Below are 237,886 nucleotides of genomic sequence, written 5' to 3'. Positions count from 1 at the left end.
TTCATTTGGGGTCCTGGCAGCTGAGCTGCTCTGTGTGTCAGCCAGACACTTCAGCGGATCATGAAGTTACCCTATGAGTGTTTCAGGGACGCTGACTGCATTTGTAACAAGTGGCATTTTGGCATACAAGAAGCGTCTTTTCCTCAGGAAAGAGACAAACCATGAAAGAAATGTCAAAATTGGGAATGGAGAAAATCACTGGGTGCCTTTGGAAATGCTTCTCCCCACCCACTCTTGAAAAAAAAATCCCAGACCCTTTTTTCTCCTCCCTTTCAGCTGTAGCAGTAGAACTAGAGTGTTTTTCGAAATTGGCAGAGAATGAGTGGTATTTAACAAAGAACACATCAAATGTGGGACAACTTCATAGGAAGAGCTTAACAGAAAGAATAAAGAAAACAGAGGCTAAACCCTTGCTGATTCTGATGCCTGTCAGAAGAGAAGACTTCATTGGTCATTGGAAGAGATTAATCCTTGTTTTCTCAGGAAGTTGGAAGCTCCCGTACAGGATGTGCCTCATTTGAGTCTAACATGTAGCTATAAAATCAAAAGACTTACAAAATATTCATAAGCAGGGCTTGTGCATTCAATGGCATGCTGTCCCTTTCAAAGTACTTAAATTCGGTGGCTCGAGACTTAAGTTGAGTATGTCATCACTCAAAACATGCTTGGAGTTCTTCTTCAGAGACTAAAGCACATTCTTTTGAATATTTTAGATCTAAAGTAATTTAGAGTCAAATCTGGGAACTAAGATAGATGTGCAAGCTGAGTCTAATATGGGGTGTGTGTGTGTGTGTGTGTGTGATCACAAAAGAGGTGTGCCATATGCAATGAGAATCATTTTCTTACGTGGATTTTAAGCTGGCTCTGGGGGCATTTCTTGAAGAGTGCCACTCAACTTGTTCGATAGATATTGGCATTGCTGGAAGGTGTCTGTTGTCTAATGTTTCCCATGCTTATTTGGCCACGAGATCCTTTTGCTATATCTTTATTAACAGCCCATGTAACCACTGTTCCTCAAAATGTCCTATGGGAAATGGTGAGCTATAGCAATCACAAAGAAAAGGACATGCAGGAACTCAGGAAGGTAGTAGAAACTTCTGGTAAGACAAGGTAAATTGACCTTATGTATCTTTTCCTCTCCCAATGTGCCAGCAAAGGAATAATAATAATAAAAAAAAAAAGATATAAACTCTCAAAGGCAGTAAAAGACAACAGTAGGCAAAGGATCCGAATAACTTCCTGGGAAATGCAAAGCCCATGGAGGTGATAATGACTTAGGAAAGTGGAGGGAGCTGAAACCTAGATTTCAGGAGGAGATAGTGTAGGGAGGTGAGCTGATTTGCCCCCAGCACCCAAGGAGGCTCAAGATTAGGAGGCACAAGATATTGCTTTAAAACATAGTTTGTTAAATGAGATTCTGTTATGGAGTGAATGTTTGTGCCTCCTCCCCAACCACCACCACCACCAAATTCCTATGTTGAAACCTGAACCCCTAAACACTGGTTATGAGGAGGTAGGGACTTTGGGGAGGTAACTATAAGGACTAGATGAGATCATGAATGTGGAGCCTTCATAGATGGGATTAGTGCCCTTATAAGAGTCACCAGAGAGTTTGCCTCCCATATCTGCTCTCTACCATGCGAAGCTATGCGAAGCCAGCAGTCTGCAATCTGGACAAGGTCCTCACCAGAACCCAGGCATCCGGGCACCCTGATCTTGGACTTCAAGCCTCCTAAACTGTGAGAAACAAATTTCTGTTGTTTATTAGCCATCTCATCTACGGTATTCTGTTTTAGCAGCCTAAGTTGACTTAGGTGCTGTAATATGGAAGCCAGTAGCAATTCTACATGAAGAAGTGTTGGGTTCTTGGGTACATTTCCTTTTCTCATGTCCTTTTTCATCAAGAACTAGAAGTTCATTCTTTTGGGGGGCAATTGAATCCTGAATTCTAGGACATCAGACAAAGATATAGAGGATGAGGAATAGAGAAGGATACACATGAAAACAAGAATATTAAGTAAATGTATCTATAATGGATGATGGGCCCTTTCCCCCACCCCCACCCTGCTTCCATAATACTCCCCAAATCAGGAGGTCAGATGATACAAGATTCTTCTATAGAAGAATTTGGAGACCCCAGAGAAATGCATGTATTAACATTTAGTGATTTGTCCCTTAAAAAGGCTGAATTGCCATTTTATCATCTTAGAGTAAAGCCCATTATTTTGTTCTGTTCATTGTCATTCATGCCCGGTGAGTCCCCATCAGGCTTTTAATATCTCACCTTAAAATCTGAATAACTGCTAAGGCTTAGCAAGTGTTTAAGGAAAAACTCCACTATGAAAGACAAAACCCAAACCCAAACCCAAACCCAAACCCAAAAACCAACCAAACAAACAAAACAAACAAACAAAAGAACCAGGAACAGTGACGCTGAAGAAAACAGGTAATTTAGGGAACAGAAAGAAGAAGATGTAAAAATCATAAAAGCAAATCTGCAACTAACACACTTGTAAGATGAGAGATGTTATTGCAGCCACAAAACTAGACTGCATTACTATTAAAAAGGAAATTAGACATACACCAAAAGTAGAGGTGCAAACGGGGGAAATAGATAAGGTGGACTCATCAAAAGGTTTCTGCATCAAAGGACACTATTCGGAGAGTGGGAAGACAACCCACAGAATGGGAAATATATTTGCATATTGTATATCTGTTAAGGATTAATAATCAGAATATATAAAGAACACTTACAACTCAACAACAAAAACAACCCAGTTTAAAAATGGACAAACTACTTCACTAGGCATTTCTCCAAAGAAAATATACATACGGCCAAGGAGCACACAAGAAGTTACCTAACATCAGCAGCCTGGGAAATGTGAACCAAAACCATAATGAGGTAATATTTCATACCTGTTAGGATTGTTATTATAAAAAAAAAATCAGAAAATAGCAAGTGTTGAATAGGATGTGGAGAAAGTGGAACACTTACCTATCTAGAAATGTTAAGTGGTAGAGCTGCTGTGGAAAACAGTGTGATTCCCCTCACTCCACCCCCCTCCTGCTCCAAATCAAACAGAACTGCCCTGTGATCCAGCAATTCCACTTTGGGGTTATACACTCCCCAAGCTCAAAAGCAGGAACTCGAACATATTTGTCCACAATTTTGCACAAAGTTAACTGTACACTAGTGTTCACAGCAGCATTAGTCACCATTGCCAAAAGGCGGAAGCAGCCCCCATGTTTCATAATGGAAGAATGGATCCAAAAATGTGGGTACATGCAATGGAATATTATTCAGCCTTGAAAACGCATGAAATTTTTATGCATGCTACAGTGTGGATGAACCTGGAGAACATCATGCTGGGTGACATAGCCAGACACGAGGGGATGAATACTGTATGAAATCAATTAAATGAGGTACCGAGAGTAGCAAGCTCACAGAGACAGAAAGTAGCATGGTGGTGGTTGGGGGTTGTTGGGGACAGGGCAGGGGGCTGCCTGGGGAGTCGTTTAATGGGTACAGAGTCTCAGTCTGAGATCACGAGAAAGTTCTGGAAATGAATAGCGGCGTGCTTGCACAACATTGTGAGTGTACTTAATGCAACAGAATTGAGCATTTAAAAATGGTTAAAGTGGAAAATGTTTATGCTACGTGTATTTGACCGTAATGTTAAGAAAAGGTCGAAAAGGCAATAATCAGAAAATAGGAAAGAGATCATGGGAATTAAAACTAGGAGACTCCTCCTTCCAAGATTTTATTAGGAAGACTAGGAGAGAAGAGAAGGAAACCTCCTGGAAAAGAAAGGATAGAAGGACGAATGGACGTAAAGAAGTGAAGAACTAGGAATTTACAGACTAAGTCAGGAGGTCGAACAGCTGACTGACGAGAGTTCCAGAAACAGAAAGCAAGGCAAAAGAAGTGCACAGAATTACAAGAGGGATTAATTCAAGACAATTTCCCAGAACCAAAGGGCATGAGTGTCTAGATGGAAAGGGCCCACGGTGTGCTCACAACGGTACTCTGAGGACTAAAGAAAGGCCCACCTCGAGGTGTGGCATCATGGAGTTTGGAGTAATAAAGTCACCCTAAAAGATTCCAGAAACAGGTCACATACAAAGGTTTGGAAATGGGAACAGCACTGGACTTCTCCACAATAAGCCAGGAGATGATGGATCGAGGCCTTCAGTGTTCACCGGGGAAAATGATTTCCAACCTCTAATTCTCTGCTCAGCCGACCAATAGAATATGCTGGTAGTCATATTGAGGTCTACCCTGAATTCTTGTAAGATTATTTATTCCCACCGCTCTGCTCTGAGCCAGTCAGACTAAGAAAGAGTCTTTGCTATCAAACACTTTTTAAAAAACATTTTCGGTTCGTTTTTTTTAATTATTTCAGTTTTATTGAGTTATAACTGACATACAAAATTGCTAAGATATTTCAAGTGTACATCCTTGTGACTTGATCATGGATACATTGTGGTCATCTGCTCTTTGGGATAGTGTTAAAGAGGTCTTGTCCCAGCAGAGAAGTGACTCAGCTTCCTTTAGCCATCCTCCTGTTCTCAAAGCCCTGTGACTAGGGTCTGCGACTTCCTGTTTCTTGGTTTACTCTCTCATTTGGCAGGAGCACATCCTCCAATAGTTTCCTAGGGAAATGGATAATTTGAGTCCCTACCTGTCAGCAGATGCCTTTACTCTACCCTTAAATTTATTGGACAGGAAATAATCTAAGAAACAGAAGACCCAAAAGTAGAGTCCGAGGGTGACAGCTGCATGGTTAGGCAAGCTTAGGAGGACCCCAGGCCACTGTCCAAACAGGATGGAGAACTGTGGATGGGGACATATTTGTAAGTGTATGGCAGAGGAAAATTTATAGACACCTGACAGAATTATTGGAGTGCCTGGAGGGAAACAAGGATATACACAAAGAAAATCAGGCAAATGAATTAAATGGGAGTAATTACTAACCACAGGACAAGAATTTGTAGGAAAGACATATTGACCTGTGTGCTAAGGGGCTTGGTGGTGAGTGATAATTGTATAAGCATATGCAATTGACTATTGATACAGCTAAACACTGTGAGAAGTCTGGTCCAAAGGGTAGGGGAAGGCAGCAGGGATATGGGGAGTGAGAGGTCAGTCTAACATACCACAGTGGGATGTTAATAGTTAATGTCTAAAGTGGACAATCGAGAATTAGAAATAACGATCTATTGTTTAGAAACATGACCGTAAATACTTGAGGGCCCAGCCAAGAGAGCTGATTGTAGTTAGCTCTGGGGACAGAGCCTACATCATTGAGACTGCAGGGGCAGGAGACTGCCTTTTAAAACAATTTGATTTTTTCAAAACCATGTAGGATGCAAAATCTGTGTTTGACAAAAATATAAATAACCAAAAAGAGTATTCTCAATGTATGAAAATTTACAAAATAGAAAGTTCTTTGGAAGATAAGGTTGTGGGTAATTTGCACATTAAAATCTGGAGGTTCACTTGTCTATGGGATGAGCCTCCCAATGACTTTCCCCGACGACCCCTGGTGTGGAGGTGATTCAGCCGATCTGTGGTGCACAGGTGCCCGTCTAGCCTGGGAAAATCACAGGCCCCTTAGCAGTTCATTTTGGCACCTGGAGAGTTATCATCTGTAACCTGTTATTTTCTCGCTGTGCTCCCACCCATTTTTGACTCCTGTCGTTGCGTGATCACGTAGGGTGGCTCTAGCCCACTGGGCAGGCTCTGACTGGTTGAGGGGATCAAGCCCATTTCAAGGATGGCTCCAGGTGCCTGACGCCTCTGATCTGATCGCAAGCCTCTCGACGGCAGAGATTTTGCATTATTGAATCAAATGCACGCTTACTGACTTCCTACTATGTTGAAGGCAGGAATTTGGGGCTGGAAAAGCAAATATGAGCCAGGCACCACCTGTGACTTCAAGAGAGAGATGGACACTCGACCATAATGCCACAGTTAGATGCTTTAAATATTTGAGTAAATAGGAAGAAATGAAGTTTTAAATGGAGATGCTCTCTTAGCCTGGTTTCCTTGGACAACAAAGCCTGAGGCAGAGCTTATACGTTAGTACCTAGGGGTGCTCTCCCAGGGCAGCAATAATGGAAAAAGGAAAGGGACAGGCATCTTCCGACAGACTTTAGGAAGCACCTGGCCTGGAACAGTCTATGGGTGTGCGTGTCGGAGGTGGGGTGGCTAGATATTCCTCTGACGGCTCTTGCTTGTCTTGTCCCTTATTAGTCAAAGTTTGCCTTATGTGGGATACTACCTGCCCCTGCTAGTCTTTGACCAAGGGAGATCCCGCACACACAGGGAGCATCCTCAAAGCCTGGAGGTGAGGAGAGAAGCAGACTTTCCAGGGAGTCTGGGCAGGTGGGGCCAAGGCACGGGAGCGCCAGTTCCTGCCTCAGCGACCGCCACGGCCAGCGCTACAGAACTGGGAGAGACTGAGGCAGCTGGCAGTGGGAGGGGATAAGCCAGTGGCCTGGGTGCCAGACTCAGCCCTGAGCTGTCAGCAGAGTCAGGCTGTGGAGAGTGGACGGGAGTGGAGGATGCCGTCAGACCTGGGGCGGTGCCGTGAAGTCCATTTCTCTTCCTACTGCCAAGCAATCCCACCCTCTGAGAAGTAACCGCTGTGAACAGCTTAGCTTGGGACCATTAGCAATTCTGATCATTGGTCAGGAAGCGTGACGCCATGTTTTTTCTTTTTGGTCTAATAAAGGAAAACAACATCTCTCTCACATCATGGCCAGCAGTCTTGACAGAGGAGCTCCTGGAAGACTGGAAGCTCCCCGACTGTCTTTTTCACTGCAGTTACCTCTGTACCTTGCACTCAGAGAACGTTGGTTCAATGGACAAGTCAATCAATAGATTCCCGTTGCTTTATTAGATGAGCAGAACTTACAGGAAAAAAATATCACACCGTCTGGATGATCTGTTCTCAAACCCTTGTGCACACAGGGGAGTTTGTGGAGACCGCAGACCCCGGGCTCCGGGCTGGAGGTTCCAATGCAGCCGACGTGGGCTGAAGACGGGAATCTGCGCTTCGTAAACAAGCATCTCATGGGATCCTGGTGCAGGTGGCTGGTGGACCACATTAAGGGAAACCCTGCCGAAAGGTTCTGATCATGTGTGGTCGTATGGATTTGAAGTCTAGAAAACAATCAGGCTGTATGTTTACTTGTAGCGAGGGCCACACCTAGAGGGCACAGCTGCAAATAATACCACACTTTCCTTCCTATCCGGGTGGTATTGGAGTGGCCCCCTCTACAGAAAAAGGAAGTTGGCAGGGATGGTAACAAACAACCTCTAAATGTGCAGAGCGCGCAAGTGTCCAAACAGTGTGGTCTGAGAAGTGCCCCAAGTCCCATTTCTGTTCCCAGTACCCCCAGCCCGGAGCATTTTGGTCCACTAGCATTTACTAGGCACTGACTTTGTGCCAGGTGCCGGAGACTAAAGGTGTTTAAGACAGGCTCTTAAAAACTTTCACTGTGACTACACTTTGGGTAAAATTGCAGCCATGTTCCCTGGGAAGCCAGGGGCCACACCAGTGAGCCTGAAGCTCGTGGTGGTGAGCAGGAAGAAGTTGGTAGAAGGTGTGAACCAGGGAAAACTGCTTTTGTTCATTGAAAGCATGAAATTATGCTGAGAAACTGTGTTTTCTCACATCCTAGGCTGTGAGAAGCTTTGTTTTTGGTTCACTTCAGTAGGAATGAATGCCCCACTCTTGCCTCGAGGCTCTGAGCCTGTGGGTCACTTTGACACAGAGACGCAGCCTTGGATTCCACACCAGGCAATAGCGGGTGTGGACACAGCATTCTACAGTTATCTTAACTTGGTGGTTTCCAAGAAAACAGGATCCCGAGTTCATGTCTTAGCACTGCCGCTAATTAGACTGTGATGTTCCTAATAGAACCTAAAAAAAGAAGTTTCTGATGGGATGTGGCCAAGGCCACATAGACAGGGTATCTCCAAGGCAATAGCACAGCTGCAAAACCATGGGGCAACCTCTCTCCTTTTGAACGGTCCCTGCTTTCCTAACTAAGGTCAGCTTCTCTTCCAGTGGCTTCCTCAGCCCCGCTTCATGCTGCCTCCTGAAAAACGGACGACTGCCACACACCCCGTTCTGATCCTGCCTCAGCTTCATGGCAGCCTCCGATGTAGCATTGTCCCCCCTTCCCCAGTCCCTCTTAAAAATCATTCTACACGAACCCAAAGCCCGCAATGGGTCCCTCCCAACTCCCTCTTTTTAAAAAAATTTTTATTTAAATTCGATCTAATTAACATTAGTTAATTAACTAATTAACATTAGTTTCAGCGGTAGAATTCAGTAGTTCATTAGTTGCATATAATACCCAGTGCTCATCACATCAAGTGTCCTCCTTAATGCCCATCACCCAGTTAATCCCATCCCCCCCTCACCTCCCCACCAGCAACCCTCAGTTTGTTCCCTATAGTTAAGGGTCTCTTAGGGTCTGCTCCCTCTCTGTTTTTGTCTTATTTTATTTTTCCTTCCCTTCCCCTGTGTTCATCTGTTTTGTTTCTTAAATTCCACATATCAGTGAGATCATATGGTATTTGTCTTTTCTGACCGACTTATTTCACTCAACATAATACCCTCTAGTTCTATCCATGTCATTGCAAATGGCAGGATTCATTCTTTTTGACGGTTGAGTAATATTCCATTACACACACACACACACACACACACACACACACACACACACCATATCTTTATCCATTCATCTGTCAAAAGACATCTGGGCTTTTTCTGTATTTCAGCTATTGTGGACATTGCTGCTATGAACACTGGGGCACAGGTGCCCCTTCAGGTCAGTATGTTTGTATCCTTTGGGTAAATACCTAATAGTGCAATTGCTGGGTCATAGTTCTATTTTTAACTTTTTGAGGAAACTCCATACTGTTTTCCAGAGTGGCTGCAGCAGTTTGCATTCCCACCAACAGTGCAAGAGGGTTCCCTTTTCTCCACATCCTTGCCAACATCTGTTGTTTGCTGAGTTGTTCATTTTAGCCATTCTGACCGGTGTGAGCTGGCATCTCATTGTGGTTTTGGTCTGTACTTCCCTGATGCCGAGTGATGCAACTCTGACTTAATGAGATGCTCCACAGCGCCCATGGTGTCCCATCACCCTCGGTGCAGCAAGTTCATGAACGTGAATTTGTTATGGCTGCAGGTGTGTTCCTGGTGGGCTTTACCAAAGGGCAGACATTGGCAAACGTGGGATTCTTCGCCTCACGGTGATGCACTGGTAAATGTTTCACAACTAGATCTCTGGTAGGAAAGGAGAAGGAGAAAGCCCCGAAGTGTAGCACTTGCCAATGTGTGTGGTGTCGTACGCCCACTCGGATCCATTTCAAGCTACCGCTGTGGCTTCGCCGAACACGGGGGTGGGAAGAGCCGAGCGCAGTCCGTGTTTGGGAAGCCCGAGTAAGTGGGTACCGGCCCACCACGGCCACCTCCTCACCCGCCTTCCTCAAGGAGGGACTTTTTTTAGCTTTCATTGAGTTCTCCAGAATTTGTTTCTCCGTGGAGTAGCCTATGTCCTTTTCTTGCCCCGAACTGGTGCGAGGCATCTGGCACCTTGCTGATGTATAAGCAAGTTCTGAGGAATGTTATGACTGAAATAGAAGCTCATGGATAGAGAATTTGCATATAACAATTGGCAAAGAGCAAGAAGCCGAGCTGTGGAGCCTGCTAATTATGCACCGGGCTAACTGCCCTGGGGGTTGCCTCCCTGATGGTGGGTGGCTTCTGGCAAAGGCAGAGGCCAAATGCTTTTGTCCTGGAACAAAGAAACACCCCCACTTAGATATCAACACCAGCTCATCTTGCTCTGCCCTGGGCTTAATCTACAAAACCTGCCTCAAGACCTGCCTTTTTTATCCTACAAAGAAAATTATTTTAGTGGAATACCCACGAAGTAATTATAGATAATGGTCCACGACGTGGCAGCTACAAGTTCAGCCACTTGGCTGAGGAATGAACTCCCTATCTGCGGCTGCAAGAGCTCATTATGTGCCGTACTGGTGAATTGGTAATGAAAAGACTTAAAAAGTGTCTGATAGCAAAGCAGCTCGTTCCTTAGCCTGGCCCGCCTACAGAGCAGGGCCCTAGGGAACAGACGACTGAAGGCAATGCAAATTTCAAACAAGATTACCAGAGGCTTCTTATCATTCTCTTGGAACTCTGGGAATGCAGGAATGTAAAAAGCCAACAGATGAAGATGGAAATACAGTCGTTTAAAGAAAAAAAGCGTACTTTTCAGTTTGATCAAGAAAAAGAAAGTGGTTTAAGGTAGGCCACGAAGCTTGATATTATTTTTCTGAAAAGGTGTAAGCCCCTTTGACAAGAACACAAGGAAAATGGATCTCACTTTTTCAGTACTTTACTCAGCAGAGTCAGGTAGTGTCCTTGTGCTGGGGGTACCAAGATGAAGCTTCTAGTCTCCTGAGGGAGAAAACCGAGGCAAGCCAGTCCCTGGCCTCTTGGCTCTCAGATCCCATCTCAGACCTTTTCCTGAGAGCTGCCTTCTCCAGGCCCCTCAGCAACTGGCTCTGGACTGTTTAAGGCAGTAGGAGCCCTGGTGGGAGATTGGAGGATGGGCAGCAGGGAGATGCCAGCATATCTGTCCCCGTCTCTTTCTGCTTTGGGTGATGTCCTATTGGCGCCAGCTCTCATGGACCAGATCTGGCCTTGGCTTCTGGGCTCTGATAAACTCCTTTACCTCTGTTAATCCGGCCCTGGTAACTTGGGGTCGCTAAAATCCACATTGTCGTTCTTCCTGCTGTGGCTTCTTAACTCTTTCAACACCTCTGTAACACGTTTACTGCACTGAATTCCTCCTATCGAGCTATCTGGAGTGAGTTTATGTTCTTGTCTGTGGGCTGACCGGTACAGGGACTAAACACATAGTCAGGCGTACCGTTAACGTGACTCTGCCGTAAACGGAGGCGATGCGAGGCGCTGCGCGGACCTCGATGGCAACTCTCTCTCACTTGTGGGGACTACGAAGGCGTCTCCCAAATGGGAAATTTGAATTGCAGCTCCAAGAATGAGTAGGAAGACCATCAACTGGGGAAGAGTAAGCAGGAGAGGAGAGAGATTCCCATCATTTGCAAAAGGCATGGCAATGTGATAGAATATGGAGTTCAGAGGAAATTCCTGTAATGAAAACCGACTGAAGGGTGAGTCAGGCACAAAACAAGGAGACTACTCAGAGGATACTCTTTAGATCCCAGTTTCTCTGACTGCAGATGTCACTACTGCCACAGAAGCCTTAAAATTCCCAGGGCTCAGAGGATGGGAGGAATCACGCAGAAAAGTTAGCGCTGTGTCCTTCCACTCGCTCTGTGAATAAAAGGACTATTTGCTGTATCAGCAACCACTGTACCTGCAGATGATTCGTATGTTACTTAAAATCTCTACCCCACAAGGGACTCCTGTTGAAAATCAGATAGTAACCTTCTGGAGGATTCACTTTTTGCTTGCCTCCGGTCTGCTGTGGGGTAGAAAGGCAGAGAAACACTTCCCAAGTCACTGATAAACGAGCCAGACCCAGGGCTTAGAAACAGTCCAGAGCACAACTGTTTAACCTTTTTCTTTTGATAGTAAGACAGATGTGTCTCCAATTCAATCCTCGCCTCCTGCCCACCACACACACACCTACACAGGCCAACAGTGGTCTTTCTGCTGGGGCAGGTGTCGAGGCTTCCAGTTGGAGAAACAAGATTTGAAGACTGCTGCCTCAGCGTTCTTTTTTTTTTTTGTAAGATTTATTTATTTATTATTTGAGGGAGAGAGAGAGGGATCAGGGGGAGGGGCAGAGAGAGAGAGGGAGAGAGAATCTCAAGCAGACTCCCCGCTGAGCAAAGAGCCTGTCGTGGGGTGGGGCTCGATCCCAGGACCCTGAGAGCAGGACCTGAGCTGAAACCAAGAGTCGGCCGCCAGGTGCCTCTCCCCCCATCATTAGTTTGCTTGCCTTTGGGGAGGATGTTTACATTTCTATGCTTTAGCAGCAGAGAAGGGTCTGTTTTCAAGATGCTTCCTGTTCACTTAGCACCTGATGTTCCCACTTGCCACGAGAGGCAAATGGAGACAGTTCAGCTATTTGCCCCGGAGACCCCGATAGACTCTCATCAAGACTGGGGGTTGCATGTAGGTTTGTTCATGGGAGGGGCACTTTCCACCAGTCCGTAGTCCTGGTAGGGAGGGCGTTCTTGCTCCCACCTTACCAGGAACCCCCCCGGGCCAACATTCCATAAAAAAGGCACGAGCTGCCAAGATGGCTTTGATTCTCTCTTGGGCTACATTGAGGAGACAAGGCTCAAAGAGAGATGTTCAACTCCAGACGAGCCTCCAGGGTTTCCCTTTCTCACCACCAGCCACTTGACCCCAGAGAGAAATGCCCTCCTGACCCCTGCTGGCTGTGATGGCGCATGCACCAGGCGGAGAGGACCATTTCAGAGCTGATGTCAGAACGACTCCTCACGCTCTCCGACGCCGATTGGACAAGAAGGTTAAACAGAGGAAAGTTGACTCAGCTCTGATTAAACAGTCTGGGAAGACAGAAACAAATAATCACCCTGTATGTAGCAATAATGGAGCAACAAAGTAAATATTAAGGGAGCCGCTTGCTATCAATATTTAACTAGCAGATTAATGTACAGAGGATGCACTTGGGAGACTATGAGGGTGACCAGAGAGGCAGAAATGGCTCAATTATGATACATTGTCATAGTCAGGGAAGAGGAAAGGCTTGTCTGTGTTGTTGAACCTGAGGTTATGAACGCACAACAGAGGCAATCAAGGGCGATTAAGCAAGGTGACGATGATGAGCGATAATGCCAGGCTCATTAGCATAAACAATCTGTTGAAGGGAGGGAATAGGGAACGAGTTGTAAATTCTGTAAGTTCTTGCCTAAAATTCCTAAACATCTGGGCCCCATCATCAATAATTCTCTTGGCATCTTTTGGTCCTTTATCTGCTCAGTCAGACAAAAAGATCTGAAGGACCACTTCATTTTGAGGCAATGTTTCCAACTATGACGTGCCCTGATGTTTCTGCCTTTTGTTCATGCAACTAAATATATCTTTTAGTCTATTCCTATCTAACCATTTCTCAGAACGGCGATGTTATCAAAGTATTGCACACACAACATTTTTCCATGGCTATATAAGTGTGGGAAATTCTGAATTAAAGATTAAAGTGTACATTAAATATCAAAGCAGCTGTGATTGGTTCTTCGGGAAGGATGTTGTTGGTGTAGTGTTTCTCAAAAACGTTAGTCCACAGAATCCTTTTTACAGAAGTATCTCAAATAACCAAGTTTCCTTTGGAGACTTTTGGTTAGGAGCCTTTCTCTCTTGTTTGTCTTCTTCACTCAGCCCACTAATTTCAGTTATGTTGTTCCCTCTACAACACAGTGGTGTTTTGTCCGCCTTTTTCTCATGTTTGGAGTGAGACAGCCATGAGCTGATTTTTGGAGGATCTTTGCACCAGGGAAGTGAAAATGTCCTGTGGCAGCATCTAGAGATCCCACCTTCCCATATGTTATCCCAAGTCTTCTTTACAGCAGTGGTTCCACCAATGTACCTTATCTTTCATGTCAGAACAGCATGCCGACACGTTGGCACCCAATAAATAAAAATCAGTGTTCTCAGCAGGAACTGACAAGTTTCAGTCCCATTGGAACTGTGCCATATTCTGATGCTATTCCTCTAAGAGCTAATGAAATGTGAACCTCGAAGATTCCAAGAATTTATTTGATCACCTCTCCATGATTTAATATGACAAGATCCCCAAATTTTCCTCCTGTTCCCTCTGAAATTTGTTGTTCTCACTCCAATGTGTTTCGCTACCAGTTCCTTCAGGAGCTGTGCTGAGACAGGCGAGATTTGTCCTTGAGACAGGGTTTAGTGCAAATGGAGGTTAAGACAAATGGTGGTGGGCTTCAGAGGTCAGGTTTCTCTAGAAGGAGCTGTGCTTCATTTCTACCTTGGCCACTGGGGATCTGGATGCACTTGGTCAGGTGGCTACTACCTTTGGGCTTTCTCTGTCAAAAAGGGATTTTAGCACCAACATGAGGCTATTAGGAAATGAGTTTGAAAAGTAAACAAAAGCCACAAAAGTAGAAGTCCATAAAAGAGTCAGAAGGTGACTGCCAGAAACAGTCTTTAAAATTTTAGGGTCTTAAAATTTTTTCTTATTTCAAGGTTAGTACACTGATTTCTTTCTTGATGTTGAAGGATAGTGGTAGAGATACAATCCTTTTATAATAAACTCTAGGGGATGGCGCATTTTCAGATGGAAATTAATGAATGACCTGGCTGTGAGTCACCTTTAATCAGGTTATTTATATTCAGAATGAGATGAGCGTTATGGGTGAGGGGACACCAAGGCACCTGCACTTTTCCCTTGTGTCTTGATCGTTATTTGTTGACTGTGGCTTTGGAGCAGAAGCCAGGGAGCCCTGGGAGGGAGCCCATCCTGCCCAGGGAGAGCAGGAATCAGCTAAAAACAGGTTCATCCTGGGAAGATAAATAGGGAGTATGGTCAGTGAAGGATATCAGTCAGTGGCTGAGACCAGGCCTTGCTTTAGTCAAGGCCATGGGATTGGGCGAGGACACGAGAAGAAAGCTGACATTTCTGGGCACCAAAAAATGGAAAGAGTTTTTAGTTTGGGGCCTGGAAGCTCAGTAAAAGAGAGACTAAGGGTCTCTAAGGGTCTCTGGTAAGGAGACACATGGCGGGTTAGGAAGGCATGCCACACGACCTTGAACTCCAGCTTGCTTATCTCTGAATTCTGCCTCCACGTCTTCACCGGGGTCACCTTTGTCATGTTCCTAAGCCTCCTTGTGCCTAAGTTTCAGACTTTGTAAATGAGGACGGTGATGATCATAATGGTACCCAACTCACAGAATTGTTTTAAGGATTAAATAATACATGCTTAAAATAGCGCCAGGTACGCAGTGAGCTCTTATGCATCGGTAATATTGTCAACACTAAATATCAGCTGTCTCTAGGGTTGGGCTGGGGAGGAGGGAAGCAGGAACAATGCCAGGAGGAAGAGAAAATGTACCCGTGAGTCTTAGCAGTGGAGGGACAGCATGGGGTGGCGCGCGGGGCCCGGGGTGTTCTGAGGAGAGAGGCCAATGGAGAAGTCCCAGTGTTGGGAATGGGTTCTTTGGGACTTTTAAGGGGTCATGTGCAATTCTGGTTTTTTTTTTTTTTTTTGTATAATTCTGTTTTAAATCATTTGACATGATGTGGCTCCCGTGCCCACTTCCTACTACCCCACCCCCAACACACACACACGTACACACACACACTTGACTCCCAAATGTTAAATAAAACTCTGTTATAAGTAATAGCCTATGTGCATGGCTCTTTGGGGAAATAAAAACACAACAAAAGTGGGTGCTGCTTCTTTAAGTGGCTGTTTTGTGACGTGGAGAAAGGAGATTTTTCCTAACAGGTGTCCTTGTCTTTTTGTCCTTACTCTACTCACACCCCCTGCTCCATCGACTGCTACCCAATTAAACCTTTCTAACCAACCGAAGTAATTCTTCTGCCAAATATCCCAGTGTCTCTCCACTGGACGAGATAAAAGGCACTTTTAGAAATGGAGGACGTGTTGAGCATCAGTGAATTCAATACTATTCTTGCACTGAGGGAGATTTCGGGATCTGGAGAGGTTACAGAACCTCATTATTCCTATGGCAGAGTCGGAATTTGTATCCAGCTCTTCTGACTCCAAGTCTAGAATGTTTTTAAGAAAAGAACTTACTGGGGGCACCTGGGTGGCTCAGTCGTTAAGCGTCTACCTTCGGCTCAGGGCGTGATCCCGGCGTTATGGGATCGAGCCCCACATCAGGCTCCTCTGCTGGGAGCCTGCTTCTTCCTCTCCCACTCCCCCTGCTTGTGTTCCCTCTCTCTCTGGCTGTCTCTCTCTCTGTCAAATAAATAAAATCTTTAAAAAAAAAGAAGAAAAGAGCTTACTGGACAGTTTTATGGGTATTTTAGACACATTGCCGGGTTACTCTCCGCAGGCGGTCTCTGAGTCAGAATCACCTGCAGTTTTATAAATAAACTTCATTTTGATGAGTAAACTGAGGTTCCGCCAAGTTAAGTAACGGGAATGAAGTCACACAGTCCGTGCACAATTACATTTGCATTTTCATCTAAACTGTTAAATTCAAACCTATGTGATGTCTTTATCCTGTCGCTCCTATTTCCCGTACAAATCCACAGATCACTTGAGGCCACAAGCTAGATCTTATATATCTTTTTATATCGCATAACACCTTGTGTAGGTAGGTGTTTAGTGAATATTTATGGAGAAAGGAGGGGAGGGAAGGAGGAAGAAAGGAAGGAGGGAAGGAGGGATGAAGGGAGGGAAAGAGGGAGAAAGGAAGGAGGGAGGGAGGGAAGAGAGAGGAATTAGATAAATACTCGGGTCTCCTGAGGACCATTGTCCCCTCCACTATACTAAACGCTACCTTTAGTATTACTGGTCAGAACAAATGTAAGGTATAAGACTACGTTGAATTATCTTGATAAATTTCTGGTTTCCATCTTCCTTTTATGTGAGGAAATATGAATATATTGATTTAAAGTAGCATGTGTTGGCTTGCAAGTTAGCATGAGTTATGAAGAGTTAATGCTAAGTTTAACAAAGAAATTTATCTCCATTGCTTAAATGGCAGTGTGTGAATTTAGAAATAAGATTTGTACAATGCAGATCATTCAAGATACCTATTGCCAACTAGGTGTGAGAATGGATTGAAATGTCACTATATAAACATTAACCTTTGCTTTGTTTCCCTTCATCTAATAATCCTTTATTTATTTGAGAAGCGAAATGGAATCATTTAGAGTTCCTTTAAGATCTACAGCACTCTAGTTGATTTAAATAATAGATCATTGTGTTTGTAACTTTTTTCACTTACGGTTTCTGCCCAGCGTACTAACAAGAATGGGTTAGAGCGGCTTAATGGTAGCATTTGACATATGCTTTGTGGAACATGTTCTCCGGAGCTCGGAGTAACAGCCTAAGTGGCTGCCGCCCGGTGTGACAAACAGGCTAGTCTGAGCTAGGAGGTGCTCTTTACCTCGTGATTTCATAATAAGAATACTTCGCACTTGCAAGTGTCTCTCTGTGGACCTGTATTTTGTAAACATGCACTCCATCTCCCTGTCCCATCCCCCCAGGACTGAGGAATGGCTCCCAAGTTAAGCAGGCACACCTCTGTGCCTGGACTACTCCACAGAGAGCTTTCACGGAATTCAAAAGGAATTCTGAGCATGGTGGGAAAATTGGACCTAATAATAACATTTCCTTTTGAAAAGCTCCTTTTCTAAGGTGCTTACCTGCAAAGTGCTTTACCTATGATAGACTTGCATAAGCTAAGAAGAGGGGAGATGCAGGAACTTACAGCAAGGACTTAGCAGCTTGAATGATTTGGTGGGGTAACACTGGCAGGTGAAGGAACAAAGAATCCCACTTTCAAGGTGACCTTCAAAGGCCAAGCTGTTGCCAAGGATTTGACAATGAAGTGTGACAATGGAGTGAGATTGATGGGGGTGGTCCCCTCAACTCTGACCTGCTGTCATAGTGTCTCTTATCTAGAGTAAGTTACTCCCAGGGTGCTTTTCTTTCTTCTTTCTTTCTTTCTTTCTTTCTTTCTTTCTTTCTTTCTTTCTTTCTTTCTTTCTTTCTTTCTTTCTTTTTCTTTCTTTCAAGTTTATTTATTTGAGAGAGAGCAAGCTGGGGGCAGGCGCGGGGGGTGGGGTGGGCGGTGGGCAGAGGGAGAAGCGAACTCCCCACTCAGCAGGGTGCCCGACTCAGGGCTCTATCCCAGGAGCCTGAGATCCTGATCTGAGTAAGGCGAAGGCAGCCACTTAACTGACTGAGCCCCCCGGGCGCCCCCCAGGGTGGTTTCTAAAACAAAGATGCTCTTGAGGCCAGTACCATTTAAATGCTTTATTATGACCTGTTGTTTCTTTCTTGTGATTTACACTTGTCAAATCACTGACCAGTCAGATATAACCATCTAGACCCCACTTCATGGGACCTTATATTCTATGGGTTATGGAATTTTCCAATTGTTTATTAACTTATTTATAAAGTTTCCCATTTACCTCTTAATTCACTGAGCTCCTACTTTGTGCCAGGCTGGTCCAACACTTCGACTCGCTATGTGATCCCAGTGTGGGCTGACAATCTATGGGTTTGGGAAAACAAGCAAACAAACAACTCATCTTCCCACTGGGACCTGTTTGAGAAATGAGAATATAAACAATTCGTGTTTGGTTTTTATGCTTCCTTCCCCTTCGCGGAATCTTCTTTCCCTTCTTGGTATTTTGTCCAGGTATCCAGGTTCCCCTCCAGAGCTGTGTCCTCTGCTGCCTTGGAAAACACATGATGCTCCTGGTTTCTTTCCTCCCCAGAAGGTCTTCTTGACCTGATGTGTCATCTTCTAAGAATCACACTTTCCTTCAGTGATAGTGGGTAAAACTAGTGTTATGAGATAAACCAAGTCCTAGCAAGGTTTCCACCAGAGAATACATCATCTTCTTAGAAATGCAAATGCCTTAAGAAAAGAACCGACATGGGGACTTCAAACTTAGAGTGATGCTTTCAGTTATTTTTACAATACACTTTATTTCTTATTTACAAGGTAGTAAATATTCATTTCAATTTTGTTTGAAAATTTCTTCATTGTTCTCACCCTCAGGCTGTGAGAAATTGTAGGCCAGGAGGATCTCCCCTCCCTTCTTAGATGCTGCTGTGGGGTGTCTAGACCTGAGAGACTTTTCTTCCATTTCCAAACTGGGTGAACCTCAATACCGTCATTCCTTGCCCCCCAAAATCTTTTCCCTCTTCTCTCTCACTGTAAGTTTCTTAATGTTAATTTTTACTGGATTAATGTTTTTGCAGATTTGACATCAGCTGCTTGTCATCTAGCAAAGATGCTGGAGGCGAGGAATTAACACAGTTCTCTGCTTGCAGTGAGGGGAAAAGGAAAAATAGATAGTAAGACAAGCACATAGTATGAGTCAATAAATTGCCATGGCACACTGAGTGTTTTCATCAGTCAGATACCAGCTTTTCTTTCTTTCTGCTTTTCTTCCTTCCTTCCTCCCTTCCTTCCTTCCTCCCTTCCTTCCTTCCTTTCTTTCTTTTCATTTGAGTATGTGTGTATGTGTGTATTTTCTTATGTAAGTAGGCTCCATGCCCAGTATGGAGCCCAATGTGCGGCTTGAACTCACGACCCTGAAATGAAGACCTGAGTTGAGATCAAGAGTCGGCTGCTTAACTGATGGAGCCACCCAAACATCCTGTAAATTTTTTTGAAAGAGATTTTATTTATTTATTTGATACAGAGAGAGAGAGAATGAGCCGGTGGGGCGGGAGCAGGGGAAGGGGCAGAGGGAGAGGGAGAAATAGAAGCAGATACCTCAAGGAGCGGGGAGCCTGATGCGGGGCTCCATCCCAGGACCCTGAGATCATGACCTGAGCAGCGGGCAGATGCTTAGCCTACTGAGCCACCCAGGCGCCCCACCCTGTAAATTTGTTTTTTAAGTACAGAAAAATACAGGTTAAAAAAATAACACTCATTAGTATTCCTACTTTTAGGACAGTGAAGGTATAATACAGATTGATAAATGGATTGATAGAATTATTTTATATAAATAGGATTATATTGTAGATGCAAATTTAATGAAAATTAAATTTTAGTTTACTCAAATTCAGTTTTACTCAACAGGAAAAAATGAAAGGAAAACGAAGGAAATATGGAACTTCAAAAAAGGATTCTTTCCTACCAGTAATATTAGTGACTAAAAGATCAGTTTATGTTCAGCAAAGGAGTTTGGGGAAGTCAGAGTTGTGAGAAAGAAAGAACAGGTGTTGTAATCTAAAGCGACACGTTCTGAATCCTAGCTCGGAGAGAAGAGGGCATCAGCAATCTCTCGCATTCTCTCTACTCACTCTCCCTACATCCTGACATATGTATTCTAGCTGTATCATTAGTTCTACGTTATTTAGACATATAACATTTACATTCTGTAGTGCGACTTTAATTCCCAAGTAGCTTTTACCTTTTACCATTTTCTCTCTTCTTGGCTTTCTTATTTTCAATTAATCTCTGACTTATATGAATTGTTTTTTTTAAATAAGTATACTACTTGTTTTTTTTTTTTAATTTTTTAGAGAAAGAGAGAGAGAGAGCTCATGCAAGCAGGTGGGGAAGAGCAGAGGGGAAAGGAGAGAGAGAAAATCTTAAGCAGGCTCTATGTCCATCATGGAGCCTTGACTCGGGGCTGGGTATTATGACCCCGAGATCATGATCTGAGCCAAAATCAAGAGTCAGACGCGTAACTGACTGAGCCACCAGGCACCTGTGACCTTTATGAATTTGAGTGTTTGGTAGTTCTTTCAACAGCAGCTCATAGGTACTGTGTTCTTGTCATTTTTTGGTTTGTTTTTAAGAATGTCTCTTTGCTTTGCTTTTGAATAACATTCTAGATGGGCAGAGTTTCTTGGTGGTACATTCTCTTCTCCTTGGTACTGTGTAAGCTTCACTCCATTGTTTTGAATGGAGTCTTGTATGTTATTCTAAAGAAGACCGAGGCCAAACTGACGTTTCCCCTTATTTCTTAGTAATTTGCCTTTATTGCTTGGCTATCTGAAACATTCGTTACTATTCCTGTAGTCCAGCAGCCCAAATAGGATCTAGTTGTCAACACTCTGCATCACATTCTCCTGAAACACAGTATTCTTTTCAATAAGCAGATTCAGTATCCTCTTTATTTCAAGGTCATTTTCTCATATTCTCTCCCAATAAATCTTCTTTTCCTTAGGTGGATTCCCTTATTTAGGGACACAAAGTGTCTTTAGCTGGATTGCTTTTTATTTTCTGTTTATAATAGTGTTAAGATTTCTTTAACGTATTTTTTTTCATCGCAGTTATCATAATTATTTCAAACCTTGCCTTTCTATGTCAGTAATTCTATTTTCAATAGTATTTTGATTTTTCTTAAGTTATTTATTAAACCTGAAATAATGCTATTTTGCTCCTCAGTGTGTCTTAAGGTTGAAAGGCACATTTCTGTCATTTCATATTTTTGTTTATTATGTTCATGTTCTCTATACAAGACCAAGTAATTGTGAGTAAATCTCTTTTGGTTTTTGATTTCTGTTTTCTTCTAGATTAAATTACTTGTTTTTTTCATGATGTTTTCATGTTTTCTATTATTTGTTTGCCTGGTATCAGGATGTTTCTTTTTATCTTATTTATGCCCAGACCATTTGGCCTGGGCCTTCTCTTTGCTCTGATATAGAGTGGGCCATTCTTGACTTTCTCTCCGCTATATTCGACCCATAGCATGAGAAAATGAGAAGGGAGGGATGCCTAGGTGGCTCAGTTGGTTAAGCGTCTGACTTCGGCTCAGGTCCTGATCTCAGGGTCCTGGGATGGAGCCCTGCATTGGGCTCTCTGCTCAGTGGGGAGCCTGCTTCTCCCTCTCCCTCTGCCCCTCCCCCTACTCATGTTTTCTCTCTCTCTCTCAAATAAATAACTAAAATCTTAAAAAACAGAAGGAAAGTGAAATGAGAAAGGAAGCAAGGTCTTCTCCATTGGTGTGCACTGTTGATCAATATCTGGGCTCAGTTCTCTCTTCTAAGATTTTGTAAAAAGTTCTAAATTACGTATCTAATCCGGTGTTAGATGTGATACTGAAACAGCTACGAAGGTCAAAACAACAGTGATTTACGTAACATGGAAACGTGTGCTGTATTTCTCTGACTTGAGTACTTGAATGTAAGCGGTCCAGGTTGGTGGTACAGAGGCAGCAGCTGCTCTGCAGTGTGAGGGATTTGGGAATTTCCTATCTAGTTGTCTGTCAGACTTTCTATGCGTTACGGTGGCGCTCAGCTCTTACAGCACACCCGCACCCAACCAGTGCAAAGGGAGAAAGAGGACGCAAAGGGCATGCTTGTGGCACCTAGCATCACTTCTTCCTTATGATTGGCTAGAACATAGTCACATGGCCACACTTAGCTGCAAGGCAGGGCTGGGAAATGTAGTCTTTCTTCTGGGCAGTCCTGTGTACAGGTGAAATTTGGGAATTCTATTATTTTTTTTTTAAGATTTTATTTATTTATTTGACAGAGAGACAGACAGCCAGCTAGAGAGGGAACACAGGCAGGGGAAGTGGAGAGGAAGAAGCAGGCTCTCAGCGGAGGAGCCTGATGCGGGGCTCGATCCCAGGACTCTGGGATCACGCCCTGAGCCGAAGGCAGACGCTTAACGCCTGAGCCACCCAGGCGCCCCATGGGAATTCTGTTATTAAAGGAAGAAACTGGAGAAGCAGCAGACTCTGCCTCACCAAGTTTCCCTTCACCTAGTGGTGGAGTGTAGCTCATTCGCAAGGTGGGTGTATTCTTGGGTTTCAGATGACTTCCCCAATTCAGAGAGATTCGTGGTACCCTCCTCTTCCCAGCCCACCAGTGTTCCCTTTATGTTGTTTCCAAAGTCGTTTCCACTTCTCAGTTGAAAAAGGAAAAAAGATGAGTGCATCCGTTGAGTTTGTTTAACTCAATTTTTGGCACTGTTAGTGAAAGTCCTTGGTGTGTCTTCTACTCACCCGGATGTCCGTCTGGGGTAGAATCAAGTGAGAGGCCAGGCTGTGTTCACCCCTCTGCTTCTCCCGGCCACTCTAGAGTTTTTCTGTTTGTTTCCTTCCAGGTTTTGAAGTTTATTGAAGTAGATTTAAGTCATTACCAGTTTTATTTGCTTTTCATGATTATTTTTGTTGGTTTTTGTTATTTTTAATCTCATTTTCATAGTTATCAAGAGAGGGAAAATTTTGTGATACAGGGTTTTTTAATTATAGTTTTTCTTTATTTTCTCTTTTACTATTTAAACTCCCCTCCCAGTGTTCTCTGTCTTGCTCTTTGCTTAATGCTCTCCCCTGCACGTATGTGAGGCCGTTAAAACTATTCGCTATTTTAACTCAGAAGACCGAGAGTCCATCTTGCTTGTTTTTCATCTTCCTGGATTTCCTCAACTTTTCCATTCTGTACTTGTTTTCTAGCCATACCACAGTTTTATTATTTGGAAAGTATCATCTTTACATATAAAGTGAAATCTTGGGAGAAGAGAAAATTCTAGCTTATGCTTCCTTCCTCTCTCTTCTGGAATCAGAAGCAGGGTCAAAGCTAGGTTTCCGGAGACCTTTCAGGAATCCTCAAGCAGTATCACTCAGGATTATGTCTGCTTCCCTCACTGATCCTGCGGGTGGCCCAGTTGCGTTCCCAAAATTCATCTCCAGTGTTGGCACCCCACAGAGCAAAACTGATATGCCATCGTCAACAGGATATCTAGGAAGTTCATCTTCCCACGGTTATTAGGAGATGGGTGGGTATGAGACAAATCTTACCTTCTGACCATGTTGCCATTGGGTAGGAATAGGAAAAAGAGAAATTTAGGCAGGAGGATTGCTTGTCTCTATGCAGGAGATAAATATTAGGGGAGATGCCATCCTGTTATAGAGGAAGTCTGTAACAAAAAGGGTGTGAAAGAAATTTCTTTTAAGAAAAAACTATGGTATACCAACCCTCCAAGTTCTTGCTCCAGAAGAATCTCCTGATAGGGCAAGCCTGTCCCTAACTTTGTGTCTTTATGTCTCATTTCTATCAAAATTCTCTTATGTCAGCTGCTCACCACAGCTACTTTATTCAACAAATACTTATTACTGCCCTCATGGAATTTGTATTCTTAGTGTGGACGGATAATAGCATACATAAATAAAGTATATACTATGCTAAAAGGTGATAAATTCTATGGAAAGAAATATAATAGGAGTGGAGATGAGAACTGCAATGGAGAAGGATAGGTAGAGCTCTGGGTATGGTTTGCCTTCTTTTCTTTTGTTTTGGCTACATATGGACAAAAACCTTGCCCTGTCTCCTATATGGATATGAGATGCATAGGAACTTTAAAGATTATTAAATAGTACTAAAATGACTAAATGAGTAAATATTACAGGAAAATCAAATAGAAATACACAAAACACATGAAAAATACAATGTGGGCTCCCCAAACTCACAGAGACCTCTCACGTATGGTCTCCTAAGGTTCCTATTCTTTGGACCCAAAGGTTTGAAATAATTCCATAAGCCCTTAGCCCAGTTTCCTCACTTCCTGTCTCCGGGCCTGCCTCCACATGGAGGATGCCCCCTCCTACTCCAACGTTCAGGAGTCTCGTCTTCGATAGGAGACATCTCATCTCATGTGACTGCTCACCCTTGCTTATTCCTCTCCCCAAGGTTTCCAGTCTGAGAGACCTCACTTCCCTAGGAGACAGTCATAGTGACTAATCTCAGCTCCCTTCCACAGTAGGAGAGTGGCTTTGCCCTTGCAAGTTGTGGCAGCGACACTTCCTCTTCTTGAGCACACGTGTGCTCCCCCACTTTTGTCAGAGCCCTTAAAATTAGGGCCATGTGTCAATGCCAGGCTGTAGCATGTAAGAGACAGTGAACAAATTTCTAGTCCTCTCTTGCACGGAGACTAGAAGCTACATGCTCTGGTTGGTATTGCAGAAGGAGGCAAACAGCCCAGATTTTTGAGGCACTGCTTGGAATACAAGTGTCCCGCAGAGTTACCCCATTCCCAGTAGCCTTCGTGTAAGTAAAACAGATACCTTCATGTGCTGAGCCAGTAATACATGGGAGTTGATTGCTTGCCACTGCGTAGCCTTGCCTAAGCTAACACCTGGTCCGATAGTAAAGTAAGATCACAGTTCTATACATTCCAGAGCATTCCTTTTACAATTGACATTGGTAACAAGACCTTTCCTTCAGCTAGGGAGGTGGTTTAGAGGAGCCTTTAGAATGTTCGATCCGGGTTTGAATCTTGGAAATGTCACTTACTAACTAGTTGTGTGACATTAATTATATTTCTCAGCGTCTCTGGACTTCAGTTGTGTAGCCTTAAATCATAACACTGTTTTAAGGGTGGATCGAAGCATCTAGTAAAGTTTGGTACACAGTGAACATTCAGGAAACTGTAGTGGTTACGGTGATAAGAAGTTGAGAAATTTATGCAAAGTAGCTGCAGTCATGTGCTTGCTCATTAGTCATAGCAAACATATCGGATGTCATAGCTCTGACACTTACGGACCAGGGAAAAGATGGAACTGTGTTACTTCCTGGACCTCTCCACCCACCCAAACTTCCTAATCCATAGGTGATACTAAATCAAAGGGCTAATTTGTTATTTGGATACCAGAAAGAGTATTTCTTCTTACAACTAATCACAATTTAGGTGACTTAAATACATAGAGGGTTACAAGTTGACCCAACAAAAATTATGTTTGACTCCAAAAATAAGATCCTTTTAGATGGAAGGCTTGAATCACAGCACAAGAATTACAAGAAAGATCTGAGGATAATAGTTGAATCTTCTTTAAAGATACCACATATTCAAAGCCAAGAAGCAATTTAATCAACATTGATGATTTTTCAGAAGTTGGACAAACTTAGGGAAATGGTAGCCCTAATTAACAAGGGCACTGCTTCCCGACAGGATTACATCAAGATCATCAGCCCTGCCAGCACTACACTCTGCGAGATGATGATGGGGCCCTGAAGACGGGTGTGGCATTAGCGCAGGTCAGAAATGACGGGGTGGGGGAGACGTCCGCATCACTGAAAGGAGCATTGCAGGGGACCAGGGCCTGCTTTCCATGTGGGCAAATCGTCTTGTTCACACAGCACCAGGGCAAGACTCGGCACTCCTCACGGGACAGCAGGCTCATTCCCAACGCAGCACTCTGCTGGAGCAAGCTGGCTTTCCAGCTCCACGAACAGGACAGTGACACACGTAGGCATCGGCTGTAAACGGTACACATTTCTTGAACTCCTGTATCGTAACAGGCACCATTCCATTCAGCTGTACAGATGCCGTCCTTTACAGAAGAGAGACCATCTTTCTGTAGAGGAAAACCCTCTTCAGGAGTCACTGTTTGACGACAAAGCTCTATGACCTGTAACAAGGACCTTAAGGAACAAGATTAGAAATCATCACAGAAGGATTAAATGGGATTCAGTGTAGTTTGACCGTTCAGGATTTCAACATCTTTGTAAAGGAGTAAACTGTGTGTGTTGAATGAATAAGGCAACTTCATTCGGAGAGGAAGCTTTGGCTCTTCACAAACTGGTCCTCCTTTTTCTCCCTGACCACGCTCTGATGAGTAACAGAGCACTGAGCTCTGCAGCACTTTCAAATGTTCGCCCAGCAAAATACTTGATCAGCACTATCTCTCCACCCTCAGAAAAGCCCCTGTGTAGATCCCTCCCAAGCAATCAGGCAGAATGGCCACAAAGTGCTCTGAGTGGGATTTCCCATTTACTAATTTTACTGTCTGTTTTCCAGGCTGCATCATGCTCGGACTCTTCTGGAAAGTGCTTTGTGAAATTTGCAGGGATAGTTTCCCCAACGTTGAGGGTCTCAAAATAACCATTGGAAGCAAGGCACACTCTCACACTCCTGGTTCAGCGTAACTGCAGACAATGTTGGCCCTTCTCGAACCCAAATGGGTGGAAATACAGGTCATCGGGGGTTATTGTTAAAATGACTCGGTGCGTCTGGGGTATGGCCTGAGATTCTGTAGTTCCAACAGGTGTCCAGGTGATGCCGCCATTGACGCCGATTCTTGGGCCAGCTTTGAGCAGCAAGGCCCTATGTGAGCACCTTGCAAGATAATGCAGGGCTGGGAGGTGGTAGAAGCAATGGAAAGGGAAATGAGATGAGATACATACTGAACTCATCACGTGACAACCTCCCTAAACTTTGGCTTCCTCACAGAGCTGCTGTGAGGATAGCGAATGCTCTCAATAAAAAGAAGTACAATGACGTGGCCATAGAAGATTCTCGTGAAGTGGAATTTACTGCTCTTCTCCTAAAATGTTAGGATCGGTTCACTGGACTGGTATTGCTAACATGTTACACGCATGTGGTAATACGATGCTCACATTTGTATCATCTTCCAATGTTTCTTTGGAACAGTTTTTTGAAAAGGTTATTTAGTCTGGTCTTGCCTGCTTTGGGTGCTCGGTTCTACTTACTTTGAGGCTCCCTTCACTCCCTTTCTCAACCCCCAAGCTGAAAAGCTGGTGAAGATCCCTTAGTGGATATAGTTTAGGGAAATAGAGCTAATTCTTAGCAGAACTGCTTTGTAATGCCACACAACAGCTATAATTACCATTGGGAAGCAGAAACATGATGGAATGTTACAAAATCCATTTGATTTGCAAAAGGACCCAGTGTGATTCAGCCCGTGTGGCAATTAATAAGGTATTAGGGAAGACAGGAGATGGAACAATAAATAATTTTTATGCTTTAAGTTAAATGTTTCAACCCTCATGACACATTTAATTCCTGACTTTAGGAAGTATTGTGCAGTGATGTAGTCCATTTAACCGAGTAAGAAGAACCTAGCCTAGCAGCTAGCCAGGGGTGAAAAGCGTGTATGTTTAAGGCTTTCTCAAACAATGAAATGGAAATCGTGTTACTCAAGGGCCCTTGGCAATTTTCAAGAAGCATCTCTAGATTAATTCTGATAGACTCCTTGCAAGTCATCATGCTTTCTGGAAACATCCTTGAAGGTAGGTAGACTTTAAAACTTCAGTGAAGTGATTACCCAGCTCTGTCTCTCTCTGACTCCTCTCTAAGCAGAGTCCTAAACATCCCCGTAATAGGGAAAATAGCCTATTCTGGGGTAAATCTGGGAAGATGCAAAAGGCAAAAATGTCCAGAGAGAAGCAGGAATACTGATTCACTGCAAGAGCTGTGCCTAGCGACCCACTTTTCAAGAAGTTCTTATGCTTTCAAATTTCCCTACAATCTGAAGATGGTAAAGAAAGAACTATGGGTCTGTGGAGAGTAGAGTTTAGTATAGGCCAATTTTGTTGGAGCCAGTTTTGTAAAGGGTCCTACTCAGCACGCTTTGGCTTAACCCATCTGTTGCTTTGTTGTTACTGCTGTTGTTGTTGTTATTATTATTACTATTACCATTATTTTGGTCCCAGATGGAATTGGAATTTTCCCAAGAATTAGCAACAGCCAGTGGCAATGCCAGGCTCCACTCTGCCTTAAGCCTACGTGTAGCATAGGCACGCACATAACCGTTATCAGTTTATTACTCGTTTTCTACGAGAACAAAACTCACCAAACAGTATTTGTGAATTTTAACTAAAAAAAAAAATCTTTACCAAGTGGATTAGTGATAGAGCTTCTGACACAAGATTTAGGGTTGAAAACTTTCCAAGTATAAGGCTAGACTCTCTATTCCTTATCCTGATAGCGCCCGATTTGGGTTGATTGTCTACTTTCAGGGTATGTCTTTTTAATCTTCTCTCCTTATTAGGATATACTTTTTCAAAAACAACTTTAAAAAATCTTGAAAGTTATCTGATGCTGGAATAATACCAATTTCTTTAACAATCACAAAGCTAATAGAATAAAAGCCATCAGGTGTGGGTATTTTATGAAAATGTTTAATTCAACTGTCTCTTTGGAATGTAGTAGTCATAGTTTGGGATTGAAGTTACAGTTCGATTCTATGTGTTTTTATGCTACTCAGTGTCTGAGAATACAAATGTCATTTAAAGTTAAGGCTTCGCTGTTCATTTTGAAACAACAATTTACAAGTGTCACATTGTCATAGAAAATAAAAATTTCTGTAAAAAAAATTTGCACAAAATTTTATGATGGTACAAAACATGAAGCAATCATATACCAGTAAAATGAAAACATTTTACTACAGAAAGTCTTATAGATTTCAATAAAGAAAAAATACGTTATTTTACACCTTTAAAAATTACGAAACAATCTAAAACAATATAAACTGAACATTTTGTAACACTGCCTTTACAAATTAATAACTTTATAAACATATAATTTTTAAATATATTTATCAGTGCAAGATACTTTAAAATTTAAAGTTGCAGTATCATTTTTCCTTGGCTAAGGACAACTTTAAGTCTGTTGCCTTAAAAAAAAAATCAGGTCTTACTTAGTGCTTTCATCCCAGTACGATTCTAACAAGTGAATGAATGCCTCTGGGGATAAAAATCTATTCTTTTCTCATAGTGATCGATACTTTCCTGGAAACAAAAGGCATCCTTAATCCAATTAAACCAAGATGAATGGACTGACCCATCCGTGATGCAAATGTGACTCCCACCAATGTATCTGAATGGGACCCCACAGCAGTGTAAGAAGGGAGGAAAATCTAAAAGTTCTTCTGTATACCATGGCCTGATAGGAACCTTCTGAAAACAACCACACCTTCTTTGGATTAATTCACATGCTGCCTGATAAGATATTTACCTCTCTGTGCTGTTGTTGGAGGCTTCCGTCTTATCACCCCCCCCGCCCCCGCACGCTTTTTTCTTTGTGAGCCCCTGGAAGTTTCTAGATGCATTCATTCAAGTCTCTGTTTTTTCAGGGCTGCTCCTAAATGGATGTTTTTAAAGATTTGTTTTGACTCTACTCGTTTTCTTTCTCCGTCTTATCTTAAAATACTTCACCCCAGGCACTCAGATTTATAGTCACTTTCCTAAATTAACTGTTCTTTCTTCCACTTCCCTTGTCTGATTCAATAGCAAAACAAGAAGGATCTCAAGGGTCAGTTTGTAGGTTTGGATGTAAAAATCTCATATTTTTGGATATTTGGAGAATTGTATTCAGTCCTTCCTTTGGGACTCACTTGAAAGCCAATTAGTATTACCTCTTCCCTCAGCTTATCACTCTTTCCTTAAACACCAATGCTTCTATCACAGGTCATTTTGATTGGAGCAGACAGACAAAGGGCTTAAGGAAAAAAGATACTGTCACTTTAACCAGTTAACAAGAAAACCAAAGTTAGACTTTGGAGGGCAAAGTTAGGAATTTCCCTTATTTATTCATTTATTTATTTATTTTTAAACATAAAGTCTAGCAAAATTGTTTGCCATTACCAGCCGGTTAAAGCTGCAAGTTTCTTTTCTGGACAATGGCAAATGCTTAAGTTCTAAGAGAGAAAAAAGACAGAGAGAGAGAGAGAGAGAGGAGAGAAAGAGTTTACATTTGAAAATACATTCCATATGAAAGACCAATAAGAGAGAATATTGCAGCTTTATACAAAAGGGTCAAGAGACATGAAATTGAACTACGGAAAAAGCAGAGCAATTAAGCCACATTGCCAAATCTTCGGAGCCCTTGCCATCCCGGGGGGCTGACATCTCACACTAAAATATACTTTCTTCTTAGTCAGTGGGCCACCAGGGTTTGATTAAAGAGTAGGGCTTTCACCAGCGAGAAACGGAGCGGGTCGTTAATGTAACACAATGCGAACCAGTACAAACAAAAAGGCACTTGAGAGGACATAGACTAGCCAGTGCCAAGGAGTTTTCATTGCGGTTGCCAGCAGTGTTTGGTGATGGCACAGTTTCCTGTATGGAGTTCACAAGCACGAGGTTTATACAACACTGGAAAACATCAAGAAAATCTGACGGTATTGCTTTGTAAACAGAGCTGACACACGATACCGGTACTGAGGCGATACGTTCACGTAAAACGTCCTAATCCTTCTCTGCCTATGCACGACGCGGGCAATTATGCACAAGTACGGCTTCAGGAGTCCACTGAAGGGCGGGCTTTCTACTCTATTCTGGGCACTGGGCTACAGGTAGCATGTCCGTCAAAAGGGCCCCACTGAATACACTTGGTGCCCGCATCTTGGATTTTGCACAGTTTCCGAAAAGAATCCATCAAAGGAGGAGGAGAGAGAAGGGGAGGGAGAGTCGAAATGAATTATTAAGTCATTCATACTTGGTCTCAACACCAGCATTGGATTCGATTCTTCAAATGAAACCAGCAGAAAAAAGCTGACTGTACATGATTCCGATTGTGAACACAGCGAACTCGTTCCTGTCGTCGGCCATACTCATCGAAGCTCCTGAGAAAAGCCTGGCTCAGCGTCATCAACGCACTTCCCAGCCTGGACAGCGAGAGAGATCAGCAGTTTCCCAGCACGCTCAAGTTCTGACCTTCCACGGCAGTTCTCCGACTGTCTGTGCCCCTGCCCGCCTTCATGCCTCCGAGTAAGTAGTCTGTGTGTTCAGTTTGTCTTTTTTCAACTTCACGCCGTCCACGAGTTCGAAGTTGTAGTTCTCCAGGGCAGACAAGTTCCTCTCTGACATGCCGTTGTGCCAGCAGGCGCAGTAGAGCACCACCCCGCACACGGCGCCCAGGAGGACCCCCAGGGCGCTCATGGCTATGATGGTGATGAGGATGGGATCCAGGGTCTTCAGCACATTGCCCGGCTTCCTGGAGATGTTCTCATCGCCTTCTCCTGGGCCTTCGTAGCCGGGGGTGCTCCCTGGGGGACAAGCAAAGTGGGCCCTGTGAGCACCGCCAACATACCAGATGAAAGCAGACAGAAGAACAGGGAAAAAGGAGAGAAAAAGCAAATCACATGCTCCACGTTGGTCTGAACTCCCTCAAGGGCCTGCGGGGGATCTGGAGTGGGGTTGGGCTCCCCATCGCCAGGAAACACCCACATTTATGTCTGACTCGCTGGGAACTGAGGTATGGGAGGTGCCGTGATTCTGACACAACGGTGAGCACCCGGAGACCACGGATTCTGGGCAAACAGGGTTCTAATCTAATTCAGGTTCCGCACAGCCGCCATCTGCACTAGACTGGAATCTGTGTTTGTAGTCCCTGGTCGTTAAAGCTTTGCAAAATGCTTGGTCACACGTTCGGTTAGCGGGGGGATTTCACCATGCCCCGTGCCTTTGCCTGCTCCCCACCCCGGGCCCAAGGAAACCTTCCAAGCTCCCTGCATGTCGCACCGTTTCCAGTGTGTCCAGGCACGGGTCACACGCGTGTTTGCTCCCCCACATGTAAAATCTTCCAGTCAAACAGATTCCCCCCCTCCGAGTCCACTGTGGTTTCACTCAAGAAGGACAGATCTTTCAGAACAAAGCGGATGCTTGCTGCTGACATTTAAAGCGGGTTATGGCTCAAAGCTAGAGAGCGTGTCTGTGTTGTGCTGAATAGAACACATTTAATAATCAGCATCTTTGCAGACTGGTGCTTTCACTGGAGACAGTCACGCTGCTCTGCAGTTCCGTCACTGGGGAAATGTTTTCTTTAGAGTGGAACATGAGAAATTATTAACATGGGAGCTTTGAGCCTAATTACGTGGTACTAGAAATGAGACCAAAATGTTAATGCACAACATGCATAGTGTTTACTTAATGGTGTTCTGATCAACAAAGATTCCAATCAAGGAAAACTAAAAATAGGAGACGCAAGTCCCTAAACAGAGGAAAACAAGCCTTGGGGCATATTCATATTCTCTCCCTTGAAACATTGTTTTGAAACAACCTCTAATAAAGTTGACATCTCAGTATGGGCTGCGCAACTAAGCCCAATGAGCCGCATGTCAATGTTATTAACAGCTTCGTACGGCGCCCCCTTATATGTCTCTATCAAGTCCCAGACTGACTATGCTGGGTCCACATTTCTACCGGCCACAGGGACTGATGCTGACGGGCAGGACACAGAGCTGCTGGCAGCAGCTGTGAGTGAGGCTGGGGCCAGTGTCCAACAACCCGCAACTGCTCTCTGGGAGTGGTGGTGGAAGCTTCTAGAAATAAAATAACATCAGGCAGGGCCCAACTCTGGTCAAGTGTCCTGGATTTGATCACAAAGTAGTCAAGGAAAACACACATTTTCAGATTTCAGATTTCAGCCCAGTTAACTGGGCTACTGAAAGCCAATCACTGCTCTAAGTTTTCAGCCTCCTCATCTGCGAATGGAGATCCACAAGCCTCAGACAACATACGAGATAAGACCTGAAAAGTACTTGGGGCATACTAGCTCCTCAAGAAATCCTCCCCACCATCGTCATCACTGTCTTCATTATCATGAAGTTAGGGTGCCCATGTCGAGGACGAGGGAACAGAAGGATCAAGCACAGAAGCTTATCACAAAAATTGGGCTCTGGTCCTCAAAGATCATATCAGGATATCAACCAGACAAGAATTTAGGTTGGGTTTCAAACTACTGCGTGAAAATCAGTGTCGGTCTTTGGGTAGGTCATGGACTCCCCTGGTTTCCTGTTTCCATCGCTGTAAAGGGAGAGTGTTTCACCTGTTTATCCTCTACGACATCCTCTAGCTCCGACAGGGCGGGGCCGGGGCGGGCACGCTCCCCCGGGGCTCAGCCACTCACAGGAGCGGGACCTGCCCCGCTGCTCCCCTAGATCTCCGGGTGGCTAAGAAGAGAGCCCTCCATGGCAACAGCCCAGTGCACAGCACCATGGGCAGAGACATTTATTTTAGTTGACCTGCTTTGATCTACCAGTGCCTAGAGCTCCAGAAAGTTGCTTCATAAATATAATGAAAGCCAGGGCAAGTTTTTTTTTAAATTGGTCAGCAAGATAAACTTACCTGTTTCATCAATTTTGTTTTCTGGGTTCCTTTTATCCAGGTCTGCTGGTTCTGACAAGTCAAACAAAATTGAAAGAGATATTTGAACTGCCAAGAAAATCCAATACACACAAACCACATAAACCCTTACACACACACACACACACACACACACACACTCAGACTAATGGTTCTGCTAGATTTCCTTGGGAATTTGTAGTGCAATCCAACCCCACCCCCTAACTGCAGAATAATGGAGAGGCGGTGTCAAAGGACTAGGAAATTGGTGTCACATCGAAATCCAGCAAACACTGCTGTTAGCAGAGTGTATTGTTTCAGGAGAAGAGTGGAGTGTAATCGTTCTGGCATCTGGAATGTGGGGGAAAGGTGATGGAAACAGAAAAGAGTAGTGGGGTTGTGCCTTAGGCTACCATCTTGTGCTTTTTGTAGAGAACTTCTTCCTAAATTTGGGAGGGCTAGTTAGTTTTCCCAAATAGTATTACAAGCTCTTTGAGGCAAGACACTGTGTCCCCCAAAATAATAATAATAATAATAATAATAATAATAATATTATAATTATAATAATAAAGTAAAATAAATAAAATCTCTGGAAGAAGTAGAGTCCCAGCAGCCCAGTGGTCTTGAGGCGAGGGCAGAAAGTTTCAGGTACTTTACTGACTGCCATATTCCCAACATTTATAACAGTGTCCAGAACTGAAAAGGTGCCTCAATAAATATTTGTTGCATAAATGTGTGGATAACTGATAAATAGTTGATAGTCTCCTAGCGTCCATAGCCAAGTATTCAAGGATACATATGTGATGACTCATTATACAATCACCTTAGACATCTTTTTACTGGGACAGCAACATAGCGTATTTTGCTGGTGCTTTAGTTGTGACTTTCTGAGCACGATGCCCAGCAACAACTACAGCCATGTGGACCAGTTCCATGAAAAGAAAAAGGCTCATTGAATCGTCTTATCCCTCATATATTCACTGGAGCACTTGGGTGCTGCTTTGCGTACAGTATGCAGTCCGTTAAAACTTGTCGAATGGAATTCAATTTTATTTCTTTGTTTTCATTTATGGAGTTCGCGCTCACATTCCAAACACCTCATTTTCATTTTGGAATAGGAAAGCAGTGGCATTGCACGCACACTGTGTAACTACATGAAATGCATATTTTAACAACAGTGTAGACTTGGGCATGGGCAACCTGGAGCGTAATGTCAACTGACATCTTAGGTCTTATCATTTCCTGCGAAGACCGGCTGAGTAGTGTGACATTAGGTACATTCCCTTACATGGTACAAAGAGGCAGATCTTCATTCACTGCTCTTTTCCCCTAATTTCTTTAATTGACTGTATCAAATTATTGCCACTTTAGGGTTACATATATTCGATATATTGTATAATAAAAGCTTTGTAAATTGCTGAAATGACCAAAAACCCATTACTGCCAACAGACCTCCTTTGTCTTAAATTTGCCCAATAGGCTTATTCCATTTTGTTATAATTAACATCCTATTATATGATATATAGTAAAAGTTGAAGTGTAGCAAATGGAGCTTAAGACTAATTACTGTGCTATTACATTGCCATTAGTGACACTATTTATAATTATACATCAAGAACCGTGGAATACAAGTTGGTTTCCGACGTCAACTTTCATCCATATACCAGACCAACACATACCGTACACTCGGTAGTACTAAGCAAGGTCTCAAAATTTCATTTATTCTTTTGAGTTCTTTCAACTATTTTTAGAGTCAGAAACATCTACTTATTTGTAATAAAGCAAAGAATTATGGCCTCTATGATTCATCAACAATGTAATCTTAATTAAGTTCACTGTGCTCAAAATTTTCAAAGACCTGCTGTTTTGTTTATACACCTAGATATTCGGAATTATCCAGACGTCTGAGTTTTCCACTTTTCATCAAAATGTTTTGGCATGGTATATTTAGCCTGTAAGCTGTGAGTCTTTCTTTTTTATCTTTTTTTTTTTTTTTTTGGTGACTCTTTCTTTTTAGCTATGGTTTTTGGATTTCACATTATTTACGTGGTTTTGCAGGTTCCAAGCAGACACTAAATGAACGAGGTTAGGGAATGGGGTAGCTAAAGGTAAACCGACCTCGTTTTATGCCCTGTTGTACCAAAATATGCATTTCACATGATGTCCTTACAGCCCACATTGAAATTCTAGGTCTAAAGGAGCAAGACAAAGACCCTTGCGTGAAAATCTTCATGCCCCGGGCAAGCGTGTCTTGTACAGCAGTTCATACTCACTTGCACAGTCCTCTTGGGAAATGTGGTTGTTAATACTAATGTCATCCACTGCAATCCCACCAAGATTTCCTTTTCCGATTTCGCCTTCAAAAATCACCTAACAAAATGAGATCATTTTCACAGTATTGAAATGTTCAGTCCCGAGTAGCAGTGTTTACAAATGCTTGTTCAGTTCAATCTATGGCACGTAAATTAAATTCATGAGATTTCACCTAAGCACGCGCTTTGCTCATCAATCTATATTAACTGCCTGGTGATGGCATAAAACTTCTCCTAACACTCTCTTTTTATAATTCAAAATTCAAAACTGGGGAGAGCGGCGAATAAAAGGAATGTTCATTGTGACAGCCCAGAAATAAGATTATAAAGTACTAGTATTCTCCCCTCTTTTGCAGCAAATTGGTTCTATTCCTGAAATATGCTACTGAGGGTATCATCACTGCAGCAAAATCCCAGGTTTGGGAAACACCTGAAATAATAATTGGAATAATTCCCACATCTCATTTACATAATTTCCAAAATATCATCCCCATCTCCCGTCTCCCTGAAGGAGCTGCCCTCCCGCCTGGGGAAGACCGCACACCTGATAAAGTTTCAGAGACTTGTGGAGCAGGACCCGCCCTTCCTTCCAGTGGTCTCCTTGGTGTCCAATGGCCATCCAGACCAACTGATCATACTCCTCTGGCTTCTGGTAGTGCAGCTTGACCCTCAGCGTGCCCACGTGCGCACCAGACATGTGATACCAGAAGGTCATGCAGTGGGCGGAGTTCTGGGAATACACCACGGGGCTCACCAGACGAGCCACTTTGCCCTTCTGGTTTTCATCCGCTTGGGAATAGATGAAGTTGCCATCACCTGCTGTGACAAAAAACCAGGTTAGGGAGAGTGGCCACATTTACGACCCCTTCATTGCTTCTTTCAAGCGCCATGACTCGAACCTTCTCTCCTGGGCTGAGCATCAAGAACCTAGATATGCAGTGGAAAGGGAAGGGTGTGCGGTTGTTGGGGAACCTCTTTGGCACCTAAGGCTGAGCTCCAAGCCTCTGTGAGTGGGTGTTTGATGGGGAGAAGGCTGTGAAACAGCACTAATTCGGGCACTCTGGATTTGGAAGGCATTGTCACATGGCCATGGCTGACGACCCCCGTTGGCCTTTGCATCGTTGCAAGCACATTGAAAGCAGAGGGCAGACCTATTTTCACGCAACTTTAAAACAGTTTCAGCAGCACGGATATGAATACCGACATGACATGGAATAATGTAGATGTTTTCTTATTTACCATTTGAGCTGGCTGATGATACTTTGGTTACTATCACTGCTTGATAATAATACACTTGCAGTTTTCCCAAATAATCTAGTGATCTTTTTCCTCCAAATTCAGATGGTTTTTCCCCAGTTTATTTTAATGACCTATCAATTCCTTACGTGCTCCTGCGAGTCTGAATCTCAGCTGCAAGTCCCAGTCCTGTTTGATGTGGGCTTCTGGTTCAAGGAGAGGCAAGGTTGCGTTTTTCAGGCTTATTAGAACGTGCCATTTTGGCAACGTAGAGACTTGCCGACCTGCAAGGACTTACTCTTGGCTTTGCTTTTAATTACCCCCAGTGGGAACATTTCCTCCTGCCACCACCTGGTCTACACACACAACTCATGTTCCACTGTTTGCTCTGCAAATAGAAATACCTACTCTAATGCCTCACCTGATGTAAGTGTGAATCTGATGCTCGGGCCTCAGTGGGCAGCAGGATGTTTTGTTGGCTGCCCAAGGGGTTTGCGTGTTTGTGCGGTACTTTTCCCCCGCGCACATGTGGGCACGTCCTTGTATCTTCTTGCCTGTGTCCACAGGGTCCAGGTGGAAGGAGAGGTGTTAGCCGGCAGCTTGCTTCCCTCACCTGGCTGCTTACATGTGATTGCACCAAAACCCTCGCAAGAAAACCAATGGGTGGGATAATAAAAGGGGGGTGGAAATGAAATTCACAGCTCCAGCGGCCTGCGCGATGCGGTCTTCACGGAGCGCCCCCTGTGGTCACGTGGACCCAGTGGCCCTCGGGGTTTGCTTTCTCCCACTCTTTTACCAGATGGTGGGTCCCTATCTGCGTGACAGCACCATCTCACTGACGGGAGTAGGGTCTTGGTCCCCCGAGAGGGACAGGTAAAAAAGGCACCCATCTGGCCTCTGTGCCCAGTATCCCCGTACTTAGGGGGAAATACTGAAGTTGGAGTTGCTGTAGAGAGGAAGCACATTGCTGGAGCCCATGAGGCTTATTCTGGCTGGTCAGAGGACAGGTGGGAGAAAGGGGGAGAAAACTGGACCTGGGCAGAGGGAGGAAGACCGCTTGAGAAATCTTGCCTGACCTCTGTCCAGACACCGCTGTGGTCTTTTAAAAACATGCTCCTGGCGCTCATCTGCTCGAAGCTTGTCAGAGGCACCACTACCGTTAGCCTGGCCACACTTCTTCACGCGGCCCCCGCGGGGGCACACCCCTGCCATGCCGCTAACTGCTTCACACACGCCCTGCAATCCCTCTTCTGCATCCGCGCATGCCAGTCCTAGCCCAGACTCTCTGGGACAGAACTGCTCTCTCTGAGCCCCCATGTCATCTTTCCCATCGCCGCTCACCCCTGCCTGGGGCCCCTCTCCCCCTGCACCGTAATCATTTCCCGCCTGCAACTAGACCCTGAGCTCCTCAGGGCAGGGCCCCCCCTTTATTCCCGCATCTCCTGTGCCCGGTGCGGCATCTACCAAGTAACAGGGCTCCTCAAATACCACTTGTTCAACCAACCGGGAAGATGCTGGGTTTCAGGAATCCTCTGGAAGGAGGTACATAGCTTCCCTCTTAGAAGTCAAATGCAGAAAACCAAGTGGGATTCCTTCCAATAAATTCAAAATGAACAGCAGGATATTTTACCTAGATCGTGTTAATTTAAAGAAATCTCCGTGTCTGATTTGCAAACTGCGGAATACTGTCTAATGTCCGTCTGTGCCCATGTGAGCTGCACGCACGACTCCTTTCATCTAGTTTTTTTTTAATGTTAACAAGTTCCTGCCTTTCAGATGTCGGGCTCACCCCTCTCTCTCAGCAAATGCTTGTGTTTCTAGTGCTGTAGGAGGCTTTTTCTCCTCAGAGCAGACCTCACACCACAGCCAAGGAAATCTGGGCGTCTGGGAGAACAAAAGAGACAAATCCTTCGGAAGGAATCACACTCTTCAGCTGTTACTCTAGGACAAGCCCTCCTTTTCTGATACTCCAATGCATAAAGCGTTGGTATTTTTCCTTGCAGGGGTTTTATCACAGTTCTGGGTCAGGAACTCTGTCTTCATTTTCTCAATTAGCACTTTACTTCTGCAAGCCTTTTAGCTTTTGTCTCTGGCTAACATAGCTTTTAACCTCCTTTGAATGTCAGATCCTACTGAGCCATTTTGCTTCACTTTGCATCAATTTTTCCACCATTACTGCCTTCATTTCAGCTAATTGCATTTGGTTAATTTGATGCCATTTATATGTACAGTGCCATTTACAGTCAAAGTATTTTAAGTTTTCTAAAACTGCTTGTCTTAAGATTCAATTGAAAGTGTCTCAGAATTGAAGGAGTCCAATTTTATCCAATTTCCTTGTCATTCTCATTAGGCAAAGAGGTAGCTGTGGTGGAAGGAGGCCAATTCAACCTACTTAATGGTTATATTCACTGGGGGGAAAAAAGGGAACGACAAAATGGGAAAGGCATGAAGTGCCCTCTGCCCATCCATTGGCCCACTGACCCACTCATCCAAAGTCCCAGCATGGGGGACTTTTGCTTAATGAGATTTCTCAGCATCAGCAAATGGCCCTCTAGGGTATCACTTGGGAAACCACCTCTTGAGCGAACCGTCCTGTAAGTTTCACTGAGTTGGGGAGAAGTTCCTCGGTTGAGTGTTTGTGGTGAGTGCGTGGGAGCGTGTGTATGTGTGGGCGTTGTGAGGACAACCGCCGATCTTTACGCAGCACCTCGAGTTGGATGACAAAAGGACTCAGAGGAAAGCAGGTTGGCGGTGAATGAAGAGTTCACTGGAGTGGCTGTCAGCCCCTAGTGACCCCCGACCCATCCCTCTGCCACTAATTAATCTTAGCAGGAAATTAAGACAGGAGGTGGGGTGGAGAGCGGTGAAGTTTCCACCTGCTCAGAAAAAACGGGCCAGATTTACAATCTCCTCAAAAGAATAAGAATCCCACCCCACCTTGTTCCACTTCTACTTCGAGGGTCAAGAGTGAGTGAGTATGGGCTCACTTATTGTTTCTTAGCTGCAAAACAAATGAGAGGACATTTATCTGGATTTGCTTCAAAATAATCCGGAGTCGGGGTGCTAGCGGTAAAATAAGGGTCCTGGGAGGTGGTGCTTGTTGAAGCATACAGGGTTCAGGTCACTAAGCCTTTTCTGCTTTTGATCACATTTGAAATTTCGACGAAAATGGTTGAGGAAAAGTATAAAACAGGTACTTTTTCGCACAACTTTGCCCAGTTTGCTATTTTTCCGCGAGGCCATCAGTCGCCAGATTTAATCAGCCTTCTCTGCTACCAGGCATAGGAGCATCTCTTCTAGGAAAGGAGATCTTGGTAATTCCAGGAAATGAAAGCACGCGTGAATGCTTGGGGGTGTTTTCTAACACCCCGAATCTCACAGACCCCAGAAACTCTCCACAGTAACACCTTCTCTAATTCAAAGGAACGAGGTCGCAGTGAACCCTCCGTTACCTGTGTGATCCTGAATGGGTCCGGTTTTGCTGGTCAACACACTCCACTTGAGCTGCACGTGATTGTCGTGTTCCCAGTGACAGAACGTCTTGTGAGAACCCCAGCCAAACTCACAGTTAAAACCATATGTTGGAAACTCTTCAGTGGGTGGAAAGGAAAAATAGAGACAAGCAGAGAAAGACAAATTTAATCATTTAGGTCAGAAAGGCCCTTAACTTGCTCACGAAAGGCACAATTTATATAACTTAATGTCTGTTTGAAAATTCTGGGAAAGCCACAAAACCCAGGATTACCAGGAAACTCAAAAGATGCATGGAGATGTCAAAATGTTTGCAAAATCACGTTTTGGATTTTTTTTTTTTTATCCAGCTTTAAAAAGATTATGGACTGCCTGTCAAATTGGTTTTACATAAAATTGCCGGGAAGGTTCCTTTCCAAGGCAGATGTATTACATCTCTAACATTCTCCCTCTGCCCCCGATATTTAATATGAAAGATACTCTGTTCTTGAGGATGAATCCTATACATTGATATCCACCAATGAGAAGAATCTTAAGTACAGATTGACCCGTGAACCTCAAAAGTCTAGAAATGTGACTTGGCTGGATTCTGGAGGCTATCTGTATTCTCACCACACTGGGAAATGCCTCAGGACTTTATGTCAAATCTCTCAAGTGTTTCTTAAGGTTATTTAGTCTCCTGTGCTTTGTGTCAGGTCAATTAATTTTAAGTGTAAGTTCCTGCTTTTTTAGTGAATTTTGAAATTTGCATGTAAACTAAAACCCTCATGCAAGTCCACGTAGAGCCAAAGCAGTTTTAAAGAGCTGTCCACTTAAAAAATTTTTAATGTTCAAAACCAAAAATGTTTCCTTTGGAATTTGAAAAGAAAGTATGAATGTATTCTCAGGAATGATTTGTCCTGTGTGTTCTACAGGGTGCTATTTGACTGTCGTGGTTTTTTTAAGCCTCTATAGCTTTAGTTTTTACCCCCCCCCCAACCTTTTTTTTTTTTTAGAAGTAGCTTAACTTTTTAAGTATGAAAGAGATGAAACCACTGTGGCTTGGAATTTGTTTTCAGTAGACTGAAGCTCTTAATTCAAATAATCCTAAAGATAAAATTCTCGTGCTTTGGTCAGTCCTACTCCTCCCCCCACATAAAATTAAACACCCAAAGCAGCTGTTTTCTCTAATGAAGGGAGGTCACTGCTTCTCCTTGAGCTTAGGTAATCCACAAGATGGCAGCATTGAAACGGAGAGAAAGGTGCCTAGGGCATTTTGCCAGTTGATCTTGAACAGGTCTCAAAACCATTCGTATGTACAAGAAGGGAAGTATAGTCACGTAGGCTGTATTAGAGTCAGGCTGAGATCAGATCTTGTTTTGATCTCTTCTTTAACTTTGTGTTTAACACGACAGGGCCTGCGTGCTTCCTTCAGGCAGCTTGGCCTCCATTGTCTGCTCTCCCACTTTAACAATGGCGGGAGGGATTTTTTTATGGGAAGATTTATTGAATAGATAAGATGATTTACTTTGCATTTTTTGTTTCCAAGGAACCCTTTGCAAATGCTAATGTAGAATTTTGGAAGTAATTCACCCTATGCATTGTCAAAACGGAGCAGGATGGATTCTCCCTTTCAAGGACAATGAGACCTCCCAAAGGGTGGGTGCGCAGAGCTAGTTGGGGAAAACCCGCTCTAGCGAGCCAGCCACATGACCAGTCTAAGGCGCGCACTTTCGGTGAGTGCAAAAGGGCTGTATTTCACAGTTATGGTGTCACTGGAGAGATATATGTCATGTCTCGTCTATCATAACCACGACATAGGGCTTCTTAAAGCATGAGAAAACTCCTCCAAAATTTACCACACTTTTGAGCAGCAAGATTGAATTATGCAGATGAACTACAGTCAACTGAACAGTGACTGGGTGGTTGAGCAACCTTGGATGTCAACACCCAAGAACCTGGAATGTACTGTTGCATAATCTCCTGTTAGAAAATGTTACTATTGGAAAATGTTAATATGTGTGTGGTTTTGGGTTTCCTCCTTACGTGTAAGTTATAAGACGTGCACATGCAGGAGGCAGCAAGCTATTAGAGCGCACACATTTCTGGTTGCATTTCTGGCGAATACATTAAATTTATCGTATAGTATAGAAACCACACCATGCATTATTTTGGCTCTTAATATTCTGGTGATATCATAAAATCTATGAGTTTGGATGTGTTGCTAATGACCAGGACATAGGATGACCTTGTTTGAAAGGAAGTCTCGAGCATTTCTGCGGCTGCCCTGAGCGATGGGCTATGTTGATCTTCTCATGTTTTCTCTGATCCTATGACTTAAACAAGGTGATCGGCTCTAACCTTTTGTATTTTACTGTCCTTTCATCTTCTTGTCCCGATCATATAATCTATGACAATCTTGTTAATTTAAAAGAAATATTCTTTTTTTTCTTAATCCATGCATATGGTGGGGGTGGGGTGTGGAGTGAGAAGACGTTGACAGTTCAGGGCTGGCCAGAAAGGCTACGAGACACGTAAAACACACACACATACATTTAGAGGGAGGAGAAAGAAAGAAAGAAAGATAGAAAGAAAGAAAGAAAGAAAGAAAAGAAGAAAGAAAGAGAGGAATAGAAGAGAAAAGAGAAAAGAGAGAAAGAAATAGAAAAAAGCAAACTGACGAACGAAGTAAGTATATAGGACTAGTGACCTTTCAGTCTTCAAAATATTACCCAAGCCCTGTGGCTGCACAATTCTCATTAAATTCATTGGGAGTAATCTGGCTAAATCCCTTCTTGACTCTTAAAAATAGCAGGAAACAATATTCTGAACTTAAAACAAATTTATAGCTGCTGTGTGCCGGCCCCAGCTGCGCTCGTGGAACCTATCTTGCCGCATTCTAATCATTAGCACCGTATATGCACAAGGATTTAATTTTGGAATCCAGTATTCAAAACTTCTTTCGAGGATGTTAACTAGCTTACTCTCGGACGGGTCTTTCAGGCCAGGAGAGTGGAGGTGCTTAGGCCCATGCAATCATAGGTCACCAGTCGACCCTGAGATGCTCTGGGAGTGTTTGAAGAGCCTCAGAGCGTGAGAGGTTTCAGCAGGGGGAGCTGGCTGGAACACGCAGGATTTCTCATCATTTTCTGGCAGAGCATTAACAGGCTCCGATGCCTCTGATCACAACCCAGGCAGTGTATGAGTATTATATGCCCACCGAGTTTATGCTATTGATAAGAATCCTCAGAAATGAAATCTTAAGACTCTGCTTGAATCTATAATGGCTTCAGCAAAATCAGATTAGATGAAAGTTTAGGGGTCCAATTTGCTGCTTGTAAATATGCCCAAAGAATCTGAAACCTGCAGAACAGCGTGGATCAGATTATCAGAGAGGTGGGTCCGACCACTGGGTGAACAGCTCAAGGTTAGACTTGGCCTCGGACTTGATGCACACGCAGGGCCTCGTGAACTGTTCTGAACACTGGCTTAGCCAGAAGGTGACAATGAACAGAACTCCTCAGAGAAGGTCAGACAGTCCATTATCCACAAAGACTGGGAGACAGATTCATGACTCAGGCAATGGAAAAACCAGAAACCAAGGTGATTTGTAAAGGACTCTGGGCTGATGGTAGAACTCAAAACAGGAGCAGACCCCCTCTATCAGGAAGCCCTGTTGTTTGACATGAACTGGTTTAGATGGCGGTGGCCAATGGTCTTCCTGCTTCGGGATTTGTTCATCTGTGCTCTGACCACAGTACACCCCATGGGATGGCTGGCCCTTGATCTCATGCACAAACCACATGTGTTCACGCAGTCATTCCTGACCTACCATGTCCAGGGGAAATTATCCCACTTTGGAATCTGGAGTGTACCTTTCCATTGTCTCCAGAGCTGTTGCTCAACTTTCGGTTTTTCAATGATCCCTAGCTCTTTGATAGGCAAGAAGAGAGAAGAGATGAGACAAGTTTGCTGGCAACTTCAGAGGGGTTTTAATTAAGTCTCTGGCGAGAGAAAAAACTAACAGGGCAGTTAACATGTTTGTTAGGTTACTAGAACTTCGTTTTGTCACCTCAGCCCTCTTCCCTATTACAGGGGGTCCCAGAGAGCCGGCCGGTGGGTACTCCGCAGAGAACCACCTGAGAAGGCCCAGGACCCTCAGGGAAGGCAGGAAGCACGTGAGAGGCCGGACTCCCGAGGGTCCATCCTGGGTGGCGGCCCAACCCCTAAAGGCCATAGCTTATACCTCGGCAAGGTGTCCTTTGGACTACAGTGTTTTTCTGAATTTAGGGGAACAGATACTCTTCTGTTTCACCTTTCAGTAGCTGGGGGTGTTTGAGCTGTGGGGTCACAGGAATTCTGTCAACCTGAGCACACCACAGGGAAACTCGGGGTTAAGTTCAACAGAAGAGAACCTTGTTTTGCAGTTTAATCGGGTCAACAGTGACAGCATCCTTTAAGGAAGCATATTAATTAGAGGAGCCCTTTCTACTTTCTGCCTCGCTGGGTAGTGTCATACTGTTGAGGAAACATTGATATACACCACACGCCCCATTAATAAATGACTGTGGAGGCCAAGGCTCAGTGAGCTTGGATAAAGGAAATGGGAGAAGCTGGAAAACTGACCTGTTCACCTTACTCTAATGATTAACTTTAAAGTATTTAAAACCTCTGATTGCTTGCACTATTTCCCTTGGTGTGTGTCTGTGAGGAAGACTTTTACAGAATACCAACAAAATACAAAGGGGGGAGAAGGCTGCCATTTAACTGCTGCCCGCCTGGCCCCTGGTAAACAGCAAGCCACGGGTTTGAAAAGTCATTAGGCTTTTCTATTCATAAAAGGGTGAGGAGGTGCTGCTCCGCAGGGCGCCGCTGTCCCCGCGCACAATCACAGCTGTGGTTTCCGGCACCCCATTTCGTGGCACGCCCACTGGAAACGCTGTTGTCAAACTGCCAACTCCGTGGCAGGCAAAACTGACAAACTTTGCCTGTCTCGGTTTTGCAGAATTGTGATGAAAATAAATAGTCAGGCTGCTGCCTGTGAGTTTTCCTTCTCCTGGAGTTTGCAAACACAGTCCATGTCCTAGATGTGCTGTGTTAAACAAAGTATGTTACCCAGTTCCTTCCGTCGAGAGCTGGGATTGTCACCATTTGGCAATTACTGATGGGGAAGGAAACCACTCCCTGCTGCATATACATGCAGATGAAAGGAAAGCAATATTTATGGCTCACGCTTGGAGACCACATGCTGCGTGGCATCTCTCTTCTAGGACTTTGAGAGAAACTGAAACCGAGAAGCGAGGCGATGCGTGACTTGGGGGTGGGGGGAGTGGGGGCAGAGGCGCACGGGAAATCTACCCCATTTTCTGTTTTTTTTCTTTTGGATACCTGATTGTATGGTGCTGTCTATTATGGTTGGTTTTTCTGTGGTCAGCACAGTGGTACCGCCTGAAAAACAAAAAAAATAGTACCATACAAAAATCAGAAAAAGGAAGCATTGTGGATAGTACACAGTCAAGAAATGCTGTATGCTGGGCTACACTTGCTGGAGAAAGTTCTCCATAGAAAATCCCTCCTCTAATTTCCCCTGTGGTAATCGTTTTACTTAGATTTTGCCCACACAAGATCAAGTGCCAATAAACCACACTTTTTTACTCAACGCCTGTATTCCTAAGGCATCCAGGCGGTATGGGGAGTGTGAGACTTCCTTCCAAGGGCATTGCCTGATTCCCTGATTACAGTACTACACAACTGGAACCGTGAAAAGCAAAAGCCTCCACATGTCCTCAGTGACTTGGGAATTAAACTCGACCTGGGCCCCTGAGCTTCACATAGTTTCCCAAGGTCTCAGATGTGTGCCTTCAGGGGAGGCCCAGGGCTGCTCCCCACGATCTATTTTAAAAACTGAAGGTTTAAGTGGGTGGCAGCCGTTCCTCCTTTCTTGGGCTGCTGTACTTGTTTGTTTTTCCCAAGGACAAATATTCTGCCCAGCATGTGATCCGGGGAAGCTGCAGAAAAAGGCGAGAGCAGAACCGCTGCCTCACAGGCCCAGAGCACTGGAAGATGGCACGAGTAACCCCCTGAGCACTGCCAGCTTCCCATCAGCTGGGGTTGACTTGGGGCCTCCTGGTGAGGGAGCCACGTGACAAGTTAGCTTCACCCGCTTTTGTTCTGCATCTTGGCACTTCCATTTTCTGCTCCTCCTCGTTAAACCTCTGGGGTTTTTTTGTTTGTTTTTTTTAAGATTTTATTTATTTATTTGACAGAGCGAGAGAGCACAAGCAGGGGGAGCAGCAGAGGCAGAGGGGAGAAGCAGGCTCCCCACCAAGCAGAAAGCCCAATGCAGGACTTGACCCCGGGATCATGACCTGAGCCACAGGCAGACGCTTAACCGACTGTGCCACCCAGGCGCCCCTAAACCTCCGTTTTAAAGTAGTGTTCTTGAACTTGCCAACCATAAAAATCACCTGGGTGCCTGTTGAACCTGTAGCCAACCCACTTATCGTCCTCTGACCTCACTGAACCAGAACCCCCAGGGGTAGGCCTTGAAATCGGAACTCTGGAAAGCTTCTCAGGTGAGTCTTAGAACCCGCCAAGTGTGGGAAACACTGGTTTGCTCTTGATGACTTCAGTGTTTGAGAAAGCCCTTCCTCCTTATGTGTATCTGTTATGGTCAGAGATCATCTGTTGCCCCAAGACAGAAAGCCCTGAGCAGACTTGGGGGCGGGGCACGGGGTGGGCTCATGAGTATCACGGAAAGCTTTGCAGGCGGTTCTAAGGTGCCACTGTACACCTTACATTAGTATTGTTCAGTCAAGATCTGTGATCATCTCTATTCTGGCCAGGCCCTCGTTTTACCCTGCAGCTTGCACAGATCAGAAATCATCCAGGTCGTGAATCAGAGAGCCGTGAAATCGTGCTCTTGGGATGGGATGAAGATTTTGGAGCTAATCGACTGCAGCATCAAGTCATATTACCCTCGCTCTCCCAGTAAATATGCTGGGTGAGCGGTCACACGTGTGCGTGGCCTCCGTGAGGCAGGAGCGAGGAAGAAGGAATCATATATATTATGGGTTAAGAAGGTGAATCTATAATGGCAGAATTGGAGGGAGGCCAGAATACATTAGTGTTCTGTTCCCAGTGGTCTTACGGGAGAAAGACTCAAGGTGAAAATTCACTTTTTAAAACCGATATGCATTATCAGTTTTGTTATAGGTCGCGAGCCAAATTCTGCTGTTGGGTACACACAGATCCAATGTGAAATTTGGCCTCCTGGTGCCTTTGAAACCAATTGTATTATCTAATGACTTCAAAGGCATTTGCAAATGAGTAACTTCAGGGGTGAATTTTCACCTTGGCAAGCAAGTACAGGAGAGCGGAATCTCTCCTCATTTCCATGCGTTCGGTACAGTTCACCTGGAATTCAGTGTTGTTTGGAAGTAATGAGCATTTTGCTAAAATACTTATTTACCACTCTATTCAAAGCGGTCACCCCAGGAGGAGAGGTTAAAGGGACACCATCTGCGTGAAGGAACCAAACACTGCGCGGGAGAGAATTCATCCTAATTTCCACCTTCCCTCCTCTCAGGGTTAGAGTGAAGATGCTTTCACTTTGGTTCCATTACCCTCAACGTGCCGAGTTTGGGGCTCTGACGGTGAAGCCTGGGACAGAGGGAGCGAAGAAGGTGCGGGGCTGTGTGAGCTCTTCCCACGCGAGAGGACACCTCGGTGACGGGAGGCTTTTGCCCGTCACAAAAACGTTTACATAGGAGCACACCCTTTCTCAGAGAAGGATAACCCACAGCGCCATAAAACAAAATAAGTAAAAAGAAAAAAACAAAACAAAAAAACAAAAACAAAACCCAAGTTGGCCAGTAATGCAATAAATGAAGTTGAAACATGATATTTCTGGGGCGCCTGGGTGGCGCAGTCGTTAAGCGTCTGCCTTCGGCTCAGGGCGTGATCCCGACGTTCTGGGATCGAGTCCCACATCAGGCTCCTCCGCTGGGAGCCTGCTTCTTCCTCTCCCACTCCCCCTGCTTGTGTTCCCTCTCTCGCTGGCTGTCTCTCTGTCACATAAATAAATAAAATCTTAAAAAAAAAAAAAAAGAAAGAAACATGATATTCCTTCTGAAATCACCCCTTCTTGATGGGGGTGTGGAGCGGGCATTAACAAGACCTCTGGAAGTTCTTAATATATGTATGTATTTATAGAAATATTGAGACAAATAGGCTGGCTTGAGAAAATGACTGTTTTTTTTTTTGCCACGGTAATATGTAAATTAAAAAATTAGAACTTTTTCTATGTAACCAATAAATGATTTTGAATGCTGTAGATAAACTACAGCCTTGTCCTTTGAGAGGACTGTCAGTGTTTCCACTATAAATGACCCATTTTCTGTGCTGTGTTACTTGTTGCCATACATAATTTGCTCCAGGCTAACATACTTGCCCGGTTTCATTCAAAGGCTTTAGTTTCAATTGATTCAGTCATGAACTGATGCAAAAATGAGAAGGTTGGTTGTTCTGATATGAGGAGTAAATCTGAGGCTTTGTTTCTAATCAATATTAACTGACCACTTTAGGGTTTATAAAGAAAAGAATCCTCTCCACAAGAGGGCAATTGAAAGGGTATACTGTGATGACTATAGTCTTTCCTTTTTATGAGGAATTTCAGTACGGATGTGTGACAGGGTCCACAAAAGGCCTGGGGTCTGTGGCAGGGTGTTTACAAGCAATCCTGGGAAGGTTCCACAGGACCTGGTTCACAGAATGGTACTCTGTTCTTAACACCAGCTGTAGGGTTTTCAGCTTGAACTTGACATCTCACAAAGAAAATGCCTCTGCGTTAATTAATTTTTGTGGCTTGTGGCTACTTACATACAAGATTTGTTTTCAAAAGCCCATGGTAACATTTATTGGCCCTATGACGGTACGCGATTATCTGAAAATTTGGAGGGAGACAGCCTTAGGAGCTGGGATTTAAATGGAAACCCAGCTCATGGTACTAAATTTCTGAGCCAGATCTGACCCCTTATTCAATCTGAGTGCCGAGCTCTCTTGCTCCTTCAGAGGAGAGCTTTTGAAGTAATTGGAAATGTACTGTGGGACATTTTCTTGCAGATTTTATATTAATGCATTAGCCAATAGCATGGCACTGTTACGAAGTTACATGGTAACGCCTTCAGTTTTGCCCATGGAAATGAATTATGTGGGCTCTCTGAGTCCCTTTGGGGTAAAAATACAGACCTGCAGCCAAGGGCTCATGTTTAATCTGAAATGAGAGTCAGATGCCGGATGAACTGCATTTTGACCCAGGTGGCAGTAAGGGTCCCACAGTGCCTTTGGCCACAATAGGGTGAAAATCCTACAGCCATGGCCCATTTCCAAGTGGTACAATCCCATTTTCCCACTCGTGTAATATTTCCTCTGCCATTCCAAGGAGAAGAGAAGGTCACTTTCTAGCCCTTAGGGTTTTAGAATGTTATGGAGTAATACTCTAAATGAATTAGGGAGGTATTTGGCACACACCATCCCTGATACATTTGCTAGTTGTCCCTAACGTAAAATAACAACTAATTCTGCCTTTGTACATTTTAATGTAACAGGATTTACAAAATCCTCACTTAAAAGCTGCATTTCAAATCTAAGCCCAATTTCATCAATTAGTTGGGTAAACGTCCCGCTCAGCGCATTTTATCCTTGTTAGAAAATGAAAACAAATATTCCGAAGTGTGTGGTTATGCATGGGTCGTGCGTGTGTTATGGGGGCGGTGTTTGAGATGAGGATGAGGTGAGCACATGTAGCCGTGGTGGAGACATTCTTATAAAGAGCATCCTAGCCCCTGGCTCTGAAAATGGCTCGGTGGTGGCAGGACAGCACGAGGGAAGGACGACGCCTCCGCGGCGCTGCCACCACCCCAACCCGCGGCCACAAGCACACACAGACATGAACTAGCCGGCCTCAAGCCCAACGTGACTGAAATGGCACAGCAATGGGATGAAGGTGTTTCTGCACCTGTGAGCTGGAAGTCATCACCTGTTCCGCTGTGGCAGTTGGCCTGGTCGTCATCACATTCGTCCACCAGGTTCCCGTTGGGAGTGGTCGGTCCAGCTGTAGGTGCTGCAACAAGATCCGAGGATTAGCATCGCTCACCTGGGCACGGGCTCACCGCGCTCTGGCCAGGGAATCCGCCGACGCCTTTGCAGAAACCTCTAATCCGTGGTGAGAAGCACGGCTTGCCTCTCTTACGGGAGCTAAATATCCTTGGATTTGGCAGAATGCACTGGGGACTGCTTTGTTTTGGTATTTAATCCGTATCTGCCAGGAGAGTTGGCAGCCCTCACATTTTATACATTGTTATCTACATAAACATCCTTTTTCTGAAAAGTGCTTGAATTCTCTCACTGGTTATTTATTCATGACCCTGGAATTGAGAACTTTGATGACAGAGATCCTGCTTCGACGGTTGCTCCTTTCGTTTTCAATGTGCTACAGAACTCGCTTGTCATGAATTCTTTTATGCTCTGAGTATTTGCTAGGTTTGCTAAGTTGGCATTATAATGTTTCCCCAAAAGGGACTCTCAAGATTCTCTTTTAGTACAATATTGTTCTTCTTCTTTTTTTTTTTAAATTGTTTTGAGTGACTCCATTTCCCTTTAAGTAAGTTTCTCAACTTGGGATCCCCTGTCCCAGGCAGGTGTTTGAGAGGAGTTGTCTTAGATATCCTGGGGTCATTTTCCCTGAACCCCCTGGGGGATTGCATTCCACCCCCAGCAGGTATTCCTGTATCTGTGAGTTTGTAGTTGAAGGATAGCCAACATTAATCAAAGACTGCTTTTGAAGTTCTTTACATTTAGTTTGGTCTATTATTTTTCAGCCTGTTACTCATTCTTGCAATCTGTTTAATATTTTACAGTTTTCGGCATTACATTTCACTTTACAAGACTTGAGGTAACGTACAGCTCTCTTGATGTCTGAGAACCAGACAAGATACTGGGAGCGGGGGCTCTGTTCTCTGAGAGCTTCTGGCCAGTAGGAATGTATTGGTAACTGCTTCTTTCTCAATAAAAATTTGATACTCTTTGTTATTGTGCTTAATTACTGAGCAGAGTTATGACAAGTATAGAAACATAGCTAGTTTCAACTTCCCCAACTGCCCAGAACACACACCAGTAATAACTAAGAAATCATCAGTAATAACCAGGGAGAATGTGTGCACCATCTAGGCGTACGATGTAGACTTTGTAAGATCCTACGCACACATTCTGGGCTCCACTTGTCGCTATCACCAAATCAAGAGAACCCTCCCTGGCAATCCAGATGCTGTCTTCACTAAGTTCTGTGCCACTTTTAAGTATTTAAAACTCTCTTTTCATCTGCATTCCTTATGGTATTAATCGAGGAGGAGTTCCTCATTGGTAGAAGCCCAGGGTAGGACCTGGTTTAAATGGAAAAACTAGGAAGGGAATAATTTTTATTTCCCAGTTTTACTACTTGGATATATTTTCTCTTCTGTGATTCTCTAATTGTTTCTGGTAAACGCTAGCCCAAAGTAGGATGGACACGTGTGCAAGGCTGAGTTGTAGCTCACCGGCCTTCTGTAACCCTCTAGGTATCTTCCGGAACACGAGGCACAGAGCAGATATTTACTAAAGGCCTGTTAATCGTTTTAAGGAAGAAGAAAAAAACAACAAAAAAACCCCCACAAAAAAATCACTCCCTTTCACCAATTGTGTCAAAAAGCTTTGACATTACTTTCCCCTGATGTCGGCTTCTCTTACGGCTCGGGGCAACTTCCTCACTTTTGTGAGCGCTTGGAGACATCTGCAGCGAATCTCTTCACCAACCATTTCTACCGCACTAACGGAGTTGACACTGGCAAACTGCCCCCAGCCTCAGTCTTTTCAACCAACCATTCACTCCCACCAGTGTTGCTTTCCAGGACCCAGGCTAACGACCTGCATCATAGCAGCAGACCCCCTTACCAGATGACCACATTTCTCCGCCAATGGAATGAACATGTCTGCAGTTGGTTTGGTCTGCCTGTCCCTTCTTTTTCTCGGTATCTTTGCCTAAGTCCTGGCACATAGTCATTCTTAGTCTGTGTTGATAGCGACTGGATAATTCAGAGGTCTGAGACATGACTCCAGATACAGAACCAACTACACAATAAAGAATGGGAGATCATGGCCTGCTTTAAAATAAATACATACAAGAGTAGCTATGAATCATTCAGTAGTATGGTGATTTATAGCTTAAGATTCTCTAGTGCCTAAGAAAAGTTTTATGATGTTTAATGTGCTCAAGAATGTAATTATATTTGGGTAGCTCAAAACACAAATAATTTTGAAACCACAAGAAGGTGATATTAAAAAGCATTCTTCAGAACGACCATGAGCATATGCTCGATTGATTAACATCTGGGTACCAACAATAGCCATCCTTTGAGCTAACCTGAAGAAAGACCTTTATGGGGATGGAAAAGTTGGTTACTCATTGATGCCCAAATCTAAGGCAGATGGGAATTCTATTGCACAAAAGCCTTAGATGGTACAATAAACAAACACCGCATTGGTTTTTTCAAACATTCTCTTATTTATTATGTGATAAAAAGGCAGAGCTGTGTGCAGCTCCAAGGTCAGTGTGTGAAATGAATTTGTCCTTGGTATGACTTTCATATGATAAGTTTATGCAGTAATATCCTTCAACGGATCTCACCGCACATTCAGACATACTACCTCATGTAAAGTTTTGTTTCTCTGCAGCAGCCTGAGAAATTCATTCAAGGTAATGCTGGTATTTCGGTCTGTCCAACGCTCCTTCCCACTAGTATGTGATGGTAGTTAACCACTGCAGACAGAACCTTGAAACGGACATAGACGGCTAAGCAATACTAAAAAAGGTCAAAGGAACTGGTGGTGGTTTTCAGGGGTCAAGGGCAAACCCCTTAATGGGTAGAGGGTTTTACTTTGAAGTGAAGGAAATGTTTTGGAACTAGATAGAAGTGGTGGTTGCATAAATAATTGTGACTGTACTAAATGCCACTGAATTGTTCACTTAAAAATAGTCAATTTCATAATATGCAAATTTCACCTCAATAAATTATTTTTTTAAAAAGTCAAAGGAGGCAACCCACAGAATCTGAGGAGAGTTCTGCAAACAACCAATACAAGGCACCGTTGCATGGAGTGTGCTGGAATGCTGAGCCTCACGGACTGGCAGACACAGAGGCAGGATCACCCAGGGGAAAAAGCTAGCAATTTGCAGCAGCACCATGAGGTGCATAAATGCATGAAGAAAGAGATTTAAGAAGTGGGAGACTAGAAGGGACTCTGGAAACTGTAATTACCTTCCACTTCACAGCCCAGCAGTTCCATCCTCAGCCCCAGTCCTCCATGAGTGGCTCTTTCAGGGTAGATCCTGATGAATCGTGTGGAAAGAGGTGGAAAAGTCCGTAGCTCAGGCGTGTCATAGTTGTTGTTGCCTTCAAAAGACTGTGAAGTATGAGAAACACCGTTACTGATAAAACCTCCCTTTTGGCAGAAGAGTCCCTCCATCAGGACTCTTGATAGGGCAGAGAAATAGACCCCATCCCACCACTTTGTAAATGCGTGACACCTCCTCCATAAATGAGAAAGGAAAAAAAAAACTAAAGCTTCTCCAAGAAGTGACAGATGTCATTTCTCAGAAACTTCGGAGCACACACTGAGGCTATCCCAGACGCTGAGGATTTAATGAGACATGTTTCCAATGATAGGCTGATGTGTCTGGGAGAAGTGACACTTCCACCACTTCCTTGAGGTGGAGGAAGATAACTCAGGAAGAGAAGCTGCCATTTTTCAGAGCTATAATAGACACCACATTTTCAACAACGACGCCGGTTACATTCTCTTGAAGGAGCGGGTCCTAGTTTTGCTAAGACCCGTAGAAGGGGGAGGAATTAAACTCCTGAAGTAGGAGATATTAAATTTAATGTCGTGCAAGTACTATTTAGTCAGGAACTGGGGTTATTTCAACCCTCTAAAATTGCTATTTACTGAAGAAGTTCCACCAGTGGGAGGCATTTGTAGATAAAAGACCTTCTCATCTCAGGAAGGTAACAAGGGTCCTGACTGTTGAGTGAGGTCCTGACGCTGGGCTGAATTGCAGTGTGAATGGGCTCCTCTTTTTGAAATACATTCCTAACTTGAAGACACTGTGGCATTCTTCCGGAGTCAGGCCACCCATTGCCGGTGCGGCGACTTGATTATTTTAGTTCCCTTTTTACACTGACAGGAAGGTCAAAATCCTTGAGTGGAATCATAAGAAAATGGAACAATAACTTTTGCAAGAAATAGATAAGCCTTCTTATATCCTCTTCTCTCAACATCATTCTTAATCCTGTTCAGGATGGGAGGTGGGGAAGGGGGATTAGAAAATTGCCTTATCATTAGGAGTGTCTTATACACCAAACATTGCACGATATTTACGGGTGCAAGGCTTTGTTCTAAGTGCTGGAAATATACAAATTCATTTAATCCTCAAGAGAACTCCATGAGGGAGGTTCTATCATTACCCTCAGCTTTCAGATGAGGCGCAGGGAGGTCGCGTAATGTGCCGTGGCCATATGTACAGTAAGTGTCAGAGCCAGGGTTCAAACCTAGGCAGTCTTAACTGGTACCCTTCACCACACTGCTCTGAGGTCTCTGCCCTTAGAAATGATCTAGTCTAATCTCATTAAATCCAGGAAACTGAGGTTTATAACCAAGGCCACATATTTAGTTTCCTTAATGTTTCTTTAAATATATTGCAGTTTGGGCTACCAAACCTGGTAGATCAGATTGAGTGGATGGCCAGCCCCAAGTCATGTCAGTCAGGAGTGGGGACCATACCCAACTGCTGCGTCAAGATGTCCTAAACCAGCAAAAGATGTGCTCATTCAGTGGTAGAAATACCAGGGCTAAAAGGGGCACACATATAAGAGAAGATAGACAGGTTGGGTCGGCTGCAACATGGCCAGAGGTTCTCTGAGTTCTAGAAGGAAATGAATCGGCCTTTTCCAATTCAGAAAAGCCTCCAGGAATCAAAAAGGACATGGTTGACATAGACCTGCTGCTCCCCCTTAAAGTTTCCTTCTATTATTTACAAGAGTAAATTCACGATTGGGGTTCTGCACTCTTGATAGAACACAGTTGCTTTCAGTCATTGAGAATCTGACATATGTTATTGTTAGGCCCAATTAAGTGTCGTCAGCGAGGTATAATTATGATGAAAACAACATTACGACACATGCCTGTTCTGTTGATGTTAGCACAGCTCCAACAATCATAGGAGGAAAGCGTTTATAGTTACGGAATCTGGGCTCTTCTTCTCATTTTAACTTGAGTAAAGAATTAGCACAATGTAAAAACATTATAAAAGCTGTCGGGGATGAGCTGGGAAGAATATTAGTGGTGAAGAGCCATATGGAGCTGGGCTAACTTTGTTAACATAAGGCTGTTTATGAGATATCTTTGTGTCCTTTTACGAATCATGTTTTAGAAGAAGAGGGCTTTGAGGCTTCAGATCTCCTACCTGCTCCTGAGAAGTCTGGTGAACTCAGAGACTCTGATATACCTGGTCCATCACGTACCACTTGAGGGTAGGAAGTGAGGAGCAAGGTATAGAGGATTTTCAATCCATCAAAGTGCTGTTTTATTCATAAAACCCAGTCTTCATCCTAGTATTACATAAAAAGGTACTTGGCATTCGAAGCCGGTAACCTTCATTTGTAAGTTTAAATATAGTGTGTGTTAAATATCATTGTACAATTCAGTAGTATGGACGGCTCCTAAACTGAAGGTTTTACCCATGTCCTTTTGCATCTTAAGGATTTTATTGCAGGAGAAGCACATGTTAGGAATCACAGATTAGGCTCTATGTAAATTATTTAGACGTTTTGTGGTTTTAAATATCATAGGAAGATGATAATGATGTATAAAATAATATTTTAGGAGAAAAATCTCACATAGTCATGAATGGAGTTTTTTTGTTGAAATTGAAAACTGTGTGCTGGCTTCCAGGGGAGTTCTCCATGCAATATACTACAATAGAGTGATAGCTTTAGCTTTAGACTTAATTGCAGACGGGATGAGGCATCTTCTCCAAAGCCTACGGTAATTTGTTTTCTTTCTCTCGTAGAACCCTTGTGTTGGGGAACAAACATGTCACAACAGCATCAGCTCCAGGATGCTGCTGACGTGTGGCATATTCTCACTTGGTGATCAAGTCAGAAGGCTCACTACTCCTCAGAAAAGACTGGCTCTTAGGGCACTCCAGTGTCTGATGTTTATTTTACTTTTTCTTTTATCCAAACAAGAGGGGCAGACATAGAAGGGGGAAATGAAATGAACACCAGAAAGAGAGTAGCTGCATGTAGATGAAAAAAAAAAAAACAACACTGGAAATGTTTTGGAAACCACAAATGAAGCAGGGGTGAGATGGGAGAGAAATTCTTACATTTCCGACAGCATCGTGGCTCTCAGTGGCTCACCACACTGGTGCTGACCACAGCCCATGGGGGACAGACGGTCTCTGCAGAGCCCCACATCTGGACCGAAGGGGAGATGGTGGTGCCGGCGGGCTGTTGTTTCCTGCCTGCCATGCCCTTGGCCTGAGTCACTTATAGCAAGCCACATTCCCACACTCACTTAGAGTGGGAGCAAGGATAACATTCCTGCCAACGGGCTAAGATCTTTTCACAAAAGGAGTAGGTCCTGGGCAAAGCAGGGATGGAAAACCAATTGTGTTGGGCGTGAGAAGTACCATCGGCTGGATACCATTCCCACAGTGCAGACAGAACAGACGGTCTGTGGGTTGTTAATTACTTCATCCTCAAACCAGCTATCAGCCACCCAACATAGTCTTGGGTGTCTCTCCTGGTTGGTGTTGTGTGCTCAGGAAATGCAAATAAGTTTGACCATCAGTCTAACTAAAACATAATCACTAAAGAAGATCTGCTTGGTTCACAAAAAAAATGATACCACGTGTTGTGGTGAATGTTGGAATATCTCCCTTTTCACTGGGTAAAGAACCAACTGTATTTTAAAGGGTTCCAATGTATACAAAACATACTGAAGGGGCGCCTGGGTGGCACAGTCATTAAGCGTCTGCCTTCGGCTCAGGGCGTGATCCCGGCGTTATGGGATTGAGCCCCACATCAGGCTCCTCCGCTGGGAGCCTGCTTCTTCCTCTCCCACTCCCCCTGCTTGTGTTCCCTCTCTCGCTGGCTGTCTCTATCTCTGTCGAATAAATAAATAAAATCTTAAAAAAAAAAACATACTGAAGCATGATTCATAAAGCAGAAGCAATGACAGGGTCCCTCGGTGGATAAATGGATACACTAAGTGTGGTACACACATACAAGAGAATGTCATTCGGCTTTAAAAAGAAATGGAATCCTGCCACGTGCTACAACTTGAGGACATTGTGTCAAGTAAAATGAGCCGGTCAGAAAAGTTCAAATGTTGTATGATCCCACTTATGTGTGGCTCCTGGAGAAGTCAGATTCACAGAGACAGAAAGTGAAATGGTGGTCGCCAGGAGCTGGGGGTCAGGGGGATGGGAGTTATCGCTTGGTGGGTCTAGAGTTTGAGTTTTGCGAGATGATGAAGTTCTGGAGATCGGTTGCACAGCAATATGAGTGTACTTAACACCATTGAACTGTACACCTGAAAAGGTTAAGATGGTAAATTTTACGTTATGTGTATTTCACCACAATTGAAATGTAAAAAACAAACCCCAAACAAACAAAAACCAAATAAACAAAAAAAATTTAAAAGACGGAAGGGTGAGAGAAGGGGAAAGGGATTGCGGGGGGTGCTAACAGATTAGAATCTGCAGAGAGCTCCTGAGTTTCTACTGGGTGGCCCTGTCAGCCCCCAGCCCCCCAGCCTCTGGGCCACCGTGTCTCCTGAGTGTTGAGCTTTCCACTGTTCCCTGAGGAAGGAAAGGTGAGCAGCAATGCTATTCTGCGTTGCTCTCAGATATCACGTTCAGCACCTCATTCCTGGCTTCCCTAGGACGGGGGTCTTATGGACACCATCGAACACCTCCACTGATGTCACTGCTTAAAAGAAATACAAAGTCGTACTTCTTCAGGAAAATGCTGGCGGTCCTTGATCTAAGTCAACGACGCAAGAAAGGACCTCCTCCCCAGCAGCCACTCCCGTCCCCGGACCTCACCTTAGCCTTGCGCTTGCTGTCATCCATGATCATTTTCCAGTCTGAGCCATTGTTGCTGTATCCGATCTTGAATTTCCTCATGAACACTTTGTTCTCCCGGTGCTTCCCTCCCTGAATGATGATGCCCCTCACAATCTTCTCTTCCCCCAGGTCCACCTGGAGCCACTCGTTTATGTATGGGTGGGGTGCGGGTGGCAGTGCCCAGCCGGAACGACTGGTTACCAGACGAATATTTTCAGGCATCCAGTTTCTCTCCCCTTGGTTTGATGCTGTTATCTGGGAGTCAGAGATAAGTCCAGACACCATACCCAACATGCCAGAGCAAGGGTAATCTAAAGGGTGAAATGAAATAGATGACGTGAGATGATTTTCTTCAAGTGTCCGTGCTTAGAAAGAGAGTACCACAGATTGAACAGGCACATTGTCTGTACCCGTTCACATACATTTTTAAGTCTCTGGATCTTTTGACATTAAGCCAGAGCTTTTCCTCCCTCAAACCTTTCTCCTAAACTTTCAGAACTCCCCTCCCAGACCCACTTCTAATAAAGAAAATGTTCTATAAGGGCGCACACTTCCCCCTTTCTGAGTTCTTCCAAATTTAATGTCAAAGCACTGATGCTTTGTCCCTTTGGTACCCAGAACCTATCCCCAGATCCAGTACGGGCCCGCCCAACAGAGGTTCAGTTTATGATGGGTGGGAGATGTGAAACAGCAGTTTCAACAGCAGGATGCTGTCCTGCCCACCCCTCCTTCTAACCGCATTAGGAGCTTTCCACACAAATCTCCATTGTCATCTCAAATGTACGCTGTCCAAACCCAAATGGTCCTTTTCCCTTGACACTGAATCCCTTTATCAAACTCTATGCTTTAACTGGTGGAACCACCCACCAGCTAGTTAATGCCTAGTTCTTTTATTTATCCCTATTTTACATTTCCGCATTCCTGTTCTGCTACTAAAACCTGTCATGTTTTCGTTAACAACGACAACAACGAAGAAGTGTGTTGGCCCTGCCTTGTGGTCCCCCTCTCCTTTAGCATCATCCTGGTCTGCGCCCCGCTGGCCAGGGTGCTAAATGCTCGGCTGGCTTGTCAGACCCTAGGTGATTCTACACCACCCATTCACTGTTCCTAAACATTTTCTGCAGTATCATTCTTAGGCTCAAAAATCTTCCCTTGCTAAGTAAAATAAGCCAGACACAAAAGGACAAATGCTGTATGATTCCATTGAGATGAGGCACCTGAAATTGTCAAATACATAAAGAGAGGAAGTAGAGTGGTGTTTGCCAGCAGCTGGCGGGAGGCAAGAATGGGGGGATGGAATTGAACGGGTACAGGGTTTCCGTTTGGGATAATGAAAAGCTCTGGAGATGGACAGTGGTGATGGTTGCACAGTAATGTGATTGTACATAATACAACTCAATCGTACCCTTAAAATGGTTAAAACGGTAAATTTTACGTAATGCGTATTTACCACAATAATAAAAGACAGAGCTTTTAGAAATTTAGAAAATCTCGATGGCTCTCCATTATTTATAGGACCATATAAAAAGTCTCTATCCAGCTTTTGAGACCTTCATTTTGGTTTCACACTGTTTATCTAATTTTATTTCCTCTTACTGACAGTATATTCCAGCTAATCCATTCTTCTCTAATCCTCATCATGGCTTTGTTCAAAATGTTCCTGCTGCTCCTTACCCTCCTGTGGACAGAAGCAAGGTCTGCTAAAACCTTAGAACCCAACCTCAGACTCTTCATGGAAACTTCTCAAACCACGCTAGCCTTTATTCTAAAGTCTCCCTTCTCAGAAATATGATTACACGTGCGAAAAGTAGCACAGAGTATCGCGTTAAACGGTTCTCTCCTTGTTTTTAAGACTGGTCATCTTGTATCCACAGTTAGATTATAAATTCCTCAAAGGCAAGGAACAGCATCAGATCTTTCCATATCTTCTACAGCAGCCCAAGTAACTTCTGAGCATAAGAAGAGTATCGATCATTGATTAATTGCTTGGCGACTTAATAACAAACTGTTCAATCATTCTCCTTTCAAAACTGTGCACCTCAATCAAGGACATGCATAGGAACGATAAGCTATTTTTCTTTGAAATAACTCAATTCTGCATAATATAATCAAAATTTAGTTTAAAAATATAACCATCCCAAGCGAGAGGCATGTATGTAATGCCATTAAACTGTGTCCATGTTATCGGCTGCCCTTAAGAGTGAATTACTCAGAGACTTTCTACATGAGTTGTGCATTTCAGGTCCTGTCGTTTCTTTAGTCAAGCATTCAGTCCTGGCTTATCTAGGAATTATGCTTGTGCTGGCGACCAAGCCTGCCAGGCCTTCCAGATCAGGGCTTTGCAAAGCCTCTCCTCATTTACCCCTTTTGCCAGAGGCAAGTAGAATAAAGCACTTCCTTGTGGTGAGATGGAGGGAGGCTTTCTCTCATTCTCTTCTCTCCATGAGAAAGTCCCCATTATCTTGCCCTTCCCACTATCTAAACCACTAAAAATCTTGAGCTGTTTTCAAATGCTAAAATTTCCCCCATCTTTCCAACTAGGTGTGGTTTTCCTTTTCTGAGACTTTTTATTAGCACTTGATCTGCATTTCTCCTAGAGTGATGACCATATTCCGTTCCTTGAATTGCTGTTATTTGCCTCCCCAGATTTTAAATTCTTTGAGGACATGAACCGAGTCATATCTAAAAATTTACTATGACTCCTTGAGCCCTGCTTTCTCTATGGTATTTGCTTAACAAATATTTGTTGAATGAATCAACTTATTAACACAATAAAGGCAGCTGTCATTTTTTGTCAAGCACCCCTTCCTGTAATTCAGTCACTATTTGCTCCAGGCTGGGATCTGGAAACCAAGAATAAACTCAATGGGGATAAAAAAAAAAATTATAAAAAGTATTTTACTGAGGGTCTATGAAATTACAGTTCTAAAAATAGAAGTCACATTTTTGGTCACTGTGGTCACACCTGACTGATTCAAAATCAGCCTTTATAAGGAAAATGTTTAGCTGGTAATAAGTACCAGATGTTACCATCTGGAGAAAAACACAATTAACCTGAATATTGTAAGGAGAGCACAACCTTTACCAGATTAACGTCCTTACTCTAATGCAGACTTGGCTAGGGCACAGTTTACACATCCAGAAACCATGTGATGCCCAGCCCCCATTCAGCCAACATATCCACAGCACAGTTAGATACTCATCCCTTCTATAAGCCTGCCTCATCCAAAAAGAACAATGAAGAGGCACCTTGATTTGCCTTTGATGAAAAATTATGTGACTCACTTTTAGCAATGATTAGGAAAAAACTTATATTAGCATTTCAAGGTCTGAATGAGATGCTAGGATCTGGTTCTATTCTTCCATAGCAGGCTGGCTCAGATGTGCCTGGCTCCATGTCAAATCCTTTGGAAGTAGTGTTGCCAAATTTAGCAAACAAACAATCAAAGAAAAACAACAAAGCAAGAAGCAGGGTGGCAAACTAAATTAGAATTTAAAACAAGGAATAATTTTTTTAGTATAAGTATGTCCCAAATACTGCATGAGATATACTTGTACTAAAAATGATTTGTCACTCATCTGAATCAAATTTAACTGGACATTCTGTATTTTACTTAGCAATTCTGTTTGGATAGCTTAAAAGAAATCCTAGATAGAAAGGAGAGTTGAGTTCTGTGGTAGGGAATTAAGGTAGTTCTTTTCATTGAAAATATTTTATAGTAAAATCTCTGTACTCAGTTTTAACAGGAAAACTGAGATATACTGGTAAATGAAATACTTAGTTTCCAAGAATGAGAAGGAGATAGCTGCATTTGATGGGTGAAACGGAATGAGCATAATTTAATCTTCCCATGATGACTCAGGGTATTGCAGTGCCTGAGGTCACCCTTGCAAACTTTGGCTAACATAGGAGCACACTGATATGTGCAGAAGCGGCCGTTAAGAGACTTCTGGTGAACAAACACAAGTTAACAGAGTTTGCAGTATGTTCTCATACATCAAGCAGTAACTCTCCAGGGTTATTTTCCTCAATATCCATATTTGCCAAAACGATGAAGCCTGTTTTGTCAAAATAATGATAATGCTCCTTTGTTAATCACCTATAAAGCAGAATGGTTTGTCCCAATCTTATTTTTTAAATATCTTTCTATGGTGACACCTACTCTAGACTCTGGATTTTCTAGGATTATTGTATTTTCAAAAAAAATAATTTCTGAATACAAAAATTAGGTGAAAACTTAAGGGCTCTGGAGACTTTGGAAGTCAAGTGATGCATTCACAGGGTAACTTTTAAATTCAATAGTTTTTGTTTGTTTTAATCTAGTTTGAGTTAGGACTTGACAACCCAAGAGGAGAGGGTGATATTTTGAAATTCAGTCATTGTTTGTGGATAGAACTGCAATTCATTCATTCATTCACTCATTCACTCATTCATTCATTCAATAAGTGTGTTGAGCACGTGTTATGGTCCAAGCATACAGGACACAATAGAAAATAAGGCAAACATGGCCCCTGCTTTCACGGGTCTTCCAGCTCAGCAGGGACGCTGAAGCCTTGTTTCTCTTGCATCTGCTTCTGGCAACCAAGAAGAAAACATGGATACCATTGTCTCCTCAGAGGCTCTGCTTGCTAGGACTTGTTCTAGTCTCCCTTCATTGAACACCACCCACGCCCTCTGTCATTTGCTGGGTACCTTTTAGTGAGCATTTACTCTAAGCCGAGTGTGTTATATTCGTTCAATTTAATCTTCACTACAGCTGAATTAAGGTCAATCTTACTGACCAGGAAATGGAGGTCAGAGGGACGAAATGTCTTGTCCACGGTCACACATTCACCAAGTGGCCGGTCCAGAGTGAGGCCTGGGTAGATGTGTGCACCCCTTCTGTCCACGTGACTATCATTATAACATACTGCCTTCTCCAAAAACCTGACTTGGTCAATTATTTGGAGACTGTAGCCACTGTACTAGAGAGGAGTATCTAAAATATATCAGGGGTCATGATAAAGAGACTAGCATTAGCACTCTGAGCCTAAAAGCAGTATCTTTTGGGGGGAACAAATAACTCCTTAAAACGATTGTAAAATAAAATATGTGTGAATATAAGAATATGCTGTTTTAGACATCAATGTTTAAATACATAGGTCATTTAACTAGTCCTTTAATATGTAACATTAAGTCATGTAACATTTTTATTTTAAAAATCCAATACACTATTCATCTTCTTCACATGTGAAGACTCCTATGCCTAGAATGAACTCTCAGGGATATCCTTGTGAAAATGGAAAGGGGCAGTTCAAGTGAATGTTTTATTTAACTAAAAGGAGCCCCTCAGGAGTCCGAGTTCAGATCAACACGTTTGGAGTCACGAAATTACTTCTTCCTCTTCCTCCTCCCCTTCTTCTTCTTCTTCTTCTTCTTCTTCTTCTTCTTCTTCTTCTTCTTCTTCTTCTTCTTCTTTTGGTACAGTGACATGAAATTAGAAATGAGCCAGAAATTTTGACCCTGACCTCAAATGGCCTTGTTTCTATGAATTTATGGGTAGCTTCTCAAATTTGTAACGCTCTGAAAATTACCTAGAACTTTTCCTCACGTAAGTGCTGATCACAAATAAAGCCGAGGTTATATCTAACTTTTCAATGTTCCTTCTTCCTCCAAACCTCTCTCCACCCAATTCCTGCCTCCAAGACCTTGAACTTTCTAAGTCTTGAGATCTAAGAATCAGATGTCAGTTTTTACTTTCCAACATGGACTCTCCTATAAACTAGTATAGTTTTTTTTTCTTTTTCGTTTTTTCTCATGCTGCTTTTCTCCAAATGGCTTGCAATTTTGTTGAAAACTGCCCAGGTGGGTGTTTTTCCCCACCTCCAAAATCAGTGTTTTTCTTCTCTAGACATAATTATACTAAAGAGGATAAAAATAAAAGCAATAGTGATGGCATTCATGGAAGAAGAGATTAAACGCCCTAACTATGTACACTAACATAATATTAAAAGATAGTTCAGAGACTTTTAAAATTTATTCACTTCTAATGACGTTTCAGTGAATCAGTTACTGATTCTGTTTAACTTTTAAACTTACTTTGAAGGTTACGTTGTATTGCTTTTTTTTTTTTAAATGAAACTTTTGCAATGTATTTACTTAAATGGAAAGGAATTCTGGTGCGACTGCTCTTCGAATACTTCAGAATACAGCAGGGTTCACGGGAAGGTCAGTGGACAAGTCATAGCTGCATTGATTGCCGCAGGACTACAGCGAGAATAACAGTCATGACCGTTTTTTTTACTTCTAGCTCTGCCCTGCCTGGCCTACCTTTTTAGTCACTTAATGCCTCCCTAGTGCACCTTCTTCATCTCTCAAATGAGTAGAATCCCTCCACTTACATCAGTTTAACAGAAACCTCGAAAGTCCTATTCATGTCAGAAGAAACACACAAAAAACTAGAAGCGTGAACAGATTGATTTCTAGTGTTAGTATATGCTTTCCACGGAGGATGGATAGATACTGAGACACAGAGTTGTCAGGGGAGTTAGTGAGTAAAGCCGTTAAACTCCTCCTTGATCTTGGCTGACACAGCCACCTGTAGCCTTCAAAATTAAAAAGATAAAGTGATGGAGAGCACGTCATGTAATAATTTTTAATTGTAAAACTACTGAGCACCTTGTCGGTGGGCCGTGCGCCCAGGAAATGGGGACAGAAGCTCGGTGCTCGCCTACATGGAGCTTGCGGTCTAGTGGGAAGGCGTCACTTTAACAAACACCGGCCACACGCCGGGCTGTGCTGAGGGCTTTAGACCCTCGAGCCAATCCACTATCCCAACAACCCTGCATGGAGTCCACTGTCATGACTGTTTCCTAGGTGAGATAGCTAAGGCTTTGAAAGATAGTCAATTCCCTCCCCAAATAAGCTAGTGAGGGGGTACCAACAGGACTTAAAGTCAGATCTGTCTAAATCCAAAGGACATACTATTAGCCACCAAATGAAAATGACCACATTTGTATAAAATAACTCTGCCCATATTTAAAAGTTTACATAAGTCAAAATGAGGCAATGTTCAAGCTGGAGCTTACCTGTGATCTTGCAACCGTATACTTCAAACCTCATAGATATGCCAGTTTCCCAAGTCACAGGTTTGATTCGGACAAATCGAGTTATGAGTGGTTTAGGGAAAACTCCAAACACAACATCTGTGGGGTTGGTGTTTCCCTGAAAGATCTATGTAGAAAAAGAAAATGCCTTTTAACAACAGACTCTTTAGATTTAAGACGAATGCAAAATTATGTTTTCACAAATGCCTATAAAATTATTTACAACTTCAGCATTGTCTATCAAGGTTGAGGCGGCATTAAAACCTTGTCATGTTATTTTTTCAAATGAGAGCAATCAGAAAAAATCACGTGTAATACAGAATGTTGTCCTAATCATCTATTCAATTTTCTCTGAGCCTAGAACCTCCAAAAACACTATTAGAAAGGCAACATTTGTTAAAGGCTACATGCTACTATCTAAAAAGGTTGGAAATCATTAACTTCATCATAAGGACCTACAGAATACTACAGACATTTCACGGGAACCCACACTACTTTCCCAGGAATCCCCAGAAGGAGTAATTTTGGAGTTCAGTGTAGGGTCTGGCTTTTTGAAAATTCTAGGTTCTATTCCCAGCTACAGCACTGGGGCAAGCAGCTTCCCCCCTTTTAACTCCATTTCTTGATGGAAAATCGTATCCCTGACGTTAATTAATAACTTCCATCTTTTTTTGGGTTGTTGGTAAAAATCATGTGTTAGTGGTCAAAATCAAAACCGAATTATAAATGCTACGCAGCTGGAAATCAGCTTTTCCAGGGCTCCTGCCTCTAGTTTTAAACATGAGTCATTTTATTCTAAGAAAGATGAGGCACGTAACTGCAACTGTAGTTATGTGCCAGTCACGAACGAGTTTCCCACAAGGATCTGCCGGGCCACGCTGCCTGGGCATGACGCCACAGCCCTGCTCTCCAGCAAGATCTCTGAGGAGTGGAGACTGTTGGCCATGCTGGAACACTCTGGCGCTAGAACTGCCTCCGGAGGAGCCGAAAGCCTCCATTCCTCTGGCTTTTCCTTCAGCTCTGCTCTGGGGAGACCCCACATAGAAGTAAAAGCCACGGGCGCTCTGCTTCTCACCCAGCCTAGCTGCGCCATATTCCTGTTAGGTCGTGTCCCTGGGGTGTGACTGGGCCCGTCAGAGGCCTGGAGATTCCTCCCCACCTTTCCAAGTAAGTTCTCAGAGGAGGACCACAGTTTCCCAGGGCTCATCCTTCCCCTGGGAGAAAAGACTTCTAAAAGTCAGGGTGATGTTTTTGCTTCATTTGGCTTAAGTGGCCTGCACGACGGAAGGTGGTCAAATGCGTTACAAAGTTGGCTGTTAGCCTGATCCCTCTCCAGAGACGGTTTAATATCATAATTTATCCTAGCCTGTGATGGCCTTTAGATTTCTGTCCTACTTCAGCAAATCTCTCTGGGAAACAGTCTGTGTGGGAGCATTTTTGTGTGACAAAGAGTAATGGGTAGCTGCCGGCGGGAGTAGAGTCCCAAACCGTAACGCTTGAAGGGTCACCAAGTCCACTTCAGGGAGAGACCGGCCGCCAGTTTAGGGGGCTGCGTGCTCCAGCAGAGGCTGGGGGTGAACTCTGGCTCACACCGAGGGAACCTCACGTCTGCTGAAAACCTCGGCAGTGCACACGTTCCATTCCACGCAAAGAGGACGGCTGGAGTTGTCTTGAGAAGCTCCTGCCAGCTCTCCCTGAAGAAAGCAGGGAAGAGGGTAGAGGGCAGTGTCGGAGAGACCCCAAAGTACAGGGAAAGGAGGGTGCGCAACAATATCGAGACTTCAGGTGGGTGTTCAGACCGCATTTAGCTTCGACGGATGTGCTCAGACGCCACACCTCCATCTTTGCTGAATCCTTCTTTATTCTGTCTGCCTCACCCTGGAAGCCCTTCTGTTGCCAGGATGCTCCAGATACGGGCCTAGCCGTGTGCATTGTCAGACACCCCTCAGAACCTGGGAGTGCTCCCTGACCCCCCCCTCTGGGCCACGCGGATGACCAATGGCCAGCAGCTGACGAGGATGTGTCGGGGAAGCCCCACTCATGTTTTAAAGAAACGGCCTGAAGGCCTGAGGTCAGCTCTCCTTGCTCTCTCTGGATTCTTTTGTTCGTTGGCCTGTCCTTGGCATCAGGGTTTTGTTTGTTTGTTTGAAACCAAGGCATGTCTTCCAAAAAATACTTCAAGAGTAAGTCATGAAACTTAGCATCAAAACGTACTTGCTAAAGCTTCACAAGTGTTGGCTGTGAGGGTTTCTCTTCCCCAGATGGAGGACTGGTTCTGTGTCCGCCAGGGCTAGACAGTGGCTTTGAACTTGCTGTCCATAGGAGTTTCCTCCCACAGAGCAGCTCTCCACATATCTACTTTCATCTTGTCCGCCCTCAGTAATCAAAGGGAATTAACTGTTCTCTCACTTCACACTCAGGAGGCTTTTCTTAGTTCCAGACCCAGGAGGAGAAAACCAGGCCACGTATGCGCAGAAGAGAGACAAAGACCTGTTAATTGGCCTCTTCCCAAACTCAGAATTTCAAGTTACCTAGATCTTTGCTACTATCCTTATCAATTCCATGCCTTTCTACTCGGCTTCAGGGCCAGCTTTTAATTTGGGGGAAACGGCGAATATGACTTCTCAGACATCTTTTGATTAGTAAATCAGAGCAAGCGGAACTTCAAATAAACAGGCAGACTGAGAACATCTCAGTTCCAAATGATTTGGTGCAGGGCGCCCAGGGCGGGGCCTGGCTGGTGCGGCCTCTTCGGTTAAGAGTGGTGAGGTGGTCGCGTCCGACGGCTGTGTGATCTGGGGGAACACTGTGAACTGCCTCTGGGTCGATTCGTTCTCACAGAAGCAGCCAAACACACTTGTAAATTAGTTTGTGAGCCACAGAGGGTAGATGAAAAGGAGTTTTCTAAAAGCAGCGCATTACTGAGAGGAAGAAAGAAGGAATCTACGAGAGAGAATGAAGAAACACAGGGAAACCAAACAAAACAACACGCCTGAGGTTCTAAGAGGACAGGGCTTCTCCTGTGTACAGTCCGCCTCCCCGCGGGAGGCTTAAAGTGATTCTTGAGTCTGACACTTAATTTGGCTGGTATTGACTTTTCTTGGAAACATCTGTATAATTTCCTCCTGACTTCTGGATCAGGGAACATGAGACCCCCTTGGTCAGATATAAACCTCTAATTGCACTTTTCATTTTAAATCAATCCAAAACTAAACCAGGCCAGACAGAAAGCGCCCAAATAAACAAGTAAAAATTGATCATCCATTTCAAAGACTGAATTGGGTGGGGGGGGGGGGGGAGGTGGCGGCCACACTTACGACAGGTTTATTTCCCTCTTTTATGGTGATCCAGTCTTCCCCGTTGGAGCTGATGTCTATTCTGTAAGTCTTGACGTAATATTTCTTCTTGGTTTCCTTTGAAATAGCTCCCTGTGTCCCAACAGCAGTGACAAAGCGCAGAAGACCCAAGTCTACCTGCAAAACAATACAAGCGAGGTCAGTCACTCACCCTGCACCACCATTACCTGAAACCTCTTTTTCTGTGGGTTCCAGTTTTCACCCACCTCAGAGCAACAGGCCCTAATTCCATCTGGCAACAACAACCCCTAACTTCTTTCTAAAGGAAGGCACAGGTATGGGGCACCTGGGTGGCTCAGTCGGTTAAGCGTCTGCCTTCGGCTCAGGTCATGATCCCAGGGTCTGGGATCGATCCCCAAGTCAAGCTCTCTGCTCAGCAGGGAGCCTGCTTCTCCCTCTCCCCCCTGCTCGTGCTCTCTTCTCTCTCTCTCTCAAATAAATAAATAAAATCTTCAAAAAATAAATAAAAATACTTTCCAAACAACACATCAGTGTACGTCATTTTACATTTATCAGAAAATCAAGACAAGAATAATTCGTACATTGGACTTTCAAGAGGCTTGGACTAGAACTCGGGTCTGATGGGATCCTATTACGCTTGTCAGCATCTGCCCCCTCCCAAACAGAACGCAGACAGAAACAATATGACTCTGAAAGCACTGTGAGTGTTGTGGTTTGGAGAATGGGCCAGAGATTTATAATCCGGAATGGAAGGGAGACAAGGAAGGTAAAGTAAGGATTTTTGTTTCATCTTTAAATTCCTTCCTTCCCCCTGTCTTCCCACAGCCTTTCTTGCAGTTTGGCTCGAGAGGCAGGTGGATTCCAAGGCACCATCTGGGAAGGACTGAGGCCTCCATGTGACAATGTCTAGGGTTCGTAAGCTCCGACTGTTAAGTTTCCAGTGGAGAGTTCCTCAATACCAGAGCCTGGTCTTTGTCTCATACCCATGAAGGTTGGGCTGCTTGGAGGGCAACACAGCAGTGTTGACAGGGGGTGACCAAAGCCTCAACGTCCATGATTTCCTCCCAGAGGTCTGCAGTGGCTTGGGTTGTTCCTGTGACCATATGACATGAGTGGGCAGGGCAAAGATCTAGGCATCAGGTGTTCAAGGGTCTAGGATTGGTTCTGCCACTTGCTAGCTGCGGGGCCTTGGACAAGTCACTTCATCTTTAGTTTTACTGTCTTCATTTGCTAAATAAAGGAGTTGGACTAGATAACCCGGAAGGCCCCTTTCAGCTCTGACTTCCGATGATTCCATGTTTCCAGTAAAGTAAACTATAGTTGACCCTTGAACAATGTGGGGAGTTAGGGGTGCCAATCTGCCGCATAGTCGAAAATCAGTGTGTAAGTTTTGACTCCCCCAAAACTCAACTAATAGTCTACTGTTGACCAGAAACCTCACAGATAACATAATTAATCGATTGACACATATTTTATATATGTATTATATACTATATTCTTACAATAAAGTAAGCCATAGAAGAAAAAATGTTATTAAGGAAATCCACTTACAGGACCATACTATAAAAAAAAAAACCCACTTATTAGCATACCCTCACAGCTCAAACCCAGGTCGTTCAAGGGTCAACCACAGGTTTTTTTTCTTATACTTTTCTTATTTCCATCATTAGTAACCAAGAATAATCTTTAAACAAAAATCGTTACTAGTTTCTGTATGTTAGAAATATTTTCAATTTCTTTTTTGGGATACATTCGATTATTTGCTTAAAATAGTTTCCCTCCATTTATTATACCCTCTACCTATTTTATTTGTGCATAATGCAGATCCTTTAGAGAAATGATACACAAGTATATGGCAAATACTTTTTAAAGGACACAGAAAGTGACTGCACATTACAACTGCTTCACATTAACACAATGTTTCAACAGCACGTTCATTATTAAGAGGTAAGAGAATGCCATTTTCCAATGAGAATAGCAACAAACGCCAAAAAAACAAAAACAAAAAGCCAGAAACATACCCCCTACCCACCACTACCACTTCTGCATCCCGCTTTCCACCTACTGCAAGACAATTTTCAGAAAACAAAATTTCAATTAACCCTCCAGTCCTATAGGCCATGAACACGTAACGAATTTCCATTTAATGTACAGTCAGCCTCATGAAGAATGACTATTGTCTTTCATGAATTGCTTTTTCCTGAAGGTCCTTGGAGCAGTTAAATCAACATGTTGCCAATTCACTTCAAAAACTGAACAAAAAGTTACATCCAGGAAAAACAGCTATATCACTAGCCCATAAAAGCCAACTTGAAGTTACACAATTCAGCAACAGGAGATTTCATCTAGAAAGGAAGGGAGCACCATCCAATGTAAGACTGTCCTTCTTTCATTTACTTGATTTTACAGATATAAAATTTATGCTCTGGTTGCTGTCGCCAGATCTAAGAGGAAAAAAGAGCAAGACTTTAATAGAAATTAATAGTTTAGGATAATAATGGTAAATGTTTTAATCTTAATTTAACAAATAAATATTTACCCAACACATTTTTTCCAAGTACGTCTACTCAATAACCAGAATTTGACTTTTTTTCACAAGTGAATCATAAGACTTCGTATGAATTTGTGCACAGATTTCAAAAAAGGGAGGCAATCCATGTTTGCCAGATTTAGCAAATAAAAAGAGAGGCTGTTCAGTTAAATTTGAATTTCAGAGAAACAACAAATATTTTTGGGACATGTATGTCCTCTGCGATATTGGGGCGTCCTAACAGCTGGTCCATGGTTTACTTGAAATTCAACTTTAACTGGCTGTTCTGTATGTTATCTGACAGCCTTAAATCTAACTGTATTCCAGACAAATAACCAAGGGATTTTAAGTTGCCTCAAAAACTCTCTAGATTTCCTAACTCTGCAATCTGAAAGTTAATGGGTACTCTGGACATGGTTGCACTCAACAGTTTCAACTGTTTTCAAATGCTCTCAGAACACTTAGTGCTTTACTGACTATCCATTGAGTCATACCCAATGCCATATCCACTTTCAAGCTGAAGGGCCCTTAAAATCTTGATGTCCAAGGGAGCATGAAGCAGAGCTATTTAAATAAACTCTTCCTGTCAAACTTACAAATGGCTCTTCAGTTTGGAAATGATTAAATCCCCAAGAGTGCATATTCAGCTCAGGCTGATTTGAAATAACTCTAGAACTTCGTTCCCTGGCTGTCCCTTTTCCTAATTTTTAAATTTCGTTTTTAGGGTAAAATTTGGTTACCAGGTCGGAAAGAAGTTACTTGGTTGTCAACTAGAAAAATCCTAGGCATTAGAACAATTGACTTTAAAGGAAGGAATAACTGACCGCAATTAACTGGGTATCTAACACGGGAAATGTCCAAAGTCCCAGGTAGAAAGGCCCCCAAAACATATGCATGAATCCCTTGTAAAAAAGAAAAAAAAAATATTTTCTTTTCTCAATAGCAATGAAATGTATTAGCCCCCTCCCCTTGTAATTGCATAAAATTTCCTGCTGTGCTTTAAAATTCTGCAGATTCTCTTATTTATCCCACACTGGGATACTTGAAATTTCATTTCATTTTTCTTCCTCACATTACTGCCACTGGGTTTCGTAAGGATGAATGACAACCTCACAAAATGATTAGGGCTGGGGCCTGAACCTTTGCAATTAAAACCGGATGGTACCCAGAACTCTAACAAGACACAGCCTCCCTAGCACTGTGGGAGCTCTCATGGCAACACCGGGGAAGTTCTTTCAAGTCTTTTCACCCTAGGTGTCATCGAGGAATGCCCTCACAGCATTTGGGTTTGGGAGAGGTGCGTTACCCTCAGCCCCAGAAGCCCTACTGCTCACACTTCCCGTGCGGCTGTGTAGGAGACCCACAGGGCCTTACTGCCTAAAGCCTGGGTGTTTACACTTCCCCACCAGTGAAGCCGGCTCTGCTAATAACGACATTGGCCTCCGTCGACCTTTTTAGACCCACCTGCTGCATCTATGCCTCTGCAACCGTACCTTCCAGCTACATTAAATTATTTGTTATTCCTCACACAAGATAAGCCCTTCTGTTTTCCTGCCTTGTCACACGAAGTTCTCTTGACCTAAAATAACCTTTTCCTCTTTTCTGACTACAAATGACTCTTTTCTCTTTCTGGTCTGGTAGGCAGAATGAAGTCCCTTCTTCCCCCCACGATGTTTGGTGCAGAGCTCATGTCTCCACGGTGGAACTCATCATGTTGTGTTTTGCTCCATCCAGACTTTTATGATTTCTTCTAGGGAGTATCTGCTTTTCTATAGAGAAAAGTAATAGCTGCCACGTGAAAATTTATAAGATGCAGAAAAGATTAAAGAAGAAAATAAAATCTCCATAAGACCAACATTAGGAAATAGCCACCGATAATATTCCTTCCGGAATATTTTTTTCTACGCAAAATATATGTGGCTGATATATGTATGTTTTGTCATTATGAAAATGAGAGCATATTACCTCTACGTTTGATAACTTGCTTTTTGTTTAGTTTGATGGATACAGTTCATGCCTAAAGTATTTTTCAATGGCTTCGCGTAGTATTCCACAGTGAGGCTGTAGCATAATCTATTTAATTGGTCCACTACCTGCGAACATTTTTATTCAACTTAATTGACATTCACTCAGCGGACACTTCATACCACTTCTCCCCTAAGTTCTATGGTAAGCGGTGAGGACATAAAGAGAAGTAAGAGTGTAGGAAACACACACACACGATGACAGAATGGAGTGCTGCACAGAGGAAGGAAGGAATCAACGTTTTACCCAGACACTTGGAGTCGGGGCACCGCAGACAATTCACAGCGGACTCTGATGTCTAAGACAGGTGTTGGAGGATACACAGTAGAAGCTGGCAAATGGCACAAAAGGGAAAGAATGTTCTGGTGAGAAGGAGGAGAAGGAAGTGTAGAGGTAAGCAGGAGGAAATGAATGAACGAAATAAACGGACCTTTAAACAACTTACTGTGGTTCCCTCACCACGATAGCCCTTTTTTGTCAAGAAGTGTATTGCTCTTTTTTTTTTTTTTTTTTAAGAAGCGCATTGCTCTTTTAAGAGTATTGTGCTTTGGTCACTTTCAAGCCAAAATAATTAGTTTTCATGAAAACTCTTCTAAATCAGCCACTGGCCATCCTCTTGGTGGTTTAGCTTTTTGAATTATGATGAGTTCTCACCAACCTCACATCATAATAGACTAGATTGGCGACCCAAGACAGGCAGCTGGAAAGACAAAGCTACAACCCCAGAACAGTTTTACATAATGCCACCCCTCTGTGTTTTGGAGCGTTCACCGTTCTGAACAATCCTTCCTTTCTTCCCGTAAAAACTCAGACACACAATAACCATAATTAAGTAACCTGCTTTCCCTAAATCCAATCAGCTCTGTTCCAATCACTATCTTCTCATTTTGAAAGAATATCATTATTTCACAGCTGCTTTATTTTTAATTGGAAGATGGATGTGATTTCACATCTGAGTTTGATGCACTTCTGAGGGTGACGGGGGGTGTGAGGATGGGAGGGGGGCATGCACGGAGCCGCACATCAACGGATTCACTACAATTGTTGAATGTTTCACTCTGTGTGTGTGACGAACATAAACATCTGGTACTTATCTGGTAGTATGTAGACTATTTTACAGAAGTCTAGCGCACTCCTTTTGAGTTCTGGCGGCCACTCTCTGAGTTAGCTTATATAGCCCCGTCAGCAGAAATGACCCAATATCCTGTTTCCAATATAAATATAAAATTCTAACACTGCTGGTAGACTGTCTACCCACATCTTACTTTCACTGTGTTCCACCCCCAAGGAGACGATATGGCTAGACAGCAGATACAGAAGAGGAAAGCCCAGTTTTCATTTTGGGTTTGGGGAGAGGCTCACTAGTAGAAGAAAACAGCTGTCCTCATCCAGTTCTGGGGGGCCGGGATGGGGTTCTAGACGCTCCCGTGGGGTGAGGGTTCCCCATGGCATGGATCCTGACCATGATTCTGACTCGCTCATTGTTGGAAGATGTCTACATGTATAATCCACATGTACTTTATGGCCATGGCATTGTCCTAGTAATGACAGGAAACACATTCCCCAGATAAAGAGAAGCCAGGAGAGGCACACTTTTTACTGGGAATCATTTGAGGACAAAGCGCACGTTTCAGCATTGTGTAGTAATTCACGTAGCAAACCTCTGCGAACTGCTGGTTAAACACCAGCATGCAGCCTCCGAGCCATGAAATGAATATCCTTGCTTTCTGTAATAATACATAACCAGCTATTGGTAATGTCATAATGTGGAAAGCCTCATTTCTAAAATGAAAATCTGTCTTGCTCAATAAAATACTGCCCATTGAGCTAGCATTGGCCAGGGAGCGTTTACCAGCTTTTAACATTCCCAAAGCAGGTCAATACAAGAGCCTGAAAAAATACAGGACAAAGGACTGAAGTCTGATTAAAAACAGGAAAAATATTTTGAAGCAGGGGGAGCATGTCGGATTTTTTTTTAGAGCATCTCTGATGACTCAAAGAGCTGTTTAATTCATCACTAGACACTACAAGCTAAAGAAAATATTTTTAAGCAATTGTCTCATTTCCTTAGATAACACACATGTTTTCTGATAAGGCCTGAGCATTTGAACATTAATGCTGTTCTAGGATCCGTGGGCTTAATTCAAGCATCCGATCATTGCATTCCTTAACTTAACATCTTGGACTTTGTATAGTTACCAACAGGAATATAATCACTTTATAGCCAGTGACATAGTTCTCTATCTCTTTATGTATTTTTTCACTATTACTGTATCACATAAGAAAATACTGATGGCTCAAGTTACTATATTAATAGAAAAATCATAGGGCACTCCCTCTGTGTCAGGCATTTTATTAAGGGCTAAATTTACAATCATTACCTCTTTCAATTCTCACAACAGTCACGCATGGAGGGCTTTATGGACAAAGCAACTGAGGAACAAAGTGATATGTGGACCCTGCCCAGAGTCACACAACTCACCAGTGACTGAGCCAGGACTTACCCAGATCAGATCCGTGGCCCATGTGCGAACACTACCTCCATGCTGTTGCCCCATTCGTATTGTAAAACATGGTAATTACTGAAAGATAGTTGAGGATTGCTTCCTCAACAATAATGAAATCTGATTCTTCTTTTTTAAAAAATATATTTTTGTATAATTATAGAGAATTTGAAGCCATTTATGATTACTTGGACCATGAGTTTAACATTTACACTGGCTATCAGAAAGCAAACCTTTGCGAGTGATTCAGTTATGCTGTTGAAAAACAAGACAGTAGAGAGGGATCTTTGTTAGCAAAAGATAATGAGGAAATGTTTTAAAAATTCTGGTAAAGAGTAAAAATATACAAGTTTGTGAAAAGTGTAATGCAGACAGAGCCTCGCCAATTTTCCTTTCTGGTCTTAATTGCCTGAATTAATCTCTTTCTCTCTCTCTCTTTCTTCATAGCTAAATTAAAGGAAAGAATTTGTAACAAAACTCTGGTAGTAAAACAATCCTACGTGAATGAAAGAGGAGTTCTATCGGAAGCCGAGAGCCAGCCACTTAGAATAACATTAGATAAGGCAGTCACAGCACAAATACAGTAGAAAGGCTGGTTTCTTTGACTTGCCACTGAACTTATAGCACAAGAACAAGAAAAGGGGCAAGAAAAACTAACTCCCCAAACAAGGTCTGACCTTGGTCTCTTCTGGCTGATAAAGAGAGATCATACTTACGTGGGTTCCTTTGTGTCTGAATTCATTGCACATTCTTTCGATCTCATGTTACTTTTTTTTTTTGCATAAATCAGAAGCAACTAATTAAAAAAGAAATATTTAATTCTGATATGTTCTTTGAACCAGAGTTCCATCTGGTTCTGTTTAAATAGTAAAATCTGCTGTAGTTGTTAACATTGGCAAGTGGCATAGGCACCAAAGAAACAAAAGGGACCCCGTGCAGCAGGTTCATACTTTTGCATTTCAACTAGAGACATTTCCAGAATCCTGCTACTCAAACCACTCCAATATGGAAACCATAATGATGGAATGTTCTAGAATGGAGGCACCACCACTGGTATACATTTCCTCAGTGTGATGGACACAGCATTAGGCTTTGAAGACCTTTGGTTTGACAGAAGTACATGGAACTGTGACACTCACCAAAAAATGCTCAGCTTAGTTTATGAAACACATTCAAGACATGTACGGGCAAAAAGTCTTCACATACTATGCAAAACCTGAGGTGTTTTTTTTTCTTCCATATTTTCTTGGACAGATATGATTGTGTTCAGAAAAAATCAGACAGATATTCCATTTGAATTCCTTTCTTACGTGAGACACCTATAAAATCTGGACATCGGGACACAATCTATTCTGACAAAAAAAGAGGAGAAAATGAAATGTGTTGGGGTTTCCGTAGACTCTGGGATATAAGTAAACTGCATCTAAGACAAGTTGAAACTCTCCTGTCGAGTTGAAGAGAAAGGCTGGCTAAATCTCCATGCCTAGATCTTGAGAAAAGATGAATATTTTTAAGATGTACACTGGTCTGTGAACTCCTTTCTTCTTTAAAATGAAGAAGCTTCTTTGCTTCAATACCATGTCACCTTGCACATGGGTACCTCTGAAACCTTCAATAGCTCAGTCAGGAAGATGATACTTCAATGGCCCCTTTTCTGACTAAGATTTCCAGAGATTCTTGCTGAGCAGTAAAGGACTCAGGGACTTACTACTTTCAATTAACATTTTTTGAATGTGTGTTTGTAAGTTACATTAAATTTAAAACCTTAGCCTAATCCTTTGATGTGGGAAGAGGACAAGTATTCAGAACAGACCAAATGCAATTTCTAGAAACTTGGTTAAGAATGGAACTTAAAAATGTTACAGTAAAAACTGCTTAATTGGAATTTCTTAAGAGAGAAAAGGAAGTATGCTTCAGGTTTGAAATAATTGCAACCAGTTTCAAATATATATAAACACCATGTAGATCTCCTAGTGAAAAGCATCACAGGCGAGTCGTAGCATGTGCTCTTGCTAGATGGGTTCCCAGCAAAGATTCAGTGAGTGCCTACTCCATGGAGGTTATGTGCTGACATGGTGCTCTCCTTCCATACCTCTGGGTTCCACCTGTTAATTGTTTATGTGTAAGACCCACGAAAACTCGCAAAGTGTTCTCCTGGGAGAAGACCTGAAGTGTAGGACTTGCATGGGGGAGGTAGGCACAGGAAAGCGGGTGGGTCCAGTGGTACTAGCTGACCACAGGGAGGCAACACCAGACATCCCATAAGATCAAGTAGATTGTGTATACAGATCTCCGGCTCCTGATATCTGTCTCTGCCCAAACCAAAAGGGTAGAGTATGGAAGAATGGATAAAGGATGGTATGGATTACAACCATTTTACATTTTAGCACAATTTATTATCTCTGCACATAATTCCTTTGTACAGATAGGACTGTACTATATAAATAAACATCAATTATTGTTCTTCTTCTTACTAAAATATTTGGGGGCAGACTCTAAGCTAATGAACGGAGCCATGGGGCATGCTCACATAGATGTGTCCTACAGCTCAATCATAGTGCTTCACATATCATGGATGCTTGAACTCAAAGTGTGAAATTAAACTGAAGGATGCTGAGTGTCCATTAAACTCAACATGCATTTATTGTTTGCCAGGCTCTGGAAGCAAGTAGGCCTGTGTGGAAATAACGATAATACAACACAAAGTAAAAAGTGCCACCATACTGACAGACGAGGCATTATGGCCTTCCATAGAAGAAAGACTCCTTACAGAAAGAGAAGGAATGGGCTTTCTGGAAAAGGGGTCAGTTGAGTCATTCAAACCGGATCTCGTAAGATAGCGTAAGACTTTGGCCCGGGAGGGGGCCAAGATTGATGAACTCAAGGCAGAATCAGCTGGAAAAATATCCCACCCAGCTGCCTGTGTTTCAAAATATCTGATATGATGAATATTTTCCTTCTATCTAATATCTCCTGGCAGAGCTGATTTTAGAGGGCTAGTTAAGGGTCCAATGCACCCCCTCCTCCCAACACACATCACCCTTTGCGTGGGCCTTCATGTGGTCCACAAATCCAGGCCAGGAAGAGCTTGGCAAGTGACAGAGAGACAATGAAATCCTGCCTGGAAGGAGCTTTCAGCTCACGAGCGTGCACTCTCTGCCGGGGGAACTGCGCAGTGCACGCCTTCACTGCCTCTGGGAATCCCAGCGTTCCTGGGGCCACCCCTCAGCCTCACTCTGCATGAGTCAGGGACTTCTCTCTGGAGCCCAAATGGCACACTCCGCGGTCCGGTCCTGCCCTATGTTTATATCTACATTTAAGAGAAAACATTTCAGCAAAGTGGCATAAAAAGTTATGTTTATTCAGGGATTCGCACTGCTGTTGAAATCATGCCACTGACTCCTCAAACATTAAAGGAGCAGGCAGTGAGCTCAGATCATGAGCGTATAATGGTGGGTATTTTTGTTTCTGCGGAGGGAAGTTGGTGATTGGCAATTACTCATTTATCACACAAGTAAGTGCTGGATATTTGGGTGAAAGAGAGGGAAGGTTCCCAGATTCCTGCCCTTTAGTCAGTGAGGGACAAAGTCAAGGAAACGATAAATCTCAATCAGAGTGGGTAGACTGCATTAAAAATGCTCAATACATCCTGGACTACAGGGGAAAAAATGGGGGGGGGGTGCAGGCAGCATGTGATGGCATAAAGTACATGTCCCAAAAGTGCCTCTGTAACTTTGACATTAAAAAGTGACCTGGACAATGTTATTCAAGTTAATCAGCCATCCTAAGCCTTAGTCTTCTCCTCTTGCCAACAAAAATACCAAGGCTTACTCCATTTAGTGGCCATGCACAGTTATTATGAGGATCATTATGAAGCATTCATACACACATTAACCATAAGAATGTGACCCTAATACTTTTTTTCTTAGTCACTTGGGTAATTGGTGTGTGTGTGTGTGTGTGTGTGTGTGTGTGTGGTTTGCCTGTGGTACCCAGATTATAACTCTTTTGAACGAGGGGCAGAATCTTTCATTTTAAATTCACCTGGCCCTTACCTACAGTGTCTCATCCTTAGCAGATGCTCAATATATTCTGCTGAATTTAAATTCAATGCTGTGTCAGTCCAGCCTTGCTGGCAAGGTCTGAAACTCCTTTCTTCCAAACACACGCCAACTACCTGTCATGAAAGTCAAAGTCAGTGTTTGAGCAGCTAACTTGTACACGTAAGCTAGGAATGTGATTATACTTATCTTGGTATTTATAACTGCAAATATTATAACTACTCATAAAATTTCCAGTCCTTTGAAAAGTCCACTACTCGATGCTGGAGACCGCTGCACGAGTTTCATTGGCTAGACTCATGCTGTGTGAAGTATTCTTTGTTACTTATTTCTCAAATGACCTCTCAGTAGCTTAGTATGTGTCCTTCCTCCCAGAAGTCACCCCAGAGGACAGTAGGACGTAAATGTTTTTTTTTTTTTCACAATATCTGTCATGCTCCCAACCTCACGTAATAACTTACTTTAGAGCTAAGTTATTTGCAAGCGTGATGCGCACGGAATGTTTACGTATCTGGTATCTTAGACTTTTCCCATACCCACCCTGTGTTTTTTAAAAGGGAACGACATCAAAATTTCACTGCATAACTGTAGGTCTCTATCGTTTTACCTAAGTAATGTGTGGTCTTTATGAGATGTTGCAATTATAGGGCGCCTGGGTGGCTCAATTGGTTAAGTGTCTGCCTTCGGCTCAGGTTGTGATCCTGGAGTCCCGGCATCAAGCCCCGCATCAGGCTCCCTGCTCAGCTGGAAGTCTGCTTCCCCCTCTGACCCTCCCCTCTCTCATGCTCTCTGTCTCTCTCAAATAAATAAATAAAATCTAAAAAAAAAATAAAAGATGTTGCAATGATAGCTGTGTGTGGCTGGGAAACGAATGCAGATTTTGGCCCTTTTGTGATCTTCGTGTTTCTCTGTCTTAGGGTCCTCATGAGCGGGCCTCATGGGAGAGATCCTGGAGCTGGCTCCGCCCCCAGGTAAGGCTGCATGATGCCTTCCTAGGAGCAGTGAGCAGTGACTTCAGTTATGGACACATACATCTTTCCAATTTATCAGCAGGTTAAAGAGATTTTCAAATCTAAAAGACTATAAAAATATTAAATGTCCTGTATAGGTAAAGTGTATTTCTGTTTCAGAAGCTGTGGTTCCACGTTACCCGTAAAGTTTCATCTGCACGAGTGGGGAGATCCCTAAATGGCTCCAGATAAACACACATTTGTACTCAAACAGCGTCTGTCTACTCCAGCACAAACAAAATGACTTGTTTATTATTAGTTTTCCAGTAAGTCAAGCCTTTAATTTTTCTCCCTCCTCCTAAAAGCTTGGTTTCAAAAACAAACACAAGGATGAATTTCTGGAAACTAAAGACTTGCAGATGGGGGTGATGGTCTAAATCAGCCTCTTGGCCTATAAACTCTGACGGCATCCTTTTACACCGATTTTCCATGTATTTCTTCAGGGATCTAGGTGGGCCTGTCATGTTAATGAGAATTTCATGTGCTGATGAAGAATCGGCAAGCGCAGGTGTCCAAGAAAACTCCTCTCTTTGGCATTAACAATCCTGCGAGGAGCTGATGGGATTATTGAGATTAAAGTTGGTCGCCCGCCTAAGGTTGTTAACGAATGCCGCCCCGGAGACAGGAGAGGAGAGAAAGAGCAGGCCGCCTAGGTACAGCTGGCTGTCAGAAAGTGAGCATGTAAACATTCCGTCTTAGAAGGGATGCCAGTCATTCCTGAGAGCAGATGAAATGAACTTGACGATTTACTATTTGGTCAACGGCGTTTTCCCTGTTGGAAGCTGACCATTTGGCCAGGAAGTGTATACTGATTCTTTATAAGGGGGTAGGAAAAGCCTTGAAATACTGAATTTTCAAAAAAAACCCAACCCACTTAATCGTTTGCAATTGCAATTCACAGTCGACGTTCTGCAATTTTGGACTGACCGACTCTGTGTGGGAGGTGGAAAATGGAAACAAGGAAAGGAGAACTGTTCTATAATGATTAGTGATTTCCAGGCTCCTCTTCGAAGAAAGGGACAAAGCATGGCATCATTCCGTGCTCTGAAGATACGCTGCTTTGCTATCCAAATGTCATGTGAAAAAAAAATCTATCTATATTAATTTCATGCATTTCAGCCTGGGTCACACAATGAGAAAAATGCATCTGTGCGACTACTTTCAAACCACAGGAGAATGAGCACAGATGTTACACTAAGCATATCGTGTTATTTGTCCTCTAGCAGTGCCTAAAGTCCTTAACATAATGGAAGCTGTGACTTGCATTTATCCACTGGAACCATTCTTAACACGTGGTTGGATACATCTATTTCAGCCACATACTTGGAGGTGACAAGAGGTGAAATGCTTTCTTGGTGAACATGGCCACATGTTGTGTGTGTGTGCACGTGGAAAGGGTGCTTCTTGACAGAAAAACAGGGAGCTGAGGCTCATATTTGGAAATGCTAAGAAAGCATTCCATTCAGATAACCTTGCAGGTTTTCAGAACAGTAAGAATCCTGTCCCATTGTTACTATACTCTTAGATGCAAAGTTGAGGATAAGAACACATCACTTTGCACGGTTTTACTAAAACAGCCAGTATTTTAAAAGAAATTGAATGAACTTGTTCGTAATCTGTTTGTTTGAATTACTTTTTATAAAATGATTTTAATTCAGATGAATTGTATATGACACACACGGATATTATAAATCTAGACACTTCAAAGAAGGTAAGTAGATAAACAGATACGTAAATTCTTCTTAAAAGCAGCAAAATTCTTAGAGTAAGGGGCTGGATTATTGTATTACAGAAGTTGATAATCACAGTTAATTTTAGCAGATACAGGAACCCCAAATTACCTACTCCTGCCTCCTTCTCCTTTTTGTCCAACCACCCGAAGACACAGGGATGTGCAATTGGACATCATCTCAGACGCCTCCCATATTTATTGCAATAAATGAGATTCATGTATTTCCTAGTGGCTGATGGAGTGGAAATATCGTGTTAAATGCGCAAATGTATTGATTGGTTTTTCTTTACATGGAAATTGACTTGTTAAATAAATGAATTCTTGCCATCTTGGCACTGGAGCTTTTTGAATAAATAAGAGCATCCTTATAAATGAATGCAATATTTGGAAATGGAAGTTAAAACTACAGAAATAGTGTAATATGTGTGTGATAGAATGTTGCTGATTGAGAGCAGTCTGGATTTTTAAAATAACGTTTAAATAATTAGGCCAGGAAAATCCTGCATGCTGTTATCTTCATTTTTTAAGATTGGGAACTTAAAAAATATTTTCCCTTCTCCACATGAGCTTGGTGTACCTCCTAAAATATCAAAAACATTTTCCTCAGTATTTCACATTTCATGATGCTCTAGCTTCTTTTTATTATCATGAGTACTTCCCACTGCAAATTCTATGTTTCATTTCTAGATTCTCAAACGGACGGCTCTGGCCAATTTCTTGTACCTATAGCCCTAAGACTGTATGTCTACCTGGGTCTTGATCTTTCTCTCTTCTGAGAAGGATCTCTCTGCAGCAGCTTTAGCCCAGAGTAAGTACATCAAGTCTTAGAAGCTTAAGACGACTGTAATGTCCTTCTTCATACAGCCTCATCCAGGATCCCTGGGGCTCCTTTTTTTTTTTTTCTCCTGTCACTTTTCTGGGCTAGTATGATGGCCTATCAACATCCTTGGAATTGCATGTGGTATTTGACTTCTTAAAGAAAGAAAGAAAGACCGGGTATTGGCGGGACTTGAAGGTGTAAACAGTCTGTCATGGTCGGTGAGCCTATGCCTTACGGATAGTTCCTTCAAAGATTGGAAAGACACAAAAGATGAACTCTCTGGGCTTCATCTTATCCCCCCCAGTGGGCTGCGTATCCCTGGGAGCTAATAAAAAAGAATCAAGGAAAACAGGCCCCACTAGTAGAGTTTCTATGTGAAATCCTCAGAGAAGCTTCATGGTGAAGCCAGCCTAAACAATTACTTGATCAAAGGATAGAAAATCTTTTTAATTAAAAGTAAATTTCTGCTTTGTGCTGCCTCACACGATAATCGGTAGTATTTAAAACGAATTCCAGTTATGCTTCATATATTTATGTTTTCATTTAGACAAGCCCAGGGCACCAGCTGATAAAGCACATTTATTTTTAATACAATCACAGAATCTTAAATGCCTGAAAAGACTTCAGAAGCTGTCTGGTCCAATCACCCATCGCCTGAAGAATTTTATCTATAGCCCTTCTCAGCCCTGCTGAAAGAATAAAGGCGCTTATTTATTTTTCTTCTAAATCCAGAAAACGGAGTTAGAAATCTAAAGCATTAGAATTATAAGAAAATAAAACTTTGGCAAAATTAACACTTTGTTCTTCTGAAGAAAGGCAAATAGAAGAATGTCATAAATGGGCTTTTTAACCCCTTAAGGCTAAGAGAGCTGAAACACACACACACACACACACACACACACACACACCAAAAAACCCACAAAAAACACCAAAACAAATCGTCACATCACTTGCACAAGTACGTATGTGATTATTTTGAGTCATAACATGTACGATAACTCTCAAATCCTTACTCTGTTCAATAGCTGGAAATGTAAAAGCATGTTGCATTGTATTACTATTGGGATGTATAGAGCATTTTTGATTTAATCTACTTTCCTCTCTTTATCTGAACGTAGAATTGAATGAAATTTGAAAGCTGGGGGTGGGGTGGGAGTGGAGGAAAGAAATAAGTATGCATTTCTGGTCCCTGTTGCAGGTCAGCATCCCAAATTACCACTTTGATGTGGAGCTTTCAAATGGTGCATTAAATGAGAAATATATGAGGGCATGGAAGACCCATCCACATCCCGGCTTTGGAATTTCCAGGGTGTACCTTTTTCACCTTTGCAGGAGGTTGCTTCGAATGTGCCAGACAAGTTTTAAACTGTGGGTTGTGCCAGTTCTGAAGAACACACATTTTTTGCTCTGGGGCTTTCAAATTACGATATGAAAGTTATTTGAAGCTTAGGAGTTGGTGTGTTACATTACACGCTGCATAAACGTAGCCATTGCTCTTAAATGTGAACATTAATGCACTCTGTAAAAGGTACAATTATTACCGCCGGGACAGAAATCAACAAACCCCACCAAAGGAATTTCTTAAAACTGCTATCATAAAATCTGTGCATGTTATGGATTTCATTAACATTTTACTCCCTGAGGATTCCCAATTGTATAATAACAGAAGTTCTTTAAATTTTAAATACCACAGACAGGAACAGCCTTTCACCCAAAACAGATGTGAAACCATCAACCTTGCCTTCTTATTGGTCCACAGATATGAAACTGGTTGGTAATTGATAGCTTTTAATGTGTTGTTGTTTAGGTTACAAAATTGGAAACTTAATAGTATTTTTCCCATGAAAAGATAAGGTAATAAGCAATAGACAAGCTTTTCAAACACAGTTCCTTACTCTCCGTTACCTTGGAAGTGAAAACACACACACACACGTTTGATTTACATACGGCAAAAAAATTAAAACACGTGGGCAAAGGTCAGTGGCACACAATGTCCAGGTGTGGAGGAACTCATTTCAGTCTTATTTTTCCTAAATCTTGTCAACGATGACTTGTGATTTTATCCTTATGTTTCCGTTCCTTAATCCAATCCTTATCAGCGCATTTGGAAGCCCAGGCTGCAGTCTTGTAAAATCGCATCTGTATATATTTAGCTAAAAACAGTTCACTTTTAAAAGCTAAAAATAGTGAAGCTTAAGATAAATAAGCAAGGAGGTTTATGATGCTATTTTCCTGCATACGGTAAACAGATGCATCGGTATTTTTGGAAAACAAAAGAACTGCGATTCTGTTCAAATGATATCTATGATACGCAGTTCAATGACAAAAAAACAGCCCAGCAACCAGTTTATTTTTTCTTTCAAAATAGTGATCAGCTTTATTATTTAAAAATGACTTGATTAGGACTTGGGGTGTCTTTCACACCAGTGGTTTTCAATTGAGGGTGATTTTTTCTCCCAATAGGACAGTTGACAATGTCTGGAGATATTTTTGGTCCTCATGATCGAGTGGTGTGTGTGTGTGTGTGTGTGTGTGTGTGTGTGTGTTACTGACTTGTAGTGGTTGAAGGCCAGGGATACTGCTAAATATCTCCAATGCCCAGGATAGGCTCCATAACAAAGAATTACCTACTCTAAAATGTCAGTATTGTCCAGACCAAGAAACCCTGCTCTAGACACAAATCCAATCATTGGTTTAAGTTAAAGCTTCTGCAGTGACTGTTCAATTTGATAGACATCCTTTACCAATCAGTAACAGAGCAGGCATATTCTGGGATACAAATGGTCTTCAGGATACCATCTTCAAAAAGTATCCAAATCCATTTTTGCATATTATTACAATTGAGCAGCAACAAAGCAGGGGCAGCAAGGCTACTAAGATTCTAGTTCAGGTTCTGTCATTAACTTGCTATGTGGTCTTGCAAATCACTTAACCTCTGAACATACACAAAATAAGGAATTCAGACAAGATGACATTTGCATCTGCTTTTAGTCTTACACTTAAAGTTGAGCTATCCTGGAAAGACAACAATTCTTCTCTAGAATATACCTACGAATACCGGTTCCAAATAGACACTAGCATAAAATAATAAGAAACCAAAACTGTAAGCAAAATGGAATGTGTGTGTGGTATGCAAATTAATCTATTTTAAGTGTAATTCTAGCTGAACAGTTGTGGTTCTTTCAATATTGTCTTTCCAGCGATGCTTCATCAAAAAAATCTAAGAGGTTTCTTTAAATGTAGTACATTTTCTTTTGGGTGTGTTGACAAGAAATACTAATTAGTAAAATCATTTGACTGATTTTTAAAACTGAATTAGGTGGTTGACTTAATGAAAATGGTTAAAATCGTCCTGGTATTTTCTATATGACAAAACAGACAGCTAAAAATGTCTAAATAATTATGTCATTTGCTTATTCTGTGTTCCCCAAATCATATCCTCCTTTAAAGCAGCAAAAAAACTCTGAATTTAATCCATCCCTATACGCATTTCATATATGTATTTCCTTCGAATGACTTCCTATGACATGAGAAACCAAGGTAGCAGAGAAAGCATTAGGAAAAGTTCCTCGAGAGAGGAATTTTTGGAACAGAGACTTCCTGGGTGGAACCGAGTCACCGAAAACAGACCTAGGATGCACTCAGGATAGGACGGAAAGCATTCATTTTAGGTAGGAAGAAGAGGTTACTACAGAATCAGGGTAAGACAACGAAAGGCTTACCTGGGGGATTTTTTTAAAAAGCAAATTGTCTCCCTTCCAGATCAATGTTTAAGCTAAAATAGCATATTACTATTAATTACAACACACACACACACACAGAGCACACCTGGGGAATAAACATTCAGTTGAACGCTGTATTTTCCCTAAATTTGCCAACATTATATTTTACATGTGTGTCATTCCACATTTGGGTAACCCAGTGAGCTATTTTTATCAGTTCTCTAGTTCCATTTGCTAAATTGACTAATCCAGAACAATCAGGATAACCTGGCTCGATATATGTTCTGGATTAGTCAACTTAGCAAATGGAACCAATTTCGAATACAACCTTTCAGATTATAAAGCTGCTAAAAACTAGCAATTGAATGAAAAGTCAAAAACTTTTTCATCGGAGATACCAGTTCCATAGTCAACACATTGTTATAAGAACAAAAGATGTTCCCAGAAAGTTTTAAAGGAAAGAAAATTATATATGAAACTTGTTAAAATAAATGACATTCTAGGGGATGTACTTACTGTATGGTGATTAATATAACAAAATAAAAATTATTTAAAAAAATGACATTCTAAAGCTTTAAGATAAATGACTCCAGTTTCTACTTCTAATTTTGGAAGACAACTAACTTTAAAGATAAAAACCAGGATTCCAAATAACAAATTCTTTTCACTGAATAAGCAGCACTCACTTTCCCCACCTACGATTTGCTAAAAATGTGTAATAATTCCACGTGTCAGAGGGAATATTTCCAAGATTTCGTGAGTTATTTCATTCCATTTGTTACTTACAGGGCATCCAGTTGGCCCTTTCTTAGCTCCTGAAATCAAACCCATGCCTTTAAATTACCTTTTGTTTCTGTTCTCAGTTAAGTTGTAACTGTTAATTCCATGTTTGAATGATGACAGAGCCACTCGGACGTTACTGGAAGATACAACTCACAGCCCCAGAAGGATGTTGGGGAAGCCCTAGGCAGTGAACCTCCGGTGTGGAGGAAAGCCCCTGGGGCTGGGTGTTCTAGGAACCCGGCTATTTGAATGACAATCCCCTTTGGGACCTGGGAGGCCCCACAACTGCAAAGGCTCTATAGTTTTCTTTGTAGAGGTCGAGTGGGAGAATTGGCCCACTTACCTCATTTGAGGCAAAAGGTGAGAAGACTCACAATTCAAATGGCCAGAGAACTACATAAAGGCCATTGCATGCTGGGTCTGTGTCAGGCCTGACCACAAGCAGTGATTCAGCCGCAGTCTGCCTTCCAGATCTCTCTGTGCCCAATGACTCCGTTCCCAAGTCTGAGGAAGGAAGTCCACTTCCATTGTGTAAGCCTGAGCTTTCCCACAAGCCACATCTTTTCCCCATGTTGGGATTCATGAACCAGTGAACCTCTCTGAGCCTCTGTTCTCTCACATGAAGATGGGGATGTGGATCTTTGGTCTACTTACTGTACCTTTGAAGACTAAAATGGGATGTGTCCAAAAGGTGCTTTAAGAAAGGAAAAGTGCTGGGGCGCCTGGGTGGCACAGCGGTTAAGCGTCTGCCTTCGGCTCAGGGCGTGATCCCGGCATTATGGGATCGAGCCCCACATCAGGCTCCTCCGCTATGAGCCTGCTTCATCCTCTCCCACTCCCCTGCTTGTGTTCCCTCTCTCTCTGGCTGTCTCTCTCTCTGTCGAATAAATAAATAAAATCTTAAAAAAAAAAAATGAGGTTTTGTAGTTAGAACATGTCTTACAATGAATTTAAAATCCACGAAGCAACCTACACGCCTCCTGGATTTGGCCAGTTTCTCACACTGAGCATGAACAAGGGCACCTACCATCTTGGACGCTACGGTTGCCAGTGAGTGAACGTGACGGAATGTGTGTGTGCTCTCGTGGGTGTGTTCTGACTCAGTTCAGACTACCTCCTTTCCACACACTAAGGCCTTTTTTTGCTCATGTCTGCTTTCAAAGTTCCTTCAGTTAGAAAATGTAGAACATTACCCAAGAGAAATACATACAAGGCAAAAGGAAAACACAGAAACAAGCTTCCTCATAAAGTTAGCACTAGCTCCTCTCTTCTGGAACCTTCCTCCTCTTCATACCTCAGAATGAACATCTCTCTGTACTAGGCAATGCAGTAGAGAGAGCAGGCACTTTTGCTCGGGGGGCTTGCTGATGTCGTCTTAGAGCTACAGGGTGTCTCCATGAGGCTTCCTTCTTCTGTGTCATTAGGCCGTCTTACCAAACCAGACAGGATAGGGTTTAGGAGCCAACCACTTGCACTTTCTGCTTCTCTGGAATAAGTGAGGGCATAAATAATCTAGTACCCCAAATTTTCCCACAAAAGACAATGCCCCCAAATTTGGAGAAGAGTGGAGTTCCAGCCTGAGTTAGTTTATCAAGTAATTCTATTTCTAAGTCACTGGGGTGGGGGTGGGGTGGTAATCGATTAGTGCCTAGTGCCATTTTTATGTCTTTGGATCAACAAAGTTCGTATCCCATCCAGGCATTATATCTCTTGTCTTTTTTTTTTTTCCCTTGTCTCCTGGCATTTTAATCAGGGAAAAGTCACAGTTGTTTTGAGGAAAGCGCTCCCAAGAGCTTTAATTAAAGTGAGAAGGATAAATCTGTTTACAGTGTGTTGAACACTATCATTAATAAAACATTGAAATAATTAACGAATTAAATTCTGCTTTGTGTGTGAATGGCTACACTTAGGATCTATGAGAACATGTTTCCCAAACAGACAGCACGCTATGCACTTAGTATGCAGAGAAGAGAAGAAAAACCGAGATTGCATTTCTCTGAGACTCACAGTATCGCGAACTGCTAGAGCTTGAATGGAGAAGCCTACACTACCTTTATTTTTACGGGGCAAGAAACTCAGCTTCAATGAGGTTAATGGCTTGGGCTCTAATGATGTGCTTGAAAATGAAGAATTGTTATAGCACCACTGATAGACGGAGCCTGTACTTTGAATCCTTGATTGTTTAGCCAGAAACAAAAGGAAGAAAAAGATTAAATTAACAATAAGATAAACACACCTAGGACACAGGACAGAGTGGAATACTCTGAAAAACATGGGCAAATTTCACAGTGTGATTAACTCTGCCGTGGACAATTAAGAGGTTTTAGCTGCTCAGGATATGAAGTGGCCTTTCGAGCAGGATATGACCATGTGCAAAGCTCCGAGCCGGGACTTCCCTTATGCCCCTTCCCACTAAATTGCCTCTTGACTTGTTTTTAAGCTTTCTGGCAGACAACAGATCTCACAGGAAGCCCCGCTGTGGACGTTCATACCCACGGTTAACGATGCATTGTTTTTTTATGTCACTCAGTAATTTCCTAGAGAAAACAATGGCAACCAAAGACTGTTCCTGTCTTGAAGGAAAGTCAGCTTCCAATACCGCCTTATTAATTTAACACATGCAAGTGTTTGTCCTTGTTGCTACAGCAACATGTTTTGTGGGGTATATCTCATGCAAAATGTGAAAAAGTGGAAAAAGAAAACAAATACTACCCGCATACTGATGTGCATATAAATAGAAATGCATGTGCGCGAATGTTCCTGTGATTGGAGGTATGTGCCTCTTGCCCTCAGCCTCAATTATGCTTTGCTTCTTGGTTAATTTAAAACATCTATCCAGAGAAAACAACAAGCCAACCACTTCCAAGGAGTTTCAGAAAGGCTGGAAACATGAAATTATTCATAATTAGGTGATGGGTGAATGATAAGAACCCCCCACCATGTACGCAGACACAACAAGCATGGAAATGAGCCCGCTGAGCTCCAGAAGGAGCAAAAGATAATTTTACCTCAAGGTGCACTGATGCTAAGCTTCTCTGACATTCATCTTCCATAGGGATGTAGGAGGCATAAAGGCACTGAATTCTAGGTTTAGAAACAGTAAGAGCCCAACTCATCTTGGTGTGTCTTCTCCCAAGGAGAAGCATAAAGGGAGTCGTGTCACAAGATACGCCTGAGTTTATATGAAAGGTAATGCATGATAAAGACAGAGCAGACCGAAGTGTAAAGAAGCCGGTGTTGGGAGTCTGATGGACCCTGCTTCCAAGCCCGGTCATTCACTGTGACCCTGGGCATTTACTAATTTCTCTGAACCTCAGTGTCCTCATTTTTAAAATGAGGGTAATTGCTCCTCCGTCACAGGATTGCTGGGAGGATTAGATGCAAATATGTCAAGTACTCAGCAGAAGTCGGGCTCCATAGTAAACACTCAATAAATGGTAACTCTTCTATGAATGGCATAATTGTCATTCATGCTGTTCCCCAAATTTCTAGCTCTCCTCCCTCCAGCACGGGTTGAGTTGCTGCCCCTCAGAAGCTAAGTGTGGCCGTGGGATGTGCTTTGGCAATGAAAATGGTGGCAGTGCTCTTCGAGGGGAATTTAAGAGCTAGCGTGTGGCCGCACTCTCTTTTTCCCTCTGCTTGGTGACAAGGATGTTTGAGGTGATGGCCACTCCCTCTGTCTAGGTCCTGGTGTGAGGTGTTGAGCAGACCCCCAGCCGACTAGAGATGAAGAAGGCAAGAAGCTTGAGCTTGAAGTCAACCTTGTTTTGAGGGGTTTTGGTTACCTAGCTTCTCCTAACCATTGCTTTGTACGCTTTGGTGGAGAGAGTTGGGCCATTTCAGATTCTTTCCCTCTGCCTAATTCCCGAGAATGATGTGAATCCTGTCCTGTTGACAAATGCTTTGTGAGAGTCCATTTTGTCTCCATGTTTCTCCTGACATAGAATTGCCCTGCACAGAAGAATTGCTACAGTTGCAATTTTAGAACTGTTGCAAGACCACCGTCTCTAAATTATCCAGCACTCTCCACATTACCAAGAATAGGACGACGACGTTACCATGCAAAGATGCTTAGCGCTGCAAAATACAAGCTTTCGTCTAGAGGCGCGTCTGTCAATCATACTGAACTGTTCGTTGGTTTGGGGACGTGGAAAAACACGTTACCAAGAGCTAGTTTGACAGAGGCAAATTCATTTAATTTCTGACGTAATCTAGAGCTGGACTCAGCGGTCCTCAGGTAAGTCTCACCCTCGACGCATTTCTCAGTGTTATCATTTAGAGGTTAGCAGGAGTTCAGTCTCCCGTAATAGGCCATTTCACTATAAGTGTATGTTAAACTAATATTGACCTTTTCAAAGTAAAACAAAATCTGGTATTTGTGCTCAAAAGACTGAAGCAGCAATAGATGTAGAAAGTAGGGGATTAATCATCGTGGTTTTTTTCTTGCTTAGAAACTCTCTCTGGGAATTAGTCATTTTTATATATCTAGCAATGAATGTAAGACAAGCTTTGCCTGCTCTCTGAAAAGGAAGCCCGGATCCTTCAGCAAATAACTCTGTATAATTTGCCCACAGTTTAACCCACACAGCCAGATATGGATGCTTCACTTGACAGTGGGTGAAAAAGTCAAGAACATGAGCGTCAGGCCTTGGGTGGGAGTGTCCAGACATCAAGGTTGGATAAGCCAAGGCGTTAGGAGTGGTGCCAGCGATGAGACGGGGCAGGGGAGTCGCGGCGCACAGAAGGAGAGTCTCTGGGGAAGGCCAGACAAGGGCAGGGAAGGGAGTGCCGGGGCACAGGGAGCAAAGCAGAAGCAACATCATAATAAGGATACAAATGTGTGCATTTCATACCTATATGAGTGTACACGTAATCCACAGAGACAGGAGCCCTCAGTCCGACTGCTTTCCTTGGCGTGGGCTATGTATACCTGCAGGACAAGTAAACCTCAACCCCTTTCTTCCCGTCTTCTACTCAGAACAAACAAATAAGAAGCCTTATACTCAGATACAACCATTTCCTGCAAGTCTGCTAGAGCTAACGTATTTCATCAAGGAAATAAAAATCTGTTGAAGGAGGAAGTGTACGAATAGAAAATGTGTAGTCGTGGGGAAAAATCAGATCTTTTAGTTGTTACCAAAGTGAGACATCTGTGCTCAAATTCTCTGAAGAGCTGTATAGAAGTATCTGAGAAAATAAATGCATTTTCAGGGACATCAGCGGGCCCCGTTTTTCTTAGACTGTGGTGACATGCTGCTGCTGCAGAGTGATTACCTCGGTACCCGTTGTTCCTCTCTTCGCTTTTGAAGGCATTTGGAATGGCGCTGCATTGTTTCAGCAACCCTTCTGGAGGACTACAAATCTTCAACGGTGTATGTGCTGAGTCTCCTGCTACATACCTGTATCCACTCCCTGTAGGAATCCTCGCCAGGAGTCCACCCGTTCTCGGGGTAGTTCAGGCGAGAGCGCTCTGCAGACCAGTTGGTGCTATACTGGGAGGAAGCTGTGATTTGGTCGGAATGAATCTCCCCCGATTCCATGCCCAGAGCTTCCATACATTTGAAATCTGAAGGGGGAAAAAAAGGGCCGAAAGTCATCAAAACAAAAGGGACCCAAGATGCGTATTTCTTTTTATACCCAGGCAGACTCAAACGTTCATTTACATGCTCACACAATATCGTACAGAAGATGGCAAAGAGGGACTTACTGCGACGGGGCACTGATATGCAACAATGATTCTTTTTTTTTTTTTTTAATTTTTTTAAGATTTTATTTATTTATTTGACAGAGACAGAGAGACAGCCAGCGAGAGAGGGAACACAAGCAGGGGGAGTGGGAGAGGAAGAAGCAGGCTCATAGCAGAGGAGCCTGACGTGGGGCTCGATCCCACAACGCCGGGATCACGTCCTGAGCCGAAGGCAGACGCTTAACGACTGCGCCACCCAGGCGCCCCCTTTTTTTTTTTTTTTTTAATTTTTTAAAGATTTTATTTATTTATTTGGTAACAATGATTCTAATAACGGTAATAATTTTTAAAAGCAAGGCTATGAAGGTCTCGTAGTGATTAATTATTTTCCTCACTGGACCTAGGTTGACAAAAATACTATGAGAAATTTATTAGGAAATGATGGGAATTTTTATTTACTTTCAAAATTTAATATAGAAGCTATAGTTAAATAAAATTTTACTATTTCCTTCAATAACTAATAAAAGTGAAAAAGAATCCATATTTGGTGGACAGCAGACCTTAACTCTCTGTTTTTCAGATTCCTTGTATTTGGCACCTGGGTCACCTCTCCTTGACTCCCTTCATTCTCATGCCTCCTGCCCCTGGCCTGGTCGCAATTATTCACGTCGTTAGTTTATATTATTGAAACACGGGAGTATCCACCAGAAGTAAACTGCAGTATCATATGGTCCCAAGGAGGACCAGCGCTTTACAACATAAAATCATAACGCTCACAATAATGACTGTGAATCACGAATCATGCATTCCGTTAGGCCTCACATACTCTGTGAAACAATGGAATACGACATTGATATGAAATATGACAAAGGGAGACGAATAATCAACTTTAGGAAACGTGAATCTAAAGTACTGAAGTGAAAAAAAGCTTTAGAGATTAAAGATTCTCAACAATCAAGAAAAAGCTCAAGGAACCAATCTTCCACACTTTCTGAATTTTCTATTGTAATAGATGAGTTTTATTGCAAAAAAGGTTTCTTTCACCTGTTTCATACTTTTAAGCTTATGCTTGTTATTTGTAATATAAAAATATTTATAGACACAAAATACATAAATTAATTAATCAAATTAAGCACAAAACAGATCATAATTTAATTGGCCTTTTTATTTTCCAGTAAGATCTGGTAAAAAAGAGACTAGTCTGTAGGACAGGTCTCCAAACATCCCCCGTCCTCTTCCCTAGGTTGCTTTACAAACTGGCAGCTAGATATGTTGAAACACACAATTTATTCATTGTTCTTTCTGATGTTTTCCTTGGGCCCTTGAAAAAGCCGGACACCACATAAACTTTGAGGAAGGGTTAAGTTAGTTGAGCTGCATATTTTAATAAGATGTGAAACATATTACTTTCTCTTTCTCTTGTGGAAAGTTAGAACAGAAATTGAAACATGCTTCTTTTATACGAATATCCACTTCTATTCACATAAGAAAGAAAAACAAAATGGCTTCCGTCTGGGTCTTCCTGATCCAAACCTTCATGTGTCAGCATCTATCCTGTCAGACTGCCCTGTCAATAAACCAACACAATTTGTTCCTATCACTTCTGATCGATGCCTGTCCTTTTATGATTCTCAGCCCAATACACATTCAAGAGTGCCAGACATGTGGTCTGCCTATAGTTCATTTTCTCAGGGCCCTGTTTTGCCATTTCCCACTTTCTCCCATAACTTCAGAGGCTTACAAGCAGCCTTCTCATCCACAATTTTCTTAAGAAGGCACACCAAAGAGTTCTTCCTATTGATGTTCATAAAAAGCATTTAAAAGAGAAAAAAAAAATACTTGGCACTCCAATTCACAAAACATTTCTTCAGTGTTTCCTGTGGCCACAGGTGTGTGAGGAGGAATAACAGGGAGCGTTTACCACAGCGGTCTGCAAGATGAATAAATACTGACCTTCTGAGACACTGCTCTGCAAGACGCTGTAGTTTGCTGAGAAGCCTTCTTTTGCAATTGCACTGTCGGTATAAAAAACCATGGAGAGAATGCCTGATGAGGAACGGATTCGACCTGGTGTCTTCTGTCCACAGTAACGCCCGATGTGAGGGCCAACTAGAAAGGGAGAAATGCAAAGAACATTAAAATATCTTTTGTTCCACAGCAGATGCAAGAATAACCACTTCAAACATGGGTCCCGGCAGAACCCAGAAGTGTTTTCTTACCCAAAACAAGTCTTCCCTGGTTAATTGGTTTGCAATGAACATATTGGATCAGGTTTGTGGAGAGGATTTAAAGTGTGCTCAGAAGGGCAATCACAAACATAACTACATTCCCCACTGAGCAGTACTGCTTTTAGGAACAGAATCGAAATGCTTGCTTCAGCTGCAAAGAATGAGATTTGGGCCATCAAGGGGCACCTTGACATTCATCTCCAGGACCAAACTGCACACAATGCCCAGGGCTGAGATTCCAGCGAGGCTGTGATCACTGAGGGCTCCTGAAGTTGCCTTACTCACTTCTCCCACCCTAGGAGGAGAACCTGGATGGAACCAGACCAGTACCAGGAATCTGATCCAGCACCGAGTAACCCCGATGTCTTTCCTCATTCCATCTTCTAGTCCTGGAGACTTATTATGAGGAAAGTCATAGACTTGGACAAAGAACAATGTACCATGTCCTACTCAGGGCTCTATCTATAGGCTAATTAATAATTGTAACAATTAAAAAAATAGAAGCTATAGATACCAATAATTTGCACATGATAATAAGTTGTAAACAAAATGAAAAGAAAATGCATCTGACTTTTCTTCCAGTTTCTTCTTCCCCAAAGTAGGAGAGTTGACTTCACTGCACTCGTGTCCTGTGGCCAAAAGACGGCCCAACGCAGCCATTTGACTATGCATACTAGGGAAAAAAGGAAGGACCCAAGGTAGTGAAAGATTGGGAACACTGATTAATTTTGATAACTTAAACTGCTGTTTGGCTTAAATTGGCCACCACTTTATTGAAGATATTTTAGATAAACGTTGACAATTAGTAATTTTAAGTTGCCTTATAGACAGTGCACAAGCCCTCTAGGCTTGGAGAATCTTTCCAATTCCCTGTCCAGATCATCAGCAAGGCAAAGAAGAAAAAAAAAATCCCCCTTTCTCTAGTTTTTTTTATTTTTTATTGCACATATGGTAAAAACGTACCAGATGGTTTGGGCTTAGAAGGACAATCTGGTGTGGACCATTTTCCCCTCCAAGAAATCCATGGTTCTCTGCATTTCAACTAAGAGTTATTGCTTTGTTCAAGGAAGCACAGTGGGTGGACCCCTTTCTGGAGGGATGAGCCTATAGCAGGGACGTGGTGTGCCAAGGCCCGTGTGTGTAACTTGGATGCAGAAGGCAGCGGATGGGGACTAGGAGAAGCTTCAAATGTGATTGAAAAACTAAGCCTCACAAGAGCTGATCTCCCTGGAGCCACACGTACCCACTGAGTTCCTGGTAGGCAGCTGGCTAGTCTGAGCTGTTTAGAGTACTCAGATCCTTGGCTAACAGGTTTTCAGCTCTTGGCCAACCCACTTAAAACAAAACAAAACCAAAACCAAAAAAAAAAAACAAAACGCCCAGAAAACAAAATAGGTTGTTTCCACACTTGAGTTAGTGTGAAATGGTTACGTTGAATATCTGGTAACTTCTCCAGGCATTCACAGGAATTGATTTGATTGAATTCAAAGAGTTTTCTCTACTGTAACCCCTCACTCTCCAGCCACCAGACATTGTGTGTGTGTTGACTACTTTATCAGGAAGAAAACAAGGACACTATCCCGTTAGGGGCATCGATACCAGGGCCCCACGTGCTCATGAACAGTGGCTCTGCATCACGGGAAGAAAATGTTGTTACATCAGACTTCCCAGTTGGCTGAAGAAAGCATCTCAGGAGAGGGAACTCTGCTTTGTTTCTCTTCAGCTTTAATCTGAGCCCCAGCTTCTTCTCCAAGGGTTAGTTGTTTGCTAGATTTTCTTCATTCTGAACGAATTCAACACCTTTCTTCTTCCCTATGGAACGCAAAGTTGCCCGTGACACATGCATGAAAATATCGTGCTAGAGCCATGAACTCAGGTCTCTCCTTTTCTCAAAAAGAATCCCATTTCTGATCTGCAATCTTAATGAGAGGCCTGGAGTCCATTCATGTGCTCTCACTCTTTTCCCTCGTTTGAATTCCATTATTGTGGCTTCATAACTTTCTCTATAGTTTGCGGGCAAACTTTTACAGCCTGCTCCTTGGAGCCATTCTCCGGTCGCCGCAGCCACTGACCTCTCCAAGAATACAAGTGCACAAGGGAAGCTGCACTCACTCCCTTAAGCTGTGGCTGCAGATTCTTCCCCTCTGCTACCACCCCATTCCTCTGGGGAAGGGGGGGAGGGGAGTGTCTTTGAGAGAGCAAACAGAAGAGAACTTGTCTAATGCAGACTCGTAATTTAGAGAGTCTCCATGACTCACTGGTTCATAATGGGTAAGACATGCTGGGTAAATCTGCCTTCTGTCCTTTAGAACATTGCCCCCGGACAGCAGTGCGCAACTCTCTTTAGGAGCCCTCGAGATATGAGAGTGAAAAGGCTTTTTCGACCATAAGACAAAGAAGTATTGAATTTTCCTGAACAACAGCAAGACCTCGGCCGAGCAAGCTAATGCAATATTGATCTGAACAAGAGTGGATGCCGTATTCTTATCCGTCCCTGTGTGCGCTCATTTCTGTATTTACATGAACACAGCTCTTGGATTCCTTGCTTCCGCTACTACTTACCCAAAGGCCAAGGAGATGAATGGAAACTGTCACAAAAACAGCAGTAGAACTCAAAAATTGCATTATTGGAGAATTTAAGCAAGCGACGTGTGCTAAGCAATCTCTTATGGGGACAGTAGGTCCACCGTGATCATATCTTTTCAGGTGTGAAGGCGATACGGTATTTGTGTTGTTTAAAAGATACACCTGCAACCCTGAACGGCAGTACCCTGGTCTCTGTATTTTTCCATCAACCTTTCAGTAATTATAACCTCACCTCAGAATCAGACGACTTGGCTTTCTGCCCCCTTTCTACGTGGAAGAAAAGGGGCAGCAATCTACTATGAAGACGTACTTTTAAAGCGAGGCATTCTGAAGAATGAAACAGAAAAGGGAATCATTTCGAAAAGGTACAAAAGAGACCATGTACTCTTCTCTTACAATAGTAAACTGTTTGTTGGAGAATATCTAGACTTTGCAACTCTTCCCCAGAAAAAAATTTGCACATCTGTGTCATCTATATTTTGGAATGTGTATATTTTATGTTTATATCATTTTTATCTTATATTTCTATCTCAGAAAGTTAATTTTAATGGAAGTAGTAAGTAAAAAAAAAAAAAACCAAACAGAACTCAATCTAATTTTTATGAAACCCATTCCTCAAATAGTTGATAATTTTTGGAATGCAGAGAACACCTGCATTTCCAGCTCCTTGGCCCAGCCTAGACAGAGAGCTGACTTCAGGCGTGCCCACGCCATGTGAGCCAAGCATTCGTGTTTGGCTCCATAACTCAGCACAGACATTTGCGACACCCACCACGGTGGCACGCTCAGCTCACGGCTCACAAACCATATGTCAACTTCCACCAATTACTTCAGAGTCGCTACTTGTGACTCCACGGAGCTCCAGAGAGTGATACGTGGGGATGTGTGATTCACCCCGTGCATGCCTCGGATTTTGAGTTCTGGAGTAAATTGCTTTCCTTCAAAGTCAATCCCAATCAATGGGTAGCTTTCAATTCCTCAGTCATCTTACTCAGTGTGTATGATAAAATGCAACCTAAAATCCCTTGATGGTTTAAGCCTTCATCACCTTCTGGTTGTCGTTTTTGGAAGGGGTATCAAAGAGTAAAAACAGTTTTGCTGGCAAGGAACCGCATGTGTTGAACTAGTATGACCAAAATGTTTCTAGTGCCACTGACGAGAAACCCAGGAGGGGCAGTCTGCCATTTTGCCTAAAAAGGAGAGAGCTCTTGTGCTGGCATAGGCTGGACAAAGCCAGGTAAGTTTTAACAAATACACAAACACAGTTTTCACATTCCAAGGCCAGTTTTCTCTGGGAATAAGTCAAGTGCACCATAGTTTAAAACATGAGTGAATTGCAAGGTTGATAACTCTTATTGTTAATTGTTCTTCGCTTCAACTCAGTCATTTTCTAGAGCCAGAAAATTACTACTTTGAAAAACCCTTGACACTAATAACAATGTGCTTCTTTCTGAAAGTATTCTAAATAAGTTGGTTGATTGGACCTCCTTTTCAGATGTCAATTTAAATGTAAGTTCTGGAAAGGAAGGCTGCAAATTTGGGTTGTGAACAAATAAACCCATTATTAAACGTTCCAACTATTATTACAATACTATTATAATATTGTTTTCCTAATTATCGGATTGAATACTTGGAAATCAATCAGCACTCTGTTTGGGCAAATCTCATTACTTAATGAAGGAGTTTCGATAAGATCATCATAACCCTATTTATATAGTAAAAGACCAAAGAAGAAACTAAACCAATGATAGCTCACCCATTAACTCCAATGACAATATAAGCTTTGTCTAAACCTAGTTTATCTCCATTGCTGTTTACTATTGAGGAACATAGCTAAATTGAATTACATTGATAATTTTAAAGTCATTTCAGAGCAAGGCAATCTCATTCATGTGATACTTGCCCTTCATTCACAATTTAATATTTATTTAAATATTCCTTCCTCCAGCCTGATCATAATATCTGACTTTATTTTATAGATGGTTATACATCTCTAACTGCATGATTTGTAAGAACTTCCAAGCTGCCCTTTCTGATCTGTATAGAGTGTGTTCTCTAGAGAAATCTTAATATTAAACCAGACTAAACACAAGACAAGCAATGCAGCTGCAACAAATTATTTGATATTATCTCCCTCTCTTCAGGATTTGGGTGTGTATTTTTGCCATTCACCTCCTAATTCACAAGGATTGAAATGGAAAACTTTCATTTAGCTGTCCACATGGCTACCCACCCCCCCTTCAAATCTTTGCTAAAATGTCATTTTTGTAATAAGGCTGAAGCTGACCACCTTATTTAAAATTTCAACCTACACATCCCTCTTCCTAACCCTAGCACTTTTCATGCTTTTGCTCTCCTCTACTTTTTCTTTCTTTCCTTTTTTTTTTTTTTTGTTGTTTATAGAACTTCTCATCTTCTGACATTCCACTCATGTAATTCATTCACCTATAATGTGTATTGTTTATTGTCCCATTCCCCCTGGCAGGACTGAAACTCTGAGAGGGCAGCCATCTTTGATTGTTCTATTTACCAAGTGGCTAGACCAGTGCCTGGTACGTGGGAGGTGTTCAGTCAATATTTTTTAAATGTAGGATGAATTTAGATGATAAGAGCAATGTAGATAGAGGATGTTTTGAGAGATTCAGATTGACAAAAATAAAAATTCCCTAGGAGCAGAAAAGGAATCTGCCTAAATTAGCAATGCTCCCCCCCCCCACAAATTAGGAATGTCCAAACATTCTCATTCCTTTTCTAAATTTCTAAATTTTTGGTAACTGCATAATGGATGTACATTTCACCCTTAAAATTGTATAAACTACTTAACCTCTCTGGTCCTTAGTCTCTGCATTTCTAAAGTGAATGGTTTGACTTAATTGCTCTTTTAGGGTCCATGAATCAATGACCAGTAGGCAGGTCAATGAAATGAGCAAAATGCTTTAGTCAGGAAAACCATGTGTTGGTCCCAATTCTACCACCAAAAAAAAAAAAGAAAGAAAGAAAGAAAGAAAGAAAGAAAGAAAGAAAGAAAGAAAGAAAGAAAAAGAAATAGCTATGAGACCATGGATAATCTTTCATGGCCTCAGTTTCTTTATCAATAAATTGAAGAAATTGGACAAGATAATTACTGTCTTTTAAGCTCAAATATTTCATCGCTGCTCTGCATAAAGAGAGTTACTGTTTTAGTTTGTTTTCCCTCCTCCTTTCGAGCTATTTTTTTAAAAAAATGATGCATGTATCATGACACTTGTAAAAGGATCCGAGTGCCCTTCCCCCAGATTCTTCCCTTTTTGGGATGCTTCCTGCCCTTCTTACCATCAGGGAATCCATCCCAGATTTCTAGCCGGTCATAGCGACAGAACATCCCCCCCGGAGGATTTGAGTCGAGCTCCAGGTCAAAGCTTTCAAATTCCAGGATAATCTCTGACATCTTTGGTGCAAAGATAATATAAGTGCATTCAAGGCTGTTGGGATATTTTTCAGGGAATCCGGGGGACTTTATCACTCCACTAGGTGCTGTGTAATTCTGGGAACATTCAGGACCTGTGAGTAAAAGAAGAGAAGGAGCAAAGTGAAAATCCCACTCACACCACTCCACCAAGAAATAACCTGAGCAAAGGCAGGCATATCTTTCTAATAAGAGCTCACCATTATAATCACTGTCCTAATCACTCATTACTCAGCCTTTTCACAGGAGTGATAGGTATGGAAAGTCAAGCTCAGATTTATTGTGTTCCCCTTAGTTTTCCATTTGTGTGAAGCAATTTAAAAACTTCTGCTGTTGCAGAGAAAAAAAATGACAAATATAAAATCATGTGGGAACAATGAATGAGTAAGCTACAGAAATCTCGACAGAGCCCTAGAGAAATAATTATAGCCCCTTCAAGCTTAAATCTTTAAATCTTGAGGCTGACAGCCCTTTATTGGTGAAATAGAACATTTACAAAGGCGAGGGAGAGAACTCAGCGGAGGGAGTTTGGGTTTCAGATTCCTACACCAGTGGCTCAGTAACTCTGCCAGATGTGACCTATGCCTCTTTGACAAACGAAATGTGAAAGGTAATTCGTACATGTACCCAGGGTGAGTGACTCATTCTGAGTGGTGTTGACACAGGTGTGCCGGCAAAGTGTGGCTGTTAGTGAGGGCATGATAAACTGTGATTACAAGCCGTGTTGCTAGAAGTCACTTGATATCAATGTTGACATCGTTGCCTTGCCCAAAGTATCAGATACAGTGCCATTCTAACAGTATTTTTAATATATATGTGTGGGTGTGTAATGTGTATAATTTTAATGACTAGCCAGTGTTACCAATACTTTACAAACGATGGTAATTTGTAGTTTAAATTGGTCAAGCACATACACACATCTATTGCAAATTGACCTTTTTGACCGTACGGATGACCAGAATTTCAATTCACGGCATCCAGGACCAAATAGGGTGGTATTCACCACCATTGAAAATGGCCCATCTACAAGAACGTGAGCACATCAACTTGGCCTCTTACCACCGCCACCACTGCCATGATTTCCAAAGAGATCTTAAGACTCTCCTGGTATCAGAGATGACTTGACCCTTTTGAACCTCAACATCCAAACTGGGGGAATGTTCAATTCAACAATTCTTTTCCTGGGCCGTTGGCTCACTGATGGGCATGCATGGGTTCAACTCTAAATAAGGAGGTTTGTTGAGAGTGTTCTTAACTAAATATTCTCCCACAGAGCCAAGTACTAGAGGCAACAGGGTAGTCGTCAATACAGATTAAATTTAACGAGCAGATCTCTACTTTTAGGGTCTAGGGTTGGTACGTTGAATCTCCACTTCGGTGCATCTGGCAGCCTTTTGAACAAACAGATCAATTGCTTGCTCCCCATGTACACATTGGATGTCTATGGCACTGGAGACGCAGAAGAATAAAACTTATTCACTGTGCACAATAAACCTGGCCTGTAGCGGTCTGACTTGCTTCAAAGGCCTCCCAAAGCCTTCTCAGATGTGGCTCACCCTTCACCATGATGGCGTCAGATACTTGTATATTTGATTCTAGTGAAAGTTACTAACATGTGGCATTTTACCAGGTCAGTTACAGGTGAGAAGATTATGAAATATGCTGTATTGTTTATAATCTGTTCCCAAGTTAATGGGTTGCTTCTAAGATGACAGTGACTGTGCTAATGTAAACCATTAATTTACAAATAATGTATATATGGTACTGGAAGCCCTTTTTGAAAATTTTTAGGATGTAGGAACAATAACCCTGGAGATCTCCAGCTTCCTCCCTGGGGAAAAATAATGCTTTGGCTAGGTCCTTGTAAGGCAAAGCGGACAGCAGGGTTCAATTCGGGTACTAATATTTCCTCCTTCTTAAAAAGATAAAATTGCCTAGGTGAGATCAAGATTTAATGAGAGAAAAAATGATAGGAATTAAGGGCATACTTTTTTTTAAAGATTTTATTTATTTGTTTGACAGAGAGAGAGCACGTGAGCGCACAAGCAGGGGGAGCGGGAGGCAGAAGGAGAGGGTGAAACAGGCTCCCCGCTGAGCAGGGAGCCCGATGTGGGGCTAGATCCCAGGACCCTGGGATCATGGCCGGAGCAGAGGCAGATGCTCAACCTACTGAGCCACTCAGGTGCCCAAGGGCATACTTTCAAAATCAAAGAAATTTCGATGCTTTCACTGAAGCTGGCCCAGGTATGTGACAAAAGTTGGAGAAATTCCATGGGGTAATGGAAGAGAACTGGATTGAGCACCAGGGATGAGTTCCAGTCCCACCTTTACTGCTAACCTGCTGTGTAACCTTAGGTGGCCTCCTAACCTTCCTGGTCCTCAGATTCTGTATATTACAAATGAGAGGAGGGCTTTGGGATTTGGAAAAAAGAGCCCTTCAAACTTAAAGATTCTATAATTTCTTGCTTCCCCAGTAAACATCAAGATTTGTGTTAATATTTTTCTTGTTCACTGTTGTATAGGCTTGCCACAGTTGAGCGAGCCTTTTCCAAAAAGGAGCAAGACAATGGCGTGGGTTATGGAATTCTGCAGAGAGCACACAGCACTAAACAGGAGGGAGGGCCAGCAGCCCCACGCACCTATGAGTGAGCGAACTACTAGTGTGAGAGGTGCACACCTGGCATCGGCAGCCAGTGAGCACTGTGCTTTTGATGTTATTTGTAAGACTTAGGGGACCTTGTGCAGCTGTAAGAAGGCCATGCCTCATTGTTAATGACATTACGATACATAATAATAATAGCTAAGATACTCTCTTTGGAATTATTATTAAATATGCAACTCAACCAAATAATATATGAGTGACCAATCTTGCTCTCAATAAATATGCCCTCCCCACATAGAAACCCATAGAAAATGTCTCCAGTTTCTTCTAGCAGTTGGGTCTGGATGACTCAGGTCAAGGCAAGGACAGGGAAAGAGTGATAGGTAGGGAAGCATGGGTTTCCTGGGGAAATTTTTTAAGGTGAGTGAGAATAATTGTAGGGCAGTAGCCCAAGCTTTCAGCATCTTGGGAAAGACATGGAGAAGGAGAAAGTGGGGGACCTGGGGAGAAAATTAAGGTGTCCAGGGTGGCTCCAGGAGGCATGGGAAGAGGTGGGGACTGGCTTTGCTGACTGTCAGGTGAAGGTGGTCTTCTAGAAACTCAGCCTTAGGGATGCAGGAATGGCCTAAATTTTCCTTAGAACTATAATCTACTGCCAGAAAACCTCACGGTCAACAGGTGAAAGACTCCTTTATTGGTTCAACTATGATTAGTAAAATTTATGTGTTTTGAGGAAACTTGAAATGGCTGCACTCTGGAAGAAGTGGTATTTTTTTTTTTTTGAAGGAGATTCATGGATTCTATAATATCATTAAATGGCTTTTGAGGAAAAAAACGTCCATGAACCCATATCTGTATGCACAAGTGTGTTCGTATTAGTTAATGTCTTTCTACGGAGCATCTGTAAGAATGTAGTATGTACAGTGGGGTGGGGGAGGATATTTTCTTTGCATTTTTCAGGTGCTACCAATTTGGTTGGAAAAGGAACTATGAATGCATGAATGAATTTGAAAATATTAAGGAGAAACATAACGGCTAGTGAAACACATCTGTGTGTGTGTGTGTGTGTGTGTGTGTAGTATGCATATGTGTGTATTATATGTGTGTGTTGTGCGTGTGTGTAGGGAACAAGTTGGGTATACATGTAGGAAAAAAAAGTAGAAGAATTAGGCAAACTTCCTGAGAAGAATAAGTTTAGAGCCAGGTTTCTGTGGAGGTTAAGGGACATAAACCGGTAGGGAGCGAGGGCTCTGAAATCTGCTGGCACCAGCTGTATCCATAAGCGTTGTAACGGCTCATGTTTACTGAAGACATTTGTGGGGACAGGCACTGGCTCCAGGTTTCTCATGTTTTCATTTCAACCGATCTTTACCACAAGCCTGTGCTAGACACTATTGTCCATTTATCGGATGAGGAATCCAAGGCTCAGAACATTCAAGAAGACAGTCAGAGGCAGAATGAACTTCACGTTTGGTCTGTTGGACTTTACCCAGCACACTCTCCTTAGGCAGGAAGCTGAGTGTGGATCTGTGCGAGGTGAGGCTGGAGAAGGTTGGGAGCCCTTGATGTCAAGCCTTGAGCTTGACCCAATGGAACATTGAGGCTTGACCCAATAGGTGATGGACACTTGCCATAGGCATCTCAGGGACAGTGGCTTGATGACCATTCAAGAAGTTGTGTGTAGGATGAGAAAACATAGGGAGAACCCAAATTGGGCCTGATATTCAGTTAATGGTCATGGACAAGGAAAGGCAGCATGACTTTTGGAGACTTGTGGACATAAATTAAAAAGATCTAGAAGCCACATTGGATGTAGGGGGGCAAGAAAAGAAAGAAAAACTAAGGCTTCAAGTCTCAAGGGTGGTACTGGAGATCAGGACAGGGAAAGGACAGTACTTCTGAGGCAATGGGCTTGTAGGGAGCCGAGTTCATTTGGAAGGAAGATGAAGAATTCTCAATGACTTAGTTACAGAGCTCTCTCTTTTTCAACCATCTTCTGATCTTCGAGAAACACTGCGAATGAAAGACTACTCCTCAACTCTTTTCTGACTCCTTGTTTTCTTTGATAGTGCCATAGGCAGGTAAGCGAGGAAATGTAGATGTGTGTATATGTGTGTGTGTGTACATATGCATACATGTACAATATGACTTATATAACAGGTCAAGCAGCTTTAAACACAAGAAAGTACGTACCTATGTAATCATCTGTACATACGATGTTGTATATATACTATTATTTATGCCATAGGTTTTCTAAGTAGGCGCTTACATAAATTTTTGAAGAAAGTTGTCTCCATCTATCCATACTTATATGAGGACAGTGTCAGATTTCTTTGAAAGTTTAAGAAGTTGTATCAATGTTCCCAGAAACTCTTAATGACTCCTTTTTTCATTCTCAGTTGCTGCTGAGAATCTGTAATTGGCATGGCCAGATTTATTTTTCTATTAAAAAAGAGCTTTCTTCTATATTCTAGGACAACACACTCAAATCTTGGACCTTAGGTCCTGGATTGGCCTGCCACCCTCCCCATTACCGTCAACTTAAAAGGGAAGGCTGAATTTAACACATTTAAGGAACCTACCAGCTCTTGTGAACAACAGTGACATCCAAATAAAGATACATTGTTTATCAATTGACTGATAAGTGCATTCAATTCCTCAAGGCTGGGAGACTATGGATTGTCAGATTCTATCCATCTCAATATATATCATTGGAATGGATTACTAAGTGATTATATTGGAGGGGGAGAAGGGTCTTTATTTCCTAAGGGAAATACAATTGCAAGCCGTTTCTGTTCCAAGAAACGGCTCTTTCCCCAACTATTCCTCTTCTTAACAGACATTAACAGAAAAGCTCTTCTTCCTTCGATAGCTTTAGAAACTCTAAGGCTAGTGGACTGCTTTGCTTTTCCTGGGAAATACCAATTTTGAATTTTGTAATAAAACAAAGGGAACAGGATGTTCAGGGCTTTAAGGTAAAAGGGACTCACGCATTTTTAATGAAGGAAATCAAACTTCGACAGCAGATCAGACTTATTTTTGAAGAAGCAAGCTAAGAATAAAGGCTCTTAAAAGAGTTTTACAGAAGACATGCCTTATAAACACTGGTCAGCATATTAGAATGATGCAATTTTGAGTCCTGAAATACTTTAAAAAAATTTAAACATAATTTCCTCCATACATCAGGTAATTTTCCTTTGTGTAAAGTGTTTTCCAACAGTTTCATAGTGGGAATACATGATTTTTTACAAAAAGATAAAAGCATTACATCTTGTCTTCGTTTTGCTTTGTCTTTGATGGACTCAAACAATGTGAAAAAACACTAAGCCACACTCGTTCTACTGGAAGTTACTCACCTCTCTTGAAAATTTCATAACGTATGGAAAATCCAGCTCCATGTGTCTCATAGTCAGAGACAAATTTGATAAAGAGAAATGGCCCTGAAGACACTACAGGAGAAGGGGCGATCTTCCCACAGAACTTCCCCCATAAGCGTCCATTTTCATTTTCCCCATCGATGACTTCCACGTAGTCATACCTAGCACATAAATAAGGAAGAAAATAACAGGTTAGCGAGAAATGTCAGGAAAACAGTGCTATCTGCATTCACCACTCTATTTCATGGAGGGAGAAAAATTCAGCAAAATGAAATAATTAAAATGGACTGCATCACGTCTGTATACATCATCGGGCAACACAGAACTATTAAGAATAATGGTGTCCATTATACTTGCAGACAATGTCACTTAAAGTAACCAATTAACAAGAAAAAGGAAAATCTCGTGAGCACAATTCTCTATTATTAAATTGTGTTCCTTTGTCTATGGTGGTGGGGTGTCAATACATAATGCTATGCGTTCTTTTCAAACTGTGAAGTTCTTTTATGAATTCAAAATGTCTGCTTGGCTGGAGCTCTCCATGAACAATACTTTGATTTCTGTGAGCGACCCTCTAAACATATGGCCACAGAATAATAAACAGATTCTTTACTATTTAACTCAATTCTACCAAACTCCAGACTTCTTAGGAAAAAAAAAAATACAAAAAAACCCCAAACCTCTCTCGGTATCCACAGTGGTTGAAACACAGATCATCTTCCCCAAACTATCCGGAAGTGCAGCACATAAGCTCTCTGAAGAAAAATGTTTACTTAAAAATGGAAAGTTACTTTGCTTACACACACCAGCCCGAATCTTTAAAGGAACACTGCTGTTTGAAAAGGAAATGTGACACACTTGAAGTCACCAAAGCGATGTGATAAAAAAAAAAAAATATTCAGGCTGAATAATAATACACTGAGGAGACAAATGGTAAAGGGAGTCGCGATACAATATTATTCTAAATATTGCACTGAGTTAACACATATGTTTCTTTATCTCCAAAAGGGGAGCCCTCTCCAACAGGCGAGCATCCTCCTGGAAAATAGGAAGAATTTCGTTTGTTTGGTGTTATCCATTTTTTGGTGTCTTTCCCTTTCCTCTCTCGGTATTTACCAAGTCACCTAGGAGCCAGATAACCTGAGCTGTCTTCCGTTTTTCTTCCAGAACTGACACGAAAACATTACAATCCGTTCATTTCAAACCTTCGTTTTATTTCTGTGTTTAACTTGGTTCAAAAGCCCGGGGATATATTAATCTCAGGAAGGGTTAAAATATGGCGGTAATATAAACTGTATCTGGCAATTTAAAGGAGATCAAAGTGGGGGAAATCTTCATGACGACCAGTGTCATCTTTAACAATCCCTTTTCAAACTGTCCAGGACACATGATGTATGTTTACATAAAGTCTCACGAGGGAACTGCAGAGATGATATCACTAGTTAGAGTGGACAGCTTAAGGCTCTCTAAATTAAAAATGACATTACCTCATCAGTTAAAATTGTGTGCCAGCGTTGTGTATATCAAGAAGAAAAGAAAGCTGACATTGATGGAACTAAGCATTAACATACGTGAATTATTGTATTAACTGCATTTCCTTTACCGCATCTGATGCTTCCAGTAGTAATCACTGGCCTGCTAGCATCACTGTGTCTTTGCAAAACTATGGACATACACAGAGGAATTGTTCCGTTCTCAATACTTTGGGAAATGCTTTGCTTGTTAAAAGAAGATGAAGCAGGAGGAGGAGAAGAAAAAGTGGAGGAGGAGGAGGAGGAAGAAAGTATTAAGTTCAAAATCCTTATGAGCCTTTTACGATCAACTGGGGGCAGCTGGAAAGAACACCATCTCTGTATTCATTAAGGCCTCCATGTTGGCATTTATGTAGTAATTCCTTTTATCTGCACTGTTTCATTGACTAGACAGGTATGCATGCTTCGCCCCACGCTTGCTTATAATTTAACTGTGATTTGAACTGTTGGCTGTGTTGGGCCTGGTGACGATGCAATATAGGCTTTTTACTTGAATCTTGACATGGCCTGAATACTAAGTGGCCAACTCTGAGTGCATTTTGCTTTCCAGGCACGAGTAAGAGAGGTGGGTCAGGCTTTCCTAAGACCTAAGGGCACTTCTGGGAGGAGCCTTCTCTCCCAGGTAGGAGAGAGCTCAACTTACAGTGCTAGTGAGTTGTGACAGGGAAAGGAACTGGTATTTTAATTCACAGATCTTCTAATAGTAAATACCAGGCTCTTCTCTTGGCAACAGGAAAAGCTATTTTTAAAAGGAAGAGAAGGATTAGAATATCCTCCCAGCAAGAGATAAGTCATTGCACCGTTAAATGCCAATTTTAGGAAATTGAATTATTCAGGGATACAATAGTTTCATTTATAAACTGGAATGCTGCTATCATTTTAGCACTTCCCTTCAAAGCACCATCCAACAGGGCCCCAAAGAGTGTCACAAACAGCAGTTCATGTAAATATTCAGGAGGGTTTATGTGCACAAGTTGCAAAGGCTAGTACTGCCAAGGAAGTTAAGAAAGCAGCTTGCATCTCCCTCTGGAGTTGATACCAGTTCCACTCCATAAGTTTCTTGCTGGCAAACGTGGTGCCAGGAATGCAGCCGGTGTGCCAGCATCCCTCCCTAGAGACTAAATGTGTCACCACAGCAACGCACCCAGCCTGCATTGGCCTGAGGCCCAGGATCCTGAGTTTGCAAATTTCGCTCCCCCAGCCTGCTGCACATTGCTCTGTTACTGCTTCAGGGTGGCAAACACTGCATTTCTTGGAATGTCAAGATCCCCGGTCGTGACAGCGAGACCTACACAGGTGACAACAGGGGCACATGTGTGCCTCTCATTCTGAACCGACACGCTATAGCTGCCGGAGGAGAGCTGGGAATTGCGTCTCGGGAACCTGGAGCACAAAAGCTAGAGAAGGGCTCAGCAAGTTGACGCGTCTGTCCGCGGCTCTAGGGGCCAAGGGAGCCGGTGTCTGAGTCCAAAGTGCACCACCCTTCTGCCTGGCCCGGGAGAGAGCAGAACTGGGTCCCGGCCAGGAAAGCCCTTCCTCAAACCTCATCCTGCCCACTTATCATCACAGGAATGGAAATGTCATGTGGATTTTTTGAATATTTCAGAGGACAACCAACCTCTCCTCCCCCTTTAGGCATCCTGCCATTTCTTTTCTTAAATCTCCTGCCTAAATGCTTTCCCTTTCTGTGCTCATAATGGTGAAGCAGCCTGTATTTACTAGGAACTAACTCTTTTACGATTAAAGGACACTTTCCCATGGTTCCCGTTTTAGGGTATAGTACGCTGGTGGCTCTTCTCCGGAGTGTCCCAGGCTTGAGAGTGCAAGCTCCCTTAGCTAAAGGACTTTTTGCTCCCCTGCTCCCTGGCTCTCACCCTACCTGGGTGTATAGGCACGTGGTGAAAACATTCTGAATCCTAACACTAATCACGAGTTAGGTTTCCCCTAAGACTGATAAAAGAATAAAGATTTCCTTCTAAGAATTCTTGAAAGGATTACCCAGAGATTATTTTTTCTTTTGTAAAGTTTGAATTACAGTTTTAGGAAAATAGCCAAGTAGGGGGACAAGGGATGGGAAAATGAGAAATGCGCTCAGTCAGTAAAGAGCGGTTTCAGAGACTTTATAGGTAAGCGGTGCTGAATAGACGGAGAGCACATTTTACTCAAGCCGGGTTTTCTCTTGAGAGTACAAATGACCCCTGACTCTCCATGGTGGAGCCCCGCGCAGGGAAAGAAGGCTAATCCGTGGCCGGGTGTTGTCTGTATGGGGGAGCTACTGTACCAACCCCTCCCGGCTCCGGGACGTGCTTGCATGATTAGAAAGAGGGGTTATAGGTGGTGGCGGCTTTTTAATCTCCTTCCAAGAGGATCGACCCCCATGTGCATCTGTACATTAATAATGGAGAAATTTGATACTCAACATCATCAACCAGAGTGAGAAATGATGTTGGCTAGCATAATTTTCACCTGCAAAAATGTGTTTCTTTGGATCTTTGGTTTATTTTGCATCAGGCATTAATAGCTGTCCCTACTGAGCAATCTGTAAACGATGACTGCACCGCCATCCAAGAATTACCGTACGTATTCCCCAAAAGAGAACAGACCTTACTCTCAGAGCATTAGAGAGAGGATTTGGAAATAAAAATATACAATGATGGAGCTAGGAGGGGCCAATTAGTTTGCCTCTGCGTGTCTGAGCGATTTTACATGGGATTCACCCCTAGGTTTTGGCTAGTTTGCCATGTCCTAATCAAGATAGATGAAGAGGCTTCCAAGGTTCATAGCCTCTTATTTAGTAAAAGCAATTTTTAGAAATCCATCCAAAGGAAATCACCTGGAATAATGTCAAATATTTATGCAAAACCATTGACCGAAGCTTTATTTAGAATAATGGGGGGAAATGGACAGAAGGCAGGCAGGAAGGAAATAAGAAGGAATTTATATACAATCCTGTCATGGAATATTATTCAGCCATTAAAAAGCCTATTCAATAAAGGATTTTTTTTATAGCGTAGGACAAATGTTAATGATATCATAAGTGAAAAATCAGAATAAAACCCCTATCTACAGGGGCGCCTGGGTGGCTCAGTCGTTAAGTGTCTGCCTTCGGCTCAGGGTGTGATTCCAGGGTCCTGGGATCGAGCCCCGCATTGGGCTCCTCCACTGGGAGCCTGCTTCTTCCTCTCCCACTCCCCCTGCTTGTGTTCCCTCTCTGGATGGCTGTCTCTCTCTCTGTCGAATAAATAAATAAAATCTTAAAAAAAAAAAACCAAACCCTATCTACAGTATATTCTCAGTTCTTTGTCATGTGCAGAAAAAGAGCTGGAAGTATGCCAAGCTGTGAAGAAGTGAATATCTCTGGGTAGTGAGATGATGTTCCTTAGTTATTTCTGTATTTTTCAAAATTTTTACAATGGATAAGTGTTATTTTATTTATTTATATTTATTGTTTAAGGGTGGAGCCCAATGTGGGACTTGAACTTACAACCCTGAGATCAAGGCCTGAGCTGAGATCAAGAGTCAGATGATGAGCCACCCAGGCAACCCAGGTAAGGGTCCCTTTTTAAGCAAATAGAACTAATTTAAGAAGCATTAATTACCTTTGCATAAAGTAGTAAATCAATTCCTTATTGCCTGACTAACAATTTTTTATTTCTTGGTCAGAAGACACTATTTTTTGTGATTTTTTTTGGAAGTAAATCAAAGGCTTTACCTTCTTTTTTTTTTTTAAACAACTGGATCAAAGAAAGTCTCTGTGTGCTTTTTTAAAATTTTATTATTATTATTTTTTGTACCAGAAAGTTAAAATGAACCAGATTTGATCTTATACTGTCTGAAATGCTGGCAATAACACTTGTCGTTTGTACAGTAATTTCCATGCTACAAAGTGCTGTCAGATGTACTCTCTACCACGGTCTACACCGTGATCCCGGACAGGCGTTTATCAGGTGGCGCCAGTCCAGAGGGAGCACAGCCTTGGGGAGGCACTAGGGGGGCAGACAAAGAGGAAGTAATTTGTATCCTTTTGACATTGCCTACTTTTGGGCAAATTTGATTCCAATTTCTGCTCCTGTTACTCTCTTTCAGACATATTTTTGGGGAGGTGGAAATGGGTATGATCTTATTAATTTAGAATTACACATTCACAAGTCGTAATTCATTTTGCAACTGGTCATTGTTGCTAGAAACACGCCACACCATCTAGTATTTCATTGATTTTTCTTAACAGTGTATTAGAGCTGTATACACAGACATCTTGGTGTGTGCAGAGGTCTACGTGCGTGTGTGTATGTGGGAGACAGAGACAGGGACAGAGACAAAGACGGAGACAGAAAGAGCCCTTGGCCTTCAGGGAGTCACGTGAGTTGAAAGTGTCTGAGGAATTGATGGTGGCTCCTTCTAGAGCTATCCTAGTCCTGGTCATGGTCCTCCTGCTCAGCGGGATGTTCCGAGACCACGTGACGAGAAGCCCAGCCCGGCCTGGGCAGTAGAGACATAGACATGAAGCCGAGGAGGGGGAGCCGAAAGGCAGCCGGAATTCGGGTTTCTTCCTAGTGCCGGCATGCTGGGCCTGAGCACAGATGGCTACAGCGAGGATGGGGTGGGGGCAGAGCCTGGGTTAGGCAGGCCCGTCCGTGCTCCCCAGGATGGCTCAGTGGGAAGGGCAGGCCCCTCTGACGGCCGCCAGGGCTGCAGTCGGCCTGGGCCAGTCCCGCTCCTGGAGGAGATGGCAACGCCCCAAACTCAGAGCAGGGAGAACGCCTGGCCAGAGAGCCTTCCACGTTTTCAGAGGAACAGAGAGGCTGCGCTGTGACCTGGCCAGTTCTACCAAATGCCAATTTCTATGAAAGCCATTCTGAATCTGGCAACATTTTAAAATTTGTCCTATAGACAGACTACGGCTTTGTTCATTATTTTGTCATATCCCCCTTTAAGGTTTGCTTCTAAGTTTAGAAAGTAATTTTTTTCTCATTAAAATTACGTTAAATGCCTTTTCTTAAAGGTACATATTTTTTCATATATGTATATATATTTTTTCTTTCTGTACGCACACTGTGTATTATTATAAGCAGGATTGTAGGACGTTAGTCTTTGAACTAGCACTCCTTTTCACCTGTATTGACCCTTCCTAAAATTCAGTCTCCCTTACCTCTACTCTGGCAATCCTTTTGATACATCCCAACTCTAGTTATCCTCTAGATGAACCCTTAACTTTTAGTCCATAGTCTTACTATATGTATACTTATTATGTGTTTATGCCTATTTGCACTAAGTAATATGCTCTTGACACTGTCAGGGCATGAGGTGGCGTTTTTCAGTTGGGGTAGCTACCTGCCGTGTTGGTGACCCCATTCATTGTAGGAGAGTAGCATTTTACCAGCATTTCCATTTCCCCACCCTGGAGTTCCTCAGCCAAGAGCACAAGTTCCCAGAGTGCAAGGAGGATGCCCTGGCTGGCTGGGCCCGTGCCACAGAGCTGGGAAGTACTTGGTGCTAAAGAGAACACGTAGCTTTGCTCAGTGGCTGCTGGATATACAGAAGCCAAACCATCTCTCCTGTAACCAACTCCACTGATTGTAAATGGGATGCCAACCCCCTCACCTCTCTCGGAACAAAAAAACTGTTGCAAACACTTCTGTCTTTTGTCTTATCATTGTCCTCCTCAAAGGCCCACACAGTGTTAATCTTGCACTTGTCCACAGGCTTCCAGATAATTAGCCTCCAGCAAATCCCAACACAATAGTCTCCCCAGCATCTTTTCCAGAAGGTGGCTCTGCTGATTCAGTATAGTAAGAGTTTCTATACATAGGTAGTTGATAACTCGTTCTCAATAATCAGAGTATAGTAAAACTATAAAGCTAATCTCACACATTAAAATTTTCATCTTTGAGCTTTTGTGATGCCTCAGGGCCATAATAATGAATATCCATAACTTTATTGTAGCTATAGAAAACTGATGATTAATAGGCTAGATAGTAACATAATAATATGTACGAGAGTTAACAGTCCCAGGAAATGAGGCATTACGAAAGTGAAGAAAAAAAATGTTAAAGAAAAAAAGTTTTACTGGGTAAAATTAAAAGAGATATTAAATGGCTGTCCCTGGAGCGGTGCAAAGGGATGACAATTGATTCCGAGGGCTGCCATGGGTCATGGCCAATCAAGACCAGCACAGGAGAGAAACTGAGGCAATAAATGTCCAGCAGGTAATAGTTTCCTACTGCTGCATAATAAATCACCACAAGTGGAGGGGCTGAAAACGACACACGTTTCTTAGGTCCCAGTTCCATAGTGCAAAAGTCAGGCATGGCATAGCTGGGGTTCCTTGCTCGGGGTACCCCAAGACCTAAATCAAGCTGTGGGCGGGTGTGCGTTCTTCTCTTGATGCCCTTCTCTTGGTGTCCTTGTCAAAGCCCACACCGTTAGGGCAGAATTCAGTCTCTTGCAGTTGCAAGACTGTACTCCCCACTTTCTTGCTGGCTGTCAGCTGGGGACTGATCCTACGGTCCACCTGCGTTTGTCGTCATGTGGCCCTCTCCAGTTTCAAAGCCAACAGCAGAACATCTGCCTCATAATGAATTCTTTTCATGCCTCATGCTCTTCAGGAAAAGCTCAGTCCCTTCTAGGGGTTCACCTGATTAGGTCAGGCTCATCCAAAATAGTCTCCTTTTCATGAGGTCAGCTGGTTTGGTAACTTAATTAAACCTGCAAAATCCCTTTGTAGCAGCATCTGTATTAATGAATAACTGGGAGGAGCTGTGTGCATCCCAGGGGTTGAAGATCCAGGAGGCCCTTTTTTGAATTCTGCCTATGACACCGACCAAGCTCTGGTAGGACACCTGGAGCTTGGAAGCTGCAGTAGAAACCAAAAGCCAAGAGGGACCATCCACTGGCATCACCTGACAGATCAGAGACTAGTAGATCCAGGGTAAGACTAAGGGCAGGATTAGGAAATGGAAGTAATCGTGGAAGTAATTTTAATGTTCTCATGTCATGCTGGCTGCTGGTTTGGGAGCCCTGAGCCTGTAAGCATTGCTTGCGGTGTAAAGGAAAGCAAGGTTCTGGAGTGAGCCAGACTCTCCCGATTGAAGCAAAAACAGAACTTCCAAGATTGCCCAACACATATGTCTGGAGACAGAGAAGTGATAATAGCTTAATTTAAAAATAAAGATATAAAGGAATTCAAGACATGTGGTGTAAAATAATGGTCAAAATATATAATTTTAATATAAAATGTTTAGAGTTTAAATTTCTCATTTCTGAGGAATCTCACTTCGTAATTAAGATTTATTGGCATGGAAGATAAAAAAAAAAGTCCTTCTCATGGGAAAATGTTTCTATGATTTAACTCAGATTATGAAATCCAACGATGCATTTTAAATGGAAGAGAAAGAACTCCTCCCTTAGAACAACTATGCTCCAGAAGTGATGGAGTCTTCCCGTGTCAAACTTGCAAAGTTCAGTATTTATAGAAAAATTCACATGCCTTTAATTACAATAAATTCAGTTCCCAAGTAAAACTGTGCCATCTGGAAGATATTAACATCATTTACAACTTGTTCGCCTCCCTATTTCATAGAAAATTTTTACTTCTTGCCAACTTTCCACTGTTCTCAGGGAAAAAAAAAAGGAATTACTGGTATGGATTGTCTCAAGATGGGTTTATATAGCAAGTCAAGCCATCAGGAAGTGACAGAGGGGGCTTTTTGGACACATTTACTTCCTGCTTACTTATTTTAAATCCTTATATCTTTAAGTTTTTTTTTTTTTCTATAAAGAGTATTCTCTCTGCTCCTCTCCTCTCAGCTGTCCACAGGGAATAATTTCGTGTGTTTTTTTTTAAGTTAACTGAGCCTCTTTTAACATGGTCCAGTGGAGAGAGCTGGGGCAGGAAGGACTGGGTTCTGATCCAGGCTCTGAATGTCAGGAGCCACGCCAGCGCCTCTGATCTATCAGGAAGTGTCGTGTCACTATATTTGACCTTCCACAAAGTGTCAAAGGGGCCGGTGAGGCAAGGAAGTGCCACCTGCCTGACCATCAGGCAGGCGATTTAGCCAAAGTGGGATGACTAAGATACAAGTCCTCACACTCTGCCCCTAACCAGCTGAGTGTCTCGGGCAGGTCACTAACCAACCTCTGTGAGCCTCAATTGCTCCGCTGTGAAATGGACAACATAGTAATTAACCTACAGGCTGATAGGGAGGATTAGATGACATAATGTATATACTGGCCTTGCAGGGCTTGATGTCCCTTCCCGAGTGAGGTTGGAATGCAGGAGAAGGAAAGGGACACATAGAAAGTAAACGGAGCACAGTTCTGTTTTCCAAAAGGTATATTACCTAGTTCAAAATAGACGGTAGTCAGGTAGTGCAGGAAATGCAGCTACTGTCAGCTCCCAGGGGAACCGGCAGTCAGGTGGCTAACTCTCAGCATATGACCGTAACCTGCTGTTCTAAAAAAGTACTATCTGGGATGACAGTAGGCCCTGCCCCAGTGCTACCACCCAAAATCGATCACGTAAAGCTGCTGTCAATAATGGAATTAAGGAAATCAACTTATATATAACCACGATATGTTTTCTTAAATCGCTAAATCTGTTAAGTGTTTTTACTGATGTACCCAACTGATTTAATGATCCGCACGTGGATTACTGCTATTAGCATGCAGTGCTGAATGTGCTCGAGAAGCCCCCTTAATTATTAGGTTGGTAGAAGCACCCAGGGTGCAAGTGCCCATTCTAGAAACCAGGGACTCTGGCTGATGGCGTCACAACACCAGAAACCTCAAGTTTCCTTTTTCATCCTTTGGAAAAATAAATAAAGCAATAACTCTGTTTTAAACTATAGGATCTAATGTGCTAATTTAAAGAATTTTAAAATAGCCTCCTGATTAATTAGTAATTATTCAGTGGGGATCGAGGTAGTTTGCAAATCAAAGCTGCAGGAACTAAAGTTGGCAAATACTTATTTTTTTTAAAGGTTTTTCTTTTTTGGGGGGAGGTCTAACTACAGTAGATCCTTTTTGGTGTCAGGTGGGTGAGATTATTCATTCTGGAATGCAGAAGTCCCTTATCTTAAAATGACTACCCATCTTTTCTGAAAAAGTGAAAAGAAAAAAATGCTGAAGAAAAATGGGTCTAGTGACACAGAGTAGATTTCTTTTCCTTTTAGTGACACCAGGAGTGAAAGCAACCTTGAGTTGAATTTTAAGATGGGCAGGGGACACTGACCGAGGTTGGAATTCTGCTATTCTGTTCAATAGACCCTAAAGCTTACTCAGGGTACAAACCACTAAGTTAGCCATAACCAAGGAACATGGATCTTTTAGAGATAGGCCTCATGCATTCATAATACTAGACTGAAATGTGCATGAGAAAAATAGATCATGTCACAGGGAGATCTGCCTTTTTCCTTAATCCCTACTGTTTATTGAAAGCAGCAAACTGTTTGCGATAAGTCGTCTTTAGAGTCCGAGGCATCCATGCTTACAGTATTTGTTCTACTTATTTTCATTATTTAAAATTCTATTAACTCAAAAAGCAGGTGTACCAGCTGCACACAGCTGGGCCACTGCTAGTTTTACTACCTAGCATGCATGTATTCTGAAACCCCAAGTCAGTTTGCAATACAGAGAAAAATATATATAATGAGAAATATATCTGTGGACATAAAATTTTTTCGATACTACAACACGCAACTCAGTTAAAAGACAAAATATTCAGAGACTCCTTGGTTACAGGCCTATACATGAGTTTATATGTTTTTTTCCTATCACTGACTTGCATGACAGACTCAGTAATTAATTGGTATAGGAGCAAGACGTGAACTATCCCAACGGTGTTAGGAGCGAGCTCATGGAGGAAAGAAAGGATTTTAATGACCTAGGGGGCCTCATGATTTATACAGACCTTAAGGAGTAATTGTGTGTTTAGAAGAAAAGAAAGCAGTGGCCATAAACATTGCCAGTAGCCTAAGAGCAGGAGCTCTCCCTAAGTTTAACCATATGAGCACAAGGAGAATCAGCTTGCTGAAATGGCTCTGTGGTTGGAACATGGATTGAACTCAACCAGGAGATCACACAACCTCCAACCTCCCATCTAAAGTATTCCCCGACCCCAAAGTATCTTTATGGCAAGCTTACCAGAAAGGAAAGGGGAATATGGTCAAGTTCGCTAAAATAAAAGGGAGCATAAAGGGAGGATTTCCAAATACACTCTTCTCTTTAGCACAACATAAGCTAGAGAAAGGCATAAAAAATTTCCTCTTGATAACACTAAAGCCTCAGCTGTAAAAACAAGACAGGTAAGCAAAGGAGAGAGAAGGTCGTGATTTACCCTTGCTTGCTTTGACTATTCCATAAGGAAAAGTGATTTTTTTTTGCATTACAAACCAGAATACATAAAATGATATAACATTTCACTATATTTTAACAGCCTAATTTCGTTGAAATGAATTTCTTCTTTTAATGTAGAAGGCTTAAGTTTACTGCACTTTATCTATACATAAAAGTTTATTCAGAGAGTTGATGGTGTAAAGTCACAGAGAGACATAGCAAGGTAGCTTTTCAGCACTTTAGTTCTTGAATTTTTGAGGGACAAACAAGTGCTTGCTTACAAATGTACAATGAAACAGGCCCTTGGAGATTCCTTCCAGGGAAAACTTATTTAAAACATTGTAGGTTCTTGAAATTGTCATATTACATTAAACATACCCATTTCAGGTATTTCATTAATTCTGATTGTTTTTTTCTCTAGCACTGGCAAATTACATAGATCATATTATTATTTTCATCACTTCCCAATCTGTTGTGTTTGCCTTTTTTCTTTTTTTTTTTTAGAGAGAGAGAGAGTGCGCACGTGTACAAGTGGGGGGTGGAGGGCAGAGGGAGAGGTAGAGAGAGAATCTCAAGCAGGCTCCACACCCAGCACAGAGCCTGATGCAGGGCTTGATCTCACAACCCTGAGATCATGACCTGAACTAAAATCAAGAGTTGGATGCTTTACCAACTGAGTCACCCAGGCGCCCCCTCCTTTATTTTGTTAGTAGGAAGCAGAAATAGTAGAGAATTGGTCCTAAAACGTGTTCCCCAGATTACTCATCTTATGAAACGCTTCATGGAAAAAATAGGGTTTTTCCCCCAAATCACTTGGGAATGCTGCATGTCATAATGGTCCTTTTGTGAATCTTCACAATTTATGTCAGTATATCAAAGGCTCTGAGAAGTCCCACAGGTATGAAACCTGGATTTAACTTGGTTTAACCCAACATATGCCAATCTCATCGATCCTAAGACTCTTTTATTACATAATACCTGTGGAACCAGTGTTCATCAGAAAGTATTTTCAATGTCCTGTTTTGGAAAGTCACCGACTTTGTACTAGCCATAGGTCAGCAGTAATAAAACATTCATGAAGGGAATCAATTTTGTAAGTGATGACATAAATTTGAGAAGACGGTGATAAATTTGGCAATCTAATTCCTTCTTCTTTTCTGCCTTAGATGTCAGGAATTTAATTTTAATCAGTGCTTGGAGAACTGTTTTAGCAACTGTTTCTAACTAAACAAGTACAATGCTGATACTGAAGACTGCCTATACTTGGTAAAGTAGGCTGGACTGTGCCTGACAGTTGCACTTGGCATAGACGACTCCAGTTTGCTTCTCTGAGAGCAGGCAATCAGGAATGTCCTGGTTTTTACTATGTAGTAAAAACGATGTAGTTTGGTGACCACCATGAATAGAACTAGCAAACTTTTACAGTGGGAAGAGATCTAAAGGACAGTAGGCCAATACTGCAGTCTATATTTGAGAAAGCTAAAGCCCAGAACACTTAAGGGGACTAGGACAATATTTCAAATCCAGTTAGCAGAAGAACCAGTACATTCTATGAAAAACAAACGACTATATCTCATTTGTGAGGAGATAATGAGAAAAGGTCTTTATGTCCATCAGGGTTTGCTTCTGATTTGAGATTCCTACTAGGGGAATGCTCAGCCTTGCTCCAAAAACTATAGGAAAGAGGAGAAGCGTGAGTCCAGACAGGGAGCTCGTTCTGTCCTTGGCGCCCTGATGATTACTGTGTGTTCATTACTTGGCCTTGGCTCTGTTCCCTCAATAAAAATTTCTTCAGCATTTAGTGTAGCTTTCATCCATTACCCTAAGACCACATTTAATTACTCCTCCACACGAGAGCCCTTCAGGTATGTGCGGATAAGCATCACGACCCTAACGTTTCAAAGATTTTGTATTGTAAGAAGAGAAACATTAAAGAACCCATAAATGAGACTGACACTTTTTAAGAAACAGGCAAAACCATAGATAAGTAAGGTGACCATTTCTCTAATTGCTCAAAGGGGACAACCTTCTTTTAGCAAATACAAGGTTGGCGAGCACTTTGAAAAGCGCGTTATGTATTTCAAAGGCTCCGTAACTGTTGTGGGAGCTTGGGAGTAGTGTCTGTGCCACAAAAGGCACGGTGGGTGGCTAGACTTGTTTCTCCTCTGTTCCACACCCCACTGTGCTTTCCTTCTCCCTCCATTCCCACACTCTCCAACCTCTGCCCTTCTTACTGATTTGGGACTAAGCAGTCTTGATGCAGAGTCTTGCCATGGGAATGGCAAATCAGCTCTGTGGGGCAAGGGCCCAGGTAATGGAGAGAGGAGTAGGGAAAAGGAAGGGCTGATCTCGGTTTCCCCATGGAGGAGCCAGGGGGGCATGGAGATGCCCGGGTGACAATTTAACACAAGCATTTTCCACAACCACTCTGAGGGTTGGCTTTCTGATGCCAGAGAAAGAATTTAACTTATTCTGCTGATTTTTCTTTTACAAACTGGGCACACCAGCCAAGAACTCTAAATTCTGGACTAAGAATGTTCCTATTTTTGTAACTGTTAAATTTCTATATTGAATTTTCTCTTCCTCCCTCCCTCCTCATAATACTATGTAATTTCATGCCAACTGATAGTCCCTTTAACGTGTGTGTGTGTGTGTGTGTGTGTGTGTGTGTGTGTGTAATATAGTAAGATTATGGCTGTATGGTAAAAATGTCATTGATTCAGGATACCTTTCCAAATGACAGGTTGTAATAATTCTCCTTGCCAGACACAGGCCAAATACCCATTTTCACTACTTAAGCACACACATAGCCGTCATGATTTTTTTAACCTTAAAATAGGCTTTTGTAAATTTATAAGTCAAATGACCTTTATATCGGCTACTTACTACCAAATTCTTCCCTAATTATTCACTGATGAATATACACTCCAGAAACATAGGTTAACAGTTCAAATACTATCAAAGCAGAAATAATGTTGGGTTTGGCAGTCATTAAAAGTAATAACTTCAATTCTATTTTTTTCTAATTTTTCTTCTTTAAAATCCAATGTCTTCAAAAATACTTTCCCCTTAATGGATGACAGACGTGTTAAACACAGACTGTGTAAATGTTTGAACAGTAATAATATTGATCTGTTCAATGGAAATTTTCTGTATAAATGGTAGACCATTAGCAAAAGCTTTGATTTTTACTCCCATTATACTTTGCAATTAAGGAGGAAAGTATTCTCAGTATGTGTGGTACACGTACATGTCTATACAATTTTTGGTGAAAAAGTAATAGTTTATATTTATGTAGCTCTCTTTTCTGAAAAGCTGAAAGTGCTTTCAGACTTGGCATTGCTATATAGGCTTGAAAGGAAAGAGTGAACAGGTGGTATCCTGTGACATGTGAGCGTGTCTTTACTGCAGCTGTGTCCACATCACGACTAGAAGAGCTCGTCGATTTTGTTAAACCACTGGTGTCACAGGTGACTCCTTACGGAATTGACTAATGAATCAGTTGCATTAACTCCTGAATTGTTCACCTAGAGTCACGCAGAAGTGCCTGGAATAGAGTCAAGGAGATGAGTGGTGGTATAGACAGAGCCGACTCCTCATCCTTGGCTCTGGACCTCACTGCCAGTGACCCGGAAGTGAACCAATAGCATGGATGCTAGAGAGGAAGTAAAAGAAATAAAAGTCATGCCAGCTGAAGATAATTCAAGAGCAATTCCTTAGCAGTGTGTTTTCTCCTGCCTCCCAAACACACTCTGCTCAAACTTCAGAGCTCAAGGTAGCATTAGGCTAAGTTCTCCCAGGGCTGCAAACAACACAGAGCATTTCTCTCTTTTGAAAAACAGTGTTTAGGGGTGCCTGGGTGGCCCAGTCAGTAAGGTCAAGTCACGATCCTGGAGTCCTGAGATCGAGCCCCACATTGGCTCCCCGCTCAGTGGGGAGTCTGCTTCTCCCTCTGACTCTCACTCTCTTTCTCAAATAAATAAATAAAATGTTAACAAAAAGAAAGAAAAACAATATTTAAATGTAGATCAAACAAATTTTGATAATGACCTTAAAAAAGGAAAAAAGATAAAACATGAATCCTAGTAGAGAAATGGCAGGGTAAAAAGGAAAACAGAAAGGATGACTTCAAGTCAAATGCATGTCCAGGTATTAGCTGCAGGGTTTTCGTTTTAAGGCACAAACTGAAGGAGGCTTCCCCCGGTGAGTCCTGTGGGTCTCTGCTCTGAGCATCTGCCCAGTCACCACCCCTGGGACGGTACCAGCTCTTCCAAAGATCAGAGACAGCTGTCCTGATGCCCCTCACCTAAGAATAACTGCACAGAACTGTTCTGACATCGTGTTTCCTAGAAGTTTCTCTTTTCTAATTTTTGCAGAACCAAATTCCATTCTTTCAAAGCCCAACTCAAGGTCCACCTGTTCTGTGAGGCTTTTCTTATACTCAGTCACCTGTAAATGTTTCCTCCACTTTCGTTTAGGGAGCCCTAAGTTAGCCAGTATGGACCAGGTAATTATGTTCGCCCAGTATTGCACTGGAATTATTGTTTAGGTGTTGCCATGCCGTAGTCTTTCTCTGATAAGATCATACTTCTTTCTTTCTTTTTTTTTTTTTAAAGGATTGTATTTATTTATTTATTTAATTTATTTATAGCCGGCATGTGGGAATGGGGCGGGGCGGAGGGTGGATGGAGGGAGAGAGAGAATCTCCTGCAGACTCTGCGCTGAGCATGGACCCTGATGTAGGGCTCGATCTCACCATCCTGAGATCACGACCGGAGCCGAAATCAAGAGTCTGATGCTTAAACAACTGAGCCACCCAGGTCCCCCAATCATCCTTTTTGCAGGTAGAAAATATGACTATTTATCTTGGGCTTTTATGAGAATCAGAAAAAAAAAACTGTTCCCTGGAAAAAAGTTCACGCTTATGGAGAAAATGAGTAAACAAGAAAAACCAGAACAAACATCGCATAACTCAGGTAGTCCAACTCTTTTATATTGATTTTAAAACATCGAAACTGAATCCTCTGACTTGTTTGCTAAATGGTTCTGAAGGAAAACATCTTACCCTTCAGAAATTTTTTCTACAAATGATATAAATCACTTTGGGGAAAACGCCAAGACACTGGGTGGTTCTGCTTTTGTTCCAATTACACGAAACCTTATTAAAATAGCCATCATGACAACAACACCGCTGCAGAGGAGTATACCAAATACTTAAGGGCATAGTCGCACCTATCATCCTGGGATTTGGGTACCTCACTCCTATTAGCGATAATAAGTATTACGTCTATAAATCCCTAGTCACTCTGTCAATCCTGTTTCGGTTTCCACAGGTGGAATGATAGTTCTAATGAGGGCCATGTCTTCAAGATTTCTATTTAGAAAAATAAACTGTTTAGACCTCAACTTCTCCGGGATCTCTGGCAGTGTTACTGATAAGGGTGGCACTGATGCATTTCCAATTGTATGTTGTAATTCATTGTCTTTCAAGGATATTTGCTCTGCATAGTCTCAATGCAACTGACATTAGTGTGTGCTAGAAACACACTCAAATGGTAAAATTTGCCTAATGAAGCTGCTAATTATTTTCTTCCCGTTATGTTCCCTCCCTGCATTATCAGTCTCTTCTGCTTCCTTCGATTAGGGGACAACCAGCCAAAGGTTCAGAGACTTTATCACCAATCTTCTGAGCGCACTACACACAGTCCATTCTCTTCTCTTCAGTGCATGAACAAAAAAAATTCACCACCATTTGTACTTAAGGTCAGTATCTGTGAAAGCCAACATTTTAGACTATTTTTTTTTCATCATTTGAATTTCAAATTCTGATCCTCAAATGCTTTTCACCCGCTTTAAATCCAGAGCCTAAGGAGAATAGCACGACCTGTTCTAATAATCTTTGTCTGTACTAAGGCTTAGAGATGTAAATTACAGGTTTTGTTCTTTTATTTCTCCGTTTTAGTATCTAACTAGCATTAAAATGGAATATAAGTCCAGCAGGCACTTTGCAAGTGAGAATGTATATAGTGCTTCTATGGGATATGTCCATGTAATGTACATATAACCGTGTAAGTATGAGCATAATTACCAAAGAGTGCAATCTTATCTAAGGAAAATTAATTTACAAAATAAAAAGATTCCAAAGCTGGGCTGCTTTACACAAAATGTTGCCATTTGGAGTTGATTTTGTGTGCCTCTGACACCAAGAGGTTTTCTTTTTTTTTTTTCTTTTCTTTTTTTTTTTTTTAAAGATTTTATTTATTTATGTGACATAGAGACAGCCAGCGAGAGAGGGAACACAGCAGGCGAGTGAGAGAGGAAGAAGCAGGCCCCCAGCGGAGGGGCCCGATGTGGGACTCGATCCTGACACGCCGGGATCACGCCCTGAGCCGAAGGCAGACGCTTTAACGACTGCGCTACCCAGGCGCCCCCAAGAGGTTTTCTTATCCATAGGAGCCACCGAGGCAGTAGGGTATGACCGACACCAGTTAATCCAAACCACAGGACTGACAAATGATTAATTCCGGTCGTCTGATGATTAGCCCTGTTCGTGGGGTCACAACCCTGCCTGCCAGTAACTTGCACCTAAACTCCTTCAGGAAAGGTAAGGAAACCTGAACAAGCCATTTTTTTAGAGGCCAACTCATGCCACTGCAACAGACCCCGTATTCTGTGCACGCCTTCTTAGAGGAGTCTGATTTCCAGTTTTTGTTAAATTCGTTTCAGATCAGTCAATACTTGTTTAAAAATATGTCATAAGTCTCCGTGGCTTGTGCATGCTTCAATTACCCCTGATTATTACATCAAGATTCACAAACAAGATACCAGAGTCACCCTTATTTACTGCAAAATGCTATTGAAACAAAGTGAAATTCAATTTCGGAACAGACTGCAATAAGCCATCAAAACAGAGCAAGTGGAGAGGAAGTTGGGCCTCGAGGTGTGCCGGGCCATTGTTAAGTGCAGGACAGCATCTCACCTAATAATTTAAACATGGTCTTGTGGCCTGACATTTTTAATGCTTTCTTCATCTCTTTCTTCTGGCTCTGTGTGTTCTTTGCCACTGTAGGGTGCAGTGCATTGCAGGTTATGGATTAAATACCAAGCCCTCTTCTGCCAATAGCACTTTTAGGAGGGGAAAAATGATTGGGTACTTTTATAAATAGTCACGCCATAGGTGTCCACAGAAAGTAATGTTTATTCAGGGCTTTTAAAAGCTGCCTGCTTTTTAGATACAAACCAATCCATAAAACTGCCAGGTTCAAAATTTCAGCTATTATCTGGGCAATACGTCTCAGGCACCTTGGTAGGTTGATTGGACATTTTTGTCGGCACACATTAAGAGCCCCAGCATAACAAATGCAATCTGGTTCTAAAAATTAATTTAACTTACACAATTGCCCTGATATGCAGCCCATGGTTCTCATTTACTTAGTGATTCATTGCATTTGGAATAAACTAGAGGGTTAAGAATTCTATGCTCGAGGCAGCTTTGACTCTGAAGGACAGAAACACACATATTTCTCCCATCATTTGTTGCTTCAGGGCAAGAGAAAAGAAAGCCACTGTAATTTGGAGACAAGACTTTTCCAGAGAACTACGAACAACAGCAACCATAGCGCGCCACTAAACAGAGCTGTGTTGTGGAGACGTGGAGTGCAGTAAGACATGAGTGGGGTCGCATAGAGTAGATGCAAATAGAATCTTCAAGAGTGTTGGCGTGAATTCTGGAGAAGACTCAGAGAGCTTGCAAACTCCTTTATAATAAACATTTAAAACATAGGTCATAGAGTGTTTCCTGGAAGCAGAGAATGAATTAAATGGGGGCAAAATTTAGAAGAATTTTCTATAAATCTACACACACACATATGACCTATATATTGTTATATATATATATATATATATATATATATATATATATATATATATAGTCGTGTGTGTGTGTGTAAAGAGAAAGAGAGAGGGAGGGAGAGAAGATTATATATGTCTATTTTCAAGTTGAAATGACTTGTAAAATTGGCTGGTTTAATCTCCTTATTTTTGAATATGGAAACTGAGACAGAGAGGTGTACTAGCCAAGATTACAGAGTTAGTTTTAATGTCTAAAGGCTCAGGTCTCCTTAGTCTCTGTCCACTGCTTTTCCACAGAGCTCCCAAATACGCTTCCCACTTGTACGGTTTAAGAATGTGAACTTTCCTACAAATTTATTTCTGTCCTGGTTTTTCTCGAAGAACAGAATTCTGCAGTTGTGGGCTCTCTTATATCTCTAGCATATTTTTGAACAGTAAGCCAGGTGATTTTTAAAATCTCCACTCAATAAATAAATGTTTTCAAGCATTCTTATGGGTTCAGTTAATATTTAATTACAAATAAAGGTAGAGAGAAAATTAAGTTTTTTATGCATGTGCCACTGTGCTGACTTTGACCCTGAACCTCAGTGGGCAGAGAAAGACATCCGAGCATCTTCGTGGGAATCGATATCGAAAGTCTTGTGTTCATTTGTAAAACCTAATCCAGTTCAGGCAGATGAGCAGATTTGTGTCTGTCCTGCTTTATTTATTATTTAAAGACTTATTTATTTATTATTTGAGACAGAGAGAGAGAGAAAGTGAGCAGGGGGAGGGGCAGAGGGAAAGAATCTCCAGCAGGCTCCCTGCTGAGCACAGAGCCCAATGCGGGGCTGGATCTCAGGACCCTGAGATCATGACCTGAGCTGAAATCAAGGGTCGGATGCTTAACCAACTGAACCACCCAGGTGCCCCATGTCTGTCCTACTCTAAAAACCCATCAAAGAAATTCCACAGTGTCCCTAGTAACTTATTCCTGCATTCTGTAACCTCTACTTTGAAGAAAATTTTTGAAGACAGTTCCAATCTGTTTCGTTTCAGTTTCAGAACATTTCTTCTTTTTTCCAATTTATTTAAACGTACACATGCACATACACTTAAATAACACAATCTATTTTTATCCCAGAATACTTAGATTCTCTATTTCTTTTCAGACAAGATAAGAGACATGTGTGAAATACAAACTTTACCACAGTAATCTGGACAGGGACTTTTCCAGGCTTTTCCTTCCCTGGAATGTTTTTGGCCCAGACAATTTTGATTCTAACATCTTTAGTAGATATCTTGGCTTCTAGTGCGGAGGAAAACAGAAACAGCGTGCTTCCTTAGAATTTTACAACCTGTGTGGACTATCACACCTTTATAACCATGATGGCATATTTAATCACACACGATTTGTTTCATGGTGCTAGAAACAAAGAAAACTCATGAACAAGAATTACAGAAGGGAATTTGAAGAGCATCTTCTCTGCCTCTTAATGTTACAGATAAGGAAACAGATAAGAGCCCCTATGGACCGCTCCAGGTCCTACGACCCCCAGACAGCAGCAGAATTTGTACTGGACTCTAGATTCTGTCTCCTAAATCCAGCACTTCTATTAAAACACACTCACTTCGCATTCAGCAAGAGGAAGACAGAAAACATATTTGTTATCTTTGAAGGAAGAATGCTTGGCATCTGCTAACAGTGAGCACACACACACACGCACACACGCACACATGCACGCGTGCACTCAAAATCCACAAAAATCCCTTAAAACATAGCCAATTTGTATAATAGGGATGTGGCACTATTACCGTACTGGGGATTTATCAGTTTTTGCATTACCATGGGAAGGAACGCATTTCACTCATCCATTACCAATCTGTAGAGTCTTTTATCCTTCGCAGTTATAGTGCGGGTAATGTTTTCTTCAGGGAAACCAAGAGGTCACTAATACCAAGTAAATACATTCTTTACTTCGTGTTAGCACTGACCACTACCACTGAGAGCAAATTCAACTAAGTAGAACTTTATATACAATCAGAGGATGGTTTGCCACCTCAAGTTAAAATCGGTGTATTTCTTTCAATATAATGTTGATCACTTCCCGATTTTTATGTATATGTGACGTTTTATGTAGTGGTGAGATTCCTACATTTCTCAATTGCTTCTGGTAAGAATGTGAGAATTGTAACAAAGTCTAAAGTGAATTCTGACTTCTTGCTAATGTGTATCGGTCCTCACTCTGGGGCTTGATCTTTTTACAGAATAAAGCTTCAGCAGAACTCATTTCTAGTAACTGTGCTGAGAGATACAAGGGGCCAGAGGAGTAAGCATTGGAAAGTTAATGAGGAAGAATAGCAGTATGCCACTCTGGTGAAATCCTGAAGTGTTCACCCTATCTATGTGAACCCGAGAGAGAACCTGCATCCGTTTCATATCTGAGCAAACCCATCACATTAAACAAGTCGCATTTCCTCAGCACCATCGCTACCAAGCTGCTGAGCCGCCATCGACTACCCAGCTACTGCCACTGCTGTGATGAGAATGCCTCGGTCAAAAAGTCAGGAGGGCAGAGTTCCAAATTGGACTCTGCCATTAAACAGTGGGGTGATGCTGGGCAAGTCACTTGACCTGTCTGGACCTTTGTTTCCTCATCTGCAACCTAAAGGGATTGCCCTAGAAGCTCTCAAAAGCCCTTTCCATTAACAATACGCTGAGATTCAAAAATAGTCATGTTGGCTGGCTCTGGTTTTATGACAGCTCTGATCAAGGTCTAGAGCCTGTGACTTGCCTGGAAACCACCTCAACTATGTCAGATATGGGCAGTTGGACCCTATGGCCATTCTTCAAGGGTTGAACAATTATTAAAGAATTTTAAAACTTTAGGTTTTCCTTCTGATGACTATCCTTTAAAAACTGCACTGCGAACATGTCCTAGATTGCTTAGATAACCACCATATAAGAAACATTGCCATGACATTTCGTGGTCACGTGTGCATTTGTTTGGGATTACATGGGTGTGAAGTGTGGACCACATGAAGGCATGGCTCTCTGTGTGGACAGAAGCTTCCCATTCATTCAAATAGATATAGGTGGTTGGGACGGGTGAGTCATCCATCACCTGGGAACACGGGAGTAACATACAACTGAACTCTGAAGCACGGGCATCCTGGCCATTGGCACCATGGTCTAATCACTGGGAAACTCACGAGCGGTAGTTCACAAGGAGCAACTCTAGACATCAACAGGCAGTAAAGAACTTGTATTTTTTGTCCAACATAATATTTTGGGCTACACCATTAAATTAATCCATTGTTAACACACTATTACTTTAAACCACCATCAGTGACTACAACAAATTAAACAGTAAAAAAATTTTAAAAACCAGCAAAGACCATGGTAATAGCTAAAAGGGTTGTCCATCATGCTGAAACTCAAGGAAATTAAGTTAATACTAAGTAAAGCATAAAATTGCAAACACATCATACTATTATTACGTTATCCAATGACGGGGATTTTGTTTCTGCCAAATGCCATGATTCATCACGTCAAATCGATGTTGTTAGCTGAGTGTTTTGGTTTTGTTGTTATGTTGGGATTAATGTGTAAACTTGCATTATTTTATTTATTCTGTGGGAATGCTAAACATAAACAAGGTATGAATACATTTTTTGTACATATGTAATAAGCAATATAATTTTCAACACTAAAGGTTGGTGGGAGCGCTTTCCTTGAAAGGGTGGTCAGTATACTCCTTAAGTTTGGGAAATACTTTTCTTTGAGTTGTATGCACAGGCTTTTCAGTGACAACAGGAACCGACGGCCAGACAGGAAGGTCTGTTTGAAAGCAGGCTGCCCCCTGGTCCACTGACCTCTCTAGTTAGTCTGATTGTTCTGGAACTCTCTGGAGTCTCCTTTTTCCGTTTAGTTACTTCAAGTGGACCTATGAAAAATGATTCTTTTCATCTTAATCCTGCTTTGTATACCCAAGCCAAGCCAGAGCCATCTGGAAACCGGCTTGCTCTCTGATGAGAAGGACAAGAAGTTTCTGGACTGTCGGGGTTGGCCTGGATGCAGACAGGAGAGTCAGGAAGGTTGATCTGCAGCAGTAACTGCCCGGGCGGTGGCCCACAGAATCTGTTCTTACTCGAGAGCTTGAGGGGTAGGATAGGAAAAGGCGATTTGGAAGCTGAGCGCTCCAAGGCTACACACCAATTTTGGTTTAGGCAAGTCAGGGAGTTCCCTGGAAGGCGTCTACTGGGGCCACCAGAGCCCAGATAGGATTAACATTTCAGTCCTAATAATCCAATTTAGACAAGGAAAAATCTTTCATTCAGTGCAACTTTAAATACTCTACAAATTGATTATAAATTACAGATTGGAAGCCCACACGATCCGTAACACAAACCAAACACTAAAACCTGCTATCTGTGGTGATGCCGGGTAACTTACGGCAAATTTAGTTACAGCCGCAGGCTGTGTGTCTTATTTTAAGAAGCAGCACTTTCAAGGGGTGACTATTTCATCTATCGTCTGTGAATTAACAGTTTTCTCCAAGGATGTTCCTAGAAGCCACTTGCTATGAATTTCTCAGTTTCTTTAGATTTCGATTGCATATAAATATGGATTCTGAAATATTTCTGGGGCCTCCGCAGTTTTGCTTCCCATCTTACATCTTACGTAGTCAAAGTATGCCTTATTCCAGCAAGGCTACTTTTCCTTCAAACACTTTGGGTTTCAAGGTAGGTTGACTGCCTTAAACTGTGCAAGCCTGAGGGCAGAGGGAGGGGAGGGTGAAACAGAGGGCTGCGGGCTCGGTGAGCTACTGGGATAGTCAGATGGAGTTTGGTTTCAAGGCTCCAGAAAATTACACTCTTGGACACTGCTCTAAGAAAAAATTCATTGGAATTACATTATTCTCTGAAAATGAGTACTACATTTTCCTATTAATAATATACTTACCAACTTCAGTTCACACTGGAAATTCAGTTATCCTATTAATCTTGCTCATTTTGGCAGGCGTTAAAGTATACTTGTTTTTCTGGAGCCAAGGAGGTTTTCAAGATCTTGGGATCCCTTGGACATATTTTTTCAGTTGGTGAAAGGGAACTGCAAGAGAACCTCTTTTCAGCCCTGGTCCCGGGAGCGGCATGTGAATGTCACATTAAACTTATTTCTCCCCTGGCTGACCCGGGACTTACTGGCTGGACCACCAGAGACACAGGAGGGCCTCCTGCAGTCTCTGCTTCACTGCGGCATGCTGCCCAGGCTGGAGGGGGCCTGGGGGATCTGAGGGAGCTGTGCCGGCAGCTCCCACCCTTCTACGCAGCCTCTGTCCATACTTCACAGCCGTCCTTGCAACCCGAGAAAAGCCTGATGAATTTTCAACCTCGTAGTTGAAGGCTCACTTAATGTCCTAATCTTATGTCATGCCTAATTCCCAAGATCCCAAATGCTTTTCAGTTACTGTGCAGGAAATAAGCACATTAGTACCAGTCATGCAGTTGGAGGCTCAGAGATCTCCTCCGGTCAGCTGGAAGGGAACACAAGGTCCCATAATTCAGTATCTGGTCGGGTATCGCAGACCGTATGGTGGGTTGGCATCAGGAGGACCTGGCTTCAAAGCCCTGTTCTGCCACTTCAAGTTCTGTATTCTTTTTTTTTTTTTTTTTTTTTTTAAGATTTATTTATTTATTTATGTGACAGAGAGACAGCCAGCGAGAGAGGGAACACAAGCTGGGGAGTGGGAGAGGAAGAAGCAGGCTCCCAGCGGAGGAGCCCGATGTGGGACTCGATCCCGGAACGCCGGGATCACGCCCTGAGCCGAAGGCAGACGCTTAACGACTGCGCTACCCAGGCGCCCCCTCAAGTTCTGTATTCTTAGTCTGAGCTTTTACCTTTTTCATGTTTCATTTCTCTTTTGTGAAATGGGGATGACAATATCTTGCAGTGTGCTTGTGCGGATTAAAGATATACACCCACCATCAGGCACACGGGAGACACCACATGACCTGTAGCTGTTTTTGTTACAGGCCGAGGCTGGAATGGTGCCAGAATGTACACTCCATATTCTTCCCACTAATCAAAGGACTCCTACCACCACCATCACTACTATTCACGAGCATTTACTCGTGCCAGGAACTTTTGTAGGCACTTGCCCTCTATAACCTCATTTCATACTGCAATAACCCCACAACGTACTAATTTTAGGTCCACGTTGTCCTTGAGAGAAATGAGACTTAATGAGGTCACTTTGCCCGAAGTCACAGACTAAGCGGCTGACCCTGGGTAAACCGTGCCATAACTTTCTAGAGGCTGAGCCGAACCGGCCCCATCCCCCACCACAGAAGCCTTGACCCCCACCCCCCAGAACCATCCTTCCTCCCATCCACTGGCTGTTTCAGGTGGGGGGTCCATCTGCCCTGAAGGCCAGGCACAGCGTACAGGCCTGCGGGTCAGAGGCCTAGGAGCTGAGAAAGTCTCTGTCTGTGCTGTTCACCGGGATTGTCTCCCATCCTTGCTTGAGCGCCAATCCCAGTCTCTTGGTTCAGTATATCTGAGGCAGGGCCTAGTTTTAGGCATTTTTAAAAAAAATTGCTGCAGGCAACTGTTTTGGGGGAGTGTGTTTGGTTGCACATCACAAATGGATCCTGGTTGGCTCGACAGCACCTAGAGGACTGTGGAGTCACTAGCCTCTCCGCTTTCCCCATCTGAACTCTGTGTTATTAAATGTTCTCTAATTACCTAAAGAAATTCGTGAAAAGGAATAGATTACCTCTGTGACTTGGAAAAGTCGCTTGAGAAAGTTCATGCTCTAAAACCTTTCCTGCTGTCTCCTACTTCCTACCAAATGAAGCTGAAGAACTTGACGTGACTTTCAAGGTGTCTGCAATCCCCACAGTCCCCGGGGCTCCCGCACAGCCTGCCCCCCCTCCCCTTTCCACCACCATGCGGACACCCTGTGTTCCTCTCAGTACTGAAATCTTCCCAGTGACCAAATAATGTCACTTCTTTGGATTAGCTTTCACAAGGACAAGAAAACACCTTCCTATTGTCATTGACAATGAGTGGCTACCCGGCCTAAGGATGATGGAGTCAGGCATGCCCATGTCCAGAGCAATGCCCGTCTGTGTCGGGAAGAACTATTTTCAGGTGCAGATCTGTCCCTGCCTCGGGTGGGAGCTCTGAGGCTCCACTTCGGACGGTGGCCGGGAGAGGATTTCAGAAGGGCTCCTGCCTGCTGGCCTGGGCCCACCGAGGCAGTGGTGTGCAGCAGGAAGGTGCCGCAGGCAGCGCGGCCTGAGTGCCCGTGGCTCGCATGCCTCCCATGCCACTGACCACACCCCTTTCTGCCGGGTGGCTGCCCCATTCTCTCCTCCACGTGAGCTGAACCAAGCTGGCAGACATTTCCACACAACAGAACATGAATGTTGTAGCATTTGAATAAATAAGAGACGTTACTCCCATTCTCACTGGGGTTCCGCCTGCAGTCAGGAAGAGCAGCCTATCAGGGACATGTGTGTGGGGAACATGACATTTGGATGGCTTGAAAGCCTCTTTGTTTAGCAATTCTGTCCTGAGATTACATTCAGGATTTTTCCTCCAGTCTGAAGTTAGGGAGGTAGACAGAGGGAGGTTGACCTTTGGAGTGGGATTTTCATAAAATAAATAAACTGGATGACAGCATATAAAAGTTACAAACCTCTTTAGAATGCCATATGTGAGCAACTTGTAAACAGTCCATAAATATCACCTGCTGGGTGCAAGTCAAGGAGGCTGATGCAGAATTCTGTACGAGCACATTTTCTGCACCACGGAGCCATCTGGTAATGACAATTTATTCTCTAGTTGGCATAGGACTACAATTATAAAACATGTTACTACTGACTTCTGTCTGGAAACAGATGATCGTGGCTCACCCTGTAGTGTGGGGTGTGGAGCTGAGTGGGTGTGGGTGTGGCTCATGGTCACATGCGGGCTGGGTGGAGCCAGCAAAGGGATTATAAAATTAGTGGGGCGTTTGGTGGACATCCCCTCTCACAAGCGGGATTTCAGTGGTCACCACCGCCACCACCACCACACACACAGAGTTCTTGAAGCAAAAAAAATTGTTCCTTTCATAATGTCTACATTTTGAGCATTTAAAAAAAAATATCACAAACATCTATGTCATTCTTGGAGAACAGAATGTAGAAAAAGCATAGAAAATAGCAACCTCATTCTTCACATCTTTTATTTTCAATCTCCTAGTTATTTATTCTAGCATAATTAGTTCTACGAAGGATAACAAGGTCTTTCCCAAGTTCCATGTCACATAGAAATTAATAATAATAAAAAGAATGTAGTTTGATTGTCTTTTCTCCAAATAGACTTAGCACAGAATCTCCATGCAGGGGGTCAAAAATTCAGAATTCTCCAAAGTGGAGAACCACTCAAGGAAAGGTAGGCTAATGGCTGTATTATTTCAAACACGTACGAAACCTACAGACATGTTTTAATGCCATTATCCCCTTCCTACGTTACATGAACCTTTCCAATTATACTTTTAATCAAGAGTTCCCTCTTCTGTTGCTACTTCCTGCCCTTCTGGGTTCCTATGATATGTAGTTTCCATCCTGGTCTCATCCTGTTTTCCCCTTTGCGTAAAAGCTAAGGAGCCTGGCCCATAACCTGCCAAGGCTTTTCAAAGGCCCCAGAAGTCTGTAAACAGGAAACATTTCCTCTGAGGTGGAGGGCCCCTCCTTGATCAAAAGATGGCTTTTGGATAAGGACTTCCCCCCAGTTTTTAGCCATTAACACTTTGCAGATCAGACGTTCTCTTGGAGGGGACCTTACTACTCTCCATGGTAGAGGTGCCGGCATCTAGCCAGGAGCACAAGGGCCCCACAGAAATTGCAGGAAGGGTAATTTGCAGCTGCTCTGTCTGTTAATGAGGAGGTGGGGCCGGGGGAAAAGCGAAGATTTCCTCTGAGCCAGGGCCCAGGCTTGGAGCCCCCTCCTGGTTCAGACCTGTTCACAGTACAAAGGGGGACAGGAGAGCTGTATGAGGTGCTCTGGCAACCGCGGGGACCCCAAAGGGTAGAAGTAAGAATAATAATGAAACACAAAGATCACTTTTATCCCTGTGGTTAGTAAGTGCTCCCAGGCCACTTCAAAAGTGTTTTTGAGAAATGGGATCACAGTCAATGACTTTAAAGTTGGCGACATCATTCCACGCAAAAATTCCCGTTATGTTTGTTTGTCGAGGAAACTTCATTACTTTATAGTCACAGCTCCCATTTCCACAGTTGAGCACCTCTGTGTCCGAGGTGATTAACTAATGGTCCTTCTATAATTTCATTATAATCTGCCAATTTCAGACAAAATCGGTCCCTCCACAGCGGTGAGATGTTGCATTCCTTTCTAGTTAATCACACCTGTGTGAGAACCTCATTATGTAAGAGTGAAGTGAGAGGAGCCATCCGTTATCTTCTTTCTAAATTGGGCAAATAGATCAAAGGGTACCCAAACAAACAAACATTTTTAGGAGATCTTCTTTCTTGTATTGGTCTTATCTGTAGAACTCATTCTTCTTTTTAATTACCTGACAAGAAAAACCAGCGCTTTGAATTCTTATCGCACATTCCTATGTAACACTCGGCTGGCACTTAACTTACCAACGGCCTTGTTTCCTTTGCTATCTCATTACCGGGATAAACTCCGTCTTCGGAAAGGGATGACAAACTTGTAAATCCCGAGGGATGACTCCCAGGGTGCAATTCTTTGTCTCTGCCTTCCAGGCTTCCTAGATACTACAGATCAGTAATAATTTCACGTTTCAACTCCACCTCATTTCGTCTGCAGTTGACAATGTCCGGGGCCTTCTTTCATGATAATAGGGAAATGAAGCGAGGGGGCCTGGGAATGGATATGCAGTTTCCTCTCTAAACGAGAGGTTGGTAATGTCAAATGTGGCGGAAGCAGCAGGAGAAATAAGGGAAGCTTTGCCCACACAACCAAACTGGGTAGCAACTTAGAAACCATCTTGTTTACGCATCCATGACAGCATTTGCCATCTGAAACTGTAAAATATCCGTTTACCAGTCCCGTCTCCCCCATCTGCTGTAACCCCTTCTAGGGTGGTGAACGAGGCATGATTCATTTTCCCACGCCCAAGGCTGACAGTGGTACTGACATAAGATACACACCCCTGCCTTTGTTGTTGTTGTGACTATGATCACATATTATTGGCATGGTGAGGAGAAAGAAGAGAGGAAGATCCTGATTTTTTTCCCCAAATTTTGGGAGTCTGTTTTTCCATCAAGATATAAACGGGGGATTCAACTAAATCGTGTGAAGGAACAAGTACTCCCTGTGTGATGCTTAGCTGTTCTTGGGAAATAACAAAAGGTAATTTGGTGAACACGTGAACAGAGATTTCACAGTTGAAAATGACTGAAATACATTATACTCATTAGTTGAGGAGTTGACCCGAGACATGTTTTCACTGCAATACTTTCTATTTCTGGCTTCTGTTTCCTTTTCTTTCACTGATTTACTTTTCTTTATTTGAATCGAACCCCAACCCCCAGAAGTACTAAATCATCACTGTGAAAAACAGAGAGAGCTAAGAGAAGAATGGGGAAGGAAACAAATGCCACCATAGGAGAAACTTGCTAGCATTTTGTCTTCTATGAGGTCCTCTGTCAGCTGTGTCTGTCCTGCTCTGCAAGACCCCACCTGGCTGGGATGCCCTTTATTTACTTACTTATTTCTAAGCAATACTGCCTCACTGGTCCTTTGCTCCTCAATACCCAGAGGCACAGGACTCTAGAACACGATGATTGTCCCCTAGCAGCCGTTGTGATGCCATTATCCAATTCAAACTTAGCTCTGAGATGAGCTGTGTCTTTCATTATGTGCTCTAGGGAATGAAATGAAAATGACTCCATGTAAACCAGTGGCTGTGGGGTTGGCACTCAATCTACTCACCTCCATTTATCTATGGACCCAATTCAGTCTAGGTCTGAATCTTTACAGAAACACAAGGCACTCCTCACAGATGGCATCGAGACAGGGCTTGAAAGATTCTGGGGTAATGGGGGCTCACTGCTGTATAAGACAGTCCCTCACTGGAGTTGAAATGGAGTAGAAAACCAGATACTTTCAGTCAAAACAATGAAAGCCAAAAAAGCAAAAGCATTCACATGACCAGATTGATTTAAAGTAATGCAAAGAATCGAATCAATTCTGTCATTGAAGAGAGATTTGTTACAAAACTGTGCATTGTGATGTGGGTTCTGGCAGGCTACATGTGGGCTGTCTGTGGCATTACCACGGACTAATCCACGGCTCACAGTGCTAGTGGAATCAATGCTTTAGGGTGGCCTCGATGATAACTCCACCAGAGGACTTGCTGTCATGTAACAACTATCAGGAGGTACTGAGTTGCATTTGTACGAACATATATAATGTACTAAAATCATTTTTTTAATGTGTAAACCTTTTAAGTTAAACTAGCTCAAGATGGAACCTATGTTCCTAGGAAGTCATATTTTATGAAACTTAGAAGGTTTGCTATGGTGTATTAGGACTAGAATTTCTATTCACGGGTCCCAGTTCTCCCCTTCAAGATGCAGGGTCAGTTCTCCACCCTTGAAGGACTAGCTGCAAAAGGAGCGCACGTACCGCCCAAACAACAAATCATGAGGACGCACTACCTAGACCAGACAACGAATCGGAAAAGCAACATAGCTGACGAGGAAGCATGAATGGGTGAGGAGATCGTTGTTCTGGGAATCTGGAGAAACAAGTCTGTATCACAGACCCACTCTCCGGGCAAGTTACTCACTGTCAAAACTCCCGTTTCTTCATTCATCAAACAGAAGGGTTGGAATATAAATCTGGGGTTACCTTCTTAGCTAGCTGCCAAGCAGTATATGTTTTTATAACGTCTACACATTTCATAAACTGTGGGTTAGGCCTAAAAGCTTATGATGGGAACACAATTTGGGGTCTTCTAGTAAAAAAAAAAAAAGTATTTCTAACCGACATTGTAACTACAGCTGTTATACATATATGGTGTGTATGTGTGTGTATGGGTGTATGAGTGTGTGTGCATGTGTTCAGGGAAGTTATTGTTTATATTAATTTGCTAAGGTCAAATCCATTTTTTTCCCCAGTTCTTTTGTTATTTGCTTGGGCTCGCCGGCAAACACACTTCTATTATTGGCAGAGAGCTGTCTGCATCCAGCTCACATTGTTTCTCTAGCATAAATAAAAGAGACAGAAACAATGAGCATAAAACTACTGCTGGACTCCGATGTGGTGTTTACCAAAGCAGCTGCTTTTGCATTCTTGAGGTCAGAAGGGTATGTGCGTGTGTGCACACACACGCACACGTCTACCTAAGATCCGATAGTCCCTGAAAGCAATTTCCTTCATCCTCTATTTTTTTTTAAAGATTTTATTTATTTATTTGACAGAGATAGAGACAGCCAGAGAGAGAGGAAACGCAAGCAGGGGGAGTGGGAGAGGAAGAAGCAGGCTCATAGCAGAGGAGCCTGATGTGGGGCTCGATCCCGTAACGCCGGGATCACGCCCTGAGCCGAAGGCAGACGCTTAACCGCTGTGCCACCCAGGCGCCCCCTTCATCCTCTATTTTGCCATAAAGACTGATAAAACATATATTATCCCCTTGGCCAGCTTACTAATTTCCTTGACAGATAATTGCTAATTATCTATGACACAGTAGCATTATTTAGATTACACTTGGTTTATTTCCTTTGTTTTACACCTTTGTTAAAGGTAGTCTTTTAGCTGCTCCATAAAGGGTCACCTAAGGAAAAACAGTTGCATGCTTAACATCTGGGAAGAATATTCCATTTGGTAGGTTTCATGAGAACAAAGTTATTTCTCATAAGATTTTTTTTCTTCCAGCATCAGCTTTGTTTTCCTAGGAATTGTGCAGTAATGCTTGTATTAATGAGTGACGGAGCCCTTGATTGAATCAATATTGAGTGACAATAGTTTGTATACATAGATGTGACTACTTCTGTGGGAGTCAGAGTGAATTCTCACACTGAGAAAAATTATAGGGCAGAGCTATAGTTGCCTAACAGAGACGAACAGAAGCCTAACTGTATGGACTTCTCCATACTCTACATATGTTAAAACAACAGGCTGATTCATAGCTTCCTTGCTTGGTTTCCAAATTGCCTTGCAACAAAAGCAAATTTACTCCCTTTTCTAGACCATAGTTGGAATTCACAATCCTACAAGCTCAGATTTTTATAAAGGGAACACTGGCTCCCAAATCTTGCTGGCGACAACAAATTTAGATGTTTTCACAGCATGGCAGAATTCTGAATGAAGACAGGGGTTGGCAAACTCTGGTCTGCACAACAAATCTGTCTGACTGCCTGTTTTCATAAATAAAGTTTTATTGAAACACAGCCATGCTCATTCATTTACTTGTCTAGGGCTTTCACACTATAAAGGAGGAGTTGAGAAGTTCAGATTGAGACTATCTTGTCAGGAAAGCCTAAAATATTTACTATCTGATCCTTCTCAGAAAGTGTGCCAATTCCTGATTTAAAATAGGAATTTATGTCAGACAAATATCAACTTCTTTGAAATGCAGATGTGGTTTTAAAGTAAATGTCACCAACTTCCCCTATCCCTGAGAATTACCCTCACATAAGCTAGTAATTTGTATCAAGAGTCTTAATACTGTCGTTATTGTTCAGTTCAGAAATCATACTTCTAGAAATCTCTTCTAAAGAAATTCTCAAAGATACATAAAGATATGCAGAGATATCATCTCACCAGTATTGTTATTATTTATAATTTTGAGTAAGTGAAAATAAATGTCCTAAGCAGTTTAATAAAAATAATTATTTTGCAAAGATAATGTGATTTAGAAAAGGCATTTTTAAAAGCTATTTAAGGGCCCAATATAATACTGAAAATGTAATTTTAAAAGAAAATGGTAGGATCAAAAGTATCTATAGAGAATCATCTCAATTTTTTTAACATAGGCATATTCCTAGATGCAAAGAGAGAAAGCTAAAAAAAAAAGTTATACAAGACGAAGCTAGTGTTATCTTTGAGTGGTAGGATTAAGGGTGCTTATTTTCTTGTGTCTTTTTTTTCAAATATTTATTCAAAGGAAAAATATGCGGCACAATTCCATCAGACACAGGCAACCTCAGTGTGGTGTACATGTCTCCATAAAAGGCCTATTGTGTAAAACAGAACATAGGGTTTGCCAAACCACAGAGCAAATCTTTATTTAGAACTATAAGAATGATAATATGTATTTTACAGTATCTGTGAATCTTGAGTTTTTAAAATTGGTTCTGTAGAATACATACATGAGACTTTTTTTAAAGCAAAGGAATTAATCCAAAAATTGTCGTTGGGCTGGTAACAATTAAACGTAAAACTTTATTTCTGATCATTCTGTGCTCAAGAAAAATAAGTCTCATGCCTTTTGATTTAATCAACCAAAATGTTTGGTCTAAATAAAACTCTTCTCTACCATTCTGTGGTTAGCCTGTTTCCGGAAGAGGCCCTTCTGCACAGGAATCAAAGATGGAGATTACTACCATGTCTTTTCAAGCCTGTGGGGGGCACTGAAGTGTACTGTGCTCCCTTGCCAAGCGATTTTCTCAAATGTACTACTGAAGGCCACCGGTAATCCATACTAACCATATTTGTCATCCTACACAGGGCTACGTCACAGGTTTGGTAAGTTAATACTAGTTTTCTTTCTTCCCTTAAGATGAAGTGGTCAAATCCATTTTTATCACCCTTGAATGTGATCACCTTACTTTGAAAGCAATAGAATGTTGTGTGTATATTTCAAAAGCATCTCAAAATGTCCACAGTAGGACGCACCGTCTTGCCTTTTTACTAGTTATGTTGCTGATACTATTGTTTTTTCAGGTCTGAAGATAGGGACACTGAGAGTCACTAACGCCCAGCCTCTGTCTCCCCTCAAATCCGATCATTGGGCATGTTCTGTCCACGTCTCCTTAAGGATATCTCTTCTTTTCTGTTTCTATCACCACCAGCTGTATTCAGGAAGTGGATGGGGTCCTTTCGTGGAACGAGGTGAAGATGGAATGATAAAATAAAGCATTCTGCTTATTTATTTAGTCATTAATATTTTGTTAAAGAATTATTATTTTTATACTAGGGATATGAAGCAGGAGACATTTCCCGTAGTTTCCTCTGTCTTCTATTTAGTTCGTGCCACTTGAAGAGCCAGTAAAATGGTTGCCAGGACTGTAAACCAACTCCAAAACATGAGAGCTGACTGTGCTTGGTCCCCACTGAGAGATTCCTATATATGAATCACCCAGAGGCCATATCCCCAGCAGCCCCGCTAAGCCAACTCTGGCAAACATGTATTGTAAAGCAACCCCAAATCATCCTGAAGCTTCGGAAGCCACATGTTCACTCTGTCCATGTCCACTGCTTCCTGAAGCCTGTCACCCAGGGCCTGCTGGAGAGTAAAAGAGGATGGACTGGGATCCATAATTATAGGCAAAGGAGCCAAGGCCTGAAGCAAGACCTTGCCCACCAGGGCCGGGTGTGGAGAGCTGGCATGCACTGGTCAAGTGTCTAGGGCTGGAGACTCAGTGAACTTGGGAAGCAAGAGTAGTGGCTGAGGGTTGACTCATAGCTGGTGTGGAACCCCCAGCAGAGGTTACAAGTAGAGAGCATCGGTAACCAGGAACAAACGTGACGCTCAACCAACAATTGCCTCAGCCAGGTATTTTTATATACATCTTGTTTGAAGTGAGAGTCAGGTCCCAGAGAGACTGGGCCTGTCTTGGAACTGCCGCCGAGGATAATCAGGATCAAGCTGGAAGGGCACAGGGCGAGCACAAAGGACAAACAGCTCTCCTTTATCATCGTCTTTCTAGAATGTAAGTACCATGAAGGCAGAGGATGACGTCTGTTATGTTCACGGCTCTATCAGTAAACAGTAATTGGCACGTACTCTGTGGTCAAAAAACACTTGCTGAATGAATGAACGAATGAAGGAAATAGCAGGTGACAGTTAAGGTGTTCGGAGGAGGAGTTTTGGTATCCAAATAAACTGTTTGGGAAAGTGCCTGAATTTACCTCAACTTACAAGTTTATAAGTTCTGAATTTATTCCTATGTATTTTTTTTTAAGTATACCTTGTGATGGATGTTAAACAGTGAACTCATTTCATCATCAATCTCAGGGCCTGTATAGTCAATATCTACACCAAACCCTAAAACAACACGGAAAAGAAACATGAATAGCTTAAATCTCAAGGCCGGTCCCAGGAAAGATGTAATGACAAAAATAATGGGGGTTGACAATTCAAGTTCTTTTATTATTGAGGCGTTTAGAAATATTAGCCATTTTCCAGTTAATGCTGGGAATTAGCTAAACAACTTCAGCCTTAGTCCACCATTGACCATTTGCTTTTATAAAAATATGGCTCAGGAGGACCCAACAGAGGAGAAAAGCACAATTAATATGTTCTTTCATTTCAGGTCCTGCTTGCATTTGCATCTCAAACAACTTGGATTTATTGTTTTAAACCAAGTTTCCTGCCTTTAATAGAATCATTAATAGAACCCTTCGTTTTTATTGGGAACACATGCATGTTCAGAAGTACCTAGTCTCATGTGCTAAGGAAAGGACACAGGTAGAAGGACAGCACATTTTAATCACATCTCTGTACCCTGTTAGCCTTTGGCAAGCTTCTTTATCTTTATATGTTGTTTCACTTTAAAATGGATCTGATACAAATAAACAATTTCCCAAGGATGTGTGAATTACCAGTGGTTATAAAGAGCTTTGAAATGATGATGTGCTATCAATGCTAAGTCAAATTATGAAATTGCACCTTTGCAAAAATGCTATTGTGGAAATAAATGAATCTGAACATTGTATTTACAGTGTGATTTGCCTCTGAAATAGAATATTCATAATGGGCCTCAGCAGGCGACAACAAAGTGCCATCTTATCTCCTGTTGATAGACCACAATTTCAGAAAATTATTTTTATAATGGCATCTGAATAAGCTCCTTAATTCGAGACTGTTTTACAAATAGATGCATAGCTTATTACATAGTTTACGCTGCCTTTGAGACATAAAGAGTGAGGTGGGATTCATTAACAAAATCGCTGTTGTCATTCCTTTGTATTTTTTCCAATGTAATTTCTATTTTTTACAATCTAATTTTAATAAGCTATGCTGAACAGAAAGGTAAGGTAGAGCTACTTCTGTGTAGCTCGGATCCAATCCGAGTTTCGATTAACACTTAGGTTATCAATTGCAGTAAAATTACACCTTGAACTTGGCCTGTGGCCCATCTAGTTTCAAGAATAAGCACCTCACTCCTACACAGAATTTCCATTGCCTGCAAATATCATATTCAGTGACAGCAGAACAAGAAATGAACACTTCTGAGGACCCCATTCCCAGTTCTTCCAAATAACCGATTAGTTAAAATAACCCCCTGTTAATGGAGAAGATTAAGGTCGAGGTGGAGAAATAGGCAATTCCCTGGAATAAATGTTGCCGAAATAGAATCTAAAATGTCTGATAAAATTTAGGGGTAGAAAACTGACATAAAAGAGTGACTCAGAGGAAAAGAAAGAGTAAGGAAAGGGGAGGGGTTGTTTTGCAAAAGGCTGGGAGGGTCTGGACTGAGCTGGGGTAGCTTAGAGCTCAGAGAGACAAAAGGTGTGGGGGGTCTTGTCAAAGACAAAGGAAGGACCAAGGATCAGTGCCAGGCTAAATTATCAGAAAAGACATCTTTGGAATATGCTCCCCTGCACACACAGAATCCCTCTAATAGATTAGAAGCAAAGGGGCTGAAAGCACAGAATCCATCTCTCTTGTTTCACAGATGAGGAAATGCAAGCCCAGAAAGATGAAATATTGGAGCCCACAGATATGCAAAGGCTGAGTCACTTCTAGAATTCAGGATCCCAACGGGATCCTATAGGCATCACACATGAAGACCATACTGTTAGCTAAGCAAGTCTCCCGAGGGAATGATGAACTTGGTCATCACGGACTGGCACAAAAGGAGAATAAAGCGAGGGCATGCCTCTGCCCCAGCTCATCTTTTACCCCCATGGAAATGCAAGAGTTTATCATCGAAGTCATTCTATTCTCTGGTTGCAGATAACCTAGAGATGGGAGGATGGGGCTGGGCTATGGGTTTCTAGACTAGACAAAGAACAGAAACAATTGGAAGTATCCCAGAGAACTCAGCATAAAGTAGTAAGAAATATACAAACAAGCTGTGGTGGCTGGGGTGACTTGCTATTGTAGGTGGAGTCGTGCACCTGCCATTTCTCTGTCTCTTCCTCTTGGGTTAACACCAGTTCATTGTGACACACAGCTTTTAAGAAACACTTAGGAAACATTGGGATGGTGTGAGCCAGGGGAGAAGCTGAAACCCCTTCTTGTCCGTTTCAGAAATCGCCCCACTGCAGCAACCTCTGGGCTATAGCTCAGTCTAGCACCTCCCCAGAGTGGTATCTTCATGCAGTTGCACCAAGAGTTGGGGCTTGGTATTTATCTGGCAATATGGACTAACATATTTACACCATTCTGCACAGGACGCATCCGGTGTTGACTTCTGTCCCAGAGAGCCTCACTTTATACAACTTTCCCAGCAAGCCTGCTGTGAAGTTAACGTGCACGTATTGGGGTTGCCAGCTGGAATGGAAGAAGCCTCCAAATTATTTGTGCTAAATTTATATAAAGGTGGTTTGGCCATGAGCCCAGATATGAACATGCAATGGACAAAGTTTCCAGCGTAGTGACACAAAGTCCCGAGAGTTGTGGGGATGTCAGAAAACACTCAGCACTCAGGACATATGCCTATACTGTCAATACATGTGATGTCTCTAACTCCAAAACAGATTATGGAGATGAGTGTGAGACAGAAAGCAAAGCTTTCAGTCAAGCACGACCTCTGCATATTTGTTGAGATTTAGCTAAAGCTATTCACATGTAGAAATCTCGGTTTTTTAAGAATAGAGATTTTTACAGGAAAAATGTAAGGTTGACTCCACTACCCAGGAAAAGGAAGGGTTTACCATGTAAATGAGAAGTGTAAGTGTGCATTTTAATGGTCTGATTAAGTGAGAGCTTTTCCTAAAAAGCTGACTTGGTTCTTCCTTGCTAGATGAACACCCTGGAGAAGACTCAGTTGGACGTCAGTTGGTCCATTTGATTCGGAAATATTAATTAAGCACCTATTACAGGTGAAACACTATGCTTGGCTCTGCGAGTGGTGGAAAACAATATCCTTCTCTGTTCTTGAGCACCTTATGAACTAGTTGGGTGAAGAGTAGCAGAATATTAATGATTATGACATATGACAGTACAGAATATTTTAAAGAGCATGAAAGATGTAGAAACACAATTCTTGTGGGTGTTGGATGACAGAGAAAGAGAGACCACATTTAAATTGTAGTTGGTTATCAGAAATGGCTTTACAAAGGAAGGATTTCAGATGGAACTAGAATGATGTACAACATTTTTGACAGGGACACAAGGTATGTGAAGAAAACATCCAATGAATAGACATGGGGTGAGAAAGCAGGGGTGTCTAAAGAACTACAAAATATTTTGGGAAGAATATATCAGGGAGCCACAGGAGATAGACCAGAGGCACAGGACGAAGTTATGTTGTAGAAGACTGAGAAGCACAGACAGAAGTAGGGCAGGGAATGGGAAGCTTAAGGTTTCTAAGCAAAGAGGAAGAATTGAGAAAAGCCCCTTAATGAGGCTAATGCTAATAGCACCGAGAATGAGTTAAAAAGTGTTAGGATTTGAGCAGTAGTAGTAGAAATGGAACAGAAAAGATAGACATGAAGGGTATTGTAGATTTGTAATTTAGAGGCCTTAAACTGACTGTACAACTGACAAATAGAAATTGGGAGACATTCCAGAATGTCAAGTTTGGATACACAAGAAAGGAAGGAGTCAATAAGAGAAAGAAAAAGCAGGGGTGGTGCAAAGTCTGATTTTTTCATTTGTGGCTATGGTCTACCACTCAGGCAGTCAACATTGTCTGGAATGGATTTGGAGGTTTGAGTCCAATGCTTAGGTCAAATGTAGGGCTGGATAGAAATTTGGGTATTATCTGAGCTGAGTAGCTAAGATCAATAAAGCTATTCAGGGAGAAGACATTCAGGGCAAAGGCAAAACCTTGGCCAATGTCTGTCTTTAGCTTTAGAGGAGAAAGAGAAAATCCAAAAAGAGAGGTAGGGAGGAATCCAAGATGGTGCAGTATGACAAGATGCAGGGAAGAAGAAAGCTCCAATGTACAGAGAGTAGCCCATTGCGTATAATGTTGTACAAAGGGAGTGGAAATCAGGGTCAAGGCAAAGCCAATGATCTGGGGGTTAGAAGAGTAATTTGGGATGTTCCATTGGAATGGAACAGTTAAGCAAGTGGTTTCAGTCCACTGGAGGGGATAGGAATGATGTTGAAAAGAGTTAAGTGAGAAGGTAGAGCGGTAGAGTGTAGATGGTCCTTTCAGTACCGGTGGCAGTAATAGGGAAGGCAGAGGATGAAGGTTTGAAGGGTAACAAGTTCCCGGGAGGACTTCTTTTTTACTCATGAGTAAGGAAGTCCTACAGAATCTATTTGACCTGAGGAGGCCCACAATCATCCCACAAGAAGGAAAGCAAACCCCTTCTGCTAGATGAAGTGGCTTTTCATCATAGTCACGGGGACCTTCCTCACTATTGGGAAATCTGTCACAACCAGAAATGGAGGAAGGAGATGGCAAAGTTAAAGGACCTGGGGCCACCAGAAGTAGAGGGACAGGGACAAGAATGGGATGGACCATTAATTTAAAAACATGTATTTTCCCAGTTGCTTTTCTCTATGAATTTATAATACAAAATCCACCTAATTTCCTCTTCCTTACACACGAATATAATGGCTTTTCGTTAACTGCTTGGTGACGACTGACATCCCGTCTGTCGGAGTCACCATGATCCTGGCTTCCACCTTACATAAAGTATGGACTGCTTTATCATCTGGATGTGCCAAATATATTTATAAGTTCTCAGGAACACGTGAGAAAAAGCCATTAATGCTATTATCAAGTTTGTGAGATTGAGATAGCATCTTCTGTGGGATTTTTCCAGAAACTCCACCCATCAGGAGTTTTAGAAGACGGCCATTATAACCCACTTATCCAGCCAACTTATTCTAAGAACATTCAGGAACTCTTGTTTGCTGAATGCATGCTGAACATGAGATACCATCTCTGCCGCGGACATGTGCAGTGCTTTTGAAATATTTACAAGTGCCTCCTCGTGAGGATGCGGACGTTATTGTTTACAGTCTGAACTTATTTTAAGGAACAAAACCTCCGGATGCACTTCCTGTTATAGTCCGACCTAGGCTTTATTTAACATATTTCTCTTGTATCATAAGACACTTCCACCTTCATTATGTCATCAACACTGTGTCGCTGACATAGGTAGGGGAAGGAAAGAGAAGGAAAAAGATGAACCGAGGCCGTGTCTGGGCTGTGGGGGTCCATCGGAGCCTAATGCTACATCTCCCTGAGCTGCACTGGCTGACACCGTCAAAGCCACGGTGTTCACAGCGCCATAGCCAAGCCGAGCACAGACTGGGAGCCAGCCCTCCCGCCCCGAATCCTGCCTCACACATGGGGATGAAGGGCAGACGTGCAATTATGATCCAAATGCCTCTGATCCTCGCCAGAACACTTTTTGCAGGAGCTGCTAACAGAGTCCCCTGACAATCAGAAATCCCCAGCTTGAGTTAATGAACTAACGCACACATGGTGTGAGGCTAGATGAGCTAAAGAAGGAAACGAGGATGTGTCTTAAAGGACTGAACCACGATCACCTAACAGTTACTCAGGGACAAAGAAATTGGCAGTGGAATAAAGGATAAGGAAAACGTAAAATTTTTCCTTAAAAAAAGGGAGGGGGGGCCTGGGTGGCTCAGTCGGTTAAGCGTCTGCCTTTGGCTCAGGTCATGATCCCAGGATCCTGGGATCCAGCCCTGTGTCAGGCTTTCTGCTCAGCAGGGAATCTGCTTCTTCCTCTCCCTCTGCCCACCCCTCCTACTCGCACTCTCTCTCTCTCTCTCAAATAAATAAAATCTTTAAAAAAAAAAAAGAAAAAGAAAGAAAGAAAAATCCAATCAGTGCTAAAAACACCACCCTTCCCTCTGCCCAGGGTCAAGAATCTTCAATGAAAAGTAAAGTTATGGGCTACCTCTTGCAGAAGTGAAGAGGCCGTTAAGGCAGTTTGGGTGATGTTTTGGCTCAACAGAGCCAGAGCTAAAAGGCGTCTCAAACAGACAGTGGAAGAGCAGCTGGCTGCGCACGCGGGGGGCCCGCCGCTCCAACTCCGTCGCTCTCCAGACCACCTGCAGGCCTTGCCTGTGTGGCTGCGCACTGTGGCCCCAAGTCCCAGTTCTGATGTCTCTGACTGGGTGGGTGGGATGGAGGAAGAGGAACCTGGACAGATCTCGAGAACGCAAAAATGCGGCTACCACCTATACCCAGGAAGTGGCTGCTGCCAAGTCTTTTCGAAAGACCGGCTCTCAGACCAACTGACCACCCACTTGAGTAGTTATCAAAATTGCCCCTTTTGCTCTCCCTTCAGTGAACTTTGCTATTCTCTCCTCCAGACTGCCTACGGTGAACCACAGACTCGACTCGGGGCAACACTGTTTGCTTCCAGACCTCAGTTTTGATAAAACTGTCAGCTGTGGCGTTCCACTAAACTGCTATGTGCAAAGCATTGTGGGGACATAGAGGGTAGAGATTCAAGTTAGACATGGTGTCTGCCTTCAAAGAGCTCACCACCTAATGGGGCAGCAAATCCTTACCTATCCAGTCAGAATGAAGAACCCGGACAGATGGGTGGTAGGTGAGAGCGCCTGTGTAATACAGTCTCACTGTCAAATTCGTGAGGATTTGTCTTTTCTGGTGGCTGCCATTTTTTCCAAGAGCGGATTGATCCAGAAATTAAAATTTCCATACATTCTAATCATCTTTTTTTGTGGCCAACTGTGTTACAAATAAATGCCCACTTTCCCAAGTTTTTCAAGAACAGACAGGCAGGTCTGAACCGAGAGAAAAGGTCAAACCGCAGCCTCATTTGTCAGGTGTCGCTCCATCTAAAACAACATCACCTCAAGTGAGAGGAAGTCAAGCTACCAAGCTTGTGGGGCTTCCTTTATTTTCTTCGACTCAAGACCATGTTCTTTTTTTCCTTAAATTTGGGAATTTAGTGCTTTTAATTTTTTAAAAAATTATCTCTGAAGGACTAAGATTTCGACCGCATTTTATTTTTTTCCATGCCATTTCAGTGACTGTTTCTATTACACACAAGAGCTTCCCGGCCCGTAGCATCTGTGGGTTGGAGAGTCAGGCAAGGAGTTGGAATCGGGAATATATTGACTGGCCTTTGCCACCTCTGGCTGTTCTAAAGAAATTTAAGAGCTCGAATAAGGAGACATTTAGCATCCTCTTTCAGACCGGGACTGGCTGCTCTCTCCGTGACATGCCACTCACTCACAGAAGCAACAAGCCATCACCTCCAACCTGGCCGGCTGATTATACAAGTATCTGACCAGATAAAAACAAAATACTCTGAAGCATCTGTTTCTTCTCAAAAAACACTCTTCTGTTTCTCATAGGAATCCAGTGCCTCGGCAAGCATTCTCCCTCTTAACCCTTACAGAGTCGCCATGGCAAATACAAGTACTGAAATTTTGTAAATAGGGGAGATGTGGGAGAGCAAAACTTTCCTGACATTTGCCTGAGATGAAGTAAATGAGCGGTGCTTGGAAGACAAGGCAGCCTTCTGACTTCCGGGTCTGTGAGGAAGCGCTGCAGGCAGCTGGGATCTCACAAGTCCCTTTGAACCAACTGTATAAACCAAACCCTTGTGCTGCCTGGTTATCAGGCTTTAAGTAAATATTGTGTTTGTATGTGCTTTGTGCTTTCAACCTCCACCAACCAAAGGGACTGGAATTTAGATATTTTCCACCAGGATTTCATCCCCAGGTTCAGGCAAGTTTTTCCTGAGTGGAAAATCAGCAATTGGTTGGAAGTTTCTGTGCACAGTTTTTAGCAGTTTTTACCTAATCTGAAGGGAGAGTTTAAAAATGAAGTCCTTCCTCAGAATGAGTTGGTTTGTATTCAAAGTTTTGTGAGGTATTTCAGAGAAGAAAACAGCTGTTAGAATACCACATGAGCTCGCAACTCTTCATAAGAGGTTCCCCCTTCAAAAGGCACGTCCCAAGCTCCATCAGTCACAAAGGTGGAAAGGTAGTTGGGGCAGCCGCTGAACATTCGGGCTCTGTTAATCTAACTTTTCTAAACCTCAGTGCTGCCATCTGTAAAATGGGGATGACAGGAAGATTGAGTGATACTGTGTGCACAGATTGCTTAGTGGGTGTCATGGTGGGTATAGAGTGAGGACCCAACAGGAAGAACCAGCCACGGCCATTCCTTCCTAAACACTCCACTGATTATTTAAATTAAAGGAAAAAAAAATAACAAACAAACATGGTGACTGAATAAGATATAAGATGTGTACAATATAGACCTAGGCTCGAGCAGGAGAAAAACTCAGTTAAAAGGCAATTGAGTGGAGAGAAGCCAAAAGATGATTTTTCCTCTCTGCTCTTCTGCAGAATTTCGTAGAGTTCTCAATGAAGGAAGTTCAGTTGCTAAACTACGGCAAAGACTAAGTGATTTCAGCCATAAGCCAGCATAATGTGTTTGGCATGCTTCACAGCCAATCTGAGAGTCATCCTGACCTCATGCCATCCCTAACTGACCTAGATACTAGACACAGTTCCATCAACCACAGAATAGCAGGAAAAATCTTTTTTTGAGGTGCTATGTTCTGCCAAGTCACTGACTCCTACAATCAGGATTGATTACAAACACCCAATTAGGAGGCATTTGGAACCTGATCTGAACACTAATCTTGTCTCTTGTTCTTCTTTGGGCTTAATGATCAGCCTTGATGAATACTACAACGGCAATTAGTTAAGTTTATTTTGTAGCCTCCTTTACAAGCGCACACACACATGCACATATGTGTTTGTGTGTGTGCTTCTGCCGGAGTATGTCAGCATGCATGCAAGTATCAAGTTTTGTGCTGGAAAAAAAGGAGCTGAGAATATGCATGCCGGCTGAAGGCATATGTCTCACTTGGATCGATTTTTAAGTGTCTGCTCCCCAAGTGAAATCTGGTTGGAAATGCCATGCACATGTTGATTCAACTTGGTAAGATTTCAACTAACCTTCTCTTTTAGCTTCTCATAAAGGTTGTTTCTTTCAAATTACAGAGATGCTAATGCCCAACAACCTTGTAATACTCAAAATTCATTATGATCAAATGTGATTGCTTATAGTAAAAAATAATAAAGAACATTAATTTTATTAAACACATGGGGTTTTGCTCAAATTAAATCAGCGCTAGTAGGGAAAAAAAATCAAAAAGAAGAAAGTAGATAATTATCTGCCTGAGCAGTAACCAGGGAGGCTGCAGGTGGTAGCAACAGCATTGTCCAGCGGCTGTTCTGAGAAGGGTTCATTGTATCCACTCAAAGATTGTTTAATTGAATTGAGCTTGGTGCTGGTGCCTCCCACACAGCTCATGTTGGGAAGTTACTTGAGATGAAAACCGACCATGAAAAACTGAAATATAAAGCAAGGGAAGATTTTTCTGTATTTGCCTTGCATCTAAATTAAGCCCTAGATGGAAAATTCTGTGTGTATTTTACCATACCTAGAGTATATGTAACGCATACAGGATATTTCAATCACTGAAAAACATTAGAATACACTTCAGTATGACTCTGTTTTTCTTTTTTTATTAGAAAGGGAAGAGTATGCATTGTTCCATCTCTCTTCCAAAGAGTTTTACCACATTCAAAGGATAGTGCCTACAGATTTCTAAGACTATAGTTTAGTTTTGTCTCATTTTGAAATTTATAAAACTGCAATCACACAAGTTAGGACATAGTCGTCCTTGAAGCCAAAGGCTAGTTGGACATAAGGGGAAATTCTTCGTAGGAGGCTGGAAATGTTTACTCTGGATTGGTTATATGGTTGTGCTCCCCTTGTAAAATGTTTTCAAACTTTACACTGCATGTCTTTTTCTACATACATATTGTCCTTTAATTAAATTAAAAGTACATATACCTCTATATTTAATACAGAAAATGGAGAAATATTTTGGCTTAAAATACTCACTGTTTTCCATAAAACCAAGACTTCGTTTTGGTCTAAGTGATACTCTAAAACACAAGACTGGGACTAGAGTAAGACACTCACCTCAAATACAGAAAGCTAAAAACTCCCCAATCAAGGTAAATAATATTTTAGTGCAGCATTTTAAAAAATCAAAATGAATGAAAAAACCCATGCTGAACAAAGTAAAAAAAGAAAGGATCGAAACAAAAACTAGTACTCAAGGAAACCAGAAATGGAACTTATATTCCCCAATTGCCAATAAATGACAAAGCGACCACTGTATAATTAAATTTGTGGAAACGATCAGATCTGAGAAACTAATGGGAGATTAATTTTCATTCAGTGAATTTATAGTCCATGAAAATAAATGAAAAGACCAGTGTTTCGAAGTTTGTAACAACTTAGGTAGTTTTAAAAGTAGCATTAAAGAAGCGATGTGTGATTTATTCCAACAAAATTTGAAAACTTGAATATCATCTCGATTTAGTTAAAATTTTCTTGTAGTTAAACTTCATATGAAGTTACAAAAGTGAAATCTCCCTTTGATTGCATTGAATCAGGGAAAAAAAAAACCACCTATTTTTGGTTCCACTAAGAAGGGATTACACATCTAAGTTATAGACAGAAAAGCATCTATACCAGCTTAGCCTGTGTCTCAGTGAAATCCTACAAAGCAGCACCAACAAATCAGGCACTGAAGTCAGGAACCAGTGAGTAAAAAGGCCACTACTGAGCTTTCTCCCTCCAATACTACCACCTTTTTAGACTCTTTCTGGAGCTCCACATTCATTTTCTTAATGTTTTTAACCCAACGTCTGTGAAATTTTTATTGCTCCCCAGATGAGGACATCTGATCTGAATGTAATCACACACCTCTTTGCTCAGCAGTATTTGTCACAACCCATTATAAATTATCATGCTGATAGTTTGCATTGCTGGGAAACCGGAAAAGTTCCATAAATTCTAACTACTGTATCAATGACATTCTTGTTTATTATGCAGATATAAAGTTTTATGAGATTCAAGATGTCTGCGTTACCACCGAAGAAAATTATCGTTGAGTAAGATCTAACTAGCTCAATGTAAATGTAGAAAACCATTTACAGTGCACAATGAACATTGCTTTCCAAAGAACACTCAGCAGGTTGCTTTTTTCTTTCTTTTCTGCTTGTAACTTTGCCTTGACAGTTCACAAGCATAGAGGATTTTGCTAGTGCATTCCCTCCACACCTTCTCCTTCAGAACATTCTCAAGCCACCTTTAATCAACATAACAATAAAATGAGACAGTGTTGTGACACATCTCGCACAATGTTAGCCCACAGACAGATGTTCTCCTGCTCCATGGATTGATTGATTGATACCACACTTTGTTCAATAAAAGAATTCAGGGAGTTATAATATTATGTTTTTGATGCTTATTTGTCATGAAACCTGACTCATAACGGAACCTGAAACATAGATTATTGCTTTTTAAAACTATCAGGCACAACCCAAACATTCATTTTTCCTAAGGAAATAACGCCCCTTGATATTCACTCTAAAAACTCTTTGTAAGGTTAGGTTCATCGTTTGTTTATGCTTTGGGTCAGTCTCCGTGCTCTTCACATGAAAAGTTGTAACTGTCTACATGTTGCTGTGTGGTTAAAACTATGAAATAGTTTTTAATTTAATTATAAATAAAACAATACAAATGTAAATAAGAATAATTTCCCTCCCAGAATTCATCTATTTAGTTACTTATCCATCCCTACACTCAACAAAGAAAATTATTTACTTGGCTTTTAAGGAAGTTTCTCAACAAGAAAATGTGCTAAGGAATCGATTTCTTAAGCTTTCACATGGTGGAAGTTGACTGTACAAATACTAGATGGTTTGAAGGGCAGTTGCCGGGTGTATTTTATGCAGATCATTCCATTACTGGATCTAGATATTTAGTTTGACATATGCTTAAGTTTCATATTTCCAAATGTTCTAACCCTCACCAAGTTGTATGAGATATCATAAGAGTGACGATAACTTCTTTTGAGAGAAGCTTTCAACTTTTCAAAGGGCTTTTGTATCTACTACCCCATTTTATCTTGCCAATAACCCAACGACATTGTTAAAGCAAGTACTTGTTATTGCTATTAGACGTATAATATAGCTGAAACAGGGAGAAATATTAAATATCTCAAATAAGACAATTAGCTTGATCTCAACAGGAATGGTAACTACAAGCTTGCTAGGTGGTTGAATGTGGTTTGGTGTACCTAATTGTGTATGCTCTCAAATTCCTTTTATGGAAGTACCCTAGTATGAATTTCAAAACAAAAACAAAAACCCACACCACTGTAATAAAAAACAAAAACAAAACTATGCTTTTGCACATTCAACGTAAAACTTTGAAGTCTATGAATTTGTTCTTCCAAGGGTTATTGGTATTTTCTACTTTTGTAGGGAATTTTAACTTTAAAGCTGTGGATTCTTCTTGCAGCCTTCACAAAAGACTGTAAGAATTGTGCCCCATTTGTAGAATCTTAACTGCAACCTTCAACTGTGACCAGGAGTCATGTGGACCAGCCTGGACAGATAGTGACAGCAATGACTTCAGTTGCTCTTCCTCTATCATTCTTGGAATTTTCATTGATAAAACAACCAGGTAGCAGCACTTCCAAATGTGGGTGAAAGATATTTTCTATGCCATAATCTCCATTGACTTCATCAGGCTAAATATATCAGTCTTTCAAGGCTGGCCAGGAGATGGCACCTTCAGAGAGAACAAACCCTCAGTTGCTACCATTAAAAAGCATTTCACTCTGGAGCCTTAAAAAAAGTCTCATCAGCAAAATGACAGAAACAATCTTCTTACCCACGTCAGTTTCTTGAATACCATGCTGATGTCACTAAAATTGTCCCTTCCTAAAAATAGTAATTATCCATTTTCTTGTCATTTTTCAAAAAGGAAACTGAGGGGTGCCTGGGTGGCTCAGCTGGTTAAGCATCAGACTCTTGATTTCAGCTCTGGTCATGATCTCAAGGACCTGGGATTAAGCCCCACCTCGGGTGCCATGCTCAGCGTGGAATCACCTTGGGATTCTCTGCTTCTGCCTCTGCTCCCTGCACCCCTGTCCCCACTCATGTGTGCACATTCCTTCTCTGTATCTCAAAATAAATAAAGTTAAAAAAAAAGGCCTCAAAATGCAGAAAGAAAGAAAGAAAGAAAGAAAGAAAGAAAGAAAGAAACAAAGAAAGAAACAAAGAAAGAAAAAAAGAAAGAAAGAAAGAAAAAGAAAGAAAAAGGAAGGAAGGAAGGAAGAGACTGAGAAGGTCCCAATTCCACCATACTCCACCTCACATCATGGTATGGCAAATAGTTTTTGAAGATCTACTGTGTGTCAGACACTGTTATAAGCACTTAACATGTATTAACTCACTTGACTGGCTTCCCCAGTTATGTGCTGGAACTGGTTTGCACCAGCTCACAAGGACCCATCGCACACGTCTCTTTAGGAGTACACAGGTACACAAGTCTGTGTACAGTGACCTCACATGGATAGTTTGAAACTGGTCACGGTGGGAATATTTACACTACAGAAATTGGTAAATATTACCAATGAGGACTTGACCCACCCCCTTCCATGATCCGGTCATTCGACATTGACCAGCATACCACCACTAGCGGCTCCTGATTATTCTGAATTTTTTAACTATTATATTATACACAGACATGGTCACAACTCTCAGATCAGGATTTAGCAGATATGAGTTTACTAAAATGTAATGGCACCCTGTCTTTGGGAATAATGTTATTACTTGAGTGTGTTTTATGTTTTATGTTGCGTTTCTTAAAAATATCTTTTAGAGTAGCTTAAGTATTGTCAAAAAGCAAAAAAATAAAACACAGCAAACTAAAACAAAATGAAAGAGAAACAAATCTCCAGGTTGTCTAAGTGATTGACATTGTAAAATCGCCATACAGAATAAAGTCAACAGTAACAACAAACTCCCTGTTTCCTAGCAGTCACTGGAACACTGTTAATGGCAACTTTCATACAAGATTAAGAAGTCCACATAAAGCCCTGAAGCACAGAACAAGGATTCAATTGGAATCGTCATAATTCTATTACACTGTAGTGTATGCTGATTATTTGGAAATTGATCGATGAATGTATGCTAATTCTCTAGGCACCAGAAAGTTGAATTAACCAGATGAGCTCATTTCCCTGCCCATGAAACACTAGTTTTACCCCACCAACTCAACAGATGGTTAAGGACCACCTACAAGTGGGAAACTTTTCATATCATTCTGCTCTTCCCTAAAAGGGCTATGTGTTTGCAAATAGAACATTTTTTAATAATGAATGTGCCTGCACAATAATGTTTATATCCAATGGAAATTGTAGCCTATTTGCATTGTATACAATTATATCAAACTGGCCCATTTTAAAAGTTCGGAAAACGTATCAGTCCCTGAGAAACACTTTAGATTTGACATTTAAGTAGATTGTTTTCCTTTGCTAAAACTATTTCTATATCCTAACTTCACTGAAGAGAGATATGCAGGTTCAAGTATCTGGAGAATATACCCTGTGCAGGTTGGCAGAATGGGGTAATGTGGGCAAGACAGAGACAAGCGGTCTGCTGGGTGTTCAGAGAAGAGCAAACCTGCACCTGAGTGGACTGCTTGCGCTTGCAAAGTTAAAACACATTTTCCATACTGTGCAAAGAAAAACCTGCACAACTAGTTCTTTCACATAAAGTGAGGAAATATAGACTGTCCTTAACTCACAAAATGTGTCACAGATTTGTTAAAAAATATCCAGCCTCGTCATCTGTTGATGCTATATATACTAGTAATCCACAATATTTAATAAAAACCCAAGTGAAAGTTGGGATTTCTAGTTCTTCCCCTTTTCAGGGGAGAAAAAGAAGCACATAGACACATTTCTTAACGAAAGAGTTCTGAAACCAAAAGTGTTAACAGGAAAAAGAATATGAGAGATTATGCTTTTCAACATAATATTCCTAGTTTGGGGAACTCAGAAATCGCTTAACATAATTTAATTTCCATACCATTGACACAGGATCTGGCCTAGATTAGAATCCCTCCTGGATCCGTTTACATCCGGTACTGTACACACAGGCTTTCCCCCCTTAGACATCCATGACCACTAGATGGTGGTGTGGTGCCCTGTTCAAATACTTTCCCACTTACTTGCAGTCTCTGTCCTCCAAATCAAAGTGAGGGTTGAAGTTGATCATAATCCTCTGGTACGGGTCGGGAGCCCGAATCAGCCATTCACATTTTTCACTTGGATGATAAGAATGAGGATAACCAGGAGACGTAAGGTACCCGGGGCTTTCAATTTTTATCGTATCGCCACACTTATCTGTAATAAAAATAACATTTTGGTAAATCTTTCCCTGACAACCCCTTAAGTATTCTGGCTTTACATATAAATTACTGGTTATTATTCCATAACTTTTTAGGGGGACCTCCCCGTGGGTCCTTCAGGTGGCCTTCATACAACCCGGCTGCGAAGGAACACTCTTTGATCCCAGGAAGGTTAGCTCAGGAGAAAAGTAGACTGAGATCTGACAGGACTCCACCCTTACCCCCTACGAAGTTCCTTCCCAAGAAAAAGGTCTTCTAGCGTTAAAAACATTAAATCCTCTCAATGGATGTTAACATGGTCCCCAGGGAGCTTCTGCTAGACTTAATTATCCCCCAAGAAGTGTAATCGCATTAAGTAGCAAGTTCTGAGTGGAAGGTGACTAAAAGAAGCTATTCGACCCCTTGTGTGGCTTTTTGATGATAAGTCTGGTCTATGTCATTGATCAGTGGGGACTGTCATCCAAGACTTTGATTGGCTTAAAGCCAAACCTTTTGTGTTGTTGTTTTATCTGCCCATAAATCTAAGTGATTTTGAGTTATCTCTGCTCGGGAGATCCAGAGCAGCAGAGAACAAAGTGTATTTGGTGAAGCAGAAATAATTCTGCTCTACTGCTCCAGGTAAAGTTGTTCAGTCTTCGAGACCAGATCAAAGCAACTGGGCAGAAAGAAAAATAAATAGCCACACAGCATTAATTCTAATTACCTAGATGTTGGGGGAAAAAAACCCACCACACTGAGTTCTGGGTGTCACATATGGTAAACCATGGTCTCACATTCTGGGAAAGGTGAGCTAACTAGTTTTGAGCCTTCATTTCAAAAAACCCGAATGCGGAAGTGATTCACTGAGAGCCAAATAAACCAGTCACTGGGCTGCTTTATTGTTCAGTGTAGATTCTCATTGTCACTTTTTATGATGGATTTCATGCTGGAGAGTCTCAGCCTGAAATGCTGCCACATTTATTGATGCTTAATTTTAAGCAATAAAAATTTGGTGCATAAACTATGTTAGAGGAATAGGTATGAAAGCAGTGAAATATATAAGCCTATCAATCACAAATTTTCAGTAATGGTATATATAGATTTTAATATTGCATCTAATAGATTCCCTGTGGAAAGAGAATGGCATTCTTTGCTCTCAGCATGAATTTATAAATCTACAGAATTTTATTACAGGAAAACCAGGTCAAATGGAAATGAAAGATGAAGTGCACATCAAAAATGCATAAAGCTACATGCATTGCAGAAATCATTTCCCATAAATTAAAAAGAAGACAATATAAATCATATTGTTTTTCTCAATTGCTAGATGTTTCTGACCATGTATTGTAGACTGGGGGTACCCTTATACTGGTTTCCTTTGCCTTGGCTTTTAAAAACTTAAGGTTTGCCAAGAAGAAATGTTGCAACTGGAGTTCGGAATCTCAACTAATGATCATATTGGACTCTGTTATGTGATTCTAGTGAGGCTCTTCCATTATTTTCAGTGTGCAGAAAACTTGGAGAGTGACCCCATCTCATTAAGTCCCCTCCAGCTCTATACAAACATCATGGCAGTGTCTGGCATCTGTTAGAGGAGTGAAATAAAACAGCACTGCTTCTAGTCACTCCACAGAGTCACTTCAGAAGACATTTAGGTAGACTCGGTACCACACCAGAGCTCTTTAATCTGTGACTTCTGAGAAAGTGACAGTGTAATAAGATAATGTGGACTGCTAGACTCCCTGGCTCTGTTAAATCTCTCTAACAGTTGATTAAGAAAGAGCAATTTCTAATGACTCTGGACCATTAGACCTAAATAAGGTTAATGAATTAATTTAGCAGACACTGGTACTCCGAGGAGGTGGACATGGCTTTAAGAGGTCTGCTGTGTTACGGAGGCATTTACTGGCTCTGGTCACTGCAAGCCTAGCAACATGGCTTTAACCAGTCAAGCTCACAGACTGAAGCTCAGGTTCTCAGCATTCCCCAGATTTCTGCTAAGAAAATTTGAAAATATATTATATATACATATATACACGTGCGTGTATACATTCATATACACACGTATACGTGGAGACCACAACCTAAAGTCTGGAAGCTATTTGCATTAGGTTTCAAATCCATCCTGTGAACATCTTGACTCCGGATTTAATCTCAGGAGTTGTAGAGAGCAGAGGCTGGGTTACTGTAATTTCTAAAGTCTAACCACTTGACCTCTTTCAATTGGAGGAGAATGTTATTTCATCCTTTGCCAGATTATAGAAAGATGCCACCAACTCGGATTCATTAATAAATTGAACTCCACATTCATGGGTGTGTGTGTGTGTGTGTGTGTGTGTGTGTGTGTGTGTGTGTGTTGCCTCTAAGCATATCATGTAGAACACTGCTTGGTAGGTGTTGGGGGGAAATCTATTGCTTCAATCACAAAACCTCCAAAAAGCATATTAGAGAGATTAACTTCCATCATAAAGATGTGATTTAAATTCCTCCTGGTATGAACCCCTCCACTTGTGGTCTCTTATTAAAACAATATACCACAGTAAGTAGTGGGTGTGCTTTTCTTCTAATTACTTTGATTGAAATCTAAGCCAGACAAAAGTAAATATTTGATAATTAGTTAATAATAATTGCTGAAGACTTACTGTAAAGATAATCTCATACCCTTGCCTTCACCTACTTTAAAGTGTAAGTTAAACACGCCTACAACCAGATCACATTTTTAAACACATTATTTAGATTAGGGGATACTGTTTATAACCCAGCCGTCTTTCATTTACTTAACAGTGAGTGGTTTTAAAAGCTAAGGGGAAGCTGCAACTAGGTTAGGGATTTTCAGATATCCCGGTGTTTTACACTGTATATATCAGATTCCTTTATTGACACTACGTAACTTTCATTCATACTTCAGACAGATTAGGGGTGATTTGCAAAGGCGGAGGAGAGAGTTCCATCAACCAAAAAACCGCTATCTCTTGCAGGCACCCACCAGAGGAAACGGTTTCGAAGAGCTGCAAAAGAACCAGGAAGTTCTCCTGGTAAAGTGTGCATTAACTTTCAACAGCCATCAAATTTTTGAAAGGGAGTCTCATCTAATTGCCTTTGGGAGGAAACATTATTAAGATAATTGGTGTGCTGATCCTAGAAGGTAGGCAGCTCTGCCGTGTAACAGAGGTAGGAAAACCCCCATAACCAAACAATCAACTTCAGAAGGGAGGCAGTGGACTTGAAATCTTCCTGCCTTAAACCGCCTGATCTTATGTCTTTATTTCTCCTCCTGGACGAAAGTTTCCTTCGCCCAGGAGGTGGCTATTGCCGGTTCACCCCGACAGCTCTGCGTGAGTCTCGCGGCTGCGGCGGGAAGCCGAACCCCGGCCGGACGCGGGCAACCGGGGAGCCCGGGCGCCGCGCTGTCACACGCGTCTCCGCCTGTCACTTACCGTTGCGAAAAGCGCTGGCCAGGGCGAGGGCGACGGCGAGCGCGGCGCAGAGGAGCGGCAGCCCCCTCTCCATTCTCCCTTCGCCGGATCCCCAGGCAGGCGCGGGAGAACGAGAACGTGCGGGGAAAATAGAGCAAAGGGGGAATCTAAACAATCTGAAGAGCTTCAACTCCGCCTAGAGCTGTAAAATCCTCAGTCCGTCTTGGAGAAAAGAGAGCAGCGAGGCAATGCCTTGATCCGAGAGAAATGCTTCTCTTTTTGTGTCTCAAGTCGCCTGCATCCTGTCATTTAGCTCCGGTTTCCTCTCTCTTTTCCCACACTTGTTCCTCTTCCAGGAGCCACTGCCCGGGCCATGTCTCAAAAAAAAAAAAAAAAAAAAAAGGGAGGGGGGGCTAGCCGGGGGAGGAGGGAGGTAGGGAATCACAGCAAAGCCAGTTTCCAGAAAGAAAAAAAAAAAAAAAATCCGGCTTGTTTCTGGACCCGTTGGAGCCGAGGAGCTGGCGCCCTGGGGAGGTCCGGGGTGTCTGCGGAAGGAGAGGAGCAAGCAATGAAAAGATGAGCGGGAGACAGAGGAGTTTCACCAACTGCACCCCCGCCTCCCCCACCTCCTCCGTCCTCCTCCTCCCCTTCTGGAGCCCTTCCCTCGCTTCCTCCCTCCCCTCTGCCGGCACAGGCTCGCCAGTAATTGCCTGACAGGAGACTGGGAGGAACAAGTTTCCCTCCGTGTGCTTCCCCCGTCCGTCTGTCCCTCTCTCCCGGAGGCCCTGAAGGATCTCCGCGGAAAGGGAGGCGTTGGGGGTCTGAGCCAGGGCGTGTGGGTGTGAGTGTGTGTTTGGAGAGGAGGCTGCGAGGTCGGTGCCAGCGACTGGGTCGGGCTAGCCTACCTCTGCGTGCTCGCTCAGGACCCCTGGGGGAGAGACGGGCAGCTCGCGGAGGATCCCCGGGATCCAGTCGCGGAGGATCCCCGGGATCCAGTCGCCGAGGAGTGCGGCGCGCCCGGGAGGTGGCTGCTGCTTCTCACAACTCCGAATCCCCGGCCCGCGGAGGCGAGGAGCGCGGGGCGAGCCGCGTCACTCCTCTGTGCCCGCCCGAGACCTGGGGCAGAGAGCAGCAGGGCGCCCCTGACGCTCCGGGCCGGATCTGGGGAGACCCGGGAAAGCTAGGCTGGAGTGGGAGACGCACCACAGAGCCGGGCGAGGGTCCACAGTGTCGCTGCCGCGTAAAGCGGAGTCAGACCACTCGGTCGGGCGAGGCTGGGCTGCGGCCGCACTCGGCCTCTCTGCCCGCTAGCAGGGCGCGCTGCCGGGAGCCAGTCTTGTCGGGGTGCCCTCCGCACACCGGGGGCTCCATTGTTAAGCGAGATTTGGTGCCCTCTGCCCTGGGACAGAGGGAACGCCGGAGGGTGGGAGGTGATGCTCCTTCCAGCTAGGGGGCAGCCGTCGCCCGACCCCGCCCAGCCTCATGTCTCTGTGGAGCCCAGGTGTTCCGGGGGGTTGGCAATTAGGGGTCCAGTGGCCCCTGTTTCGGTGCCTCTCGGGAGAGGGAGAACAGTGGCGGGGGAGGAGGGCTCTTGGCAGGGCTCGCACGGTACCCACCCCAGGCCACAGACAATTGTCACGCCAGTCCTCTAGCTCCTGTCCACCCCCACCTTCCACGGCGGCGCGTCCTCACCGTGGGCTGGATGCCCCCCAGTTCCACCCCCAAGGGCTTTCCGGGAACTGCTGCAGAAGGCCTCTGAGGATATGAATAGCAAAGCCATTTCAGGGAACAAACAGGTTTCGGCCACCAATCTGGCCCTTGAGAGGGTAAAGGTCCGCGTACCCCCTCCCAAGGAGTTCGTGGGGGAAGGTGAAAAGGTCACTACACCTTCTGGGAATTGGCGTTTATGTACACACCCTGAAAGCAGAGCCTTATTCCTACCTGGCGCAAAGAGCTGGCACAAGACATTTAAGAATGTTGGCAAGGACACTCTGGTCAAGGGTTTTGGCGGAAGAACTAGGGGCGGGACAGGAGAAGGGCAGCCGAAGGCGCGCGGGCCCGGCTGGGCGCAAAGACGCGCTCCCCTTGGGGGTGCCGGCGGGCCCCGCGCCGGGCGGAGGGGCACCCGCGGCGCCCGCGCTCGCTGCGCTCTCTCTCCGGGTCCAGCTTTTCCTTCGCCCGCCCGCGCGCGGGGAGCCCCCGCCTCCAAGCTGGAGACCCGGCCCTCTGGCGCCGAGAGCGGGCCCTGCCCCCGGGCGCCTCTTTTCCCTCACCCGTTTCCCAGGTCTTGGCTCTCGGACCCCCAGGAGGCGCTGGGTGGGGAGGTGGCACTTCGAGGCCGGGAATCAAATGCTTGGGTCGAGCGGAAGGGACAGTGGCGGGGCCGCGGGCAGCCCAGCGTCCGGGCCCCGGCGGCGGGCGGGCGGGCGGGAGGCGAGACCCGGGCGCCAGCCCCGCCCAGCGCGGACCCGGGGGAGCAAGCGCTGCAGAGGAAAGCCCCGGCGTTGGGCGACGACGGGCGCACGTCGCCTCCTCCCCGTGTCCTCTCTGCCTCTGGCGCACCCCCGCCAGTCCCAGTCCCCAGCTGCGCGGGGTGAGCGGCATCATCAGATTTGGGGTGACCCCGAGCGACCCCAGTCCAAGGCTCAGAGAGAGAGAGGCGCCTCTCAGAACTGGCGGGTTGACAGGCAGTGGGGGTGTGTGCAGCGGTCAAGGCGTCCTCAGAGTCACAAATACCCGACTTCTTCCTAGTGGGAACTAGGAGGCCGCACTCGCTCCAGGGAGCCCTTTCTGACCGGACTGTGCCTTGGCGGGGTGAGCGAGGGGGCACACGCGGGAGACTTGAGCTGTATTGTTTTTATAAAACTGCCGCCAATCTCTCTTTCCCTTTTCCCTGCTGAGTGTGCATTTCCCAGCCTGGACCCACCACGCTAACAAATAAAGCCACCGGATCATGCACTCAGAGAGGGACTGCCCCCACTCCGCAACCCCGCTCCCTCTGGCTCCCTTTCAGCCCTTCGCGGGGAAGGGCTCCCCCAGTATGTCAACACGCAGAAAACCCCTGTCTGTTCTTGCTCACCGTCCGGAGCACTTTTGCCAGGCTTCCTCCAACCAACTAGTAAGACATGCACTGTGTACTGTGGGGGAAATAACAAATTTAAGTTTTGCCCCTGATTTTTCTGGTCTTACCTGATCTGAGGCTTTTCTAGACTCCTTAGTTTCTCCACAGCGCTGGGTAATGGAGCCCTACGACACTGATAATTGCCAGCTAGTGGGTTAGTACAGAGCAAATTGTCCTTGCTAACAACCTCTTTCCTCTGCTGTTAGATTCCGTTAAGTGCCGAAAAGGGTCAGTTTTAGATTTCTGCAATTCTCCAGCAAGGGAGACAGACCGACCTTTATATGAGAATAAGTGATAGACAGAGGAAGAATTTGGCAGTGTTCCTAGGTTGATTTTATTTTGATCTTACGAACACATCACTCTTCCTGACATCAAAAATCCCCAAACTAGATAGGACCCAGTTCCACTGAAGGGAAGATTCATGGAGCACACTTCCAGAATGCCAGGCCCTGGCCTTGGGTGGGCAATACCCAGCCCCATAGACTCCCATGCAGGAGCTGCTGCAGGAATAAGGCACTCAGACCTCCTGAGAAGGGCTGAAATCGTTGCCCACCATTAAGAATAGACTGGGTGGTAAATGTTAGGTTCTTTTCATCAAGCTCTCATCAATTTGTCAGAAATAAGAGGAGATCCATTGCTCCCAGAGGGCCATTTGAGCCACTAACTTCCTCAAAGTATTTCAGGTTGATGCAATATGGAGATTGAGGTTGGTATTTCAAAACTATATCAAGTCTAGTCAAGTTTTTTTAAAGCATCAAACCCACATATTTCAGAAAAGCAATAAAACAACATATTTTCGTAGGAGCTAACCTACATTTGAAATGGAAGAATGGAAGAAGCAAAACTGGGAAAAGATTAAAAATTGAAATTTAAATTAATTTACTATTATTTCATTTTTTACGTTTATTTTTAGCAATCTCTACACACAATATGGGGCTTGATCTCACAACCCCCAGATCAAGAGTTGCTTCCTCTTCTGACTGAGCCAGGCAGCAGCCCCTACTATTATTTTTAAAAATTCTATTAAAAATGACACTTCTGCTGGGGCGCCTTGGTGGCACAGTTGGTTAAGTCTCTGACTCTTGGTTTGGGCTTAGGTCCTGATCTCAGGGTCCGGAGATGGAGTCCCAGATAGGGCTCCCTGCTCAGCATGAGTCAGCTTGAGACTCTCCCTCTCTCTCTGCCCCTCCCCACATTCTCTCTCTAAAATAAATAAATAAATCTCAAAAAAAATTCTTCAAGTACTGGAGAAAATACTACCATGTAAAGTTTTAAAACAAAGTTATCATGTAGAGTTTTTGTATTAAAGCACGTGCAATAACAAGATGCAGGAAGACAACGCTAAAATTTGAATAGTGTTAGTGAATTCAAAATCTCTTCGGTGTTAGAGGTTAGGGCTAGAATTTGAAAACTGTGTATTTTTATTTGTCTGAAAGAACAGTCTTAGATTATTCTGCCTTCATTTAGTTACTTTTTAATTAGGAAAATTAAGAAAATAATAACAAATAGAAACACTCACTAGACCAATAAAAATATCATTAGAACATATTCAAAATTTCCAATGGACTGTTTCTAAGTAGGAGAATCTATAAAATATAATTTGAATAATCAAACAGGGAAGTAGCTCTCTCTTGACATTTAATTATAATTTTATAAAGAGAACCAAAATTTTCAGGAATTTTGGAAAAAATGAGTAAAAAATAATTTTAAAATTTAAAACAAAGACCAAAATAACAGCAAAACAACCAACAAAACAACACAAACCCACAGTTAAGAATTGTCTAATTTATCCTAACAGAATTTAATTTTATTTTGTATTCTTGTCAGATGACTCCAGCTGCTATATGGAGAATGGGTTATGAGTAGAATAAGGGAAGAAGTGAAGATACCGGTTAGGAAGTAACTATGATAGATCTAAATATGAACATGAGCAAGGATCTTAGCAGTGGAGGTTGAGAAAGGATGTATTTCTGATGTATTTAGAAGGTATAATCAACAGGGCAGATGGTGAGATGGATATGTCAGTGAAGGAGAGGGTGTGGTCAAGGACAGCCCCTAAGTTTCCCGCTTTCAGAACCGGATGGGTGGTGGTGATAGTCTTCAAATAGGCAAGGGACACTAGAAGACTAGTGTGGAAGGAAGATCTTGAGTTTGATCTGATCTAGGTTTAGTGTTTACTGTCTTTGAGGCAATCAAGTGAGGTAGGAATACAGAGGAGCAGTTTGGATTGAAGATATAAATTTGTGAGTTGCCGATATGTAGTAATATATCATGATATCACTGTACAGTAATTGTCGTAATTTAGTAATCAAAGTGGAAGGAATGGATGAAATCGCTAAGGGAATTGGAAAAGGAGGCCAAGACAGAACTATGAAGAACGTTTAAAGGCTGGATTGTCAGGATGACTCAACAAAAGATATTGAGAATGAGCAGCTGGAGAGGTAGGAGGAAAACCAGGAGAATATATTGTCATAGAAGTCGAGTAGAAGGGAGATTTCTAAAAGGAAGTGCTAGACAAACGAGTTGAATACTGTTGAGAATCCTAGTTGGATGAGGACTGAAATGCAATTGGATATCATGGCAGATGGTTACTGAGGGGGACTTTAACAAGAGCCTTTTCAGTGGAGTCATGGAGGCAGAGGGCTAGAGGCCGGAGTGCAGTGGGCTAGTGAGTGAGTGGAAGGTAAAGCGAATAGGGACAATGAGCAAAGATAATTCTCTCTGAAACTTTCTACTGAAGGTGGGGGAGACAGACAATAGATCTGGAAGGAAGAGGTGTGTATCTTTTTTTTTTTTTTTTTTTTTTTTGCTTTTAAGATGGGTGCCCTTGAACGTTCTTGAATGCCAACGGGTAGAATCTAGTATTGGGGAAGATATTGAAAATAAGTAACAGAAAAGTTAATCAGAATGTAAATTGCCTGAGAAGGCAGGAGGGGTTATAGGATAGAGGCCAGAAGGGCAGACTTACCCTAGGTTGGAAGAGGGACAGCTCCTCTGTCATAACTGTGTAGGGAAAGGGGAGCTGATGGGCATAACTGCAAGGAAGTTTGCCCTTCTGGGAGGGGGGCGGTTTCTCCCTACTGTCTTCCATTATCTCCTGTCTCGTGTGGTAAGAGTGGCAGGGCGAGATATTGAAAGTCTCTGGAGAGGAGTGTAATTGAAATGAAGAGCAGACTGACCAGTTGCTGTTGCTATTATTTCGATAATTTTGTAGGCTGCAAAGTTGGGCTAGGAACACATTTTCCTAGAAAAATTGGCTAGTATTTCATGGAACAAAGAAGTTTCCTTAACTCCTCCTGAGGTGGTAAGAGAATATTAATGGTATTATTTCAGTTTTAGTGACTCAGCATAGGTGCTCAATAATGCTTGAAGAAAAAGGAATTTTTCTAACTATTATTTATAACGAATTAATGAATGTGTCTATTAATGTACAGGAAAGTGTCACTCCAAATATCTCTTTGCCAGTAGTGTCTTCCACTCCCACCCAATCTCTTCTTTGTCCTTTGTCCTTCTAGAGATGACCCAAGAAGAAATTTAAACATCCTTCATCCCCTATACCAGACACCCACAGACTTGCTTATTTGGAAAGTCAAGATTCAACAACAATATTGCACACACTCTTCACAGATACATAGGTGATTGTTTTGCTTGCTTTGAGTTGTTCTACAGTTCCCCACCTATCAAGTTCAGTCAAACGTATTGGGTAGGCTACTTGTCAGCAGACATCATTTTCAACAAAGCCTTCTTCCTTCGGTTTATTATGCTAAACCATCAGATTGTCAAAGTGCCTTGCGTCCTATGTAGGAAGTGATAAATTAATACTTGCTGATTGATTTTCAGCTACAAAATTCACTGCCATGATGGCCTTGTCCTAATGCCACATCAACATTTGTATGACCTGAGGAAGTCATGCAAAACAAGGCAGGCCTTTTGGAACTCGTGTATTGTAAAAAGCCTTCAGACTATTCATAAGTTACCTTTTGCAGGCACATTCTCTTCCTGCACAAATGCTATAAACACCTCAGCAGGGACGATAAATAGCAATGTAGACAGGAAGGAAAAATATTTGGTAAGAGACACTCCTGCACTTTCTCTTCTCAATTCCTTCAGTGTAACTTTTAGTCATAGAAACTGAAAATAATAGAAATGTAAAAGTTGAGGTTGCAAAGTTGTTAAGTGATAGGTGAGGAAACAAAATATATGGGCTTGCCAAAATGTAAATGTAAAGCCAAAAAAAGGCAAGTGTCCATCAGAACTTTCTACTTATAATTTTCATTCAGAGTTTCAGCTTGGACCTGGGTCTCACACATGATTTCTCCCTCTTATGCCACAGGTAGAAGAACCAAGATACACTGAGAGTTCAAATTTGGCAAAATTATGCATCAATTCTGCGATGGGATAATCTGTGGGAAACTCATGTTTTGAATTTATGTTTGTGTCTTAAAGAAGATAGAAATAAAGCTATAAAATAAGGTTAATACCATTGGTTTATTCTTTTGAAAATTCACAGTAATATCCATTAGGTTGTATCTTATGCAGCCAAATGGCTTCTTAAATTCATACTCTGTTATTGTCTCTAGTTTGGTATGCAAAGGCATATTTCTCCATTGTAGCTCTTTTTCTGGATTTTTAAATTCCTTTGTGATATCTCAGACTTTGGAATTATGTTGAGACAAGGACTGGATGTAGTCAAACATACCCTAATTTAACTTATAATCAGACTTACTCAAGCATACTCAAATTTAATGTTGTCCACCGAACAAACTCCTGATTCATTGATTTTTAAGATTCTTTGGACCTTGGTTTGAAATTGTCTGCCTTGTGTTTTTAAGCAGGTAGCTTAAAACTACTGATAGCTATATCTCTGATATAGATATCAGTAACTCTGATATCTATATAGTTGATATTAGTCCTAATCATCAGGTGAATACCTTTTATTATGTAGATAGCAGAGAGCAACATTCTTATCACGTATAAAAGGAAGCATCTCATAAATTCCAGGATACACCATGAGGGGTAACCAGGGTTGTCAGTTGTCAGTCCGGATTAGCTTAAACAAACAGGTGATTTAATGGTCATAATTGGGAAATCAAGATGTGGACCTAGGTACAGGCATAGCTGGGACTGGTTCCGTTGGGGCCAGTCAGCAGGATACCTGTGTTTTCATCTTCAGTCTCCAGCAGGCACTCTCCAGGCAGTGTCAGGGGTAATGGCTGCTCCATGCTTAAAGCTTCCTTCCTTCTAGATTGTGATTCTAGAGAAGGGTTCAGAGAGAGGGTAGTTTCTCTCCCAACGTTTGTAATTATCTTCCATGAAATCCAGATGGCCGCACTCGGATTATGTGCCCATCCCTGGAGCAGTCAGTTGTCAAGGGAGATGGGTTCCTCTTGTTAGTCAGCCTGGGTCACTTGCCTACCAGGACTGTGGGAACGAGGGCGCGAGATAGACGGAATGCAGGGAGGCAGTCTCCACGAGAAAAAGGAGAGGGTCTCTGGTTTTTGTGAGTCCCAGGTCACTAGAAGCCACAGGTGTCCACTATTCAGCAGACCACTCTTTTTGTTACTGCTTGTTGTTTTCGAGTGACAGTGTATGAAGCTTTTAGCTCTCCGCTTTTATCATGGTTGATGACAGTGTGTTGTGTTTGTTTTGTTTTTCTTTGTTTTTAGATTTTTATCCAATATCCAACTATGGCAGATAGCATGAATCCACAGTTTTTATTTCAAACTTCATTTGGGGTTAGTGTCAGGAAAACAATAAAGCAGGTGAAGGAGTTCATTTTTTAACTACACCTTCTTTTCAGTGAGTTTCCTGTATTTTATTTCTCTTCTCCCTGCTCCTTCACAAAGGCCTTTGGAGAAATAGATATCCCTGCAAGAACACAAGACTTAACGCATAGAATGGTGAGATTTCAGGGGCCATGTTATCCAAGTGGGGAAGGTTTTAGAGGCAAGGAACCTTCCAGGATACCCTTATAAGGTTATGAATAAGGAATCTGTGCACACTGGTGTCAGAATACACCACTGGGGTTCCAAAATGTTAAGCTGCCTTGGAGGGGGAAATGAGGACATATTTACTTTGGAGAGATAGCTGTGAAGACATGGCCTAAGAATCACTTATAAAATAATTTGTTTTCTTCAAGAAATGAAAGATTTTTAGGGTAACATGATCGGTAGACTCCGGTATCAAGTTTGCAATAAACAGCAATCACATCATAAAAGGAACTTGGAACAGTGTGTTCTTCAGCCGATCTTATGTGGTATGTTGTCTTAAGGTATGTTAAGCCTCATGGAACAAAAGAATTACTTGACTATATTGAGATATATTTGGAATAAGCCCACACACATTTATAATGCCAGATTGTTTTTTGTTTTTCTCCAAAATGTTACCCTTTAAAATTTTTAAAAAATACACGCTTAAATGGAGATGGGAACAGTGTCAGAGAGACTCTCACCTATGAGAAAGCATATAACAGAAAGCACAATTTAATTTCAGAGCACTGTGCTGAGAGTCCAGACCCAGAAGGTCCAGGCTACCATTTTACCACAACTCTGTGCGGTTCTGAACACATTGCCTTGTCCTGCTGAGCTGCCAATGTTTTCATCTGTAAAAGACAGTCATTGGATTCAGTAATCTTTCAGGGGCTATCAGTTGCAACATTGGATAATACTGCTTTTTTGAGAGCAGTTTTGTGAGTGTGTGTGTGTGTCTTTTTTTAAAGTTAGAGTGGGCGTATCATCATCCAATATTCTGTGAGACCTTGAATGTATGGGTGCTATACCAGGACATCTCATGGAATAGCTCACACTGCCTGACTCCTTTGCTTATCTGATATTTAAAACCTTCTCAGTGTATTTTCTTTCTGGAATTGTGTTCCTAACATGGACCATGAAGCTCTGAAATGCACTTGGAGATCTGTTCTGTGTCTACCTGTACTTACTGTCCGCTCTCAGTAAGAACAGAATAGAATAAAATAAAATAAAATAAAATAAAATAATAGAATAAAATAAAATAAAAAGTAAAATAAAATAAAATAAAACAGTATTATTGGAGCAATGGCAGAGAATGACCAAAACCACAAGAGAAAGCAAAATAAAGAAACCACAACATACCCCTCACCAAAACTCTTCTCTGCCTGATTTCTTGTAAGGATAGGGCAAGTCAGTATTCCTATTCAGCTGGGAAAAGGAGTACTTACTTCGTGAAGGATCCTCGTGAGTCAACTAGATTAAAAATTTAAGAAAAGGTTTATTGAGAAAATAGGGGTTAAAGCATGGCTGTTGGTCTTTACATTTCTCTGATCAGGAGCTACTGGAAATGCTCTGCCTTTCTGGACACCCTCATCAATGGAAGCAGAATATGCACCAGACTGGGGTTCTGCCCCTTTGTTCCCTCTTCCCTTCAGGAGAGCACCCGTGGAGTCTTGCAGGTGGTAGGTCAAGCTGAAGACAAATGATAGCACATTTGGTTTGTGGGTTTCCTTTTATGGTACCTGTAGCTTCTACATCAAGGGTATGTTATTTTTCAGACCAATCTTGAGCTTAACTACAGTCTTCCTCATGAGGTTGAAAGGTCTGCCCATGCAGTACCATGCTTTTGACAGACGAGCATTTTCTGGGGCGAATTTTGGTTCTTCACAGTGATATTAGATGGGCTCATACTGATTAAACTGTGGTTGGCTCTAGCAGATACTCCCAATATTATTAAATCCAGGAGGTAGGTTTTGTTGCTAACATAAAAATATGCCTCAGTATCATCCTGGTCCCGGACATGAGGGGATCAGAGTAGAGCGGCTTCATCCGTCTGACAAAGCATACCTTTGCTGTGACTTTAACAGCCACATCCCTTAGTAAAAGCTGTCCTTGGAAAACAATATAAATAAAATAAAGTTTTATAAAGGCTCCCAAAACATTCCTGCTTTTCCCCTGAGGCTGTAATGACTATCCTGATTTTAAAATCCCTTTTCTTGTTCCCTCTGAGTTTTCCTATTTCATGCTCGCTGGGAGTTTCTCTGTAAAATAAGCCTGTGGAAAATGGGTAATGAGGAAATCGTTGCCTTAATTGAAGATCACATCTACAAAGATCCAGGTAGGTGTACTTTGGCTGATGGAAAAATCCCCCAGAGTGATATCCTGCTGCCCGAAAAGAGAGACTTGGTTGTAATTTGTCAGAACCATGTTGGCCCCTCGTTGGCGACCAGTACATTGTCTTTCTTAATCTCACAACCAGGTAATTTCCATTCCTGATAACTCCCCACATTTGAAGGGGAAAAGGAAGAGCCCCCAAGGGCTTCCCTAATTAAGCACAAAGGCTTTTACGGTATTAAGTCAAAGCCAAATGACTTCCAAATCCTCTCGGTGTTGAGTTCATGCACTCTACACTATTGTGACCTTTATTACGTCCCTTTCAACTCCAACTAGATGACTACCAGGGCCTTGTTATTCTTCTATTTCTTCTGGTGCTTTCATTTGAAAAGAAGAAAAAAGAGAGTGATTTTTGTTTGTTTGTTTGCTTTCTTTTCCTTTTGGTTATTGTTAACATCTAGTGTTGGCACATTTTTTAGCCTAAAGCAGAGAAGACATTGTAAATACAAAAGACACTGCTTTCGATAACTTGATTTCCTAGACCATCAGAGGATTCTGGGATCTGTTAGACTGCAACGTAAGCATTTTATCAGGGTTCCCATGACAGCATTATTAGCTAGTAGTTTCTTAATTTGCTTTTTTTTTTTTTTGCCAATTTATTTTCTCTTTCTATAGCTACAACTATTAAATATACATTCCCAATATCTTAGTTCTTCTTCTTTCCCTGGTGGAATATTTTCAGTTCTGTAATTCAGCTCCTGCTGCTGATTTTGGGTGATTATTATTATGGGTGGTCCCTAGCCTGGGAATAGGTTATGGTACAGATAGTTGTTTCAAAATTAGTTGATTAGAGTTGTACATGGTTCCCCACAGAGACAATGTTATAAAAGATAGACCACAGGCCCGTTCACTAAGACATTTTAAACTCACCCATAGCAGAACTTTCATTATTGGTAACCCTGAGCTGTGAGGCCTCCTATGATCCTAAGCCTGGTTATTTTTAAGAGAGACCTGGTTATTTTTAAGGAGGATGAGGACACTAAGTCTATAGGGTAATAATAGGGAAAGGCTCACAAAAGCCAGGCTTTGGCAGCTGGGTTCCTCTCTTGGATCGAGAGGGGGAGTTTTTTAGATAGTGGGACTCAAAAGTAGTGGCTTGGTTGAAGTCCTAACAGTACGCCTATTCCTGGAAGGAAGAGCCCTAAAAGCTGGAGACATTCACTTGAGGAAGAGGGTCAGAGGGAACAGCTGTCATCAGTGAGGCCAGGGATGGCTTTGTGGTTTGGGGAGGGGCGGGGGTGGGGGTGGCACAGGTAAGCAGAAATTGCTTCTTATTTGTAAACATCTTATCTGGAGGTTAGGAGCTGTTTTAGTCAAGGTGGGTATAATTATAACTTTAAAAGCAACCATATCTCACTATTATAGGCTCTTTTGATGCTTTCAAAGACTTTTGAGGTATGCTCTTCCACTTTTCTCTCAACACAAGAACATCTGGTTCTCTTTGCTCAAGTCATGTCTTTATGCTTTTGCTATTGGATGAAAATAGTTATATACAATGTACTATTTTAAAATTTTCAAGACCAGGTTTAAAGGGTTATTATTATCCTATACTCTCCCTTTCTTGACTCAATAATAATTTTTGCACTTTCATTTAGGCTTTAAACACATAACACAAGTTATGTTCAAGCACGGTGTCAGTTGCAAGGTGACCCCACTAACTTTTGCCTTAAAAATCACCATAATGTGCTACTTGTAATATCAAATTGTCATTGTTTGGAGGCAAAATGATGATTTCAAATGGATTTAAACAACCCCGAGAGGCATTGGAGAAATATTACCCCCAATCCTGCTATAATTTGTCAGATACGTTCTTATTGCTGACAATTGTTTTGTAAAACGTTCGTGATTGTTCCTCTTGTCTTGAACATTGCAGTCTAGAAATATTTAAATAGCTTGCTGTTATGTCTGACATATCCTTGAGGCCATCGGAAAGGTTAGCTCCTTTTCCCAACATGTATTTGATACCTTGTATATATCCAGGATGGAGTTTACGAGACCTGCATGACATGATCAATAAGCCATTTTGAGACTTGTTCAGAACTCCATTTTATCTCTCCCTCTCTCTTTTTTAAAACAACCTTTAAAATCAGAAACCCTGGCATAACACTCTCCAACTGTGCCACAGAAGGACATAAGGATGTTGGTGCTTTTTCCTGTCTATTTTTGTCCCTTACCAAATCATAGCACTGGAAGGGAGCTTTAGAAGTCATCAATCTGTTCTGTTGCCTTCATGCTAAACATCACAGAGAAGAGATAATCGACCCCGTTCTAAAAGGCTTGTCAGTGGAAAGTATTTCAAAATTAAACAACAAATATTTGTGCTTACTCTGTGTAGAGAAGGCATAGAGAGAAGAACATGGAACATGGAAAAAGAAAAGAAGTTATCCATACCCCCTGAATCTTACATTGTATTTGGAGATGATAATTACATATATGTGCATATAACCGCCATCAGAGACTCTTGGATTGCGTGTGGATCTTGAAGTCTTAACTTCTCGACCATTGCTAATGTGCCCTCTTGACATCCCTGCCATTTGATTCTATTTGTTCATCACTGGGAAATTCTAATTGAATTGAATTTCTAATTGAAATTCTAAATTCTAATAAATTTCACTCACTTCTAAATTTTAAAGCCCTTAATGTATGATAATTAGGTCTACAGAGATTAAATGACTATTTTAGGAATAGCCTGGGTACAAATTTTAGCTTTGCCAATTATGAACAGTGTGGCTTTGGGCAAAGTACTTAATATTTTTGCCTTTTGATCTCACATCTGTAAAATGGGGCAAAAAATAAGACCTACTTCATAGGATTGGAAGTTACACATTTAATTTTCAGGATAGTGCCTGATATAAGGTAAGTGCCAATCATAGTAAATGGTATTTGTACCACAGTCATGCATACTCATTCAGGTGATTTGCCTCTAATGTCCCGTTTCCCTTACTTCCTTCTGCCTCCTCTTTTCCAGGTGAAACCTCTCCATTTATTCAACTTTTGATTATAGAAGAGATTGTGTAACTGATTCACTCTTCCTTATTGGTTATTAATGTTACCCTTACTCCAAATATGGAATGAATAGAAAAGAGTGGTCAGTTACTATGTTCTAGGTATTATAATTCTAATATTGCATACTAAGTTTGCAAAAGTGTTTTAGCAAAAAAAAAAAAAGTAACAAAACATAATCCTTTCCCTCAAAGACCTTCCTGTTCAGTAAGAAGAGCAGATACATAAACAACTTTTTTTGTTCCCTCATCTTAAGTCTGAAGGGCCAACAATGGATCACCAAGCATTCGAGAAAATCCTGCAGCATGAAAGCAAAACATCAGAAAAGAAAAATAGACACAAAGGAAAGAGAGATAATTCAGGGAGGAAAAAAGAACTTAAGAAAGAACATGGAAACTATGACTAGTATACTCCGAGGGACTTGAAGGGAGGTTCCACCTCAGAATGGGACAGTGTGCCTGAGAGGGGGATACAAGATGAGTGTCAAGAGGTCATCAAAGTCAAGTAACAGGGACCCTAAATTCATCTTATTGATAATGTCTTTGAAAGCTTAAGTTTGTTCAAGGCCTTTAGCTTCCAGTTTTGTGAAATGCTTGAATTGATTCATGACTCTACTGTCATTCTATTCTGTATGTATGTTCTTTCCCACACCCAAGTTCATTGGCAAAGTCCTAGTATCAGCACATTCATTTCTTTAGAAGATACTCCATTTCGTTCCTTGCTGGAATATTGTGTGTGCGCACACACCCAGTAACATGGTTTTGTTTTGTTTTGTTCCTATCTCTTTAGCTCAATGTGCACTGCAGCATATAGGGTCAAATTGTCGCTGGGTGAACCCTGGAGACCCAGAGACCTGGGGCCTAGACCCAGCCCATCCTGAAGGAGGCGCCCAACGTTCTTGGTCCTTTTCCAAGAAAGAGTTCGAGGACCAAGGTACAACACAGCAGATGAGCAATGTAAGCAGGAAAGTTTATTGAAGAAAAAGTTCAGTCTAGAGATATGAGAGTAGGTGACCGAGAGAGAGGGAGAGCCGGCTTCGTGCCCTGGGGGTTGGGGTTCTATCTTGTATTGATAGTTGTTAACTAGGGGGTCGAATATTCATTACTTGGGGTGGGAAGAAGGGTTTCATGCTTTTTCCTCCTAATTTGGTCAGAAGTTCCCTGTCATGACATCCACCATCTTGGGTCTGTCTGGTTCGATCTGACTTCTTGTGGAGTTCTGCCAAGGAGGGCCTCTGACTGACAGTGGCCATGACTTCCTCTTTGTTGGTCTCTAGGTTAGAGCCTAGTGCTTACTTTCACAAAATGATTTTGGAGCTTGAGAATCTTGAAAATTGTTTCATTTTACAGATGAGAAAACTGAGGGCCAGAGATATTTCCAAAGGTTAGAGAGTCTTTTAGGGGCCCAGCTCAGATCCTCTGACCTCTGGCTTGACAAATACCGAACAAAAACTTTCAAAGGTCTAGAAGCAGAGTGGATTGTAGTAGGAATGAGACTTGATCTGAGCCTTCAAGGATGCACTGGAACTCCACAGCAGCATTTCTGTTTGTTTCTAAGTGTGGTGTAGAGGGAATTAAAGTATTAAAAAACTATTAGAGGCATGATGCATAAGATTCGTTTGAGAACAATGAACAAACCAGAGAGAGAAGATTCATATAATAGAGTCAACAGGACATGAGGTTGTTGCTTGCATATGAAGGGTCGTTAATGACAAAGAAAAGGATTTGTTCTTTATCCTGTAAGCAATTAGGAATAACTCAAAGTTCTTTGAATAGGAAAGTAGCACTTTGGTAGTCTCAAGAAAATGTATCTTGTGTCACTAAATGGGACTGATTATATTATAAAGAGAGTGGACGCAGGAAGACTAAATGGTGCCTTTGAGATCACCTAAGAATGAGAAAAACTAATATTCTCTTCAGGAAATTTTTCTATTTGGAGCCATTACATAAGACATGGAAAAAATCAGATAAACATTCTACCTTGTTTTTTAAATGGTTACTAAAAATATATTTTTAGGTAGCATGTGTATATTATGTACATTAGTTATTTTTATATAGTTATCGTATATTATATTTTTATTATATTCATATTTAAATAAATAAAGGAAAAAGATATATATATATTGCCTCTAAATATGTTTTGACCTTCTTTTCTGCTTAAAAAGCAGTTGGTCTTTTCTGGCTTTCTCTGTTGACTTCCTAGACATTCTTTGTCCTGGTTCTTTTCCATTTGTATTATTTATTTTATTTTCATTTTTTTGTTATTTTTTTTAAGTAACCTCTACACCCAACGTGGGGCTTGAACTGACAACCCTGAGATCAAGAGTTGTGTGCTCTACAGACTGAGCCAGCCAGGTGCCCCTGTATTATTGATATCAATCCTTTCTTTTTTTCACACAATGTTTTACACTGTGAGCCCCATCATTCTACCCTTGGTCCTCTTTCCTTCACACTCCAAATTTTCATGGTTGAACCTGATCACATGCTTGGCTTCAGCCCTCACCTATAATCTGTGATTCCTTGAATACATAGTGACCTTTCTACTAAACTTCAAACTCAGATTTGGTTGGGCCACGGCCAGTTCAAGTCTAAGGGGACCCAAATAATTGCATTTCACTCCTCAACCCACTTCTCCCTACTTTTCTTCTTCTTGAACCCTTCATCTTGGTTGCAATTTCTGTCGTGATACCAGCACTGGAAACATGAAGGTCTCTGTGGATTTGGGAGGCATTCCTGCTCTGGTGTTCTAGTCCATCTATTGCACTATTGTCTAAAATATCAAATCTACTTGAACACCTTTTGTGGTTTCTTCTTGTGTACAGGATAAAACTCATACTCGCAGTAGGATAAATACAGTCCTTAATAACCTGGTTTCATATTCCTTCTAGAGTCATATTGGATTCGTGCACCCTATTGGCCTTCTTGCTTTAGGAACTCCCCCTTTATGCCTCTGTGATTTGCTCACACATCTACCTTCTCTTTCTTCAAAGCCTGGCTAAACTATCAGCTCTCTTGTGAAATCTCAGATCCACTGACTAGGATTAGCTCCCACCCTCAAAGCCCCCTGTATTTTATTAATTCTCTTTACTTGGTGTTTTGCTTATTGATGCGGTTTCTGCCTCCTTCATAGGCTATGGAATTCTTGAGAGAAAGAGCCTTATTTTATTCATCTTTGTGTCCTAGGGTCTAGCAAGTTGCCATATAAAAGTCTCTCAACTTGAATGAAGAAATAATGAAAAGGCTTACATGGGGGATATTTTCTTTCTGATGTTATCATTTCTAATTATTAGAAGACATGGAAGGCCTGGGAGGAGAACTGACTTATAATGAGCATTGACTTTGTACAATATACTACACAATGTGGTTTACATATTCTCTCATTTGATCCTCACAGGGGCTTTATAAAATTAGTATTATTATCCCCACTTACATAGAAGTAAAATGAAGTTCAGAGAGTTTGAGTCACTCGCAGACTTAATTTATAGATTCCAGGTCTTGGAAGTCAGTAAAAACTAGGACAAGGACTCAAATTAACTTGATGTTACCCTAAAGCCACAGACATATTTAATGACTCAGAAGAATGTGAAGTGGTTTGAATTCTATGGAAAAAGCTATATAAATATGATAATGCCATTGTCTTATTAAAAAACCTTCGTGTTATCTTTGCAAACAAACTAACTAAATTCCAATTTGTCAAGCTAGCATTTAAGAGCCTCGAAACTGGCTGGTGACATTCATTTCTGCTCTCCACTTTCATTAATTCTACCTACACACTCTGTCCTGCTGGAATGAACTCCCTGGACATACACATCTTTCTACCTTTCTGCTTTCACTTACTCTTTCTTAGGAACATAACTTGTAAGGTTAATTAGCTTCTTAGCCTTATCATAATTAAATACATGGTTTTCTTCAGCTTTTGGAAAAATGAAATTCTTAATGGGCCACTCTTGAGAACCCTGGCAGGTCAGGAATGTTGGGCTAGAAAGATTATCCTAAAAGAAAACAGCTTTACCTCAGTAAACTACAAAAGAAAAAAAGAAGAAAGTTGATGCTTTCAACAGCACGATGAAACTTAGCTAAATGTTGGAATAGAAGCATTTCTTGATACGTAGAAAGATTATTAAAACTTAAGGTTATATAACTTTGTTATTGGTTGGTCAAATAATATTACTATTCCATGTGGTTTTCTTTGTTTGTTTAACAACCCATCCTAAGAGATCATTGTGGATAAACTTATCACATTCATCAACCTCCTAATCTGAACTTTCACTCAACTAATTCTTTTCACTTACCCCATACCTAGCTCAACAGTCCTAGTTATCTGTAGCTGTGGCCTTGGAAAAATATCAGAATTGTCCTGTTCATCTGCCTGCTGGATTTGGTCCAGGCGTAGCCATAACTTTGTTTAATTCTTCAGTTTTCAGTCATTTTCTGGTATACATGTATATAGCACAGTAATTACACAGTTACACAATGGAACATAATGTGTATTTACCAGCACATTCAACTCTGGTTTTTGTTACAATTCACTAACTTGGGGTAGGAGATGGGAGACAGTGTCTCTATAGATGATGGAAGCACAGCTGTTGGGTGGATCCTCCCCACGAATATAAACCAGAGGGTTGAGGTGACCCCAGAGCAGCTCCAGAGCTGGTGCACTCTGGGATAATTACCCTCCCCCCCAGATGGAAGCAAGTCTACTTTTGTTCACATAGTTTTATAGGATGTTAAGTTTTTCATGGGTTGTGTGTAAGACTTTATTTCTCTGGACGAGCAATGGTAAACATGTGCGACCTTCAGAGAAATTGCACATTTAAAATTACGCCTATTGTTTGAGTGTTATGGCTCTTAGTCAGGGAGTACATGAAGTTCCTTGGAGAAAAAGAAAACAAGAGAAAATTAAAAATCAAATGACTTGGGGGCACAGAGGGCTGTTGTATTCACAATCTCTTATCTGAAATCCCCAAATCAAATAGCTCTGACACCTTTATTTGTTTATTACTCGTTTATTTATTTGCTACTCATTTGGAGGGCAAATCTGACCAGATCTGACAAGTCACTTGGTAAGATATCCTGATCTGACTTGTTCCTAGGCTATTGATAGTCTTTGTTTATCCTACCTTGTGTGAAAATTCATGGTTTTGCTACAGAAATATTAATGTGTTTGATTGGAGGGTGTTCCTGTATCCCGTTGGGATATGACACATATACACATATGATTTGGGAAATTTGAAAAATTCTGAACAGTGAATACATCTGGCCAGAGGAGCTTTGAATAAGTGATTATGAGCTGTAATGCCAGAAAAGCTATCTTGGTTTTAAACCTCACCCTCTTGAGACACCACAACCTATCCTTCTAACTCACATGCTCTAGTACCTCCCACCAGAGATTCTTAAATGTTATCAAGATCTCAAATCTAGTGGCCTCTCTTCCTTCCATCCTCACCTTCTTACTTTTCACAGCCCATCATGAAAACCACTTCCTTCATTTCGTTGCCCCTCTCTTCTTTCATTGCACCTGCCTTGCACTTCTCACCCTTGTTTCAACCAATTAGCTCTCTGTCCACGTTCAAAACAGCTGAAAAGTGTTGGGAGAAAAAAGAATCACAAGACGGTGCTGACTGGTCTCACTTAAATTCATAACCATAATCTGTACTGGACATTGTTGCATGCCCTGTTTATTTCCCCGGTATTTCTTTTCCCACTTGCTTCTATGACTGTGTCACACCTTTTAATCTGCTTTAAGAATCTATATTCAATTACCCTTCCTGCTCAGCTGATGACCTCAACTCATACTTCATTGAAAAATATAAGCAGAGAGTGAAAACAAATTAATTCATCTTCCCTCCACCTTATCTACCCACCCAACTGCTATCTGTATCTGTACCAACCTAACAATCTGTACCCATAGAGTATTCCTTCTCCTGTTTCAGTTGATGAGCTGTCCATGTTTCTGTCTAAAGGCATCTCCTCTACGTCTGTCACCTCCTTTGGCCTTCTCAAGGACTTAGTCCTGTAGTTATTCTCTCTCTCTCTCTTTCTACCCAGTTACTGTCACATCATCAATTTATTCACTGACTCTTGCTCATTGGCACCCAAATAAGCTGTCATATTTCCCACATCCCCTCCAGCTACCATGCCACTCCCCTGGGTTTTGTCATAACACAATTTAGAACGGAAGTAATCAGCATCACTCCCTCTGCTTTTTCTCCTCACTAAAATTCCATAGCGCCGTCACTGCCACCATACTACTGGCATCACTCTGGTCAAGGTCACAATGACTTACAGGTGGCCATAAGCAGTGGCACCTCTCCAGTCTCATCTTAACTGTTCAGTGGTTCCATGTTGGATCTTTCTTTCCTTTTCTTGGCTTCTGTGACAGCACAGTCCACTGATTTTCCCTTGACCTTCCTCGTTATGTCTTCTCATACTCTTTGCTGTCTGCCCAACATCTGCAAGTTGAGATGACCCAGAGCTCAGTGATCTCCTTCCCTGTTGCACTCAGTGATCTTATTCAATCCCATGGCTTTAGATAAAACTCCAAGTGCATTCTTAGTAGCCCCGGTATTGAGTCCTGGACCCACCTATCTACTTGTCAGTGTAACTCCATTGGAAAGTCTTCGGACCCCTTAAACAACGCATCAGACACAGAACCCTTGATATTTCCCCATGTGAGCCGCTCTTCCCCAACACACCCCATATTAATAAATAGCAAATACCACCATCCATGGGTTGTTCAGCCAAAATCTAACACCCATGTTTTTTCTACCTGCTAAGTAGAACAACTTCTACCATGTTCACATCTAAAATATATCTGGATTCCATTGTCTTCTCTCCATTTTCCTTGTTTAAGCCACCAGTATCTCTCACCTGGTCTATAACCATAGATTCTTGCAAGTCTTCCTATGTGTACTCTGGCTTCTCTATAAACAATTCTCTACAAAGAAGCTAAAACAATTTTTTAAACATGTGTGTGTATGTCCCTGTCCTGTCTAAAACTCCTCTGTGGCTCCCATTTCACTCAGAATAATTCTGAACTCTCTTCCTTGGCTCTCAAGGCTGTGATGATCCAAGTCTAGGCTCCTTTTCTACTCTCCTCCACACTCTCCCTCTCCCACTGCCCCCAGCCACACTGCCATCTTCCTTTTCCCCACGCACATTAAGCTCATTCCCACATCAGGGCTTTGAAACTTGCTTTCACCTCTGCCTGCAATCTCCCTGCCTAGATCTCTACATTTCTGGTTCTTCTTTATCACTCAGGTTTCAACTTAAAAGTCACCCTTCAGTCACTCTCTGTCACCTCCCTCTGCATAACAGAAATCAGCATCCTTGTTGCCACTTCTCCCTCAGCCCTCAAATTCAGTTAAGCAATGAGTTTTACCTTCTCTCTTCGATCTTGCTGAAGTCCACTCATTTCTCACTTTTTTCACTGCCAACACCATAATATAAGCCGTCTTCCTCTCTCGTCTGGTCTATAGCAGTAGCCTATCAGCCGTTATCTATATTTGTATTTGTTGCTTTTCATCCCATCATACAACTGCTTTATATAGACAACTTCAGTGGCTTCCCATTGTTCCCAGGGTGACTTTCAGAATCCTCAACAGGATGTCTGAGTCTGAATGATCTGCCCCCGGTGTTCTCTTCAGCGGCCTCTTTTCATACATAAGCATTCAGTTCCTTTTGAACCAAGCACATGGCTTTTCTTTGACTTGTAACACCACTTGACTTTCTCTCCCTTTTGCTTTCTTCACTCCTGTTTGTACTTTATGTTTTAGCTTAGAAATTATTTTCTCAAGAAAGCTTTTCCTGACCATCTCCAAACACCGGGTTTGCGCCTCCCGTCATATACTGTCACAGCATCTCGTATTTCTTATTCATAGTTCATATTCAGATCGTATTTAATTCATTCATCATTACTGTCCACCTTCCTTGTTAAAATAGGTTTCTTCAGCTGTAGTGTCATGGTAAATGGCATGAGCTCTGGGGCCAGATTGCCTGGCTGCTAAAGCCTGGTTCCTTTTCTTCCTAGCTGTGTGACCTTGAGCAGATTACCTAGACTTTCTCGAAGTAAAATTAAAGTAATTACAGTACCCATCACATAGACTTGTTTTGAGGTTTAAATGAGTTAATAAATATAAAGCACTTAGTATAGTGTCTGGCAGATAATAAGCACTCAATAAATCATTATGACTGTCTTTATTATTATAAAGGCTGGGATTAGGTCTGCCTCATTCATCATGGCACATCCAATATGTATTTGTTGAATAAGTAAATAATATTTTTCATGAGTCAATTAAAAGTAGAAGTAACCTTATTAAATGCCTAAACATTCATGAGGCTCTTTAGGGGGTATAAAGATTAATAAGACATAGTTTTCACAATCCAGGAGTTTTCCGACTCAGCCAGTGAGAGTGAGATCCATAAATGGGGTCTCCTCAAAGGAAATATCTGCAGTTTACACATCTTTTGTGCTCTGGACATTTTCCGTGAAGCCTAACCCATAGTTTGTCCTCAATGTGTGCATGCTGGGCAAGCATGCGCCCAGCCGTTGCACAAAGGGGAACCTGGGGAACTCTGGGAAGAACAGAAAGCTGGCTAGAGGGAGCAGCAGTAAATTTTGCCTTGAACAGATGAGGTGTCATCAGGTAGAGCTCAGAGGACAGGGTGGGGAGTGACAAGAGCAGCAGGAGGCATTCCGGGAGGGAAATTGCTAGGCGTGGAGCTGGGAATGCAAATGGCGAACACAAATAGCCTCGAATGACCGAGCAGTGCTTCTGGAACTGGCAGCATGGGCATCATCTGAGAACTTGTGAGAGATGCAAATTGTTGGGTGCCCCCAGATTTACTGAATCAGAAAGCTCAGATTTTCTGGGGCCCAGCAGTCTGTGCTTTAACAATTTGCTCATTTGATTCTGATGCTCGCTTAAGTTTGAGAACTTCGAATTTGAGACAGAAGGGGCTAGAGCCGTGTATTCTGACTTGTGATCTAAGGACACCCAGAGATTCACAAAGGCGTCCCAAGGAATTCATGTGGTAGCAAGGGCAGTGCGATGCCAGAGTCCTATACGCACCTGATAGGCAAGCATGGAGGGAAGTGGAGACTAGAATAATTAGCACAGTTATCACGTGGCTGACCACCACTGGCTTCAATCGTCAGATAGATTTTAATTGATTCTTTTCAGTCTCATACTGGGGCTGACAAAGGGGCCTCAGGTTTATGGTATAAAGTAAGGAATGTTGAAGTTAGAAGTTATTGAGAAGCACATGATAATATTTTGCAAATTTGCCCCAGTGTGATCTTTACCATATCTACAAGTCATATATCAAAATTCTTAAAAAGCTCATCAGGATGTCTCAGATGCTTAAAAAAACAGAAAAAGAGAGAAAAATACAGTAGTTAACATATCTAGTTTAGCTTTTCATCTAATAAAAATATGTTATTTGGAAAGTGCTTGCAAATAACAGCCTGAAACCTCCTCTCATATCATCATTAGAACTTAACAATTATATAAATGAACCAGCTGATTCTGAAACTGCAAAATGTAGGGATTCTAAATATCAGCTACTAAAGTAGTCAAATCCTGATGATGTAACATGTAATTAAATTTTAATCTACATTTTAATATACATCAGTCTCCAAATTGCACACAGTGTCGTTTTGAGATTTGTTACTAAGCCATCCTTTTTTCTTACATAATTAAAGTAAATCGAACAATATATGTCATATAACAAATGGAAAAAAGCTAAACATTTTTATACATAGAATACATATTATAGAAGAGTATATTAAATGAATTTTGCAATATGATTTTTAACAACACACTGATGGAAAATTTTTTTAAATGTTGACTTAAAATTTCTTCATTTTATACCATGAAGAAATTTTAAAGAAGGTGATTTGTTAGATCATTACGAAAAGGGTTCACAAGTCATAAGAGGCTGGAAAATTCAGGACTAAGGCACAGGGTATGTGGGTCTGGGTGCTGGTTGGAGACAGAAGGAGAGGCCCGGCCAGGAATATAGCGAAAAGAAAGTCTAAGAGGTCTTCAGGGGGTGGGAAGTTTTGAAATCCTAAGCATAAGTGGAAAGTTTAGTTTTGGAACAGGAGCTCCTTCTTCAGAGATAAAGGAGAAAGGGTACAACTTTGAAGCATTTTCAAAAATACTGTACCTGCCAAAAGTTAGAATGCTCATTAAATCACTCTAAGGTCTAAAAGGTTCTGGAAACTTTATTCAATGAAAGCCACCTGTGCTCTGTGTTCTCTGATCTGTGTTTGGGGCTCCATCATCTCTGGTCTCCTCTGGGACTTGCTCAGTCTGTTATGGCTCCTGTCCTGTGTCTCCCATCTTTTACTTTTCATTCACTTTCCATTAGCTAATGAATGGAAACATGTTTTAAACCTGTATTAGTCTTTCTGGGCTGCCACAACAGAATACCACAGGCTGCGTGGCTTAAACAACAGAACACTAATTTTCTCACAGTTCTGAAGGCTGGAAGTTCAAGATGAAGGTGCTGTTAGGGCTGGTTTCCAATGAGACCTCTTTTCCTGGTTTGCACCTGGCCATCTTCTCATGGTGTTTTTGCATGGAATTCCTCTGTGCACTAGTGGAAGGAACAATCTGCTGTCTCTTTCTGTTCTTATGAGGACATCATCACTGTTGGAGTAGGACCCCACCCATATGACCCTTTTTTAGTCTTAATTACTCTGTAAATGTCTTATATTCAAATGTAGTCACATTGGAAGTAAGGCTTCAACATATGAATTTGGGGAAAGGAGCACAATTCAATCCACAACAAAATCCTTTCATCCGCATACATTTGCACGTCCTGTTTTTCCTCCATATTCCTGCCATGGCAACCGCTAAAGAGCAGTTAATGCGTACTACACCTGCGGATGCTTTTATTTCTATTTCCTTGGTAGGAGACACCTTCTGTGCCTATGTGACACTGGTCACCACCCTCTTATACCACATGAACACCAGAGACCAAGACTCTATTTAAAAGAGGAAAAATAAAGGAGAATCTGATAAATCTGTGTTTTTCTTATTTAATATCATACAGATGAAACTCTCAAACTACTGTTGAGAATAAATTCTATTTTAAATGCATTCAGCTTTAAGCTGTGAAACAATGTTGATTTTGATTATCTGTAGATAAACCCCATTCTGTTTCCCATCTTTATTATTTTACTCAGGTTCTTCATAAGATTGGAAGGTCAGGTGGCCCACATCTTCATATTTACCCCATGGACCCTGCGCTCAATGTATGGAGAGAAAGAGCCACAAGCTGGACTCTCAGGTTCCAGTCCTCACCTCTGCTTTGGGAACTCAGATGACAAACAATACAATTTTTCACAGTAGGCAGATGCAAATATACTGAGCTGAATTTCTTTTTCTGTACATATTTTGAATATTGAAATGCTTGGGTACTCTGTGGAAAGGAAAAAATTTCGGGCCTTTCAAAGCTTCCCAATAAGGAAGACTTCAAATACAAAATACTACACTCCCTTGAAAATTAAGATTTGTGTGAAAGAAACATAAAGATAAATATATTCACATTCTATATTGATGTATTGCATTTTATATTTTAGATTATATATTAACATTATATACAATATATTTAAACCATGTTAAATGGTTTTCATATTAAATACTCAGTAACCTACTTTAAAATACTGTTTTTATTTTATATAAAGCTAAATGAGCCTAACAGAATTAAGGTGGAACTTTTATTTTTAATTTTATTGGGGTCTACCTTTGTGAATTACTTTAATAATAAGAAGCATGGCTTTCCTAGAGACAGAAAGAAAGAGAGAGAGATACAGAAAAGAAAAGAGAGCGAACAGTGCCACAGTATTTCTGCATATTTCCTATTTTGGCTTGACAAAGTATGCTGATTATAGAACTTCTTAAAAGGTCATTTGGTAAAGTGAAATAAATGACTTGGAAAAAATACTCCTAAGGGAAAATTGTTTTGAACAATTAAATCATAATAACAATAATTTAAACCACTTTGCAATTAGTCTTTTTATGAACGTCTATAGCTCCAAAATGATTTTTACAAAAATGAATCTTGGCAACCAATTAATGCTTGGTCTAGTGTAATTTATTTGATTTTCTTGAGGGCAGAGAAAGCTAAAGAAGATTCCTAGAAATGATAGCCATTTAAGATATTCACACAATAATATTTTTTGAAAAGCATATTACATGGAATTTCATTACAAAGTAAAATATTGTACCTTCTTTCTTCTCATCTGAATACACTGCAATAACTTTGAAACAGTTATACATTCTTAGACTCCAAGTAAACCTGCATGATACAGATTATCCTACACACATTGAGGCTTATCATTTTCACTTATTTAAAAAAGAACCTAATAAACCATTTTCAGTAATTGTTGCTAACTTTATTTAGAAACAAAGTCTCACCATCTGTATTCTAATGATTATTTTTGTAACAAACTTATTGTTACGTTAAATGCAAAAGCATCCTCTTAAATATATACTTTATTTTTATAAATAAAGCAGTAAGGATGAATTTGCAATAATACTGGCTATTAGTATATTTGCTAAGCCAAATCAGTATCCCCACCCTTCCAGTGTGTGTGTGTGTGTGTGTGTGTGTAGTGACTATAAAGCTAAGAAACAGATTTCACATGTAGCTTATGAAATGTCTTATTACGTGGAAATGATAGGCTTCTGTGAGCTGATACAAATATATGTGATATTTTATGTCTTAGTTTCATTCTTTGTGAAATGTTTTGCATGTGAAATGCCTTTTATATTTTTCATATGGATCTTTTTATGATTCATCAAAAATAAGTCAATAAAACAAAATGTACACCCTTGTTATTTATTTTACTCAATGCATTTGAGAAAGATGACTGGGTTGAGAAGAAAGAAGAGAAAAACAAAAATTGAATGGTAGCATCAATATATATCTAAAAAACTCAACAATTGCCATTTATTTCATAGATGGCACCTGTGATCAAGAGCTTAATAATAGAGTTTTATGGGCATGACTATATCCCTATAGGACACAGGGTATAAAATTTCAAAATTACATGGCCTGTATCTCTCCAGGCCTTGTGATTAGAAACAAAAACAAAAACAAAAACAAAACAAACAAACAAAAATCCTAAGGCAACATTTATAAAATATAGAAAACTACTGAAAGATTTGTTGGCTTTTACATCTCTTTTCTTTATCATCTTCTTATTTCTTTTGTTGAGAGGCAGAGGGAAAAAAAATGTGGGAGAGTCAGAGAGAAGGAGCAAGAAGAGAAAAGGGAAATAAGAACTAGGAAAAGTGAAAACGGGGGGGGGGGGTTGTTTTAGCTGATATTCCTCATGTTCTTCAGAAAGAAGACATAGCCATCTTTATTTGGCTCATCGCCTTCCTCTCCCTGCCCGCTCCACCCACCCTCCTGTCCCACCAGACCACTGCTAATGTCTGACTGTGGAGGGCTTGTGCAGAGAAGGGTGGCAAAGGAAGGCCTTCATATTGCCCATGAAGCCCAAGGAAAGACCTTTCAGATAGATGCTTGTGATTTTGGGGAAGCACATTAGCTTCTCTGAGCCTCTTTCTCTTTTCCAAAATGGGAAAGTTGCTGATGTTACAAAGTGTTTTGGAGGAACAGCAAAAATAACACATATCCACACATGCACAAATATATGCTCATGTTCTGACCCTTCCCCTAAATCGGAACAGGCAGGGCCTTATAGATTCTAAGACATAAAATAGAGAGGTAGATAGATAGGTAAATAAATAAATAAATAAACTCCTAATCATATATTTTCCTGATTACCCAAGTGAAGACAGAAACTCTATAAAAATACATTTAAATAATATATAAGTCTCAAAGTAGTGACTTAATGGTTTTCAGTATATTCTTTTAGAGTTTTTCTTCAATGAATATGCATACATATATTTTTATTCCAAAAAAAAAGTTGTATATACCATTCTGCAACTTCTTAAATGTACAATTTAGATATCTTTTCTTGTCAGTACCTATAGATTACCCTTGCAATTTTTAATGGTTGTCACTTACGTGGCTATATTATAATTCATTATATTGTATCCTCTTGATGAACATTTAGTTAGTTTTCCTTTTTTTTTTTAATTAATGCAAGCTATGCTGCAGTAAATGTGTGTGTGTGTGTGTGTGTGTGTGTGTGTGTGTGTATGAGACAGTGGGAGAGAGAGAGAGAGAGAGTCAATTTTTCTGTAGGATAAGTTCCTAGAGAAGAATGTGTGTATGAAAGGTATGCTCTATTTGAAGTTTTAATGAGTAACACTAAGTTGTCCTCCAAAAATTCTATCTTGCTGGCAATACTTTTAATTTCAGTTTTCTGAGCTAGAAATTTCAGGGTCGTCACCAAATGTCTCCCTTTCACTCCCTAGGCTCCTTCCAAAGTGTTACCACATCTTGTGATTAAATCTCAGAAATGTCTCCTCATTCCATCCTTCCTTCATCTTATCCTCTTTGCTACTTTGTCAGCTTACATTTTGTAAGCAGAAACTTCCAATAATTCTCCAAAATCCATTCTCTTTGTCTTCCCGGGGATGTCAGGGAGTACAGGCTTTTTCTAGGGTCTACTGTGTCATCCAGCCCATGCCAATGGACACAGAACAGAAATGGCATGTGTTCCTTTCAGGTGTGGTCACTAAGAATGTGCTGGACAAGGGCTTCCATGCTCTTTCATCTTCTGCTGGTTGAACGTTGCCCATGATGAGGCCCCGTGGGGTGGGGGAGCTGCCGATGGCAGAGCCCATGTGGAGGAACTACCTCTAGGGTTGACCCACTGCCCAGAAAATGCCTCTTGCTTTGGGCTGTGGCATGCTTGGGTCTCTTCATTACAACAGTTCACCTGCATAACAGATGAAGACCTTAATGCTTCGTCTATCACTCACACTACTGCAGCAGCCTTCTTACTGGCTTCCCCACCACCTACTTCTTCCCCTTCCAGCAGCCCTGACACCAGAATGAGCCTCCTCTGAACCACGCTCACAAGTAATTCTCTCCTTTATTTAAAGCCCTTAGGGACCCAAGAGCCTTTATTCACTGACCGCAGCCTTCCACAGTGGGCTGTGTTCCATGCCTCTCGCCTGGCTGGGTGCTTGCAGACTCCGACATGCCGTGACGGTCAGTACACACATGCCAGATGAGTCAATTCGTGATGTTTGCTTTGGATGCAAACGCAACATCTAGGAAGCAGATGCATAAAAACTGTTTGCTTCGTAGGGCTATTAATTGGTGCTTAACAATTGTTAAAAATGATGACTTCATCTTTCATCTCTTGGGTGGGGGATAAACAGTATCTTTCTGATATTACTGGTTTAGGTCCCAAACATTCTAAGCTTTAAAGGGCCTTAGATCTCATCTAGGACAATTTCCTCATCTTGCAGATAAGAAAACTACAAGCCAGAGAGCTGAATGAACTTGCCCCAGGCCACACAGCCTGTGGGACTATTCAAGAGCATCTTCCAAGCAAGCAAGTCCCTAGTTCACAGATCTGCCTCTTCCACCGGGCTGTCCCCAAGGGCAGTGGCCATGGAAAGCAAATGGTATCTGCTGTCCACTGTCTGCTCCTATTCAGCTCACTTTTGGGCTCAATTTAAGGCTCTATTTAAAGCTTCGGTGCCTGTTTCTGTCGTTGGTTCCCCCAGTTGTGCTCGACCAGCCCGCTGTGCAGGGGACAGGGTATTAGGTCTGGCCTCTCAATCCATATTCCCCATCATCATGACAGCCCTTCCATGAACATGGCTTTCTTTACTCATCAGGGCCCGAGGCTGTGAGTGTGTGGTGGGAGGAATGGCAGGTTTATAACTATAATTATACCCTATAGGAACTAACTGTTACTTAAAAGGTACATTGTTCTTTGTCCATGGGTCTAAAAGCTCAGTGATGGGAATGTTTAGAAATCAATAATACAGTGAGCTAAGGTTTCAGTTCGAGGGGACTCTGATTTAGCAGGAAGACAGGATGGGCACAGCAGGGGTTTTGGTCATGGGCACGGACTGTGTGAATGAACTGAAATGTTGTAAGATATTTCTGATTGCCCTGCACTCATTCTGGCTGGGATTACCTTCTCAAATACCTTTCCTATCCTCACTGGCACTTTGCCATCACAACTTTCTCTGTCACCAAATCCCTACATGTATATGGATTACACATTCCAATGGGAAGACAACAATAAAGAACAATAGTATGCCATTGGAGCTGTATTGGTTTTATTTTGGTGTATGAAAAAACACCCCAAACTGAGCAGCTTAAACAATGGTTTACTACTTGCCACAATTCTGTGGGTGAGCTGCGGTTCTCCTGCTGGCCTCACTTGGGCTCACTCACTTGACTGCTTTGAACTGGAAGGTCAGCTGGTCAGCTGGCAGAGCTGGGCTGGCTGGGCTCCTCCGTCCATGTGATCTTTTGTCCTTGGGTGGTCCTTGGGTTCTATGGAAATAAGCACCAAAGAACAAGCATTTATCAAGTGCATCATATTTGCTCATGTCCCACAGGCTCAGAGGGAGCTACATATGGGCAGGGACACAGGAGCCATGATTTATTGTGGACCACTATGGAAACGATCTAACACATGGGTGATAAGGGGTACTAAGGAAAATAAAGCAAGGGGGAGGGGATTCATAGAGAGTGATAGGGCAGTTATTTCTGATATGGAGGTCAGTACAAATCTCTCTGAGGAGGTGACAATAAGACAGACACCTGTGCAGTAGAATAGGGGGCTGTGAGGGTGTGGGTGGAGAGGTTTCCAGCCAGTGGAGCTACATGTGCAAAGGCCATGAGTGGGAAGAGCAAGAGGGTCAGAGTGGTTGGAGGCCAGTAGGCAGAAGAAGAATATAGACGTTGTTGGTGGGATACCCAGGACTGATCCATGTGGGCCTTCACAGAAGATGGTAGGGATTTCCCAAGCTATTCTGAGATTGAAGGGAAACCTGTGGATGAGCTCATTCTGGGAAGGGACAGGGTTTGATTTATGTTTTAAAAGGATTACTCTGGCTGCTCTGTAGAGAATAAACCTTACCAGAGCGAAAGTGGGAACAGAAAAATAAGTTAGGAGAGAAGTGAAAGGGAGATGGCTTGGAATGCAATTATAGCAGAGAGAAAGACCTACATTCAGTATATGTCCAGAAATCATTTATTCATGGATTTAATTTGGGTTGTGAGAGAAAGAAAGGCATGGAAGGCATCTTCAAGGTGACAGGTGTGACTCCTTGAGTGAGTGGTGTTTCCCATTACAAGACAGATGGCATTGGTCAGATTTGGATAGAAAGCAAGACAGGGAAGATATTTCAGTAGTGAAACCAACTATAAAAGTCTCAAGAATCCTAAAGCTGAACTTAGAGGCAGCTGACATAACCCTATCATTTTATAGGTGAGAAAACTGGGACCTGGAAAAATAAAGAAGTTTCTTTTCAAATACTATATAGGAAATTCCAGCACACTTGGTACTAGAAACCTTGGCTTGTCTTCCCTCCCAACCCTACCAGAGTCTCAGGGCAAAGACTTTCTCATTACTTCATGCCGCCATCTTAGGTTTGACGAGATCACTTCTGAATGGCATTAAAATTGCTCTTAAAGATTTGTGTCCCTCAGTGTACTCTCCTGGTTGAGAGTCCAAGGACGTTGTGAATCTACTCTCCTCATAGAAGAGTAGTCTGAAAGAGAGATTATCAAAACTTGTATTCAGTTATTTTAAAAAGAAAATAAATGTTTTTAAGATGGTAGATGCCCATAAAACACTTCAGTTTTATCCCACAGGTGAAAATTAGTTTAATAATAGATGTCAACTGCTATAGAAATTCTAAGTTACTTGAATACTCTAACTCTTTTTTCAATTCAGTGTGTGGGGGATTATATTTGATGGATACTCAAAAAATAAGAGTAGGTCAATGAGACAGTGGCAAAGGAGTTTGGGGGAGGAGATGATTCTTTGAAAATATTGTTTTAGAGACCAATGCTTGTTTGAATGGATCTCACCTTTCTGCAAATATCCTGAGACAAATGAACAGAGCCTAATGGGCCTTCAACAAAATTAAGTGGGGTTTTTAAAATGTATTTTGGATTTTCTTTTTAAAGCTTGAAATGATTTTTTTTTACATTTGATAAACATTAAGCTAAGTTCTACACAGTCTGTTGAAGAAATTTTTGTATCCATGTCACTCACCTCTCTTTATTGAGTGTAGACCTGGTATTTTTTATCTTAGTGGGTATTCAACATTTAGTATTCAAAGTAGATGAAGCAAGAGATATGAGGCAAAATGGTGTTAAAGCAAAGAGCCAGGATAAAAGGGGGCTATGTCAGGGGGCAGCAGGCAGAGTTATCATGAACTGATACAGGATCCCCTCCATCAAGTTAGCAGCCCTCCTTACTCCCCACTCTCCTCCCCCTATTTTTTTTATTTTCTCTGTAGCACTTATCATCCTGACATCTTTGAGGACAGAAATTTATGACAATGATTTTTATTAGGTATTTCGTATATGCCAGGTTTGGAGCTAATCTCCAAGCATTATCTCATTATTATTCTGTGTATCTGACTATAATCTTCCTAGAAGCAGGGTTCCTAGTTTTTTGATGTGTTCCCTATATGACTTCAAGCAAGTCACTAAATTCCTTATGCCTCAGATTTATAATTTATAAAATGTAGGGTTTTTTTGGTATGTATTCTACAAATTTTATTTCTTTTAAAAAACATGACTTTTTAATAATTCCACATTTGGCTTTAAATAAGGAGAATAGGGTATTAAAGAAAAAGATGAAAAACTCAGAACTGAGAATGGGGGGTTTGAGAAGTGAAAGGATGAACAAGGTCATGCCAGAAGTTCAATTTTTTGAGGAGAGTGAGGGAAAAGAAAAGCTTCCTTTCTTATTATCTTCTTTTTTTCTGCTTTGAATGGTAAATTCCCTCATGTGTTTCCCAGATCAAATTAAATTTTGTTGTTGTTAAAATTACCCTGTTCCAACTCTTGGAGGCAAACAGAGAATCCCATTTACAAATCACTTTAAGGAAAGTTGAGTAACACAGATTCTTACCCAGGCAGTTATCGTCAAGGATGATGCTGGGGGAATATTGAAAGATAGGTAACCCTTAGCCTCTAGTACAGAATCCCCAATACTGTGGGTACTCCCAGTAGAGAATTTCTAGGAGAATCCCATAATCAATTATGAATGTTATCTCCTAAGGTAACAAAATGCCTTAAGTTTCTGTGGTTCTCTGGAATTCTTTTCTAAGCGATTCATGAGTTTTCAGGAGAGTACATTGTCATAGATTCTATTTCAAATCTGTCAATTCATGAAAAAGTTTTTGACCCAGATTTTTAAAAGGCTTACCAGGTCTTATTTTTGTATTATGAGTAGATAGACAATCTCTAACACTAAAATTTTAAATGTTACACTAGGTTATAGTCTTAAAGTCCAAGTTTATGATTTCAATTTCTTACTTACCTCATCTCTGATGTGCTTGTTATTTCATCTATTTCTGCATAAGGAGAAAGTGCAGGATGATGGCCATTAAGGATCTAACCTGGTTGTTGCCATTAGTGTGGACATAATGTAGTCCCTTCAGTGGTCTACCTTTGTCTCTTGATGCTGAGAAGGACGACTGGTGCTGTGCACTCTGCTTGAGGCGGAGAAGCTGGATAAGTGTGTATTCTGCAATTCTTGCGTCTTGGATCTCTGAGCTTCTTCTGGGGGACAGGAGTCATCACTCACTATAACCAGAAATGGGTACCAATTCGTTATGATAAGAGCATGTAGGCACCGAGGATAAAGTATCTAGCCTTGTGAAGATAAAGAGGTCATTCTTACAGATTCCTCTTAGAGTGGATCATCCATCCAAGCCATAGTCAATTCTTGGCCCAGGAATTGAAATTGGCTCCCCCCAGTCTAATTTTCTTCTATGTTGAGCTTGTCTCTCCTAAGTCAATGGTTGGTCTGTTGATGATGTTGATGTTCAACTGATGTTGTTGAACATCATCTACATTCGACAAAATCCAACCAGATATCGATTGCCTGGTTCTTTTGTTTCCCTAATTCTTCTATTCAGACTTCTCCATCCTTACTTTGGGAGAACAGAGAGCTTTCTCCTTTCTCTTGAAAATCACCTAGTTATCAAATTGATTACAAGATTGTAAACTCCTTGAGAGCAGGTCTTATGGATTATTCATTATTGTGTCTTCACTAGTGCTTAAAAACTAGTCAAATATTTGTTTTATAAATAACGTATATGCAACCAAATTGCAGTAGAATAAAATTCAACATATATCATGTTTCCAAAAACTAAATTCCCCAGCATTTCCAGTATTATAGACACATCTTTATGTCCTTCTCCTCCTCTTTTTAAAATAACTCTAACCAAACTTCTAGCTTGTGTACCTATTAGTGTCAGAAATATGTATATCTGTGTCTCCCATGGTACTAAGCACAATGCTTGGCACATCCTAGGCGCCCCGCATAAATTCCTTAAAGTGAGTGAATGTGATTCTTTAAACCAAGTTAGTTTATTTTTCAAAAGAATTGAGTTTTAGTGAATTAAACTTTTATGATCTAGCAAATCCTTTCTACAAACCAGTTGGGAAAACACCTATAATTTATGCTTCACAGACCTTCTGTCTGCATTCTAAAATTTTATTTGCAGTGCCTACACTAATTTGAATAAAATGAAAACCAAGTTAAAAAAAAAACTAAAGTTAAACATTTTTAGAGATTTGGAACTGTAATAAATTTCTTTCTTTCTTCATTTCCTGTTTCTCCTCCTAAATTGAAATGCAAAATTTAAAATTTGGTGAATGGAAAGAGCTTTGTATTAGTTTTTGACTCAAGGTAGTTGATAGAAATTCTACATGGAAGTCACCTAAAGACATTAGGTTCACATTTTGTTGAACTGAAGCTTAGTTATTTAGTTTTTACTAATAATTTATGAAATATAACTGGCTTTTGTGAATTATATTGAAAATATGTCCTTTTTCGAGGTATTGAGGCCAAAAAAGAAACCTTAGAGGGAAGAGTTAGATTCTCTGGAGATAGTAGGGCAGAGGTTGTAAGTAGAGGTTTTGGACTCGCTGTCCTGGGTCTGATTGCTCAAGCCAGTGTTTCCTGGAAGTAAGGTTGTTGAAACATAACTGAGCCTTATGAGGGGGCAGGTGTTGAAGTCTTTCGCCAGCGCATGGTCCCCTCTATGCTTCTCAGGCTCTCTTTTCTGAATAGATGTCTTTGGGATCCCAGAGGGGGCTATGGAAGGACGAGAGAGCTGGAAGGAGAAAAGAAAGGCCCATTCATTGAGCCCAGTTAATTATTTTTAAAAGGGTTTGCAAAAGAAAATGAACTGAAGTCAAATAAATGAATATTCAGCACTACCTGTTACCTTTCACCCCTCATGTAGGGATTTCTTAAAACCAAACAAGCTGCACATCCATCACCGTCCATGTCGATTGCAAGGGCATGAAATAAAACATTTTCAGTGTTTGACTGTATGAGAATAACATGGCTTCCCAAAGAAGAAAACACTGTCATTTCCCATAGCCCATGTGTCACTAATGGGATCAGACGACAATGTAGTCATATGCAGGCCAGTTTTTAGTGCTTCACCCAAAATCTGTGTGGTAGAGACAACAGCCGTATTTGGGGTCCGGACATTGAATTTGTCTCTCTGTTCCCATGATCTTGGGCAAGTCACTTCATCTGAGTAATGTAGGCAATGTCTCACCTCTCATGCTTGATGGGTCTTGAGTTGTCAGAGTGAAAAACAAGTAAGAAAGTTTGACACCACAAAGCAGTATGTACGTATGTGGATGTGTGCAGGTCTTATCAATGAGAGGTATTAGTCAGATCTGTGGGAAGCCAAGATTAAGTTTATTAGGATGTGTTTGAGAGTGCCTAGAAGCCAAGCATAGAAATATGTCCAGCCATTACCAAGAGGAGGAGATGATAAACAGGAGCCAGAGAACTAGCCCAGAGAATAGTGTTTCACCCATGCCAGAAGCACTCGTCTCTGGCTCCTGGTAAATTCTACCAGCCAGGCTTTGTTTCCCTCTGACATCTTTTTTTGCAGCCCAAGCCCACGAAAAGCTGTTACTCCATCACCCCCAACATGTCCCATGTCTCAGGGTGGCCCCAAGGATCAAACAAGATTGACTCCAAGCTCTTCAGAGATATTAGTTAGGGTTCTTGTCATGGAAGACATTATAAGTTGTGTTCTTTAAACATATTTTTCAAACACTATCTTTTCTTTCAGGCAGCCCTTTTAAATTCAGCTTGAGGCAGCATGCTGTTGTGAAAATATGGATTTTGGATAAGAAAAGCCTGCGATTAGAATCACTGTTCTATTATTTATAATTTGCCTGATTGGAGGTTAGTTAACCTCTTTAAGCCCCCGTTTCCTCATCTTTAAGTAAAACTAGTATCTCTAAGTAGCATTGCAAATTAGTAATAAAAATAGTAAAAACAACAACAATCACCACCTAAGTGTGATTAATACCACTATGTCTTTATGCTAAGACTTATTATTGGCAAACACTTCAACCCATGTTATTTCACTTGATCTTCATAGAACCTTGGGAAGGCAGTGAAGCTCCTAGTACTTTAAATGGCCTATTAAGTAATTTGTACCACTCTGAAAGCAAGCCAACAGGAAAGGTGGTATGAAAGAAGCAAGAGAGCGTTCATTTTCACAGTTATGGAGTCAGCAACTAAGAAGTGTCTGAGAGCCTTTGGGATGGTTCCATTCTGGGGGTTTCAAACTCCACTTCCAAGAAGCTGATGAATAGAGCAAGGACAAGAAGATGGGCATCTCAGCTCCTCCCCAACTTCAATCACAGCAACTATGCATTTGTGCGTGCGTGTGTGTGTGTGTGTACATGTGTGCGTGTGTGTGTGTGTACATGTGTGCGTGTGTGTGTATGTTGTTGATTGGGTTTCTCTGTAAGATTTTGATCGAAGAAAGTTCTATTCAAACACTTTCATTTTACAAATGGTGAAACTAAGGCCCATTGTGGTTGTGTCTTATCCCAAGGTGATATCCCCATAAACTTCTATGGATTAGGAAAAAGACAGAGAAACTCAAAATTTAAAGGAGCAAATGTCTTCATTGACTCATAGACGTGATTATTTCCTCTGCCCGCTGTCTCCTCACCGATTGACTCGTTTGAGATTTTTGTCTTCGATTAACCCACCTGAAAACGATGTAATTTTAAGCTATTGAAATGACTTTTTGTAAAACAATATTTCTCAGGGCTTACTATGTACGAATCACTGTTTAGGTACAAAGATACCATAAGAATAAAAGTCTATACAACCAATATAAATATAATCCGGATTGAACAGAGGACTCACATCTATGAGGAGGTGGGGTATAAAATGCCACATCGGTGTGACCATCTTGGAAGGGAGCTTACCCCAAAATTGAAGGGATCCACGCAAGTTGTCTGCAGAAGCTGGAGTTTTAGCGGGTCCCTGAAGAATGGATAATATTGAAACAGGGGAACAAAAGACAAGACAAGTGCGGAATATCTTCAGTGAAGTCACAGACCAGGAAATGTCAATGCTCCTACAGAGAGAATGATAACAAAACCAGTTTACCCGGAGCTCAAGGTTTATGAAGGGAAGTTGGTACGAATGGCCTTGAGTTGCTAAGCGTAGTTAGTGGATCACTGCATGGCACTCCACTCCTGTTACAGGTGTGGGATTTGTGTTCCAGGGGCCAACTCCATGGTATGACTCTGGCAATCCTTCCCTGACCTATGTCTCCCTCAGTCATTTCTTCCCCTGCTGTGTTAAACTCACAGTTAAGATTTCAAATATCCTTTCTCACACCTCTTCCTTGCTACCACCAACCACCCAATTTCCAATAAATTGGGAAATAGGTAATATAGGAAGCAGGAAATCATATAAAACTTTTGAGTAGGGGCATGATCTCTTTGTCTTCAAAAGATCGATATGGTAGTGGATAAATTTGAACTGGAAGAACCCAAAGGCAAACGCAGGCAGGGAGACTGTGTGAGAATCCATTTATATGAACGTTTCTTGAGTCACTATGTGACATGTGTTCTATATGCATTTCCTAACTTAATTTTAAGGCAACACTATGAAGTTGATAATAATATCCCAATTTTATAAATAGGGAGACTAAGGTGCAAGGAGATGTAAGTAACTTTCCCAGTATCAATTCATCAACAAACATGAGCTATGATAGAAACCTAAACTTTTATAATGTTAAAGTTCATCCCATTTGTTATTCTTTATTTTGAAGTCAAAGCAGATGATTGAGTCAATCATTCTCCTCGGATCAAGGCACATTACTATGTTTGATCTGTGCAAGACCTTTTTCTTGTTTTATTTATTTATTTTTATCCCTTTTAAAAATTCTTATGCCTTGTTTCCATTACTCTCTTTCCATAGTAAAAACCTTCAGTGTATTTCTTGTGTATTTGCTTTTTGTATGTGTTCTTAAATATTATTACGTTTTGTGCATATTTATTTTTCATTCATGCAAATGATATTGATTATATATCTTCCCGTCCTTTCTGTTTTTCACTAAGGATTATATTTTTAAGATTTGTCCATATTTCTAGAGATGCTTCTAATTCATTGCTTCTAACTGCAACTCCTGCCCTTCCAATTACATACAATTAATTCCCTAAAGCAAGGGGCAGACTTGGGAGACAACATTCATAAATATTAATTAATTAATTAGCATATTAAAAGCAACTCAGTCAACAAAACATTTGTTGAGTACTTACTACCAGACACTGTGTTCAATGTTGGGAATACTTCGATGAATAAAATTCAAAACTGTCCTTAAGAGATGTCTGGTCCAGTGGGGAACTCAATCATGCAAATAAATAATTACAGTTTAGTGATTTATATGCAGTAATAGATATGAGTTCAAGAAAGAGCACCAGCGCAGAGCTGGGTGTGATTTTTTCTGCTTGGGGCTCTGAGCAAAATGAGTGAAATAGGGGAACAAAAGAGTGACCCTTTCTGGGTTTCAAAGAATGAGTAGGAGGAGTGGTCTGAGTGGATGGGTGGGGAGAGAGTATTCTAGGAAACAGCACTTTTGACAAGAATTGTTTCTTTGCCTGTCCCACGGCCCCTTCTAAAGACTGTCCTCCACCCACAGTCTCTCTCAAAACAGCATTGGTGTTTACGTCTCCCACTTCTTGAGTCGGGGCTGATTGCTTAAGGGGTAGGCACAGGCTCCCTGAGACAAGGACAGTCTACTGATGGTCCAGCAACCAAACACATGTGTGGTCTTGGTTAAACAGGTAAGTTGGTCCAGTCTATTCCTTCCCTTGAACTTTGAACTAAGAGCCCCAGGCATGTTGCCAAGTGGTGACAGAAAGTAGAGTTGGTAGGTCTTGATGCCTGGGGGTCATTTGCATGTTGATGAATAAACAGAATTGGCCTTCCAGCAAACTGAGGGAATGAAGCACCTCTTGAATAAAGAGAAACACCCCTTTGGTTCCTGGCACTTTTCCCATTCTCAGCTCCAGGCCTGCCAGCTGGACTTGGCTTCCCACCTCAAGTTCCATGAGATCTCTCTGAAGCTTTACAATCAATATCCCTTTATTGAGAACTATGTTGAGTTTCTATTGCTAATTACCTAATGATACTTGAGGAAAGAATATACTCCAAGGCACGCAGACGTGAGCGACCATGGTCTGTGTACAGTAATGTCGTTTGCTTGACATTGCCAGGTGTAAAATACACGGGCAGGTTTGAGTGAGACTCTGAAGGAAGACTTGGTGGACCGATTAGCTATGAGACGTGAAGATGAACAACTAGCTGTGAGATGTGAAGGTGACCAATTCTGAAGTTCTGACTGGACCTTGGAAGAGCGATGGCAGCATTGATAGAAAGCTAGGGAAATAAAGGAAAAGGGGAAAAGAATTCACCTTTAGATATGTGAGGATCTCTGGAAAACATGTAAATATTGAATGGTCATTTGGAGAAAGGGGAGATGAGGGGCCTACACTGACGTTAGAGCAAGAGAGAATGGGACTCTGTGAAGAGCTATGGATGGGACCGAGAGTACTCAAGGATGGGGGTTAGGAAAACCAAAGGAGAAGAGTTCAAAAAGCAGATGTAATAGTAATAGTAATAATTATTATTAATAGTAGTAATAATAATGTAATAGTAATAGTCTATAAAACACAGCTAGGACAGCGAGGAAATGAGGATAATAGGAAGGCAAAATACATGTGCAACAGCCCCCTTAGTTCTCCCATTTTGGAAGAGATTTCAGTGCCCAGATCCGGCTACGAGAACACGGGTGTTATTTTGGATAGTAAATCTTAGTTTATGGGAATCTGCTCTGTTGAGCGTTGCTTTATTTAATATTCAATACAATGCCATATGTACTTACCAAATATATTTTGATTAATAAGATGAAGGTTCCTGTGCTATAGTTATCTCCATAGACTTAAAATTAGGAGGTGGGAATCTTGGCATCTGTGGCTGGGGGGAGGGACATTTGAAGGCTCCGTGTTTAGAAATGACACGTAATGAAGACTGTTCTCTGGGCATCCTTCAAGTAGTCATGGCTAATTTGGATCCGGAGTTTTGAGGGAATTTAAATTTGGGGATTTCCCATGTGAAGCATCATTTTGCCATCACGTGCTTAGCTAAAAATGCTCCTTTTCTAGGAACGCTCATACTAGTGAAACGTTGTTAGTCTGGAAAGAGAATAAAGGACAAATGTTGCCATTTTTCCTGCGCTGCAGGCTTAACCAACTAATTAAATCCATTTTGCTTTCTGGGCTTATGGTGACTTTGTGTAATTCAGACTGGAATCTTGTCACATCCAGAAGATCTGTCGTTGTCTAGGTTACCATGGCAGCTAAATTTTTTCCTTTTTGTAAAATTATCCCCAGCCCTTGGCTTCAGTTAACCACATAAGCCGGTGTATTATTAGCTTAATGAAGGGACCCTTTCGGCAGGCTTCTTCCAATGCTGGCAGGTAGCTGTCCAACGAGCATGGTGTTGCCGTGTTTAGTATCTTATTCTCAGCATCCATCTGGAGCTCTCTTACAAAGCTGGTAGGTTTTGTGCCAGTGAACATCCTGCTGCTTCTGAAGAAAATTCATCTCCTTCTTCCTTAAATGTGACCCGTGACATCACATTGTCCTCCCCAGACCACCCTGAGCTCCACACTATTAGGCGTGGCTTTGTTGTCATCTAAACATTCATAGTTATTGTCTGTGCAAAGATTCATTTTTCACGTCTCTAGCTATAATGCAACATACTCTGGGATCGGTTTCAAACTCTAATGATTAACACATGTTTATTCACTCCAAATGGACCTGCGGCTGCAGTCCCTGATGTACACATGTCATTGCGTTTGGTTTTGTGTTGTTGTTATTATTGTTATTATTTTCCCTACCTAGGTTGGCCCTTCACATGGATCAGAAGAAGCTACTAGCAATTCATTCCGGAAATCTTTGTCTTCTGCCTTGGAGGCACCTTTCCACGCTTGTCATTTATCCGTAAGGTGTGTCCCCAGATCACTTTCTTGGCACCATGCAACGGTCATCGAAGTTTAACTCTGTGCCCTGCATTAAGCTTCACAGGGTACGTACACTCCCACAACGTAACGACAGCCAACTAATGGCAAATTTACCTTCCGTACTCGGGCAATAACGCACACCAGAGAAATACAGATAGGAGAGAAGCAATCTTTGACTGAGTCTAAAATACTCTAGATGAACATGTAATGACACAGAGGTGGACACTCACGATGAGATTAGGAAAATTAGGGACATCTTTTTTGTTTGCTAGAAAAGAAAAATCAAACATAGGATTGCCATTATCAACTGCTTCCGCTGGTGCGGGCACTTCCCTGGGATGCATCCCAGAGAGGCATGGTCAGGTTTTGGAGAAGAAAAGGGAAGTTACTTACCCATCACCCTCCAAATGACAGCACTGTCAACTCTACTCAGTGAGCCAGGGGGAGAGCTTCATCAGCCAATATGCAAAAACGCAGATAATTTGGAGCCTATTGTGATTTACTGAGAGATTGCTTTGGGTTAAAGGATTTTCCCTCTTCTCTAAACCTCATCCTAAGCCGATGCCCGAGCCAAAGTGAAGTTTCTGCAAAAGCATCCAGAAGTAGAGGTTAAAGAGCCGCTGTGAAATTTACTTCGTCCCTGAATTTACAGCTTTGTTAAGCAAAACTATATAAAAGCCATAAAAGGAAAAAAGCTAAGGACAAAAAGGGAAAGCCCAATAACAAACAAGCACTTCCAGCCAACTCTCTTCCCCCGCTTAACCTGACACGAAGAAAGTAAGCATGGCCCATAGAAACTGTTCGTATTCTCTCCAGCTTTCATAATCTGTAAGTGATCACAGATAAGAGACCGGTGGATATCTCATTCTTTATCCTGACCTAAACATTTCTCTCTTGCCATTTACCTCTTCTGAACCCGAGGTCTCTCTGATAGAACAATCAGGTTTAAGTCTTGAAAGAGAGTGAAGCGATTGTGATTTTTTAAATTGTACCTAACACACAAGGAATGCAGAGTGAATGCCAAGCTATAATCAGTTAAATGTCCTCTTTTATTTATTCCATTTCTTATGCTCTGCGTTTGAATGCAGACTCATGGAACCTCTTGTTTTCACGGGACACATCTAATCACCTGTGCCAGGTGGTCCCAGCCTGAGGCTCCCACACAGCCATTCTTCAGGTTTTCTGCCAGGGTGGGTTCGTCCTCTCTATACTTCTCCAATTGTCTATAAATAGCGTCACTTGTGAGGATTGTTGAAATAATTTGTTGCTATAATTATAGTGACATTTCTAGCATGTTATAATCATATAAAACTGCAAAAATAGAAGGATGCTATTTTGGAGTTATTTTTTTCCAGCTCCGTTTGTGTCGCACGGAATGGAAGGAAAGATTAGGAATGCCACTTGTTTAGAGAAGAAACCCGCTGCTTTGTAGAGGAGAGAACAAGGACACGCAAAAATCAAGAGTACTTTCTTAAGAAGGACGGCAGCTGGCTACATTGAAACTGACTTGGTTTTAGTCAAAAAGAAGAAAAGAAAAGAAAAAACTCCCAAGTATAATTCCATACATATAGGAGAAGTGAAGACATGTGGTGATATCCTTCCAGCTCAGGGTCTCAGCCAAACCAAAGTCATTTTAATTTTTCATAGGCTTTTACATTTTTGATGACATCGTCTCAGTTAAGGAGTCACAAGTATCTGAAAAAGAAATAGCTAGGATGCTTGTACTATAAGAATCTTTGAGAAGGACTATATTTGGAATTGACAGAGTATTTTCATTGCTTCTGAATGTTCAGCCAATGCCAATTAAGCAAAATAATTGCCTATTGATACAATGCTGTTTGCCAGTAAACAATCACAGGTTGAGGACCGTGCCATAGTGACAGGGGCTTTGAAGCCACTTCTCAAGATTCCATAAGAGCGTAACGTGTCCTCATATTGCTATACTGACAGGAGTATAAAGTGCCTAAGTTTATTTTATTATCAGTACAATTGCAGCACGAAGTATACGATGTGGTGATTTGATACACGTATACCTTGTTAAAGGAGGCCAACAACTGAGTTAATTAACACATCCATCCCCTCACATGTTCACCTTGCATGTGCGTGTGTGAGAGAACTCCTCAGTTCTACTTTCCTAGCAAATTGTAGCTACGCAACGCGGTATTACCAACTATAGTCGCCATGTTCTGTATTAGATCCTCAGACTTTATTCAGCTTATGACTGAAAGTTTGTACTCTTTTACCAACGTCTCCCCATTTCTCCTACTCCTCAGCCCCTGGCAACCACTTTTTTCTCTCTTTTTTTTGTGAGTAGGGCTATTTTTTAAAAATAAAATTCCATATACAAAGGAAGCATGCATTATTTGTCTTTCTCTGACTTATTTCACTTAGCATAATGTTCTCTAGGTCCATCCATATTCTCACAGAAGGCAGGATTTGCTTCTTTTCTAAGGCTGAATAATATTTCATGGTGTATATATGTGCATCTATCACATTTTATTTATTTATTCACCCATTGACAGTAACTTGGGTTGTTTCTGTATCTTGGGTATTGTGAATAATGCTGTAACAAACATGGGAATGCAAATACCTTTTCAAGATAATGATTTTGTTTCCTTTGGCTGTATCTCCAGAAGTGAGATCGCTGGATCCTATGGTAGTTCTATTTTTAATTTCTTGAGGAAGCTTCATACTGTTTTCCATGTTGGCTGTACCAGTTTCCATTCCCACCAATGGTGGACAAGGTGGACTCTTCTCCACATCCTCACCACTATCTCTTATCTTTTTTTTTTTAAAGATTTTATTTATTTATTTGACAGAGATAGAGACAGCCAGCGAGAGAGGGAACACAAGCAGGGGGAGTGGGAGAGGAAGAAGCAGGCTCATAACGGAGGAGCCTGATGTGGGGCTCGATCCCGTAACGCCGGGATCACGCCCTGAGCCGAAGGCAGACGCTTAACCGCTGTGCCACCCAGGCGCCCCTCTTATCTTTTTGATCATAGACAGCCTAACAGGTAGGAGATGACATCTCATTGTGGTTTTGATTTGCATTTTCCTGATGATTAGTGACACTGAGCACCTTTTCATGTACCCGTTGGTCATATGTGTGTCTTCTTTGGAAAAATGGAAAAATGTCTATTCAGGTCCTTTGTCCATTTTTAAAATTTATTTTTTACTTTTCAATTTTTATTTATTTATTTATTTATTTTGCTGTTGAGTTGTATCAGTTTTTTTTTTTGATATATTTTGGATATTTATCCCTTATTGGATATGTGGTTTGCAAATATTTTCTCCCATTCCATGGGTTGTCTTTTCATTTTGTCAGTGGTTTCTTTTGCTGTGTAGAAGCTTTTTTTTTTTTAAAGATTTAATTTATTTGACAGAAAGAGAGAGAACACAAGCAAGGTGAGCTGGAGAGGGAGAATCGGACTCCCCACTGAGCAGGGAACCCCACGTGGGGCTCGATCCCAGGACCCTGGGATCATGACCTGAGCCAAAGGCAGACGCTTAACCAACTGAGCCACCCAGGTGCCTCTGCGTAGAAGCTTTTAAGTTTGATGTAAGTTTGATGTATTTTTGTCTTTGTTGCCTTTGCTTTTAGTGTAAAGCCAAAGAAAATCATTGTCAATACCAATGTAATGGAGCGTACCATCTGTGTTTCCTTCTAGAAGTTTTACAGTTTCAGGCCTTATATTCAAGTCTTTAATGCATTTTGAGTTGATTTTTATTTATGGTATAAGAAAAAAACTAGGGGACCCGTTTCATTCTTTTGCGTGTGAATATCCAGTTTTCCCAGCACCATTTATGGAAGAGACTGTCCTTTCCCTCTGTGTGTTCTTGGAATCTCTGTCAAAAATTAAGAGACTCACATGCATGGGTTTATTTCTGATCTTTCTATTCTGCTCCATGGACCTATGTGTCTGTTTTTATGCCAATACTACACTTTGTTTTGATTACGATAGATTTGTGCAGTTTCAAATCAGGAAGTGTGATGTCTCCAGCTTTGTTCTTTCTCAAGATTGCTTTGGCTATTCAGGGTCTTTTGTAGTTCCATAAGAATTTTAAGGTTGTTTTTTTCTATTTCTGTGAAAAATGCCATCGGAATTTTGGTAGGAATCGCATTGAATCTGTAGATCACTTAGGGTAGTATGGATTTTTTAACAATGTGAATTCTTCCATTCATGAGCACAGAATATCTTTTTGTGTCTTCCTCTATTTCTATAAACAATGTCTTATCATTTTCAGTGCATAGATCTTTCATTTCCTTGGTTAAATTTATTCCTAAGTATTTTAGGAATACTTCTGATGCTATTGTAAATGGGATTGTTTTCTTTATTTCCATTTGGTATTTGTGCTGAGCCCAGGGTGGGGGAAAGCTGCAGGAAATACTTGCACATCCATTGAAATTGGTTTTGTTTGTTTGATCTGGTCCTGTGAATGCTGAGCCCCATTGGCTATCATAGCTAGGTAATTTGAGGGCCCATTCCCCAAAGGGATGGGCAGCCACCACAAATGTTGGGAAGTTGGGACACTACATGGGTGGACAAGCTCATTCCAGGGAGAAGCTGGAGACTTGGTTTTATTGTTGGAGTGAGCCACAGGGAGAAAGCAAGGAAAGTGCCCACCAGCTCTTTTGGGCTCTGGGGAAGGTCCCAGTCAGCACCTAAGAAGAGGCTGATTAGAAGTTGGACCTATGGGCAGCAGCTTGGAAAGTGTGCAGTCAAACCCCTTCCAGGAAGAAACTGGGGGATGGGTGTTTTTGCCTGCTCCCTCTGCACTGAGCTGGGGATGTAGCCAAGGGGAGTGTTCACTTGCCCATTTAACAACTGCTTCTTTGTTTGCTGTAGAGCTGTGGGACTGGTAAATACCAGCCTCACTGACTTTCAGAGCTAGGTGATTTGGGAGTCTGTCCCTTGGTTGGGAGGCTGTCCCTTGAGTGGCAGCCTTAAAAGTTAGGATACCATATATATGGTCCAAACTCTTTGGTCCTCAAAGAGAAGCTGAGAGTTGGAGGTTCCCTCCTGATGGCATGTCACTGTGCCCTGGGTGCAGTTTATGGCAAGAGTGGGTCTCAGCCTTTTCTACCTGGTTTGATGTGGGTATTTTCTGTGTCATCCAATGTGCAGCAGTCATTCAACTAGTTCTAGATTTCTCTCAGAGGCAACTGATCTGTGGGTAGCTGTACACTCAGTGTGTCCATAGGAGGAAGGCCAGTCAGAGACCCTCCATTTTGCCATCTTGGTGATGTCACACCTGTCAGAGTTTATTTTAGATGAAACTTCTCTTCTGAGTGCTGATGCTGGGACCTACTCTTTTGACCCGGCTGATGACATCTAACAGCAAAATGAGAATTGGCACGGCCTGTTTTTGTTTTTGTTTTTTAACACTGATTAGAGTAATACTTTAATTTATTTGTGTATTTGTTCCCCCACATGTCTGTACACTCCAGGAAGGAGAAGATCCTGTCTGGTGTGTAACGCAGCCTTATTTCTAGTCCTTGGCCGAGGGCCTGACATGTAGTAAGCTGAGAAGCCGTAGGTCAACATGAGTTGAATGAATGAATGAATGAATGAATGAGGGACTAGGAGGACTTCAGATTAATTCTGGCTTTACAATATACGTGTTTCGTAAATTTGGGTAAGCATTTCACTTCTTGGAGCCTCACATTCTTTATTTACAAAATGGCTGTTTTGGCCTGGAAGCTCTTGGAGGTCCCCAGTTTTAAATTCCAGAAATGAGCACACGGTAGATGCCTCAGAGCCCTACCACCACTTCTTTTTCTGGAAACCATCTGCTCAGCCCCCAGCGCCATCTCACTCTGCAGGAGCACTTTTCCTGGATAAAGCCATTTAGGCCAGGGATGGACTCTGGAATTGAGCTGAAAGGAACATATTCTCTTTCCCAGGGATTTGGCATTAGACCTGCAGTCCTGCCAATCACAGTCTGGTTGTGGCTGTGCGGTGACCTGTGGATTTGGGAGCTTTAGGGGTGGCCGCCTCCTGCCCAGCGTGGGTAGCAGACAGTGGCAGTCAGAATGCAGAGAGGGAAGACTGAAGTAATCCACAGAGCAAAGCAGGCAGGACAAATGGAGAGTTCTGGCAACTCCCAGTCCCTTGCTGAATCCTGAGGCTTTCTTGACCTTGGGTTCCATAGGGTGGCTTGTATACTGCCAGTAAATTCCCTTGTTTTCCCTCTTTTTTGGATGAAAAGTAGCCCTAATTAGTTTTGTTATTTATTTCCAGAGACCCAGATAAATATATACATACATTCTTCTCAATAATTAATTCTCATTTAATTGGTTATTTGGGGAAGTTTGCTCGCTTCTTTAAATCCTCATTCTTAGAAACCTATACCCAGTATTTTCTGTGAGTAGCATTTATCAGGACCTGTAAAGCATGCCTCTCTCCGGGATAGTCTTTTGTGTTTCTAACAGCGTAAAACTGGGAGACAAAGAGCCTTTGACCTGGGTTGAGTAAATATTCTATTTCTCAGCACCATATCTGAACAGGTTGGTCTGGCCTGCTTTGCTGACTTTTGTGGCTGTTCCCTGCACACCTGCTGTACTTCTCAGCACACCTCTGCAGATTTCCCAGACCCTGACATAAGTCACCTCTCTGATAGATATCAGCACAAGCCCCCATCTACGCTTGGTCTCCTTTGAACTGCCCTATCTTGTTGTCACACACATCCTGACTTCATATTTCCCTTCCTGATCTCACTGAGAAACGAGAAATTGGGTTATGAGTTATCTAATTCCATTAGCCCCATTATTCCTCAGAAATTTGTGTCCTGGAGAGGTAGTGCTACTTAATAGAGGAAGCAGAAGACTCGGGTTCTCCTGGTAACTGTGTGACCCTGGACAAATCTCTTGCCTTCCTCATTTATGAGATCAGAGCCAATTGCATGATTTCTGTAATCATCTCACCCTCACCCCAAGGTCCATTTCAATGACCCCCTCGCAGTGCTTATAGTACTATCTATTTCTAGCCTCTTACACTACTCTCTTATCAACCTCCAGGACCTTGAAAGGCCAGGGTCTTATTTACAGGTGTACCTTTTTCCCTGTGAGACTCTCAGTTTTACTGTAGGTGTCTTAAAGTTTTAACAAACTGAGCTGTTAAAATAAAGTGGCTCCCAGCAGACAGAGGGAAGTCAGGGCCTGGGAAAGCTCTGCTGCTCCACCTGGAACGTCCTGGATTAGCCAGGTCACTCTCTACATGCTAGCGGCGTTCGCCCACATTTCCCCGTCTCCTTCCTGGATCAGCAACACTACCAGCCCTGGTTGTTTTTTGCCTTAACTTGGTGTTAAGCTTTCCATGTTTCTTCTCCATTAGGATGCTTTTTTGTTTGACAAACCTGAAGCTTCCTCCTTTTGCTTGCTTCATATTCTGAACTTGCAAGGGATTGGGGTCCTTGAAATGTCTTTAATAATCGTTTTCTCTTTCCGCGGCCATCATAGGCCCACACCTTGTTCTGTGGATAACATCCCCCGAGCTGTAGGCAATGAGATAAGACTTGAGAGTGGCTGGCCTTGGGACTCTACAGTGAAGAAGAAGACACTAAAGGGTTTGTCTCAGAATCTATGTTGCTGTCTTAGTGAGAACCAATTTAGCCACGTTGGCCCAAACCCTTCTCCTCATATGCCAGACTGACCATTCACACATCCATCAGACGTCATCGTCCAGCTTCCTGAGTGTAGTTGTCCTACAGTGCTGGGTCACCACAGGAAGGGCAATGGCCGCTCAGCTAGCCACCATTTTGGAAGTCTTTCTTTACCATCATTTTATTGGGGCAGATTTTGAACAATAATGGTACTTAAGATATTTAAACCAAAATTTTATAGATTGACCAGGGCTTTGTCATGGCTCTCTACCTGCCAACTGCAATCCCTTGCTCTTGTCAGTCTCCTATGAGTTCCTCAACTCCTTTTCCCTTGGAGCTGAGATCATGCCAAAAAAGGGACTGAAAATAAACTAACTCACTATGTGGAAAAAAAGGAGATTTTCTTATGACTATTAGTTTGCAAAAACAAAATTAAAGATAATACAGGTTCACACGATGTCATGGATAATGACAACAAACTAGATGACAGCCAAGAAAAAGCCAACTTTATTGCTTTCTTGCAAACAAGCCAAAAACAATAGTTCATCATGTTTCCACTACATTCATAATGGAGCATTTTATGATCTAAGGAGAAGGTTGATGAAATACAAGGCTTGTGCTTTGGCTAAAAAAATGTCGATTTTTGTTAAAATCTTTAAATTTGTTTGTCACACTTTCTAAATTCCAAGCTAATTTCCTTGAGGCTAAGGTCTCTACTAATTTGTTTGCTTCTTTTGTAACATAAAGGCCATGAAATTTACACTTAAAATGACCATTGTTTTGTACTGGGTTTTCTTGGCCAGTTATTGCCTAAATAATTTTTACTATGGCTTTTCGGGGCTGATTCATTCAGTCTTGGCAGTTACTGAATATTCTTGTCCTTCACAGCTATAAGGATGTCTCAAGTTGGCAGGAAGGAAAGAGAAGCCTTTGTGCTGTTGAATACCAAATCTGGCCTCTATTACAACACTGAAGGAATGCTTTTCGGAATGACATTGGAAACAGCCAAAAGAACATCCCAAAGACCTTCTGACATTGATAGAGAGAAGTTCCCACTGAGTCACTGGTGCTCAGAAAGGCAGGCGGGGCAGCTTATTCTGAATGAGCAGAAATTTCGGTTACAGTGTTTGGCTTAGATAATATGTTTTAGAAGTGGCCAGATAGCATTGCGAGGGACCATAGCTAGATGACCCTCACAAAGGCCCATGCACCAAACAGCCTTCCACTAACTGTGGTTTACAACTGAGAAGTGAGGAGACGCCCAGCAAGGAGATTCTTTCCAGAATCACAGGTCTAGTTACCACCTGCAGACCAGCAATTTAGGAGAGGAGGCAGAGTTGGGGTGAATCTGCAGAGTGGACTCCAGTCATCCATCTTGGACCTTCTGGAAAGGAAGTGGGAGAAATTCTTGAAGCAGTGGATAGGGATAGACGGCAGGTAAAGAGAGGTTAAAGAAAATCCAGAGTTTGGCCCTAGAGGTCAGTAGGTGGGAACCCTGGCTGACCCAGGAGAGACAAAGGAAAGGACCTTGACAACCAGCCCCTATGCACCTAGGGCACTCCCTTCTGGCTCTTACCACTTTCCTTCCAGAGAGGAGCAGGGCCAAGGAGCCAGCCCAGACTGGTTCAAACTGACCAGAAACAGGAAGGTCGCCAAATTTGACCTTTCACTGACTTTCCTCCTCATTTTAATGCTATAAAACATACCCAGACCATGTTCTGTTAATTGCTCCTGCGCACCCACTTCCCTGGGCTTCCCCTCCCCAAATGCTTGAGCGTCATTCTTTTCCCACCTCGGCCCTTTAAACCTTCCCCTGGCTGTTGTTCAGGGAACCAGGCTGACACCTTTGTTATGACTGTGTCTCCCTTTGGCGGCATCTGCTGCCCCCAATGAAGCCTTGCCTATACCTTTAAATTTTGGGTGCAGTCTCATTTCCACTGTAGCTGGGTCCCAGTCCAGTCCAATAACAAAAGCAGTCAGTGTTAGGACATGGAATCCTTTTGGGATCATGACCGAGTCCTCTGCACCTGTTGCTCCACTATGGTCTGAGCCCCTGGTGTTTGTGGCTCTTCTCCTCTGTTCAGGCTTGGGTTTGGCAGCGACCTAGATGAGGCAGAGTAAGTGGGAGGAAGTGGTGAGGAGGGTACCGAGCCTGGTCACAGCAGTGGGAGGAAGTGGTGAGGAGGGTACCGAGCCTGGTCACAGCACTGGTATCTGCATTCTTCTGGGGAGAAGAACGAAGCCAAATGCCAAGTCCTAACTTCCAGGCTTTCATTGTCTGAATGAACTGATATGAGAGTGAGGACCTAGGTATCCCCAGTTTTCCCAGCATAGACAGCTGGGGCAATTTCACAAGGGTGTGAGGCCAGGGAGAAGTAACAGTGTGTGTGTGTGTGTGTGTGTGTGTGTGTGTGTGTGTGTCCGTAAAGGCATGGAGAATACCCAGGATGTTACAAGCTCTCTTTTCAGAAAAACGATCATCATACTTATTATCTTGCCAATTAGACCTGTGTGAATGTGTGGACAAAATAGGGAAAAAATGGAAAAGATACAGTTATTTGATCCTCTCCTGCTGTTTCTTCTCTACCTAAGAGAACACTGAATGAGAAAGAGGGTGAGAAGTCATGGGAAGCAAAGACCGCTGCCCCGTGACACCCACAGGTCAGCCAAAAATGACTGGCACGATTTTAAACCTAGTGATTTTTGAAATTTCATGAGGAAAAGAAACACTGAACTCCTTTTCTGGCATGTTAAATAATGATAATATATGCTTTAAAAACTCATTATAACCATTAACATGAATAACTAGTGATTTAGAATTTGAGTTAAATAGTTAGGCTGCTACATTTGTGCTCTTTGGGTGTTTGAATATAATTATTTGAGGATTAAATTGAGAGACATCGCACAGTACCAGAAATAAATAGCATGCTTGCTTGCAAAGCCAAAATTGGAATGGAGAAATGAGAATTCTTAGGGAAAATGTCTGTGGTATGAATGAATGAATGAATGAATAAAAGGTAAGATATTCCATACTTTAATTATAAGGAAGATTTCAGGAATAAATTGATTGAAGTTTTTAAGGAGAAAATGAGAGAGTAATATAAGACCTTAAGAAATGTTTCTGCTTTTGTTTTTATGGTCTCTAGGATGGAAGAAGGGATTGATTAAAGAGGCAAAAATGTATTTTTATTATTTAGAAACCTTGTTCACTTAGACAAAAACAGGTGATAGTTTACTTCTCTTGGTATGAAAGGCATATCTAGGACCCATTTAAACATTATCTCAGGTAGGAATTACAAAACCCAGTGCACCATCCTCATTACCTAATAGACAAATCCTTGGTGGTTTATATTGTACCTAGGAAAAAAAGTGGAATTTATCATCAAAGCTCAGCAAATCAGTAGCTATTTGCTTTATTATAAAGATGACCTTGGATTTGGAATATACTTAGGATCAGATGACTACATATATTTTTGAAAAAAAGAAAATCCTTTCAATTAAATTTTTTACTGTGTAAATGTGTTTCTAGTGATTTAAGTCAGACCCTGAAGGCTGATTTTAATATCCTTTCATTAAGGATTTCTTTGATGTATGAGTCCAGGGTACTTTTGGCTCAAAGTACTGGCTATTGAGATATTAGTGAAATATCAAGCGAGGTGCACAAAATAGCCAGCTCACAAACAGGATTCTGAAGGTCCTCCAAAAATAAAATCATCAAAAAGAAACTTTGAAATGCAATGTGGAACAGAATGCAGGAGGCATTTTCAAAGGCTTTGCTGCCTTTGGACTCACAGACCACCAAAAGATTAGCAAGATTCTGATGTATGAGAACGTCAGGAAGTTTCTGGGCTCACTCATCCCTCGTGACTAAAAAGCCAACAAAAATTCAAAACGTCAAACCATTTTATGATATAAAAAAGAACCCAATCCGTGCATGTTTGTAATTTCCATAAATTAGCCTCGTAGGCCAGCATGGTGTTACGTAACATTGTCAAGCAATGCATCATACAAATTAGACAAGGGCTCTGGCCAAGAACCATTTTAAGGAAAATTACAGATCTTGTGCCGTTTCCTGCACACTGAGCTCAGATCTTCTCCATCTGACTGGAATCACAAAGAAGAAACTGAACATTTTACCCAAAATATTATTGTCAAATGGTGGCACAGAAGCCCTTTCTGAGAGACAGGACTTGGGCAAGCCTGTGCAAGGTGGGGGGAGGAGGATGTCCTCACACAGCCTCCCCTGAGTCCATCCCAGGCAGGTGCCAGGACCTGGGCTCTGAGGCGGTGGGCTGGATTTGCAAATCACATTTCAAACGAACAGTGAGATGCAATTAGGGAGATCAGTGTACGAAAACAGCACCTGAGGGCTACTGGAGTTGGAACACAGAATTGTGCTGAGGATTCGAGAACAGTTCCAACATGGTCATTAAGATACGGTGACATGGGACTTCTTAAAATTTTCCACTTCCCCGCTGGACACCCCAGACCTTGTCAAGAAGTCTCCTCCCTGAGCTTCCACCGCCTTCCTTGCACCCCCCTTCTCTCCCTTACACATCTTTGCACCTCCACGCCCTTGCAGATACCCTTCCCCCCTTCTTGGACTGCCTGAGCTGCACACGCCTTGTCCACGTTCTAACAATCAACAGCTACTCACCGTGTGCAAGCACCGTGCTGGAGATTGATGGTAGTCAAAGATCTTTAAGACCCAGGTACTTCCCTCAAAGGGTTTAAAAATCCCCTGAGAATGAAAAGAAATACATGTGTAACAGATAGAAACATAAGGCAATAAAATAGCCCAATGTACAGGAGTGATATAGGAATTCAGAGGCGAGAGCTCATCCCTCGGGAATCGTGGAGACTTCATGGAGTGGGCATTTACCTAGCCCTGAACGACAAGCAGGATTCAGGTAGGTCCAATCCAATGGGGCTGAAGCATGGACTGGCATTTCCCCTAGGATTTCAGCACGAGCAAAGGTAAGCCAGCAGGAGGAAGGAAAGAGATAGGCAGAGAGGATGCTGGTGATGTTCACGTGTCCAGAGCAAGGAGCAACTTACACACTGTCTGCTAGGTTGTCCAGAAAGTGAGGAGACACTAGAGTGAAGGGCTGTTTTAGGAATAATATATGGGGTCCAGCGCCACCCTGGGGACAGGATACTCTCAGGGGAAGTTCATGCTCCATGGTGTCTGGGGGCCCCATTCCACAACTTGGCAAGAGCCCATCATGCAGCTGCTGGGTTCTCCCAGCAGCTGCTGTACCAGCGTGCTTTGCCCTGGCTTGTGGTGAGGAAGTCAAACCATGCATCTTCCCTTCCATGGCCTGCTGCCCCAACCCCTGTCAGATGGGGGACCTCAGGGCATTGCACCTAGATGTGCTAGGTTCCTGGGTCAGGAACAGCCTGATCCACGCTCCAGCCTGAGATCCTGCAAGGCACATGTGTCCAGCTGTGACATTCCCTAAACCTTTGCCTAGCTCCTTCTGGGAGCGGAGGGTACCCGTGATTGCTGGGCAGAAGCCAGGGAGAGGAGGCCGGCTGGACCCAGGGAGCTGGGGTGTGGCTCTCTGGGAACCCAGCAGGGAGACAGAAGGCCACAGGGAGATAGGCTGCAAGTTCCAAGGCACACTGGTTGCACACTGTGAGGCCTGATGTGGGGGCAGCAGAGAGGCCTGTGAGAGGTCAATGCCCTGTCACAGGTGGCTGGGGTCTGACACAGGGGTAACAATAGAGTGAGAACAGTGACAAAAGAAGGAACCATACTTTTATGGCATAGGGGGAGGGACTGGACAAAGAAAAATAAGTCAGAGGCAATTATGGCATTGAAAGCTTGGGTAATGCAGAAAAGAATGACACCCTGATACAGAAAGGAAAATAAGCAAGAGTCAGTTCATTTATGTTTTAATTTTAGTTTTGGGGTGGAGTTGGAGGAGGAGCAAAGGCTGGCTGTTCCATTTTGGACATGGCAACTTTGGGTGGCTAGCATCGTTACTAGGAGGAGGTGTCTACAGGCAGATGGGTATGAACCGGGAGAGGTGGGGAGACAGGGAGGGGCTGAGATGAAGACTCATGAGGAATTTTACCAGAGCAGAGCTTCTCAGGGAGTGCTCCTGATGATACCTTCCAGAGAGAGGATGGGGAGGGGCAAGCCGACCTCAGAGAAGGTACTTATGGGATACCTGCCCTTAAAGGAAAGAGAAAGAAGCTCCCGGGGAAAGAATAAGATCAACAGACAGGAAACCCCAGTATAAGGCTAAGTAAGAAAGGAGTAAATTCTCAGAAGATCAATGGAGTCAACCCAGCAAATCTTGGAGAACAAGGACAAAAATAATTCTTCTTTATAATTCCCAAGGGAATACTTTCAGTGGCATCATTAAGTGGCCTACTGCATGAATGGGAGGGCTGTATGCAAATCATGACTTTCTGTGGCTGAGCTTGGCCTGGGAGGGACAGTGTAAAAGAGGCTTTGGAAGCAAGCAGTGCAGATTCAAAGCTCCATTTGGACACTTCCTGGTTGCGTGATCTCAGGCAAGTTACCTAATCTCTTGAAGTGTCAGTTCCCTGGCCTCTGAAATGTGTGTATCAGTCTGGTATTCTTCATGCGGGGAATGAATGAATGCAAAGGGTCTGGCACACTGCCTGGCACACGATTATCCTTGGGATTATATTGAAGGCTTAGGAGCAAGAATGAGGGCTAAAGTAGCTCTGTGACCTCAGGGAGTCCTGAAGTCTCATGGTTGAGACAAATAGGCACAGAAATGACTATAACAACGACAGTACACGTGCTGCAATAAAAGCACAAACAACTTGCTAAGAGAGCAAGAAAGAGGAGGGCAGAGCCGCGGCCCAGCACACCCAGTGCAGGTGTCAGAGGAGGGCCAGCATTTATTAGATCCCGGTTCCGTCGCTCTCTAGCTCTCTTGTCCTGGATGTGACACAGTGGATGCGACAACAGTGGCAAGTTCCCCCAAGTACCTATTTTCTCATTCTCACATGACACATAGTTCTCAGCCTCCCGTGGTATTAGATGTGAACATATAATACAGTTCTGGCCTATGGAACATGGAAAAAAAATTTGGGTATGTTCTGGGTCATTTCCTTGAAAGGAAGGAATATGCATTCTTATTCGCCTTTATTTTTCTCCTTGATGATGGGAATCCAGATGTGATGACTGGAACTGATGCACCTATCTTGGGCCATATGGTAAAAATTGTGAGTTGAGGATAATGTACCAGCAAAATGGAAATTTCTGAATCTGTTACCTTGTGGGGTTTCCAACCTTCCCTGGACAGTTTATTTTTAGACTGTTAAACAAGAGAGAAATAAATTCCCTTATTGCTTAAATCACTGATATTTTTGTTCTGTTATTACAATTGTGCTTGTATTCTAAAAAATAGTATACTTGTGCACATTTATAAATTAGGATAAAATACTTCATAGAGTTGTGAGAATTGAGTCCTCCCTAATGCATAAAAAGCAAGAGGTGCAGTCCTTACCATACCAATATGTACTCAGTGTTTACTGAACACTTACGAACACCTAAGTAGTATACTCATGGAGACCTTCCAAGGAATAGTGTATACACAGAGGGGAAGTAGTAGAAAAAGTTATACTTTAGGCTACCTTGTAGATAGATGTTAAAGGATTTTAACTTTATTATGCAGAATTTAAGAATGGGCTGATATATTTTGATACAAATGAAAAATTCATTATTTATAGAGCCCTTATTTGATACCAAGCATTGGGAAAACAAAGGTAAATGAATCAAGGTCCTTATCCTAAGTCGCTTGCTCGATGAGTCATCATATAGTATACTGCTTAAAAGCGTGGACTCTAGCTCCAGATTTTCTGAGTTTGAATCCAGTTTCTACTACCTTCAAGCTGGTAACCTCGGCAAATTATTTCACCTCTCTTTAATTCAGTTTCATTCTCTATAAAACAGAGATAATAAAAGCACGTACTTCAGAGTTCTTGTACGGAATAAATGAACTAATACCTACGAAGTACATAAAGCAATGCCTGACATTGAGTAAGTGCTCAGTTTGTGTTAGCTGTTGTATCAGTCAACTACTGAGACGTAACAAACCACCCCAAGCTTGGTAGCTTAAAACCACAAACACTAATTTAGTTTATAATTCTTTGGGCTGGCAATTTAGACTGGGTTCAGTGTGTGGTTCATCTTGGCATTCTTCTTCTTCTTCTTCTTCCTCTTCTTCTTCTTCTTCTTCCTCGGTTGTCGTTGTTGTTGTTATGCCTCTTTATGCATCTGCAGTTGGCTGCAGGTTGGCCAGGTGGCTCTGCTTCTGGAAGTTGGTTAATTTCTATAGTTGCTGGGTAGGAAGTAACAGTGGCATTTGAGCTTGTTCTCATGGCAGAAGCAAGATTCTAAAAGAAAGTGAAAGCGTAAAAGGTCTCAAGACCTAGGCACAGAACTGGCATAACATTGGTCTCACCATATTCTTCGAGTCAAAGCAAATAGAAAATTTAGGAAATCCAAGGGCTAGGAATCTAGCTTCCATTTCTTAATGGGAACAGCAGAAAAGTCACATTGTGGAGTGTGGATACAGGGATGCAGTTAGTTGGGGTTATCTGTGCAATCAATTTACAGCAGTCTGTCTCTTGTCTCAATAATTCACATTCCTCCTACATGCAAAATATAGTCACACTCTCCTAAGACTGACAAAACATCATCTGATCATGGCATTAAACTCAATAGCAGTTCTGCATGTGGCTCTTTGAATGTAGCTCCTCTTGGTCTGGAGGTCTATGAAATGTAGAGACAAGTTACTTGCCCCCAGAGACCCAACATATAATGACAGCAGAGGGGGCGCCTGGGTGGCACAGCGGTTAAGCATCTGCCTTCAGCTCAGGGCGTGATCCCGGTGTTATGGGATCGAGCCCCACATCAGGCTCCTCCGCTATGAGCCTGCTTCTTCCTCTCCCACTCCCCCTGCTTGTGTTCCCTCTCTCGCTGGCTGTCTCTATCTCTGTGGAATAAATAAATAAAATCTTTTAAAAAAATAATGACAGCAGAGGGCCAAGGCAACTGCAATAAATACTCCTTTTGAATAAAAGAGAAAGGATAGGAGACACTAGCAGTGACTGACCCATGGCAATTCTGAAATATCACCAGGTAAATGTTGTCAGGTCCCCTGACTCTGGAGTTGGGAGTGTTTCCTGATTAGACTTTGGTTCCGATTCTTGTGACTGGTTCCTTGATTGATTTTTTTTTTTTAAGTTCTTACTCAATCGTCTGAACTCCTGCTCCTAGACTCTGAGATATTTTTCTTTTCCATCATCCTTCTTGGCTACCTCTGAAGAAATAGCCTATGTTGGCAGATGAATGGCTTTCTCAACCTGCTTCTGCCTATAGACAGTAGGATGCTCAGTGTCTTTTGAACATTTTGGACAATCTCAATCATCTTTAGTCTAGAATAGCAGTGCTTTTGCCTATATAACTGCATTAAAAATGTGGTGGGCATTTAATTAATCTGATTATTTTATTCACTTCATAGGACAAAGCCAATACCCAAGATTGCTCAGTTGGTGGGTCTCTCCAGATTTACTGACTGCTACTTTGGGATTTGGTTTTTGAGAGATTATACCATTAATATTTTAGAAGTCCTTTGGTTCAGTGGCAATTGAGTCATTTGTCTCAATGTGTCCCTTAATTATTTCAGAGGTTTTAACTAGTGGTCACACGGTGATACCCTTGATTTGATCTGTGTCCTCAGGCAGTATTTTACATTAAGAATCTTCTGCTATCTGGAGAGACTGGATATAAGTAACTGTTTTATTTTTCAATCCATCAAGTCATCCTGCTTGTAAATTGTCCAGTTCTATCTTTACCTCATCCCCTTATGTATCCTACCACATGCAGCAAGAGGCAACCCGCTAACACTTTCAACATTCTGCCTGTGGAATCCACTTAGCCAAAACCAAGCATTTGTTAGGTTTTTATCATATCATATGATACTTCACCTAATAATTAATCAATCTATCCATTGATTGATAAAGTATATTTTATTTTGCTGCAGTGATAGCTTTTTCAATAACAGCATTACTGAGAAATAATTAACATACTCTAAAATTCATTCTTTTAAATTGTACAATTTAGCGGTCATACCACCTCACTGCTAGCTAATTGTAGGACATTTTTGTCATTCCAGAAAGAAACCCTGTAACCAACAACAGTCATTCCTCATTATGCCCTTCCCCCAGCCCCTGGCAAACAATTGATCTAATTTCTATTTCTATCGATTGGCTTATTCTGGCCATTTATGCAAATGGAGTTATAGAATATGTGCCTTTTTGTGATTGCTTCTTTCACTTCATGTAACATTCGGGGGGGGACCATTTTCCAAGTAGTTTTGCTGCTTCATAACACAGATCACCATTTTTCTAGCTTTGCAAACAATTTTTACACCATCTCTTCAGCCTCTGCTAACACTGTGCTTACTGCTTTCCCATCTTCCATTCACTCATTGGTTCCAAAACCAATGCCACACACTTTAGATGTTGGTTACATCAACATTCCACTTCTGGCGCTAATTTCCACAGTGTGATTGGTTACCAAGCTAATGTGACATCAGAAATAACCAAAAGTCAGTGGCATGCATTAATAAGCACTTAGCTTTGTTCATTAATCTATAGGTCATTTGGACGGCCCTCTTAGTCTTGACTGGCTCGCTTATATATATCTTGTCATCTTCAGGTCATGGAGATAGTTCTGTTGGCCTGTTTCAGGGGCTGGCTCGCTTTAGACTTGTCTGGCATGGTCTGGTTGGGACGACTGGGCTCTCCTTCATGTGGTCTCTTGTCCTCTAGCAGGCCAGCCTGGCTCATTCACATAGTGGCTGGGCAGGGTTCCAAGAGAGAGAGAGCAGAATCACTCAAGGTCTCTCAAGGCCTAGGCTCAGAACTGGCATACTGATGCTTCTGTCATGTTCAGTTTGCAAAAGCAAATCACACGGCCAGCTCAGAATCAAGGTGTGAGGAAATAGACTACCTTCCTGAAGGGAGGAATTGCAAAGGCACATTGCAATGGGAGGTTATTAACTGGGGCCATCGTTGCAATTCATCACAGCTGTAATTCTCATTACTGATACCAAATAGCCACAGCTAATTCAGTCAGACTGCTGGAGTTCCATAGTTTTTCCCTAATTCAATTCAGCAAACATTTATCAAGTGCCTATTGTTCGATAAACACCGTATGCAATCCTAGGAAGATAAACTGCCCTCAAGGTGTTCATAGTCTGAGAAGGCAAATAGACATGCAAACCAACAAATACGAGACAATATTACAAATTCAACAGTATGTTTAAGATAGAAAAGGAAGTGATAAATTCTACTGAGGGCTTCAAGGGAGGTTTGATAGAGAAGATGATATCAAAGTTGGGTCTTTGCAGGAGACTAGAAAATTGCCTGCAAGGGTAGAATGGATCACTCAAAGGAGAGAAAAGAGTTGGACGAAAGTATGGAAGCATAAGTACTTGTGGTGTGAATAGAAATTCCAAGTAGTTTAAGATCCTTGAAGTATCAAGTGCTGGGAGGGAAGAAGCAGAAGATGGGTAATAAAGGTAGATACTGAGGTGATGGTGCCAGCGTGCTGGGGCTTCTCTCTAATACACAAGAATTATTTGTTGTACGGGGTTAATTGGGAGCCAGTGAAACAGATGAAAGGCAAGGTTTTTTGATTTTTTTTTTAGATTTTATTTATTTATTTGAGAGCCAGCAAGAGAGCAAGAGAGAGCACAAGCACGGGGGAGAGGCAGAGAAAATCTCCCCAATGCAGGACTTGATCCTAGGACCCTGGGATCATGACCTGAGCCAAAGGCAGACGCTTAACCGACTGAGCCATCTAGGTGTCCCAGCAAGTTTTCTTTTCAGAAAGATGACTAGACTATCACACTTTTGTTAATGGACTGCAAGGAAGAAGAGAGCAAAGGCTTAGTGGCTAGTCCAGAGGCTATTGGCATAATCTCCAAGGAATGATGATGATCCATACCAAGACAATGCGGTGGAGACAAGGGAGGACGTGATATATAAGGAACGTATAGGAAGTAGAACCTGATGAGTCAGTGTGGGAGAAGATGAAGACGAGGAAAAATTGAGGGTGACGTCCAGCTCTGTCATCCATTGCCTAGTACCCGCATTATGTTTAAACCTTGCACTCATCTGCCCTTTGTCCCTAAAGTGACCATTTTTTCAGAAGAGCAAATTTATCAACCTGAAACCTTAATCCTATCAAGCAGTAACCTACAAGTATTCTTCAACATTAAAATTTTTAAACTTTTCATTTTGGGATAATTGTAGATTCAGAGGCAGTTGTAAGAAATAACACGAAGATCCTGTGCACTTTTCATCGCGTTTCCCCGTCACAGTAACTAACCATACTGCAATTTCACAAGCAAGAAATTGACCCTGCTACACTGATCAACTATATTCAGAATTCACCGGTTTTACATGCATTTACTTATGTGTGCACGTATTTAGTTCTTTGCAATTTTATCCACGTGCGGATTTGTGTGACCACCACCACAGTCAAGATATAGAGCAGTTCCATCACAAGGATACCCTGGGCTGCCCTTTATACCAGTAGCGGCTTCCATTTCCTGTTCTCTGGCCCCCGGTAACTACCAATATGTTCTTCATTTCTATAATTAGGTTATTTCAAGAATGTTATATAAATAGAAGCACGCGGTATATAACCTTTTAAATTTGAATAATTCCCTTGAGATCCATCCAAATTGTTCTGTGTATCGATAGTTCAAAGTTCCTTTTTCTTGCTGAGTAGTAGTCCACGGTGCAGATGGCCCACAGTTCGTTTAACTAGTCACCCATAGAAGAACCTCTGGGTTGTTTCCAGGCTTTAGCTATTAGGAATTAAGCTGCCACAAACATTCATGTGAATGTTCACTGTGTGAACATGAGTTTTGATTTCTCTGTTGCAAACAGCTAGTAGTACAATTTCTGGCTCTTATGGTAGGCGTGTGTTTAGTTCCGTAAGAAGCAACCATGCTTTTTTCCGGAGTGGCTGTACCATTTTATATTCCCACTAGCAATGCCTGAAAGATCCAGTTTCTCAACATCTTTGCAAGCATTTGTTATTTTTTATTTTAGCCATTCCGATGGGTGTGTAGTGCTATCTCATTGTGGTTTTAATTTGCATTTCCCTAATGGCCACTGAGTGGAATATCTTTTCATGTGCTTATTTGCCATCTGTATATCCTCTTCAGTGAAGGGTTGTTTATGTCTTTTGCCCATTTTCTAATTTGATTGTTATATTCTAGCATGTTTTTACTCCTAGCCTCTTGTGCATTCATCTAATCAGAAAATGGTCTAAATTTTATCTTGTGTTTTCACTAAGGAGATTTTCCCATGGAAGAGAATCAAAAGTCTTAGTAAACTTCCAACACATTCCATTTAGATGGCTTACTTTTACTATGCATGAGCCATTTTATTGTACAAACAAATAGGACTTGTCCTGCATCCTAGTTTTCCTTCAAAGCCACTGGCTGCTTCCCAGTCCCTTGTGTTATACACAGGTGCCCAAGAGCAAATAATTACTTAGGCTGGCTCTATGGGGCTTGTCCTTAAGGGGAAAAAAAAAAAGTCTGGTTTTAGGCCCAATGAAAACTTATTATTTGTGCATCTCTAAAGGAGACTGTTGACTAAGCAGTTAGGTGCATGGCGGGTAGGAAGCAGAGAATAACTATTATAGCTGCCTGTGTTTGATTGGAAACTGACAGAATTTTCTCCCTCAGAAAAGACCATCGCTCTGCATCTGAAACTCTTCACCTCCTCTGGTGTCTTGTGTGAAATGTGTCCTAGATTTACTATTTGTGGGTTTTTTTATCCAATGGGTTCAAGAAACAGACATAAATTTTACCTCTTTTAAATGAGTCATAACTGCTGAATCAGCACTGATACAACTTCCTAGACCGAAAGAAGATCAAGCTTCAGTGGTTAGTGAATTGGGGGGAATACGAATTACTAAAGACATGCTAGAAAGTGCAGGAGAAGATTTTCTCCACTTTCTTCACATGAACTTACAGTGATAGCCTTTTGTATAGAGTTTCTCGCAGCATAGGATACAACCAAAGGAATTACGTAAGACTGTGCCATTTCTTTTTGAAGCAAAAATTATCAAATATATATGCATTAAAAATTAGTAACAATTCCTTTGGAAGTGTAAACACATATTTTTAAGTGCTGTCAGAAAAAAATACCCCACACAGCGGTATATTAAATAGGTTGCAATAAATACCAAATTCTGAAATCAGCGTGTGTCAAGAAAAAATGATTGAAGAGAGCTGACACGCACTGAAATATGGACTAGTCTAGAGAGTGCTTAAAGAAGGGAATCAAAGCAATAAATAAATAATCATTTATATTATTTTGCCTTTTTTATAAATGATTAATTGATGAAAGGGAAGACAGGGTTAAGTAATTCAAGCACGCAACATCAATCAGAAACCACATTCTAGCTTGTCAGATGCCAACTGGTTTAGAGAGCTCAAAGGATTGTTCCCATGTTGTTTTTCCTGGGTAAACCATTTCCAGTTTTTAAAGTTACGGGTTTGCTGGGTCTATCTGAGCATTTGCTTTCTGGAATAGTTGTACTGGAATAGATCTGGCATCCAGACTACCAGGTGGCACAGATGTGTGACAACCTCTGTTGGTGGCATAATGACAGAAAACCAGACAAAGAGGGTCAAGGTGTACCAGAGAACCCAGGAGCACTTATCTTTGCATTCAGCACGTGTTCATTGGACCCTTTCCAAAGTCTAGCTCTGTGCTAAGTACATGCAGTATAGAAATGGAAAATCCCAGCCTTCGCAAAATTCAAAAACCCACATGAGATGGGCACCTGGGTGGCTCAGCCGTTAAGCATCTGCCTTCAGCTCAGGTCATGATCCCAGGGTCCTGGGATCGAGCCCCGCATTGGGCTCCCTGCTCGGCGGGAAGTCTGCTTCTCCCTCTCACACTCCCCTTGCTTGTGTTTCCTCTCTCGCTGTCTCTCTCTGTCAAATAAATAAATAAAATCTTTTTAAAAAAAAAAAGCCTCACATGGGAGAGAGACACATGATCATCAAATACAATAAGATATAAATAAGTGTTGTGATGGCAGCAAGTTCATGGTATTGCCCACATACAGAGGAGCTCTGATCCAGCCCTGTGGTGGTGATGGGGTGGGATGGGTAAAGAAGGAGGTCCTGCATGAAGTGAAGACTGAGATGGATCTTGAAGGTGAAATAGGAGGTGAAATAGAGGTGGGGGAGACGATTGTGCCAGGTAGGGTGACTCATAGGAGAGGGCAAGTGGTACTTTGCCAAGCTGCCGGAAGTTTGCTACGGTGGGGATATGGGGATGTATGCGAGGCAGCGGGAGGTTAGGGCTGCAGAGGGAGACAAGAGCCCAGTAAGACAGTTATCAGTGAGCTTGATGCAGGCCAATGACATGATGAGAAAGACAGAACTAGGGGAACGCTTTGTTGCATGTTGAGACCATTTGCTTGCCATCCCGAGAAGCTGAAATCACGGAGGCCACTGCACTGTGTTTTAGAGGTTCTATATATATACACACACACACACACACACATATATACCTACAACATTTATTACATTTAGATATATATAACCATCAAATTGTTCTTCCTGAGTCTAGCCTATGCTCTGGACACTGGGCACTGGGTTACAAAGAGACCTTCCCTCAAATGTCAGTTTAAAGACAGAAGTTATCATCTGGCAGCTTATCACCTGTAGGTCCATCCTGCGCACTGACCCACAGCAGCTGGGTGGTAGACTTCATGGCTTATATCTTGTCTTCCTCATGCAAAGGTGCTGTGAACCTCTCAGATGGATCCTCAACCACATTCCTTATTTCTATACTAAGGGTGGGATAGAGTTTGAGATTGGAAAATAATGAAGGAGACTTAAACCAGGACATAGGAGCTGTAGCTGAAGAATCTGGAAAGGTTTTGCTGGGGTACAGAAAGTCTCACAAGAGATGTTGCTATTTTTAGTATTGGAAAGGTTCTCCACGTAAGAGGAAGGATTAGACTTTTCCTGTGTAGCGGTAAAGTATGGATTGTCCAATTGGGTGAAGCTATAGGAAAAATCGATTTGGTGGCACAACAAAAATTATGGTGTCTGTCATTTGGTGAGTGACTCATACACGCCAGGGATTCTGCTAGGACCTCTGATCCTTTCAACAACCCTGTAAGGTATATGTTTTTATCCTCATTATGCCGATGAGGAGTCTCAGGAGCGTTCGAGATTTAAACCCAGCTATCTGACTCTCCATTGCATCAAGGTTCTCTTGGGGGAAATACTATGCATTATCTCCCCCTGAATGGAGCAATCAGAGGTAAACTGGACTACATGCCAGGTGGACGTGTCCCTCTCCATCCAGTGATCACTGCCATGGATAACATAACAGGAATTCAAAATGCACTTGGGCTGCTGGACTAGGGAGCTGTTAGAGCCCTACTTAAATGAGAGCTTCTAGGGCTCTGTGTCACTCTGTAAGCAAGCTGGGTGCTGACACTTATGGGGTATGTAGTAGTTTCCTGTTGCTGCTGTAACAAATTGCCACAGACTCAGTGGTTTAAAACACACAAGTGTTTTCTCTTACGGTTCTTGGAGTCAGAGTGCATTTAAGGGGCTAAAGTCAAAGTGTCGGCAGGGCTGGCTCCTTCTGGTGGCTCTGAGAAGAGAATCTGTTTCCTTGCCTTTTCACTTTTGTATTCTCTGGCTTGTGGTTTCTTCCATCTTTAAAGGTGTCACTCCACTCTCTGATTTTTAAAAAAGATTTATTTATTTGAGCAAGGGAGGAGCAGAGGGAGAGGGAGAGAGAGAATCCCAAGCAGACTCCCTGCTGAGCACAGATCCCAACAGGGGGCTTGATCTCACAACCCTGAGATCATGACCTGAGCAGAAATCAAGGGTCAGATGCTTAACTGAGCCAACTATTAAGTCACCCAGGTGCCCCTCCACTCTCTGCTTTTATTGTCACATCAGCTCATCCTCTTCTGTCATCAAATCTCTCTCTACTTACCCTCTTCTAAGGACACTTGTGATTACATTGGGCCCACCTGGGCAATCCCGGGTAATCTCCCCATCTCAGGATCCTTAATTGGATCATAACTACAAAGACCCTTTTATCACATAAGGTAAATTTCACGGGTTCTAGGAGTTGGGACATGTTGGGGGTGTGGGGGCAGTGGCTGTTACGCAGCCTACCACAGCACACAAAGGTGAAAGCATGGGTATAACTAGGATGGCGCAGTCTTCTCACACTGAGGAAAAATCACTGAGGAATGAATTCCAATCTGCATATGTCCTTCAGACACTCAGAACAGATCCCATTAAAGTTGTTCTCTGGCACATGCATTACTGATAAAACAAAGAACAGTTCCACAGGGGGACCAAAAAGCACTTTTACTTATCTTTTCTCACAAAGGATGGTAGCGTTTTAAAATTCAGATAAATAGAATATGTGCCTAACATCAAAGTCTCAAGAGGCAGATGAAATGCTAAAGTACGAAAATAACCAAGAAAAACTAATCACAAGTCAGACAAAGACCAGGCACTACCATTGTTTTGCATTATCTAAAAGTGTCAAGCCATCGGACTTAGGGGACCTGGGGAAGGGTACACAAAGAGATAGAGAATTTAATATTAACACTGGAGATGGGCTTGCTACACTGCTGATCCACCTGCAAAGTAGATGTCTCTGAGTCCAACACCCGATAATAAAGGATCACCTTACGCTGATGCCAGTCTCCTCAACCCTGTTTTAGGTTGACTTCTCCAGGGAGCTTTTCGAGCTCTCAAATTCACCATACAGGAGTCTCTGAAAGAGACATTCACGCAACAGGAGCTTGTTGAGTATTCAGTGGGTATACGTTCCTTTGTTAGGCGTTAAGGGAGATGTAAAAATAAGTAGAAGACAAAGCCCTGTCCCTGAGGAACTTTAAGATACATGAAAAGCTCCCTCAAACAACCCAAATAATAGTGGCTCATAATACCATCGTGGTCTCCATGTCCTAAGAATCTACCCCTGGTTGTAGTTTATGCATCACCTTGAACAAAGCCATTCACAAAGAACAGGCGTTTGTTGGCCAGTCTTTATTCATCTACTACAGATGAGATTGAAGAAGACAAAAATGAACTGATCCGAGCACTGGAGCAAAACAAACCACCAAACAACAAACCATTTATTGAGCTTCTTCTGTGTAAAACCTCGTGCCAAGCCCTGCGTTTGCGTGAACAAACAGCTGAGTCCCTCTCTTCAAGGCCCTATAGGACATTCTCTGCCACCAAGGGGATTATAATCCAGCTGGAAAGGTAGAAAATAGGAGTGAAACTATTAAGTGAATTTAGAGGCTAAGCTAGGGGTACCAAATGGAACAATTTATGAGTAGACGTTTAACATCGCTGGAAGACGTCTCTAGATGTTTGTAAATCCTCCAGACTTGGAAATACTCTTTATAAAATTCATTTCTTCTCCTTTCTAGACTTCAATCAAATATAATTGAAAAATACAGTGGTCCCATTCAAAACGTAAAACTGTGTAGGTGTAGAATTAAACACTATACTACATTATTAAAATTAATCTTACAATTAAAATGGACTTTTGACTATATTATGTGTATAGAAATAGATGCATATAGCAATACTTAGGAACTTCTCAAAATCTGAAAGAGAGAAGTGTTTGGTTACTTTTTGGTAATAACTAACTAATAAATAAAGCACAATAAGATTAGCATTACCGGGGATTATCTGGTTTTACTAACTAGTTTAGTTATGCCTCAACCACTTCACAAGTTATTGTTAAGTGTGGGCCTTCTAAACAGTTGAGAAAATCACTAAGCTATGAATGTGACATTTCCATTTGCCTGAGATATACAGTGCTTGGGAAATTCAAAGAAGTGAAGGTGCGAGGGTTGGAGCATTGGTCAAACCTTTGCCAAGGACCAGGGAGTTGGGAAAAGGCTCTAAAGACTTGCGAAGGCTATTGGATACGGCATGGGCAGAGGCGTTTGGCTTCCTAACTGAATCAAACTTCTTATTTTGTTGAATAGTTGGAAGTAATGTTGGACTGCGGACAAGCTAGCACAGGTAGTCAGGCTGTTGGCACACCTCCCATCGTTTCAAATACCAAGAAATGATTAAGTATTAAATGGGAAAATTACAATAGCAAAGCTGAAGTACTATTAAGCATTTCCATGGACCAAAAGTGAAACAAAAATACCAAGTGGCAAGCAGGGTCAAAGCCATGGGCGGGATGGAGTCCAGGTCAGGTAGCAGGCAATGGGAGTTAAGTTCTTACAGGGTAAAGGAGATTAAAAAAAAACAAAAACAAATTTCAGGAGATGGGGACCAGAGCCAGGGGCTGAGGTGGGGCTCTCCACGCCCTCAAAAGGATATGGAAAAAGTGTTACCAACTGCTGCCTAGGGGCTAGAGGTGATGGCAATTGGAAATGCAGGAAGGTAGGAGGTAAAGGCAGTCTCAGGAGTAGGAACTCCATCTGTGATGTCTCTCTTCTGTCCAAAGTTCTACGGCCCCAAATGACCGTCATAAAGTCCGGTTCTGCCCTTGGGACCCAGGGACCCGATGGAAGCAGAGGCAAACTGGTTGGGCTAGGAAAGGTGAGGATGTAAGGGGAAGCAAGAGAGAAAGAAACCAATCAAACAGGGTGAACCAGCAAACCAAAATTCTAAACCCCATGGAGAAACCTAATGGTAAGAAAGGCAGTAACAAGCAAAAAAAAAAAAAAAAAAAAAAAAAAAAATCCAGAAGAGAAATCAGTGTCAGTGAAGTCTGGACAAAGACGTACATTTGGGGGGATGCTGGGTGGCTCAGTCGTTAAGCATCTGCCTTCAGCTCAGGTCATGATCCCAGGGTCCTGGGATGGAGCCCCACATCAGGCTCCCTGCTCAGCGGGAAGCCTGCTTCTTCCTCTCCCACTCCCCCTGCTTGTGTTCCCTGTTTAATTGTCTCTCTCTCTGTCAAATAAATTAAAAAAATCTTAAAAAAAAAAAAAAAAGACCTACATTTGGGATGCTTAAAGAGATAAATGAAACCATACAGACATAAAATATAACTAAGAAACAAAATGCAGAAATCAAACTAGAATGGGGAGATATGGACAGGAATCAATTTTAAAATTTTGGGATTGAGGAATATAGTAATTAAATAAAAATAAAATTTCAAAATACAGGATAAGCTCAATACAGTGGAAGAGCGTATCACAGATTTGGAAGGCATTGCGAAGATACAGCATACTCAGCATACAGCAAACGGGAGCGGGGTGAAGAGAGAGATGGACTTGAAAATATGCATGAGCAGCCTTTGAGAGACAGGGAGATGGGTTTAAGAGCTCCAGTATGCATCTAGTAGGAGCTCCAGGAGAAGAGAATGGAGGAGAAAGGTGGGAAGAAAGGACTGTCATGAATATTCAGATTGAAAGTATATTCTGTGTATCCAGACAATGAAATAAAAACAAACGAATACCTATTCACTTCATAATAAACTTGGAGATATCAGAGAGAAAGAGCAAATTTTAAAGTCCACAACACAGAAATGACAGATTACCCAGAACATAATGGCAGATAAATAAACAGCTGGAGAAAAATAATTGTCAGCATGCTTTAAAAACCAGTTAAACTATCTCAAGAGCGAGATCAAAATAAAAACATTTAAAAGCACATTAAAAACTAAATGCGCTGGGTAAGTTAAAAACAATTATAACAGAATTTGATGAAAAGACATTACATTTATTTAGTTATGTTTACCATAAAATAACTACAAAGTACAAAAGACAATCTAACCAATAACCATAAGGTAAGGAGAGGCGGTCATTGTTCAGTGGGTGTGAAATCATAGTATATGGTTGTCATGGTCAAGAGAAGGATATAAGGATCAAAGGACACAATATATACGTTAAAAAACTTAAGGGTCGGCACTAAAAGCATGGCATCACACGCTATCATTACCAAAACAGTGGAGGAAAACAAACATACAAACAAAAATGTAGAAACATTTTATCACAAGGAAAGGCAAAGGTGAAAAAATGTCAAGGAAAAAAACATGGTAACTAAGATGGGGAAAATTAGTCCAAATATACGGTTACTCTCAATAAAAGTAAATGAACTAAATATCTATTGAAAGAGAGATCATTCGATGTGATAATATCATACACACCTAGGTGTATATATTGCTTAAAAGAGACAGTTTAAAACCACACAGAGAGATTACAGATGGAGAGAAGTAAACAAAAGAAAACAACCCCCATGCAAGTAGTTACCAAAAGAGATCTAGGTTGGTAGTACTAATAAGACAAATTAGAATTGAAGGCAGGACATTAATAGGGGCAAAAAGAGGACATTACATAATGCTTAAAAGAAAAAGGGCAGCAGAGCAATCATGCACTTCATACACCTAACAAAAGGACTCCTACCTACCCTCACTTACAGCAGTAGTGGTCCCAAGAGTGCTTAGGAAAGAAAGGGGGTTAGAAAAAAATCCCAATAGCCGATGGCTTTGAATTGAGAAAATTCTAGTATCTGTGAGGGTGAAGGAAGGAAGATGACCACATGCTTTTTTGGCCCATCCGCCCGAAGAAAGATGGTTCATAGCTTTCTGTTCACTGCTACTCTGCTGTTATAATTTAAAGTCTTGATTATAGGTTTTTTTTTTTATTTTGGTTTGTTCTGAATACTTTTGTCACCTACGTTTACCATTTTTTAGTTTCCCTGTCCATTCTAGAAGTGACAGTTTGGGATGAATGGGAAATACCGTTTCCCTAAGAGTCCAGTCATGCGATTGAGTTTTTTTTTTTATATACTCTGAGAAAGTTCCCGAAAATCTGAGCCACGTATAAGCTAAACCCGAGGGCTGCTCTGCAAGGAGGAGGGAGGGAGAGGGGCAGCTCCTATAATGACCATGGAGGGTGATGGGGCGGGAGGTAAGAGAAGCTGTGAGAGCCACAGAGAAATCAGGGCTTGTGCAGAATGTCATGGAAGACTTCAGACTTCCTCAGAAGTCGAGGTGCTTCTTTGAGCAGGAGCCGCTGGCAAAAGCCAGGGGAGAGCTGTACAAGCGACCTCCTGAGGGTCATTGCTGCTTGAAGGAAAAAGAAGGCAGAGGGAAAAATAGCAAGGATGGGGAAACATTTGGCTGAAGGAGTTGAATTTTCTGGCATGGGTAGAATTAATCAGTTAATTCCTCTCAAGTTTCAGAGGGAGAAACCGGCCGACGGAGGGAAGAGCAGGAAAATCACGAGAGCTGAAAGCTGAGTCATCATCAGGACAAGGGTTGAAGAAGAAGTCAGTGTCTGCCCACACTGGCACACCAGCCCTGGGAACTTTCATTATTGAGACTCTGGCCCTGACTCACACACATCGTAGTTGTGATTCAGATTCCAGACTTGAGAGCTCCGAGGCAGCTTTAGCCGTGCAGCGGTTTCCGACTGCTTCTGGAGGACAAGATGAGCCCTGGCTTGGCAGCCTTACTGATGCTTAGGCCAGGATAAAAGCTGTTGGCATATCACTGAAGGGTCACGATTACTAGTGGCGACTGAGTTGGATGGAGAGAAGGAAGGCATTGCTGTAGATCCCTGAAGTGATGTGGGGTATGGGTAACAAAGGGAAAGCTGGAATAAATGTTCTGAAATCACTTTCTGGGAAGGAGGCGGGAAATAGCTACGAGCAGGTCGCCTGGCCGCACATACACTGTGCGTATTCAGAGAACACTTTATTATTAATGATTTGCTCAGACTCACGAAGCCCAAGAGGGAGCACCTGGCCCAGGGGTACCCCAGGTGAAGTGGTGCTTTGTGACCTCATGTGGCAGGAAAAACTGTATTTACTTCTGTTGCCCAGAGTCCAAGAAGACCAGGTCTCTAAGAAAGGAACTAAAGATAGAAGAAATAGCTAGAAGTCATCTTCCTGAGGCATAATCTCACTTCCTTGGGGTTGTCAAATTTGAAAAAGCGTACATCCATCAGAGGTAATAAAAAAGGACATGTAATTTCTAGAGATGAAAGCCATCACTGAGGAAGTTGAAATCCGATCCAACGCATCTGATAAACAACAAAACGCACTTTTAGTTACTCACAAAGTGTTGATATGCCCGCAGTCCTAGTACCCAGGGGACCACACAAGCCTCTGATGAGCCACCCTGCACTAGAAAAACTGCAGCTGCAAAACCTCATTTACCCTGGGACTTCACTCTGATCCCTAGAGCAGAAGCCGCTTGGATCTGGGAGTCCCCAGCAGGACCCGTGGGGAGCTGGGCAACAGGTTTTGGAATAATCATCCAATCTTTCAACAGAGAAAAGTGGGGAGACAACTGACATTGCACTTACAGATCTTTCTGGAAGCCTGAAGGGTAGGAAAAACAGTCAATCATGATGCGCTGAAATGACTAGAACAGGACTCAAAGAGACAGGCAGGAGCTTAACCCATCAGAGAGAAGCCGAGGATGGTGCTGGAGAAACGTATAAAAATGCAGCATCAGCAAACTATATAATAACTAAGAACTTGGCTGGGAATGATATAAAAACAATGAATAATATGTAACACAGAAGGATGATGTGAAATTTATTGTAGAGCCGGGGAGCTCATTGTTGAGCATTCCAGTGCTCAAATGCCCCAGAGTCTCTGAAAAGAGAAAGAATTACACTTTTAATTTGTGGCCAACAAGCTCAGATTCTGTTGGAATGTTCTTTGTATTAGATAGGGCTTTGAGGACACAGGAATGCTAGAAGCCTCTCTGGGTCGGGAATGACTCAAAAATCTAGTCTCAGATTTTTCTTCCAAGAATCATTCATTAACACAAGTTGGGTGCAAACCCTTGATTGTCTAAAATGAAGATCTGTGAGAGGGGATACAAAAGTGAGCATAACATGTTGGAATGAAAAGGAAGAGTTGATCTGAGGGACCTATGGGGTTCCACGTGTTATTTGGCACCTGGAATAAAAAGAAACATGTGACCGATTTCTACTTAAAACAAATTGATGCCAGGGAGATGCCTAGAAGAGAGGAGGAAGCAAATCTCATGGAAGAACTAGAAGAAAATGCCAGTGTAAATGTCAGCCAGGTAGCCAGCACAGGGAAGGCAATATTAGGGGCATAAGGAATGCTGTCTTTCTGTGGATGTGTATTTATTCTGTACTTTATGGGTAATGGAATTTCTTGGGCATTTGAGTTTAGAGTTACAAACCCTGAAAATCTGTCTCTCCCCCCCCCACCCCCCAAAAAGCATTGATATTACAGGATAAAATAAGCAAATGTCTTTATTAGACCTTTCTGTTCTGAGGCTTTCATTTAGTTGTGAGTAACCATAAAGGGTGACCCATACAACTGGGCCAATTTTGTTTAAACTCAAAGGCAGGTGAAGAATGAGAACAATCTAAGATTCTAAAATAAGACAAAGGCAATAAAGAATATGAGCAGTGGAAAGTAATTTAGGGAGTAGCAGTGGCAGCTTTCAGAATGACACACGGGAGGCCCCAAACTGTACAGTAAAAGAAAGCAGGCTGGCAGATGGCTTAGTCAGCTCAGCAGAAACAGTGGGGCACAACCAAGTTCCTGAGCAAGTACTTCTGATAATTAGCAAATAATTTTTGTCCACATGGAGGTTGCTGAGCTTATGATATCCACTGTGATCCGGACACAGCACTGGCTAGTAAGAAATACTGCGTCTAATGAGGGAAGAGTGACACTAACATAATCACATACAGACCCAGGTTGTGGGTGGAGGGCCGGAAATGGTGTACTTACAGAGCCTGAGTCGAAAGGAGGCATAGGACAGGAAAAGGCATCTCCCTCCCAACCTCCCAAGCTCTATCTGTTGCTATTAAAGTGTATATATACGAGAAAGAGAGAGAGAGAGGTTGTATAGATAGAGATATGGGTAGATCGATGGGTGGTCAAATGGAGAGAGACATACATAGACATATAATGAATTTTATATTTGATAAATAGTCATTAGCATTCTAATATCAATTGAGTGAATGGGAAATTTATAGAGGATTATGGCTCTGAATCCTTTGGATTCATCACCTAGCTAATTTGCAAGGCATCCCTAGGAGGAAAATCAGGAGCACACGTAAGGTCAGTACAAGATAGAGTGGTTAAAGGGGGAGGGAGGAATATATCAACCCTGATTGTGCACCTTGGGATAACTCAGTAAGATGGTTGTCAGGGAAGAAGATGGAAGGTTCTCAAAAACAGACGATGCATATGTGTAAGCTCTTGGTGTCTAAAGTCAGTTATATAAAATCCTGGCTGTGTCGGTTTGAGAATGAAGAACGTGCGAATGAAAAGAAACACAGTGGAAGTGGAACCTGTTGGAATGCTAGGGATGTTAGGTCAAAGTTGAGAAAGGATATTTATCGCCCAAAGCCTATGGGTACTAGCCCCAGCCCCAACATTTGCCCAGAGCTGGGTCCAGTCCACGCGTGAGAAGGA

The 237,886-nt window shown here is 42.1% G+C and overlaps 1 protein-coding gene across 15 annotated transcripts; it reads right to left on the bottom strand.

The window, feature by feature from the left end:
• Positions 1-28,586: 28,586 nt before the first annotated feature.
• Positions 28,587-165,431, bottom strand: NRP1 (neuropilin 1). Of its 15 annotated transcripts, none has more exons than XM_048219534.2 (18): positions 165,295-165,431; positions 163,043-163,566; positions 159,447-159,621; positions 108,262-108,443; positions 102,171-102,398; positions 95,998-96,153; positions 93,758-93,924; positions 69,172-69,327; positions 65,837-65,981; positions 58,748-59,079; positions 53,895-54,039; positions 50,561-50,665; positions 45,931-45,990; positions 40,545-40,682; positions 36,401-36,672; positions 35,818-35,914; positions 33,548-33,598; positions 28,587-31,467 (listed from the first exon to the last, which is right to left on the bottom strand). In XM_048219534.2, exons 2-18 carry the CDS (start codon positions 163,113-163,115, stop codon positions 31,178-31,180), a joined length of 2,772 nt encoding a protein of 923 aa, XP_048075491.1. In that variant the 5' UTR covers positions 163,116-163,566; positions 165,295-165,431; the 3' UTR covers positions 28,587-31,177. The 15 variants fall into 15 exon arrangements, with proteins under 15 accessions (XP_048075491.1, XP_048075493.1, XP_048075487.1 ...); XM_048219536.2 differs by having other exon boundaries at positions 36,401-36,675; positions 50,582-50,665; XM_048219530.2 differs by having other exon boundaries at positions 36,401-36,675; positions 165,295-165,389.
• Positions 165,432-237,886: the final 72,455 nt, after the last annotated feature.

Source organism: Ursus arctos, unplaced genomic scaffold, assembly GCF_023065955.2.
Source record: "Ursus arctos isolate Adak ecotype North America unplaced genomic scaffold, UrsArc2.0 scaffold_30, whole genome shotgun sequence".
In the NCBI taxonomy this organism is placed as follows: Eukaryota; Metazoa; Chordata; class Mammalia; order Carnivora; family Ursidae; genus Ursus; species Ursus arctos.
The sequence above is the reverse complement of the archived record's forward strand: the minus strand, read 5'-3'. Positions and strand labels throughout refer to the sequence as shown.

Bases quoted from the DNA above. Each gene is read 5' to 3' on its own strand.
- NRP1 (XM_048219530.2), bottom strand. From the start codon at position 163,115: ATGGAGAGGGGGCTGCCGCTCCTCTGCGCCGCGCTCGCCGTCGCCCTC. The intron at 102,399-108,261 runs GTGAGTAACTTC...TTTTACTCACAG, and splicing joins TTATGAAATTTTCAAGAGAG to GTCCTGAATGTTCCCAGAAT. The intron at 96,154-102,170 runs GTAAGAAGGGCA...CTCCCTTTCTAG, and splicing joins CTGGGATGGATTCCCTGATG to TTGGCCCTCACATCGGGCGT.